This window comes from Leptodactylus fuscus, chromosome 3 (genome assembly GCF_031893055.1).
Source record: "Leptodactylus fuscus isolate aLepFus1 chromosome 3, aLepFus1.hap2, whole genome shotgun sequence".
Taxonomy (NCBI): Eukaryota; Metazoa; Chordata; class Amphibia; order Anura; family Leptodactylidae; genus Leptodactylus; species Leptodactylus fuscus.
Genome location: NC_134267.1, coordinates 210853352 through 211089111, shown reverse-complemented (window position 1 = coordinate 211089111; position 235760 = coordinate 210853352). Strand labels below are relative to the sequence as shown.

Sequence of the window (235760 nt, the reverse complement as noted above, 5' to 3'; positions counted from 1 at the left end):
CGCATACCGGCCGCGAAGAGTCAGCAGCTGCTGTGGAGCCGGCGAGTGCTCCACAACACTGACGCTCAGGGCTAGCGTTAGGGGGGGGGGGGGGCAAACTGGGAAATTGCCCAGGGCCCCCTGTCAGTGGAATACTTTCCCTATTAAAATAGGAAAAGTATATGTCGCAAGGGCACTGTGTAGCTGCAGCATCGGCTAATAGCAGCCAGCGCAGAAGCTGCAGCTATGATAGAGGAAGCTCCATTGAGCGCGCTCAGTAGGCTTCACCTCCCCCCCCCCCCTTCTCCGGCTGTCCTCTGCCCACCAATGAGAGGGTGAGGAGAGCCCAGGAGGCGGGGCTTATCCCTATACAGAAGATGGAGCCTGCCGAGCTCCAGCCATTACAGCCTGCACAGAAGAGAAGGAGGAAAGGAGAGCTCATCAAAGTGAAAATAAAAGAAGAAACCACCAGGTACATGAGGTAACTCTGCCTATTAATGTCAGGCATTTGGGGTTATTAATTTAGTTTTAGTAACTCTATGTGCCTCACATTAATGGCAAGTAACCCCACCATGCCCTCACATTAACCCTTGTATGCTTCACATAAGGTTTACTGATGTGTGAGATATATGGGGGTACTAATAATGAATATACTTATTACCTCCATGTCTCTCACATATCAGTAACACTTATGTGAAGTACACAGGGGGTTAAGTGTGAGGGACATGATGGGGTTAACTGCTATTACTATGAGGCACATGGAGTTACTCAGGGCTCGTTCACATCTGCGCCCATACTCCGATCTGCAGGTTTCCATTTCCAGCACAAAACAGGGGCAGGAGATGGAAACCTGCCGGCATGTTTCAATCCCATTAATTTGAATGGGCTTGAAAAGTCTCCGGCTGTCTGCGCCAGTGAGCGTTTTATGCGCTCCGCAGCGAAACCGGGTTTTTTAAACCGAACAAAGAGTTGAACATGCAGTACTCTGTGTCCGGTTAAAAAAAAAAAAACGGTTTCGCCACGGAGCGCATAAAACACCGGCGCTCACGGCCGGACTCGGCATGACAGGTTTCCGTCTTCTGCATGCAGAGTCAGGACTAAATACTGTACTGGGGGACACTAAACAGTGGGGGTAGATAGAGGGGGACAATAAATTAATGGCAGCTTGAGCGGGACATTAAACTAGGGGTAACTAGAGGGAGAAATTAAACAGTGGGGGTAGTTGGGGGAGGCAATAAATTAATGGCAGAAGAAGTGGGACATTAAACTGAGGGCAACTTGCGGAAGAATCAGCGCTGATAAAAAGACTCCCATTGACTTCAATGGGTTCCGTTTTCCACGCAGAAAACATTGAAATTAATGGGAGTCTTTTTATCAGTGCTGATTCTTCCACGAGTTATGATGGCAGAATCAGCACCACATGTGAATGCCCCCTAATTTTCCTGCACACTACACATCTTCACTTTTTCCCTTCAGCCACCTCTCAATATGCAGTCTCATGTAAAAATCATTACCCCTCTCCCCTCCCCCACCTACAACATGGGACTGCATGCAGACAGCACTATCCTATCTCCCTGCTTCAGCTCCATCCAGCAGGCAGTTCCATGAATAAAGCAGCCCTACAATTTATGCAGTCCCATGCATTTTAATTAAAAAAAAAAAAAAAACGCAGCAGAGAGCTGGGGGATCGGGGAAAAGTGATCTTTTAAAGAGAAAACACTCAGGGGCAGAGAGGGACAAGCTCTAAGCTGTCCGGGACGGTGGGACAGGACTGCAAAAGCGTGACTGTCCCGCCAAAATCGGGACGGCTGGGAGGTATGCTATAGAAGTGTATGGAGACAAGAGAGAGAGAAATGAGCATCAAAAACAGCATCTATTACAATCTAAGCACTTTATTCACATCAGTACAGGTCAGTACTTCTTTATATATGCCCTGTATGTTTCTGAGTGAGCCAGTTATAGAGCAGGTTCTCCTCCACTTTTAGGCAGAAACCCCTGTGAGCCCAGAAGAAGTAACGTTCCGTCCCCAAAAGGTGCGGAAGATAGGTAAGTATGGTGGGTGTGGTTTTGAGTTAGGTGACGTTCCCTTTCCGTTGGGCAAACAAAGGGCTAGTTCACATGGGGGTTCCATGTGTGCACATTCCATCGCGGTATATAGCATCAGAAGCTGCATATTCCTCATGTGGTGCTCCCTGTATAGAAACAGGTTTAAAAGAAAAACGTGTCTTTCTGCAACTTCCACTCCCATCCAAACAGTTGGACCCCCAACATTTAGACATACATGTAAATCAGTGCTTCCAAATCTTTTTAAATTGGGCATCGCTAGTTGATCTATTGTGACACCAGAGCTTAACTATATGCCAATGTGTTGTAAACATAATGTCCTCACCAGTGGCAAACACATACTACAGTCCAGCACACATAATACCCATAGTATCACTAAATACCACATACTGCAAAATACCTCCCCAGCAGCACCAAATACCAGCGGCCAGCAGAACATAGCCCCGGAACAGTCAGATTCCACAGAGTAGCACAAAATACTTTTCTGAACATGCCAGGCACCACAATGCAGCACAACATCATACATAATGTGACAAACCAATACTGTTATGCTGGACAAAGCACCAAACACCACAGTACCGCACCTCTTACCTCTTCAGTGCACATACCTTGTACCTCCGGCACTTGTGCAGTGTACATCCTCAGCTTCACTGAAGAATTGCGCAGGTGCCAAGAGCACCAGAGATGAGTCCAATGATACCCATCAGACTCCTCTCTAGGTAAGTATTAAGGTTTTTGTTGTTTTTTTTTTGGGGGGGGGGGGTTGTTTATTTTTTAAATACGGCCACAGATGGATTGAAAACGGTGCGATTTGGTATTCTAAACCCTTTGGTCTATAAGGACCTGCAGGAGACATCCCAAATCAACCTGACAGGTTCCGGTGTTTCTGGTTAATGGAAGCCAGTGCAGGTTCCCACTGTCTATTGTGATGTTGTTGAACAGCTAAGAACCCCCCACCCACTCCTATGGATTCCAGCGTGGCCAGCACAAGCTACTTCTCTGGTATGTACAACCTGGCAGCCATACTGCTTGTATTACTCAATGGTAAGAACGGCTTTTTGAAGTCAGATATATTTTCCACTTCTGCTCCTAGATCACAACGTAACACCCTCCAACAAACCTTTGCCTTTTTGTGGTTAAATTTACTTATTGATGTCAACTGCAAACAGAGAAAGAACAGAATCTTTGCAGATGCTACAGCAATCCCCTAAATCAAAACCAGACCCGCCCGGCTCCTGGAGTGGCTCATACATTACACTGGGAGCTGGTTGCAATCAACATTAATCCATCCACTATAACAAGCAGATCTGTAAAGATGGGCCCCCGATGTGATGCAAAAAAACATGTGATGCATGTACAGCATTGTTACAAAAGTTGAGTCGGCGCCAGCTACTGACTTTCAGGAAATAACAAGTTGTGATCTCTGGAGAGCATCCTTTAAATCCTTAATGTGTCATCTTTGGCCATAAGGAAAAATAATATTTCCCCCATAATAGCAACTTATACATAATGCCTTGGCCTAGTAGACATTTTTATAACAACTGTATACTATATGGCTATATCTGCCCTTGATATTGGCCCACAAAATGCTCCCCATCATAATCTGGGGCACTAAACCCCCAGTTTATAAGGACCTGGTCTAATTGACGTACCATATATAAAATAAACAGGATGGATCTTATCCATTCAGATGTTCAAACATAATGGCGGGAGTCATAAGGCAACCAAAAAGGGATGAGTGGCATCAGTCCCTAAACTGTTCCACCTCCAATTCAGCGTCAAATTCCTACGTGTGACTGACCCATTATTGCCCCCACTTGGGGCTTGAAAACATAACTGCGCTTGCTACAACGAGAACTCCATTGAGATGAATGGAACTGATTTTAAGTTGAAAACATTTCGACAACAAATCTGCTTCTTATGAACATACCCTTAGTATTTTGTAGCTGATGGCTCAATTGTATTGTGGAAAGAAAAAAGATTACTGTAGTGTCAATCTGTATTAATGAACATCACCTAAAATATTTAGGTCAAGTATCTACTGTAGATTAGATCTCATCTTCCCTACGATTGTGTGTAATATAACAGAGGGATGATATAATACGTCACTAGGAATTACAGATTAATGCTGTGTATACTATGTGTGGACTATAGTTACAAGAAAACATTTACTATCATTCTGCTTCATCTCTTAATATGACATTCTGGGATTAGTGTGCAATAGAAACATAGATCTTGCTGTATTTTAGTGGGCCACAGAACCAGGTTTGAGTTATAGATTGCTACAAGGGGTTTTATCTTAAAGGCCATGGCTATGACAACTCAGCTCCTATTCACTTGAAACAGCTGATCATGGGGATCCCATGGATCCGATATTGATGACCTATCCGGACAATAGGATGTAATTTTCTAGTCTTGGAAATCCCTTTAGTTCCTTATCGCCTTACCAAGACCAAGATACCATAAGAACCACTATTAGGAATTTCTTAGTCCATGGGAGGAAGGCATGTGTGGAATGCAAAGTCGTAGAAGCCCTTGTGAGAGTGTGAAGGGTGTGGTCTGCAAGAACAGGTATGTTCCAGCCAGGCAGCTAAAGGGTGTTTGGTAAAGACCCACACCAGGGAGGTCAGCTGATTAATTAAGGCCTGATATTAGGTTGTGTGTCAGGGCTAGGAAGTGTGGCACCACACTGACAAAGCTGAGAGGTCCTGTGTGGGCTGAACCTACAAATCAGGTACTGTGCCACCGTTTGATGTATCCAGAGCGAGAGTCTGGCAGCCAGGCTCCTGTATAGTTAGGGTACAGTTTCTTTTGTCATAGTTAGTTCTCAGCTGAGAAGGCTTTGTTTTGTTTGTTTGTACCTTTGTAAAGGCAGTTTGTGCACCACAAGTGAATAAATTCTGAACTTGAGTGCAATCCCGTCTCTGCGTTCCTGTTTCCTGCACTGCTACTGAGCATCTACTGGAGCGATTTCCCCACAACCTGTTGAGAAACAGAGGAGACAGTAGACCAGCATCAATACCATGTGAACACGGCCCGAGCAGGGGTTACTATAGTGTGTCGAGCCAATGCCTGGTGCAGTAGAAGGTACTGGTCCTAGTTCCATGGCAAGCCTGCATAATGTGAAAGCCTGGAGAAGGCAAAGCAATGGAGTTTAGCGTGCACACAGTTCATTCTAAAGCATGGAGCTCTCACCAGTTCTGAAGGACGAGCCAAGCCATACAGCTCAGAGAGGTATTGCTAGGAGACCGGATAGGCCTTAAATTGTAAATTCCTAGACAATCCCTTTAAATGATATACTGCTTACATATCTTGTACGTACTATATATCTTGACATATATATATATATATATATATATATATATATATATACAGTCCTATGAAAAAGTTTGGGCACCCCTATTAATCTTAATCATTTTTTGTTCTAAATATTTTGGTGTTTGCAACAGCCATTTCAGTTTGATATATCTAATAACTGATGGACACAGTAATATTTCAGGATTGAAATGAGGTTTATTGTACTAACAGAAAATGTGCAATATGCATTAAACCAAAATTTGACCGGTGCAAAAGTATGGGCACCCTTATCATTTTATTGATTTGAATTCCCCTAACTACTTTTTACTGACTTACTGAAGCACAAAATTGGTTTTGTAACCTCAGTGAGCTTTGAACTTCATAGCCAGATGTATCCAATCATAAGAAAAGGTATTTAAGGTGGCCAATTGCAAGTTGATCTCCTATTTGAATCTCCTCTGAAGAGTGGCATCATGGGCTACTCAAAACAACTCTCAAATGATCTGAAAACAAAGATTGTTCAACATAGTTGTTCAGGGGAAGGATACAAAAAGTTGTCTCAGAGATTTAACCTGTCAGTTTCCACTGTGAGGAACATAGTAAGGAAATGGAAGACCACAGGGACAGTTCTTGTTAAGCCCAGAAGTGGCAGGCCAAGAAAAATATCAGAAAGGCAGAGAAGAAGAATGGTGAGAACAGTCAAGGACAATCCACAGACCACCTCCAAAGAGCTGCAGCATCATCTTGCTGCAGATGGTGTCACTGTGCATCGGTCAACTATACAGCGCACTTTGCACAAATAGAAGCTGTATGGGAGAGTGATGAGAAAGAAGCCGTTTCTGCACGTACGCCACAAATAGAGTTGCCTGAGGTATGAAAAAGCATATTTGGACAAGGCAGCTTCATTTTGGAAACAAAAATTGAGTTGTTTGGTTATAAAAAAAGGCGTTATGCATGGCGTCCAAAAAGAAACAGCATTCCAAGAAAAACACATGCTACCCACTGTAAAATTTGGTGGAGGTTCCATCATGCTTTGGGGCTGTGTGGCCAATGCCGGCATCGGGAATCTTGTTAAAGTTGAGAGTCGCATGGATTCCACTCAGTATCAGCAGATTCTTGAGAATAATGTTCAAGAATCAGTGACGAAGTTGAAGTTACGCCGGGGATGGATATTTCAGCAAGACGATGATCCCAAACACCGCTCCAAATCCTCAGGCATTCATGCAGAGGAACAATTACAATGTTCTGGAATGGCCATCCCAGTCCCCAGACCTGAATATCATTGAACATCTGTGGGATGATTTGAAGTGGGCTGTCCATGCTCGGCGACCATCTAACTTAACTGAACTTGAATTGTTTGTCCAAAATACCTTTATCCAGGATCCAGGAACTGATTAAAAGCTACAGGAAGCGACTAGAGGCTGTTATCTTTGCAAAAGGAGGATCTACTAAATATTAATGTCACTTTTCTGTTGAGGTGCCCATACTTTTGCACCGGTCAAATTTTGGTTTAATGCATATTGCACATTTTCTGTTAGTACAATAAACCTCATTTCAATCCTGAAATATTACTGTGTCCATCAGTTATTAGATATATCAAACTGAAATGGCTGCTGCAAACACCAAAATATTTAGAACTAAAAATGATTAAGATTAATAGGGGTGCCCAAACTTTTTCATAGGACTGTATATATATATATATATACAGTATATACCGTACTGTATCCACTAAAGGAGTGAACATCTGTGCCCCTATAAGAGGAAAAAATAGACAAAATACTGTTCTGTCCTATGGGAAGGCTGAGCACATGATGTGTAGACTCCAACCATCAATGGCAATGGAAATGGCGCTAGCCTAAATTGGGACACCTCCCTATGGCAAGCTCAGGGCTTTCTATAGCCATGTATGGAATTAGATTCCCTTTTTATTTCTGATCTGAAATTATATGCAAAATAATGCAGAGGCAATAAAAATATATTGTACATTTTTCAGTACGTTTTATGTCCTAATTTTTGTTTTTCATTATACATCAATAATTCTTATCTATGGTCCCCGCAGTCATATAATAGGAAAATATCTGTTGCCCAGGATACAGCTATTACTATAAATATAGCCCTGCAAACCCATGGCTACGTCCCTGAATTAGATTTTTCAATTCTACGCGCTGAATGTCATAGGTCTCGGTGATGTAATGTTCTGAGACTATGATGGTTAAAAATAGCTTAGGAGAAAAATAAGGCTGGGCCGTCTGCCGAACCGAGGGGGTTATGAATTAACTGGCTGCGAAATCTCAGAGGAAGTTAACTAGAGTACAAGGGAAGTGCCCCCTTCTTGTAACCCTGTGCCAGTTGTGCATGTACGAGTTATGTGTGGACAGACGTTACTAAGGCTACTGTATACAATACTGGTAAAATAAAGCAGACAACGTCAAACTGCAGAATACCATAATGGATAGGTCACTTGGTGGCCATTAACTGCAACGAGGACCCAACAGGTCTGATTTCATAAAGAATTGTATCGCCTTTTCTTAGAGCTCTGCATTGTACCATTCCTTGTAAGTCTTCCTGGAAATACATGAATTCATTAACAACTTGGCATTGCTATTGCTTTTGTTAATAGGTATGACTCTAAAGCCTTATTCACAGCTGTCACACGGCCATTTTAAAAACAGTGTCCATTTTCTTTGATGGACAGAAAAAAAGAGTCCATAGTATGGCCACAGGCTACGCTGGAGTGATATATGGAAATAGAAACAGCTCTACTTCTGTTTAGCCCAGCGCCACTGCTATACAGTGGACCGAGCCTTCTTCCAGCACTGTACACTGTATAGCGCTGGCACCAGGATACTGTAGCTCCGACCTTCACTATAGCTTCCCGAGGCAGCTGATCAGGATGGGGTCTGGGTGTCGCGCTCCCACCCATCATGTGGTTAGGTTATTATGTAAAACACTTGGCGGGGCCTGGAAAACTTCTTTAGCCCGGGCCCACGTGGTACAAACACCACAGCAGGCATTTTACAGTCCCTGCAAAGTGGATGGGATTCTAGCAAATCCTAACCAAAAATTATGAAAAAATACGCAGAATGGACATGATGTGATTTCCAAAACTGTTTCGGTTTTGGAAATCGCAGCATATCAATCATATCAATGGAAATGGTGGCAGAAATGTTATTTCTTGTGAAGTTATTTACTGAAAAAGACATGCCAGGATTGTGGTGGTCTTTGTTATGTCTCCTGTGGCCTTTGTCAGTATGTCAGAGGTGCAGTATTACGGATGTATTTACTGGTGTCAGCCAGGGGTGTAACTACCGTGGTAGCAGTGGAAGTGGCTGCCACAGGGCCCAGGACATTAGGGGGCCCGGTGACAGCTGCTACCCATGCATTTTTTTTTTATTTTTTTTTTTTTAATAGGCCGTTACCGCTGGAGTTACTCCAGCCGGTAACGGGCCCTATTTACTTACCGATCCTGACTGGGCCGGGATCGGTAAGTTACATTGCGAGCCCCCCAAAGACTATCATTATACTCAGGGGTCTTTGCAGGCCCCCAAGTATAATGATCGGAGGCCTGGGAGAGGTAAGAAACATAAAAAACACTGTTACTTACCTCTCCACGATCCGGGCAGGCCTCAGCTCAGGCCTAGTTGTCTGACGTCTCTGACGTCCCATGACTCCGGCCTGCGTCTCGAGTCATATGACGTCCGACGTCATTGAAGAAGGCCAACAGCGGATGCCGACAGCATAAGAAACAGTATTTTTTTATGTTTTTATTACCCCGGGTCTCCGATTATTATACTCTGGGGTCTGAAAAGACATAATACTGCGGGACATAATACTGTGTGCAGTGACATAATACTGTGTGCAGGGGCCACTGAGGGACATAATACTGTGTGCAGGGGCCACTAAGGGACATAATACTGTCTGCAGGGTCCACTAAAGGACATAATAGAGCGCGCAAGAATGCAGAGGAGGGGGTCGGTCGAGTTCTTCGGCGTCGGGAGGGGGGGGGAGGACCCCCATATCAAAAGTTTGCCACGGGGCCCTGCCATTCCTAGTTACGCCACTGGTGTCAGCATTATTGGGATCTATCAGCAGAAGACAATCTGTGATACATTAGAGAAAAATGAGCAAAGGGACACGTGTGTCTATATTCACATTCCCAAATGTCCCCAAAACCGGTTTTACCGCATAACTGTACTATGTGCTCTCCTTCCTGTACAGTCGGTGTGAATAACAGTATGATAATTGATGCATTATTTCCCAACTTTCAGGTTATGGAAACACAGCTGAGAGATATTTTGGATCATCATGGCCCTTATTTATCAAACTGTCCAATAGTAAGTTCCTCTCTCTTGTTCATAGCAACAGCATCAGCTGAGGGCAAGTTCACACCTGTGCCCGTGCCCACTTTAGGCAATCCTGCCGATTTCTGTCTTCTGCCCAGAGAAACTGGACAGGAGATGGAAACCCGGCAGTCAGTTTTCAAACCCATTCACTTGAGTGGGTTTACAAAGTGACCGCCTGTGAGCGTTTTGTGCCTCTCCGGCGAAACTGTTTTTTTTAACCGGACACAAAGTTGGACATGCAAGACTTTGTGTCCAGTAAAAAAAAAAAAACGGGTTTCGCCACGGAGAGGCACAAAGCACTCAAGTGAATGGGTTTGAAAACTGACTGCCAGGTTTACATCCCCTGTTGTTTTTCTGGGCAATAGACGAAAACCCAGCAGGATTGACTAAAGCGGGCACGGGCGCAGATGTGAACCCGCCCTTATACTGCTTTGAGGGAAAAATAGAGAATAAGAAAATAACGCTAAATGGTTGCTATGGGCGACAAAGCAGTTTTACTGACAAATTACGCTTTCAAGGGATTCTTTCTACCTATGAATTTTTGTTATTTCGGGTGCTGCAAAAGAAATATAGTAGGGGACCATTATAATTGTGTGTGGAGGGCACTGGGGAGCATTATATTATGTGGAGGGCATTGGGGAGCATTATACTATGTGTGTGGCTGAAGCAGTACAGAGTATTATACTGTGTGTGGAGCATTATACTGAGTGAGGGGCCCTGGGAAGCATTATAGTGTGTGTGTGTGTGTGTGTGTGTGTGTGTGTGTGTGAACACTAAGGAGCTTTATACTGTGTGGGGGGCACTGGGGAGCATTATATTATGTTTGTGGCTGAAACAGTAGAGAGTATTATACTGTGTCTGGAACATAATACCGTGTGGGGGGCACTGGGGTGCATTATACTGTGTGGGGGCACTGGGAAGCATTATACTGTGTTTGTGGCTGAGGCAGTAGAGAACATTATACTATGACGGAGGCCACAGAATATTACAGTAAACTGTAATATATATTTGTGAACTGCGGCCCCACAAATTTTTTCAGGATTGGGCCCTGAAATTCCTGATGGCAGCTCTGACCATTGCATTTTCATACAAAATGCAGCCTGCTCTAGGTGTGGCATTTTTTTCATCTATTTCTCTATAATAAAATCCAGTAAAAAGACAACAAAATGCCCGTATTATAATAAATCATTTTTAACCCCCCTCCCCCCAAAAAAATAAAACACCAGAAAGTGCAGAGGAATCCTTAGCCTGTTCACACTTTTGTTGAAAACCTATCACCATCTTTATAGCATCTTTGACATTGAAGAGGTTATGCCATTTTGGACACTTATTCCCTATTCACAAGTGAGGGGATACAAGTCTGATCACTGATCGCTCCGTTCACATCTATCAGGCTACAATTGGTGCCAGAGATTACAATCCCGGTAGCCCCATAAAAGTGAATGGAGCACTATTCACAAGGAGACTTTAGGGGAGACTTTAGTCCCTACCATCCTGATCACTGGGGAACCCATTGTTCAGGAGAGGCTTTCACCTCACAAGCAAGGAGTGCTACATAATTGGTTGTTAAAATGACCCGGAAGTGTAGCTTGAAGCTCCTGGGCCCCAATGCAAAATAAATAATTGGGGCCCCCAGGGGCGTAACTACCATAGAGGCAGCGGAGGCGGCTGCCTCAGGTCCCGGGCCATTAGGGGGCCCGGTGACAGACGCTAACGCTGCGTTTTTTTGTTTTTTTTAAATTGGCCGTTACGGGCCCTATTTACTTGCCGATCCTGGACATAATACTGTGTGCAGGGGCCACTATGGGGACATAATACTGTGTGCAGGGGCCACTATGGGGACATAATACTGTGTGCAGGGGCCACTACTAGGTATAATACTGTGTGCAGGGGCCACTATGGGGTATAATACTGTGTGCAGGGGCCACTAATGGACATAATACTGTGTATAGGGGCCACTAATGGACATAATACTGTGTACAGGGGCCACTAATGGACATAATACTGTGTGCAGGGCTTACTAAGGGACATAATAAAGTGCGGAGGAGGGGGTCGGTCGAGGTCTTCGGCATCGGTGTCGGTTGGGGGGCCCATGTCAAAAGTTTGCCACGCGGCCCCGCCATTCCTAGTTACGCCACTGGGGGCCCCTATTTACCTTTAGCCAATTAGACTAGTGGTATATTTCATGTGTTATGGGTCTCCTCCTGGTCTGTGGCCCGGTACCCACTGCTACTGCTGTACCCCCTGTAACTGTGCCATTAAAGAGGACCTTTCATCAGATCGGGCACATGCAGTTTTATATACTGCTGGAAAGCTGACAGTGACATCGGCTTTCATGATCTGTGCCCGGTGTAAAGTGCTATCGGTCCCGTGACCGTAGCGCTTTAGTGTCAGAAGGGCGTTTCTGACAGTTAGCCAGGGACGCCCTTCTGCCCAGCAGCGCCTATCACGCTGTACTGTGGAGCAGGGAGGAACGCCCCCTCCCTCTGCTCACACAGCTCGTCCATTGACGAGTGTTATCAGGAGGGGAGGGGGCGTTCCTCCCCGCTCACACTGTACAGCGCAATAGGCGCTGCTGGGCAGAAGGGCGTCCCTGGCTAACTGTCAGAAACGCCCTTCTGACTGTAAAGCGCTACGGTACCGGGACCGATAGCGCTTTACACCGGGCACAGATCGGGAAAACCGACAGTGCCAACTTTCCAGCAGTATATAAAACTGCATGTGCCCGATCTGATGAAAGGTCCTCTTTAAGTATCCCCCACCAGCCTATTATCATCCATAATCTGCAAAATAGAGCAAGATGTCCCAAACCTGCAATAGCGTCCATGCACCACAGATAAATCCCCAGATGGATTGGAATTTACTGGACACATTGATTTTATTTATTCTTTTTTTTTTTTCTTGAAGCAAAGACATCCCTCTTAACATCTTTGTTCTTGGCAACATTTAGTGAAATAGCTTTTATACTTGGGATCGTTCCCACAAAAAGATATTCATTTTCTAAAGTGGATAACTTGGACTGTACTGCGCGTCATCTCACTCCAGCAATGATGTATTAGGCATATGCACTACAAAGCAAACACGTGTCTCCGTGTATACTGTAGTCAGAAGACTATGGTACAGTATATATACAGATATATAATCCATATAATAATCTACAGGTAAGAGCACATCCATGCTTCCCAAAAGGCATGCCATGGTAAATTTTGTCCCAAAAGGGGGCAGGGTTTATTAAGACTCCACCCAAAAGTGGGCATTCCAATCTAGGCCATCCTAGGGGTGGGCTTAAAGGGGTTGTCCATGAATTTCAGAACTCAGTGGTCATGCGCGGTGCAGTAGTTCACAGACTAAGGCACAACATGCGAAGGTTACTGGAGTGCCAAGGACAGGTGGGTATATTTTTTTTTATGTTTCACCTACCTGGGCCTCCTCCCTTAAAGGGGTTGCCCCATCACAAGGATCCTATGTATACTGGGGGGAGGAGCAGAATAACAACATCGCTCCTGCCGCTGCTGGCTTCATGCAGGGCAGGAGCATAGCGATGTTGCAGGCACCTGTGCCGGCGTCTACACTCCCCGGCATCCGCCTCTCTATTACAGCGGATGCCGGGTCTGTATTCGTATTGTGAAGGCTAGAGGATAGATAGACGATCTATGAACGTGCACGCAGGGCCAGCGGCACCTCGCCGCTGGCTTTGCATATGTAACCCCGCCCACCAATGACGCAACAAAGCAGGAAGACAGAAGATTTTACAGCAACGAAGACTGGTGAGTATGCGACGTGGGAATACCCCTTTAATCCTGAAATTCCTAGAGCAGAGATATAAAATAATAGTTGGCAAGTTACATTTTTTTTTGCCCTTAAAGGGTTTTTCTTTTGGCCTATCCGCAGGATAAAAGCTCCATCCAGTGTATTGCGGCTCAGACACTTTCACTTATTGGGAGTTCAGCGACAGTGAAGGCATTGGGCTGCTATACAGTGGACAGAGCTTTCTGCTTACAGCCCAGTATTGTGTACTGGATGAGCGCCAAAAGCAACTCCATACAGAGAATCGGTCCAGGGGCCAGATGTCGCCCCCCTATTGATCATATATGTATGGTCTGTCCAAAAAAAAAAAGCCTGGACAACCTCTTTAATACGAGTGCAGAATCAGACTACACTATTTTGTAGCATACCTCCCAACTTTTGAAGAACCGAAAGAGGGACAAAATGTGCGTCGCGCGTAGCGCGCCGCGGCAAATTTAGCCCCACCCACTTTTGTGTTGACTCCGCCCACTCATTAATTTTTCATGTGCCCGCACACAGTATAATCCTCCTACAGTCACCCGTAAATTATATGTCCCCCCTCTATCTCTCCCCCAGTTTCATATACAACCTTCATCTGCCCCCAGTTTCATGTCCCTCTTCCATCTCTGCCCCCAGATTCATGTCCCTCCATCTCTGCCCCCAGATTCATGTCCCCTCCATCTCTGCCCCCAGATTCATGTCCCCTCCATCTCTGCCCCCAGATTCATGTCCCACATCTCTGCCCCCAGATTCATGTCCCTCCATCTCTGCCCCCAGATTCATGTCCCTCCATCTCTGCCCCCAGATTCATGTCCCTCCATCTCTGCCCCCAGATTCATGTCCTCTCCATCTCTGCCCCCAGATTCATGTCCTCTCCATCTCTGCCCCCAGTTTCATGTCCCTCTTCCATCTCTGCCCCCAGATTCATGTCCCTCCATCTCTGCCCCCAGATTCATGTCCCCTCCATCTCTGCCCCCAGATTCATGTCCCACATCTCTGCCCCCAGATTCATGTCCCTCCATCTCTGCCCCCAGATTCATGTCCCTCCATCTCTGCCCCCAGATTCATGTCCCTCCATCTCTGCCCCCAGATTCATGTCCTCTCCATCTCTGCCCCCAGATTCATGTCCTCTCCATCTCTGCCCCCAGTTTCATGTCCCTCTTCCATCTCTGCCCCCAGATTCATGTCCCTCCATCTCTGCCCCCAGATTCATGTCCCCTCCATCTCTGCCCCCAGATTAATGTCCCACATCTCTGCCCCCAGATTCATGTCCCTCCATCTCTGCCCCCAGATTCATGTCCCTCCATCTCTGCCCCCAGATTCATGTCCCTCCATCTCTGCCCCCAGATTCATGTCCTCTCCATCTCTGCCCCCAGATTCATGTCCTCTCCATCTCTGCCCCCAGTTTCATGTCCCTCTTCCATCTCTGCCCCCAGATTCATGTCCCTCCATCTCTGCCCCCAGATTCATGTCCCCTCCATCTCTGCCCCCAGATTCATGTCCCACATCTCTGCCCCCAGATTCATGTCCCTACATCTCTGCCCCCAGAATCATGTCTTCTCCATCTCTGCCCCCAGATTCATGTCCCTCCATCTCTGCCCCCAGATTCATGTCCTCTCCATCTCTGCCCCCAGATTCATGTCCTCTCCATCTCTGCCCCCAGTTTAATGTCCCTCTTCCATCTCTGCCCCCAGATTCATGTCCCTCCATCTCTGCCCCCAGATTCATGTCCCCTCCATCTCTGCCCCCAGATTCATGTCCCACATCTCTGCCCCCAGATTCATGTCCCTCCATCTCTGCCCCCAGATTCATGTCCCTCCATCTCTGCCCCCAGATTCATGTCCCTCCATCTCTGCCCCCAGATTCATGTCCTCTCCATCTCTGCCCCCAGATTCATGTCCTCTCCATCTCTGCCCCCAGTTTCATGTCCCTCTTCCATCTCTGCCCCAAGATTCATGTCCCTCCATCTCTGCCCCCAGATTCATGTCCCCTCCATCTCTGCCCCCAGATTCATGTCCCTCATCTCTGCCCCCAGATTCATGTCCCTCCATCTCTGCCCCCAGATTCATGTCCCTTCATCTCTGCCCCCAGATTCATGTCCCTCCATCTCTGCCCCCAGTTTCATGTCCCTCTTCCATCTCTGCCCCCAGATTCATGTCCCTCCATCTCTGCCCAAGATTCATGTCCTCTCCATCTCTGCCCCCAGATTCATGTCCCACATCTCTGCCCCCAGATTCATGTCCCTCCATCTCTGCCCCCAGATTCATGTCCCTCTGTCTCTGCCCCCCAGATTCATGTCCCCTCCATCTCTGCCCCCAGATTCATGTCCTCTCCATCTCTGCCCCCAGATTCATGTCCCCTCCATCTCTGCCCCCAGATTCATGTCCCACATCTCTGCCCCCAGATTCATGTCCCTCCATCTCTGCCCCCAGATTCATGTCCCTCCATCTCTGCCCCCAGATTCATGTCCTCTCCATCTCTGCCCCCAGATTCATGTCCTCTCCATCTCTGCCCCCAGTTTCATGTCCCTCTTCCATCTCTGCCCCCAGATTCATGTCCCTCCATCTCTGCCCCCAGATTCATGTCCCCTCCATCTCTGCCCCCAGATTCATGTCCCACATCTCTGCCCCCAGATTCATGTCCCTCCATCTCTGCCCCCAGATTCATGTCCCTCCATCTCTGCCCCCAGATTCATGTCCCTCCATCTCTGCCCCCAGATTCATGTCCTCTCCATCTCTGCCCCCAGATTCATGTCCTCTCCATCTCTGCCCCCAGTTTCATGTCCCTCTTCCATCTCTGCCCCCAGATTCATGTCCCTCCATCTCTGCCCCCAGATTCATGTCCCCTCCATCTCTGCCCCCAGATTCATGTCCCCTCCATCTCTGCCCCCAGATTCATGTCCCACATCTCTGCCCCCAGATTCATGTCCCTCCATCTCTGCCCCCAGATTCATGTCCCTCTGTCTCTGCCCCCCAGATTCATGTCCCCTCCATCTCTGCCCCCAGATTCATGTCCTCTCCATCTCTGCCCCCAGATTCATGTCCCCTCCATCTCTGCCCCCAGATTCATGTCCCACATCTCTGCCCCCAGATTCATGTCCCTCCATCTCTGCCCCCAGATTCATGTCCCTCCATCTCTGCCCCCAGATTCATGTCCTCTCCATCTCTTCCCCCAGATTCATGTCCTCTCCATCTCTGCCCCCAGATTCATGTCCCACATCTCTGCCCCCAGATTCATGTCCCTCCATCTCTGCCCCCAGATTCATGTCCCTCTGTCTCTGCCCCCCAGATTCATGTCCCCTCCATCTCTGCCCCCAGATTCATGTCCTCTCCATCTCTGCCCCCAGATTCATGTCCCCTCCATCTCTGCCCCCAGATTCATGTCCCACATCTCTGCCCCCAGATTCATGTCCCTCCATCTCTGCCCCCAGATTCATGTCCCTCCATCTCTGCCCCCAGATTCATGTCCTCTCCATCTCTGCCCCCAGATTCGTGTCCTCTCCATCTCTGCCCCCAGTTTCATGTCCCTCTTCCATCTCTGCCCCCAGATTCATGTCCCTCCATCTCTGCCCCCAGATTCATGTCCCCTCCATCTCTGCCCCCAGATTCATGTCCCACATCTCTGCCCCCAGATTCATGTCCCTCCATCTCTGCCCCCAGATTCATGTCCCTCCATCTCTGCCCCCAGATTCATGTCCCTCCATCTCTGCCCCCAGATTCATGTCCTCTCCATCTCTGCCCCCAGATTCATGTCCTCTCCATCTCTGCCCCCAGTTTCATGTCCCTCTTCCATCTCTGCCCCCAGATTCATGTCCCTCCATCTCTGCCCCCAGATTCATGTCCCCTCCATCTCTGCCCCCAGATTCATGTCCCCTCCATCTCTGCCCCCAGATTCATGTCCCACATCTCTGCCCCCAGATTCATGTCCCTCCATCTCTGCCCCCAGATTCATGTCCCTCTGTCTCTGCCCCCCAGATTCATGTCCCCTCCATCTCTGCCCCCAGATTCATGTCCTCTCCATCTCTGCCCCCAGATTCATGTCCCCTCCATCTCTGCCCCCAGATTCATGTCCCACATCTCTGCCCCCAGATTCATGTCCCTCCATCTCTGCCCCCAGATTCATGTCCCTCCATCTCTGCCCCCAGATTCATGTCCCTCCATCTCTGCCCCCAGATTCATGTCCTCTCCATCTCTGCCCCCAGATTCATGTCCTCTCCATCTCTGCCCCCAGTTTCATGTCCCTCTTCCATCTCTGCCCCCAGATTCATGTCCCTCCATCTCTGCCCCCAGATTCATGTCCCCTCCATCTCTGCCCCCAGATTCATGTCCCACATCTCTGCCCCCAGATTCATGTCCCTCCATCTCTGCCCCCAGATTCATGTCCCTCCATCTCTGCCCCCAGATTCATGTCCCTCCATCTCTGCCCCCAGATTCATGTCCTCTCCATCTCTGCCCCCAGATTCATGTCCTCTCCATCTCTGCCCCCAGTTTCATGTCCCTCTTCCATCTCTGCCCCCAGATTCATGTCCCTCCATCTCTGCCCCCAGATTCATGTCCCCTCCATCTCTGCCCCCAGATTCATGTCCCCTCCATCTCTGCCCCCAGATTCATGTCCCACATCTCTGCCCCCAGATTCATGTCCCTCCATCTCTGCCCCCAGATTCATGTCCCTCCATCTCTGCCCCCAGATTCATGTCCCTCCATCTCTGCCCCCAGATTCATGTCCTCTCCATCTCTGCCCCCAGATTCATGTGCTCTCCATCTATGCCCCCAGTTTCATGTCCCTCTTCCATCTCTGCCCCCAGATTCATGTCCCTCCATCTCTGCCCCCAGATTCATGTCCCCTCCATCTCTGCCCCCAGATTCATGTCCCACATCTCTGCCCCCAGATTCATGTCCCTCCATCTCTGCCCCCAGATTCATGTCCCTCCATCTCTGCCCCCAGATTCATGTCCCTCCATCTCTGCCCCCAGATTCATGTCCTCTCCATCTCTGCCCCCAGATTCATGTCCTCTCCATCTCTGCCCCCAGTTTCATGTCCCTCTTCCATCTCTGCCCCCAGATTCATGTCCCTCCATCTCTGCCCCCAGATTCATGTCCCCTCCATCTCTGCCCCAGATTCATGTCCCACATCTCTGCCCCCAGATTCATGTCCCTCCATCTCTGCCCCCAGATTCATGTCCCTCCATCTCTGCCCCCAGATTCATGTCCCTCCATCTCTGCCCCCAGATTCATGTCCTCTCCATCTCTGCCCCCAGATTCATGTCCTCTCCATCTCTGCCCCCAGTTTCATGTCCCTCTTCCATCTCTGCCCCAGATTCATGTCCCTCCATCTCTGCCCCCAGATTCATGTCCCCTCCATCTCTGCCCCCAGATTCATGTCCCACATCTCTGCCCCCAGATTCATGTCCCTCCATCTCTGCCCCCAGATTCATGTCCTCTCCATCTCTGCCCCCAGATTCATGTCCTCTCCATCTCTGCCCCCAGTTTCATGTCCCTCTTCCATCTCTGCCCCAAGATTCATGTCCCTCCATCTCTGCCCCCAGATTCATGTCCCCTCCATCTCTGCCCCCAGATTCATGTCCCTCATCTCTGCCCCCAGATTCATGTCCCTCCATCTCTGCCCCCAGATTCATGTCCCTCCATCTCTGCCCCCAGATTCATGTCCCTCCATCTCTGCCCCCAGTTTCATGTCCCTCTTCCATCTCTGCCCCCAGATTCATGTCCCTCCATCTCTGCCCAAGATTCATGTCCTCTCCATCTCTGCCCCCAGATTCATGTCCCACATCTCTGCCCCCAGATTCATGTCCCTCCATCTCTGCCCAAGATTCATGTCCTCTCCATCTCTGCCCCCAGATTCATGTCCCTCCATCTCTGCCCCCAGATTCATGTCCCTCCATCTCTGCCCCCAGATTCATGTCCCTCTGTCTCTGCCCCCAGATTCATGTCCTCTCCATCTCTGCCCCCAGATTCATGTCCTCTCCATCTCTGCCCCCAGATTCATGTCCTCTCCATCTCTGCCCCAGTTTCATGTCCCTCTTCCATCTCTGCCCCCAGATTCATGTCCCTCCATCTCTGCCCCCATATTCATGTCCCCTCCATCTCTGCCCCCAGATTCATGTCCCACATCTCTGCCCCCAGATTCATGTCCCTCCATCTCTGCCCCCAGATTCATGTCCCTCCATCTCTGCCCCCAGATTCATGTCCCTCCATCTCTGCCCCCAGATTCATGTCCTCTCCATCTCTGCCCCCAGATTCATGTCCTCTCCATCTCTGCCCCCAGATTCATGTCCCACATCTCTGCCCCCAGATTCATGTCCCTTCATCTCTGCCCCCAGATTCATGTCCCTCCATCTCTGCCCCCAAATTCATGTCCTCTCCATCTCTGCCCCCAGATTCATGTCCTACATCTCTGCCCCCAGATTCCTGTCCCTACATCTCTGCCCCCAGAATCATGTCTTCTCCATCTCTGCCCCCAGTGTCATGCCGTCCTCTCCTTCATCTGCCCCCAGATTCACGTTCCACCTCCACATTAAACTTACCTTCTCCTCCGCTCCCTCGCCGCTCGCTGCCCGCCTCTCTCCCTGACTCATGCGCTGAAGCTGCTCGCGTGCTCACTTCGCCGCTGCGTCTCTCTCTCGCTGACACATGCGGCTGAAGCGAGGAGCTGACCTGTGTTAGCTCCTCGCTTCACTGCTGCCGCCGGCTCCTGGCTTGTACATCGCGTCTACAAGCCAGGAGCCGGCGGCAGCAGTGAAGCGAGGAGCTGACACAGGTCAGCTCCTCGCTTCAGCCGCATGTGTCAGCGAGAGAGAGACGCAGCGGCGAAGCGAGCACGCGAGCAGCTTCAGCCGCGTGTGTCAGGGAGAGAGGCGGGCAGCGGCGAAGCGAGGAGCTGACCTGTGTCAGCTCCTTCCTTCAGCCGCATGTGTGTTCAACTCAGATCTGCTTCCTCTGGACGCAGATCTGAGTTGAAATCGGGACATACCTCCCTCCAACCGGGACCGCGGGACATGTCACCCAAATCGGGACTGTTGAACCGCGGAAATCGGGACGGTTGGGAGGTATGTTGTAGTCTGTAACCATGGAAACACATAGGTCTACATAGAAGCTGTATACCCAAAATGGTAACATCTTTAACCAAGTCTATTTCAGCCCTGCTTTATTATTCATCTTAGATGATCATGATAGTTAAGGAGAAGTACAATGGTCAGACAAAAGTGACATCACTTCCTTATATATTCAAAGATATGAAAATGAGTGTGTAACGGAGCAAAAATAGATCAAGTATGGACAAGCCCTGAAACCGAAATAGTAGGAGAACCATTATAAAATGGGTAATTACCCAGCCAATAAAAACAGTCATAACTCTTCCATTCCACATTAGCAATGCTGGAACACAATGATAAAAGCCATAAAATCCGGCCAGTTTGGTTATAGAAGCTGCCAAGTGTACTAGAAGATGTCAACATATAAAAAACATAATGGGAAATGTTTACAAGGACACTTAATTAGTAAATGGAATTAGAAGAATTACAGCCAGGGGAAGTCTGGCGTGGATAATCCCTTTTTATTCTGCCAGTATTGCCTCATATCCTAAATATACCTATAAAGTGAGTGATCTAAGGCGGCGGTCACACAATATGTAATGTTATAAGGAAATCTATAAGAAAATATGATATATATGATATATGTGGGGAAGGTAGCTCGGTAGCAGCAATGGTGCAGACCCAACCAGTCAGAGACAGGGACACAATGTCTGGTGCAAACAGATTTCATTGGAAAAATGGCAAAAAATACATAAACGTTCACTTCAGGTACAGAATAGGCAAAAATAAAATATAGCCATAACTTCAGGCAAAACCGCAAACAAAACCCTGCTCGTCTGAGCTCTAACTAAACAGTAAAAAACTAACTATACGTATGGCTTACTACCAACCACACATACAAAACAAAGTAGCACAGTACGATCTCACCAGTGTTTCAGGACAGACCCAGGTGCCTCCTCTCACTCCCAGGATCTGTCCTGGCCCAGTAACAAACCCAGGACCCACATCTGGGGCTGAGGCCTACTCAACCACAGGTATGTCAGAATCCTGGGGATGATACATCGGAGTCGTTCTTTTCCCCCTACTGAATCTCCTGGATGCCGTGATTACTATAGTATCTTCTGATTCTGGTGGAGGGTTCTGGCCCCTGGTTGTATAAACTGCTGCAGAAAATGGTGCAGGCACAGCTCCTGTGCCTGTAGCATTACAGCACCATTATATTACAGTGTACATAATAGTGCAGTGTGGGTAGGGGTTAAACTAACTTGTATTTTAAAGAACCCCCAAAATTAACCTTGCATTATGTATAGTAACTCTGTTACAGAAAGATTACAACTTGGCAAAGGCAGAGATTGCTAAAAACTCACGGCAGAAAATATATGTAGAGATTAAATCTGAATTATTATACGTGTCAACTACAAATCCCAGCTGAAAGTAACAAAGGCTACTCCCCTCCCCCATAACACTGCTTTTAGGGAAAAACAGTTGGGTGAATTTATCAATGTAGTTACTCTTGTAGTTTTCTGGTGGTACAAAGTCATAATTTTTGGTGCAGAACAAATTATATGAGAAAAGGTGTGACTTTTTAGCTTTTTACACCCCTACATGCCACTTTTCAGGGAAGTGCAGAGCTTAGCAGGAAGAGGTGTGAACTCCCAGAGCTCAGGGCACATTATCGTCATCTCCATGCTCCAGAAACTAGAATAAATTATATTGAATGTACTATATCAAATCCATACCAATGTACCAATCCAGGTGTCATCCGTGCCAATGATACTGACCCGTAGACTGAACGCGATGATGGCCATGTAGCCTGAAACTGCACCATATGTATCAAATGGTCTAATGAAGAATCTGGCCTATCTTTACACTGCGCAGTCTAACTTTAAATCTCATATTTGGTTTAAATTGGATTAATTTTTGCCAAAAATTGCAAGAAAATCTCGTCCTTTTTGTTCCTTTGTTGTGCAAGGTGCAAACATTGTCTGACACTGTTAATAACTGGGTAAAAAATATATGCAAATCTATTCTCCAGGATGTAACTAGGAGAACAGTGCACTCTGTACGCCACCCTCTAGAGGGCAGCATCCTTAAAATCATGCATGACTCAGTTAAAAAGTCTACTGTCATGATGCGGATTTAATTCTCAAATTAGTATTTCTATTCCAAAAGGAACAAATTCCCAGCTATGGACAGCGCTGTTTCGGCCTATTGGGCCTCCTCAGCATAGTGCAGGGATACTGATTTGGCAGATTCAGAGACTATAGACCAGGGTCAGGGGATTTTACTTTCTGTTTCAATGGTTTTTATTGTTTTGTTGTATACAGGATGTTACATATTCATAGAAGTCACATATATATTCAAGACAATAGGGATGTCGGTTTATCATAGTTACATAGTAGATGAGGTTGGATGAAGACACCAGTCCATCAAGTCTAACCTATACCCTTATAGGAGGACTTGTACAATACTGATGGTGCTATAAAGTGTGCCCTCAGTAATATACTACGATAATACATACAATACAGTGTTTTCAGATTTAAGGGGAGGGGGATTACTAGGTTTTATTGAGTAGAGGTAGGCTTAAAATCTATAGAAACCTTGTAATGCCAAGGTGGTGGCAATTCTTTGAAGCCTGACTACTGGTGGTGCTTTTCCGCGGCTGCTTGGAGTCTTGGCTTCTTCTCCAGTGAGGTCTTCACCCCCTGCAAACAAGACATCTGTTGTCTTCCAGCAAAAAACATGGATATTGGCCTTAAGTACGGCGCAGTGATTCATCCCCAGATGGGCAAAACAGCACTCAATATCAACTCCCGTCTGAAGTTTAACATCTTAGGGTAGTGGTCCAATCCATGTCTGCCTGAATTCTTCATCACCTTGAATGACCCCAGATCTAAATATAAAGACAATATAGATAGTACTGTGCAAATGTTTTAGGCAGGTGTGGAAAATATGCTGTAAAATAAGGCATTCAGAAATGGAAGTGATATTAACAGAATGAAGTAAATGAAGCAAAGATAAATTTAAATCCCGTCAATATTTGGTGTGACCTTTGCCCTTTGCCTTTCATCAATCTTTCTCGGTACTTGCAGATAGTTTTTGAAGGAACTCGGCAGGGAGGTTGTTGCCGCCATCTTGGAGAACTAAGCCCAGATCTTCTGTGGATGTAGGCTTCTTCCAATCCTTCTGACTCTTCATGTCATCCCAGACAGACTGGATGATGTTGAGATCAGGGCTCTGCGGGGGCTATATCATTAATTCTAGGACTCTTCCTCCAAAGCGCAAAGGTCACACCAAATATTGCTGGGATTTAGAATACTCTCTTGTTCACTCATTTTGCTTTCTGCATTTTGCAACCCTTCTATTTTTGAAAACATTCTTACTTTGCAACATTTTTTCCACACCTGTCTAAAACCTTTGTGCAATACTGTGCTTGAAATGAGGCTCATTATGTGTCCTAATAGGGTTATAGCTAACACATTTCCCTCCCTGCCTATAAACAGCAGGTGAGTAATGATATAATAAGCAAACTCGTTGACTTGGTAGTTAAAGCCCTATTAGAATTCATTTACACATTCAGGTTTTTGAACTGAAAACCAATAGTGGAAGGACAAAAACAGAGTAAGGGCTGGAAAGACCACGATTTGCCCGCGGCGGAAATGCTTTTGGAAATCGCAGCATGGCAATTATATCTACGGAAACGCCAGTGGTAACAGAAAGTCACACACTATTAGAGAACCTTACTCGTGGCCAAAAACCTAAAATTTAACTTCTATTTAAACCTTTTAAAATCCAACCTAAAACTCATAGTTTTATATGTTAGTTCATAGTTCATCAGGAGGTTTTGAGTGCAGCGTTATGCCAGTAGATGGTGAAAACCGCAGTTCGTGGGACCATAAAGGTTGGTCCTGCTTATAAAGGATTGACGAGAACAGAAAGTCCATGGAGGAAAAGTCTGTGAACTTTATGTTTAAAGCACTGCAAAAGGAACCGCAATGTCTTCCAGCCGTAGATTTTTCCTGCAGTTTTTTAGCACTACGAATTGTCCCGTGTGGCCCTTGCCTCAGAGTATCATTGTTACTCTCCTGTTATGATCCACATCTGCATGCAAAAACCTGAGTGTTTAATTGCACCATCATACAGGCCAGGGAAGTGCTGCTTATCATCTGAGTATATAATGGAAGACAGTCCTAACACTAAACTGTGCCACTGTCTATCTCTTTTGAGCCCCCATTTCCATGTCTGATGCTGCACATCAGGAACTGTCTATCTTTATCTTAGGGAGCAGCCACAGACTATAACAGGTGCTCTGGCAGGCGCAACTGCTACATTGATGCCTCAAACAGCTCATTTGCATATGAATTAAAAGTTGCTTTTCTTGGCAGTAAGACTGCACTTTGATACAAATGGATGCGTTTAATAATTAACACAAATGTCTATAAGTTCTCTGCATTTTAGAGTAAGTTTTGTTATTAAAAAAAAAAACTTTCCTTGCAGAAATATGGCAGTTATCTGCATGTAATAGCACCCCCTGGTGTTCAAAATGCAAGAGCATGTCATTCTAGTGAGGTTCTACTAATCCTGCATGTAGAATACAGTACAGCTTCTGCTGTATCTTCAGTGAAAGAATCCAGGATATGATTCAGGTTAGACATCGGTTATTTTTCTATGTTTAGGTGCTAAGCTATCTGCTTTCCCTCACTGCTTGAAGACTGTATCGGTCTGTCTACCGTTTACTGTTATAACTGCTGCTGTCCTAGTGTGAAGTAGATGGATAGCCTATGTCCAAACAAAATGTCCAGCCATGCCCTTTTATGAACAGATCCAAAGTACCTGGGCATAAAGGGTTACAGTCTGTTAAAGGCATCATGTCCTGTGGAATAATGTGGGGGAGGACAAAAAAGAGGGTTAGTCTTAGGGAGCATAACTGCAGAAGAGTTTATATTAGGAAATGTGATCGGCCTTCCTGAAGAGATGTGTCTTGGATAAGCTTGAAGCTGTAGAAGTTGTGAGTTAATCTGATTGTCCGGGGTAAAGAATTATAGAAAAGTGGTGCAACTTGGGAGAAGTCTTGGATATGGGAGCTGGAAGTTCTGATAATACAGAATGTTAGTCTAAGGACATTGGCTGAATGGAGAGCATGGGTTGGGCGGTAGACAGAGATGAGGGAGGAAATGTAGGGAGGTGCGGCATTATGGAGAGCCTTGTGGATGAGGGGGATAAGTTTATATTGTATTCTGTATTAACTACAGTGACTGGCACAGACCGGAGGCATCGCTGTAGCATCTAGCCTGATAGATGAGCCTGGCCGCTGCATTCAGAATAGATCATAGAGGGGAGAGTTTAAGGGGAAGAACAAATAATAGGGAGTTATAGTAGTCAAGGTGAGAGTGAATAAGGGCGATAATAAGGGTCTTTAATGTTTCCATGGTAAGGAAAGGGTGTATTCCTGAAATGAGGTGCAGATGACATGAGCGTGCGAGTGATTGGATATGAGGGGTATAGGAAAGGTCTGAGTCAAACACAACCCTGAGGCTATAGGCATACTGCCTAGGAGTTATGATAAGACTGCAGACTGAAATGGAGATATCAGGGTTAGGTCTGGTAGAGGATGGAAACAGCAATAGTTCAGTCTTTGAGAGATTCAGTTTCAGGTAGAGACAGTCACTTTGTTCTGTAGTAGTGCAGGGGTGATGTCAGAAGAGGAGGTATATGGTTGGTTATCAGCATAAAGACTGTACTGAAAGACAAATCTGCTGATGGTTTGTCCAATACGGGCGGTGTAGAGAGAGAGGAGCAGGGGGCCTAGGACCGAACCCTGGGGAACCCCAACAGCAAGAGGAAGAGACAGAGCCCACAAATGATACACTGAAAGTGCGGTCTGAGAGAAAAGAGATTGGAAGGGGTCAAGAAGAGAGTTAGCAGAAGAATAGGGGATCAAGCAAGACAGAACTTATGAATTTTGCTATGGAAATAATTGGCCAGGATAAAACCTAAATGATATCCTGGGTTCTTTCAGTGAAGATGCAGCAGAAGCTGTACTGTATTCTACTGGTCATGCATGATTAAGAGAGCCACACTAGAATGTAATGTACAAACCTATGTATTTTAAACACCAGGGGGTGCTATTATAAGCAGATTATTGCCATATCTCTATGAGGAAACATTTCTTTTTAATCAGTTGCACAGTGCTATGCTACAGTGCCCCTTTCAATCCTTTTGCATTGCAACCACAGGTCCTACATAGTGGGAGAGACTATGAGAGTCCTAAACAGAAGTGGCCCTGCTACATAGGAGTTTACAAAGCATGTTTTTCACAAGTGATATGGCAAGTTCTGCAAGCCTTTAGCTATATCTCTGGTTGATAAGTTTTGGGTTTCCAGGCCTGTCTAGTTTGCAGGGGGCCTAGCTTGGCTATTGAATGGATGTTCTGTTGCTATTGTATGGTTCAATGCCCAGTCAAAAAGAAAAGATTCTTCTTCAAATACTAAGAAACAATGACCGTCCTCTTCATGAGTCACATTACATGTCCATGAGTCATGTTATATGTGTCTAGTTCTTTTGGAAACTTGGCAACTGAGTTCAAATAAAACACAAATGGAATTGACATGATCAATTTAGCACTTCTAGACCAGTCTCTAATGTGTAAATGTTAAAGGGGTCTTCCAAAACAGTAAACAGGAGTAGTGTTGCAGTACCACTCACAGCCACTACTCAATGTATGGTGCTGTTCCAATATCTGTTCCGGAACTCAGCAGCTTGTTTAAGCAGCTCATTGTTGGCGATGGTGCGAGTTGGCCTCCCATAATCTGATATTGATAACCCATCCTATAGATAGGTCATTGATAGTAATGTCCCTTTAAATATATAATGGGACAGATACATGAGCAATTAAATATTTACATACCCAAAAATGATGGTAAATTTATCATAAAATATACAAAAATAGTCATCTTTTTGAAGTCATACAGAAAATTAAGTAATTTTCTGTATTTTGAGAGGGATCAAAAATAGAAGATTGTGTGAATGCCGAATCAGCGATCGGTGACATGGGTATGACGATTTTCAGGGTTTTTTTTATGCCATTCTGATCTTTTTGTAAAAAGTTGATCTGCCTGGATTAACCCCTTAGTGCTGAAATCATTGATGTCGTACAGAATATCTCTAAGGGCATGTTCACACAGGGTTTTTTGCAGGCTAAAAAAAAAATTTGCTTCAAGAGTTAGGAAACATTTTTTGACACATTTTTTTTACAAGCTATATCAATACCAATGTGTGGGAGGGATACAACCCTATAGTGACCCTAAAACTAACGTGATCATTTATTTTTTTTTATAATTAGATAAAAAGATTGGCTAGACAACAGTATGAAATATAACTTACAAAAGTACAACAGTACAACAGCGCTCTCTAGTGCTCAGTATGAAAAATGTTAAAATAAGATTGCACACAACTGGTTACTGTATCTGAGATACAGTATGTCTGTATACCTCATCAGGCAGCAACAGATCACCATCAGCGGCAGTCATCACAGATCACATGTATTAGGGACATACTTGAGAACCTCTCACTTGCAGGCAACATTGTACAACTGTAACAGTGGCATAACTATCGAGGTAGCAGAGGTAGCGGCTGCCACAGGGCCCGGGACATTAGGGGCCCGGTGACAGCCGCTACCGCTGCGTTTTTTATTTTTTTTATTTTTAACAGACCGTTACCGGCTGGAGTTACTCCAGCCGATAACGGGCCCAATTTACTTACCGAACCTGGCAGGGGCTGAGATCGGTAAGTGACGGCGCGGGCCCCACAAACACTATCATTATACTCGGGGGTCTTTTCAGACCCCCGAGTATAATGATCAAAGGCCTGGGAGCGGTAAGGGAACTTAAAAAAAACACTTATTTACCTCTCCGCGCTTCATACAGCATACCTCCCAACTTATGAAGAGTAGAAATAGGGACAAAACGTGTAGCGCGCCACATTTAGCTTCGCCCACTTTTATGTTGACTCCGCCCATTCTCATTCATTTTTCATGTGCTCCCACACAGTATAATCCTCCTACAGTCACCCGTAAATTATATGTCCCCCTCCATCCTTACCCCAGTTTCATATAACCCCTTCATCTGCCCCAGTTTCATGTCCCCCTTCCATCTCTGTCCCCAGTTTCATGTCCCCACATCTCTGCCCCCAGTTTCATGCCGTCCCCCCTTCATATGCCCACTTATACTTACCCTTCCAACGCTCCCCCGCCGCTCTCTCCGTGGTCACTCACCTAGTTGTAGGTGCGATGTGACTTCATCACGTCACACCTACACATACAGAAGCCGGAGCGCAGCGTTAAGGAAAGAGCTGAGCTGTGACAGCTCCTGCCTTACTCGCTTATGTATTCAACTCATAGGCGTCCGGAAGAGGACTGCAGCAGAGCCGGGGATAGGTAAGTGACAGTGTTTTTTATGTTTGTATCCCCCCTCGGTCTCCGATTATTATACTCTGGGGTCTGAACAGAGACCCCAGAGTATAAAAATTGTTAATGAGTGTTCATTATGGGGCAATAATAGTGTGTGCAGGGGCCACTATGGGGCATAATAGTGTGTGCAGGGGCCACAATAGGGCATAATACTGTGTGCAGGGGCCACTATGGGGCATAATACTGTGTGCAGGGGCCACTATGGGACATAAAACTGTGTGCAGGGGCCACTATGGGGCATAATACTGTGTGCAGAGGCCACTATGGGGCATAATAGTGTGTGCAGGGGCCACTATGGGACATAAAACTGTGTGCAGGGGCCACTATGGGGCATAATAGAGTGCACAGGAATGCAAGGGAGGGTGTCGGTCAGTTGAGGTCTTCGGTGTCGGGAGGGGGGAGGGGGGGGGAGCATGTCAAAAGTTCGCCACAGGGCCCAGCCATTCCTAGTTACACCACTGGACTGTACGGTACAGAATGACCAGCTGAGACTCTCATACTGTAATGTAATATTTCCATCTGGACGTCTATAGCAATATCTACGGGATATTCCAAAAATGCTTGATAGATGCAGGTCCCACCTCTGCATCTATCTCGAGAACGTTGTCCATAGGGAGAGTTTTCTAGACACATTCTGTGACCTGTGCGATGACGTTATATAGATGAGTTATGCCCATGTCATACATTGGTTGTGGACCTGCTGTGTCACTAAACCAGCTTGGCTTTGGACTACTTCTAAAGGGCACAGTCTAAGTGATCCCCTGGTATTCATTCTTTATCTCCTGTATGGGGATCTGGGCTTTGCTGTAATGGAACACTAGGATGCTATATATTGGAGTAATCCCAGTGTTAGTGAGACCGACCCAGACAGGTTAAGAGACACTGTGTGTGTGTAGTACCAAAGGGAAAGGCAAGAGACAAGTCACAGGTCAGAAAGGATGGTGCAGGTCATGTATCCAGGTGCAAGAAGCAGAGGCTCCAGATAGAAAGGGCACAATGAATGTCATCTTAGCATGGTCTGAAACAAAGTGATGCACCTGCAGGCTCAACGTACATGGAACATTGACTGTTCCATGGCAGAACTTGAGCAAGGTAGCAATGGCAAGGATAAGTTGGCTGCCAGATTCGGCTGACAAGTAGTCCCAGTGAGCAACAATAATATTCAAAGACTAAAACAGCTGGTCTTGCAGACAGACTTAGGTGACCAATGGCGTCCATAGCCTGTTAAAACTGTAACATAATATATAGACATACTGTTTCACCAAACTATCTTGACTCCTGACAGTGATGTATAAGTGATCCCTTGGAACTCAACCTTTTTAACCCCACATGAGGATTCGCTTCAGGGGACCTACCAGGTTGATACCTCTTGTTACTAACAGCTTACCTAGACAGGTGAAATGAAGGGTAAGTGACACTGCAGGGATAGTGAGAGGCAAGGCAGGAGAGCAGGACCAAATCAGGGCTGACAACACAGGTAGAGAGTCACATACACATACACAGGTCAGAAGAGATAACACAGACTCCCAGTAAGGTGTCCAGGCCCAGGTCAGGGCAGAAAGCACAGGTTCAGAGTTTGGTATCTAGACAGAGGTCTAGGCAAGCAGGACAGCATCAGAGTTTGGGATCTAAGTGCAGGTCAGGGTATTCAGCACGAGTCCAGTAAACAAGCCAAGGCCAAAACACTGACAATGAGGAAACAGAGTAGCAGATAATACACTATATAGAAACCAGTAAGCTAGGAATCTATGCACAGGCACATTCCCTGAGGAAGGTGTCTTAAACAGCCCACAGATACAGAGGATGAGCAGGGGGCGGTCAGGAAGGTTATAGCTTCTTAAAAGGCCAATGCACCCTACAGCTGAGGACGGGAACATGGCACCCATGGCCAGAAGAACAGTGCGACAGGCAGAGAGAGGATGCTGGCAAATGAGGCAAGATGGAGTTACAGACCATTGCCTATTGGGAGGTGGCTCTTATGTTAGCTAAGTATAGATATTATAGAGCGTATGATTTATTCCTTTAACTCTCTGATTTATACAATATTTACTGAGAAGTCAAAGGTAGGTCCTACCCGCTATGCTTACAAATATAGCTGTCAGTCACTGATAGGACCGCCTCCTTGACTTCTCAACATAGAAGGAGCAAGTAATGCATAAAACATATTTCCCAACCAGCCCAGATTCAGTGGGACAGTCCCTGATTTCAAGTGCTGTCCCTGGTACTGTGCGCCAGCTTCAACTCTATCTGCATCATCCCATATAAATTACAGAATAAGCTGAATCTTTTTTCCCCTAAAGCTATATATCATTACTTCCATATAGTACATTCTGTGACCAGTGGTGTAACTAAGAATGGTGGAGGCCCCAAGGTGAACATTTGACATGGGCCCCCCTGACCCCGACACAGGGGGTATTATTCATTTCCAGGGTATTTCTATATTATATATTTTACAATTGGGGGTAGGTTTATATGATATATTTTATAATGGTGGGTAGGCCACTGGCTTGCATAGATTTCTATTGTCTAGACTTGTGTCCCAGATCTTTTAAGACCCTTTTGGGGTCCATGAGAATTTAGCTATGCCCCATTGATAATGGAGACGTTCAAGTGCAGCTGTGCCTGGTAAACAGTGACGAGACGTAGTGCCCACTGGAGTGCCATGTTCCTTCAAACAGTCGGTCCTCGGCTGCCAAGAATATAATGTAAAGCACCATGGAATTGATGGTGCTATATAAATAAACAAGAATAATAATAATAATATAAAAGACATCCTTCAGATGGGCTATCAATGTTAAAGTATGGGCTAATCCCTATAAATCCAAGTGTCTGATATGTACTATGACCACAATAAAATAGAACTAATCATACAAAAAGTGTCATACAGTGGCCTCAAACGTATGGCGGAAAGGAGGAAAGACAAAAATAAAAAAAAATACTCTTTGTACAAAAATAAAAAATTTAAAGGCCCCATGCACACAAAAAAAAAGAGTGCGATTGTAATTTTATTTATTTTTATTTTTTTAAACAAAATTTTTGTTTAAAACTTTTTTAAAAAATTTTTTACTATTTTTTTATCTTATACCTTCCTAACGTTATTATATTAATGGGGACAGTTATAAAAAATTATGTATGAAAATATTTTCATGATGACCAGCCTCGGTCCCTTATTAGTAATTATAAGAAAAAATGAGTAAAAAGCACTTTATCTAAAGGGATCCTATCATTGGATACCCTTTTTCCTGACTAACACATAGGAAGAGCCTTAAGAAAGGCTATTCTTCTCCTACCTTTAGATGTCTTCTCCGCACCGCCGTTCGGTAGAAATCCAGGTTTTATTCGGTATGCAAATGAGTTCTCTCGCAGCACTGGGGGCGTCCCCAATGCTGCGAGAGAACTCTCCAGCGCTGCTTCCATCTTCTTCTGGAATGGACTCTCCCTGTGTCTTGTTCTGTCCTGGGTTTCAAACTTCTAGGCCTCAGGCCTCGGGCAGAGCCGACTGCACATTCCTGCGACCACAAGAAAATGGCCACTTACACAACTTAAGTACAGGCAGAAGTGGAGGCGCAGGAGAGCTGATTCCCAGAGGAAACTGAATAACCAGCAGCGGGCTACAATCAGAATGAGGCCTAAATAGCCTCCAGCCTGCTGCTGACCCCATGACCCCAGAAGTACCATTCTGGTCCCAGGAGGAGTCCGATATCCCATGCACACTATTGCGGAGGTTCTGGCCCTCCTCCTCCAGGGACCAGAAGCAATGGACCCAGGTCAGGAAACAGAGCGGGCCGGCAGCCTCCGTGCAACTTTTTTACTATTTTGTTGAAGGAGATGTGTAAGGGCTCTTTATTTGTGGGGCAAGTTGTAGTTTTTATTGATACCAATTTTGATGTGCATATTTTTGATTAGTGTTTATGGTTATTTTTGGCAGAGGTGAGGTGACCGAAACGCATTCATTTGCACATTGTGGCATATATACAGTCCTATGAAAAAGTTTGGGCACCCCTATTAATCTTAATCATTTTTTGTTCTAAATATTTTGGTGTTTGCAACAGCCATTTCAGTTTGATATATCTAATAACAGAAAATGTGCAATATGCATTAAACCAAAATTTGACCGGTGCAAAAGTATGGGCACCCTTATCATTTTATTGATTTGAATTCCCCTAACTACTTTTTACTGACTTACTGAAGCACTAAATAGGTTTTGTAACCTCAGTGAGCTTTGAACTTCATAGCCAGATGTATCCAATCATAAGAAAAGGTATTTAAGGTGGCCAATTGCAAGTTGATCTCCTATTTGAATCTCCTCTGAAGAGTGGCATCATGGGCTACTCAAAACAACTCTCAAATGATCTGAAAACAAAGATTGTTCAACATAGTTGTTCAGGGGAAGGATACAAAAAGTTGTCTCAGAGATTTAACCTGTCAGTTTCCACTGTGAGGAACATAGTAAGGAAATGGAAGACCACAGGGACAGTTCTTGTTAAGCCCAGAAGTGGCAGGCCAAGAAAAATATCAGAAAGGCAGAGAAGAAGAATGGTGAGAACAGTCAAGGACAATCCACAGACCACCTCCAAAGAGCTGCAGCATCATCTTGCTGCAGATGGTGTCACTGTGCATCGGTCAACTATACAGCGCACTTTGCACAAATAGAAGCTGTATGGGAGAGTGATGAGAAAGAAGCCGTTTCTGCACGTACGCCACAAATAGAGTTGCCTGAGGTATGAAAAAGCACATTTGGACAAGGCAGCTTCATTTTGGAAACAAAAATTGAGTTGTTTGGTTATAAAAAAAGGCGTTATGCATGGCGTCCAAAAAGAAACAGCATTCCAAGAAAAACACATGCTACCCACTGTAAAATTTGGTGGAGGTTCCATCATGCTTTGGGGCTGTGTGGCCAATGCCGGCATCGGGAATCTTGTTAAAGTTGAGAGTCGCATGGATTCCACTCAGTATCAGCAGATTCTTGAGAATAATGTTCAAGAATCAGTGACGAAGTTGAAGTTACGCCGGGGATGGATATTTCAGCAAGACAATGATCCAAAACACCGCTCCAAATCGCCTCAGGCATTCATGCAGAGGAACAATTACAATGTTCTGGAATGGCCATCCCAGTCCCCAGACCTGAATATCATTGAACATCTGTGGGATGATTTGAAGCGGGCTGTCCATGCTCGGCGACCATCTAACTTAACTGAACTTGAATTGTTTGTCCAAAATACCTTTATCCAGGATCCAGGAACTGATTAAAAGCTACAGGAAGCGACTAGAGGCTGTTATCTTTGCAAAAGGAGGATCTACTAAATATTAATGTCACTTTTCTGTTGAGGTGCCCATACTTTTGCACTGGTCAAATTTTGGTTTAATGCATATTGCACATTTTCTGTTAGTACAATAAACCTCATTTCAATCCTGAAATATTACTGTGTCCATCAGTTATTAGTTATATCAAACTGAAATGGCTGTTATAAACACCAAAATATTTAGAACTAAAAATGATTAAGATTAATAGGGGTGCCCAAACTTTTTCATAGGACTGTATATATATATTTTTTTTTTATTGTGTTCACCATACAGGATAAATAGTGCTATTTTTGGATAGTGCGGACATATATAGTGCGGACATATGCACAATGAGTTTCTTTATTTGCTTACATTACACATTTTTTTAAGGTTTGTTTTTTTTCTTTTTTTTAAATATGGGCCAAATAGCAGGATGTATAAATTCAAAACACTTTCTAATACAGTATACTTTAATATACATACTTTCTAATACTGTTTAAAATCAGCCCCATTTATATGATTTATTTTCAGGCCATTTTATTTTCAATTTCACTATCCCTCCCTGTAAGCAGGTTAACCAGCAAACAAAACCTCACAGATTTGTTGCCTGGTTACATATGCGGAGGAGACTGCATGGACTGAAGAAGTGAGACACAAGACTTACAAGACTATAGAAGAGAGTGGACTTTACAATACACTGCCTGGCTGACTGATCTATATATATATAAATATGCCACCATACTGCAAATGCCAAATTAGGAAAATAAAATCAAAATGGCCATGTTTTTTTTTGTTGTTGTTTCAAAAGAAGAGGGAGAGTAAAACACAAATGTGAAAAAAAAAAGTAATATTTAGTCAAATCAAATAATGTTCATAGACAATATTTCTGTATATGCAACGATTAGTATTTGGCAGCTGTTATAGCCTCAAGTCTGTTGATATAAATTTGCATAGGAATTGCGAATGTTATTCCCAAGATCACGCAGCGCTAATATTTGTTTGGAATCTCCCCAGCAGGGGGCACTATATAATCTCATATTAACTACTTACAATAGTTTTGCGAGTGTGTTCCTGTACTGCACTTATTATTAGTAGTAATATTTCATGGCCTCCCTACTGTAAGTTATAAGAGTATTCATAGTCACTACGAGGCTGCATTTATCCTGTAGGTCATGTATGATGTTACAAGGATTGGTTATTTACTGTATATGAACAGGGTCATATACAGTGGGGCAAAAAAGTATTTAGTCAGTCACCAATAGTGCAAGTTCCACCACTTAAAAAGATGAGAGGCGTCTGTAATTTACATCATAGGTAGACCTCAACTATGAGAGACAAAATGAGAAAACAAATCCAGAAAATCACATTGTCTGATTTTGTAAGAATTTATTTGCTAATTATGGTGGAAAATAAGTATTTGGTCACCTACAAACAATCAAGATTTCTGGCTCTCACAGACCTGTAACTTCTTTAAGAGTCTCCTCTTTCCTCCACTCATTACCTGTAGTAATGGCACCTGTTTAAACTTGTTATCAGTATAAAAAGACACCTGTGCACACCCTCAAACAGTCAGACTCCAAACTCCACTATGGTGAAGACCAAAGAGCTGTCAAAGGACACCAGAAACAAAATTGTAGCCCTGCACCAGGCTGGGAAGACTGAATCTGCAATAGGCAACCAGCTTGGATTGAAGAAATCAACTGTGGGAGCAATAATTAGAAAATGGAAGACATACAAGACCACTGATAATCTCCCTCGATCTGGGGCTCCACGCAAAATCTCACCCCGTGGGGTCAAAATGATCACAAGAACGGTGAGCAAAAATCCCAGAACCACGCGGGAGGACCTAGTGAATGAACTGCAGAGAGCTGGGACCAATGTAACAAAGCCTACCATCAGTAACACACTACGCCGCCAGGGACTCAGATCCTGCAGTGCTAGACGTGTCCCACTGCTTAAGCCAGTACATGTCCGGGCCCATCTGAAGTTTGCTAGAGAGCATTTGGATGATCCAGAAGAGTATTGGGAGAATGTCCTATGGTCTGATGAAACCAAACTGGAACTGTTTGGTAGAAACACAACTTTTCGTGTTTGGAGGAAAAAGAATACTGAGTTGCATCCATCAAACGCCATACCTACTGTAAAGCATGGGGGTGCAAACATCATGCTTTGGGGCTGTTTCTCTGCAAAAGGGGCCAGGACGACTGATCTGGGTACATGAAAGAATGAATGGGGCCATGTATCGTGAGATTTTGAGTGCAAACCTCCTTCCATCAACAAGGGCATTGAAGATGAAACGGGGCTGGGTCTTTCAGCAAGACAATGATCCAAAGCACACCGCCAGGGCAACGAAGGAGTGGCTTTGTAAGAAGCATTTCAAGGTCCTGGAGTGGCCTAGCCAGTCTCCAGATCTCAACCCTATAGAAAACCTTTGGAGGGAGTTGAAAGTCCGTGTTGCCAAGCGACAGCCCCAAAACATCACTGCTCTAGAGGAGATCTGCATGGAGGAATGGGCCAACATACCAACAACAGTGTGTGCCAACCTTGTGAAGACTTACAGAAAACGTTTGACCTCTGTCATTGCCAACAAAGGATATAGAACAAAGTATTGAGATGAAATTTTGTTACTGACCAAATACTTATTTTCCACCATAATTTGCAAATAAATTCTTACAAAATCAGACAATGTGATTTTCTGGATTTGTTTTCTCATTTTGTCTCTCATAGTTGAGATCTACCTATGATGTAAATTACAGACGCCTCTCATCTTTTTAAGTGGTGGAACTTGCACTATTGGTGACTGACTAAATACTTTTTTGCTCCACTGTATTTCTATGGATCAGTAGGGGTCAGACTTGTCCAAGGTTCTTATTACAAGGTTCTCATTACTTCCCATTAAAGGGGTTATACCCTAAAACATACTTATCCTCCATCCATAGGATAGAAGAAGTATTGCTGATTGGTGGGGGTCTGACTGCTAAGACCCACACCAATACTAAGACTGGGGATGTTTTACCCCTGTTGTAAATACAAGTAGAACATCTAATAGTACCAGGGGAGTTCCTTCCAAGGTAGCGGACATAGCAGCTGTGGGCAGGGCCGCCGATAGGCCAGTACTACTGGTACTGGCGTCAGGGGCCCGGCCAAATTGAAAAATGGGGGGGGGGCCTGGTTTTGGCCCGCCACCGTGTGCCGGCCCCCTGGCGCCCGTAGCAGTCATTGTGTATGTCCTATTTCAACTCAGATCTGCATCCAGAGGACACAGATCTGAGTTGAAGACATACGCGGCGAAGCGAGGAGCTGACACAGGTCAGCTCCTCGCTTCAGCCATCGCGTCTACAAGCCAGTAGCCGGCGGCGAAGCGAGGAGCTGACACAGGTCAGCTCCTTGCTTCGCCGCTGCGCGCCTCTCTCGCTGTCACATATGCGGCTGAAGCGAGGAGCTGACCTGTGTCAGCTCCTCGCTTCGCCGCCTCCGCTACTGGCTTGTAGACGCGATGTGATGACGTCACATCGCGTCTATAACTGTGCGCCAGTGAGAGAGAGGCGCGCAGAGAGCTGCGAGGGAACGAAGGAGAAGGTAAGTCAGTCAGTGTAATGTGGAACGTGAAACTGGGGGCAGAGAGAGGACTGCATGACACTGGGGGCAGAGATGGAGAGGACGGCATGACAATGGGGGCAGAGATGGAGGGGACATGACACTGGGGGCAGAGATGGAGAGGACGGCATGACAATGGGGGCAGAGATGGAGGGGACATGAATATGGGGGCAGAGATGGAGAGGACGACATGACAATGGGGCAGAGATGGAGGGACATGAATATGGGGCAGAGATGGAGGGACATGAATATGGGGGCAGAGATGGAGAGGACGGCATGACAATGGGGGCAGAGATGGAGGGACATGAATATGGGGGCAGAGATGGAGGGGACATGAATATGGGGGCAGAGATGGAGGGGACATGAATATGGGGCAGAGATGGAGGGGACATGAATATGGGGGCAGAGATGGAGGGGACATGAATATGGGGGCAGAGATGGAGGGCATGAATCTGGGGGTAGAGATGGAGGGGACATGAAACTGGGGGCAGAGATGGAGGGGGGAACATGAAACTGGGGGCAGAAATGGATGGGCGGACATGAATCTGGGGGCAGAGATTGGGTGGGAGACATGAAACTGGGTGCAGATGAAGGGTGTATATGAAGCTGGGGGAGAGATAGAGGGGGGACATATAATGTACGGGTGACTGTAGGAGGATTATACTGTGTGCGGGCACATGAAAAATTAATGAGAATGGGTGGAGTCAACATAACGGTGGGTGTGGCTAAATTTGCCGCGGCACGCAAAGCGCGCCGCACTTTTTGTCCCTCTTTTGGTTCTTCAAAAGTTGGGAGGTATGGGTACAGGGGGCAGTGGAAAGATGTTAGAAGGTGGACGGGGGGGGGAAGGGGGATTGTTGGGGCATCGGGTGTGTGGCACTGCGGAGAGGGAACTGGGGCCTGATTAAGCCTTGTAAAGCTGCTAAATAAAGGTAAATGTAATACAGAATTGGTATGTCGCAAAATAAAGTAGTTTTAAAATGGCGGCAGCGGGGGGGGGGGGGGCAGACACTTAGGCTGTATGGGGACCCAAAATTCCTGATGGCGGCCCTGGCTGTGGGGGCCAACAACTAAGGGCCCCTTTTCCACTAAGACCTAGGGTGCCATTAGTGATACCTATGGATGATGGAAAGGGAAATGGAAAACTGAATGCACCTCCAATACTTACTGGGGCATCATAAAGCCTGCATGTGACATCATTATAATTACTTTCTTCATATGTAGTGATGTCACAGTGCATGCAGTGACCTATTTGTATGTGCAATATCCCTGTGCAATAATGTCATGCTGTATATAATCCTGGTACTGCAACATCACTGCATGACTTATTCCAGTACTGTGACATCACTGTGTGCATTATCTTGGTACTATGACATCACTGTGTGCATTATAGTGGTACTGTGACATCACTGTGTGCATTTTCCTGGTACTGTGACATCACTGTGTGTATTATCTGTTCTGTAAAATCACTGAGTCGCCCCGGCTCGGCCTCTGTGGATTCACGGTGCGAGCAGGCCCGACACCAGGGGCAGCAGCGCCTTGAAAAGGGGAAGGTTTTTTTAAGTAAAAATGGATTAAAGAAAAATAATAAAAAGAAAAATAAAAGTTTGTTGTGACGCCAGTTGGAGTTTCGGCTTGGGATGAAGCCGGGCACTGTAGACAGGGCCTCTTGGAATAGGTGGTGATGCAGTGCCAGATGTTATACCCTCTCCAACCAGGGCAGGTCCCAGGGCCAGATGATATAGGTGAGGAAGGGGTGATTTCCAGGAGGAGTAACAGGAGGGATGATCAGTGAAAGAACACAGTCCAGACAGGGGTTAACCAAACACTTACAGTTTACTTCTGTAGTCAGCAGGAGATAACAGATGTTACAGGAGGATTCAACTTGCTCCAGTATAGTGAGATGCCAGTCTTCCCTTTTACCATTAGTATGATTCAGCCTTCCACTACTGCTCAAACTCTCTAATAGATTTCCTCTGGTCCTGGGTTCCAGGAGCTCAGAGGTTAAATACAACTGGGTAGATCCCCCTTCTGGACAGCAGGTAACGCGAGTTCTTTGGGATGCTGGATGCACTCACCCCAACTCTGTATGTTACTGAGCCTCCAGGAATACTGCATTCACTAGGCCTCGGTCCAGTGAGTCTCTCAATGTTCTTAGTGTTTCTCACACTAGTTAGGAATTGATGGTCCTATGACTGCAGCTCCATCCCTGCAAGGTCTTGTCTCACCTCTGAAGAACCCCGGCCTACTCACTACTGCTTCTCTCACCATGTGGCTGGAGCACACACTGCACCTCCACACACCTCTCCTGCACTCCCTGACCTGGAACTCAAAGAGAGACCCTCTTCCAGTCTGTAGCTTCACCCCTCTTCCTAAAGAGGCAATGGCTGTGGAACTGTGTATGATAACAGGTTGACTGGATCTCACTATACCTTCACAGTACACAGTGTAGATCATATAAGATGACATTTGTCACCACCCTGTGCTAAGTCTGTGGGTAAAAGTGACCAAAATAATCTTGCACTTTTCAAGTTCTAAACTTGCTGTTTAAGGTGGGCCTGGGGTCCCATTACATGTTTTGCTATGGGGTCCAATGGTTACTTATTACACCTCTGACAAATACTCTGCCTAAATCTGTTCTTTACACATAAATGTAGGCAATTTTGTTTTTTGTGGCTACTCTATGTCATCCAGATCCCAGGGCACATGCCAGACAGCTAATCCCCCCAAATGTCATGTATCTAGGAGCACAATATACCTTATACCAGACATGGTGGATTTCTAAATGCCCGATGCTTTGTTCCCTTGGGCGATAAGCATTGCCAGAGGCATCAACCTGAGCTTAGCATTTCTGAAGCAAACTTTCAATTTTAAATTTTTTCAATTCTGTCTTCCAAGAGACATAACTGTTTTAGTTTTTCACTGCCATAGTAGACTGAGGGCTTGTTTTTTGTTTGTTTTTTTACAGGATAAGTTATTATTTTTATGTATAATCGGTGTTTATTGAAATTTTTATAATAAGAGAACACGAACAAGAACAAATAAAGAAATCCAGAAACGGGACACGCAGGCCCCAACCGGTAAAACTCAATAGGATACATTCAATGCTGAAGCGACAAATAAAGAAGAAATAAACCGACCGGTCTGAGAGCCAGACAATATGAACGGCAAAACATACAGGGAACAGAGAAAGGGGACAAAGCCCCGGAAAGACAAACAAACAGGCAAGACCACAAACACGAACAAGAGAGAGGGGGGAGACAGGACAAGAGAACAAGGGGGAGAGCCAAAGGGGAAAGAAAAAGATAAAAAGAGAGAGCAAGGAGGATCAGAGACACAACTGAGTCTCCACTCAAGAAAAAGAAGTCAGAGGACTCCTGGAATACCACCCAAGGCCGCCAGAGCTGCTCAAACCAAGAGGAGTCAGGAGAGTCCACTACAACCAGGGCCTCCATTCTCCGAATAAGGAGGAATTCCTGGAGAAACTCAAGAAGGGTAGGTGGAGTAGGGCTGCGTCAATGCCTTGGAATGACAGCCTTGGCGGCCGTGAGAAAATGCCCCAGCAAATTATTTTTGATGACGGACATCCATCATCCACTGTGGGATGTATTGCTCTTGCACGTGAGAAAGGACCCGTAGAGGCCCGAAACGCTTTGTGCTATTGTTTTATAATAAATCTATTCAACATCTGGAAATCCGGTCTCCGTATCATCATTAAGACCCACCAGAGAGCGCAGAACTCCATTCCAGCCCGAACCTCTGGTTCTCAACATATATACATCTCTTCTCCGGGTATCCGGCGTACTGTTGGTTCTGCTGCCACTCCCACCTGGATTGCCAACCAGTAAGCTCATATTAAAGGGATTCTACCACTAAAACACTTTTTTTTCTAGTTACCACGTCGGAATAGCCTTTAAAAAGGCTATTCGTCTCTTACCTGTGGAAGTGCTCTCCGCCGCGCCGTTCGTTCAAAATACCGGTTTGTACCGGTATGCTAATTAGTTCTCTCGCAGCGATGGGGGCGTCCCCATCGCAGGAGCAGCGATGGGGGCGTCCCCATTGCAGCTCGAAAACCGACCGCAACGCCGCCTCTCTGGTCTTCGGTGTCCTCCCCTTCCTTCTTCAGCGTCTGTCGGACGCCTGTGCAGTATGCTCTCTGTTCGGCGAAGCTTGCCGAACGTACTGCGCATGCGCGAAAGTGCGGTCCCAGCCATAGTGCGGGCGCCGCACTTTCGCGCATGCGCAGTACGTTCGGCAATCTTCGCCGAACAGAGAGCATACTGCGCAGGCGTCCGACAGACGCTGAAGAGGCAAGGGGAGGACACCGAAGACCAGAGAGGCGGCGCTGCGGTCGGTTTTCGAGCTGCAATGGGGACGCCCCCATCGCTGCTCCTGCGATGGGGACGCCCCCATCGCTGCGAGAGAACTAATTAGCATACCGGTACAAACCGGTATTTTGAACGAATGGCGCGGCAGAGATCACTTCCACAGGTAAGAGACGAATAGCCTTTTTAAAGGCTATTCCGACGTGGTAACTAGAAAAAAAAGTGTTTTAGTGGTAGAATCCCTTTAAGGTTGTGACATCTCACAACCCGACCAGGTGGCCAACTGGTTTGTTTATTATTCATCAATATTTCTCTAAAAAGTGTCATGTTTTTACTACACTTAGAGCGCTCGGTGTCTCTCTCTTTTTTTTTCTTTTTTTTCCACTACTGGAGGTCATGAGGTATCCAAATCACAAGTCAAAGAGAGGTGGTCTAGGGAGCAAGCAGAGTCATACACGGAGGCCAGGAAAACAGGAATACAAAAGGCAGGCAAGGAGAGCAGGACAGGCAAGAGTTAAAGTGCAGGGTGAGCTGATCCCCAGGGTACTGTATAACCAGCGGTGCACCGGAGCCAGAATGAGGCCTAATCAGGTCTAAAATAAATGATTTCCAAGCCAATGGTAGTGCTGTGTTGGGTCATTTAATAGGGACAGAAACCTACCTCTGTGGCCACAAACCAGAGAAGCCATGCAGAGATAATCTTCTGGTTATGGATATGCATATCAGTTGGCAAGTGCAATGGGGGTGGGGCCTATTTGCCCATAGTCAGCTGTGACTCAGGCAGGACAATCATTTATGGCTAAAGAGGCGACATCGGGTGGCAAAACCAAGGGGGAACCTGAGCACTTGGGACTGGTTGTCTGTGGGCAAGTCTCACAAACTGGTCCTGCTCCTGGTGCACTTGCAGCTGATTTGCATATCCAGAAAAAGAGAATTATCTCTGCATTGCTTCATCGGTTTGTGACCACAAAGGAAAGTTTCTGCACCTATTAAAGGCCCCTGTTTTGTACTGTTATTGGTGCAGAAGACATTTTGATAGACTCCCTCTAATATGCTCAATGCTAGTCTGTTGTCTTCTGGGAGTTGTAGTCCAAGGAATTAGTCGCAGGCTTTTAATTTTTTTAATTGCTCACAAACATGACAGCCTGTAATAAAGATGAGTGTGCGGGATGAGGTGGCAGAAGAGATTAATACGTCCTGCCTTGCTCTCCTTGATCAGAGATTAGAGGGCTACATTTAGCTTTTCCTTGTTTTCTATGCTGAGTTGATGTAATGCGTTAGTTCACCTTTATGTGAACCTGCGCCAATACATAAAGGGTTTGCTCAAATAGCAATCCCTTAGTATATTATCAGTGATAAATATCCAATAGCATGCTCTTATATAATTCGCAGAACAATGGTGAAAACTTTCTGACCATACAAATGCACAGCTGGGGAGCATACATCTCAAGAGTATACAAATATATTAGGAAACCTGCGACACTGGTCAATGACCAAAGACCACCATGTCACCCTGCGGCTCCTCCATTAATGTAAATGACTGGAGTTGCATTGTGACCCCGAGGGTGTGTGAATATGACGTTGCATTAATAGCACCCCCAGGGTCGGAAAGCAACTTCATTCACTTACTGTATTAGTCCAGGAGTTGCAGGCAACATGATGTTCTTTGGTTGCAGCCAAAATCACCTTGAAAGCCTAGCCTTAACAATTATACGTCATACCTGGTTACCACCAGAGGACTGAGTTGTCAGTCATAACAAGGTTCTCTTTGTGTGGAAGAGGGTGTGTAGGTCAGAGGACTAAAGACAGAGACCTACTTTTAATTTAATGGGTGTAAACTCTTTTGAGCAGGGTCTTCACTCCAATTACTTGATATGTTCATTATTTTGTTACATTGTAATTTTTAATATTGTCTGTTCATTTGTCCTCTGATACACTATGTGATCAAAAGTATCCAGACACCCCCAATAACATATGTTTTTCATATTAGGTGCATTGTGCTGCCACCTACTGCCAGGTACTCCATATCAGCGACCTCAGTAGACAGTAGACATTGTGAGAGAGCAGAATGGGAACTCACGGATTTCGAATGTGGTCAGGTGATTGGGTGCTACACATCACACAGGTCAATGCCAAACAACACCTCGCTTGGTGTAAGGAGCGTAAACGTTGGACGATTGAACAGTGGGAAAACGTTGTGTGGAGTGACGAATCACGGTACACAATGTGGCGATCAGATGGCAGGGTGTGGGTATAGAGAATGCCCAGTGAACATCATCTGCCAGCGTGTGTAGTGCCAAAAGTAAAATTCGGAAGCGGTGGTGTTATGGTGTGGTCGTGTTTTTCATGGAGAGGGCTTGCACCCCTTGTTGTTTTGCGTGGCACTATCACAGCACAGGCCTACATTGGTGTTTTAAACACCTTCTTGCTTCCCACTGTTGAAGAGCAATTCGGGGATGGCGATTGCATCTTTCAACCCGATCGAGCACCTGTTCATACTGCACAGCCTGTGGCAGAGTGGTTACACGACAATAACATCTCTGTAATGGACTGGCCTGCACAGAGTCCTGACTTGAATCCTATAGAACACCTTTGGGATATTTTGGAACGCTGACTTGGTGCCAGGCCTCACCGACCTACATCGATACCTCTCCTCAGCGCAGCACTCCGTAAAGAATGGGCTGTCATTCCCCAAGAAACCTTCCAGCACCTGATTTAACGTATGCCTGCAAGAGTGGAAGCTGTCATCAAGGCTAAGGGTGGGCCAACACCATATTGTATCCAGCATTACCGATGGAGGGCGCCACCAACTTGTAAGTCATTTTCAGCCAGGTGTCCGGATACTTGTGATCACATAGTGTATGTAAAGCACTGCAGGATATGTTGGCACTATATAAATAAAATTATTATTATTGCTGTTTCTGTGTGATAGCAACTCTCTGTGAGAGCTTCAGCCCTATAAGACCGTGATGGCGAACCTATGGCACGGGTGACAGAGTTGGCACTCAGAGCCCTCTCTGTGGGCACCCATCTGTGTAGGGGCCAATGTGGAGCACATTGTACTGTGTAGGGGCCAATGTGGAGCACATTGTACTGTGTAGGGGCCACTGTGGATTGCAGATTGCCAATTATACCTGCGGAAAACAGGGTTTCTGTCATGCTTTTTTCCGCATTTTTTTTTTTTTTTTACTACATCTCACTACGTGGGGCCTGGACCATATATGTATATATCCAGTTAAAATTGAAAGTTAAATATTTTTGCAAAAATAAATAATTAAAAGTTTTGCAGAGTTTTCAAGATTCCATTTTAGTTTTGCCATCTTTTGTCTCCATAGGTTGGCAATGGATAGGACCATAAATGCGGGAACTTCATCTGCTCTGGAACTTGTCAGTCAATGATTTCCTTATATTCCTTATTAGATCGGGTCTGATAACCAGTCCACAATAAGGAAATCATGACTTGATAAGAGTCAGGCCATAGGAAGTTTCTAAATTCATGGTCATATCCATTGGCAACTGATTGAGACAAAAGATGGCACCAATAGGGTAACTGCTTTTTTAAGCGGATTAGGTTTCCGTTCGTGGGTCCTCCAAGCAGATCCCACGAGTGGAAACCTGAATGCAGGTGTGAAACTAGCATAACTTTCAATTGTCTACAAATTTATGTATGGTTCTGTTCATGCGAAAACCACTAAGGACGCCATAGTAGGGTCAGTGTGGACTGTATGAGATGAGCAGGTGACCAGCAGATAGCGACAGACTGGCTGCCTTTCGCCTTAGACGAGTCCTGTCAATCCAGCCCTGCAACTGGTTGTAAATGGGGAGAAAAGCGGATCAAGAATAACTCAAACCTCTCTGAGAAGCTCACCAAGCAAGTCAGACTTGTGCTGTTATAGGCAGAAAAACTGGTGAACCAGAGGTCAAGCTGGATGTCTGTAAGGGAGTCATCTGATATAAGTCCACTGCCGAGGAACAATGGCACAAGTCCACCGGGTCCCTGCAAGACAAGAACAAATTAGAGAAGAAACCCTCTCCTTGCAATTGGTCTTTCAACACTGACCAGTTCTCCGGGAATCAGCAAACTTAGGGATGACGGGGGTGTAGAACAAAAAAAAATTTATACCTATCCCTGATGCTCCATTGTCCAGCCCAGGTCCTGATTTCCTCTGGTGCTGGGACTCACTGGATGGGAAGTGGAAAGGTTCATATGATCGCCAAGGCCAATGATTGTCCTCAGCAGATGCTGGTGAGGGACCAATGACATCACTCGGATAGATCACCGATCCCACAGCACGATCACTCAGATGACAGATTGACCTCTCCACTTATATACTGGAGGGATAGGTGAGTGTGACTTTTTTTGTTTTACACCTACACTGATCACCCCTTTATTTTTCTTTGCTTACTTGTATAGCGCCATCATATTCCACAGTGCTATACAGATGTTGTCAGTTACTGTCCCGTATAGGGCTCACAATCTAAATTCCCTAATTCACAATCTAAAATCAGTATGTATTTGGAGTACTCCTTTAACCTAGAAAACAACTGTGTGATGTATTACAATTTGCTATTGTGCTGGTGTCACCGCAATTTTAAAGAGAACATTGCCCTTTCACAACAAGGACTTGGACTGTGGCGCCACTTGGTGGTCTGGGCCTGTATGTCTGCTGTGCAGCGTCGGAAGATGTACATGTTTACATGTTTGCAACCAAGGGTTGTTGGGATCATTTTTGGAAAGGATAATGACATAGTGGTCTCAAGAGCCCATAGAGGTGCAGGGAAGACATATAGAAATTGGTTACAGCACCCTACAAGAAATAAGCAAGGTGGAACAGCCTGTGTGTGGTAGGAAGTAGCTCTGTTTGCTGGCATAATAAATCTGTCCCTTTATTGCTGCAGCTATCAAGCGCTTGTTTCTTGTAGGGAAATTGAAGATTAGCACTAAGCCTCCAGTCACTCAGTAGTAACTATCACTACCACATAAGGTATGTACAGAGCTGAAGTTTTACCTGCAACATTGTTTGCCCATTGGCCACTGTGGTTGGATGTGGCCAGTGCTGCACTATGTCTTCTCACTCTTACTACTAGGGTCTATGGGCCCTTGAAGCATATAGAGAGAAGGGCTAGGACTGGAGGGCGGGAGATACAAGTTTACCTTTGAAATAATTGGAGACTCCGTTAGTGGGTTATACGGATTGGCCCTTGGGTTTAAGGGGCGGAGTAGTATATAAATGAGGTCACATGGTTGTGGAAGCACCTTCTCACAGTGTCATGCTGTAGAGAGGATCTCCCTCCCACCCTGCCCTCATGGTTTTGCTGCTGTTTGGTTTAACTGTTTTCTTTTTCAGGTTTGTTAGTTGTCACAGCTGCGGGAGGTTTCCATGCCCCAGAGATGAGATGGCCCGCATGCCCGCTGTCGGAAGGCGGTCTGGCATTTCAGGCGAAAGCCAGGAGCAAGGTTCCAGGGCATGGAGTTGTTTTGTGTTTATATTTGGTTTATTATTCTAACGTTGGCTTATGTTTATTATGTGTAAATAAATAAGCTGTGGCCAACCCCCCGGTTTTTTCCCACTAAGCAGTGTCTTGTCCTTATTACAATAGGAGTCTATTCGGGTAGGGGTAAATAATTGGTCCCTCCAGTCATAGCACTTAGGAGGGCCATATCCATAACATTTAGTGATAACTATATACAATGGGAGACAGTATGGGATAATACTAATGATAATAATACCTACTTTTATTATAGCACACCATATTTACCCCTCTGTGTGCATTATCCTTTCTCCTCTGCATTACTTTTTGCATTATTTCTGTGTATTGAAATTATGTGTGCATTATACTGTATGTGGCATCATTATATGGTATTCTCATGTACAGGGATGCCACATTATACATCGTGACTAACTCTTTATTGCAATATTACTATTTGTTTACCCTCTACTGTGCCATCACTGTGTGTATTATCCCTGTACTGTGACATCACTGTGTGTATTATCCCTGTACTGTGACATCACTGTGTGTATTATCCCTGTACTGTGACATCACTGTGTGTATTATCCCTGTACTGTGCCATCACTGTGTGTATTATCCTGTACTGTGCCATCACTGTGTGTATTATCCCTGTACTGTGACATCACTGTGTGTATTATCCCTGTACTGTGACATCACTGTGTGTATTATCCCTGTACTGTGCCATCACTGTGTGTATTATCCCTGTACTGTGACATCACTGTGTGTATTATCCCTGTACTGTGACATCATTATGTATATTATCCTGTACTGTGACATCACTGTGTGTATTATCCCTGTACTGTGACATCACTGTGTGTATTATCCCTGTACTGTCATCACTGTGTGTATTATCCCTGTACTGTGACATCACTGTGTATATTATCCCTGTACTGTGACATCACTGTGTATATTATCCCTGTACTTTGACATCACTGTGTGTATTATCCCTGTACTGTGACATCACTGTGTATATTATCCCTGTACTGTGACATCACTGTGTATATTATCCTTGTACTGTGACATCACTGTGTATATTATCCTTGTACTGTGACATCACTGTGTGTATTATCCCTGTACTGTGACATCACTGTGTGTATTATCCTTGTACTGTGACATCACTGTGTGTATTATCCTTGTACTGTGACATCACTGTGTGTATTATCCCTGTACTGTGACATCACTGTGTGTATTATCCTTGTACTGTGACATCACTGTGTGTGTTATCCCTGTACTGTGACATCACTGTGTGTATTATCCCTATATTGTGACATCACTGTGTGCATTATCCCTGTACTGTCACATCACTGTGTGTATTATCCCTGTACTGTGACATCACTGTGTGTATTATCCCTGTACTGTGACATCACTGTGTGTATTATCCCTGTACTGTGACATCACTGTGTGTATTATCCCTGTACTGTGACATCACTGTGTGTATTATCTCTGTACTGTGACATCACTGTGTGTATTATCCCTGTACTGTGACATCACCGTGTGTATTATCCTGTACTGTGACATCACTGTGTATTATCCTGTACTGTGACATCACTGTGTGTATTATCTCTGTACTGTGACATCACTGTGTGTATTATCCCTGTACTGTGACGTCACTGTGTGTATTATCTCTGTACTGTGACATCACTGTGTGTATTATCTCTGTACTGTGACATCACTGTGTGTATTATCCCTGTATCTATTATCCCTCCATTGTGACATCACTGTGTTTATATCCCTATACTGTAACATCACAGTGACGTTTTATTATCCTGAACCTGTTACACCACTAGACAGACTCCATCATACAATAGCTGTTACTTCTTTCAATCCATATTACTTGTTGCCTGCCAGGGTACACACTTCAAGTGGTAGCAATTGTTGTACATCCCTATAGCTGTGTACACTGCATTCTGCACTCACAGTAATCGCTTGCTGTTTGGTGTGATGTCTGCTGCACGACTGGAGGCAGAGGATTGCTTTACAGCTAGAATCTGGAGAAGAAAGCCCAATAATCAGTAATATTTATGTGTAAGCAAGAGGAATAAATCTAATACTTAATGTGACATCAGATGACACCGTGTATACTATGTGTCTGATTTGCAAACCTTTTCTACCGTTTATTCAGTAAAATAATCTAAAACCGGATAAAATGCCTCCCGTGACATGCAGCATGATGTCCGCAGCAGAGACACTGAGCTGTAGTGACACCAGAACGGGAAGAAGCTGTGATTTACAGAATGACAATAAGAAAGAATGTGCTGTCTGGGCTTCCATACATGAGGGTTTGCAATTTCCCAGCCCAGCGCTCATTTTGCTCCCTCCCTCCTCCCTGTAATTCTGCATTCAGTGCACTGAGCGGTGTGAGGAGGTGCAGGAGGCTGTGGCTTTGTCATTTCTGTGCCTGGAGAGACTGCTGGATGTTTGCATTGGAGTCCTCGCTGCTTTGCTCTTTATTCATAATGTGAGCTCAAGTGCCAGCACTTTATATATTTATATTTTATTTTTTTAGGCTCTGGACCCCCATTTTTAATACCGCGGGCAGGGGGCACCTCATTGCCTCCAGTTGGGGGGACCGTGTTAGTTTGTGCACATCTGTGGATCCATTGTGGTTGGCATTCGCAGCGGTCAAGATCCTTGCTTTCTCCCTGGAGTGTGTGGATTACAAGGTGAACATCTTCAGCATCATCTTGCTCATCTTTCATTGGAGGGATTGCCATGGCTACAAGTACCACGGGCTCCACAGTGCTGCTCCCCCTCAGCCATGCAGTACAGCTGCCTATAGACCAGGTAAGCAGATGACTGACAGCCGGTGACAGGGGACGGAGGCGTCTCAGAGGTCAGCTGCACATCAACGCACAGATTTGTCACTCTTTCCTGGGTCTGCGTCTGTCAGTGACACCGGTGACCTCTCATTTCCTAAACAGCTGGGCCCTCTCCAGCTGGGGGCACACACTGACTTATGATGTGCGATCCAGGTCACATGATGCCACTTTCTTGTCATTCGTAACTTTCTTTGTCACAAAGACTTCATGCAGCACTAAAGTCGCTTCAGTAGCATTTGGCATTTAATAGGTCACTGTCTATGTAGCATGACTTTGGCAGCCATGACAGTCTTTGCGGCACAGAAAAAGTTACGTTATTAATATTTGCACCATTTACATTGGGTTTTGGCACCCTCTTACACATCGTCACACAACTTTGCAACGCTGTGTCAGTGCTACAAAAGTTGTCGTCGTCTTTTCATGGTTGCGGAGACCATTGAAGTACAGCTGGAGTAGTTAAAAAACGCCATTCATAACGCTACCGCCAAGGCAACACATTCTTAGATGGAATCTATGAATTCCAGAATGTTTAGTTGCAGATCATAAGTCTCATGGCTTTATTATCTGCATCAATTTTGAATTGAACTTTTTGTGCTGTAGCTGTAGTGTTGTCGTAATGTGAACATACAGCAACAGGAATGGTCAGACCAATTGTCTTACTACTTGGAAGTAAATTTCGTTTAAGAACCAGACTGGTTCTTCTTGTTATTTAATCTGTGTACAGTCTTCATTTCTGTAAGCTTCTTGGCTAGGGGTGCCTGGCAACTTAGTTTGGCATCATGAAGTTTGCAGTGTCGCATTGTGACATCCCATCTAATAACTAGCAAATTTGTTGCGTTCCAGTACACAAAATAATGTATGTTATATATGCACATGATTGTTTGCAAAAATCCAAAATTCCCTTATTTTTAGTTGCAGGTCACAAGTCTGATGCGACTGTGCCGTCATATACCTTAATGTACATTATGTGTGACCGCAACCTGTCCACCTGCAAATTGAAAATCTACGATAGCTGCACAACACCAAGTCATAGATAAATTACACAATTTATTTGGTCATGCAGCGTCACCAAACTTGTCCCAGGCTTAGGCTTTGTGAGTCACTTTAACATCTTTTGTTGTCATGACGTATAGGTTAATAGAGCTAAAGTGGACAGAAACACAAGGAAAGCTACAGTTTAAGGGGGTGTTCACACTTGCGCCCGTGTCTTCCTGACAGGTCTCCGTCCTATACCTATTGGACAGGGGACGGCTTCCCGGCGGTCAGTTTTAAAACCCATTCATTTGAATGGGTTTTACAAGCAAAGCCGGTGTCCGTATGCAGCGTCTCTATGGGGAAAACGTTTGTTTTTTTTTTTGGCCAGACACAAAGTTAGACATGCAGGACTTTGTGTCCGGCCAAAAAGAAAAAAAAAAACACAAAAAAAACGGTTTCCCCGCGGAGAGGCCGCCTACGGACACTGGAGGTATCCTTCTAAAACCCGTTCAAATGAATGGGTTTTAAAACTGACCGCCGGTAGCCGTCCCCTGTCCAGTTTCTCTAGGGAATAGGACAGAGACTCAGCAAGCGGACATGGGCACAAGTGTGAATGCCCATTACAATTATAATTTTTACAAGTATAAAGTCTATACATTGGTGTGACTAATGCTCCGTATACATTGCTATTTTGCCTGTTGTTGGATGTATACTGTACTATCAAGACTAATAAGTCCAGCACATGCCAAATATCACTGTCACCCATAGGGTGCAAAAAAACATATATTGCACGATATCACATTCTCTATCAGTATGTCTTTGGAGTGTGGAAAGAAACTGGAGTACCCAGAAGAAACCCTTGCAAACACGGGGAGAACATACAAACTCCTTGCAGATGTTGTCCTTGGACTTTTTTCCTTTGTTGATATAGTGCACCCCCCATAAGGTTTGGATAGACTTCTTTGAATGTGTTGCTTGGTGGAGGTTGTAGACACCCTTTATAATAATAATCACTATATACTTTCCTCTCCGGTCCACCAGTCTGCTCGTACATGACCGATAACGATATATCAGTCATGGGCAGGCATACGATGATGAATTCCGGGGACCCAAACAGTCACTTTCCCTGGATCCTGGACACAGAAGTAAGTATATAGTGATTGTTACTTTAACCCTCGCAGGGTGTAAAAAAAAAACAAGTTGGATCACCCCTTTAATTTTCTGGTCCTTCTCAAAATAATCAAAGGTTGAAGTAGTAAAGAACCTACCTTAGGTGTAGACCATCAGGCTGACATTGTCAGCAAACGACCCTGTACCTATATTATTCTGCTTGAATAATGCAAAAAAACGTGTACATGTATGGGTCTATGAGATCACTGAAAGCACACGGGGTGGCTTAGTGGCTAGCACTGATGCCTTGCAGCGCCGGGTCCTGGGTTAGTTGATGGAGCAACATCTGCATGGAGTTTGTATGTTCTCCCTGTGTTTCCGTGGTTTTCTTCTGGGTATTCCAGTTTCCTCTCACAAGCAAAAAAAAATATAGTGATAGGTAAATCGTCTCCCTGTACAAACAACTGACCCTTGTGGATGTTGGGGATGAGCGCCTGTATCCGCGAACTCCCCCACTCCACAACACTCCCTTCACATAGAGTCACCGTGAGAAAAGCGTATTACAAATGTTCACCCTTGTCATTGCCGTCTGTGTCCTTCACAAGATAGGGCATGTCCTGGTTTTTGCCCCCAGGCTCACCTTCCCGTCGTGTGTATGGGACCATAAGTAACTAATGGGTCAGTGTGCTAGACGTTAAAAACATGGCTAGTACACTGACAAAGTTAAAGCTCCACAAAACATAACGGGCGGCTATTAATGGGTTAATGCTTAAGGATCTGTTTACATTTGCGACATAGCGTGAGAGTCTTTTGGTGCCCTGATGGATCAATTATATAACAGATACAAACATACAAACATTATCTGACAGCCCCCATTGATTTATAATGGATCCATTGGGGCACATCCATGTTTCTGTTGCAACCAGTTTCAGTGCTATGAAAATATCTTTGGCGTTACCTTCTCGCTCTCGGATCTTTAGACAGTTCATTGATGTTCCTCACAGTGCGCCCAATAACTTCAAATGATTTGGTCTGGATTCTGGATCATAACATTCTCATCTGAACATTGTTATTTATTGCCCCAAATATGTAAAAATATCCTTATGGTATGCTAAAGGAACGCTCTAGTCCATAAACTGTGCAATTCCCATCCTAAAGAAAAGCTGAACTATACTAAGCACTGTGACCCTTATATGATCATGGTGGGGGTCCCAGTGGTCCGGCTGTCTTAGACATTGATGACCTAATAGATATGACATCAGGCCATTAGTCTGGGTTTGTGAGTCGCTGTCAAAAATAGCCATTTGATACATGTACTGTAAAGTCGCTATATTGATCCAGAGGGACCAAGTCTGGGGAACAATGAACGCTCACGCACCGAACACCCTCACATGGGAAATAGTGCCATAGGCTGTGCTATTAAACTGTTGTACCAGAAGGCACCCTGAGGGTCCTGGATATTTTCTACCAAGTAGTCAATGCCTCTGAGATATCAAGCTTCTTACATTAATGGTTGGTTGTCTTCTACTGCTTGGTGTATAGGAAGCAGCAGTACAGTGATAGCAACTCATAAAATGGAGATTTACTTGAAGTTTTAACCTTGTTATTAAGTCATTTAGCCATATCCGTAGAAAAACTACACAGGGTGTTCCCATAGGCTGCCCTGTCTAAAGCTAAGGCACAACATAGCAGGCCGAAGCAAAAAAGAGCTGTGGGAAAAGGCGGCAAAGTATCATCGTTTCTCCCGTAGCACTTTTCACAGGTTTCCTCTGCGGACTTTCTGCTTCAAGTATACCTATAGGGAAACCGCCGGTGTTTCTGCAGGTATAATTGACATGCTGCAATTTCCAAAACCGCAACGGTTTTGGAAATCTCAGTGTTCCACTGTGCATATTTTTCCGCAAGGTGTGGATGGGATTCACCTTGCAGTGACTGTAAAATGCCACGCTTGTTATGCCACATGGGGTCCCAGCCTAAAAGACATCTGTACTACAGAGATGCAGTTTTCTATCGACCGTATTTGTATCTTTGGACACTACCATATAAGTTCACACAGAGTTTTTTGGTTAGGAATTTGGTCAGGAATCCGCCTCAAAATCAGCCTCCAAAAAAAGCCTCTCAATAGAACTCTATAGGGAAGCTTTTTTTGGAGGCTGATTTTGAGGCGGATTCCTGCCCAAATTCCTGACTAAAAAACTGCAAACTCAGCCTTAGGGCCCGTTGACACAGGCACAGAGGGGGCAGATTATGGCGCGTAATCCATGTCATAATCTGCCCCCTCACAATGGTGGTATATGCAGCAACCTCCAGGGTCGGCCCATTAATTTGAACTGACTCCGGGAGGGGGAGAGCCACGACCGCGACAGTCGTGTCAGGCAGGTTTTGACCCGAGAGTGACGTGGCTCCCCTGACGCGGCTCTGGGTGCCAAAACCCGCTATACCGCCCCCCGTGTGAAATAAGCCTTAGGCTGCATTCACACTGAGCTTTTTGGTCAGGAATTTGGTCAGGAAAAATCCACTCAGGAAAATTCCTGAGGTGTTTTTTGAGGCATTTCCTGAAGCATTTTTTAAGCGTTTTCCGCCTGAAAAAAATCAATGTAAGGCAATGGGATGCAGAAAATCCACCAAAAACGCCTCAAAAAATGCCTCAGAAAAAACGCCAGGTGGTTTTTCCTCCTCCCATTGACTTGCATTGAATTTTTCAGGCGGAAAACGCCTGAAGAATGGAGATGTTGCTTCTTTTTTTCCGCTAGTGGAAAATCTGCTAGCGGAAAAAAAAGGAAGGTTACATAGGACTGTATGGTGAGGCGTTTTTTGGTGGAGGATTTTGAGGCGGATTCCTGACTAGAGATGAGCGAACAGTGTTCTATCGAACACATGTTCGATCGGATATCAGGGTGTTCGCCATGTTCGAATCGAATCGAACACCACGTGGTAAAGTGCGCCAAAATTCGATTCCCCTCCCACCTTCCCTGGCGCCTTTTTTGCACCAATAACAGCGCAGGGGAGGTGGGACAGGAACTACGACACTGGGGGCATTGAAAAAAATTGGAAAAAGTCATTGGCTGCCGAAAACAGGTGACCTCCATTTTAGACGAATAGTGGATTTCAAATCCGGGTCATATGAGAATGTGAACTTTGTGACTATGAGACAGGGATAGCTGTACAGGCAGGGATAGCTAGGGATAACCTTTATTTAGGGGGGAATGTTATTAAAAATAACTTTTTGGGGCTCTATCGGGTGTGTAATTGTGATTTTTGTGAGATAAACTTTTTCCCATAGGGATGCATTGGCCAGCGCTGATTGGCCGAATTCCGTACTCTGGCCAATCAGTGCTGGCCAATGCATTCTATTAGCTTGATGAAGCAGAGTGTGCACAAGGGTTCAAGCGCACCCTCGGCTCTGATGTAGCAGAGCCGAGGCTGCACAAGGGTTCAAGCGCACCCTCGGCTCTGATGTAGGAGAGCCGAGGGTGCACTTGAACCCTTGTGCACCCTCAGCTCTGCTACATCAGAGCCGAGGGTGCGCTTGAACCCTTGTGCACACTCTGCTTCATCAAGCTAATAGAATGCATTGGCCAGCGCTGATTGGCCAATGTATTCTATTAGCCTGATGAAGTAGAGCTGAATGTGTGTGCTAAGCACACACATTCAGCTCTACTTCATCGGGCTAATAGAATGCATTGGCCAGCGCTGATTGGCCAGAGTACGGAACTCGACCAATCAGCGCTGGCTCTGCTGGAGGAGGCGGAGTCTAAGATCGCTCCACACCAGTCTCCATTCAGGTCCGACCTTAGACTCCGCCTCCTCCGGCAGAGCCAGCGCTGATTGGCCGAAGGCTGGCCAATGCATTCCTATGTGAATGCAGAGACTTAGCAGTGCTGAGTCAGTTTTGCTCAACTACACATCTGATGCACACTCGGCACTGCTACATCAGATGTAGCAATCTGATGTAGCAGAGCCGAGGGTGCACTAGAACCCCTGTGCAAACTCAGTTCACGCTAATAGAATGCATTGGCCAGCGCTGATTGGCCAATGCATTCTATTAGCCCGATGAAGTAGAGCTGAATGTGTGTGCTAAGCACACACATTCAGCACTGCTTCATCACGCCAATACAATGCATTAGCCAGTGCTGATTGGCCAGAGTACGGAATTCGGCCAATCAGCGCTGGCTCTGCTGGAGGAGGCGGAGTCTAAGGTCGGACCTGAATGGAGACTGGTGTGGAGCGATCTTAGACTCCGCCTCCTCCAGCAGAGCCAGCGCTGATTGGTCGAGTTCCGTACTCTGGCCAATCAGCGCTGGCCAATGCATTCTATTAGCCCGATGAAGTAGAGCTGAATGTGTGTGTGCTTAGCACACACATTCAGCTCTACTTCATCAGGCTAATAGAATACATTGGCCAATCAGCGCTGGCCAATGCATTCTATTAGCTTGATGAAGCAGAGTGTGCACAAGGGTTCAAGCGCACCCTCGGCTCTGATGTAGCAGAGCTGAGGGTGCACAAGGGTTCAAGTGCACCCTCGGCTCTCCTACATCAGAGCCGAGGGTGCGCTTGAACCCTTGTGCAGCCTCGGCTCTGCTACATCAGAGCCGAGGGTGCGCTTGAACCCTTGTGCACACTCTGCTTCATCAAGCTAATAGAATGCATTGGCCAGCACTGATTGGCCAGAGTACGGAATTCGGCCAATCAGCGCTGGCCAATGCATTCTATTAGCCCGATGAAGTAGAGCTGAATGTGTGTGCTAAGCACACACATTCAGCACTGCTTCATCACGCCAATACAATGCATTAGCCAGTGCTGATTGGCCAGAGTACGGAATTCGGCCAATCAGCGCTGGCTCTGCTGGAGGAGGCGGAGTCTAAGATCGCTCCACACCAGTCTCCATTCAGGTCCGACCTTAGACTCCGCCTCCTCCAGCAGAGCCAGCGCTGATTGGCCGAATTCCGTACTCTGGCCAATCAGCACTGGCTAATGCATTGTATTGGCTTGATGAAGCAGTGCTGAATGTGTGTGCTTAGCACACACATTCAGCTCTACTTCATCGGGCTAATAGAATGCATTGGCCAATCAGCGCTGGCCAATGCATTCTATTAGCGTGAACTGAGTTTGCACAGGGGTTCTAGTGCACCCTCGGCTCTGCTACATCAGATTGCTACATCTGATGTAGCAGTGCCGAGTGTGCATCAGATGTGTAGTTGAGCAAAACTGACTCAGCACTGCTAAGTCTGCATTCGCATAGGAATGCATTGGCCAGCCTTCGGCCAATCAGCGCTGGCTCTGCCGGAGGAGGCGGAGTCTAAGGTCGGACCTGAATGGAGACTGGTGTGGAGCTATCTTAGACTCCGCCTCCTCCAGCAGAGCCAGCGCTGATTGGTCGAGTTCCGTACTCTGGCCAATCAGCACTGGCCAATGCATTTCTATGGGGAAAAGTTAGCTTGCGAAAATCGCAAACTGACAGGGATTTCCATGAAATAAAGTGACTTTTATGCCCCCAGACATGCTTCCCCTGCTGTCCCAGTGTCATTCCAGGGTGTTGGTATCATTTCCTGGGGTGTCATAGTGGACTTGGTGACCCTCCAGACACGAATTTGGGTTTCCCCCTTAACGAGTTTATGTTCCCCATAGACTATAATGGGGTTCGAAACCCATTCGAACACTCGAACAGTGAGCGGCTGTTCGAATCGAATTTCGAACCTCGAACATTTTAGTGTTCGCTCATCTCTATTCCTGACCAAATTCCCGACCAAAAAACTGTGCAAACTCAGCCTTAGGGCCCGTTGACACGGGCACAGAGGGGGCGGATCATGGTGCGTAATCCACGTCATAATCCGCCCCCTCACAATGGTGGTCTATGGAGACTGCCAGGCTGCTTTTTTGAGGTGGATTTCACGGCTCGGTGAACGCAGCTTTAGGGTAAGTTCACACGGGGTTTTTTGGACCGGAACCTGAGGCGTCCTCCGGTCCAAAAGAAGGGTAGCTGCGACTGAATGCCAGTGCTCTGCACCGGCATCCAGTCATGCACTCTGCTACGGATTAGCAAAAAAGCAAAAAAGTCAATGGTACCGCACACTCTAAAATTATATGTGGTGCTAGCGAAAAAAGGTCCTTCGACCCAAATATACTAGTGAAAATAGATTTTGCTGCACACACTGTTTTGTGATCAAAGGAATATAGAGATTTATTTTACAATATAGTTAACGCCTTTTGACACAATGCAAAATATTGGCATAGAAAGACAGGCTAGATCAATTGGATATGACGTTTCGGTCCTTAGACCTTCATCAGACGCGATCTAGTGTGGTAGCAGGATCAGTATAAGTGTCAAGGCCTCTGCTACGGATTAGGCCCAATGAATGGACCTAGTCCAGAGGAGAGTGTGTCTTCAGGCTGAATCGTGAAGCGAAACAGCCTGAAGAATGAGCGCCTCGCTTCTTTTTCTGGGAGCCGGAACAAGGCAGCTCCCGGAAAAAACACCTGAACAGCTCCCATTGATTTCAATGGGAGCCGTCTTTTTGGTCAGGATTTTGAGGTGAATACGGCCTCAAAATCCTGATCAAAATACTCCTAATAAAGGCCCCAACTGTCACAAGGAGAACCTGAATTATCAAGGAGCTTCGGCTTCTTAATAAATCATATACTGTATATTACCATGTGCCAGAATAGAAATCTGTGAAAATCAGGAATAATAAATAGGTTGGGGAGAGGTGTTCCTGCCCCGGCCCATATTCGCAGAATTCCCACAACGGGGGACATGTTGTATCTTTCTGGTAAGACAGGACAGAAGATGCGGCACTTATCATGTGTTTACACCAGACGTGTGGATAATCTATATATATCTATCCACGTTCTTATGTAGCAGGCCCTTCATCACTGATCAAAGGGTTAATATCTGTATTTCTCGCTGCACATCGCAGGTATGTTGGATGGATTGATTGTAAGACTGACATAGCTTGGAGTGGCGGCATAGCTGACTGTCTGTGTCATACACTGGTTATTGACTTGGGGTTACTTAGTTGCTATTGTGGTCTAGGGTGCAGAACAGCTTGGTGTCTGGCAGGACGAGTCAATAAAAGATTGTGCAGTCAGCTGATCCAGTGCGTCTTAAGGAGGAAACACTGAAGAAATGGGAATTTTACTGACTAAATCGCAGAATAAAGAGCGCAGTAAATGGACCATAGTAACTGCAGAGTGTGGACTCCTAGTCACTGCACATCTGGGCACTGCAGTGTAAGTCCGAGCAACTGGGCCGTGACGTCACATCTATGGCATGTGATTGATAGTACTAGTGCTCTCTTATAGGGCAGGGGGTAATTTGGGCATCTTAAGGCTCCAGGGCCTGGTGTGACTGCAACCTTTGTAAAATGCCACAGCAGAAGAACGGGATGTAAATGTCACATGCATACAGTCTCTTGCCTAAATGTTACTGGCAGATAGTAGCCATATAAAAATAGATATATGGAGAAGTGGAAGTGTGGAGAAATGAGTAGTTAGGCCTTGTGCACACAATAGTGCTGTGTTCAGAACAAGGAAGGATTATGAGTGTATTCACACATCCAGACAGACAGTGCGTAACATCCTATTTTTGACCATTTTGACAGCCTGATGGCCACAATACAAGTTAATGGGTCCCTTTTTAATGTCCATCTAAAAAGAATCCAGACAAGTTCAGCTGGATTTTGCCATGAGTGGATCCGCTGAGGAATGTCTATGGCAGGCATCCCGCACTGGATCTGACACTTGTGACTTTAGCATTAAAGGAACTTTTAGGAATTCAGGAAAAAAAACGGGATTGACTCGATTCCATTACTGTTTACTTGAATGGGGCCAGCAGCAAATATTCAAGGAGAGATTCTATGGGGGAGGCTGTGCACAAAAGGGGACATGATTACTGTCTAGGGGCAATAACAGAGGATGGGTATAATGGGAAGCTTGTGTACAAATCTTCATGTGATCTAGGGTCCAGATAGAAAAGGAAAGGAAAATGTCAACTCTGTTAAAATACAGATTGGACGTTTGTCAAGAGAAGTTGCACAGGAAAGCCCAAGCAGAGCTATTGCATCAGAGCCATGAAGGGTACCTGAGCTTCATCAAAAGTTGAAATATCTGCAGGTTCTTGCTGGGCAGTTTGTTCTCCTGTTGTATAAGTCTTCATACCTGGTTGTTTTTAGCCCCATTATGCCTCAGCACATTTCACATTTCTCTCTGAGACAGGGGATGTATACAATAAGGAGTAGTCAACCCCTCCCCATCCATCATTACAACTACTGCTTCCTTTACATGTAATTCTGCCAGGAGTAACTGTAAAATAGCTGAAAAAAGCACAAGTGACCATAATATAGGAGATCCACGGACATTGCTTCCAATGCAATCGCCAAATAAGATAAGATAATATAATCCTTTAATAGTCCCACATTGGGGAAATTTCAGCAAATAACTGCAGAAACTGGCATATAACAGAAAGCTACCTAAAATATAAGACTGACCTGCATGGTAAAGTGTAAGGCAACTGTGACATCTACACCAGAGTCTGCCACGAGGCCAGACGGACTTAGATGGATCAGGACCCAGGTTACTAAATCAGGAGTTAGTGTGAAAAAAAGGTGCAACTGCAGATTAAATCAGACTATAAAACTACAGTAGAGGAGAAAACACAAATCAGGTCAATCAAGGAGAGCACAGACTTACCCAAATCAGAATCAGAGCTATAAAGGTATCCAAGCTGAGGTTGAGTCCAAGCTTTCACAACCAAAGCGAAATCAGTAAGAAGGATAACCAAGAAAACAAGGTAAAGTCACTCATTAAACAGGTCCAAGGCCAGAGTATAACTGTTTTTTATTACAATGCTACCTAAAGAATTATGTTTCAAGATCAGTGTTACTCCTGGGGGCCAAATACCTCTTCATTAGGGTTGAGCCGATCTTGAAATTTCAGGATCGTTTTTAAAATCCGATTTCCGATCATTTTCCATTCGAACCCGATCCCAATTCCGATCTTAATGCCAATTAATGTCTTAAAGTCAATGGGATTTTTTTTTCCAAGATCGTTTTCAAAAGCTATAAAAAGTTACCAAAAAATACAGAAAAGATCGGGATCAGAATTCCGATCGCGATCGTGAAATTTACTCGATCGCTGATAGGAATCCGAACATTTCCGATCCCGATCGCTCAACCCTACTCTTCATGTCATCGTAATACACTAGATTACCCTAGATAACCCTCATCAGTATTAGGCGTACAACAGAAGAGTTGCAATGCCAGGAATGATAAGAATTTGTAGAAACAGTTCTCACATTTTGTATTGGTCTGAAAGACATTGTACCGAGATGCCTGGAGCGCACAACAATGTCCTTTCATTTGCTTTTATACAATATGGTGCATACAATGCTCGTGAACATGATGTAGGTGGGTTTAAAGTGCATTTGAGTACAATTTGGGCATTTCTAATATTCTTTTTCTATATGTTGTTGCTAAGAAGCCATAGGGAATAAAACAGTCAGTAACCCTGAATGAGGCAGTAACAAGTGTCCACGGGGACAAGGCCGTATGTGACAGTATCAGCATAAGAATTGGAAAATGATGGCAGGTGGGAGACCACTGAATGTGGATATAAAAGATCATGGATAAAATAGTGTAATCCCATCTTTCCTTACAAAAATTCTCATTCAGTTTCCATCAGTAATGTTGCAGATGTTAAAAGAGAATGTACCTTGGGTAAAGCTATAAAGGTCTTTTTTTTTCAAAGATGTAGATTGTGAGCCCCATATAGGGATTACAATGTACTTTTTTCCCCCTATCAGTATGTCTTTGTAGAATGGGAGGGAATCCATGCAAACATGGGGAGAACATACAAACTCCTTGCAGATGTTGTTCCTGGAAAGATTCGAACCCAGGACTCCAGCGCTGCAAGGATGCAGTGCCAACCACTGAGCCACCGTGTTGCCCCAAGCCATAAAGGGTTTTGTCACTACAGGTACATAGGTCCAACTACTGGTACCCCTAGTGATCAGGAGAATGGGGGGCCTGAGAGTCCACCATGCACCGTCCATATGAATGAACCAGTACACTTGTAAGACCGGTACTCCATTCACTTCTATTGGGCTTCTTGAGATTGAGTTCTTGGCAGCACCATAGAAGTGAATGGAGCACTGGTCATGTATACGTTTCATTCACATGGAGGGGGACTCTTGGACTCCCATTCTCCTGATAAACTGGGGATCCCAGCGGTTAAATCAACAGCAATCTGAAGCATTCCCTATCCAATGGACAGGGAACAAATATATGTAACTAGCATCTGACCACGACTTCGTCTGCGGGTTGGAGTTGGCGCTGAGTTGCTGATATTCCGGCATTTGCCATTGGTTATGATCCGCTGTGTGCCGCCACGTCTATTCCTGCGCGCCCCTGTCCCATTAGCTCCTCGCCTGTCCCCGTGGGCTTTTTACCTACTGTCTTCTCCTGGCTCCCTGCAGCCACCCTCGTCCCCCGCGCTCATGCCCCTTCACGCTCCGGCGCCTCCGGGCCCCCTCTCTCTCCCATGGCCCCGACCACACCCCCGCGGCACCCCCTGCCTGGGGTTAGGGGCTAGCCTGCAGGCGGCAATAGGGAGTTTGTGGCTTGCTATGCTAAGAAGTGTGTGGGATCGCAGACCTGCTGCTATGAGTTCTGGTTTTCAGCGGTTCCTGCCAAGAACGTATGTCCGTGATTGTTCCGAAATGTAGCCTATCTTTAAATTCTGCCTATGAACTATGTCTGTGGAAAATTTCACGCAAATCGGTTGAGCGGTTTTTGCGTGATTGAGGAACAAACATCCAAACACACAAACTTTCGCCTTTATACTATTAGTAGGATAGGATGACAAAACACCTCTAAGAACGCCTTTAAATAGGCCTATACTCAGGTAAGATGATATACAGTACTTGATCGGAGCACAAAGATGTGAGGAACGATCGCTACTGTGCGACCTAACCTGCACTACAGTGAGCAGCATGGTGGCGTACTGGCTAGCACTGTTGCCTTGTAATCTGACCAAGTGCAACGTTTGTATGGGACGTAAAAGCTAATTCTGTCCTTTAGTTACTAATTATCAGTATTATATTGTCCTATTTATTCCATCCTCATTATCTCGTAATTAACCCTTGTTAACATGCGGCCCTACAAATTATAGCATGTACCTTTAACCAAGAAGTTACCTGTAATGCAGTACCTTGTTCATTCCTATAGTGCAGCCCCATGCAATCTGCTATTATATCCACAGAAGGAATTTTTAGAGGGCAGCTTGGACATAAGACCTATAATTTTGAAGTATGAGAGTTATTATTATCATGATTTAGTTTGTCAGTTCTCTGGGTCCTTGTATTATATATATATATATATATATATATATATATATATATATTATGTATTTTATTATATATAATTTTATACTATACCTTTATTAGCTAGACCACTCCTGCTACAGCTGGGATATAGGTAGCCAAAACAGAGAAGCTACAAGGAACTTGAATTCCCTTAAAGGGGATCTTCACCACTTTCAACAAATTAAACTCTTTGCATCCTTCAGTTGTCACTGTTACACTGATTCCAGCGCAGTTGGAATTTTTTCTCTAGCCCTTATCATTCTCTGGAAATCAGCTCTAATCCTTTCAACACTCAATAAGGCCGGCCCCAGACTATCTGCTCCAGCTGTGGACCGCCCACCTGACCGTAGAGAGCCTAGTTAGCATGTTGGGTGTTACAAATAACAGCATCCATTACTCATGAATGGTGGGGGCTAGAGAAAAAATTCCAACTGAGCTGGAATCAGTAAAGCAGAGGCTATTGAAGGATGCAATGAGTTGGAGTTAGTAGAGGTGGTGAAATATCCCCTTTAAGTTACTTCTTGAGCAATCCAGGTTCATTTATTTTTTATTTTGCTATATATACAGTATACCACTGTCATGGACTATCCTTGACCATCTGTTATCCTGTTGCCTTCAGTATAAAACATGTTCTTCCATCCAACATCCAATGGAGTTATTATCACAGGTTAAAAACTGTCACCCATTCCAAGATGGCACAGATGAAAAACAGGTGTAACTATAACCTAACCTAGATTTGGATTCTAAAAAACTGAGTAGAATTTGGCAGAAGATGCAGAACTTAGAAGTGAAAAGTTAGTTCTGTATGAATAATTCAATGTCTGTGATCATACCTGTCATCCTGGATAGGTATTAGGACAAAATAGGACACTTCTGCGGTGACCGGTTACTGACCCAGAAAAGATCCATCTCTGCTTTTTTTCATAGAACATTCACATGCTTGTGTGATCAGAAAATCCAGCCCGTCCTGCAGAAATGTGTCTGATGTCTGGTGCCATGTACAAGGGAAGACAGATCTGTCACTTTTCATAAATAAAGGGAAAAAGTGAGGAGAAAGAGCTGTACAATGCAGTATAATACCACACTATATACAATACAATGCCATGCAGTACAATAAAATACAACAATATATATAACACAATGCAATACAATACCATAAAACTGGCCACCAGTCTGAATTTCCCATAGTTAAAGGGGTTGTCCAAAAAAATGGACAAAAAATTATACTCACCTTTCCTCGGTGCTCTGGTGCCTCCAAGCATGATCCGGTCCTCCTGGTCTTCCAGCAGATGTCCTCGCTGAGGTCAATCAGCAGCTTCGGCAGAAGGGATTGGGGAGGTTACAGCCAGCGAGCAGTTTCACTTTGAGAAGATGCCGGAGCAGCAGGACCGTATCATGTTTGGAGGAAACCGGAGGATTGGGGACAGGTGAGTATGATTTTTTAAATGATTTTTTTCACCTAATTTGCTATTCACTCTCTGTTACTAGGGAAGATCCGTCATTAGAAACCAACAAGCTCCAGCAGGGAACAGAGTTAGGGAAGGAGGAAAGGCAGGTCTCTTGTCACAGCCTTTCCATGTCAACACAAGCAACTTTCTCTGCCTGTACACTTTACAGATAGGAGTCTGCAGCTCCTCACAGTTGACAATGTGTATGGAGAGTCCGTCTACCTCTGACTAGCTGCTTGTGTTATTGCTGATGCAGTGTTAGTCATAGATAGTAAGCAGCTTTCCTTATTGTGCTCAAGGATTTTTTTAGCTGCATCATAAGTTGTATTTGCAGACCAGTGACCTTGAATTTCCTGTATCATGTTCACTTGGGCTTTTTTCAGCTATTTGTTTACTATTTTATAGTTATTTTTGGTAGAATTACATGTAAAGAAACCAGTAGTAGTAATAATGATAGAGGAGGGGGGCAGACTGCTCCTTATTGTACATCGCCCCTTCCTCAGATTGACATATAAAATGTGCTGCAGTCCTAATGAGGCTATTAGGAGCAAGATATTAGGATACCATGTATGAAGACTTAAACAGCCGGAGGACAGACCCCTAAAGATATCTAAGCTTTTGCTGTCGGCTCAGGTACCCTCAGGTGCCTAGCGTGAAAAGGGCAGCAATGAGTTAATGATCACATCCCTATTCCCTAGTGTTGGTGCAGAGTAATGTAATTTATTCACCTGGATAGCAGTCAGCAGTTGTCAGCAGATTTCTACTGCCAGCCCTTGCACTTTTTGTGTCAGGTATTCGGAGGGGGTGGCAGGTGCAGGCATATACCGCACATGGGAGGGGAACACAGTCCTCACATAGTATCTACATCAGTTACATTGTAGTAAGGAATTGCTTGCATACTTCTTAAGTTTAATGGATATGTGCACTTTTTCTATCTATTGATCGGTCATAGGTAAACAACATAGCATGTCATGTCACTGTGACCCCTTACTGATTCCTAAACTATGAGAGGTCATAAGATTTCTATTAAAGTCTATGGAAGGTCTAATAACATAGACACGGTGCTTGGTGGACTTTACATTACTCCAATACTATGACTCTCCCGATGGGGTCTTCTGACATATAGGTACATAATAGAAGACAGAAATCTACGTACCCCTGTATTTGGGATCCGTGTGATGGGACAGTATAAAGGGGTTGTCCAACTAACGCTTAGTTCACATTTGTGTCAGGTGTCCATTCTTCTGACATTCCGAGGACAAAATGGACTGACAAATGACCACAAACATAGTGAACTCCAATGGAGCCTGAGGGACCCCATTGCCTATAATGGGGTCTGTCAGATGTCTGTTCATTATTCACTGAAATCGCCAGACAAAAAAATTCAGACTTGCGGACTTTCTTGTCCGGCGATTTTCGCCAGATTTGCGCCAAGGCTTAGTCTTAGACACTTTTGGGACTGTCTTGACCAGGGGAATGGCTTAGATACATTTAGTTCAACCTTAGGCTGCATTCACACGGAGTAAACGCTGGCGTTTTTTGTGTGTTTTTTGCACATAGCGCCGCGTTTACGCCGCGTAGCGTCGCGTTAACGCCGCGTATACGCCGCGTTAACGCCGGGCAACGCCACCGCTAAATAGCGCGGCGTTAACGCGGCGTATACGCGGCGTTAACGCGACGCTACGCGGCGTAAACGCGGCGCTATGTGCAAAAAACACACAAAAAACGCCAGCGTTTACTCCGTGTGAATGCAGCCTTAGACTGACTGACCTAAGCATACACTGTCTATTGTACTATTGTATGGTATTACTACCGTGCTGCACTATCGCCTGTATGTGAGAGCTGGTGCCAAGGTAGCTGCATGGCCTTCCTCCATGGTGAGCACTCCCTTGGTCCAGTGTCTGTTATATCATAGTCCGTAGTATTATAGACGCTGATCATAAGCCATAAATAATAAATATGATACAGACATCACATATAACCAGCAGCGTATTCACAGAGCACACGTGTGTGGGTGTATGATAACAGATGCATGTGAATTATTAAAGCGTGCAACCAGAGGAACAGAGTAAATTGTTTACATTGATCATTACGGGCGGATTTCTTCTGAGACAATATTGAATAATTGTATCAAGGTGCGATCACCAGATACATAGTCACATCAATGGGGTAGGCCGGAAAAATGCCCAGCGCCTAAATATCTCAATACTTATATCACAGATACTCACCAATTACTTCTTGGTATCTGGAAATGTTGTTTACATCCTGAAAGCCCTATAGACCTAATATACCTCCCAGGTGAGGGTTTGTTACAATTGTATCCCATGTAAGTAATCCTCTGTGAGATATCAGGGCAGCAGCACATGGTCCTCTCCTCAGGGTCTGCTACAATGTATATAAGGTAGTCTGGAGTTATGACACTATCTCCTATAGCATTGCCTAGATTGGATACATTGTAGCAAAACCTCAGCTGTGAGACATACTAGGTACAGGCCTTCATTCTCTGGTGAATTCAGTGGAATTGCTGCAGACTCTTACCATTGACTTCAGCAATTTACAATGTGACACATATAGAATTGAGAGCATGGTATGGATTTAAGTATTCAGCTGCACATTAGTTTTACTAAAGATTTGCTGCAGACCACGAAAAACGCAACGTTTTACAGTACCTGCAAAGTGGAAAGGATTCTGGCTAATGCCATCCATATACACGGCAGAAAAATACCCGCAGCAGATCTGCAGCAATTTCCAAAGCTGTAGCGTTTTTGTAAATCGCAGCATGCCAATTTTACCTACGCAAACATATCTATCTATCTATCTATCTATCTATCTATCTATCTATCTATCTATCTATCTATCTATCTATCTATCTATCTATCTATCTATCTGATCATATCTATCTATCTATCTATCTATCTATCTATCATCTATCTATGTATCATCTTTCATCTATCTATCTATCTATCTATCTATCTATCTATCTATCTATCTATCTCTCTCTCTCTCTCTCTCTCTCTCTCTCTATCTATCTATCTATCTATCTATCTATCTCTCTATCTATCTATCTATCTATCTAGCTCCTATCTATCTATCTATCTATCTATCTATCTATCTATCTATCTATCTATCTATCTATCTATTATCTCTGTCTATCCATCCATCCATCCATCTATAATTTGACTACTGTGTAACAATATTATTTACCAGATGTATGGCTATAACGTTTGGGCTTTTTATGGTAATATCTAAGGGTGGGTTCACGCTAATGTATAATGTCCATTGCTCTTATCCATCACAGGATGAGAAGAATGGATATTAAATGACATCTGGCGAAGGTGGCAAGAAAGCGTCCGTCAAGTTGTTTACATTAGAGCCAATGTGAATGGACATTGATGGAGAGGACTCCGTTTGTATATGTTACTCTGCTACTGTTAATGTTGTTCTCATGCTATGACAGATAAGAGCAATGGACATTATTAAGGGTAGTGTAAATATAATCTAAGCTATATATGGACTCTTATGTGAGCCTGGTATTGCAGTATTATTTATCTAAGAAAGTGAATAGGACTGTATTGTTGTTCTTCACGTCTGTTGCATCTCTGTGCTGGGGAAGGTTCAGTAGGAGTCCTGGCAGTCAATCCCCTATTGATCTGGAGGTGATGGCATATCCCGCTTCTACAGCCTGCCATCACTTGAGCCATAACACATCCATATTATACAGACCATATTACAGCTGCAGTTCCATCCAGATCACTGGTCTATTTTGCTGACCTTGTAGAATCCTAGATCTCGTGGGATTTGCAGCTGTGGTGTAGTCCATACAATGCAGACGTATTATGGCTGTGTGAGTATATTCACATATCTCAGGTTTGTGACTAAACTTTCTGCTACCAAGAATCACTGGCAACTTTGCAAGATGCATACAAGCATACTGCATTCAGACCTGCTGTGTGTGAATACGCCCTTTCTAGAGTTGGAAGCGGCTGTAAATTTTAGGTTCCTGATTTTGTAGTTGCTTACAATCTACAGTATTGTTCTCTTTTATCAGTCTCTTAGGCTGCGGTCACACTGGCTCTGTCGGCCTTGTGATCACTACTATCTCACATCTCTTTAGTGCTGAGAAGGTTCAGGAACATTTCATAGATATGTGTTAGTGAAGTCAGCAGCTACTTATATGGGTATCGCTTTTGGCTTAAGGTGCGTTTAAGGTTCGATATAGAGAAACTATTGATGAATTGAGGTAGTGCCAGGTCTCCACCCGCAGCGGTAACAGGTCTAACAGGTTAGACGTGTCTTACAGCCAAGGCTGCAGCTTGATTCTTCATGTTCATGTATATACTGTCTCCTAATAATTTTGACTGTAAATCATATAAAGTTATTACTAACAATACAAGTCAATGTGGGGGCTTCATATCACTTTACATGTCAGAGGATACAAGGTCAGACATTAAAAGGTAGAAAGCTAATATACAGGTACAGTTCATTCAATAGGAGAGAGGGCCCTGCTCGTAAGAGATTACAATGCGGACGTGGGAATTTAATCAGATTGTTAGTGGTAGCGCATTCCAGAGAAAGGGTGCAGCACGAGAAAAGTCACGTAGAGAGGAATGTGAGGTTTGGATTATGGATTCTATATCGTGGGCAGAATGTGGAGCATGAGAAGAGATTAAGGAGCGGTTTAGAGTAGTAAAGTACTATGGATAGCTTCAGGCAGACTCCCTCTCAGACTTCCAGTGAATAAATGGGAGGCAGAAAAATACCACTGCCCGGTGTAGAATTTGACACAGAATTTGCTAATTTCTTGGTGAATTTCACAGCCAGTTAGGTGAAAAGCAAATATTCTGCTCCTGAGTTCCTGAAGCAGAATTTTTTAGCTTCTGCAAATTTTGCAGTGTGAACACACCCTTATGGGAATGGGCACCCAGTGCAGTGACTAGTGCAGAGTAGAGATACCAGTGTAGTGTTCCAGAGACAGCACCCTACATGACTGGTATAGCAGATTTACATCACTCACTAAAGTAAGCTACAATATCAAACACAGCCTTTGGACAGGTGTGGCAACATTTTGTAGAAGAAGTCATCCAGGTTTTTCTAGTCATGTTTTTTGTTCTATGCAGACTTTTCTTTAGGTACCCTCTTGAAGTTTTAGCAGAGAAGACCAAAGAAGAACGTTCTAAGAAACAAAATTTGTATCTTGCAGTTTTCCTATCTGAGTTTACTTAAGATTAATTTCTCTACAAGTGAAAATATATGTTATACAATTCCTCACACCTGTAAAACCTCTCCAAAGACCCCAAATTTGAGAAGACCACCCCCTTATCCAGACCAGTTCCACCATACATTATGCCTGCTGGATATCTTACTTGAGATGACCACTTTTAAATGAAATGACGCAGAAAACAACGGATACCCAATGGACCTCATTATAGTCAATCTTGTCTTTAATCTGGATCTATTGATCTGTCTTAATGTTTAGTCCATACTTCTGTTCCTATGGCGGAACGTAAAACTCAGTGTTATTAGAGGAAAATGCTTCTTTCTCCATTTCTCAGGCTCTTTTTCTGCTCACTGGCTAATCTGACTTTCACTCTGAAATCTCTGCTACTTACAATAAAGTGGACAGGTTATAAGTGCCATATTACAGTGCAAAAAGTCATATACTGGTTAGAAAAAGTGCTACATTGTACATGCATTGTACTGTTGATTTATTCAAAGTTTGCTGATAGGTATACTTTGTGCTGTATTTACATAAACCTGGAAAATTGCAGAATATTTCTTATTTTTTCCAAAGGTTTTCAATAATGATAAAATTAAAAATGATCATCCAATCCAGAATATCTGATTCGTTGGAGTAGAACTGTATTGTAGTAATGTATTACTATAGAATATTATATATATTATGACATTTTAGTAATACATTTGTTAGGCTGAATTTACATATTAATAGACTGTGTTACATCTGCATCAAAGACTCGACCACAGACATCTTGGAACTCCAGACTCCGATGGTGGCTTTAACGGCAGCCTCACTCCAATTCACTTAAATAGGATCAGGGCTGCTTACGGCGGTATACCTAATATATGGGTTCCAGCGGATGAAACAGATAATCGGGATGGAGTCTAAGTATGCGACCCTGACGGATTTGATCAGTATCAATTTTCTTCAGATCACGGACAACCCCTTTAAAACCTTCCATCTGGCATTGGAAACATATAGTAGTAAAGCATAGGCCTAAAGACCTCTATAGGTGCCATATTATGGATCCATACCTGTAGTTCTCAATCTATGATACATGTACCTCAGGGGGTACACCATGCAATCTCCCAATACCTGCTCTGAAAGTGGCAGATTTAGTGTGTGCTCAGCTTCTAAGGCTCCTGGGGGCTGGCTGGGGGCTAGTGCTGTCCAAATCACCCACTAACTTCAAATGCTGAGGCAAAGTGGCCATTAAGTAGAGGCAAGTGTCAGAAGATGTTGGCGCAGAATTGAAAAGGCAGATCTGAGTATAGTCTGTGCTGAATAGACCGCTAGCTTCTGACCTATGACCTGATGGGAGAAAAGCTGCTCTGAAGTTCAGAACATTTGTGTGTAGCACGGGCACCCCCATAAGCAAAAGGATTTGGTTGGCCTATTATGCCCATTATACCAGTTTATCTTCCCGATTTGAGATTAGGAGCAGTCAGGGGTACTTATTTGCAAATTTTTTCAAGAAAGGACACTTGGCTTGAAAAGTTGGAGAAATACTGCTGTGTACAGTCCACATCATGGATGGAGCTATAACATTGTAAAAAAAAAAAAGGTTTTCATTGCACTCGTGAAAAATCTTCAGCCCTTCCATGTTAATGTAGGCACTTGTTACAAGGCTGTGTGTGGCCTAAGGGCTTATGGGAATTGTCCGCTATTCAGATCCCTGGATAGAGCCCCCTTGGGATTGAACAGCAGCTTTGGAGATTTCATCATCACCAAAACAAGATTGTTATGTGCGATCGTCCTCCTCAGTAGGGAAAAGAAAAAAGCTACGGAGTATAAGAATACACGAAACCTACAAGTGACGAGAAGAATATTTCACCTTAGAGGCTATAAAAAATATATTCGATTGCTATCGTCATGCTGGCTAATCTAGCTAGAACTGACACTGTTACTGCCTGGAAACCATCATCATGCAGGCTAGCTGCTACTGATAGATATGCATTTACTGCTATGTAGCCAAGGTTTATATACCATGGGGCAGAGATTCCTGAACCTCTTCCTGAATGGGACAGAAGCGCAGAGCTTCTGGGTGAGACCTTTGTTTGCATCGTGGACATGAGGGACGTTCATGAAGTCAATCACAGAGCTGTGGGTGGCCTTAAAGGGAACCTGTTAGGGCAATTTGGGGCACTAAACCACCTATAGGTCCAGGGATTTAGTGTTCCATATAGCCCTATGGTAAAATTGTCTGCTCTGATGTTAAAAAAAAAAAAAAACAGTTAACCTAGAGGTAAGTCTGATCAGTTTCTTCGTACTCATCTCTGGTGCTCCTGGCACCTGCGCAGTTCTTTAATGATGGAGAAGTACAGCTCGACTGCTCAGCGCATGCGCCCAAGTCTTGGTACATACTGAAGAACTGTGCAGGCGTTGGAGTACAGACGCTAGGTACGTATAAAGTTTGTCTTTTCAATATGGGTGCACCTACAGTTTTACCACAAGGCTATTTGGGGCACCACTGGTCCATAATTACCTGTGATGGTTTAGTGCCCCAAATCGCCATGACAGGTTGCCATAAAGCAGCGGTTTAGCTAAGTGAGTCAGAACACTTTTTTTTGCAGAAACAGCACCACTTTTTGGCTATAGCTTGCATTGTGAGGTCCTAGCTTAAAGTAACCTTTGGATTGTCAATTTGCTAGGTTAACATGGCTGTAGATCATGTCTATACTATGTTAAAGGTACAGATCGAGCCTCATGGAGGTATTTTTGGAGTACTCAGAGTCTCTAATGGTTAATTCAGGAAGGTTGGTGCAAAATTGATGGATTCACCAGTAGACCTTTCTATGATTACTATCAGAAGGAGTAGGCCATGGTGTTGGGTGTCAGCAGTCTGCAAGCAGGCCTTGTAATAAACGTGCATGCTAAAAGTCCTCAGGTTATATGAGTATACTGTGTCTGAACCAGATCTAGACACAGACCTGGGATGATCTGGGACATATAAATACTGTAAGACACATTGTAGTCTGATTGCCTTATATGTGGACCTACAGCATATGTAAAGTATTGCCGTATACTATATTCCAGTGACCTTGATGTGATATAGGACTGGACCAAATAATAAGTCATGTATTCTTGTAAGAATTATAGCAAGCTTTTGGTAGTATTCAGATCCCACAACTTTCGATCCCTCCAATACTTCCTACTATGCTCTGCTCTTATCCTTGGAATGCACCATAGAATTAATATAATAATGTACAGCACCACGGAACATAATAATGTACAGCACCATGGAATTAATATAATAATGTACAGCACCACGGAACATAATAATGTACAGCACCATGGAATTAATATAATAATGTACAGCACCATGAAATTAATATAATAATGTACAGCACCATGGGATTAATATAATAATGTACAGCACCAGGGAACATAATAATGTACAGCACCATGGAATTAATATAATAATGTACAGTACCATGGAATTAATATAATAATGTACAGCACCATGGAATGAATATAACAATGTACAGCACCATGGAATGAATATAATAATGTACAGCACCATGGAATGAATATAATAATGTACAGCACCATGGAATTAATATAATAATATACAGCACTACTATAATAACATACAGGCTACTTGGCAGCAGCTTATCTCAGCTAATTGGAGGTTGCTTATAAAGCCAGGTCTGTTATCTCTCTATTTAAACACATAGATAACACCAGGCAGTGTTCTGACAAACATGGTGGTGGTGGTGGGGGAAATAAAATCTAATTTGTCTCAAAATTTTACAAGAGCTATGAAGGTAGCCAGAATTCAACAGACTTCTCCTCAAGCGGAGCTCAGGTGGATCATCATCGCCAACAACACACACATTATATGGCACCCCAGCAAGCTGCTGAGATGCCGGAACAATCACAGGCACAGCACGAGGAACAAGTTCAGCGGCAGGCCAGATTGAGAGATGCTGGAACAAACATAGGCACGGTGCAATGAACAAGTTCTGAGGCAGGCCAGATTGAAAGCTGCTGAAACGCCAAAGCAGGTGGATCATCAACACCAACTACACACTCATTATAAGGTGTCCCAGCGAGCTGCTGAGATGCCGGAACAATCATGGGCATGGCTCGAAGAATGAATTCAGCGGTAGGTCAGCTTGACAGCTGCCGAAATGCCGGAGCAGGTGGATCATCAATGCCAACAACATGCTCATTATATGGCGTCCCAGCGAGCTGCTGAGATGCCGTAACAATCACAGGCATAGCGCAAGGAACAAGTTCAGCAGTAGGACAGCTTGAGAGCTGCCAAAACGCCGGAGCATTCGAACCATCGACAGCAGGAATTTGCTGAATATAGGCAGATCATCGATGCCAACAACACATAGATGAAGTCGTGGGCCGAGGCTAGTTTAGTATGACTTTCATTTTATTCACTTACATGGCTGCTCTTATGCAGAACTATTACTAAACTATTACTGATGTGGGAGACAAGTTCAACCTGAAATGCCTTGTAAAAAGATTTAAAGAGAGTCTAAGAATAATCCCTATTGTACTAAAAAGGCCAATGTTTTTCTAGGCCGCCAGTGGCATGGTTTACCTTGGCATCATAATAATGTGTTGTACATGGAAACATAACTACAGAAGACAATTGCAGTCATGTACCCTTATATGCCGAGATAGGTATGTTGCAATAGGGAACTGCAGCACAAGGACAGCGCAGAATATTATCAGCAAATATCTTACAATCGATATTTTGGAACATTAGAGGATGGAAAAATCCTTGAAAGAGAACTTTTCATGTCCTCTAACATCAGTGGTATTACATATCTCTAGAAAGCTGACAGTAAGTCAGTTTGCACCCTTGTTAGTTTCAACACCGATGTCCCTTCCCTGTCAGAATGGTGGGCCTTCCTGCTCAGTGTCATCGCTAGGCTGTGAGGAGTGACACCCCCCCCCCCCCAAGTATACGGCTATGAAAAAAGTACTATAAAGGGGGCATTGTCAGCTTTCTAGTGGTATATAATACCGCCAATGTCATGATAGGTCCTCTTTAGGAAATAGTTACTATAAGGTGTTATTAACTAGTGTATGTTAAAGGCATTGAGCCAAGGGTCCTTTACTGAAATATATTACGGTACATCAATTACACCCCCTGCCGGATTGAGAACCTGGGCTGTATACAATGAATAGTTGTGATGAATGGACGTGATTGAAGCCGATGTTTTGTGTGTGTTCTTATAGCGCATGGCGCTGTATACTTTAGAGATGTGGTCTAATCCCCCTGTATAATCCTCCTGTGACAGGTATATGGCTTTTACTGCGGCTCTGATGTCCAATAAAATGTGTATAAAAAATGACTGAGAACAACGGTGCCCTGTTTAGCGGATGTCAGGTGATAAGCAAGAGCTAAAGAAATTTTTAAATGCTATTTACAAGAGATGAGTGAGTAGTATTTGATCGAGTAGGTATTCGATCGAAACTACGGTATTTGAAATACTCGTATTCGATCGAATACTTCTCGCTATTCGCAGTAAAGATTTGATTCAGAACCAGCGTTGATTGGCCGAATGCTATACAGTGTATAGTATTCGGCCAATCAACGCTGGTTCTGCAGCAGGCTCGTCTTTGTTAGTTGGGAAAGCTGGCAGCTTGCGGTTATGCGGGAGCTGACTTTTTCTCATAGGAATGCATTGACCAGTGTTGATTGGCTGAATGCTATACAGTGTACAGCATTCGTCCAATCAACGCTGGTTCTGCTGGAGGCTCGTCTATGACGAGGCGGAGTATAAGCTCGGACCACAATGAAGACTGCTGTGGTCCGATCTTAGACTCCACCTCGTCACAGACGAGCCTCCGGCAGAAACAGCGTTGATTGGCTGAATGCTGTAAACTGTATAACATTCGGCCAATCAACGCTGGTCAATGCATTCCTATGAGAAAAAGTTAGCTCCCGCATAGCGCAAGCTGCCAGCTCTCCCGACTAGCAAAGACGAGCCTGCTGCAGAACCAGTGTTGATTGGCCAAATGCTATACATGCTATACTTTTTGTATAAATGGTGCAGATCCCATTGAGACTGTAATGTAGTTGAAAAACACTTTACATAAAAATACAGCCCCATATTACAAGTTGGCCTCTGCCACATCTGTGTACAAGTACTGTTAATCCAACATGTAATGTTAATCTAGGCAATGGTTACAATTGTATATCAGGCGCCCCTTTTGGGTCTAGTTGCTTCTGTTTTATTGTTAGACATCTTTCTTCGTAAAAGGGTGAACTGCGACTACAATAGAGCGATGGCCGTCCTGTGGGTCGCATTCGATATTTCACTATGTTATTCCTCAAAGCTCATTACTAATCCGGGAAGCTCCATAAACCCTAGAGAGAAGGCGAGCAGGTCAGGCTTCACGTTTTACTTTCAATGAGGAGATTATTCCGCTATGACAGAATATATTTGTGCCGTAGATCTAATGCCTTATCGGCCGCCTGATTTATATGTGTGGGAAATACAGAGGAATAAAAATGCAGAGGGACAATGTATTCGCCTTATCCGCCGCATTCTGAACATATGTAAATTTATTATAGCATCAGGCAAAAGCGTGACATGAAGGGAACCACAATGTAATATCTGCAGCGGACCTTCCAACAAGGATGTATCATTTATAGTACTGGTCTGCTCATTTTGGGAAGAGACATCTTAGGGCCTCCTAAGGGTTTTGGGACCACATCCTCTGCACCCCTCAATTTCCACCCCTGGCACTAGGCTATAGAGCTATCCCTACATTCTAGCTAACATATTGGGGGGAATTTACTAACACCCAAAAAAATCAGGTAGCAATTCTGCATCTTAGGTGCACATCCTTAATTTGGGACTCTAGATGAGATTGAGAACGCCTCAAATTTACTAGGAATTAGATGCTAAATTTGAGGTGGAATCTGCATCAAAATCCGCCTCAAGTTCCTCAGTAGCTGATTTTTTTCTGCTAGTGGAAAAAATAAGCATCTTGCTTGTTCTTCAGGCCGCTTCCATCTAAGAAGTCAAATTGAAATGAATGGGAGGCAGGAAATACATTGGTTCGAAATGGATGTGGAATTTGTCAAAATCCACTTGCAGATTTTGGAATTGGACTCTTCATTTTCTACCACCGTCATTTTCGCCGCAGTCTAGCCATGATGGGTTGCTGATGCAGCGCTGTTACAACAGCCCGCTCCTGATTAGGCCCAGAAGAATGGGGAATCCGTGGCAAGATCAAGCAGGATGCTTCTTTTATCCGCGTCCTGCTACGATCTCTGCCTCCCTTTGAAAACAATAGTAGGTGGATTTTGGGAGGAATCTGCTCTGGATTAGGGGGTGAAACCCATCCCCAAATCTGAGGCACATTCCTCCATCTGAACACACCCTTAAGAGGAGTTCACATGGAGTAACGTGCCGCGTGATGTGGCACGTATACGGCGTGTGAGACTTTGTAAAAGCTCCCATTCATTTCAATGGGAGTTAGTCTCGTATACGCCGCGTTATTTTGCGGCTGTGATTTTGCGGAGTATACGATCCAGGCTCCCATTGAAATCAATGGGAGCGTACACGGCGCGCAAAGTCTCACACGCCGTATATGTGCCACATCACGCGGTACGTTACTCCGTGTGAACTCCCCCTTATACCACTAATCTACTCCAGTTCATGACTAGCAAAGATTTAATTTCTGGCACCCGAGGTCCATCAGAATTATTAAGTGGCTGAGGCAAATAGTGCGCCAAAATGTACAAATCCTCCGTCTTAGAAATTCCCCCATTGGCCCAAACTTACTAATAGTTAAAAAATGTAGATTTAGGCAATCTGATGCTGGATGATAAATCTGGATAAGGGCTCGTTCACATCTGCGCCCAGGTCTCCGTTTTGCAGGTTTCCGTTTCCTGCACAAAACTGAGCAGGAGACGGAAACCTGCAGGATTCTTTCATACCCATTCTGAATGGGTTTGAAAGATGTCCGGCTGTGAGCGGCGGTGAGCGTTTTATGCTCTCCGTCGCAAAATCGTTTTTTTTAAATCGGACACAGAGTCGGGTTACATGCAGTACTCTGTGTCCGATTTTAAAAAAAAACCCGGTTTCGCGGTGGAGAGCATAAAACGCTCACCGCCGCTCACGGCCGGACCCGCTCTGAAAGCTGAGAATGGAGATCAGACGCTAGTGTGATCCTAGCGTTATCTTTAGACCGTCTAGGATCAAATTATACCACATTATAGTTGTCTTTCTTTGAGACAGAATTTTGTGACACAATTTTGCGGCATCTTGGCGCATTTAAGCCACGTCCCATTTCTCTGCAAAGCCACACTTACATGTCTATAAGTCAGAAATTGTTTTATTTAAACTCGAGGTATCCAGGATAACCACATTTACACAGTGTAATCGAAATCACAATAGTAAATCTGCGGCTCAGAGATATGGACTCTGCTGACGCACATCCTGATCCGCCTGTTTCATGAACAGAATGGCTGGAATACACTGAAGATACTAAGGCGCTGTTAGTGGATTGTGAAGGCAGGGATGTAAGTCAATATAATGGCCATAAATAGGTAATTCAGGGTCTGTGAAAATTTATGGCCAACAAATTGGATTTTTTATGATTCCTTTCTTTCAAATTGACTTTTTGGAATATGTCGGAGATTTGCGATTAGGATAGCGCATGATGTTACCTTTTATTCTGCTATATGTTACTGCTGACAGTATTATATAAAGTACAGGGTATCATTTTATCTTGTAGGCCCAAGTTATCCCAGCCTGATACGACTGCTGCGGATCCGCATTATTTATTATAACACTGGCGCGAAAAATCTCCTCAGACATGTTCTGTTACATGTGAATGAGGTTACAGAAACCCTATTGACATACACGGGATGCAGAGTGTTGTCAGTTTTCATAGTCTTCTTGCCAAAATCCTCATTGAAAGGAACAGTGACGGTTGTGTGAACAATATGGCAGCCCGACAACATCTGCGCTCTTCGCCGGTCCTCCCCATTTTACATGCGAACAATTTGCATTCAGATTTCTCAGCAATTACTTAACACCGTAATTAAATTGTCAGCACGTGAGATCCTCTGTGCTGCTGTGGATAGTCTAAGTCATTGCCGATTTGTCTTTGTGACAGCTTCTTCTAAACTCCAAAGAACTCGAGCTGCAAATAAACACATGAAACACTTAGCAAATGGGATTAAAAGATTAAAGGCATTTCACCTGAATTCTCAAGATTTCACAGCGCAACGTGGAGCGTGGAGCATCAGCTTGTACGGCAGACAGCTCCGCTTAGCCAAATGTCACCCGTGCCTTTTGTCAGGTCTACCTTTGCGGTGTTAAAATAAGGAAACTTTGTTAGAACAGGGTTTTGTGCGCTGCTCACGCTGCGACGAGATGCTTGTCATATTGACTTTCTGTTTTAATGCGGCGCTGGTTGCCCTGGTTACTCTACCTCGGCTCCCAGCGATCTCGTGTGACATTTCCATACCGTAATATCGATAATTTAAGCCTTTGAAAGCACCTACACATAAAAAGCTATTTATTGTATCGTCACCTACACACATCATATAATAAATACTTATCCAATAGGGCAGATATTGGAAGTGATCTTCACCTTAATCGAACCTTCACTTACAGTATATCTCATGGCATTGCATTATATATATTCATTTTATAAGCTGAATTGCTCACGTCAAGCAGGATTTGGCTAAACCATGTCCCAATGGCTGCCCTCCCTGGCATTATTTATGGGGCCAATATCATGGATTTCCTTGTGCCAGCTCTCTTACTTTTAGGCCCCGTTCACACGGGGAGTGGAAGAGTGAATTTTGGCACCGAGAGTGCCTTTTCAGAGACCTTTGTTTGCAATGATGTTGGGATTTTACCAGGTACAGTCTCTCTGTCAAGGACAGCTGTTTCAATGTTATTGCATCTCGTCAGCTTGGCACAGAGAGGACTGATCTGACAGAGGTGAGAGGCTTACTATACATGAGTGGTACAAGTTCCTTTCAAAAAGAGGATTTGGTCATTTCACTTACCTAGATTTGTCCGGATGTTGAAGGCACATGGATCTTCTGCGGCTCCATATTATAGTGCAGTGGGGCACTTCTTGTGCTGCCTTATGGATGCCACTTAGATTGTTGTGCATCAGTGTTGAAAGCATCTTCCAAATACGTGAACAGATCCTTAATAGCCTACTGGGAGGACACAACTCTATAATATATCATCATGGTGGAGGAATGTGAAACTTTGGCCCATCTATGTAAATGCACTTATATATGGATGTAACTATACAGGGTACAGAGGTAGCAGTTGCACATAGGCTGTGGTGCCTGGGAGGGTCCTGCTAAAGATTTTGCATTGGGTTTTGAACATATAAGTCACTCCGTATACCTATTCCTTAATAAAATCTCAGTTAAAATCCCTTGTCAAAATTGTCACGGATCCATTAAAGAAGAGCTACGAGGTGAAATCACCTACATATAACTCGATTTTATGATGATGCCAGATGACCAAATTTGGAAGTAAATTCGTACAAGTCACACAGGCTACATACCAGGAATACATCACTTCTAGAGTTCATCTGAGGATTTGGAAAAATAAATGCAGGGATTAGGATACGTGAGACTATCCGAAATACTAAAGTCTGTGACCACACCTGATAGAGAGGGAGATATTGCATCAGAGATGGCAATTTTCCATTGTCTCAGGCAAAGCAAAGAATAAATACAGTGCATATATATATATACAGTCCTATGAAAAAGTTTGGGCACCCCTATTAATCTTAATCATTTTTAGTTCTAAATATTTTGGTGTTTGCAGCGGCCATTTCAGTTTGATATCTCTAATAACTGATGGACACAGTAATATTTCAGGATTGAAATGAGGTTTATTGTACTAACAGAAAATGTGCAATATGCATTAAACCAAAATTTGACCGGTGCAAAAGTATGGGCACCCTTATCATTTTATTGATTTGAATACTCCTAACTACTTTTTACTGACTTACTGAAGCACAAAATTGGTTTTGTAACCTCACTGAGCTTTGAACTTCATAGCCAGATCTATCCAATCATGAGAAAAGGTATTTAAGGTGGCCAATTGCAAGTTGTTCCCCTATTTGAATCTCCTATTTGTATGTATGTTGTGGGGGAAACTGCGGCATTTTTTCCAAGCCTGTGAGCCCTCTAGATTAACCTTCCCTAGACTTGCATTGAAGCTGTGGAATAGATCCTCCCCGGCTAAAGGTGGCTTGTCTGCGTTTTATAACTTTCTCTCTGTTCCCTCTGGGCAGGTTAAGCCGTGTCATCTGCGCCGTTGGGAAACGGATCTTGACAGGACCATTCCTCTGACGGATTGGTACGAAGCGAGTGGTTTTGTCAAACAGGTCTCTAGGGGGGCTGCTCACTGGGAAACGGCCTTGAAAATTATGTTGCGATGGTACCGGACCCCAAGACAATTGGCCCATATAGACCCCTCGTGTTCGAACCTCTGCTGGAGGAGATGCGGGCAAGTAGGTTCTTTCCTGCATTTGTGGTGGAAGTGCCCTCCGATTTTGGCCTTTTGCACGGCTGTATTTCAGTTCATGTCCACTTTAGTTTATCTTGACATACGTCCCACCCCTAGTTTTGCCTTATGTTTTTTGGATTCTGGTAGCTTCCCTTTGGAGTCGCAGATTGTTCTAGGGCAAATTGTGCTAGCGGCTCGGGCTATGATCGCTCGTCAGTGGAAGTCCGCTCTTTGTTTGACTGTAGCTGAGTTGATCCATCATGTTGATTTAGCGTGTACTCTGGAATGTATTTTGGCCAACAAGAATCATACTTACTCCAAATTTCGCACCCAGTGGTCCCTTTGGATTTTGTATATGGAAGCTAGTAAGGCCTCTTCTTCCCTGCGATCTCAGGCGATCTCAGGCTGATCCCATAGGAACCCCTTAAACTTGTTGGATTTGTTCCCTACCCCGGGATTCCAGGTGGCTTCATTTTCTATATTTGTTGTTATTCATGTATTTTTTTTTTTTTTTTTGGTGTTGTACCTAGGTATACTGTTCTTGAATGTGTTTGGTTTTCTTGTTTCTTTTTGTTATTGTCCTGTTTTATTGTCCTTTTCTTCTGTCTCCCTCCCCCTTGGTGTCTCCCTCTTCTTCCCTTTCCCGAGCTTCTGTCTTCCTTTCTTATCCATGTTTTACCGCGGTCCCTGTTATCTAAGCTCCGTGTGTATAACCGATTTTCTGGTCTTACTCTATTTGAATATTTGTGTGGTGTCTTCACACCCAGTTTGCGTTTTGTTGCATTGACCTTGTATGCAATACCTTAATGTTCGGAACTTTGCGGATTGTTCTTTTGTTTGTTATTGTTTTATATATTGAACATTTGTCTTTCTCCAATAAAAATCAAATTTAAAATAAATATATGTTGTGGGGGAGGTATCTCAGTAGCAGCAGTAGTGCAGAACCAAACAGTCAAAGATAGGGACACAAAATCTGGTGCAAAGAGGTTTATTTAGCAGCGGTAGCAGGGGGTATCAGCGGTAGCGGGTGCCACAGGGCCAGGGACATTAGGGCATTAGGGGGGATGGCGATAGCCCCTACTGCTGTGTTTTTTCTTTTAAATAGGCCATTACCTGGAGTTACTCCAGCCAGTAATGGGCCCTATTGACATACCGATCCTGGTTCCTGCCCATGGCCGCCTGCACTTCTCCTTTTGCGGAGGCCACTGTTATCAGGAGTGGGGGAATTCGTAAGTAAGGCTGCGGGCCCCACAAACACTATTATTACACTTGGGGGTCTTTTCAGGCCTAGGGGAGGGAAGAGAACATAAAAAAAACTGTGTAACAGTGTTAAAACGTTTTGCTTTCATCAGGACTGGCCATCTAGCTTATGTATGTGGGGTCTCCCAACTCCTGTGATGGGAGATAAAGTGTTTGGCCAACAGCTATCTAAGGTGTATGGAAAGCAAAGATGAGTTCACATGGTGGATTTTGCCTTGGGACCACCATGTGGAAATTTCCTACTTCCATTCACTTCAATGGGAGATTCAGGCGGTATCCTAAAATACAGCCAAAGTTTACCTTCTTCCCTGAATATAACTGGTCTCTTCACTTACTTTCCACTTATCTTTCTGAAAGCCCTGGCGATGTTTTGCATCTTCATGTTCCTTCATGCCATACCACTACTACTATTTATGGTAGTCTCTACACCGGTAACCACTTTTGAACCCCCAAAACCCCTAGTTAGCTCAACATAGAGGGCTAACCAGACCCTAGTAGCCATGTGTTAGGAATCTATGTCCGTATTCTTGTTTCTCCAGTTGCAGCCATTCCTTTAAAGGGATTCTACCACTAAATAGCTATTTTTTCTGCTTTAGACGTCGGAATAGCCTTTAGCCTTGGTCTCCGCAGCGCCGTTCCTTAGAAATCCTGGTTTTTACCGGTATGCAAATGAGTTCTCTTGCAGCAATAGGGGCGGGCCCCAGCGCTCAAACGGCATTGGGGGCATCCCCACTGCTGCCCGAGAAGTCTCTCCAGCGACGCCTCCATCTTCAGCTGCATCCTCGCCTTCTCTGTCGTCTTCCTTCTGCATCAGCTCCAACGCCTGCGCAGTCAGCTCTGCCAGCGAGACACTAGTAGAGCCGACTGCGCATGCTGGGGTATTTCAACTTGGCTTTCACACTATCATTTGCCTGAGATTGTTTCTGCAGCTGGGCTCCTATTTCTCCCTAAACCTCACCCTGATGTTGCTGCTCTCCTGGTACATACATTTGGCTTGTTCTGGATTTCCCCTCCGTTTCTTATTTGGCTACTTCCGTAACCTCCTTGATTTGACTACGACTTGAACTCTGACATATCTTTGGTTACATTCGGCTAATCTTCATGCTCCTGGTTTCACATCAGCTCATTTACAATCCACTTGGCCCACCATAGGGTTACTGGATTACAAATTGTACAGCACTGCGGAATATGTTGGCGCTATATAAATAAAATTTATTATTATTGTTATATTACTCTTTTTCTCTGCACTTATTTTCTTGTACCAAATTTTGACTTTTCAACTTGGGTCTGGACACAACTTGTCTGACAGCCGCTAGTCTGTACTGAAGGTAACCAACATCTGGTTTTGTTTGCAGCCAGATGCGACAGCCCACAATGAATAGAATGCGAGAGACTGTGCGGTACTGTAAGGGTTATTGTTGACAAGACAGAAGAGCCAACTAAGCACCGTTGTAGTATGAATAATCCATGGTCTTATCTTCAGCCGCACGTTTGCTCTACATTCATTCAAGCTTGAAAATCTTCCAAGTCTGACATTGGCAATTTGTAGATGGAGTCATGGAGAGGATATGAAACATAGTATGTTGTGTGGCTTAATTTGGTTATCTTAATAGAAAAGTTTACTAGCGCCTTCCCCTCACTATAGCGATACTCTGTGCAATGTAAAATTAATAATGCAGTCTTAGATCTTTACACAGTGGGCCACCTGCTTGTTGATGCTTTCCAATTGGATCCAAATTTATATTTATGAACCTGCACAAAATATTAAAAGATTTCCTTAAGGTGGTTTTCTGGGTTTTTAAAATTCAGAACGTATTAAGATCGTTCATCACTTGAAGATCTACAAGGCAGGACACTCCAGTCAGTGAATCAGTCGCGATGCCCCCTGAGTTTCCTCCTCAAAGATCGTAAAGCCCCTTTAGGCCGGGGTCTCATGTGGTGTAAACCCTGTGATTTACTGTCCCTGCATCATGGATGGGATTCCAGGCAATCCCATCCACACATTATGGAAAATATGTACTGTGGACACGCTGTTACGGTTTTGGAAATCACTGCATGTCTGTTATACAAACGGAAAAATTATGGTAAATCTATTGAGCTGCGGTTGCCCTGCCCTCTCCTGCCGAGCCCCTTTCAATTTTTGTACAAGTGGTGAGTTTGGCATGAAATAGTGGCAAGTTTTTTGCACTTTTTCCTAAAAAAAAATGACTTTTTGTGAATCGGGCCTTAATAATTCACCCCAATTGAATGTTGTGGAAGTGCTCTATGACCTGTGTAACGGTATAGGTAGTACCTGTCATTATAAGACTACCGTATGTTCACATCTGTGTCAGAGTCGCCATTGCTGGATGAAAAAGTCCTGCATGCACAACTCTTTCCTCTGGCTCTTTCAGTTAAAAATCAATGGACACTTGACGGATCCTATTATTGTCAATGGGTATTGGTGGGTTCTATATATGTCCACTATTTTAGCAGTCCGTTTTTCCCTAGCTCTGGTCCTCCGTCGGACACCCTGCCATACATGTGAATGTACGCTCAGTGGCGCAACTACCGCCATAGCAGCAGATGCAGCTGCCACAGGGCCCGGGACATTAGGGGCCCGGTGACAGCCGCTATTGCTGCTATCATTATACTCGGGGGTCTTTTCGGACCCCCGAGTATAATGATTGGTGAACCGGGAGAGGTAAGAAACATAAAAAACACTGTTACTTACCTCTCCACGATCCGGGCAGGCTTCGGCCTAGTCATCTGACGTCTCATGACCCCGGCCTGCGTCCTGGGTCATGTGACGTCTGACGTAATTGAAGATCGACTACTTTGGAGGCCGACAGCGTAGGAGACGGGAGATAGGTGAGTAACAGAGTGTTTTTATGTTTTTCTCCCCCTGGGTCTCCGATTATTATACTCTGGGGTCTGAAAAGACCCCAGAGTATAATAATTGTTTATGGGTGACCACAGTGGGACATAATACTGTGTGCAGGGGCCACTATGGGGGATAATACTGTGTGCAGGGGCCACTATGGGGCATAATAGAGCGGGGTTGGTCGAGGTCTTCGGCGCCGGTGTCGGTCGTGGGGGGGGGGCATGACAAAAGTTCACCACGGGGCCCTGCCATTCCTAGTTACGCCACTGTGTACGCTAATACTGTCTGGGATACTACTGAGATGACTGCAGCGGTGATCTCTACAGAACAGGAAGTGTCAGTCATTTATGAGGTTCAGTGGTCAGAGTGAAAACTACAAGATTTCAATATTGTTTTTAATATAGATACTCAAAAATTTGCCAAAAATCCTTGAAAATATGATTATTACCCGATGTAAACAGATGTTATTTCCTATAAGTGCAGAAAACATGTTTGTTATGTGCTTAGAAATGTCTAGTTCTTCTAGTAAACTTCTTAAGTCAATAGTTTAAGGATTCAGTTCCCATGTACAATGTATTTGCTGACTCGTGAGTATAGCTGCAGGCCATTACTCATCCCCACTTGTCTGTCACGTAGCATTTGGGTTTGCATATTTCTAGCAATAATTGTCTGAAAATAAAAGTTTTGAGATTATGGGTTGTGAGTCACTATACAGTCACATTCCTTCCTGAAATGTCACAACGTTCTGTATATCCTACCATGTCATTGTTTTTTTTAGATATCTACATAAATACTATTTGTACTTCTATGGAAGGGACATTAAGATGCCTTCCTGCACTGTATTAGCGGACCGCAGCAAAAAAGCACTGCGTGAAAAATTTTGGCAGAGTTTTTTTCTGCAGCGCTTTTTGCAGAAGGTGAAACTTCTGCAGCCTTTCTTCTTTCATTATACCTATAAGGAAACCACGGGCATTTCCATAGGTAAAATTGACATGCTACGATTTCCAAAAACTGCAACGTTTTTGGAAATTGCAACATGTCCGCTACACGTATTATTCTGCAATTTGTGGATAGGATTGGTGTTTCTGCCACATGGGGTCCTGTAGTGGTGAATACTACTATGATATATCTGACAACATTTGTCAATTTAGGCTAAGGCTCCACGTAATGGGCTGCAGCAAAAAAAACGCTGTGGTAAAAACAGCGGCAGCAACGCATTAGTATTTTTTCCCTAGCACTTTTCACAGTGCGTCGGTAATCCATTTGGGGAGTCCGCATGGAACCCCTCCGAACGGACTACCAAACGCATTTGCAAGCGGTGTCCAGTGAAAGCACACGGACCCCATAGACTATAATGGGTCCGCGTGCTTGCTGCACACTGCCTGCACAAATCATTTGGACAGGAAAGTAGATTGTAAACTACTTTCCTGTCCGCATGTTCCATGCGGAGATCTCGCGGGGTCCGTGTGCTTTCACTCCACACCGCTTGCAAATGTGTTCGGTACCAAACGCAGATGTGAATCAAGGGTGAGTCCACAGAGCTTCCCTTTGCTTCCATTATACCTATAGGAAAACCGCTGCTGGCGTTTCCGTAGGTATAATTGACATGCACAGATTTCCAAAACCGCAACGATTTTGTAAATCACAGAGTGGCGAGTGTTTTTTCCACAGTATAAGGATGGGATTCTACGCAGGGACCATAAAACACTGCGCTTTTTTTCTGCTGTGTACGTCACATGTGGCCCCGGCCTTAGGCCATATTTATTCCATATATTTTATAGATTTTGAATCAATTTTCTTCTTTTTTTTTGTCCACTCATTCTTTCAATCAATTTTTCTAACAATAAAAGCTTCATTTATTTACATCCAATTTTAATTCATTCTTTAAACCCTCTGCCTATTCTATCCTCAAGAATGAGAAAAATGGGGCAAATATATGCAAGCAAAGCTAAAATTGTGTCCTTTAGATATACATTTGGCAGGTTTGCATCTGAATTTCTATTTTTTGCTTACTAAATATATCTCAGGTGACAGACTCTTTCAGATCCATAGAAATGTATACATTAACCTTCATGTTTGCTTTATAATGGAAATCAATGACACGGCTTCAAAGATTCGGGGCTGTGTTTGCACAGTATACAATCGTGTCTGTCTATAGAAAACCAGAGAACAAAAATATGTGTACTTTTCCCTGGAAAATAATTGGACAAACAAAAAAAACGGAATACCACTTGTATACGATTTTGGCTGATATTTTTGATGGGTCTAATAAAATTGCTGCCCTTATTTATTCTATAAAAAGATTTGAAATAGATGTGAACATAGTCCAAAAATACTCGTAAAACTACAACCTTTTACGCAAATGGATCATCAAAAAATGACATTATTACATCGGGTTTTTATAATAAACACATTTTTAATCTTCTATCAGACTTATATGAGATCTATTTATTAGAAAAACGTGTATTGTCAGTAAGCTAGCCGTGTTCTCCACAGCTGGCTCATTGATCCGTTCCATTCACACGGAGGAAAATGGCGCTTTATTTGGCGCTGAATTTTCAGCACTGAAAACAAAGCCTCCCATTGATTTCAATGGGTTCTGCTAGCTTTTTGGACCCTTAGGGTAAGGCCCCGTTCCCACGGAGTAACGCGCCGCTCATTTAGACACGTAAACCCGTGTCAGAGCGAGGCGCTTCAAAACAGATCCCATTGATTTCAATGGGCGCTGGCTTACGCGCGCTACACATTGAGATAAATGGGAGGCTTTATAACCCATTGATTTCAATGGGTAGCACGTGTAAGCCGGCACCCATTGAAGTCAATGGGATCTGTTTTGAGGCGCCTCGCTCTGACACGTGTTTACGTGTCTAAATGAGCGGCGCGTTACTCCGTGGGAACGAAGCCTAAGTTCACACAGAGTTTTTTAGTCAGGGTTTTGATGCCATATCCGCCTCAAAACCCTGACCACAAAGACGGCTCCCATTGAAGTCACAGTCTCTTCCGTTTCTTCTGGCTCCCGGAAAAAAGGAGCAAGATGCTCATTCTTCAGGCTGAGTCACGTCACGATTCAGTCTGAAGACACTCCCTCCTCCCGACTAGGCCCATTCATTAGGCCTAATCCGGAGCAGAGTGCACAGCGGGATGCCGGTGCAGTGCACTGGCTTTCAGTCACAGCTACCCGGTTTTTGGATCGGAACCTGAGCCTCTGCCTCAGATTCCGATCCAAAAAACCCAGTGTGAAGTTACCCTTATATTGTAATGGCCCCATATATACACATGTGTATTATCACAGGTTTGCTTATACAGCAACACTCAAGACAGTGGCCCAGGTTCACCAAAGAAAGTGAATGGGTTTGTAGAGGCATGGGCGGCACACCGACATCATCTACGTGCCAACCACGCCATTCAACCAAAGACCCAGAACATGTACATAGTCGTGTACATGTAGCATTAGACATTCGGCTTTAGGTTTCCATAGCTTATTTGTCAGCTTCACTGTGTAGACTGGGACAGGAGTAGCAGAGTCAGTTTATCCCAATACATGTCTAATATACTGTATATAGCCAGTTTTAGTCTGCTTGCTGGACTTTTCTCTCCACATTCAAGCAGATTCAGGTATCCCTGAACGGAGGGCAGACACAGGTGTGAATCCAGCCCTAAAAGCATACCTACAGTCCTATGAAAAAGTTTGGGCACCCCTATTAATCTTAATCATTTTTAGTTCTAAATATTTTGGTGTTTGCAGCAGCCATTTCAGTTTGATATATCTAATAACTGATGGACACAGTAATATTTCAGGATTGAAATGAGGTTTATTGTACTAACAGAAAATGTGCAATATGCATTAAACCAAAATTTGACCGGTGCAAAAGTATGGGCACCTCAACAGAAAAGTGACATTAATATTTAGTAGATCCTCCTTTTGCAAAGATAACAGCCTCTAGTCGCTTCCTGTAGCTTTTAATCAGTTCCTGGATCCTGGATAAAGGTATTTTGGACAAACAATTCAAGTTCAGTTAAGTTAGATGGTCGCCGAGCATGGACAGCCCGCTTCAAATCATCCCACAGATGTTCAATGATATTCAGGTCTGGGGACTGGGATGGCCATTCCAGAACATTGTAATTGTTCCTCTGCATGAATGCCTGAGGATTTGGAGCGGTGTTTTGGATCATTGTCTTGCTGAAATATCCATCCCCGGCGTAACTTCAACTTCGTCACTGATTCTTGAACATTATTCTCAAGAATCTGCAGATACTGAGTGGAATCCATGCGACCCTCAACTTTAACAAGATTCCCGGTGCCGGCATTGGCCACACAGCCCCAAAGCATGATGGAACCTCCACCAAATTTTACAGTGGGTAGCATGTGTTTTTCTTGGAATGCTGTTTCTTTTTGGACGCCATGCATAACGCCTTTTTTTATAACCAAACAACTCAATCTTTGTTTCCAAAATGAAGTTGGCTTCTCCAAATGTGCTTTTGCATACCTCAGGCAACTCTATTTGTGGCGTACGTGCAGAAACGGCTTCTTTCTCATCACTCTCACATACAGCTTCTCCTTGTGCAAAGTGCGCTGTATTGCTGACTGATGCACAGTGACACCATCTGCAGCAAGATGATGCTGCAGCTCTTTGGAGGTGGTCTGTGGATTGTCCTTGACTGTTCTCACCATTCTTCTTCTCTGCCTTTCTGATATTTTTCTTGGCCTGCCACTTCTGGGCTTAACAAGAACTGTCCCTGTGGTCTTCCATTTCCTTACTATGTTCCTCACAGTGGAAACTGACAGGTTAAATCTCTGAGACAACGTTTTGTATCCTTCCCCTGAACAACTATGTTGAACAATCTTTGTTTTCAGATCATTTGAGAGCGGGCTGTCCATGTTCGGCGACCATCTAACTTAACTGAACTTGAATTGTTTTGTAGAAAGAAATGGTCCAAAATACCTTCATCCAGGATCCAGGAACTGATTAAAAGCTACAGGAAGCAACTAGAGGCTGTTATCTTTGCAAAAGGAGGATCTACTAAATATTAATGTCACTTTTCTGTTGAGGTGCCCATACTTTTGCACCGGTCAAATTTTGGTTTAATGCATATTGCACATTTTCTGTTAGTACAATAAACCTCATTTCAGTCCTGAAATATTACTGTGTCCATCAGTTATTAGATATATCAAACTGAAATGGCTGTTGCAAACACCAAAATATTTAGAACTAAAAAGATTAAGATTAATAGGAGTGCCCAAACTTTTTCATAGGACTGTATGTATGTCAAAATGACCGTCATGAATGGAGAACTATTTTGTTTCATTGGAATATATGTGAATAACTAGAAAAAAAATAAATCATTCTTATGATAAATTTTTTGGACTCATCATGATCTTCTTTTCTATCCACAGGTGAACTTTGTAGCGTGCCAACTATTTGCCTTGCTTGCTGCTATCTGGTTTCGTACCTACCTTCATTCAAGCAAAACTAGCTCTTTAATCAGACATGTAGTTGCAACCCTTCTGGGCCTGTACCTTGCACTTTTTTGCTTTGGATGGTAAGTGGACACTATTTCTATTATTATGTGTATTTTGATATATGGCTATGCAAACCAAGCTGGGCTCAGAGTAATATTGGTGTTATTAAAAGGGTTATTGTGATCTCAGCAAATCATTGCCAAGGTTGGAATACTTAGCAGTCCTAACCACCAAGTGCCGCTACTCTATTCTGCTTCCGAAACTCCAGTAGAAGTGAATGTGAACTAGGGAAACAGCATAAGGGTATGTTCACTTGACGAAATTTGCATACCGCGTCAGAACACTTCCACGTGACTAGCGACGGGATGGGAATAACCCATTAATGGTAATTTGGGTTCACTCATGGTAAATTATGGAACATTACTATGGTAAACCATAATCTACTGATGGTTTGTTGACTGCCGAGACCCCAACTGAGCCCTAAAACAAAGGGGCTGCAGTACTATAATAACAGCACCCCTATTTCCTCCTGACAATGTATTACATTTAGGTTCTGTTCTTATTTGTGGTGGAGTCTTCGTTCTGAGCCTCTGGTCCAGAGTCCCACAGAAATCTTGGACAGGAAAGTCCTGCAAGTCCAACTTTTTCATCCGGCAATGTCTGGAAAAAAAAAAATGAACATTTGACAGACCCCATTGTAGTCAACTGGGTTTGTTGGGATCCATTGCTGTCCATCACTAGACAGAGAGTTTTTCACAAGAACAGACAAAACTACGTAGATGTGACTGTAACATTTGCCTCGCATGACAGTGAAAATCGGTCATATCATTGATGTTTTTTTAATGGCCATCACGTGGCTGCATTAAATACTCTGTATGTGAATGTGGGCTAGTCACATGACCAAATTATTTTACGGTCCATAAATAGGTCATGTCCGCTTTGTTCGTTTTCACAGATCTCTCGAAACTCTAGAATGTGGGAGGAATCTGCGAAAATTGGGTACAAAACACCCATGAAAAATGCAAATTTTAGTTGTTGACAATGCAAAAGGGGCCACAGTCCACACCTAGTTACCTGCCTTTAGATTTTATAGTGGTAAAAATACTGCATTTGGCCACATATCCAGCAAAGCGGATGATATTGTAAGGCTAAGGACCCAAGGGACACTACGCAGGACTAAAGCGCTGCGGGAAAAACTGCAGTGGGTACACATCGCGGTTCTTCCCGCAGCTCTTTGAACACAAAGTTCATGGAGTTTTGCTCCGCGGACTTTCTGTTACCATTATATCTTCGGGGAAGCCACCGGCGTTTCCGTAGATATAATCGACATGCTGCGATATCCAAAACTCTGCTGGTTTTGGAAATTGCAGCGTGTCTGCGCTGCAGTTTTTACCGCAAAGTGGTCATGGGATTCACATGAATCCCATCCACTTTGCCATTACTGTAAAACACCACGATTTCTCCTGCGGCGTTTCCGCCCCATGGGGCCTCGGCCTAAGAGGTCTACCTCAAATATTACTGAAAAAAAGTCTGCGGTAGAAAATGCACTTAAAGATAAAGACTCTCAGCATCTTTGCAGAATTGCTGCATTTTTGCTTAGATGTTTCCCCATAGACCTATAGACCAATAAAACCTCAGCAAGAAATGTTGGCATAGATTTGTCCTCGGCTTCCCTCTGGAAATGCTGTCAATTCTGCAGTGAAAATGGCGATAGAATGAAGTTCAGGTTCCAAGTTTACATCCGATCTCAAGTCATGGACTGAAAGTGAGTGGTACCTTAGAGTAGAAAATCTGCATTATTTTACAGAAGCAGCAAAGCAGAGGAAATTTTAAGAAATCCATGTTTTCCTTTCAGTCCTGTGGGAACATACCCTTAAAATGGGGAACCTGCAACTACGGGGAAGTGGTTAGTGAGTGTTTGCTACAATCAATTGGGTAGATTTATCACAAGTTTTTGTCAGTTTTAAGTCTTAGGGCTAGTTCACACAGTGCTCCGCGTGAACACATTCTGTCGCGGCTTTCCGCTCCGGATTAGACCCAAATGAATGGGCCTAGTCTGTGAGGTGGTGTCGCGAGGTGGACGCCGCGACTGAATCAGCTGCAGAATCCGCCTGAAGAAAGGGCAGCTCGCTTCTCTTTTCCGTGAGCGGGAACAAACTGCTCACGGAAAAAAGAGCGTTAGCGGTCTACATAGACCTCTATTGTTAGGGGGCGGATTTTGAGGTGGATTCGGCATCAAAATCCACCCCCTCTTGCCCCGGGCTACGGTCCATTCACAAAAAATGGTGAGGAATTTGTTGTGGAATTTCAGCGCTGAAAAAAAAGCCTCCCATTGACTTCAATGGGCTCCTTTTTCTGCTAGCCTTCTATATATTATATGCACATATGAAATTGCTATTACGGAATTGGTTACTATCTATACATATAAATTTCAGATTCTTTGTATACATGATTGATCAAGCTTGTAAAAATCTGTCTACCGTGACAAGGGCTAGTTCACACGGGTCAAGTTGGCAGCGGATTTTGATGCGGAATCAAAATCTACTGCCAAAAATGGCTCCCATTGACTTCAATGGGAGCCGCACGCTTCTTTTTTCCACTAGCTAGTAGCGGAAAAAAGAAGCGAGCTGCCCTATCTTGCCACGGATTCTGCAACTGAATCAGCCGCAGCGTCCACAGCGCAAGGCTCCAGCCCATTCATTTGGGACTAATCTATTGCAGAATGCCATGATGGGATGCCAAGTGCACTGCACCGGCACCCCGTCGTGGCAGCCACGACGGAATGTGTACATGTGGAGCCCCGTGTGAACTAGCCCTAAGACATACCTCTCCTGGACTCAGAACAGGTCTACAGTGTGAATACAGGGCAAGTAGGATCCAGAGCCATGTTCGGTTTCAATTAAAATAGCCTTGAACAAATGGGAATCTGTATTAGAATCTGAGACTGTGCTGTATTCCAATTTATTGTCCTGGATCCTACGTGCCCTGTCTTCACACCTTAGACCTGTTCTGGGTCCAGGAGAGATACACTTACCGGCCACTTTATTAGGTACACCTGTCCAACTGCTCGTTAACACTTAATTTCTAATCAGCCAATCACATGGCGGCAACTCAGTGCATTTAGGCATGTAGACATGGTCAAGACAATCTCCTGCAGTTCAAACCGAGCATCAGTATGGGGAAGAAAGGTGATTTGAGTGCCTTTGAACGTGGCATGGTTGTTGGTGCCAGAAGGGCTGGTCTGAGTATTTCAGAAACTGCTGATCTACTGGGATTTTCACGCACAACCATCTCTAGGGTTTACAGAGAATGGTCTGAAAAAGAAAAAACATCCAGTGAGCGGCAGTTCTGTGGGCGGAAATGCGTTGTTGATGCCAGAGGTCAGAGGAGAATGGCCAGACTGGTTCGAGCTGATAGAAAGGCAACAGTGACTCAAATAGCCACCCGTTACAACCAAGGTAGCCAGAAGAGCATCTCTGAACGCACAGTACGTCGAACTTTGAGGCAGATGGGCTACAGCAGCAGAAGACCACACCGGGTGCCACTCCTTTCAGCTAAGAACAGGAAACTGAGGCTACAATTTGCACAAGCTCATCGAAATTGGACAGTTGAAGATTGGAAAAACGTTGCCTGGTCTGATGAGTCTCGATTTCTGCTGCGACATTCGGATGGTAGGGTCAGAATTTGGCGTCAACAACATGAAAGCATGGATCCATCCTGCCTTGTATCAACGGTTCAGGCTGGTGGTGGTGGTGTCATGGTGTGGGGAATATTTTCTTGGCACTCTTTGGGCCCCTTGGTACCAATTGAGCATCGTTGCAACGCCAAAGCCTACCTGAGTATTGTTGCTGACCATGTCCATCCCTTTATGACCACAATGTACCCAACATCTGATGGCTACTTTCAGCAGGATAATGCGCCATGTCATAAAGCTGGAATCATCTCAGACTGGTTTCTTGAACATGACAATGAGTTCACTGTACTCCAATGGCCTCCACAGTCACCAGATCTCAATCCAATAGAGCATCTTTGGGATGTGGTGGAACGGGAGATTCGCATCATGGATGTGCAGCCGACAAATCTGCGGCAACTGTGTGATGCCATCATGTCAATATGGACCAAAATCTCTGAGGAATGCTTCCAGCACCTTGTTGAATCTATGCCACGAAGAATTGAGGCAGTTCTGAAGGCAAAAGGGGGTCCAACCCGTTACTAGCATGGTGTACCTAATAAAGTGGCCGGTGAGTGTATGTCTTAGTGTAGGGTCTGATCTGAATGGGCTTATAAACGTGATCTATCTATCTATCTATCTATCTATCTATCTATCTATCTATCTATCTATCTATCTATCTATCTATCTATCTATCTATCCATACACACCGATGGTGCCTGTAGTGATTCGCCTGTTGGGTCTTTTGTTCTTCCTTCCACCATCTATCACCAGAATATAAAGGCAGCAAAGACTACAGTAAATTGCTTTAAGCAATTTTGTGAAGGGGAAATGGATTCTGTTATAATAAAAGCCTGGCCAGTCATAACAGTGGAGTTTTTCTATAGAAGACGCTGGAACAATCGGTGCCTTCTATGTAATTGAGCTGTGTCCTTATGACAGCGTTATGTGTTTATGTGGTTAAATTATTTAAAGTGGCGGCGCCATGTATACTAGACCTCATATCTCTGGATCCCTATAATATAACCATGAGGCGTCTATTGTTCTGTCTTCATTATCTGGATATGTTTTCCTGTGACAGAATCGCTATCTAGTGCTTGTAAACAGCAAATTGATAAATGCACTAGAAGATGGCAGTAGATGGCAAGCGGTTTACCAAGATAAGGCATTTACTTTTTGCAACTTTCTTTCCCCTGGGGACGGGCTACTCTATGTGCTGCAGCGGGGAAACAAAAAGTTTCTGCCACTGGTAGAAGTTTTAGGGCTTTCCAGCTTCTTTATAGGGTTCACTAGTGAAAAGTTGAGTACCTTTATAATGGGATTATATTACTGTACCAATCTATAAGGCCTTATTACATGGGGCTATGCTCGGCACAATGAGTGGTCCTAGTGCTTATTCTTGATAACTGGTCCATGCAGGGGTGAACCTGCCCCTTTCGCCGCCCGAGGCGAAAGACAGAAGGCCGCCCCCCCCCCGGAGGAGGGGGCAAGGCTAAGCGAAAGGGGGCGGGACTTAGCGGCGTTCACAGGCAGAGATTAGGCACGGAGAGGACCTGCTCTCTGCCTGAGCGTGAGGGGAGGCCGCTGGAGCAGCGCTGCTCCAGTGGCCTCCCCAATCCACCGCTCGGTACTAAGACAGTCCAGGACAGCTTGTCCTGGACTGGCTTAGGTAAGCAAAGATGCCGCCCTCCCCGAGGCCCTAGCATAGCGCCGCCTGAAGCGGTCGCTTCAGGTCGCCTCATGGGAGGTGCGGCACTGGGTCCATGCAAAGGTGCTAGTGAAGAGCCAAAAAAATTAACAAATGCTCTTTTGTTGAGTAACCACATATGTGACACAAGAATGAATCATCTGTCAGCAGCACATCCCTTGTAAATGTATTGCTGATAGATTGCAATATATACTGAAATATTGCAGTAAGGGCTGATAAAGTTGGACACCAATAATATCACCAGTCGATCGGCTCATCTTGGCCTGGTGTTAGACTAAGTATACCCTTACTGGGGCCACACGGTGGCTCAGTGGTTAGTACTGCAGCACTGGGTCCTGGTGTTCAAATCCCACCAAGGGCAAGAAAACCATCTGCAAGGAGTTTGTATGTTCTCCCTGTGTTTGCATGGATTTCCATCCCATATTCCAAAAAGACATACTGATAGGGAAAAATGTACATTGTGAGCTCTGTGTTGGGCTCACAATCTACATTTATTAAAAAAAAAAAAAAAAGTATACCCTTACTGTCCAGATTATTCTCCGAACTGTATTCAGAATTGGGCACAATGGTGTACCTCAATGGAGGCACCTACTATGGGGCCCTGTGGATGGAAGGGGCACGCAGGTCCCTGAAAACACTTTAGTCTCTTTTGATCTTTGGCAGTCCACCTATCATAAATCCTTCCTGTTTGCTCTGTTTATTGAGATTTATGATACCATCTATTCCGCATTTGTCAGGAGATCATTAACACTTTAATGAAAAAGCAGCAGGGTGTCAGTATATAATGGAATAAGGACACCGGTAGAGAAGAAAGTAATGGAAAGGGTTACAGTATTCTGCCTGTCAGGCTGGAGTAGTGGACTCTATAGGCAGAGGGAAGACCCCCATGGTTGTAATTGTTACTTAGAGGTTTTCTTTGAATGCATTTACTTAAAAACATCAAAAGAAAATGCAGCCACTGTCCTCCATTGCCCTGCTCTTCTATGGAGAGTGAAGGCAAATCTGACTTTGGTTATAGGGCCCCATTATTTCTATATATGGCTCTGTTGGTGCTTTATATATAATATGTATGGCCTCGCTTGTTCTGATTGTTACATATGTATTTATGTCTCTATTTGTGCTGGTTGTTACATATATACAGTATGTACGGCCCTGTTTGTGCTGGTTGCTACACGTATGGCCTTGCTTGTTCTGATTGTTACATATCTACGTATGTCTCTATTTGTGCTGCTTGTTGCATATATATGTATGGTCCTGTTTGTGCTGGTACATATATTTATACAGCCCTGTTTGTTACATATATATGTACATCCCTGTTTGTGCTGGTACATATACAGGTATATATATACGGCCCAGTTTGTACTGGTTGTTACATATATATGCACGATTCCGTTTGTTCTGGTACATATAAATATGTACGGCCCTGTTTCTTCTGGTACATATACAGTATATTGTGGCCATACATATATATGTACCTTAACAAACAGGGCTGTACGTATATATGTACCAGAACATATACATATGGCCCTGTTTGTTATGGTACATATATATGTATGGTCCTGTTTTTTATTGGAAGCAGTTAACAAGCTACACCATTGACACTTTAGTTGGACTACTTTTTTTTTTTAATGTACATTGTGTGTCCCATATAGGGATCACAATGTACATTTTTTATTCTCTTTTCCTATCAGTATGTCTGTGTAGAATGGGAGTAAATCCACAAAAACATGGGCAGAACATACATACTCTTTGCAGATGTTGTTCCTGGCAGGATTCAAACCCAGGACTCCAGCGCTGCAAGGCTGCAGTGCTAACCGCTGAGCCACCTTGCTGCCCCTTAGTTGGATTACTTTGACGGAAACGTATCCATGAAAAGTCCCAGCTATAATGCCAATATACCTAGTGCAGAGACTGCAGCCATACTTGTATCTGGGGCCTGTAAGGGGAGACAAACAGTCCCTTGCTGTCGTATAAATACCCCAGCACTATAAGTGACATATGATAGTTTGGGGCCCAGGAATCTTATGTTTTGCCCTTGCCAGTCAATGTTTCCCCACAAATGGTGCTTTCCACAATATGAATTGTGCCAGCCAAAGTACCCGAAGTGAACAGCGCCTGCTGGAGTATCTCATCTACTCGTGCCAGCCAGAGAGAAAACCTTGTACTCGTGCCAGCCATAGGTCTGGTAGTTTTCTTTTTATTTGAAGACTCTTAGGCAATCCAAGAAAATTGGCACATGAATGCTACCATAAAGAGCATCAGTTAGATTTTACTATGCGGGATTTCCACATAGTCCCTAGTGTGAAAGCTACAATTCCAGGATGCAAGTCTGTGCCATATGTTACTGAATGTCATGGCTCTTACAATCATTGTTCAGGTTTTCTTGCAGCCATGTTCTATAACCTTGAGTTGCACAATGCTGTATAATGTATGTGAGCTCTCTATAAGTACATTCTATTCAATTAGTGATGTTTTATTCGTTGCAATGTACTCTTAGAAATGGCGTCTTCCTAGGCCATCCCACTCACCTTCATGGACTAACCTTCAGGATAATATACAGATCCACTTCCAGTCTGACAGGCCTGTCCACAGTTGTAGGGAAGAGTAGTAGAAGGTTATTTTTTATTCTGACAATTTCCAGACCTCATTTAAGTTGTGTTGGGTGTCAGACAACCTCTTTAAATCTCCAACTAGACCCCATCTATAAGGCCTGGTTCACATATGCATTCAGTATTCCGGAATACCGAACACATTAAAAAGCGGTGAGCAATTAAAGCACACGGACCCAATAGGCTATAATGGGGTCCGTATGTTTTCTGCACAGTGTCCGCACGAGTCATGCGGAGAGAAAAGTACTTCAAGAACTACTTTCTTCTCCGCATGACTTGTGTGGTCACTGTGCAGAAAACACATGGACCCCATTATAGTCTATGGGGTCCATGTGCTTTCATTGCTCACTGCTTTTTAATGCATTTTGTATTCCATTCGGGGGGTCCCCAAGCGGACTCCCTGAACGGAATACAGAACACAGATGTGAACCAGGCCAAAGGGTTTAGATAGAATATTCCACAATAACATGTTATCACTTGCTGTGCATAGGTGATATCTGTTTACCCCCCATCAAGCATGAAAATGTGCATACTGTGTCCTTTTTTATGGACCAATTGTCATACATGCACACATTGCAAGTTTATAGGATCAATAAAGATAACGGGACGGTACATGGCTATCTTCATCAGTCTCGAAGAGACTGAATGGTATGGCAGCACGTTCACAACCATTCATATGGGGGAAACATGACACATATTCTTATGTTTGATGGGGATTCTAATGCTGGGTAGGTAAGTTGCTATCATGGGACAACCCTTATAGGGCCTCATGGACTCTATGGAACTTTAATAGGGCACCTGGTCAATCATTCTTCCAGAAGTCATTTCTCTCCAAGAAAACATAAAGGGCAGATGGACATTCTGCAGGAAGGACAAGGAATGGACTACAGAGGATCGGAGTAAAGGTATGTCCCTGATAAAGTCCCCTTCTGACTGTTTGGGACATCTGGAAGAATGGTTGTCCGGAGATGAGTCCTGGGCCATGCCAATAGTAAAGCATCCTGAGACCATTCATGTGTGGGGTTGCTTTTCATCCAATGCAATGGGCTCACTCACAATTTCACCTAAGAACACTGCCATGAATAAAGAATGGGATCTAAAGATGCTTCAAGAGCAACTTCTCTCATTGATCCAGGAGTAATTTGGTGATGAGCAATGATTTAATAGAGCGTCATGTCACAAGGCAAGACTAAGTGACTCAGTGAAGAAAACAATGAAATGTTGAGTCTAAGTCAGGAAACTTCCCAAATCTCAATCCCATTGAGAACCTGTTGACAATCCTCAAAAAGTGGGTGGACAGACAAAAACAGAGAAATTTTGATAAACTCCATGTTAGGGAATTGCTAGGACAGCAATTCCCCAGTAGCTGTTGAAAACCCAGGGGCAGGACACAAGAGACAGGGAGCCCTAAGCTGAAGCCCCCAATTGTCCCTTCCTATTGCCAGGCCCTATCCTACGTAATAGGCGGCAACCACGAAGACAGTCCCTTCCTGTATATGTGATACACAAAACGCAGACAAGACAGACAACAAGAAAGGGAGGTCAGCTAGCCAAGGGTCAGTAAACAGTCGAGCTATGCAGTGCCAAATCGGAGTCCAAAGAATAGTCAGTAGGGAAAGCCAAAGGTCAAGGATTAGAAAGCAAGCAAGAATAGTGACAGCAAGGAGCAAGTACGCACAAGGCAATAGCAAACACAGTGTGAATGTGAGCCAGGCTTAAATAGGGAGGAAGAACCCGCCCTGAAGTTAATAGGTAGACAGGCTGTCAATCACACAAATTAACCACTTCATGAACAGAGGCAAACAAAGGGCAGAAGACGGGTGTGGTGGAAATTCAATCACAAAACACAGTGCAACCAAAAACTTTAAGCAAAGAACCCAACTGCACACGCCTCCTGCACCGCCGCATGCGAGCAGAGGGTGGCGCAGTGACCTGAACAGGCAGAGATGTTACTCTCCAAGCCTAGATTATACAATGGGTTGTCACCAGTCAGGATTTGGCCCAGAGGCCGATATCCAGCATGTCAGGGTGAATCGCAAAAGTCTTGAAAAATAAGGGCCAGTACTAGAAATATTGAGTCTTTGCATAAACTTGATGTATTTTTCTATAAAAATGTATGAAACGCTTATAATTGTATGTCAGTAACCATAGAAACATCTGTCTGATAGATCTGAGAACACTGAAGCAACAAATTAAAATGTGCATCAGTCTCAAAACTTTTAGCTATGATTGTAGTAGTAAGGAGCTGCCCAGATGGGATGTGCTGACATAACCTGGCACGTACATGACTTGCAATGGCAGAACTACCACTATAGGATCCATAGTGGCTGCTCTGGGGCCCGTGACCTTAGGGGGCCTGGTGAGACCCCTGTAGCATTTTTGTTTTTAATAGGCCCGTTTATTTTGAATTACTACAGTAGGTAATGGGCCCTATTTACTTACCGATCCTGGCTGCCGACGACTGCCTCCGTTTCCCCTTTGGCCCTCCAGGGGGCCCAGTGTGTCTCACATCATGTCGCTGAACAGTGTCATAACTTTCCCTGGAGGCTGAAGGGCAAAGCAGAGGCGGCTGTAGGCAGTAGCGGGGATGGTAAGTAAGGCTACGGCTTTTACATTATTCATTGGGTGAACTTTATGAAATTGTCTCACCTGGTGGTTTCGTTCGGATTGAACATGTCTGAAACAAATCTACTGTTACTACAGCCTGCGATCTTTTCAGACCCCAAGTATAATGATTGGAGGCCCAGGGGAAGATATTTAACATAAAAAACAGTGTTATTCACCTCTCCTTGTCTCTGGTGCCAGTCTTTGGGCCTCCTCAATGATGTCACAGACTACTGAGGCCTGTAATGGGGAGCATTTTGCCATGTAGGGGCCAGTAAAGGGGGCATATCACTGTGTGGGCGCAAGAAAAGGGGGCGCTATGCCATATGGGGGTGGGCCCAACTCAAAAATTACGCTTTTCTAGTTAAACCCCTTTTGAATTGTAATGTTCATGACGCTTAGTCTGGGAAGATCTTATATATGGAGACATATTTATATGTCGTAGCATTGACACTAACCTAATATCTTTCATCTCTTTAGGTATGCCTTACATTTTATTGTGCAAAGCGGTATCTCCTATTTCATCATGATCGTGATAGGCGTGGAACATATGCACAAGTAAGATATTCAGATCTTTACTTACTTTTTGCCTTTGAGTACCGATCACCTATGTAATATGATGGTTGTCCGGGGAAGTGCACACTCCTTCCGCTAGTACTTGGGTCGCTCGCTTGCTGTTACTACACGAGTACCCTATGTTTGTAGTACACGTTCACTATCCTCTATGGGTATATATTTTTTGTGTTCCCTTATATAAGCTACACTTCTAGTTTGACTTAATATGGTTGGAACTGTCCTTTAGTGTCCGTGGGTGTCCTACTTGCAGTATTTTTCTGTCCACTTGAAAAAATCAGACATCTTTGTAAACGGACACTTAAGGACACCCACGGACACTAAAGGACACTACATGGTGTCCCATTTAAAATAATACAAATTGCAAACAGATACAGCTAGTGTCCGATGCTAAAATCTTCCGCGGACACTAGATGTTGGACACCGACGCTAGTGTGAACCCAGCTATCTATTCAAGTCTTCCAACAGTAACAGGACCTGTACACATATGGTCATGTGACCTTGTATACTTTTTGCAGGTCCAGCATAGATTTGTGCTACGGACCAATGCTCAAAGCAGTTTTATCATGCTTTTTGTCACAATGTGTGATGAAATGTGTGCCAATAATGAAATCTACATGACTTTTTAAAGCTTCTATGGGCTAATACTAAGAGTGTTTGTCAAGGCCCCCTTTTAATTGCACCTGCCCTCACCTAGATCCCTGGATATGGTGCAAATTTTAAGCCCTGTACACTATATTCTATACAGTACACATTGCTTTCATTTACACTGCCGGTCCGAGAACAGCATATGAAGCAACGTAACTCCGGTGCGTTGGAATTTGCAAGATGGTGTATCCCAGTTGTTTGTATATGCTTATTCAAGCAAACCAGTAAGCCTCATAGGTAAAATAAACATGTAACCCTGACTTATGCATGAGCTCGATATCCTTGAGGTAAAGTGATCTGCTTACACTGTGTGCATTGTCAACAGTTCCAGTGCGAGGCTTCATCCAGCAGGATTATTCACTGCTCCTTGTCAGCTGCAACTACCCATGACTGGCAAATCTGCCAACTTGCATGCCCCATTTCCTTCACTTCATTAAGCAGTATGACAAGGCCCATTAGAGATCTGTACACTTCTTTATTTCACCTCATTACTTAACAGTCTACCTGCAGCCCAGTGAACTTTTAACCTGTTTGCTAAGCAGAAAAGTAAAGTCATTATTCCCCGTCCATGTACGATAAGATTTGTGCCAAACATTATCAGCGGACATATCATTTGGTGATGATCTGTGGGTTTAGTTTTGATTTTTTTTTATTATGAAAGAGATTGAATTTTCCATGAAAATAAAAAAAAAAACAAATTTCACACTAAACCTCCCTCCCTAAATAACCACCCTGCTTGATCTTGCTGTGGATTCCTCGGGTGACAACATCCGCAGCACAAGGCTTTCCATTGATAAGGTCCATTCGCCTGAACCTAAGTATGTAAAAGCCATGGCGGAAAGTCGTAAGGGCGGAAAGGAGAGTAGAATTGGAAGCAGAAGTCCATGTCAAATTCTTCTTCCATTTCCAGCCCCTTTTTGTTAGCAAATACAAATATGGACTATCAACCCAATATCACTGACCACTAGGTATGTATTGGAATGGGGTTAATAATATGATCCCTATCCAGTACTCCATACACCGAGCCAAAGATTCCAGAAAGAATAAAATCATGCAATAAATATCGCTATGGTACAGACACACAAACACTTGACAGAAAGTGTTTAATTTCCCTGCAGCGCCACCACAGGGGAAATAAAGTATCACCTAGTTCTTGTTAAAATCAATAGGTTCAGGCAGTTCAAGAGCCATTGAGCTAAGGACATATTTTGGACAGAGTATAAGTTCCCGTATTGGTTCAGAATTCTCTAAAAGGGAATATGACATTTGGGCTTCAATACCAAGTAACCTCCTTAAGGTTGCAGAGTTAAAAAAAAGGACTTAAATAAATGTTTGTTACTCCCTTTCCGATTTACAAATGATCTTGTGTGTAGTGTAATGTTAGACATTAACTTGCTGACACCTTTATGGTGAAGTTATGTGCTCCCCTTCAAAGCACTGACCTCCTCTCTGCTGGTCTGTTGCACACAGTGTTTCCTCTATGGACAGAAGGTCTATTGGAGTCACATCAAGATTCTAATAGACCTGAATTGTTCATACAGCAAACACTGTGTGCATCACAGGTGCAGAGAGGAGGCCATTGCTCCAGAGGAGAGCATATAAGTTCCTTCCTGATAAAGCTATCAGTAAGTTATTCAATAACAATGAACTACACATAAGCTCATTTTCAACCTGGGTGTGGCATTGGTTTTTTACTGCTTACAGTTAGAGATGAGCGAACACTAAAATGTTCGAGGTTCGAAATTCGATTCGAACAGCCGCTCAATGTTCGTGTGTTCGAACGGGTTTCGAACCCCATTATAGTCTATGGGGAACAGATACTCGTTAAGGGGGAAACCCAAATCCGTGTCTGGAGGGTCACCAAGTCCACTATGACACCCCAGGAAATGATGCCAACACCTCTGGAATGACACTGGGACAGCAGGGGAAGCATGTCTGGGGGCATCTAACACACCAAAGACCCTCTATTACCCCAACATCACAGCCTAACAACTACACACTTTACACACTCAATACCACCTCTCTGACAGTAGGAAAACACCTTGAAACATGTGTATTTGGCACTTGCAGTGAGGAGAGCTTGTCACCAGCAGTGAATTTGGCCCTTGTAGTAAGTTGAGGTTGGCACCAACATTTGTTTTGAAAATCAGGGTGGATTGAGCCTCTAACCAGCAGAGTTTGGGCAAATTCATGGTGGAGGGAGCCTCTAAAAACCCCAGTTTGGACCAATTCGTGGTGGAGGGAGCCTCTAAAAACCCCAGTTTGGACCAATTCATGATGGAGGGAGCCTCTAAACAGCCCAGTTTGGGCAAATTCATGGTGGAGGGAGCCTCTAAAAACTCCCAGTTTGGACCAATTCATGGTGGAGGGAGCCTCTAAAAACCCCAGTTTGGACCAATTCATGGTGGAGGGAGCCTCTAAACAGCCCAGTTTGGGCAAATTCATGGTGGAGGGAGCCTCTAAACAGCCCAGTTTGGGCAAATTCATTATGGAGGGAGCCTCTAAAAACCCCAGTTTGGACCAATTCATGGTGGAGGGAGCCTCTAAAAACCCCAGTTTGGACCAATTCATGGTGGAGGGAGCCTCTAAAAACCCCAGTTTGGACCAATTCATGATGGAGGGAGCCTCTAAACAGCCCAGTTTGGGCAAATTCATGGTGGAGGGAGCCTCTAAAAACCCCCAGTTTGGACCAATTCATGGTGGAGGGAGCCTCTAAAAACCCCAGTTTGGACCAATTCATGGTGGAGGGAGCCTCTAAACAGCCCAGTTTGGGCAAATTCATGGTGGAGGGAGCCTCTAAAAACCCCAGTTTGGACCAATTCATGGTGGAGGGAGCCTCTAAAAACCCCAGTTTGGACCAATTCATGGTGGAGGGAGCCTCTAAACAGCCCAGTTTGGACCAATTCATGGTGGAGGGAGCCTCTAAAAACCCCAGTTTGGACCAATTCATGGTGGAGGGAGCCTCTAAACAGCCCAGTTTGGGCAAATTCATGGTGGAGGGAGCCTCTAAAAACCCCAGTTTGGACCAATTCATGGTGGAGGGAGCCTCTAAAAACCCCAGTTTGGACCAATTCATGGTGGAGGGAGCCTCTAAACAGCCCAGTTTGGACCAATTCATGGTGGAGGGAGCCTCTAAAAACCCCAGTTTGGACCAATTCATGGTGGAGGGAGCCTCTAAACAGCCCAGTTTGGGCAAATTCATGGTGGAGGGAGCCTCTAAACAGCCCAGTTTGGGCAAATTCATGGTGGAGGGAGCCTCTAAACAGCCCAGTTTGGGCAAATTCATGGTGGAGGGAGCCTCTAAAAACCCCAGTTTGGACCAATTCATGGTGGAGGGTGCCTCTAAAAACCCCAGTTTGGACCAATTCATGGTGGAGGGAGCCTCTAAAAACCCCAGTTTGGACCAATTCATGGTGGAGGGAGCCTCTAAACAGCCCAGTTTGGGCAAATTCATGGTGGAGGGAGCCTCTAAACAGCCCAGTTTGGGCAAATTCATGGTGGAGGGAGCCTCTAACCAGCCCAGTTTGGACCAATTCATGGTGGAGGGAGCCTCTAAAAACCCCAGTTTGGACCAATTCATGGTGGAGGGAGCCTCTAAACAGCCCAGTTTGGGCAAATTCATGGTGGAGGGAGCCTCTAAACAGCCCAGTTTGGGCAAATTCATTATGGAGGGAGCCTCTAAAAACCCCAGTTTGGACCAATTCATGGTGGAGGGAGCCTCTAAAAACCCCAGTTTGGACCAATTCATGGTGGAGGGAGCCTCTAAAAACCCCAGTTTGGACCAATTCATGATGGAGGGAGCCTCTAAACAGCCCAGTTTGGGCAAATTCATGGTGGAGGGAGCCTCTAAAAACCCCCAGTTTGGACCAATTCATGGTGGAGGGAGCCTCTAAAAACCCCAGTTTGGACCAATTCATGGTGGAGGGAGCCTCTAAACAGCCCAGTTTGGGCAAATTCATGGTGGAGGGAGCCTCTAAAAACCCCAGTTTGGACCAATTCATGGTGGAGGGAGCCTCTAAAAACCCCAGTTTGGACCAATTCATGGTGGAGGGAGCCTCTAAACAGCCCAGTTTGGACCAATTCATGGTGGAGGGAGCCTCTAAAAACCCCAGTTTGGACCAATTCATGGTGGAGGGAGCCTCTAAACAGCCCAGTTTGGGCAAATTCATGGTGGAGGGAGCCTCTAAAAACCCCAGTTTGGACCAATTCATGGTGGAGGGAGCCTCTAAAAACCCCAGTTTGGGCCAATTCATGGTGGAGGGAGCCTCTAAACAGCCCAGTTTGGACCAATTCATGGTGGAGGGAGCCTCTAAAAACCCCAGTTTGGACCAATTCATGGTGGAGGGAGCCTCTAAACAGTCCAGTTTGGGCAAATTCATGGTGGAGGGAGCCTCTAAACAGCCCAGTTTGGGCAAATTCATGGTGGAGGGAGCCTCTAAAAACCCCAGTTTGGACCAATTCATGATGGAGGGAGCCTCTAAACAGCCCAGTTTGGGCAAATTCATGGTGGAGGGAGCCTCTAAAAACTCCCAGTTTGGACCAATTCATGGTGGAGGGAGCCTCTAAAAACCCCAGTTTGGACCAATTCATGGTGGAGGGAGCCTCTAAACAGCCCAGTTTGGGCAAATTCATGGTGGAGGGAGCCTCTAAACAGCCCAGTTTGGGCAAATTCATTATGGAGGGAGCCTCTAAAAACCCCAGTTTGGACCAATTCATGGTGGAGGGAGCCTCTAAAAACCCCAGTTTGGACCAATTCATGGTGGAGGGAGCCTCTAAAAACCCCAGTTTGGACCAATTCATGGTGGAGGGAGCCTCTAAACAGCCCAGTTTGGGCAAATTCATGGTGGAGGGAGCCTCTAAAAACCCCAGTTTGGACCAATTCATGATGGAGGGAGCCTCTAAACAGCCCAGTTTGGGCAAATTCATGGTGGAGGGAGCCTCTAAAAACCCCCAGTTTGGACCAATTCATGGTGGAGGGAGCCTCTAAAAACCCCAGTTTGGACCAATTCATGGTGGAGGGAGCCTCTAAACAGCCCAGTTTGGGCAAATTCATGGTGGAGGGAGCCTCTAAAAACCCCAGTTTGGACCAATTCATGGTGGAGGGAGCCTCTAAAAACCCCAGTTTGGACCAATTCATGGTGGAGGGAGCCTCTAAACAGCCCAGTTTGGACCAATTCATGGTGGAGGGAGCCTCTAAAAACCCCAGTTTGGACCAATTCATGGTGGAGGGAGCCTCTAAACAGCCCAGTTTGGGCAAATTCATGGTGGAGGGAGCCTCTAAAAACCCCAGTTTGGACCAATTCATGGTGGAGGGAGCCTCTAAAAACCCCAGTTTGGACCAATTCATGGTGGAGGGAGCCTCTAAACAGCCCAGTTTGGACCAATTCATGGTGGAGGGAGCCTCTAAAAACCCCAGTTTGGACCAATTCATGGTGGAGGGAGCCTCTAAACAGCCCAGTTTGGGCAAATTCATGGTGGAGGGAGCCTCTAAACAGCCCAGTTTGGGCAAATTCATGGTGGAGGGAGCCTCTAAACAGCCCAGTTTGGGCAAATTCATGGTGGAGGGAGCCTCTAAAAACCCCAGTTTGGACCAATTCATGGTGGAGGGTGCCTCTAAAAACCCCAGTTTGGACCAATTCATGGTGGAGGGAGCCTCTAAACAGCCCAGTTTGGACCAATTCATGGTGGAGGGAGCCTCTAAAAACCCCAGTTTGGACCAATTCATGGTGGAGGGAGCCTCTAAACAGCCCAGTTTGGACCAATTCATGGTGGAGGGAGCCTCTAACCAGCAGAGTTGGTGGAAATCAGGGTGGAGGGAGCCTCTAACCAGCAGAGTTGTGGGAAAGCAGGGTGGAGGGAGCCTCTAACCAGCAGAGTTGGTGGAAATCAGGGTGGAGGGAGCCTCTAACCAGCAGAGTTGTGAGAAAGCAGGGTGGAGGGAGCCTCTAACCAGCAGAGTTGTGGGAAAGCAGGGTGGAGGGAGCCTCTAACCAGCAGAGTTGTGGGAAAGCAGGGTGGAGGGAGCCTCTAACCAGCAGAGTTGGTGGAAATCAGGGTGGAGGGAGCCTCTAACCAGCAGAGTTGGGGGAAATCATGTTGGAGGGAGCCTAGTATTAGCAGAATTGTGCAAAGCTTATGGTGGATGAGTATGAGGATGCGGAGGAATTGGAGAGGTTGAGTACAGACATGGAGTTTCATGTTGGGGTGCTTTACACAGGTGGGCACAAAAATGAAGGCTCTATCCAGTGGTGGTTCATTTTTATCAAAGTGAGCCGGTCGGCACTCTCAGCTGACAGACGGGTGCGCTTGTCAGTGATGATGCCACCGGCTGCACTGAACACCCTCTCAGATAGGACGCTGGCGGCAGGACAGGACAGCACCTCCAAGGCATATAGGGCAAGTTCAAGCCACAGGTCCAACTTCGACACCCAATACGTGTAGGGCGCAGAGGGGTCGGAGAGGACAGGGCTGTGGTCGGAAAGGTATTCCCGCAACATGCGCCTATACTTCTCACGCCTGATGACACTAGGACCCTCCGTGGCGGCACTTTGGCGAGGGGGTGCCATCAAGGTGTCCCAGACCTTAGACAGTGTGCCCCTCGTTTGTGTGGACCGGTGAGAACTTGGTCGCCTACTGGAGGAACTGCCCTCCCTGCCGCCAACGTCATATGCTGGAAACATCTCCATCATATTCTGCACCAATTGCCTGTGGCAAGCATTGATGCGATTGGCCCTCCCCTCTACCGGAATAAAAGAGGAGATGTTGTTTTTATACCGGGGGTCAAGGATAGCAAAGATCCAGTACTGGTTGTCCTCCATGATTTTGACAATACGCTTGTCGGTTGTAAAGCACCCCAACATGAACTCAGCCATGTCTGCCACAGTGTTAGTTGGCATGACTCCTCTGGCCCCACCGGAAAGTTCAATCTCCATTTCCTCCTCATCCTCCATGTCTACCCATCCGCGCTGCAACAATGGGACGATTCAAAGTTGCCCGGAAGCCTCCTGTATCACCATCACATCATCGGACAACTCTTCTTCCTCCTCCTCCTCCTCCTCCATTAAACGCAGTGAAGCGGACAGATGTGTGGACCTACTCTCCAGCTGTGACGGATCGGATGCTATCCCTGACTCCTCTGTGTGATCTGAGTTATCCCTGATGTCAATCAGGGATTCTCTCAGAACACACAAGAGCGGGATTGTAAGGCTCACCATCGCATCCTCAGAGCTCACCCTCCTTGTGGACTCCTCAAAGACCCGTAGGATGTCACAAAGGTCTCTCATCCATGGCCACTCATGGATGTGAAACTGAGGCAGCTGACTTTGTGGCACCCTAGGGTTTTGTAGCTGGTATTCCATCAAAGGTCTCTGCTGCTCAACCACTCTATTCAACATCTGAAACGTTGTGTTCCAGCGTGTGGGGACGTCGCACAAAAGCCGGTGTTGTGGCACATGCAGGCGTTGCTGGAGAGATTTTAAGCTAGCAGCGGCTACTGTCGACTTGCGAAAGTGGGCGCACATGCGCCGCACTTTCACCAGTAGCTCTGGAACATTGGGGTAGCTCTTTAGGAAACGTTGCACCACTAGGTTGAAGACGTGGGCCAGGCATGGAACATGTTGGAGTCTGGCAAGCTCCAGAGCTGCTACCAGGTTCCGGCCGTTATCACAAACGACCATGCCTGGGCCCAGGTGCAGCGGCTCAAACCATATTGCCGTCTCATCGAGGAGGGCATCCCTCACCTCGGAGGCAGTGTGCTGTCTGTCCCCCAAGCTGATCAGCTTCAGCACAGCCTGCTGACGTCTACCAACGCCAGTGCTGCAACGTTTCCAACTCGTAGCTGGGGTCAATCTAACAGCGGAGGAGGAGGCGGTGGCGGAGGAGGAGGCGGTGGCGGAGGAGGAGGCGGTAGAGGAGGAGGAGGAGGGGGGTGTTCTTCTCGTGTCCCTGCCAGGAATGTTAGGCGGGGAGACGAGGTACACCGGGCCAGTTTGGGAAGCAGTCCCAGCCTCAACTACATTCACCCAGTGTGCCGTCAGTGAAATGTAGCGTCCCTGTCCGCATGCACTTGTCCACGCGTCGGTGGTCAAGTGGACCATTGTGCAAAGCGCGGAACTAAGGGCCCGCCTGATGTTGAGTGACACGTGCTGGTGCAAGGCGGGGACGGCACACCGGGAGAAGTAGTGACGGCTAGGGACGGCATAGCGAGGTGCCGCAGTTGCCATCAGGTCCAGGAAGGCGGGAGTTTCAACAAGCCGGAACGCCAACATCTCCTGGGCCAGCAGTTTAGCGATGTTGGCGTTCAAGGCTTGCGCGTGTGGGTGGTTAGCAGTGTATTTCTGCCGCCGCTCCAATGTCTGAGAGATGGTGGGTTGTTGTAAAGAAGCGCCTGATGGTGCCTTTGATGGTGCAGGAGAAGGAGATAAGACAGGAACAGGGGAGGATGAGGGAGAAGTCAACAAAGTGGCGGAGGCAGATGAAGTGGTGTCCTGGCTTGTCCTCTGGAGTGCATCGCCAGCACAGTCAGCAGTGGCAGTGGCAGAGGCAGAGGCAGTGGCAGAGGCAGTGGCAGTGGCGTGAACGGCAGGCGGCCTTTGTCCTGCCGTTGCTGCCTGCCACTGATTCCAGTGCTTGGATTCCAAATGACGGCGCATTGAAGTGGTGGACAGGTTGCTCTTCTCAGAGCCCCTAATCAATTTCGAGAGGCAAATTGTGCAGACAACACTATATCTGTCCTCGGCGCATTCCTTGAAAAAACTCCACACCTTCGAGAAACGTGCCCTCGAGGTGGGAGTTTTTCGGGGCTGGGTACGAACTAGAACATCTTGGGAGATTCCGGGTGTGGCCTGGCTTCGCCTAAGCTGCTGACCTCTGCCTCTGCCTCTAGCTACCCTTTTTGGTGCTGCACCTGCCTCAACATCCACACTACTTTCCCCGCTTGACATCCCCCCTGTCCAGGTCGGGTCAGTGTCCTCATCATCCACCACTTCCTCTTCCAACTCCTGTCTCATCTCCTCCTCCCGCACAATGCGCCGGTCAACTGGATGCCCTGACGGCAACTGCGTCACATCATCGTCGATGAGGGTGGGTTGCTGGTCATCCACCACCAAATCGAACGGAGATGGAGGAGACTCTAGTGTTTGAGCATCTGGACACAGATGCTCCTCTGTTAGGTTCGTGGAATCGTGACGTGGAGAGGCAGGTTGAGGGACAATGAAAGGAGCGGAGAACAGCTCTGGGGAGCAGGGACAGTTGGGGTTATTGTTCTGTGAAGCTTGGGAATTTTGGGAGGAAGGAGGACAAGACTGTTGGGTAATAGGAGGAGAGGAGGCAGAGTCTGACTGGCTGCTGGACAATGTGCTGTAAGCGTTCTCTGACAGCCATTGCAAGACCTGTTCCTGGTTCTCGGGCCTACTAAGGTTTGTACCCTGCAGTTTAGTTAATGTGGCAAGCAACCCTGGCACTGTGGAGTGGCGCAATGCTTGCTGCCCCACAGGAGTAGGCACGGGACGCCCTGTGGCTTCACTGCTACCTTGCTCCCCAGAACCATTCCCCCGACCTCGCCCACGGCCTCGTCCACGTCCCTTTCCGGGAGCCTTGCGCATTTTGAATTCCCAGTTAGAAATTGGCACTATATACCAGTAGCAAGAAATGAGGGTATTTGTAACCCCAATATATTCTTTGAATTCCCAGTCAGACAATGGCACTATATACCAGTAGCAAAAATTGTGGGTGCACGTAACCCCAATATATTCTTTGAATTACCAGTCAGAAACTGGCACTATATGGCAGTATCAAGAAATGAGGGTATTTGTAACCCCAATATATTCTTTGAATTCCCAGTCAGACAATGGCACTATATACCAGTAGCAAGAAATGAGGGTATTTATAACCCCAATATATTCTTTGAATTACCAGTCAGACAATGGCACTATATGGCAGTAGCAAGAAATGAGGGTATTTATAACCCCAATATATTCTTTGAATTACCAGTCAGAAACTGGCACTATATGGCAGTAGCAAGAAATGAGGGTATTTATAACCCCAATATATTCTTTGAATTCCCAGTCAGACAATGGCACTATATACCAGTAGCAAGAAATGAGGGTATTTGTAACCCCAATATATTCTTTGAATTCCCAGTCAGACAATGGCACTATATACCAGTAGCAAAAATTGTGGGTGCACGTAACCCCAATATATTCTTTGAATTACCAGTCAGAAACTGGCACTATATGGCAGTAGCAAGAAATGAGGGTATTTGTAACCCCAATATATTCTTTGAATTCCCAGTCAGACAATGGCACTATATACCAGTAGCAAGAAATGAGGGTATTTATAACCCCAATATATTCTTTGAATTACCAGTCAGAAACTGGCACTATATGGCAGTAGCAAGAAATGAGGGTATTTGTTACCCCCATATATTCTTTGAATTCCCAGTCAGACAATGGCACTATATACCAGTAGCAAAAATTGTGGGTGCACGTAACCCCAATATATTCTTTGAATTCCCAGTGAGACAATGGCACTATATACCAGTAGCAAAAATTGTGGGTGCACGTAACCCCAATATATTCTTTGAATTCCCAGTCAGACACTGGCACTATATACCAGTAGCAAAAATAGTGGGTGTATATAGCCCCAATTCTATTGCTAGGGGACTTGCAGGGTATTTCTGAGGTGAAGGTGGGGGGGCACACCATTGGAACGGGGATTTGGGGTGTATATATGGGGTATACGGGAATACACTGTCAGTGTGTTCCATTCAGGATCCTGGGAAAGCTGGGTTGCGGCGATTGAGCCCGTCAGTGCCACGTTACACTGACAAGCTTCTCCCTGGAATTGAAGTTATATGTAAGCCCAATATATTCTTTGAATTCCCAGTGAGACAATGGCACTATATGGCAGTAGCAAAAATAGTGGGTGTATATAGCCCCAATTCTATTGCTAGGGGACTTGCAGGGTATTTCTGGGGTGAAGGTGGGGGGGCACACCGTTGGAACGGGTATCGGGGGTATATATCGGGTATACGGGAATACACTGTCAGTGTATTCCATTCAGGATCCGCGGAAAGCTGGGTTGCGGCGATTGAGCCCGTCAGTGCCACGTTACACTGACAAGCTTCTCCCTGGAATTTAGCTCTTATAAGAGCTGTTGGTTGTCTTCTCCTTCCTATCCTAGCCTGTCCCTGCCTACCCAGAATCTAAGCCCTAGCTAACTGGACGGAAACCTCCGTCCCCGGTGAATTGCAAGCTCAGAATGACGCGAAGCTGGGCGTCGCTGTTCTTTTAAATTAGAGGTCACATGTTTTCGGCAGCCAATGGGTTTTGCCTACTTTTTTCAACGTCACCGGTGTCGTAGTTCCTGTCCCACCTACCCTGCGCTGTTATTGGAGCAAAAAAGGCGCCAGGGAAGGTGGGAGGGGAATCGAGTAATGGCGCACTTTACCACGCGGTGTTCGATTCGATTCGAACATGCCGAACAGCCTAATATCCGATCGAACATGAGTTCGATAGAACACTGTTCGCTCATCTCTACTTACAGTATTTAAATCTCCAATACAGCAACTTGCCAAACAGTTTAGAGATGTACCAAAAACATGAACGTTAGGCACCCTTCATATCTGTGTTGCAGACTCCCTTAAGAGTCTCTGTCACTAATACCTCTTAAAATACCATTTTGTCTGGTAAAAAGACGGACACCATGATAGAAATCACACTCACCCCATTATTGTCATTGGGTTCTGCCAGTTATTGGGGCCCATTATGGTGTTTTCTGCCCATTTTGGTGCCAAGTTTTGCCTCTCATAGCCTGAAGGGCCTCCATAAGAGTAATCCACCAAGTAGCAAAGGGGACTGGTAAACCCAAGCTCAGCTTCACATAGCACATAGCCACATGGTCTGCCTCTGATATGTACCATCTTATGCCAGTGCCATGTTAAAAGTCAGTGAATCTTTCATCAGTTTGATATTGGCCTATGTGGATTACTGTATGCTTAATTTTAGACATGATTGCAATGGTCATACTCAGGTGTTAGACACATACGGTACTTTTGTTCCCATAATATATGTAAATAGAGTGAACCGTATATATATTTCTATAGACACATACTAATACATGTGAGCGTGTATGTGAATAGTCATTTCTTTATTCTGCTATATATGACATTTATTTCCTTTTCCTCTGTTCCTGATAATGTATTCTTGTCACAATTGATCTTCTTGGTTCATGTGTGCGCGGTATTACTTATGGTGAACTGTACCATGAAAATTGGAAATTGGCAATTGCAGCAATTCATCTATATTTTATTGCATGATAATTATCATTACCTAAAAGATGGATTACAGTGCAGGGAAACCGTGGAGTGAGCGAGAGGGGGTGTAATAGGACCGCGGTGTACGAGAGGGACATCGCTTATATACTGCTAGTGAATTATAGGCTTTATACAGAATCAAGGTAACATTACAATGGTCTGCATGTATGTAAAATACCTGCAATCACGATTGTACTGAAATGCATTGAATTACAGCAGAAGCGAAGGTGGATTGACTTTGGTTTATACTATATTCTGGTTTATTCGATAATGTAGAAAATCTGATAATCCCACACTTGTTTTGATCATATACCGCAATATGAGGAAGCCTTTACACGGAGTAAACGCGCGTGTATTTTTGCAAAATACACGTGTAAAAATACACGTGTAAAAATAAGACTCCCTTTGACTTCAATGATATTTTTTACACGTGTATTTGGGAGTCTTATTTTTACACGTGTATTTTGCAAAAATACACGCGTGTTTACTCCGTGCAAAGGCTCCCTAAGATGTAGAGAGAACTTCATCATGCAATCCCAACATATTACATGTCTAAGTCTTTTACCCCTCCTGACACCAAAACGAAAATATACAACATATTCTAAGTTCACATCTGCGCTTGGGTTTCCATTCTTCGGGTCTGCTTGGGACCCAAAAAATGGAAACCCAATCCACTTAAAACGCAGTTACCTATGGAAACCCACGAACCCCATAGACTATAATTGGGTCCCCTGGGTTTCCTCCTGAAAAAATGTGGAGGGGAAAGTCTCGCTTACAGGACTTTTCACTACACATTTTTTAAGCGTATTCAGGGACAGAATCCATGAAGTGAGGCTGGGAACCCGGCCAAAGTGCATATTAATAATCATAATAAAAAAAATAATGATTTTGATATTCTGTATTCCTAACAGTGATTGTAAGAGTTTACAATCTATGAGGGTATAGGTATAAGAGGTAAAAAGGCTTGTTTTGTACTGCGGTCGGCCGGCGTAGTAGTGCACATACAGATGCATGAGCTAGTTACCAGACACTATTTGTCTATGCAAAACGTGCATTTTAATATATGGAAGAAAGGGATCAGGTTTGGAGCAACAGATGGAGAGATAAAGGAGAAGCATTAGATTAGGGAAAGTTATAAACCTGCCCCAAAAGATGTCCTAGGGCACGCTTAAAAAATGAATATTGGGAATGAACCTGATTGTTTAGGATAGAGCTTTCCAAAGAACTGGTACAGCACAAGAAAAGTCTTGATGATAAGAAGGTATAACTATTTTGCACTGCTTTGTTTGATATAAAAATTACTGCTAAATGCAACATAAACATAAAAATACATATTTTACAAGAGACCAAATTTTCCATTCGGTACTGTAGTCCTATGGCTACATCTTGTGGGAACAATGTCATGCTACATCTTGCCTGCAGAAGCCATTGTTTATCCAGAAATATCTTCTTATGGTGGTTATAACTGATGGCTAGTGGTCAGATGAGAGAAGCCAAACTCCAGCCATCAGCTATTTGCCATGTTTTAGGGATCTCAGTAGTTGTTCTGCCATGTCTCCTACTTGCATCCATTGTTCCCTTCAGGTCAGCACTGCTCACAGCCCTCGGTTTAAGGTAGCCATGCCTACCAGTTAAGCTGTGGCTGGGTCTGCTCAGTTAGTCAGAGCTATAACATGCAAAGCCAATACTCTCCTGTTTATCTGTGACCTCCTGGACTTGAATCTGGTATCCCTCTTCTGTTATTTTGGATATTCCAACTTTCCTGGTTTTGACCCCACCTTGTATATTTCTCTCTTTGGCTGCTGTAGTTTTTCTGGTTTAGACCTTAGTCTGCAAGTCTGCCTGTTATCTTCTGTAGTTGGGTCCCAAGCCAATGTCCATTGTGCCCTTGCGGTGGTCTCCGGTGAATACCACGGGGTAATATTAGACTATATGACACGGATTGGTGTGTGTAACTGACAATCCCATAAGTCCATGCCAGCTTCCATTCAATAACGGGTTGTCTTCATGAGATGTATCCCCTGAAATAAGATGTATTTGGAGCATGTCTGACACTGATATTTCAGCCATCTTTATACACTATATTCCTAGGGAATCCTTTTAATTGCTTTGACATCCCTTTCTTCTGGTTGTCATACCCCATCAATGTAAAATACAATAGATGTGAGCTTTACCATCAGATCTACTAATAGATAGACAGAAGACAGAAGTTTACAAATGTGCTTCATGTTCAGTGTCCTCCGAAAACCAGGAAATCATCAAATGCGTTGAAATCGTCTGGCGTCAGCGGCGTGTTCTATCCTATTTCTCATGCTTCAAAGGACATCAGCAAAAAAGTTTCTTGTGCAAGATCTCAACCGTATGTGAAGACATCATTTAGACAGGAATTCAGGACCCTCTTAGCGTTCTGCCATCTTTGTGCCACGACGTCTACATTATCCTGTGACCGTTATCATTTGGAGGCGTATAGCGGTGTGCTATTTGTTCCTGTTAGTTCAACATGCATTGTTGTGTTCCACTTAATCATCCATACAGAAGACCACATTATTCACCAAAAATCATCCAGACATCAAGAATCCATAGGACATCTAAATTCCCTATGCAGATAGCAATTTGTTGTAAAGTACCGGTTCTGTGACCAAACATGTTTGGATTACCTTTGAGATTACGAGAGTGGTGATCGCAGTCCGCTCTAAGTATCGTCGTATTGAAGTCCAAGTTAGAACAAATGGTGTATGAGCCGACTCAGAGACTCACACACAGCCACAAGGTGCAATGATGTGACCAATATGGACTCTGGTCTTTAAGGGAAGATGGTGGGGTTATTATACATTGTATTACAAAGAGTAGGTGTGATTAGTATAATTGGGTATAGCGTTGGCATATAAGTTTTAGGCAGCTGCCTAGGGTGCGTTAAATAAATGGATGAGTCTAATTTATGAGAACCCCTTATTAGACTTCATGTACATGACCAAGTGTACAGGCCGAGAGGGGGGTTGGCAGTTTTATAGTGGAATGTACTCAGATGACACTCGGATGATATCAAAGTGTGATCCAAGTTTCGGCCACCACCCATAGACTTCAGTGGATGGTTCCTTTCCAATGTTGCGGAGCAGGATAGGATCTACTCTATAATCATTGGAATGGAATGAAGTAGGGAACCCCCCCCCCCCATTGGAAGACCCTCAGCCTGATCACTCGATTGGGTGCATAATGTGTTTTCAGAGGTTTCCTTTTATCAGCCAGTACAGAGAGAGAAAGATAGATATGATAGATAGATAGATAGATAGATAGATAGATAGATAGATAGATAGATAGATAGATAGATAGATAGATAACCCAGCTCATATATACATTGCATAGACAACCCATTGATCTCAGTGACATCTGACAAGGGGGACAGTTGGGGCGCCATCCTATACATTAGATGGTTGTCCAATTTCCTCTGAAATTTTGTCGGGTTTATCTTAAATTCATCTAATGTGTATGGCTACCTTTACTGTTCAGTGTTGTCTTTCAGATGCATGAGGGTCATCCAAGCCAGACAAAACTTTAAGAAGCTTCATGTCTTGTACTTTGCTATTAATGTGTCAACGTTATACATACTACATACTGGGAAGTCATTGCGTGCACCTAAACACCTATTGTCATCCATGCATTGAAGAAGGCCATGCCGCTGGCCATGCGGTATGATAGACCGCCACTGAGCTTAGATTTTTAGGAAGCGTAATGTAGAGCTTACATAATAAACTCCCCTACCCCCTGGGGCTCAGTATACTCTTCTATCAAAATCCACAATAAACTAAAGTGTTGTTTCTGGTGGATTACACGTTTATCAAAGCTGTCTTTAATGGAAATAGAATTAAATTCACTTCCCTGACGCTCCAGACACCACCGGGGACTTGGTTACAGCAGGATTTTATTTAAATGCATTTTCAGACTGTGAAGATAAACATAAAACAAATCAGCTAGACCCCGGTGTGACGCATACTAAACAGTCCGCCGCCTCACTATGCAAAACCGCGAGCTGCTCCGGAAACTCTCAATGTAAGACTTCATGTTTGTACGGTAGAGATGTTATGTCTGCAGATCAGATTCTTATACTAAACAGTTGACGGAACTAGCGGAAATAATGACATCCAGCAGAGTTGAGATTTGGTGCACAGCTGCTGTAGTGCTGAGGTTGTCAGACAAAGCGGAGATGAGTTTGTCGTCTGGCACAAGGCCTGGCCTGTGTTACATGTGGTGCGTGCAGGTAAACCGCTTGCAAATCCAGGGAGTCATCAGGATGTACAAATTCTGCATTGAAAGTCGTCAACAATTATCAACAGTCATCAATTATAAACACATTTTTAGAGAATATTTTTGCTTTTCCATCTCACTATATTTGAAAAAGTACCTCTCGCCTGCAATTTCCACTCTGTCCACTAACGCCTTATATTTGCTAAATCTGTATGGGGTTTTCATTGCAGCAGTGACCTCATTTACATCACACACAAGACAAATCTCACAGTAAGGCCTGGTTCACACGGGGATTTTTTGGACCGGATTTTGACATAGAATTCGCATCAGAATCCGGCTCAAAAAAACGCTTCCCATTGAAATCAATGGGAGTCGGTCATTTCCTTTTTCCGTGAGCGACATGCCCTTTCTTCAGGCGCGGATGTCCGTCTCACGACACTCACTCCCGACTAGGCCTAATCCGGAGCGGAATGCCGCAACTGGATGCCGGTACACTGTACGCACTGCACCAGTATCCAGTCACGGCTAGCCATTTTTTAGATAGGATTCTGAGGCGGCCTAAGAGCGGTGATACTATGGACCTCACTGCCACGTGATATGGGCATGTCTGATAACTTGCACAAGTTCAAGATGCCTTTCTTGAAAGTAAGAGTTTCATTGGGAGCTAGAAATTATAGGCGTACCAGATTGATCCAGGGACTTGTTCCTATATATTTGGAGTTGGGAAGGACTTTTTTCCTTTGATGGGGCAACTGGCGTCATATCCTGGGTTTTGTTTTTTTGTTTTTTTGCCTGCCCCTAGATCAACGTGTTAGGTTTAAGTGGAGATAATATTGCTACAGTATAATAGGGAATTTAGTATAATATGGTGTTCTGTGTCTCATAAAGGAGATCCCAACAAAATAAGTTATTCTCTTTCCATAGAGAATAACTTCCACTTTTGTCCTCCCCCCCCCCCCCCCCCCGCTCTGAATGGAGCAGTGGTCAGTTGGTCAGGCCATTGAAACGAATGGAGTGGTGTGTGTATTGTCTAACCACTAGTCCATTCAGAATTGAGGACAATTCCATTCTGAGTCTGAGCGGTTGTACCGTCACTTACCTGCAAGTAGGGGTTTCCTATGAATAGTGGATAACGTGTTTGGTGGCTTTGGTGTTTTTCCACCATACACTTTAGATAACTTGTTCCGTCAATAGCTATCTCAACTGACTCCCCCATGTACATGTATGCCTGGCTCGGCTTAGTGGTGCATGTGTACTGAACTGGGAGAGGCAAGAACACCATTTCTCTATGGCTGCAGTTTATCTCCCTAAGACAAAAGAATTGGGCAGCTGAAATCCAACCACCCGATCCTCATCTCCTCTGATATCTGCTGGTTTTGAGACAGGGTTGGGATTTCCCTTTGCACATTAGATGGTTGGCAGTGGTGTAACAAGTCTTGTGGGCCCCGCTGCAATCTTATGTGCGGGGCCCCCTACCTCATCTCTACAGTGAATTCTTGATAGTGATGGTTACGGTAGCTAAGGAGTTTAATCCACCCTAGTGTGGTTAGGGGGATCTATGGGTCTCCTTGGTTTATGGGCCAGATGGAAGCTGCAACCTCAATACTGATACCAGTGCTTATGAGTGCCCTAAGGCTCCTGAACCAGGGTGCACCCTCTGCACCCCCTCAAGTTATGCCCCTGATGGTTGGCTAAACCGGTGAAAAATATTGCATAGAAGTGACCTGCAAGGAAATATCATTAGTATGTGGTTTGGCAACCTCTTTACTGTAGACTTTCCAAAAGTTTGGTTAAGGACCTTATATAAGAGAGTCAGATGTGATATTTTATCTCTTCTAATCCCCCGCTCACATGCCGTTTCCTGAATTTAACAGTAAAATGAAGAAGACTTTTTATTTCTGTCTAATCAGCAGCAGAAGAAACAGAGATAAATCATAATCAGCCGTCCTGGATGTTGCGAGCGGGAGACAAAATCTTATTTCAGAATCACTAACCGAATGCAGATTAGAGCTGAATAAGCAAAGGCAGTGCTATGACGTGTGGCGCACCAGCACATGCTCTGCCGTCTACTCCCACAGCACATGACAGATTATGCGTAATTTTAGCTTTATGAATTGCTTGCAATGTAGTCACATACTGGGAACGATTGCAGAATGGGCATTTTTATCTCATTTACATAGACATCAAGCCTGAAAATGAAGGGATGACAAATGAAAATGTGCCAAGTATGTTAGCAAGGAGCATAATATAGGGGATGCTGAGGTTATACAATGCATGAGGGGTTCAATTTCCGCTCTCCATCATAAGAGGACACCAGCGCTGTCACTGATATGTTATGGTTGTGCTATCCCGTTACAGATTTTGCATTGGTGCCCCATAGTGTCATATTACGCCTCTGATCCTTGCTCCCACATTGCACATAATATGTTATTTGTGACTGTCCCGTGACTCTGGCAGTATTATATACCACTAGAAAGCTGACGTACTGAATTCAGCATACTGTTAGGTTTGCTAGTATGTATCAGGGTGCTGGAGATATTGGTTAAGGTATGGAAAGCCCCTTGACAGTACAAGGCTATGGAAAATACAGTCAGGGGGGCGTTCCTGGCTAGCCTGTAAGTCCGGCCCTTCTGACAGTGGAGGGATTTGCTGATATCTCTGTCACCCGGATAATTACCGGCAAAGCTGATAGGACATTGTATACAACACACTGTCAGCTTTCTTACAGTATTTTTTACGTATTTTTCGGACTATAAGACGCACTTTTTCCCCAAAAAATTTGGGTGGAAAATAAGGGTGTGTCTTATAGTCCGAATGTGGGCGGAGGAGTGGAATAGCAGCATCGCTCCTGCCGCCGCTGGCTTCCTGCAGGGCAGGAGCATAGTGATGTCGCAGGCCCCGGCACCTGTGCCGGCGTCTAACCCTCCCCGACATCCGCCTTTCTATTACAGCGGATGCTGAGTCTGTATTGGCGGCCGCTCTGCTGCAGAGCTGCTGCCATATCAAACTGGCTTCCGCTATACGTGGAGGCCCGCAGTTAATACCCGCAATCAGAATGCATTCTAATTGCGGGCATAAAAACGGAACCCCCCTTTCCCCCAAAATGTTGTTTATAATACAGTTGTGTGTTTTTGGTGGTAATTGTCTGGGGATTTGAGCCGGTGTCTTGTAGGTTCTTTTGTCGGTTCTCTTTGTCACTGAGCTGTTGGGATAGTGGTTGAGTATCTGCCTTTGTGTATACTTGAGCTTGCTTGGTGTCTCAGTGGATGTGAGCTTCAGGGGTGTGTAATTGTCATCAATCTATCAGGTCTTTCCAGGGTCTGTATAAGGCTGACTGCTGGCTTCTGTACTTGCTGGTTTTCGTGGTCACCAGCTAGGATTCTTGGCCCAGTCTTGAAGGAGAGTTTAGTTGGAGTTGTGCGTTTTCTGGAGCTGAATTGGAAGTAGTGTGAGTTTTGTCTTGTGTGAGAGTCTGCTTTTCCCTCATACATTCCTACTCAACCCCTGCTCTGCATTTCTTGCTGCCTGTCACTGTTTTGGTTAGTGAGTTTCTCTTTTGGGTTTCAGGCTTGTTTTGCCCCTGTCCTGTGATACCCTTTCCTCACTACTCCACTCTTCCTCTGATTTCTTGTTGTGTTAGTGGTTGTGCTGCACCTGTTAGTTCTCCAGCACGTCCCATCCTATTTATTACTGTTTGCAGCTGCACTAATCCTTTTGCTAGGGGTGACCGCCTAGTTTCCCAGTCCCTAGCCTCTTTCAGCTCTCACCCTACCTCTCTGTTAGGTCTTCGTGTTTAGAGAGCCAGTAGTTGTCGGGCCAAGCTTAACTTGGGAACAGCTGACCAACATCCTCAGCCAGGGCCTAGTCAGCCGTCGTAGCGCCAGGGACAGCTTTCCTACCCTGTTTGCCTAGAAGTGCTAGCACCATTCAGTACCACGGTTGTCGGGCATTGACACAACCGTGACACTATCCTATCAATGGGTGAAAATAAAAACAAAGAACAGCACCAAGCTGCATATGGTGAGGTACCGTATGGTGGGTAGAAATAGAGGATAAGAGAGATCCTCACCTTTAGTGGTTGTGAATACAACCATGTAAAACGCCTGTGAACCATTTATTGTGAGGAGGAGGGTTCAATCCCAGATGTTGAGACTGCAGGATCCGTCCAACCTTGGTGTGAGTCAATATTGGAAAGGACCAGAGATTAAAAGGATCACCGCGCTCAGCCGAAGTAAAAAATGGGTAATCTTTATTTCAGTTGCAGAAACACTACGCGTTTCGGGCACACGCCCTTTTTCAAGTGTATAAACTGTCTCCCGTCAGCTGATCCTTTTAATCTCTGGTCCTTTCCAATACTATCCTATCAATAGGCCTTTATAAAAATAAAAAAAAGTCAGAGAAACCCCCTTTAAACTTCAGTCTTTATGTTCCTGTTGCTGCAGGACATGTTCTATTTCTTTTCTCCTGTATTATCTCATGCTTGTCACTTTAGATAGACCGTTAAGCACACGCACTGGGCATAATAAATGCCGATCACACTTTGCTGGAGAGCCCTTTGTGTTGTATAAATAGAGGCACACTATTAGGCTATGACATGGGTATCCAAAGTTCTTGCACTGTCATTTTATTGGCAGAGGACCCGCTGGCACAGACCGCTGCCTCTGGAGTGCTACCTGACAGCATGCCAAGCCAGGAGGCAGAGTGCCATGACTGTATTGTGTCTCTTTATTGCCTCCATTAAGTCATCAATTAGGCATAAAATGTTAACATAGGTGTTAACTGCATTGGTTAAAAAAAGGTCTGAATATTCATGTGAATAATGTGAACACGGCATACAAGATGACTTGGTTTTTTAATTTATTTTTTTATTAACTCCACTGAATATAAGCCGATTAAGATAGAGTAGCATATAAGCCGGAGACGGGCCCAGGCAGCTGAGGGCCTTGTCTGTACCTCTGTGTAGTCCTCCTACAACCAACAGGTCCATCAGCTACAATGTATTCCAAGTGGGGGAAAAAACCCAGTCCTCAAGCTCAGGGAAGGGGCAGACAGACAACCAAAACACCCCCTCCCCTTTCCCAGCACCCAGCAACTACTGCACCCAAAAACTCTGACCATTTTCATTTTTGAAATTTTCCAGTAGCTGCTGCATTTCCCCCCTTAGGCTTATACTCGAGTCAATAAGTTTTCCCAGTTTTTTGTGATAAAATTAGGGGCCTCGGCTTATATTCGGATCGGCTTATACTCAAGTATATACAGTAGTAAAGAATAGGGGATTGCAGGAATCTATCCCATCAGTGTTATTCTTACAGTTGCATTGGATGATGGGAGTTAGTTGCATAGGATGATGGGTGTTAGTTGCATTGGATGATGGGTGTTAGTTGCATTGGATGATGGGAGTTAGTTGCATTGGATGATGGGAGTTAGTTGCATTGGATGGTGGGTGTTAGTTGCATTGGATGATGGGAGTTAGTTGCATTGGATGATGGGAGTTAGTTGCATTGGATGATGGGCGTTAGTTGCATTGGATGATAGGTGTTAGTTGCATAGGATGATGGGAGTTAGTTGCATAGGATGATGGGAGTTAGTTGCATTGGATGATGGGTGTTAGTTGCATTGGATGACGGGAGTTAGTTGCATTGGATGATGGGAGTTAATTGCATTGGATGATGGGAGTTAGTTGCATTGGATGATAGGTGTTAGTTGCATAGGATGATGGGAGTTAGTTGCATTGGATGACGGGAGTTAGTTGCATAGGATGATGGGAGTTAGTTGCTTTGGATATTGGGAGTTAGTTGCGTTGGATGATGGGAGTTAGTTGCATTGGATGATTGGTGTTAGTTGCATTGGATGATGGGAGTTAGTTGCATTGGATGATAGGTGTTAGTTGCGTTGGATGATGGGAGTTAGTTGCATTGGATGACGGGAGTTAGTTGCATTGGATGATGGGAGTTAGTTGCTTTGGATATTGGGAGTTAGTTGCGTTGGATGATGGGAGTTAGTTGCATAGGATGATGGGAGTTAGTTGCATAGAATGATGGGAGTTGGTTGCATTGGATGATGGGAGTTAGTTGCATTGGATGACGGGAGTTAGTTGCATTGGATGGTGGGAGTTAGTTGCTTTGGATATTGGGAGTTAGTTGCGTTGGATGATGGGAGTTAGTTGCGTTGGATATTGGGAGTTAGTTGCGTTGGATGATGGGAGTTAGTTGCGTTGGATATTGGGAGTTAGTTGCGTTGGATGATGGGAGTTAGTTGCGTTGGATGATGGGAGTTAGTTGCATTGGATGATGGGAGTTAGTTGCATAGGATGATGGGAGTTAGTTGCATAGGATGATGGTAGTTAGTTTCCGTGGTCTTGTAGTGTATGCATATAACATACCGATCACAGCTATAGCAATAATTTCCATTCAATGTAGCACTCCATCAAGTCATCTGTAAAGAGCAAATACTTAGAGCTCCATAAACCTAGAAACAATATTTGCTGAGCCATCGACACCTTTGCCAAACATACAGCGCTCTAGCCAGAGTCCATTTCCCCTTAGTTATTAGATGTGACTATGTATCAAGCTGTAATATCAGGATATCAGTAATAACCCCAGCTTATCGCAGTCCTGTAAGGTACTGTCTGCCCTCTTGGTAACATTTGTCCCATTAGTATCACTTTCTGTTCGGTGTCCAGCTCGAAATATTGTTAACATCTACAGAGTACAATATACCAACCTGTCTCTTGTCCGCCATATATGAGTCTAAATATTACTATTCATGTATAAGCACAAAATGGGTATTTTTCACTTTTCCCCCTTCCTCTGGCTTCTCGTCTATTGGTATGCTTACAGTCACCATCCTATTAAACATTGCCATCAATATTTGGTTAGAAGGATATGTGTCCAGCTAGCCCTGCTAGCAGATACTATGACACTAACCTAGATTTTAGTCAATTGATCCAGATCTCGCATGATCAAGTCCCTTAAAGGGGTATTCCCATCTCACTTGTTCACCAACCTGCAGGCTGTGTGCTCTCTTCACTTCCTGGTTTTCTCGGCACATTGGTGGGCGGGGTTTCACTTGCTTTGCTATGTTTGCAGCCAGTAATGAGGGATTGGTTGTAAATGAATTACCACAGTATGAAGCTGATGTAGAGGCTGATGTAGCAGAGCTGGATTTGAGTCAGCTTGCATTACATACAGAGGTACCGGACTCCTTATCTCAGCCCTTATCAGCCAAATTCAATTAAACTGACTGATAAGTGGAAGAGCAGGAGATAAAACGGCTCAGAAATCCCGGAGCTCTGGCCTCCCCCCTCCCCTATCTGAGGAGCTCCACTGCTTGTCTGTGGCAGAGATATACACAGCTCAGAGCTGCTCCCAGCACTCAGCCCCTCCCTCCCCCCTGAGAGCAGGCAGCTACGTCACTTGGGGACTGACGGCCAAACAAAGAAGTTTTGATAAAGCAATGTATTTAGAAAAAGTCTTAAATCCACAAAAACTAGCAGTATAGATAGGATCCTTGTGATGGGACAACCCCTTTAAAGGAATTTTCTGGGATTGTAGTATTGATGATATATCCTTAGAACGGGTCATTAGTATCTGATCTGTATTGGTCCACCAGCCAGAAGCTCCACAGGTAAAGAGTTGCATCTTCATCACTGAATACAAAGCACAGCGCCACACATTGTATAGTGACTGTCCTTGGTATTGCAGCTCAATCCCATTGAATGTTTACTGTACCAGTCTGTCCATGGCTCTAAGCCATTTATGAAAGAGCTGAAGTCGGGTTGTGGAAAAGCAGAGTTTGGGTTGGAGTCAGTGGTTTAGCCTACAAACTGGTTTCTCGTGTGTGACTTATGTCTATGTCCATCTATAGATAGAACTCAGGAAGTCGTAGTAAACTGTTTAATGTGTAGGAAGCAATAGTCTAAGCCCAATGATATACATGGCAGACTCCTAACAAAGGTCAGACAGCATCTTTACAGTGCTGAGTTTGGCCACACAGTCCTCTCCATCCCTTACATGGTCCAATTCGCTAACAGTTCAGTTCCTCTGGAGTTCTTCTCTTGTTCTTCCCCTGCACACTCGGCCCCACATCTCCGCACACTCGGTCATGTACATGGGGCCTAAGTCTATAAGGTGATCATTCCAAGGTCATGAGGCTGGAGAAAGTCCTGCGTAATGTATCTGTATTACCTTGCCTATCTATTCATTTAGAGCGCTTCTCAGAAGTGACCGTCTTTCCTGTATTTCTCATTTGTGGTTAATGTTCTTTATGGCTGCTACCGTGAGACTGATTGTTAAGCAGAATTAGGGTTATTGAGGTTACCAACAAAACCCAGATAGGTATAAGATAGATGATGATATCTCTATGCCTTTGTTTAGCGGCTATATTTACCATCGCAGCCAATACTATTTATCGATGTGGTTCATCTAACATGAAATAAAGGAACAGCCTTGTAAATCTACTTATCCTTTAGTGAATGTAGCTCCTATGTAGACCTTATGGTAACAGACAACAAACAAACCCTGTGTAGTCCGATACTCCCCTCGTAGTGTTACGTATCTATCAGCCCCTTCTTATCAACATAGATTTAGTAGGTTATTAAGAAATAGACAGGGGTGTAACTCGAGGGTGCAGTTGCATCGGGGCCCACGAGCCTTAGGAGGGCCCATAAGCCCTGGCATCAGTATTGAGATTGCAACATTACAACCAAGGAGACCCACAGATTACCCTAACCACACTAAGGTGGATTAAACTCCTTAGCACCCATAACCATCATATCAAGAATTCGCTGTAGGGATGAGGTAGGGGCCCGGACAAAAGATTGCATTGGGGGCCACTGGAAATAGGGAACAATTTCAGACCGGCCCCTTACTCATAACCCTCTCTATGAACTAAACTTGATACCTAACACTCTTAAAACCTGCAGAGCACACATTGTTATTGATGACGTTAACAGGGCCATATAACAATGTTACTTATTATATGGCACTAATAAAATCCTATAGAAAGTACATTTATCCTTGAATATTTTCCAGTTCTATGCGTTGTCATAAATGGATGAGATGACGCAGTCCCATTCAATGGTGTAGCATTGTACCATATGTACTATGTAAAGGTTAGATGAATCCTATCCATTGTCCTCGACCATCACAGTAGAGCATTGTCCTCCCATTGAATGCAGGATTTAGCTTTATATGAATCCTACATTTTCTTGTATCTGCTCTCCATAGATGACACAGCATGGGACACATTTTAGTGTCTCCCCTACATGGCAGCTGTGGTTGAGCTATGGCTTTCATCATCTCCAGTGGTTATTACATTTAATGTAGCAGTCTAATCCTCAAGGCAGTAGTTATTATGTGTTATGGTATCTAGACGTTATTATAGCCACATTACATTTTATTATATCTTTATAGCAGGGATATAGAAGTACAGGTAAGTATAAAATCCTCGGTCACTGCCAACTTAGAAATCTGTCTCTGTAGAAATGGCAGGATGTCCCTAACCTGTCCGATGACACTTTGTCCCATTTACTGTCCCTTAGAAGTTTCCTGCAGTGCTTCTTACTTACAGATTATTTCTCCTGGATCTCATATCATAAAGATATAAGTAGATATTGATGCATCCCTTTAAATACCTATACCGCCTCAAAATCAGCCATGGCTAATAAATTGGTGCACTGGTGTAACTATAGGGACTGCAGTGGTTGCATCCGTGACCGGGCCCAGAAGCCAAGGGGGCCCACACATCACCCTCTCTATTACTAGGACTCATCTGTGATTGAGTTTCTTTCTGATTCCTTTGACAGTTGACAGCCTGTCCATCACATATGTATGCCCCCTACTGGAATGAGAAGATTTATGATACACAGCCTTCCAATGTTAGAAAGGAGAAAATTAACCCTTTGATGGCAAAAGATAGCAGTTGGTCAGCAGCATATACTCAAAGAGGGATTCTGTGTTTAACTCTATGGCACAAAATGGGGCACAATTACTATGTGGGAGGCACCCACAGGGAATGGGAATGATGAGAAGCTTGTATGCACAAACATGTTGCACAGGCAGTGAGACTGGGCCCAGAAGCCAATGGGGCCCAGAGTTCACAGTCAATACACCAGGGTTGGATAAACTTCTTCTCAAGTCTTCTTTCTAACTCCTTTGATGGCCAGTCTGTCCATCATAAATTGGACCCCTGCCCTCTGGTGCAATTGAGTGAAAAGATTCATGATACACAGTCTTCCACTGTCAGAAAAGAGAAAATAAATCCTATAGTAAAAGAGGGATTCTCAGCAGAAGGCGGTGTCACAAAATGGGACATGCAGGCCACCGGCCGGGCATGGAAATGGTAATGCCCGTGACAAAAGAGGGCCACTGACAGGACATTGAAGTAATGGCAAGCTTGTGTTGTGAACAAGTCTTCATGGCAGTCTGGACCCAGATAGAGAAGGAAAGGGAGATGTAGATGCTGCTATAATGTACGGTTGGGATACAGCTGATCGGCTGATGTTTGTGAGGAAGAAGTTACACAGGGGAACCCAAGGTGAGCTTTTACACCAGGGCCCATGAGCTTTTAGTGACTCCCATTTTATGTTCAGTGGTGCCTGGCTACTCTTGGCCAAATGTAGCAATTTTTTGACATTATAACTATCTGAATCTTTTTGTATTTCACCACAAGTTTTAGAATACAGTGGTGCCAAATGATCACATGTCTGTGCATTTTATTTATTGTCCTCGTTCTCTCTGACCTGTCCTGTGTCCTCTGTGTTCTGTTGTCAGTCCAAAATTCATTCATCTCAAGTTGTCCTTGTACACTTCAGCTGCTGTCTGTGCCCTTATGCCAAGTTTGGCAGGTTATCTCTTCTGTAAATACCCTTTTGGCTATGTCTACATTATAGATGCAGAAAGTGAGACCAAAGTGTACCCAGACAATGTGGTCAAAAATAGAGAGTCCAGATGATGCAGTTGCACCTAAATTCTGGAGCCTGAAGGAGCAAAATTCCCATGTTAGGATTTTGTGTGTATAGCACTAACACATTTGGCAGTGATGTACAAAGATTGGCTCCTGTCCACTTTGGGGATCTAGCTGTATGTTTTGTGGGGTAGGAGGAAACCAACACAGGAACCAGCTGTAAAGGGTGCAGCGGCTGCAGTCCCTACCAGGCCCTGGACTGTGAGGGCCTAAGTGTCCCTTTGCCACAGAAAATATACCACAATTCTAAATGCACAGGGAAAGTAGGGACCATTGTAGAATTTATGGCTCAGGTGCTTCAAGTTACACCAACATATTACTTCATGCAGATGTTACCCTTGGTAATATTGAAGCCCAGGGTTGCAAGGCCTAGTGCAACCCACTGCACCACTATGGAAAATGGAGGGGGGTTCAATTTTCATCAACCCTACCAACCTCTTGTTTGAAGAGGACCTGGCACTTTTATCAGGTACATCTAGTAGTATCTGTGTCAGGTATATAAGTGGCTGCTTAACAGGTCAAGAGCTGTTTATCCTGTAGGGAAAAGAAGGGCTAAATGGGGGGAATTCAGCTCTTCTGATCTATATCCATGTTCGGAAAGTGGGTGTATGGAAGCGGTCAAGGACACACATGCCATAGAGGTGGCTAAGGGGTTCATTAAGTAAGGGGGACAGAATATAGTATTTCATCTCCATTACCCCTCATTCACATCTGCTTTGGTATTCCGTCCAGGGGAGTACACATGGGGATCTCCCCATTGGAATACCAAACGCAACTGCAAGCGCTGTACAGTAAAAGAACATGGATCCCCATAGACTATAATGGAGTCTGTGTGCTTGCTGCGCACTGCCCACGTGAATGATGTGGGCAGGAAAGTAGATTGTGAAGTACTTTCCTGTCTGCATGTTCTGTGCGGAGATCTGGCGGCAAGCACACGGACCCCATTATAGTCTATGGAGATCTGTGTGCTTTTACTGCACAGCGCTTGCATTTGGTATTTCGTTGGGAGGGAAGGGGGTCCCCATGCGGACTCCCCCAGACGGAATACCAACGCAGATTTGAACCAACCCTTAGTAGTGTGAACCAGGAACCTTTGGAAATAGGGGAAAGAGCAAAGCAGCGCAAGGGCCATAAGTCCAATAGATAGCTCAAAGGATTGAAAAGCACCAGACGGTCTTGATACAGGTATCTTATGGTGACAAGAATCAGCACTAGTCAAGGGACCAACGGGAAAGGGAGTGGGGTAGCTATAGGGGACACTAAAGTAACAGTCACTACTAGGCGCCGGACCCTGAGGGAGCCCCAAAGGTTTCTGTGCCACATAAAATACAGCACTATTCTATATTCTAGATTGGTAGTCGCACGATTATAGATTTTGCACTGGGGCACAGAAGATTTAAGTTAGGCCTCTGTGGACCAATATCCATAGACCTCTTTCTGTATGTGCATGCCTTCTTCTAGATGCCTAATTTCCACGAACAACTTCATTTTGTTAATCTGAATAGAAACCCGATGACTCTGTCTACCTGTCACCCGTATTCTCTTTGTTACAGCATTCACTTCATTAAACAGCTTTTTGTCAGTTTTATTTGTTCCTTTGTACTTGGCAGAGTTGGATCTTTCATGTTTACTGTCTGCAAAGCATTTTACAATTATCTGTTTTTATTCGGGGAAATTGATTTTTCTTTTTATTTGCCTAAAGAATTGGGATACAGCGCCGCTCTAGTTTCTGCCTCCCACCTGTCATTGTATTAGTTGTTCGCTATGTGATGAATGGGACATGAGTATACAATTATCTGTGGCTGCCATCCACTTTAAAGGGAGTCTGTCACCAGAACCCAGCATATCAACCCACCCTGCGGATAGATAGGTTAGGGGCACCTGAATCAGTTGGCGTTGTCCCCATGAAAATTGGGGCCTCTGATGCCCTCCATTGTTCCAAAGAGCTCATTTACATATTGACAAAAATATCAATATCTTGGCATCAGAGTCACCAATTTTCATGGGGACAACACCAACAGAGGACCCTAACCTATTTATCTGCAGGGCCAGGTTGGTATTCTGGAACTTGGTGACAGACCCCCTTTAAGGGGTGCGATGAATCCTGACCGCTACACCACCTCATACTCCAATGTTATGAGCACCACCATGACTACTGTAAACTGTTCCCAGAACGGGAGAGGTAAGAGTATTCCTCTATTCCCAGGATCCATGCAACACCTCAATCTGTGAATCGGGTTCATAAAAATGGTTCCAATAGTTTGGTTTATGAAATATTAGAGTTTGTGCTATTTTTTTCATGGATCATGGGCGCCACATGGTCAATTCAGTCTCCTGGATAGGCTCTTAGTTGCTAAGTAGTCAGGGATCTATCCATCCATGTTCTCACCCTACCAACTCTGACAAACATTGGTCCTTCTTCACGGTTTATGAGGCCCCGCACACTATTAGTAGTGCTTGTGTCTGATACTACAATTTACTAGTTAATTCCATTGAAGTGACTCAGTCTGAGCTGTAATATCAGAATTGGGAGCTCCTATACATATAGAGCAGTGAGACCCCTTAGTGCTCTTTTCTCCACCTTTGGTTAGAGACAGTTTGTCAGTTTCCAAAGCACAGCCTCCCCTATAGGCAAGCCTATCTATACTGTATAGCTTAATATAAAGCTGTTATTATATTCCGGGGTCTCTTCAGAATCCATAGTATAGTAAGCCGGGGCCGAGGGGAGATAAGTAAACATGAAAAAAAGTGCTACTCACCTCTCCTAATCTCTGGTATGACTCCTTGTTCTCGTTCAGTCTTCACCACTGAGCCATGGGCTTAGGCCTCAACAATCCCTGATGTCAGTCAGAAGTCCTAATGAGAACGGGGAGTCACGCTGGAGCCCAGGAGAGGTGAGTAACGCAGGTTTTTGTTTACTTTCCTCCTCTGGGCCTCTGCTTATTATACTCTCGGTCCTGAAGAGATGCCAGTATAATGTTCTTTTGTTCCATTGCAACAAAACTGCAGGTAGAGCCTCACAAATATTATAACTGAACCGATTTTCTTGGATAATGTTTGGTTTCCGTTATTATTCAATTAATTGCCCATCTCTATCTTAAACATTTGTAGCATATTCTCAGGTCATTACAGAGATTTACGTCAGATGTGGATCCCACCTCTGTGACCCAGGTCTGTATCCAAAATGTGAATTCGTCAACCCTCACAGCCACTGTGGCAGCACATGCTTGGCTCTGTCCATTCACTTCTATAGGAGTTCTGGAAATAGGCAAGTAGGAGAATGGATATGGATGTATCCTGCGGATAGGCATTAAATGTCCGAGATGAGAATACCCCTTTAAGTATCAAAATGTTAAGGTCTCGTTCACACGTGAGCCCAGGGGAGGTTTTTGACAGCGGATTTTGCGTCAAAAACCTCCCCTTACAATGGTGGTCTATTCAGACCTCCAGGCTTCTTTTTTCTGCTAGCGGCAGCCCCCAGCAGCACCCTCCTATGTCGGCTCATTCATTTGAGCCGACAGTGGAGGGGAAAGCCGCGACCGCGATGGTCGCGGCAGGCGGGTTTTGACCAGAGAGAGATGTGGCTTGCCGCGTCTCTCTCGGTGTCAAAACCCGAGGTAAAAGCTCATTTTATTTATACTAAGGTCATTCCTGTATTTATTTGTGTTGTCTTTTTTATTGTGATTTCTACATATGTAATATAATATGGTGTTTAGCTGGTTTTATGTGCTATATCTGATCCAGTATAAATGTCTAAGCTCCTGTCCATCTGTTCACATTACTACTCCATTTTTTACATTTTCACCTATTGGTGTCATTTCGTTCCTCTAACTCATCCCTTTCAGTATATGTGAGACAGTGATCTGATAATCTCCTTTTTCTCACTGTATTATAACCATTCTGCCCACACTGTAATACAGATAATCCCTCTATGCCCTGACTTCCTGGTGAGAATGTGATAGACATAAGAGCCAATCATAGGAGCAGAGCTGCAGAGAGGAGGATCAGAGCAACAGCCTGAACCAATGATGAGGCAGGAGGCGTGTCTCAGACTACTAGACACTCTTTGTAGACACTGTAGCTAATCTGTAGTCCCAGATCTTTGCTATGTATTAATATAGCTGAGATACACTAGATAGAAACTTAAAAGCGGAAAAGAAATAGTAGGCAATGACCCCCTGTAAGTGGTGAATTACATGGAATAGTCAAGCCCCTGACTGGACAGTCCCTTGTTACACATCATAGTGCAAGCTATAGGTCATCACATTTATGTCAATTGGTTATTTTATTTTGACAATTATACAAGGGATGTTTAAAGGAATTTTTTTTTTCTTTTCATAAATTTCTCTGCCTCTATTTTTTACCCAGAATCTCTAGCAGAGCAGAAATGACTTGTAACTGCCTATGTAGGCACGCACTGTCCCTAATGTGTACGATTATCCCCTGACCCTGGTCTATAGTCTCTCACTCTGCCAAATTAGTATCCCTGCGCTATGCTGAGGAGGTCCAAAAGACCGAAACAGCGCTGTCCATAGCTGGGAATCCTGTTCCTTTTGGGATAGAAATGCTAATTTGGCAATAAACTCCACATCATGTCAGTAGACTTATTAACTGAGTCATGTATGATGTTAAAGGGGCTGCCCTCTAGAGGGCGGCATACAGAATGCACTGTTCTCCTAATTACATCCAGGAGAATAGATTTGCATATTTATTTTTTGTGCCAGGGGAAATCCTGAGCAGATTTGCTTGATACATGTAAGAATATAAATTATCATATATATCCTGCATACATTGTATCTCATGCTGGGTGACTGTATTGACTGTAGAAAAGATAAGGCTTCCCGCGACTACTTCTGTACACAACCACTCATGGTGGTCACTCAATAAGGGTGCATTCACACAGAGGAAAATGGCACTGAATTTGGTGAGGAATCTGTATCAGATTCAGCGCCGAAAAAAAAGTCTCCCATCGACTTCAATGGGTTCCTTTTACAGAAAAAGTAGCTCATTGAAGCCAATGGGAGGCTTTTTTTTCCAGCGCTGAATCTGACGCAGATTCTACATCAAATTCAGCGCCGTTTTCCTCCTTGTGAATGCACCCAAACAGATTTTTTTTTCTAGCTGATTTTTTCAACTAGAGATAAAAAGAAGCATTGCGACCTATTTGCAGGCAGATTCTACCTTACAAAGCCCATTGATATGCATTGGAGGCAGAAAAAAGACTGCTAGGATTTCTTTTGCAAAATCTGTTATTTTTCTACCTCCTATTTATTGCAATGGGATTTACAAGACAAAATCCACCTGCAGATAGGTCATAAATAATCCATTTTTTTTCCTCCAGCTGAAAAAGCACTGCAGTAAAATCCACAGCAGAAACTTATTGTGGTTTTTCACGCAGCACTTTTTCTTAAAAGTCTGCAGAGTTTTCCTGCAGCGGAGCCGGAGATAAGTAAGTAACATTGGTTTTTTATGTTTGTATCCCTCCGGGTCTCCAATTATTATACTCTGAAGTCTGAAAAGACCCCCCCCCGAGTATAATCATTGTTCAAGGGTGTTCATTATGGGGCATAATAGTGTGCGCAGGGGCCACTATGGGGCATAATACTGTGTGCAGGGGCCAATATGCGGCATAATACTGTGTACTGGGGCCACTATAGGCATAATACTGTGTACAGGGGCCACTATGGGACATACTACTGTGTGCAGGGGCCACTATGGGACATACTACTGCGTGCAGGGGCCACTATGGGACATACTACTGTGTGCAGGGGCCACTATGGGACATACTACTGTGTGCAGGGGCCACTATGGGACATACTACTGCGTGCAGGGGCCATTATGGGACATACTACTGTGTGCAGGGGCCACTATGGGGCATACTACTGTGTGCAGGGGCCACTATGGGACATACTACTGTGTGCAGGGGCCACTATGGGACATACTACTATGTACTGGGGCCACTATGGGGCATAATACTATGTTCAGGGGCTACTATGGGGCATAATACTGTATGCAGGGACCACTATGGGGCATAATAGAGCTCGCAGGAATGCGACAGGGGGTCAGTCAGTCGAGGTCTTCAGTGTCGGTCAAGGGGGGGGGGCATGTCAAAAGTTCGCCACTGGGCCCTGCCATTCCTAGTAACACCACTGGTTGGGAGGTATTTTTTCAGATGGATTTCACCTCCAAATCCACCTGCTAAAAAACTCAGTGTGAACATACCCTAAACCAGACAAGTGGCTTGTAGATAACCTTAAATCAATGACATTGTACAGAATAGATGAAACATTCTGCATATCCCTGGTGACTTACAATACTACTTTTTGTCATCTTCTGTAACAGTCACCATAGACCGGTTATGACTGTACAGTCTAGTGTGCACAAAGCCGTGAAATACTCTCAATACTCTTCCCATTACAGCAATCCTTTCCATGTACTACTTGTGACTTTTTAAGCCGCTCAAGAAATCATCACTGTTCTTAACAGGTCTCTCTGGGAATACATAAATATAGCTCAATATCAAGGTCTGTATATCCAGACAGTGCCTTCCTAGCCGCCATGGCTCTCTTGACCTCTACGGCCCCAGTGTTCAGGGACTCCGCAGTATTTTAATGGAGAGCGTGTAAGGAAATTATTTCCAGAGAACCCATTTAAGGTCCCTGGAAACTTTCTCCATATTTCCAGCCGCTTATTTATGGAAAGCCGATTGTACGGCCGCTAGTCAATGCCACTTCTCATCTCCACTTTGCCTTTTATTGTGAGTTACTTTGATCTTTAAGTCATTTATTTCTTGTTTTGATCCTGTCAAACAAAATATCGACATTGAGTCCGCCGAGCCTCCTCATGGTAACAATGCCATTTGTCATATGTCAAATTCTATTCCCGTTTTCCTTTGAAATGGAGTTTTTTTTTACCTTCATATATTTGTTCGATTCGGGTTAAAAGCTTCATGTCTGGCCTTTATTAATTGAGAAGAATATGAAGATCTCTGTACTTTGCTATTAGCGTGTCTAGCTACTCGTGGATATAGAAGTCTATTAATTTCCACTTCTATTATTATTATTCATTATTATTTTTCAAGCAGCAAATTATTCCTAGGATTGAAAACTGAGAAAACAAAGCCAAAGAATGGCAACAATTGTCTGTGCGGCTCTTACATGTAATGCTTCAGAAAGTAGCATGAAGAATGAAATGAATGAAAGTTTTCAATATATACTAGAATATATTAGGGGACTGCTAACATGTAATGTAGTCTCAGAAAATTATTAATATTTTTCTAATTTATTGTATGTTTTTTTTTTTTATAAAATTTGGTGTTGTGTATATATATATATATATATATATATATATATATATATATGTAGATAGATAGATAGATAGATAGATAGATAGATAGATAGATAGATTAATCTGGGGTCTATGAAGGCCATGTTGTCATCCTGAACTTTTTGACAAGTTCCTCAAATCTTACCTCTGCGATCTGGCGTTTGTCTGACCATAGCTGTCAGCCATTTATGAAGTTGGAAATGGAGGAAGACTTGGATCAGGCAGTGGTAATACAGGAGTCAGAGTGATGGATTGGCTCTGTGGTACGAGTGTCAAAACAGCATCCAGATGAATACCAGGATCTAAGGTTTCCTGGCAAAACATTGCCTAGAACATGGCACTTATATCACCGACTTGCCCTCCTCCCACAGCACATCCTGGTGTTGTCTCTTCCATAGGTACGAATAGGTCATTAATATCAGAATAGCGAGGGTCCAACACCTACGTACACAACAAAAGGAGCCAGAAGCAAATAGGTCTGTTCTCCACCGATCTATTGTTCACAGCTGCTCATACACAGAGAATGGAGCAGGAAGCAGACAGCTCTGTTCTATGTGTAGGGGCCAGACCAGGTACTGCAATCAGCTCCTCTATACTTGACTGGTAACTAATGCCTGGTTCACATCTGTGTTTGGTAATCCGTTCGGAGAGTCCACATGGGAACCCCCCCGAATGGACTACCGAACACACTGGCAAGCGGTGTGCAGTGAAAGTATAATGGGGTCCATGTGCTTTCCACGCACTGCCCGCACCAATCATGCGGACAGGAAAGTAGATCACGATTTTGTGGTTGTGCTGTCTGCTCCATGCTCCATTCTCTATGTGTCAGCTGGGGGTGCTGAGTGTTGTAACCCATTCATTGTGATATTGATGGCCTATCATTAGGATAGGTCATAAATATTTTTAGACTGGAAAATCATTTTAGGCCGGGGCCCCACGTGGCATAAACACTGCGGGAAAAATTGCAGCAATTTACAATAAGGGAAAAGTGGATGGGATTCTAGTGAATCCCATGCATGCTGCTTTGCGGTAAAAACCGTGCTGTTGATACAACACGATTTCCAAAATTGGAAATTGCAGGATGTCAATTATTTCTATGATGGCGATTTCCCCATAGGTATAATTGAAACTAAAAGTCCGTAGAGGCAACCTCTGTGAACGTTCTGTCTAAATTTTTATTAAAGATTAATTGAAGAAAACATACAAGAGAGTGTATAAAAAAAAAATAAACAGCAAAACAGTAAGTTGTATGGTAAAACCTGCAAAACAGGTTGGTACACGCATAGGCGTTTCGTTGAACGCATCGCTGACATGGCGGCAATAACATAGCAACTTAATAATAACAAAGTAACAACACAAGAAAAGGTAAAGGGGGAAAACAAGAAAAGGGTGGACCAACCTGCTGGAGCATATACAGTAGAGCGAATGGCTGGAATAATGTGGAGATGATGGACAGACGTTCAGCGAGGGACGGGATGCAAGAGGATTTCCAATGGCGAGAAATTAATAACAGAGCAGCAGGAAGAAAATGACATGTAAGGGACCGAAAGTGAGGGGAGATGTGAATCCCAAGTAAGAAAAGAGCCAAAGGGGCAGACAGTAAAATTTGCAGCATATGTAGCTACTGAGTACATAAGGCTAAGTTCACACAGGAGTTTTTATGGTTAGGATTTTGACGTGGAATCCGCGTCAAAATGCTTCTCAAGAGTACCGCCTTCCATTCACTTCAATGGGAGCCGGTCATTTCCTTTTTCCACAAGCGTTTTTTTCCCCGCATGCGGAAAAAAAGAAGAGACACGCCCTTTCTTCAGGCGGATTCTGTGGCTGATTCAGAGGATTACAAACGACTCTATGGTGAGGCGGTTTTTGGAGGCGGATTTTGACACGGATCCGCGTCAAATTCCAGCCCAAAAAACACCTTGTAAACTTATCCTTACACTTCTCAGATAGGTAAAAAAAAATTCTGTAAGGGAGTGTTCACACTACCGTCAGTGTCCGACAGGTAGTGTCCGCTGCTAGTGTCCGTTCAAAATCTCGCACAGACATTAGCGGAGGACACTAGCTGTGTCCGTGACATTTTTCATTCATTTAAATGGCGATCGGGTGCGTTCTTTTGCACTCCGTGCCTGTCCTTAAGTGTCCGTTCCTAAAGATGTCCAACTTTTCAAGCAGACCGCAAAACCCGACATGTAGGTTTTTTCTGTCCGTTGGAGAAGTCGGACATCTTTACGAACGGACACTTAAGGACAGGCACGGAGTGCAAAAGAACGCACCCGATCGCCATTTAAATGAATGAAAAATGTCACGGACACAGCTAGTGTCCTCCGCTAATGTCTGTGCGAGATTTTGAACAGACACTAGGAGCGGACACTACCTGTCGGACAATGACGGTAGTGTGAACGCCCCCTAACTTAACCATATGTGGGTTCTTTGCCACAGTAATGTTACCATGTGTGATCAGCGCTTTACTTTTTGGCTAGAAATCCTCCCACTATCTCTCCCCCATTATAACATCTTATAGATGCCCTGATTTAGTGAAGTGGCTTTTAAGAGTGATCTTAAAGCTCGGTGTCTTTGATCTGATATAGCTCTCAAATCTTCTCCATTTATCTCTAGTGCTTCCCAATTTGACCCATGATTGATGCCCGGTACCATTGAAGTCAGATACTTTCCTCATATTTCCCTCAGACGCACGGTACTGATATATTGCTTGGCGGACAAGTAATGACTCTATATTGGTTTAATTTGGTATACAATCCAATAGGACCCATATACGCATGTTTTCTTCCAAGGTAATCCACTGATAAGAACCAATTAACTCGGCCATTCTCCTCCACTAATGGACTGAATGTATTGGCGTCACGGATTTCAGGCCTCCATTACTGTATCCCTCAGGCTATTAGGCACATTCAGTCTCATCTCTTAGATGTCTGTATTTTTTCCACCTTTCAGTAGCACATGCAATATACAAGTATATAATGACGGCTCTTATTTTGTTTGATAACCGCGTGTGATATTATTTCGGATTTGTCTGGGACGGGTTGTACGGTACTTTTGTACATATTGAATTTGTAGGTTAGGTGATAGCACTGCCTGTGACCCCATTCCCCATATCATTTCCATTCAATGTAGTTATGAAACACATTACATCCATTATATTGTGCTTTAATGCAGATTTTTGGATTAAAGTTGGCACAGAAAATTTACAAAAAATATGCCACATATGAACATGACCTTAGAGGGCATGCACATGGACCCCAAAAACTACCTCTGCTGCTTGTCCTTCTGAATAGGGGTGTTATTTCATGCAGAAAACAGAATTATATTCCGACATTGAGGCATTGCCTATGACACTATCTGACCATATGGTGAAACTATATGGCCATATGGTGGAGCTCAGCCTGTGATACCGTACTTGTAGTGCCCTGATCGCCCCTGTATCCTGCTCAGGATGTGAAAAATTAAAGACCCCTGTAAAGGAAAGCCAAGTTCTAGGGACAACCTTGGCCAAACCTTGCTAATGGTAATTGTTTTCAGTTTTTTAATAATATGTTTTAATATTGGTGAAGGTCCTACTTGCACCACCAATACCGATCAGATGTTAGAAGGGCCTTGAGCTGGGTTCTGGTTGTTTCAGAACAGTGCCCTCCATTCTTTAGTGGCTGTGTGTGGTACTACATGTATCCTTGTTCCATTTACTTGAATGGACAGAGCTGCAGTAATTCGCACAGCACCGTGTCTGGCAAACACACAGCTCATCCATTCAAGGCTGCTCAGACGTTGGACTTTCACCAATCAATAAGCCCCTTTGGCTATCTTTACATATATTACACACAACGTGCACCAAGTAGTTAAAATACCCCCTCCCCAAAACATGTTCCTGTAATATTTTTTACATGCAAAAATCCTCATACCCTGAGCTCACTTCTTCTTTTATTAAGGTCAGAATTATACTACATACAGTATATTGAACGAGACAGATCTGGCTCGCCAACTGCAAAGGGCCTAGGATATAGCAGATGTAGAACAGAATAAAGGGGAGTATCACTGGGAAGTTATGCAGTTCAGGAAAAAAAAACCCAGTAATCTTAATTTTAAGTGACATGAAGGTCACCAAGTAGTGCAGGAATATAGCAGAGAATGCTAGTGCATGACTCCAAAGGGAAAACCTAATGGAGAACATTTATTAAGACTGGTGTATTGTATGCCAGTCTTAATAAACAGCCCAACTGACATAGAGAAAGGGAAGGGCTTCAGCTTCTTCATAGGTCTGTGGGACGCCTCGACGCCAGAATGGAAATCTACGCTAGGTAGGAACTGCTCAATTCAAGGCTTCCCTGCATCACAGAATGTGACGGGCAAGGCACGGATTGGAGCTTGACGCACACCTTTGGAGCAAGAAAGGGCCTTGTGCTAAACATGCGCTTCAATATACACCAGTTTTATGGCATAGAGGGAATGATGGTGGTATTCTCCTTAAGAAGCAATATCTTTTTCATATAGTAAGCTCCATACTAGCTGCAGTTTAAGGGGGCATTAACACAGAGTAAAGTGGTGCTGATTCTGCCACGATAACTCACGGCGCTGATAAAAAGACTCCCATTGACTTCAATAGGTTCCGTTTAACGCACGTAACACATTGAAATCGATGGGTTAAAAAGCCTCCAATCCACTTTTCTGTGATTGTTAGGCCCCGTTCCCACGGAGTAACGCGCCGCTCATTCTGCTGGCTTACGCACGCTACTCATTGAAATCAATGCGAGGCTTTTTAACCCATTGATTTCAATGTGTAGCGTGCGTAAGCCAGCATCCATTGAAGTCAATGGGATCTGTTTTGAAGTGCCACGCTCTGACACGTGTTTACGTGTCAGAATGAGCGGTGCGTTACTCCATGGGAACGAGGCTTAAAACGCGTTTGTTTTCCGGGGCATTTCCACCGTGAGCAAACTGCAGCATTTAGACCATGTGGGCCTTAAAGTGTACCCGTCGCCATATCTGCAAAGCCCAATGACATAGGGTCATCGCCGTCACCCTGAGCATTTTGGTGTTTTCTTTATCCTACCCCTTATTACATAGCAGCAGCTCCCTCTTGCAACAAACCTAAATTCTCACCCACTGGATGTTCTAAAAAAATGTTCCCCCATTCACTGACAAGGAGCAGAAATCATAAACAAGTTGAGAGTTGAGTCTTCAGCCATGTGTGTGATACACTAATGCTCCGAACTACGCAAATCCAGTCGTGTCAGCAAATCTTAGATTTGGCTCCGTGTGCTCTCCATATGTAGTACCTTATCTATACTGTTGCTTATTATATTTGGCTTCCAGATCTACCTGATACCCTATAATCTCCTAGTCTTAGTGCTTACTGGGCTCTTACTTAATATCATGTTGACAAGACTTCTGGGCTTAATCCGCCGTTGCGGTATTATACTATGAATTCACCATTATGGGATTTGTTCACCTTCACTACTGAAATCGCTTCTGAAAACTTAAGAAACCTCTTACATTCCACTTGTTGTTTGCTGAGCTGACAATAGCCCGGAGCTGGGAACTATCAGAGCTTAGAGTTGTTTCTTCTGTCACTGGGCAGAAAAAGTAAGAGCTGCCAGAAAGCCGGGGTGTTCGCGAACTTTCTCCAGCGAGATGCTGAGCCGTATTATACTAATTGCTGTCACCGAGGATAGGTGCTCTGGAAGCCAACCAAATGGAACAGCTGCCTACCCTGCAGGTGCAACCAATGGTCTAGACACCTCAACCCCCTACAGTCGTAGAAACTTATTTTTGGCCCAGTCTCATGCTTTGCAGAGGAGAAGAGCAGCATGACTTTCCAGCAAGGGTGGGACAAGCTCTGTTGGTGCCAAAGTAGGAGTTTCAAGTTGCACCCAAAACCCTCTGTCATGAAATTTCAGCATGACAGCTGTTGGATGGAAAATTGTTTAGCAAAGAGATATGAGCTCCGATTCACCCTGTCACATTTAGCCTCAGACTGGTGTTGTATATTGGACCTCCAGATTTTATTTTACTGGTGGACCCTAGGTCACTGGGCATATTTGATTCTGCTCAACGTGCATGTAATGTCAATGCATATAACATTTCCTCTCCTATATTGTAGATCCATATAAATCCATAAATTGTACTCCTTCCTCCATTAATACCTACTCTACCGTGTTCCTGACCTGTTCTTTGAGCAATACCCCATTACAAAGTAATAGTCTGTGGTGCCCAAAGTCTATGTTGCCCCCCCAATCCCTGTATGAAGATTGCAAAGTCCAGTACATAGATGGGTAGGGTTGAGCGATCGTGTTCGGAAAAGATCAGATTCCAATCGGCGATTGAGAAAATTTTGCGATCGGAATTCTGAACACAATCTTTTTAGGTGGGATCGAGATCGGTGATTATTTCAAACAATGCTTTGCTAATAGCCAAGCATTGTTAGAAAAGCTAATAATGTTAGCCTTCACACTGAGTGTATGCTCAGTGTGAAGTCTCCGCTGTGGTTCCATAGGAATGAATGGAAGCAGCCGGCACACAGTCATAACCCCCTGCGCACCGGCTGCATCCATTCATTCTAATGGGAGACTAGCTAACATCTCTATTAGCTACTTACCTGCAGAGATGGTTGGTCCGGTGCCCGGTGTTCTCGTTCTTCTTTGACTCGCTGCCCCCGCCTCCCAGGTTAGTGTTAAAGAGCTAGGAAGAAGGTGGGGCTTGTGGCTTAGGAGAGTGTGGGCGGGTACAGGACGGGGAGACGTGATGTCTTCCCTCCCAGTACCCGCCCACACTCTCCTAACCTGGGAGGCAGGGGGTAGCGAGGCGAAGAAGAACGAGAACACCGGGCACCGGTCCAGCCATCTCTGCAGGTAAGTGGACACCAGGGGGGGACTAAGTAGCTAGAGGATTAAAAAAAATTCCTCTGGCTACTTAGTGATTAAAAAAAAAATCACTACACAGCGTGAATTCTAACAAAGCGTTCAATTGTTAGATTCCATGCTGTATAGTGAATAGGATTGTTTTTAATATCCGATCTCCGATTAGTAAAAAAATCCCATTGACTTGCATTGGGATCGAGATTGGGTTCGAACGAAAAATGATCGGAAAACGGATTTCAAAATCGATCCTAAATAGTCAAGATCGGCTCAACCCTATAGATGGGCATCTCAACCGGCCTATGTGTCCATATAATAAACTGTAACAGGAAAAATATCTTTGTACCATGTTAGCCAGTGGATATGAAATATAAAAAATTAAGAGTTTGTTAATCTGCCCAGTTTATTATAAAAAATTAAGTCTTCAGTAGTTGATACCTTTTTTTAATGACTAACTAAAATGATGACAGATTACAAGCTTTTGAGGCTCTAGGTATGAGAAAGAGGCCTAGAGCCTCGAAAGCTTTGCAGATTAACAAACTTTCCAGTCTATTATAATTTAGATGGATTGGCTTTTCTGAGATGACATCCTGGTACAGAGGCCGGCCGGCCAGTATCCTCTCTCTCCGGGTCCCACCTTCTCCACACTCCTTCAGGTCCTCCATTGCCAGTCATCTTGCTGTTGCTTGAGGCCTTCTTCAGTATCTGTACGTATTCTCTGCTCACAGAGATAACAAAACACTGATCTAAGGGCTCGTTCACACGGTGTAACGACCCGCGAGCTTTGGCACGTGTACGCCACGTGACCCTTTGCGTGCCGTACACGCTCCCATTCATTTCAATGGGAGTGGGGATCATATGCGCCGCGCTAGTTTGCGGCCGTGAATAAATGCACGACCGCAAACTAGCGCGGCGCATACGATCCCCGCTCCCATTGAACTCAATGGGAGCGTGTACGGCACGCAAAGGGTCACGCAGCGTACACGTGCCAAATCTCGCGGGACGTTACACCGTGTGAATGCACCCTAAGACAGTAGTCAGTCAGTGGGCTACTAACAGGCCCCCTAAGGGATGAAACCGCCTCAAGTAAGGCCTACAAACCTACCTACTACTGTAATAATATATATCTCGGGATCAGTTCTGGAATTTGCAAATGGGTACTAATTGTGTGTAGGGGTACAGTGAGTTCCCTTAATTTTACTGGTGGACCCTAGGCACGCCAGTCTCACCCAGAGTAAATACTGCAATGTGCTTTTTTTCCACGCACAAAATCTGGACAGAATATCTGCTGTGCATCTGCTCCACGTGGATGTTGCCTTAGGGGGAGTTCACACGGTGTAAAGTGGCGCGCAATCTGGCACATATACGCGTGTCAGCAGTTTGCGCGCTCAAAAAGATCCCATTGATTTCAATGGGAGTTACGATTGTATATGGCGCGTAATTTTGTGCCCGTAATTTTTTTAATCAATGGGATCTTTTTGAGCGCGCAAACTGCTGACACGCGTATACGTGCCAGATTGGGTGCCACTTTACACCGTGTGAACTCCCCCTTAGGTAAAAATTTTTTAATAGGTTGACAAGACCAGTAGGTTTACTGTACTGTAGATGTCGTGGCCTAAGAGAGTGGAGTCCCAGAATTCCCAATTCCTGTCCATTTTTGACAGTAGAGTGTCATCCATTTCACATCCATTTGCATGGGTCTTTACAGACAAAGGACAGTACCTACCATGTGCCGTATATAATACTGGTGCCTTTGTATGTGGCAGGGGGCCTTTGTGCCTCTAGGCACCAGGGTTTGGGCGCAACTACTACCTCTGCACCACCTGCTGTGAAATATGAGATTATGGGAAATAATATTCCGATTTTCATTCATTTTCATACCATCTATAAATTATATCATTCACAGATGATCCTTTGCTTAGCCTAATAGTTGTAATGATGTTAATATAACGGGTATACATGTGTCGGTGTAGGTCCATGTGCTATACCTTGGCAAGTGTCCAGCTGGGCAATTCTTTGTGCACCCCCCCCAGCGGGCTCCCCTCACTCCCACAGAAAAGATTATGAATGCCAAAGTAAAAATAAAACTAGTGTCGTACTAGCCAACAATTCTACCATGTGTTGAATCCGTCTTGCTGGCTTTTATTGCGTAAATTCCTCAGCTCTCATACGGCCGGTTACCATGGCATCCCGAATTCAGACGTTGACAAGTTTACAGTGAAATTATCTTGACTTTTTTTTTTTCGTCTTCAATAAAATTGCAGGTTTTTTTTGTTAAAAAAGGAATCTAGAATGAAAATGATTGTTTGTCAGTTGTGAGTTATAATTTAGTGCTATGACAAAGTATTCTTAAAACATCAATATACCAAGACTGCTAAATCCGTGTCCCCCAGCGCCAAACAATGACCCTCTAGCACATTGGCATGCCAAAGGCAATAAAGCTAAGCCGTATTTTCCCTCTTTGGGATTATGGGGGCGTCTTAGAGCCAATGACACTCATGAAATTTTAAGATTTAATATACACAAAAGGTACAGTGCTTAGAAAAAGATATAATAAAAAGAGATGTACACATAAGCAAACAGTTTACAAAATAAAAGTAGTTGGCATAAAGAAGCAGACCTCTTACTAAGCCTGGCTGTGGAGATTGCAGAGGAATTGGACAGAGGACAAACTTGGTTAAATCTCCATGTTTTAGAGAAGTGAATGGGATGTGTTTTGAAGCGCTTGTGTATACGTGTCTGAATGAGTGGAGCGTAAACGCCATGTGAAGGGGCCCTTAGCGTTCTCTGACCATATTCCTGTACGTAGTCTGTTATACCACATGAATTATGACATTTTTATGACAGTATAAGAGAGCCTGCACACGGAGTTTACACTCACTCATTCTGAATGTAAAACTTGTTCAGAGTAAGCGGCGTAAAAAACAGATCCCATTGACTTGAATGGGTGCCGGCATACGCACGCTCCCCATTGAAATCAATGTTAGGCATTTTTACCTATTGCATTCAATGTGATACGTGCGTATTTTTGCGTTGATTCTGGCCCGGAATCCGCATCAGAATCAGCGTGGAAAAAAAGCCTCCCATTGACTTCAATTGGTTCCATTTTCCACGCGGAACCCATTAAAATCACTGGGAGGCTTATTTTCCCCATTGATTTCAATGGGTTCCGTGCAGAAAACGGAACCCATTGAAGTCAATGGGAGGCGTTTTTTTCCACACTGATTCTGATGCGGATTCTGGGCCAGAATCGACGCCAAAATACTCTGCGTGAATGGACCCTCAGATTGTTGGAAGTAGTGATGGTGTCTAGTATGACCACACACAATGGCCCTTGGTTCTTTGCATTAGCTTGCAAATGAGTACGATTATTTACATGTGAATGAATATTCTGGACATAATTAGTTCCGGCTTCTTGGGATGTATAACAAGATTTAAACTAACATACACAGTAGACATAGTCAAACTACCTGTAATAACAATGGACAAAATCTATAACTACAACAGACTATACACATATATACATTTTCAAATGTGTGTGTCAGTATATTCTGCATTGCATTCTGTTCCTCAGGTGGCTATAGCTTATTTGAAGAGGCCTGAGACTTTCTGTTTTCTGTAGGCGTTTGCTTTGCAGCAGTCGCCACCTTACATCACAGTGATGATCACAACTGTCACGTATAGCAGTCACAATGGAGGATTTTACAACTTATCTACTCCCCCTATGAGCAGTGACCTCTGCCTGGGTCACAGAGCATGCCTAGAAAACCCTCCCATGCAAGTGACTAGGGCCTGCTCCAGACCATTGTGTCTATAGTCCATGGTCTACTCCCAGAAAATAGGAAGTCATGTGCTATTTTAGGCTTAGTGGCAAGAGTTAAGATTGCAAGATTTTTAGGATTTTTTTTTTTACATATATAAATTTTTTTAAAAAACATCACTGAAAATTCTTAAAAAAATATAACAAATTTATTGAAACAATAGGTCATTTCCTGGCAACGTTTTACCTTTAGGGTGATACTAGTTGGCCTTCACCGCCTTTGGTATTAGTAGCGGTCTGGATACAATACTGCACGGTGTCTTATGGGCTTTCTTATACAATTTAGTAGAGAATCAAAGTGTGGTTTGTGTGAATCTCTGAAGAATGTGGACACAAGCGTCTTGTGAGAAGTTCATCAGGCCAGGATACAATGTGCAGCTGCAGTTAGCTGCGGATCTACAACATCACTAGCGGCCGGCCATATAATGCAGACATTCATACAATGGCGGCGCAGCATTCTTCATGGCCGCATTCACAAAAGCCTCTTTGTCTTTTTAGTGTCTTGGGAAGATGAATCAAAGTTTTGGCTTTTTCTTTAATTAACCGTTTCTCCTCTGCAGACATTCAGAGATAGGGATATATTGAGAAAAAAAAATTATATATATATATATATATATATATATTGGTTGGTTGCCTTATTGTGCCAGATGTAAAGACGTTTCATGTCGAGTTGAAAGTTCACCCTGAGCTTTTGTCCTCGGCTCAGAGTCTTCTTTGGCTTTGAAAGCTTCCCCGTTGCGTTGCTGAATAGGCTTGCTGACAGGAAGCACGGTGAGCTGAAAAATGGCCATGTTTTTCTTAATATTTCCTGAAATATATAAAGCCGCTTTCATCTTGAGCGTATTGGTGTATTTTTGATATAATGACTAGAGATGAGCGAACAGTGTTCTATCGAACACATGTTCGATCGGATATCAGGGTGTTCGCCATGTTCGAATCGAATCGAACACCACGTGGTAAAGTGCGCCAAAATTCGATTCCCCTCCCACCTTCCCTGGCGCCTTTTTTGCACCAATAACAGCGCAGGGGAGGTGGGACAGGAACTACGACACTGGGGGCATTGAAAAAAATTGGAAAAAGTCATTGGCTGCCGAAATCAGGTGACCTCCATTTTAGACGAATAGTGGATTTCAAATCCGGGTCATATGAGAATGTGAACTTTGTGACTATGAGACAGGGATAGCTGTACAGGCAGGGATAGCTAGGGATAACCTTTATTTAGGGGGGAATGTTATTAAAAATAACTTTTTGGGGCTCTATCGGGTGTGTAATTGTGATTTTTGTGAGATAAACTTTTTCCCATAGGGATGCATTGGCCAGCGCTGATTGGCCGAATTCCGTACTCTGGCCAATCAGTGCTGGCCAATGCATTCTATTAGCTTGATGAAGCAGAGTGTGCACAAGGGTTCAAGCGCACCCTCGGCTCTGATGTAGCAGAGCCGAGGCAGCACAAGGGTTCAAGCGCACCCTCGGCTCTGATGTAGGAGAGCCGAGGGTGCACTTGAACCCTTGTGCACCCTCAGCTCTGCTACATCAGAGCCGAGGGTGCGCTTGAACCCTTGTGCACACTCTGCTTCATCAAGCTAATAGAATGCATTGGCCAGCGCTGATTGGCCAATGTATTCTATTAGCCTGATGAAGTAGAGCTGAATGTGTGTGCTAAGCACACACATTCAGCTCTACTTCATCGGGCTAATAGAATGCATTGGCCAGCGCTGTTTGGCCAGAGTACGGAACTCGACCAATCAGCGCTGGCTCTGCTGGAGGAGGCGGAGTCTAAGATCGCTCCACACCAGTCTCCATTCAGGTCCGACCTTAGACTCCGCCTCCTCCGGCAGAGCCAGCGCTGATTGGCCGAAGGCTGGCCAATGCATTCCTATGCGAATGCAGAGACTTAGCAGTGCTGAGTCAGTTTTGCTCAACTACACATCTGATGCACACTCGGCACTGCTACATCAGATGTAGCAATCTGATGTAGCAGAGCCGAGGGTGCACTAGAACCCCTGTGCAAACTCAGTTCACGCTAATAGAATGCATTGGCCAGCGCTGATTGGCCAATGCATTCTATTAGCCCGATGAAGTAGAGCTGAATGTGTGTGCTAAGCACACACATTCAGCACTGCTTCATCAAGCCAATACAATGCATTAGCCAGTGCTGATTGGCCAGAGTACGGAATTCGGCCAATCAGCGCTGGCTCTGCTGGAGGAGGCGGAGTCTAAGGTCGGACCTGAATGGAGACTGGTGTGGAGCGATCTTAGACTCCGCCTCCTCCAGCAGAGCCAGCGCTGATTGGTCGAGTTCCGTACTCTGGCCAATCAGCGCTGGCCAATGCATTCTATTAGCCCGATGAAGTAGAGCTGAATGTGTGTGCTTAGCACACACATTCAGCTCTACTTCATCAGGCTAATAGAATACATTGGCCAATCAGCGCTGGCCAATGCATTCTATTAGCTTGATGAAGCAGAGTGTGCACAAGGGTTCAAGCGCACCCTCGGCTCTGATGTAGCAGAGCTGAGGGTGCACAAGGGTTCAAGTGCACCCTCGGCTCTCCTACATCAGAGCCGAGGGTGCGCTTGAACCCTTGTGCACACTCTGCTTCATCAAGCTAATAGAATGCATTGGCCAGCACTGATTGGCCAGAGTACGGAATTCGGCCAATCAGCGCTGGCCAATGCATTCTATTAGCCCGATGAAGTAGAGCTGAATGTGTGTGCTAAGCACACACATTCAGCACTGCTTCATCACGCCAATACAATGCATTAGCCAGTGCTGATTGGCCAGAGTACGGAATTCGGCCAATCAGCGCTGGCTCTGCTGGAGGAGGCGGAGTCTAAGATCGCTCCACACCAGTCTCCATTCAGGTCCGACCTTAGACTCCGCCTCCTCCAGCAGAGCCAGCGCTGATTGGTCGAGTTCCGTACTCTGGCCAATCAGCGCTGGCCAATGCATTCTATTAGCCCGATGAAGTAGAGCTGAATGTGTGTGCTTAGCACACACATTCAGCTCTACTTCATCGGGCTAATAGAATGCATTGGCCAGCGCTGATTGGCCGAATTCCGTACTCTGGCCAATCAGCACTGGCTAATGCATTGTATTGGCTTGATGAAGCAGTGCTGAATGTGTGTGCTTAGCACACACATTCAGCTCTACTTCATCGGGCTAATAGAATGCATTGGCCAATCAGCGCTGGCCAATGCATTCTATTAGCGTGAACTGAGTTTGCACAGGGGTTCTAGTGCACCCTCGGCTCTGCTACATCAGATTGCTACATCTGATGTAGCAGTGCCGAGTGTGCATCAGATGTGTAGTTGAGCAAAACTGACTCAGCACTGCTAAGTCTGCATTCGCATAGGAATGCATTGGCCAGCCTTCGGCCAATCAGCGCTGGCTCTGCCGGAGGAGGCGGAGTCTAAGGTCGGACCTGAATGGAGACTGGTGTGGAGCTATCTTAGACTCCGCCTCCTCCAGCAGAGCCAGCGCTGATTGGTCGAGTTCCGTACTCTGGCCAATCAGCACTGGCCAATGCATTTCTATGGGGAAAAGTTAGCTTGCGAAAATCGCAAACTGACAGGGATTTCCATGAAATAAAGTGACTTTTATGCCCCCAGACATGCTTCCCCTGCTGTCCCAGTGTCATTCCAGGGTGTTGGTATCATTTCCTGGGGTGTCATAGTGGACTTGGTGACCCTCCAGACACGAATTTGGGTTTCCCCCTTAACGAGTTTATGTTCCCCATAGACTATAATGGGGTTCGAAACCCATTCGAACACTCGAACAGTGAGCGGCTGTTCGAATCGAATTTCGAACCTCGAACATTTTAGTGTTCGCTCATCTCTAATAATGACCCAAGTTTTCAAGATATCTCTGGGGGGTTCCAGCTTTGGCTCTCCATCTTGGATACTACAGATATTTCATTGATATGTGATATTTTCGGAATCCTCCTTACAGACCTTCTCTACGTGTGGGAAAAATGACAATTTATGCGGCACTTTGTATTTCTAACGCTATATGGGCAATTTAAAGGGAACGTGTCATCAATTACTAGAGATGAGCGAACAGTGTTCTATCGAACACATGTTCGATCGGATATCAGGGTGTTCGCCATGTTCGAATCGAATCGAACACCACGTGGTAAAGTGCGCCAAAATTCGATTCCCCTCCCACCTTCCCTGGCGCCTTTTTTGCACCAATAACAGCGCAGGGGAGGTGGGACAGGAACTACGACACTGGGGGCATTGAAAAAAATTGGAAAAAGTCATTGGCTGCCGAAATCAGGTGACCTCCATTTTAGACGAATAGTGGATTTCAAATCCGGGTCATATGAGAATGTGAACTTTGTGACTATGAGACAGGGATAGCTGTACAGGCAGGGATAGCTAGGGATAACCTTTATTTAGGGGGGAATGTTATTAAAAATAACTTTTTGGGGCTCTATCGGGTGTGTAATTGTGATTTTTGTGAGATAAACTTTTTCCCATAGGGATGCATTGGCCAGCGCTGATTGGCCGAATTCCGTACTCTGGCCAATCAGCGCTGGCCAATGCATTCTATTAGCTTGATGAAGCAGAGTGTGCACAAGGGTTCAAGCGCACCCTCGGCTCTGATGTAGCAGAGCCGAGGCTGCACAAGGGTTCAAGCGCACCCTCGGCTCTGATGTAGGAGAGCCGAGGGTGCACTTGAACCCTTGTGCACCCTCAGCTCTGCTACATCAGAGCCGAGGGTGCGCTTGAACCCTTGTGCACACTCTGCTTCATCAAGCTAATAGAATGCATTGGCCAGCGCTGATTGGCCAATGTATTCTATTAGCCTGATGAAGTAGAGCTGAATGTGTGTGCTAAGCACACACATTCAGCTCTACTTCATCGGGCTAATAGAATGCATTGGCCAGCGCTGATTGGCCAGAGTACGGAACTCGACCAATCAGCGCTGGCTCTGCTGGAGGAGGCGGAGTCTAAGATCGCTCCACACCAGTCTCCATTCAGGTCCGACCTTAGACTCCGCCTCCTCCGGCAGAGCCAGCGCTGATTGGCCGAAGGCTGGCCAATGCATTCCTATGCGAATGCAGAGACTTAGCAGTGCTGAGTCAGTTTTGCTCAACTACACATCTGATGCACACTCGGCACTGCTACATCAGATGTAGCAATCTGATGTAGCAGAGCCGAGGGTGCACTAGAACCCCTGTGCAAACTCAGTTCACGCTAATAGAATGCATTGGCCAGCGCTGATTGGCCAATGCATTCTATTAGCCCGATGAAGTAGAGCTGAATGTGTGTGCTAAGCACACACATTCAGCACTGCTTCATCACGCCAATACAATGCATTAGCCAGTGCTGATTGGCCAGAGTACGGAATTCGGCCAATCAGCGCTGGCTCTGCTGGAGGAGGCGGAGTCTAAGGTCGGACCTGAATGGAGACTGGTGTGGAGCGATCTTAGACTCCGCCTCCTCCAGCAGAGCCAGCGCTGATTGGTCGAGTTCCGTACTCTGGCCAATCAGCGCTGGCCAATGCATTCTATTAGCCCGATGAAGTAGAGCTGAATGTGTGTGCTTAGCACACACATTCAGCACTGCTTCATCACGCCAATACAATGCATTAGCCAGTGCTGATTGGCCAGAGTACGGAATTCGGCCAATCAGCGCTGGCTCTGCCGGAGGAGGCGGAGTCTAAGGTCGGACCTGAATGGAGACTGGTGTGGAGCGATCTTAGACTCCGCCTCCTCCAGCAGAGCCAGCGCTGATTGGCCGAATTCCGTACTCTGGCCAATCAGCACTGGCTAATGCATTGTATTGGCGTGATGAAGCAGTGCTGAATGTGTGTGCTTAGCACACACATTCAGCTCTACTTCATCGGGCTAATAGAATGCATTGGCCAATCAGCGCTGGCCAATGCATTCTATTAGCGTGAACTGAGTTTGCACAGGGGTTCTAGTGCACCCTCGGCTCTGCTACATCAGATTGCTACATCTGATGTAGCAGTGCCGAGTGTGCATCAGATGTGTAGTTGAGCAAAACTGACTCAGCACTGCTAAGTCTGCATTCGCATAGGAATGCATTGGCCAGCCTTCGGCCAATCAGCGCTGGCTCTGCCGGAGGAGGCGGAGTCTAAGGTCGGACCTGAATGGAGACTGGTGTGGAGCGATCTTAGACTCCGCCTCCTCCAGCAGAGCCAGCGCTGATTGGTCGAGTTCCGTACTCTGGCCAATCAGCACTGGCCAATGCATTTCTATGGGGAAAAGTTAGCTTGCGAAAATCGCAAACTGACAGGGATTTCCATGAAATAAAGTGACTTTTATGCCCCCAGACATGCTTCCCCTGCTGTCTCAGTGTCATTCCAGGGTGTTGGTATCATTTCCTGGGGTGTCATAGTGGACTTGGTGACCCTCCAGACACGAATTTGGGTTTCCCCCTTAACGAGTTTATGTTCCCCATAGACTATAATGGGGTTCGAAACCCATTCGAACACTCGAACAGTGAGCGGCTGTTCGAATCGAATTTCGAACCTCGAACATTTTAGTGTTCGCTCATCTCTATCAATTACTTATTGCTTTTATGTTACACATAGCTTTTAAGAATTTTTTTTTACATTTTTCATGTATTATTTATACTTAAATCTTAGTTATTGTGGCCACTGTGTCACAATATTCTGATACTTCCTGCTCTGTATAGATCACTTCCAGCAGCCATCACATTATCAAAAATAAATGGGCAAAAATAAAAGGCAAACGCAAAAATAAAAATAAATCCGTGTGTCAAAAATTATTTGAATAACCTGAGCGAAAAAAAAGGTACTGTATGTACAAGGAAAACAGAACATGTGTCCAGTCCTGAACCATGAAAATAGTTTGGTGCTGAAGTGGTTAAGGAGGACCTGTCACCAGATCTGAAAAGCCCAGTGACAATTGTTACCTGATAGGCGCTGTCACCCTGAGTATTTTGATGTCTTGTTTATACAAATCCATTCAGCCATTCCAAAGATATAAGCCCTTTTAGGGTCCATTCACACAGAGTTTTTTGATGAGGATTTTGGCGCTGAATGCATGTCAGAATCCACGTGGAAAAATCGCCTCCCCATAGAGTTCTATGGGTTCCGCTAGCATAAACCATCACAATCAATGGGAGGCGGAAAATCCACATGGAATTGGCAAAAAGCGGGTGGAAAAAAGGCTAGCATTTTTTTCAAGGTCCATAAACTGTGCTGGAGGAAAAAAAACATTTCCTAATTCCTGAAGCAGATTTTTTGCTCGCCAAAATACTCAGTGTGAATGGATCCTAAGGTTAAGTTCACACAGAGTTTTTTGGTCAGGGTTTTGAGGCGAATACGGCCTGATCAAAAAGACGGCTCCCATTGAACTCAATGGGAGCCGCTTGGGTCTTCTTTCGAGGAGCCGTTTCTTACGGCTCCCGGAAAAAAGAAGCAAGGTGCTCATTCTTCAGTCCGTTTCACCTCGCGATTCGGCCTGAAGACACTCCCTCCTCTGGACTAGGTCCATTCATTGGGCCTAATCCGGAGCGGAGTGCGTGGCTGGATGCCGCTGCAGTGCACCGGCTTTCTGTCGCGGCTACCCAGTTTTTGGATCGGAACCTGAGGCGGCCTCCATCTCAGGTTCCAATCCAAAAGACCCCGTGTGAACTTACCCTAAGGCTGCCTTCACACGGAGTAATGCCGGGCTTGTAAAAATCCTCATTCACAGCCGTACATGCGAGCACTGCAGAAGGCTCCCGAACACTTTCCATTCACTTCAATAGGAGCGCTCGTAACGCCGGCTTTACGAACGCTTCCATTGAAGTGAATGGGCTGTGTTCGGGAGCCTTCCGCAGCGCTCGCGTGTACAGCTGTGAATGAGGATTTTTACAAGCCCGGCGTTACTCCGTGTGAAGGCAGCCTAAGTGTTGATGCAAAACAAGGTATATTAGCCATGTGGCAGTAACACTGTATGACATAAAACACAATGAGACCACAACCCAAGAGGAACCAGTGTTACCACCCACTTGGCTAGTATACCTTAATTTATATCAATGCTAAAATGGCTTATATCTTTGGAATGGCTGAACAGATTTGGATAAACAGAGCTCAGGGTCACAGTGCCTATCAGATTATATACAGTATATTATTGGGCTTTTCGGATCTGATGATGGGTCTACTTTAAGAATCTTCTGGACAACCCCTTTAAACCTTCATGCACATGCCAAAGCAAGATGCATGGGGCTGTATATAGGACACACAGAGTTCCTAATCGTTCCATATTACAGAACTGTATAATGGGGTTACAAGGGATCGTGCATCATGTTTTGCTCTTAACAACTGTGAGTAAAAATGTTCCCGGTGCCTATAGAAGTACAGTATGGGTCTATACATTACATACATTATACATTGTGGCTTCACACCACATAGATTTTAAGACGGTCACATGCATGAGGCCTGGTTTCCTAAAATAGAAGTGTAAGTTGTACCTGACAGATGGGATCCTTACTGGAAAAATGCCTACTCTTCATAAATGGCTGCACCCTGACAACCGCACCACTGCTGCCTGCACCTTGCTCAGTCATTTTTAGTAACTTCTGCAGTATAGTCGCATTGAAGTCGGGGCAGGTGTCATGGCAGTGATGGGGTTATGTAAATTTCTGTCTAAGCTAAGACTTCATGTTAATGAGAGGATGTTATTAGAATATGCCAGGATATGTTCATAGCAGATCCAGAAGGATGATGTCACCTATCATGGAGCACCGTGGAGATCTGACATCGCCTTGTCCTTGCATTGTATATAGCGAGGGCTCCCGTATGAATATTCTGATTCCTTCTGGATGATCATATCCTGCTGCAGATGTGTTTCATGGGAAGGACAGCTATTACCAACATATATAATCCCACTCAAGGTTAAATGCCGCCTACGCACTAGATTTTTTTTAATATGCTTAGAATTTGGCATGTTACAATACAGAACAAGAGGTGGCCTCTTTAGCGAAAGAATTGGCGTAGCAGATGATTTCGAGGATAATTTCCTTCTCTATTGTATTATACTTTGTTGTTTTATTGGGTATCAAGTGGGTGGAATAAAACGATACGTATAAAATCAGATGATAGGAATCATCAGCAGCAGAAGAAGAGTGTGCTGATCTTCAAGTAGGCAGTGCCCCATTTTACAATGTGGTTATGATAGTGTTAATAGGGATGCACGTGAAAGGGTCAAACTCATGATGAAAGTGGAAAGGGTAGTGGGAACCATGACGGCAGCAGGAGAGGAGTGTAATGATTTTGATGCAGTGAATAGTGACCTGTCCACTTGTCATTATCATATAAAGGCAGGTCTATAACAGGGATAATGATATTAAGGCAAGATTCCCGCAGATTCCACTTAAAATCAAGAGAAAAGTCCTACAAGTCTATGGGGTCCATGGGTTTCCGCTGGTAAACTGCTTTTTAAGAAAACAGGGTCTCCATCTGAACGATGGAGACTCGAAAGCTAGTGTGCACTTTGCGAAAGATGGAAAGAAAGTACAACCTTTAGTGTCTTAGATCATGAAAATAGTTACAACGACAGGTGAGTAGTGTGTTTATCTTGAAAGCAATGACCTGTTTTATGCAATTACATTAAAAAGGACCTACCGTCACCAACTCCAACTCTTTACATCCTCTAATAGACACTGATTTCAGCACAGTTGGAATTTTTTCTCTAGCCCTCACCAGTCCTGAGTAATTGGTACTGTTAATTTCAGCACCCAATATCCAAAGTAGGCTCTCTGCTGTCAGGTGGGTGGTCCTGGGCGGATAGTCATGGACTGCCCATCTAACATTTTAGAGCCTATTTAGCATACTGGAATTCTGAAATTAACAGAATTGATTATTCAGGAATGGTTAGGGGCTAGAGAAAAAAATTCAACAGCTCTGGAATCAGCAGATTGGTTGGAGTTGGAGGTGGTGAAAGTTTCCTTGTAAAGTAAGCAATAATGTAAAGTTAGTGAATAAGAAAACGATGTAGTCACTCAGCTCACTGAGTTGGTTACAGCAGCAGGGGAAGGGTGTGTTGATTCTGATTGTGTTTCTGTACGGATAAGATAATGATCAACTACGATCAGTCATCTATGGGACCATTTCCATCAATGATCTAGTCAGTAAAAGGAGACTAACTGCAGCAGAAGAGGAGTGTGCTGATCTTAGAGGAGGTAGTGACCTCTCAGCCTACGTAACTTTGATAGTTGGTATCATGAAGGTTGTGTGCAAGACAAAGGTGTAGCTAATCATATCATAGGATTCATTCCGACAGCAGAAGAGGAGTGTGCTGATCTTAGAGGAGGTAGTGACCTGTCTGCTTATGTGATTTTGTTAGTGAGGACACTGATGTATGTAACAAGGTTGGTATCATGAAGGTTGTGTGCAAGGCAAAGGTGTAGCTAATCATATCATGGAATTCATTCCGGCAGCAGAAGAGGAGTATGCTGATCTTAGAGGAGGTAGTGACTTGTCTGCTTATGTGATTTTGTTAGTGAGGATATGGTTACATGTAATAGGGTAGGTGTCATGAAGGTTGTGAGCGAGAAATGGGTGTAGCTAATAATATCATGGAAATCATGCCAGCAGCAGGTGCACAGTGTGTTGAGTTTAAAGGAAATAGTGACCTGTCCACTCATGTATTATATGCATATATGAATGTTTCTGACTGTAGTATTGTCCTATCGGAATTGTCATGCATAAAACCAAAGACTATTTGATATTAGTGTCACTTCCACATTGTATTTACTATCTCACTTTATATTTTGACTGAAAATTACAAGAGGTGCCTAGTGAGTGAGTCTTCCCTGCGCCTCTCCCTGTAGTGCCCCAGTGTGTCTTTACTGTGAGCCTGCACATCTCCAGACATAAGGGAATTGTTTAACTTTGTTATGTTTGGAATCGCTTCAGTTCGCAGTGGGAGCGATTGTAGACTAGAGGGAGTCTCGTACTCTTCATGGTCCTGTAAACTTCCTTTTAAGCTTTGACTAATGTATAACATTATAATAGTGTTTTAACTCGCTGCAAAAAGAGAGAAGGAATTCCAGACTGAATTGTATCTGTGATATACAAAAGTGACTGGGGTCATATTTCGGAGACGGGAGTAGCAGTGTGATATGCATGTGCGTTGTACTGCCCTATCCCCATACCCATCCCTTTCTGTATAGGGATCCCCAACCTGTCCCCTTTAAGAAATGTTCTGTGTATTTACCCCATGTGTAAATTTGGCTGATGTTGTACTTCCCCTGATATATTCAGCTGTCACCACCATGTTACAGAGCACATTACATCAACATTTTAAATTATTATGCAAATGAGGCGGATGGTGCACTGGGGGCGGGGCTTCAACTGCCTGGAGCACTGTGTTGGCTGCTCAGCCCTCAATCATCCCCTGCCATGGGAGTGGATCCTCCTACTGCTATGACATCACCCATCCTACTTAAGCATCAGGGAACTGAAGGCCCGCCCCAAGTGCACCAAGCCCTTTAACGTTGTTTTTCTCTAAATCTACAAAAGTGACATACATAACAAAAACATGTTTTTTATCGCTTTAATGGCATTGAAGCTTCTTTCATTCTGAGACAAATCGCCAGCATGGACAGAGGGTGCAATGATAACATTCTGGCTACCTGCTGCCACCACTAGAGGGAGCTTACTGCTTACTTATACATAATAATATGTATGCAGGAAGCTCATTAGCTCCTCTAGTGCAGGCAGGCAGCACTAAATAGCATAACACCCTGTTTATGTAGGGGATTTCAAGCTCTGTATTGAAGAAATGTTGGACATAAAGACACATAAACTCTTTATAAGCTTATTTTTTTACATTAATATTCTTCACTATGCAATTATATAATATTTAATCACCTTTTTGCTGCAGATCGTACATGTGAATTAAAGCTTGGGTGTATTTATCGCCACCATTAGACTTGATAATTGAAGGCGGAAACGTTAACCAAGGAATGTGAACATTTAATAGCTTCCACCTAATAATATATGTAATCTCTTCAACTATCAGGTGTAATCCGCTCAATAACTAATTCTATATAAGTGATACGATCTCTAAACAAGAGCTGTCAAAAACTTACTCTTGTATATTACTCAGTCCCTTCTCCCTAATCAGAGCACATGCAAACTCATCCAAGCCAAGTATACATGTGCGTGGGGGATTAGGAGGAATAGTTGTAAAGTGTAGCGGTCGGCCCATTAAGGAATGTATCATTACAAAATCACCTTTTTGAAAATCAGGTTGTTATCTTAAGCATATTTCTTGAGAATTTTTGATTTTTTTTTTAAAGAAAATTTCCATGTCAATATCTATATTTTAACAAAATCCTAAAATCCTGCAATTTTCACTCTGACTGCTAAACCTAATAATAGCCTATTACTTTGCAGAAGTCACGTTATTATCAGTACAGGCAGGATTACAATGACGGTATTCAGTATACCTATCTATTAAAGGATCCACCATTTACAATAGGTTATGTCACAACCTCCCTGACGTCTGCTCAGGTCACGGAACATATCTAGAAACTCCTCCTATAGACTTCAATGATCGTCTCTGGACTATTGTGACCATTGTGTCTCCGCTCCATGTGGCTGCTGTAAAGCAGATCTCTAAATGGCATTCACAGCAGCTCGGTCAAAATGGCCGCTCCATAAAAGTGTACAGAAATAGAAATAATAGAGCTATCTACTATGAGAAAGTAAAAAAAAAAATGGAAAAAAGTCGTATACATCAGTATCTGGTTTTAATTAGTAAAAAAATAATCTATGTGATGCATTCCCTTTAAGCCTCTCCACCGTCATTGTGCACATTAAAGGCGCCGTCTGACAATGTTCTCTGCTAGGTCACATTATACAGAACAGGTTTTTAACTGGCAAGGATTTTCTAACAATGCCCCTGTGTCTGGATATTGCTGTTACTTACTTTATATACCGTCCCCTGATGTTCTTTTGATTCTCTCTCAAACCATCAGGTATACAGTCATTTCTTCAGATTTTCTATGACTGGCAGACATCGTGCCATGTTCCATTAGTCGCTGTATTACGCCTTGTATAGCGGAGGACAAAGGCACCCTATAGTGAAATAAAGTGAACAACACAAACCCATCCATCTCTACCCCCCACCCAAACCCAAGCCCCTATTCCCTATAAGCAGAATAAAGTGCCATGGACCATAGAATGTTGTTCTTGTTGTACACGGGAAGTCCATTTGTCTGATCCGTTGGAAGACCAGAGGAATAGCAGAGCATAGCAGACAGACATGAGCGGAGTCGGAGGAGCCTGCCGGGTGTCTGTTTTTGGGCTTGCACCAGTTCCTGCCAGAGATTTGTGACTGATCCGCCTCTGGCGCAAATGTCAACGTGGTCTGAATGAGCCAAATAAAACTTGACATTTTTCCATGGCTTTCAATGGTTTTATTGTGTCCAAATCAGTAATAGCTGGCTCTTTCTCTTGCTATCATGTAACCCCCTGCGATAGGATTGTCTAGCGGACTGGCCCATATGTCTTGGCGATTTTTCTTTCGATACAAACATTGCAACCAAACGTACATTAATTGGGGATATCGGACAATACTATGTTTCTCATAAATTCTATTTGTTAAAGGGGTCCTTTGGCAGGTTCCCTTTAATTTATTTGAAATGGGTATTTTATTATACAGTATGCTAATGCTGAGTATTTTATTCATAAGCAGAATATGTGACTGAGCTTTAATTGCATGTTTTATTAATTTTTAGATACTGCTTTGTGTTTGCTTTGGGATACCTCACCTTGTGCCAAATAGCGAGAGTCTATATTTTTGACTATGGACAGTATTCTGCAGATTTTTCTGGGTAAGTACAAACCTCATTATATTCTTCTTTTTTTTTCTATTTCTTGATACGTTTTTCAAGTTGACCTTGAAAATCAAGGTTTGATAAAAATGAAAATCCAATTATTATAATGTAATGTATTATTGCTTCTATTTGTACAGTGAAGTTGATATCAAGTTGGATGACGCATTGAGGTGTTGTGCGCTGTTCAACCTTACTTTGACTTTCTGTTATTATTGAAGATGCTATGCTACCCTGATAGTTCACAAATCGCTCAGCGATCAACTGATTGACAAAGGTTTAGCTATCCGCTGATCTGGCCTTGTTTGACCCTACAACTTCCCCATAGAAGTCAACCACATGGACAAGTCAGGTCCATGTGAGCCAGGTCCACTTTCTAATGTAGAATACTCCATTCTGGCTTTTAAAGGGTTGGTTCCTAGTGGGGACCCTCTTCTGTTATAGATATATGCTATAATAGGACATACATATAGATCTTGGGTCTGTGAGATAACCCCTTTCACAGTGTTAGTACGGGCTAAAATGAAATATTAAAAGCTTATTCATCTTTCAAAATACATTTGATCTTATATTTTACATTAGTAGGAATTGCTCTTTGACTCTCCCATAAAGTACCTTCCCCAATGAGTTAGTGCTACATTTTAATAGTAAGTAGTATATTAGTAGTCTTCTTGAAGCTACAGACAGAGCAATTCATAACTCATGGGCCATGATTTGCTTCATAAAGCTAGAGACAGAGCAATCCATAACTCATGGGCCATGATCTGCTTCATAAAGCTAGAGACAGAGCAATCCATAACTCATGGGCCATGATCTGCTTCATAAAGCTAGAGACAGAGCAATCCATAACTCATGGGCCATGATCTGCTTCCATAACTCATGGGCCATGATCTGCTTCATAAAGCTAGAGACAGAGCAATCCATAACTCATGGGCCATGATCTGCTTCATAAAGCTAGAGACAGAGCAATCCATAACTCATGGGCCATGATCTGCTTCATAAAGCTAGAGACAGAGCAATCTATAACTAATGGGCCATGATCTGCTTCACAATGCTAGGGTTAGGATACTGGTATACATGGATGTAATATGGTGGCCAGATGGAATAAGCCAGGAGCAGTTAAGTACTGAAGAGTAGTAGTCCGGGTGCAGATTAAAGAGTAGATCACAAGGGTTATACAGCAAGGAGCAGAAATAGTCTGGGAAGGACAATTCTGAGAAGCAGAAGACTGGAACAAGTCACAATACTCGAGCAAAGGCTGACCTGCCACATGGGTATGAATAGGCCCAAACAGAAAACAAGTTGGTTTCACATTGGTACAGATTGGTCATTTTGTTAAAAGCAATTCCGAGGATGAACACTGCAGCCTCCAGTGGTGATGGGTGGAAATGCAACAGAGCGAAAGAAATAGCGGCCACTGGTGGTAGATTATCAAAATACACGGGATTCTGACAGAGACAGAGCAATCCATAACTCACGGGCCATGATCTTCTTCACAAAGCTAGAGACAGTGCAATCCATAACTCACGGGCCATGATCTGCTTCATAAAGCTGCAGACAGAGCAATCCATAACTCTTGCGCCATGATCTGCTTCATAAAGCTAGAGATGGAGCAATCCATAACTTACGGGACATGATCTGCTTCATAAAGCTAGAGACAGAGCAATCCATAATTCATGGCCCATGATTTGATTCATAAAGCTAGAAACAGAGCAATCCATACCTCAAGGTCCATGATCTGTATCATAAAGCTAGAGACAGAGCAATCCATAACTCACGGGTCATAATCTTCTTCATAAAAGGTACCAATGGGGCTTCCTTAGAACTTTTGGAATGCTGTTAGTTATTCTGAAAAAATTGTTAGCGCAGCGTATGATGAATTTTATACATTATGAGTAATGCTTAACTTACACATTTTTAGAATAGAGCGCACACCTGCTATTTTTAGTGACTAGAAGAAATAGAAGAAATATTTCAAGGGAATACTGACAAAGAAACAACTAAAACTGAAGTAGAATTCTGTATATTGTTAAAAGGATTTGTGGTGTTATAATATTATCAAATTTGGAAAAGTCCCAAGCAAAAACGTAACCAGCTCAGCCCGTCCCCATCTGGTCAATATTAACTTTTCTGTCCCCAATACAAGATTGTCAGGACATACAGTACATACAATAATACCACAATGTGAAAAAGTAAGAATATGAGCTTAATAGAATATTTCCCATATAACCGTGACTCCAGAAAGAGGATCTGCAGTATGACAAGTGACTTTGGGGAGAAGATCTTCTGGATGATCTGTGACCCTGTAGAGAGGATCTGCTGTATGATCTGTGATCCTGTAGAGAGGATCTGCTGTATGATCTGTGATACTGTGGAGAGGATCTTGTGTTTGATCACTGATACTGTGGAGAGGATCTTCTGTATGATCTGTGACCTGACCTCTGGAGAGGATCTTGTTTATGATGTTTGACCCTGTGGAGGGGATCTTCTGTATGATCTGTGATCCTGTGACTATGGGAGGACATCTTTTCCATTGCCTATCACTCTATGATATTCTGTATATTTTGCACTTCTGGTCAGATTATGTTCTGTATGACCTGTGACTCCCCAAAAAAGATGACCAATCACTCTGGGGAGAGAATCTTCTATGTGACCTAAGTCTCAGTAAAGAAGATCTCATGTTTATCTCATATTCTGAAAAAAGTGTCTTCTATATGACTTTTTAATAGGGAGTCTCCTATGTGACTAGTAAATTGAGGAAGAGAATCTTCTGTATGACCTTGAATCTGGTACAAAGATCGTATGTATAATCTTTGAGTGAGAAATTGTCTTCTGTATGACTTGTGTGACTCTGGGAAGAAAATATTGGTTTAGGGAATTAGGTCTTTTGTAGGACCTCTAAATTTAGGGAGAGGATCTTCCCTATTTATCGTACTTCCAGGGAGAGGATCTTCTATATGGCTGGTGGCTCTGAAGGATCTTCTTTGTATGACTTTACTTATTGACATATATCACTTTTTACAACTTTATATAGCCTTACAGTAACTGACTAGGTTCCATTTTGGTTGGACTTCACATCTCCATCAGAGTCCACCCAGCACAGTACAGTACCTGAAATCGCAGATCAAAAAGTCCTGCAAGACACATCCCATTATATTCAATGGGGTCCCTCAGGATCCATTGTTGTCTATCCTTAAAGGACTCATTATTGAATCCACTTTTCTGATCCTTCTATGGACCAGAACAACAGACTAAATAATGCAGGTGTGAACGCACGCTTATTATGACTTATATGATTTTATGATTATTTTTATTAATGTAATCTGTTTAATTTATTTCCTTTATTCTAAGGCCAATGATGATCATTACACAGAAAATCACAAGTTTGGCTTTTGAGGTCCGAGATGGTAAGATGACACATTTATGTTGTACTGGTGTACTTCAATGAACATTTGGTTTTAAGCATATTTTATGGAGCATATGTTTTCCCAAAACCGAACAGAATGACTATAAATGTTTACTTTTAATTACCTTTTTTTTAGGGATTTATAGCCATTAAGGTCTTAGAGATTTTCTGATTTTAAATCTACGTAACACTATTGTAGGATATTGCAGTTTATCAGGTTATCATGGACATGGAAACCTGTCACATGGAAAATGCAGTGCAACCTGTTAGGCCGGGGCCCCCACGTGCCAGAAACGCAGCGATTTCCCGCGGCGTTATATAGGGACATTCAAGGAAGTTCTCCTTAAAGCCACACTCAAACATCTCTTCCAAAAGGAAAAGAAACCTATCCACAGACAGGAGTTTTAGGGTTATAGCTCTTCATCGGTGGAAAACAGGGTACCAATTTGGCTGTGTGGGAGGTCATCGATGTGGGTCAGAAGGGGATAGTATGTCTCCTTAGGGAGGCTTCTTCTTAACACGCCACCTTATGGCGTATAGAGCCTGACATAACCCCGAAACAGCTGTCTGCAGATGGTTTCTTTTCCTTTTGGAAGAAATGTTCTGGTTGGTTTTGCTTTATTCCCAGACAGTGTCTTTAGGCATTGATCTATAGGGAGCTACCTTCCAAGAGGTGGCGCTAGAGTGAGTTTTAGTTTTTTCCATCAAAGAGAACTTATTTACATATTCCTTTTCCAGAATTCCTACTATGGCAAGGTCTTTTAGACTCTATGCACCACAAGGTGGTCTGCAATGCAGTCACCCTAAAGAGGCATAGTACCCCTTTTGACCCAATGACCTCTCACACAGCCAAAACAGCATCCTGTTTTGGACTGATGAGGAGCAATAATTCCCAAACAGCCGTCTGTGGATGGGCTTCTTTCCTTTTGGCTTTAATCCCAGAACATGTCACTAGTCTTCTTAGAAAATCAGGCATTGGTCTTATAGGGAGCTACTTTCCAAAAGGTGGTGCTAGAGTGACTTTTCTTCTTTTCCATCAAGGAGGACTTATTTGCATGCATGATCCATTAGACTCTACACACCATAAGGTGGCCTGTAAAGGCAATATTTCACTAAGGACACATAGTACACCTTTTGACCCACATACAACCTTTGGGCAGCATGTTATAGAGCAGATTGATATATAATTTTGTTGTAAAGGATTCAGTAAAACATGTCATTTAGCCAAGGTAAGCTCTTGGCCCAGAGTTCGCCTTTAATAAACTGATGACAGATGTGTTCAGAAAGAATGTGCGTACAGTCTATAGGCGCATGCCCACTATCTATAAACCCCCCACTATATATCAGCTCCCTTCTACGCTCACATTTGCGCTGTACGGTGAACGATTTTGATTACATGTCCTTGAACTTTATACAAACATGTTTATCAAAGGTGATTTCTAGCGAGACATCACAATCCCCAAGAGGTGACGTGACAACAACTCAGCATTCATTTATCTGCTCAACAAAGCCGCCCCCAAACTACCTACAACTCACAGGGGTATCTTGGTAACGCGAGGGAGGTTGAGCATGAACTGCAGCACAGCCATGAAATTGAATGCACACAGATGCACGACAACAATGAGCCTAGCGCCTGGTATTAATCACAGCATTGGTGGCTTTATGGACAATGCTCATCGTGTGGACTGGCTGAAATCTTGTGTGTGTGATTCTGAATCAATAAATATGTACGTACATAGACACCAGCACCATGGTCTACAATAGAATACACATAGTGCAGTTACACTACTTAAAGGGGTTGTCTGAGTTATTAAAATTGATTGCCGATCTTTAAAAGGCTTGTCGAGGATTTAGGATTTTATGGCCTATTCTAAGGATAGGCCATAAATATCTGATTAGTGGGCGCTGCATGGATCAGCTGTATGGGGTCACTTCTGGCATTCATACTATACACAACATGGGGCCAGAAGCCTATAGCTCCGGTCCCTGTATAATGGCCGGGCACCACTATGGCGGTTCAGCTTCCATTGACTTTGTCAGGGATACAAAGAGTCGAGCCCCCCATCTAAACTTAATGCCCTATTTTATTAACTCAGATAAAGATATCTCCACTTTAGACCAACATTTCCCATTAAAGTCTACATAAAATGTGGAATAACTGTAAGTACTTTACATAGTGTAAGTCATGGACTGAAGATGTATGGGGGGTACGACACCTGGGACCCTCATGGATCAGATAGTTGAAGCAGCAGTGGCCCTCCTTCAGCGTAGCTTCCTCTTCACAGACCATGTGATGTCACATTCATCAGTCACATGGCCTGATCACAGCTCAGTCCCATTCAAGTGAAGGGGCTGAGGTGTGGTACCAAGCAGAACCAATGTACTAATGTCCAGTGCTGTGCTTGGCAATATAAATGCTGCGGCCTCTTCTAATCGCTGATCAGCCAGGGGCCCAGGTTTTGGACCCCTGCCAATCTTTAATTGACTACCTATCCTATGACCTATTGATGGCCTAGTGCTCACTAAAATAGATAAATAGGAAGTAGAGATGAGCGAACACTTTTCGGATCAGCCGATCCGAACAGCACGCTCCCATAGAAATGAATGGAAGCTCCTGGCACGGCGACCGGCCGCCAGCAAAGTGTACGTGCCAGGTGCTTCCATTCATTTCTATGGGAGCGTGCGGTTCGGATCGGCTGATCCGAACAGTGTTCGCTCATCTCTAATAGGAAGTGAAAGAAAATATTTGTATTTAAAGAGAAGATTCCTTTTCTATTTGCTAGTAAGTTGTATTGTTAATATCGGATTTGTTAGTCGGTATTCTGTTATTTGTACTAGTCTATTTCCCTGCACTTTGGTACATCGGACTGGGTATATAGTCACACAGTCTTACATAGACTCATGTTATGATGGAAATAAACAGCTTTCTGTATCTTTCACTGAACGCTCCCAGAATTTCTAAGTTGTGCTGTTTACTCCGCTCTTGCAAATGTAATTATACATGGAAATGTGCCGTTATTTCCCCGTCATTTCCACGGCTTTCTGCGGTTCCTTCCTAATTATACTCCGGCATGATTAATGAGCCAGATCCTAACACCAGATAGGCAACCTGTGGATCAGCAGCTGCAGAGCCTGGCAGAGGATGATGGGAGGTGTAGTCCTACAGCAGCTGGAGATCCAGAGGATGCCAAACAGTGCTCTGTAAGACTCATTGGATGGTTGGTTATGTGTGTGTATGGGGCTCTAGTCAGCAGACCGCTTATGTGTTTCATTCCGTCTCTTTAAGGAATCTTTTGTAAAGAAGAAACACTGACCCCAAGCCAGAGAAGACTGGCCGTTAGGTAAGATGGCTTTACTTCTTATACTATGACAATATTTATAACAAATGGAGTCCTCTGTCATAAGTAGAGGGGGGACCCTTTATATTGGGAACAAGCACCTTCATGGTAACAATTGTAATCATTAGGCAAACAGAGGTCATTGTGTAAAGTGGAAAGATGTCTGTCTAACCCCTCATTCACATCTGCATTTGGTAATCCGTTTGGGTAGACCGCATGGGGATCCCCCAAACGGAACACCAAACGCACTTGCGAGCGGTGTGCAGTGAAAGCACACGGACCCTATAGACCATAATGGGGTCCGTGAGCTCTCCGCGCGGTGTTCACACGGAACATGCGGACAGAAAAGTACTTTATGATCTACTTTGCTGTCCGCATGATTCGTGCAGGCAGTGTGCGGAACACACACGGACCCCGTTATAGTCTATGGGGTCCGTGTGCTTTCACTGCACACCACTTGCCAGTGTGCTCGGTAGTCCTTTCAGGGGTTCCCATGCGGACTCCCCGAATGGATCACAAAACATAGATTTGAACGAGGGGTAAGTCTTTACAAACCCAACACTATTGAAAACCTCCCCACCCCTTCTTCCCTAAAGACCTCTATGTGTGTCAGTCTTAACTGTGCTTGCATTCTGTTTATGAACGAGGAAATGAGGATGAGCTGTACTATTATTAACAGTAAGCAATGTCGGTCTCATGGGTTAACTTGTAAAGGGTTATCCAAGATATAACATTCATAATATTCAGTACTTAGCATATGCTATCAATATGTAATCTTCGGAGCCCCAGCGATTAGCAGAGAGGCAATAGCTCCTTTATTGCAGTACCCAGCACAGTGACATCCATGCATGTGTGGCTATGCCTGGTACTGCATCTCAGTCCATTTATATACATGGGGTTAAGTATAATAGAAGTGGGTTTACTTCTCTAGCTACCCCTCATCCCGGCCATGGCAGCCACCTTTATAATAATGCTACATACGATATAAAAATAGGGCACGTTTCCTTTATATCCCCATTCAACGGAATCATTTATTTCCGCATATTAATCCGCCCAGCAGTTGCCAGTAACTTTGCTCAATTTCACGTTCCTGTCCCATTGTTTGAGCGGCTTCATGTTACAGATCTGTACTGAGCAGTGAGCGGGAGCCAGCTGAGATTACTGAATAGGAGCCAGGGAGCCAAGAGTAAGCCATAGTCATTGTGTACTGCTCCGCCACATTGTACATTCAGAACAGGGGCTGCTACACGGCCTGCAGTCAGGAGCCACTCATTTACCTGCTAACAATGCTTTCCTGAAAAGGCTCCAGCAGGACACTGCAGGTGGCTTGTAAAGCGGCTACCTGCAATATGTTTCGCTGCATGCATAATCCAAAATCTGGACACGTGAACCGCTCCACTAAATCTGTACAAATTCTGCAAAAACAATACAGTGTTCAGGAGGGACGCTCATAAATGCTGAACAAATAGCAAGCAGAATTTTATAGCAGAGTTGTAGCAGAGTTGAATTAGTACATTGTAATACTATACAACACAGAGAACCTGCAAAAACATAGCAGGAAGGTGTGTAACCAAGGGTCAGACTTGTCATTTAGGTGGCCCCAAGAAAAATCATGCCTGGAGGGTTCACCCTAAAAAAAAATTTATAGGCCAATCCCTCTATTTATCAGAAACGCTACCCGTTTGCAGGTCAAAAAAAATCATCTTTTATCAGCCCACACACAGTAAAAATGCCCCTTTTACCAGACCCCCCCCTCCCCCCCAGTATATTACCCCCTTTTCTGGCTTCCATACAGTGTACTACTCCCTTTAAAGGCCCCCACAGTATATTAGCCCCTTTTCTGGTCCTCATACAGTATACTTCTCCCTTTATAGCCCTCAACAGTATATTGCTCCCTTATAGGCACATTGTCCCATATACTGGCCTCCATACGGTAAATTGCCCTCTTTATTAACCCCATAGTATAGTAATTTTAAAGAGGACCTTTCACCACCAACTCTTCATTCTTCAATATACTCCACTCCACTTATTCTGCTGCAGTTGGAATTACTTCTCTAGCCCTCACTGTTCCTGAGTAATCATTGCTGTTGGCTTCAGTACCCAATATGCTAAGTAGACTCAGTACTGTTAAATGGGCGGTCCTAACAGTGGGTGTTGTTCATCTTTTGATCGTCCGCCTCAGACAGCGCAGGGGGGGTAACATTACAATAAATACAATGCAGTAATACTCACAGGAGATGTCTCCCCACATTTCCCATCTCTTCCCTTTGGACTGCTGTGACCACTTCTTTCAGCTGTGATTTGACTCTGTAAAGTTTGAAACACAGACATCTTTGACTCCTCAATTCTCCACACACCCAACCCCTATATATATATATATATATATATATATATATATATATATATATATATATATATATATGTATATAACCCACAGCGGCCCCTGCTGCCTATATTATGCCCCACAGTGGCACAATAGTCTGTGGGGCATAATAGAGGTTACAGGGGCCACAGTGGAGCCTTCAAGCTTTATTATTATACTCAGTGGTCTTTTCAGACACCAGAGTATAATAAATTGGAGCCCCAGGGGAGATGAGAAAACATAATAAACACTGTTACTCACCTCTCCAGGATCCGATGTTAAAGAGGACCTTTCATGGGTTTGGGCAAAGGCAGTTCTATATACCGCTGGAAAGCCGACAGTGCGCTGAATTCAGCGCGCTGTCAGCTTTCCTGATCTGTGCCGCAGGTGAAGAGTTTTCAGTGCCAGTATTGTAGCTCTTCAATGTCAGAAGGGCGTTCCTGACAGTCTGTCAGGAATGTCCTTCTTCCCAGCAGCGCCTATCGGCTGTACAGTGTGAGCGGGGAGGAACGCCCCCTCCCTCTGCTCACAGTGCTCGCCCATAGATGAGTATTATCAGGAGGGCAGGGGGCATTCCTCCCCGCTCACACAGTACAGTGCTATAGGCACTGCTGGGAAGAAGGACATTCCTGACAAACTGTCAGGAACGCCCTTCTGACTGTGAAGAGCTACGGTACCGGCACCGATAGCTCTTTACCCGGGGCACAGATCGGGAAAGCAGACAGTGCGCTGAATTCAGCACACTGTTGGCTTTTCAGCAGTATATAGACTGCATGTGCCCCAAACCCAAGCCTATATGGTACTGCTAGCATAGGCTTTGGGTCTATATGGTAATATACCAGACCACATGACGTCTGGGCATTACCATATAGGCCTGAAGCCAGCTAGGATTAACATCGGATTCCGGAAAGGTAAGTAACATTGTTTATTATGTTCCCTCACCTCCCCTGGGGCTCCGACTATTAGGCCGGGTTCACACGGAGTTACATGCCGCGAGATTTGGCACGTAGACGCTGCGTGACCCTTTGCGTGCCGTACACGCTCCCATTCATTTCAATGGGAGCGGGGAGCGTATGCGCCGCGCTAGTTTGCGGCCGTGAATAAATGCACGGCCGCAAACTAGCGCGGCGCATACGCTCCCCGCTCCCATTGAAATGAATGGGAGCGTGTACGGCACGCAAAGGGTCACGCGGCGTCTACGTGCCAAATCTCGCGGCACGTAACTCCGTGTGAACCCGGCCTTATACTCGGGGGTCTGAAAAGACGTCTACGCTGATACGTAGACGTCTGAACCAGCGCAAGGAGAGCGGCAGCTCACCTGCGCTGGTTCAAAGAAAAAAAATGTAAAAAAAGAAAAAAAATCGTCTGGGCTGCTTCCCCACTCCCGTGCTCCGCCTGAAGCGGGTGCTTCACCTCGGCTCATTAGAGGTGCGGCGCTGACTTTAGTACTATGACAGGACTAAGTGGGGTTTGAAACCTAATGGGATATGTATATGTAATGGGATATTGAACCTAGTGGGATATCTACCCTAGCGGGGTATCCCATATATGTAATGGGATACGAGACACCAATTTTGCAATGCTTTTTGGTTTATTCTGGGTTTAAAGTTCTATTTTGTTTGGGGGAGAGGGAATATCTTTTCTTATATATTGTTTCTTCTATACTCTTTATGGTTATTGTGCTTTTCCTTCTCACATCACAACCTTCTCAGTAGATACAGAAGCTTCGGCTCTCCTCTGCATGGACTCCCCCCACGATGTAGTATTCTCCCCGGCCTTATACACATTATTATTATGTGTCTCTGCTGGGATAGAACCTGTTACCAAATCCTCTGATGCTGTTTTTCCACATTACTGGGCATTAATTGTCTGCAATGCTGAATAACATGACGTAAAGCAGGAGCCTGGGAGAACCCTGCACCTCCAGTATTAGATACCGCTACTGTATACAGGGAAATACCAGATAACAACAACCTACTGCACCAGTCCTGGTACTGGGATTTACCTCTGCTATCATGGGAGTATACTAAGCCATACTGCCCACCGAAAGGGATTTCTAATGATGCTCATGGCAGATACTGTAAAAAATAAATAATTCAGGATGACATCTTTGCTTGTATTATAATTCTAAACTTTTTGAAAGACTTTTTGGACAAGCCCAGAAGTGGCAATAATAAAGGGATTCCACGGTTCCTGGTTGCTCAAACTAAGGCAAAAAGTCATGATTTTTTGGGAAAAAATTGACTGTCTGCCCATAAATGTGACTTTTGTATAGTAGGTTGACTGATGCAGATGCTGAGGCTGTGGAGTCAGTAGGTCAAACCATTGACTCCAACTCTACTATTTTTCCCACAACCCGACTCTGACTTTGACTCCTTTCTAAATGGCTGACATTCATGGTCAGACAGAAGTAGTAAAGCTCCTCTAATTCCTTCCATATTGCCTCCCTTGATGTGGACTGGTCCCCATTGGATCCTGACAAGATGTCTGCAACAGTCTCAGTTCCCTACCCCCAATGGCCCTTGAATGAGTCCAATCTGTAGGGAACACATCGATGTGACGTCATCAGCGATGGTCCCTCCAGGGGCAGGGAAGGGCAGAGGGGTTGTGTTGTAGACTTTCTGAAATGTGGCAACAATCTTGAATGGATTCTGACAATGGACTAGAATGGAGTATTAAAGGCAGCATGATGGAAGGGGAACACCAAGTGTCATAAATAGCCAAATTTTAGGATTGGACTGGAGGGTCTCTTTATGACTGACAATCTCAGTCTGATGTGCGCTGGAGTAAGACTTGGTGAGTCTTTTAACAGTCTTGGCGTGGTCAATAATCTAAGTTGGGCTGGTCCACCACAGTACCAGAGGATCCTCCGGTGGACCCGGGCTCAAACACAATAAAGATCAAGTATAAGACATCCAAATTTGAAGGGTAGAATGGTCTACTCCGTAAAGTCTGTTGCGTGGGCTCCCAGAATAATTTTATCTGATGGGTCCAGGGAACCGCAGTCTGACATTGGAAATAATCTTGGTTCATCAGGTTGGGTCTGTTTTTGGGGTGGGGTATATTTTGGGGTGGGCTACACACGCATCAGTCGGAACATTAAAACCATTGATAGGTAGGGTGGATAACATTGGTTATCTCATTATAATGGCAACTGTCAGCAAGGAAACAATCAGTCTTGAACTTGATATGTTGGAAACAGGAAAAATGGACATGTATAAGGATATGAGTGATATTGACAAGGGCCAAACTGTTATGGCGACACAGTGGGGTCTGAGTGTCTTCTGAATGCCAGGCCTGTGTAGTGGCTCAAGGGAGGACAAGCAACAGGTTTATGTACCCAATGATTATTTATGCACATGCGGAGCAAAGGCTAGCCCCTAAATCTGGCCTGATCCCACAAACAAGCTTTTTTGAGGAACATAACAAAAAGTTCAAAGTAATGATTTGTCCTCCAGATTTCCCAGGATGCAAAAACAAACCTGATTTATGGAGACCCCACCTTACAACATACAGTTAGGAATTGTCACTAACGTTTGGATGCCAGATACCACAGGACACCTTCAGAAGTCTAGTGGAGTCCATACCTTGATGGGTCATTGCTGTTTTGGCAATGCCGAAACAGAATTAGGCAGTTGCCCCATGAACAAAAATGTATGCCCTATTCAAGCAAGATTGCTTGGGGTCCCACCAATCAGACATGCCGATCAGAGTCCGGAGTGGAATCACACTGCAGATGGTCAACAACAGCTCCATTCATGGGGAAGGGGGGGGGGGGGACCTCATTTTTGTGATTGGTGGTGGTCCCAGCAGTGATCATATACCTCTCCTGGGAATAGGAGGTAAAACTTGTTTATTGGACCTCCCCACTATGGTCATGGTTAATCATATATGTCTATTTTCTTAAAAGTAGGCAATCTGAGGTTTGATATCTTCGGTCATTGGTTTGACTATACGGTGCCTTTATATCTTGCCTATACGTGTACTGATATAACATTTGACAATCTGTCAGTGATTGTCCTCATCTGTACAGACAAGAAGGGCTCATGAGATAAGTGGCCCCATGTCATCGCCCCCTTTGGTGGCTCTTGGTATCACTGGTGATTGATGCCGTTGTGCTCCATTTTTATACCTTTTTGTTAAGTACAGTCACTGCAGGGGACATAACATTGTGAGCTGTACTTCCATATCCCCATGCAGTTCTTTTCAATGTTTTAGTACAGGTTGTCATGATTTATAACAACTTCTTATTCCAACCGAGATTGTTGTCAAATGAATAATTCTGCAGCTTTTCATTGGCATTTAGTGCATGAACGTCTTATAAAATATGGTGGTAATGTACAACAATAGTGTCACATGGCTGTTTTTTTTTTTTTATAAAAACAGCGCTACACCAGTTTACAGGTTGTGTGTGGTACTGCAATTCAGTCTTGTTCATGTGTTTAGGGGGATCAGTGAAATAGGTCGTGACTCAAGGAGAATTTGGCCAACGACTATTTTATATCTATGGCCAGTGTAGTGTCACGGCTTTCATTATTACCGAGCCATGGCAGTAATGACAGACTCCATTGACTTAAAATGGATCCATTTGGCTTTTGCCAGGGTTTGAGGCCATTCACACGACTGAGATTCATTCATGAAACCTGGTCCATGGGTGTGCCTGTACAGGCCGCTAAATACGGTTTGCACACAGACCAGTTGAAGTGAATGGTCTCTGAACACTTAGACTATAGTTATAAAATAATTATTGGGCATGTTGGATTTCAGTATGTCCAATCATAAGTTCATCTGTGAGGTAAAGGAATGGGCACGGACCTATGTACTTCAGTAAACCCACGTGATTAGCCAATCCTGTCTTGCATGGACTCGAGAAAGGGGGTTTAATGGCCATATCAGTATTTGGTAAGTGGTTTTGGGGACTGTGTTGTGTCAAGACAATGATAGACACGTAGACAAGTAATGACAATGATAGACATGTAGACAAGTAATGACAATGATAGACACGTAGACAAGTAATGACAATGATAGACACGTAGACAAGTAATGACAATGATAGACACGTAGACAAGTAATGACAATGATAGACACGTAGACAAGTAATGACAATGATAGACACGTAGACAAGTAATGACAATGATAGACACGTAGACAAGTAATGACAATGATAGACATGTAGACAAGTAATGACAATGATAGACACGTAGACAAGTAATGACAATGATAGACATGTAGATAATTAATGACATTTGTTCTGTTATATTTGTTAATATTAACATGTACTGTATGGACAATAACTCTCTATGTTATCAAGGTTCAGCAAATAATGGGACTAGTGAAAGTGGGGCCACACTATATCCCATTACTGTCCTCATGTGTTACTAGGTGATATGGCGGTGTCAGACGTCACTTCGGAGACTATTGATAACCAACCTGATAAATTCCTTTACATCACGGCTGGCTCAATAAACCTGTTCCCATGTTATCAAGTACTTTGCACTTCTATAATGTAAAAGTTCATGCCCCAGACAATGCTAGATAAAATATTTTTCTGGGCTTATCAGTTGAAGATCTACCTTTAGGATTGGTTAGCAATTGAAGATCAGCTGGGGGTCTGACACCCAGGACCCCCCGAAGTCTGAGCCCCAGACATCACTACAACGTCCCAATTCTGCCGCAAGCTGCTATGCCATAAGTATATAATTTATAGCACATCATATAGTGACAAGTGACAGCAATGTATGTCCATCAATATGGAGTCCCACAACTTAAAGTGACAATATAAGTGGTCAGACATACCTAACTGGGGGTCACACCTTATTGGGGTACACAGCATGTCACAATGAAGCACAAACATATGTCCTACATTTTCATGGCATAACATAGCAACATGAACCAGGAGAGAGTCCAAGGAAACTGGCTCTAACAACCCACATTAATGTGAAAGATACAGTGCAAGTTCAGTATAGCAGTGGAGTACAGACAAACATCCGACGTGTTTGGGGTTGCAGGTTTTTTTTGTTGTTGAAGATTTTGCTGTTTGTTTTTTTTTAGCCAAAGCCAAGAATGGTTACAAAAGAAATGGGAAATGTATAGGAAGTTCTTATACTTCTACCTTCTGCTCAATCCACTTTTGGGTTTGGCTCAAAAAATCGCAAGCAAAATTTGCAACAAAAAGAGTTTACACACCGTGGAGCTACAGCCTGAAGCCTGGGATCTCTGGGATCATTAGTATAGGATGTTATTATTAGATTGGTTCAGATCTGACTCTAGGCACCTCCGCCAGTCGGTTGTGAGGGTTGCTTACCTTACGTTCCGTCTGCATATACCCTGTTTCCCCGAAAATAAGACAGTGTCTTATATTAATTTTTGCTCCCAAAGATGTGCCATGTCTTATTTTCAGGGGGTGTCTTATTTTTTTCAAAGAAGAATTCACATATATTGCTAAATATAAAAATTAACATTTATTAAATACTGTACAGTATAAAAATATTTTTATAGATTTGTAGAGCAGGCGATTTTGGACACAGGGATACTTAACATGTACGGTATGTGTTTCACAGTATTTACATACTTTTATATGTGTTCTAGGGAAAACGCCCGACTCCCGGGTGGCCGGCATAGTTAAAGACCGGAGGCATTAGCGCTGGATGTCTGCTGACACCAGCAGACACCAAGCGGCTATGGCGGCCGCCCGGCATAGTTAAACACCCGGCAGGATCCGAGTGTTTAACTATGCCGGCCACCCAACCATTGTCCAAGAGTCTGACCCCCACCAATCCTGATCTTAGAAAACTCTTCCTTTAGGATGGGTCATGCTACGTTCACATCTGCGTTGGAGTATCAGTTTGGAGACTTGAGTGTCGCAATGTGTGTCCAAAATCACTGGCTGAAAAATTCCTGCAAGTCCAACTTTTTTCTATCCAGCATTTTCATTTTTAAAGGATGTTAATGGGGTCTGTTTGGACTCTGTATGTAACCGTTGTTGTAACTGTCTGCCTATCGATTGTTCTAGTGCTCTGATGGACCAGAACAACGGAAAGGCCAATACCAATATAGGAAGCTCATAGGGTAAGTTCACACTGGGTTTTTTGGACACCCCAGGTTCCGGTCTAAAATATGGGTAGCTGCAGTGCACCGGCATCCAGTCACACACTCAGCTCCGGATTAGACCCAAATGAACGGGCCTAGTCGGGACGGAGTGTCTTCAGGCAAATGTTGCGAGGCGAATCTGCCTGAAAGAATGAGCCGGTCGCTTCTTTTTCCGGAAGCCAGAACAAACGGCTCCCGGAAAAAAGAACTGACAGGCTCCCATTGATTTCAATGGGAGCCGTCGTTTTAGTCAGGATTTTGAGACAGATACGACCTCAAAATCCTGACCAAAAAACCCTGTGTGAACTTACCCTTATATTTCTTCCTTCTGCTCAATCCACTCCTGGCTTTGACTAAAAAAAATGCACCAAAATATGCAACAAAAAAGCCTTAAAGTGTGTCCTATTTTATAGACCTAGACAGTGCGTAGTTACAAAATGCATAAGATGTACATCTGATACTACATATATATTAGGGAACTATTATTTACACCACTCCCCATATTCTGTCAAGGAGCTGCAGCCACAGGCCTGGACTCGTAAGACTAAGCCGAGACTGAAGAGCATGGCTGCTTTCAATGTTTAAGCCATAAGATGCGTCCTTTCATCCTCCAGGAATCAGGTTTTGGTGACGTGTACCTCTTATGTCCCCAGCCATTAATACACCCCGCTCTTTATTTGTATGCTGCGAGCTGTACTTAATGTAAATGAAGAAAGGCCTCGGCGGCGGATAGTAGCGCTTAACAAGTTGTTTTATTAAGACAGGTGTCGAGAGGCTCCAGGTCTTTACTGAATGTGTTGTGAGCACATAATGGACCATTAAATCAGGATAATGACCTCCCTGTGCCTGCAGAAAGCAATGGATGTAATGGGGAAGAAAATGCTGAGGTGCACATTACTGAGGTTGGGTCAGAGCGCTCTATAATGGTCTGACATTCTGCAGCAGTGTGTGTATTAAGCAGAATATTGCACAAGGAGCTCTGATCGACCATCACCTTTCCTTCCCTCCTTGGGAAAGGTCAGGCGCTTCTCGTAATTGTAAACATCTGTCTCTGCTCCCCCAGTGACTCCATGGCTGCGCATGTTGATAGAATGATGTGTTCTCGCTCTCATCATCTGGAATTGGAGCCATCTTCTATTTGCTTTTGTTTTAGGATCTGATTATCATAGCCTGGCATGCTGTGAAATTCTGCAAAAATGCCAGATCAGCAAAGTACGATGGGAGGGGATAAGGGGAGTCAAACCAGGAATGGCACTGACTGTGTCACTATGGTAATTTAACGTAGGTCTGTTTTGAAGCCATCTCTTCACTTTTGAACGTTCTTTCGGTAGGGTTTGTATACACTTGCTTCAGAGATCCAAGAAGTATAATGTACTTGGATCCTCCTCCAATCCCTTAAAGACATGAATACTCCGCTCAGTTAAGAGTGTATGTGTTCTGAATGGGGGCAGGGAAATAAGTCGCTGACGGACTCCTCTGGAGACAGCTTATTGCTGAACAAAAGGGTTCAGCACTTGCCAAACCTGATCTGCCCAACATGTACCATCAGCGGATAGTTGGGGGGGGCTGCCATTACATGGTACAACCTTGATATAATATATATATGGATACACTGACCGAGCATAGTAGAGCAGAGGCAGCATTGAGTTCAATTGTAAGCAGGGGTATAACTATAGAGGGTGCAGTGGTAGCCGTCACTATTGGGCCCTGGACCCTGAGCCCCCTCCCATGAAAAAATGCCTCTTTTCCAAATGGTACAAGGTAGGCAATGTTCCATTACAGACTTTGCTTTGGGGCCCAATTCCAATTGCAAATCCACAAGATCCATATGCCACTGAATTTTTGTAAAAAGCCTATGAGGAAGCACATGGTCACCTAAACAGCTGCTGTTAGTGTTGTCACCTATAAGCAAATATATAAAAACCAGTATCTGCGAATATATTGGCGAAGACATTACTCCGAGGCACGTCACACAGTCCTCTTCCACCAGGTTGCTGTCCAGTGCTGAATTTGTGCCCCCTTATGTAGTTATTAATACTACCGCTATTGCTGTGAACTAGGATTAATGCTGGGAAGACCAAGGAGATGGTGGTGGACTTTAGCAAACGGAGAAGTGCTCCGACCCTGGTGGAATCCAAGGAACATGTATTGAGATAGTCAGGACCTATAAGTATCTGGATGTGCTCCTCAATAATAAACTAGACTGGGCTGATCACCTGGAGGCGCCGCAATGAAAGGGTCACAGCAGGCTGTACCTGCTCAGAAGGCTGAGGGCCTTCGGAGTCCAGGGGATACTTTTTAGGGCCTTCTTCAACTCTGGTTGCTTCAGCCATCTTTTTCGGTGTGACTTGCTGGGGGAGCAGTATATCAACCAGGGACATAAATAGACTTGAAAGGCTGATCAGAAGGGCCAGCTCTGTCCTGGGGAGCCCCCTGGACCCAGTACAGGTGGTGGGTGACAGAAGGATACTGTTGGTGGTGACCTCCATGCAGGAGAACAAATCCCACCCCATGTATGGGACCTTGATGGGACTTGGCAGCACATTCTTTCCAACCGCGATCAGGCTGTATAATCTACATCAGACCAAGCGAAGATCACTCCGCTCAGAGAACTAATGATTATGACTATGAAGTCTTCCTTCTTTCTTCTTCTGTTCCTTAGCTGCTATGGACTCCTAGTATATCTTCTCTTCTCAGCATATGTGTGTCTACGTCTGTAATATATTACTGTGTATTATCATGTACCTGTATTATCATGCTGCTGTAACATGCTGAAATTTCCCCACTGTGGGACTATTAAAGGATTATCTTATCTTATCTTTATTATACATCTGACCAGTGAAAATTGCAGAGGAAAACATGTGGTGGGAGAGGCGTCCATATTGCTATCACTAGATGACTGTAGGCCTGCTGTGACTACTGGGGAATGGGTGGATTACTGTTGTGTGTGGGCGGGGGAGCTGCTGTTACCAGTGTGTGTAGGGCTCCCTGCTCTGAATGCTGGGGATGTTTTCCTCCTCTGATTAGTCCATATGGACATGTGTTTTTTTGACTATTGTGTTGGGGGACTGATGTGACTAGTAGGGGTTGCTATGAGTAGGAGGTAAATAGAGGGGTAGGCTGATATGACAAATGTGAAGATGGGCTGGACTGTTGACTTGAGAAATGGGTAGCTAACATGCTGGGAAAAGTTTCGATTACTAGAGGGGAGGGGTGTTATACTGTTCCAACCAAGGTTGTGGAGTCAGAGTCGTGGAGTTGGAATTCAGGCCAGTTGTGGGTGATGTCGGAAAAAATAAATTGAGCTTCAAAATAAAATGATTCATTTTTAATGATATTATTCAATTCTTGTTATTGTATAATTAAGTAGACCCATAATTTGTTAAGTATTTACTTTCATTGGAACTCACTCACTGGTTTCTTTAGGATTTCCTAAGTAGGAGTCGGAGTCAGACTTTGGAAAAATAGAAGTGTCGGAGTTGGTACTTTGTTCTACTGACTCCACAGCCCTGGGTGCAGCTACCATTGAAGCTCTGTTATCAGGGATGTAATTTGAGAGGGTGCAGAGGGAGCCGTCACATCAGGGCCCAGGAGCCTTAGGGGGGCCCATAAGCACTGGCATCAGTATTGTGATGGCAACTTCTATCTGTCCCATAAACCAAGGAGACCCACAAGTTACCCTAACCTCACTAAGGTGGATTAAACTCCTTAGCACCCGTAACCATCACTATAGGGATGAGGTAGGGGCCTTGGACAAAAGACTGCACCGGGGCCCACACGACTTTAGTTACTCCACGGTCTGTTATGATCACTGAGAGAACGTTTAGTTGCAAAACACTTTTTGGCTCTAAACAACAAGTCATTGCTGGCTCCTAGACATGTCCGGTCACAGGGATCCGGGACCCTGCTAAGACACTGTATATGTAACTCCATGCAGTTTTTTGCATTTGCTAGACGCTGTTATTGCCATGATGGTGTTTGCTTTCGCTGCTGCAGATTAGACAAATGAAAGTTGGTGCTGTTGAGATGAAAGTTGTGTTTCTTCTGACTGATCCTCTGGTTCTCACCACAGGTCTTATAACAATATCCATGCACCTGCCATGTTTGCCTTCCCTTCAAAGCTTTACATCTCACCAGCTGCTTATCTTTGAATTACAGACGCATGCCAAGTCTGCTGGAGTATTTAAGTTACTGCTGTAATTTCATGGGCATCCTTGCAGGACCACTATGCTCGTATAAAGACTATATTGCTTTCATTGAAGGCAGATCATATCAAGTGAAAGAAGCTGAAGTCAACGGAAAAGAAGACCTAAAATATGATCACAAGGAACCATCTCCTAATGTAAGAACTTGTTTTTCTGTCTATTCTGTGAGTTGGCACTTGTATATGCTCAGTGCATGAATTAGATGACTTTCACAATGTCTGCTGTGTATTAAAGGCCTGCACATGGATAGGTTAGGATCACCTGAATCAAATGGCGTTTTCTCCTTGTGAATCGGTTCTTCCATTGCCATTTTCGTTAATATGCAAATTAGATTTTTGGAAGGAATGAGGATGCCAATGAGCCCTTTGGAACAATGGCCAAGTCCCATATTTACCAAAAAGGCAGGATCTCATCAACATAGGCACTGATTTACTCCTTTGATCTAGGCGATCCTAACCTATCTGCAGGATCGGGATTACATGTTGGGTTCTGCTGACAGACTCCTATTAATATTGGCTAAAATATTGATGGCCTATTGTGGGGTAAACCATCACTCCAATGGCACCACCAATGCGTATAAGAATAGGCAGTGGTGCTCGCTTTAGAGCTGCAGTACCAGACGCAGAAGTGTCTATGTGGGCCTGGTATTGCAGATCAGCCTTTTACAATGAATGGGATTGAGAGTGCTTGTACTGCAGTACTCAAAAAACCCACACTCATATTTTATTTATTTTGCTTACTTATATAGCGCCATCATATTCCGCCGCGCTTTACAGCCATTCTCAGTCACTGTCCCATATAGGGCTCCCAATCTACGTTCCCTATTAGTATGTCTTTAGTGTGTGGGAGGAAACCGGAGTACCCAGAGGAAACCCACACAAACACGGGGAGAACATATAAACCCCTTGCAGATGTTGTCCTTGGTGTGATTTGATACTTTAGTGAAGGGACCTCAGACCTTAAAGAGGAACCACTGTCCCTTCATATTTCTAATCAATTGGGGTCCTGGAGCTGCCACCTATCTTACAAAAAATGTATAACCTGGAAAACCCATCTGAGGCCAAGGGGCCCCACGTAGTAGAATTTTACAGTTCTGGCAAAGTGGATGGGATTCTAGCTAATCCCATCCTCACATTGCATAAAAGAATCTGTAGTGGAAATGTATGTCAGTTATAGCTACAGGAACACCGGTGGTTTCCATATAGGTATAATCGAAGCAGAAAGTCTGCAGAGGAGAACTCCGTGGACTCTCTGTGAAAAGCGCTGCGGGAAAACCATGCCACAGCGCCTGTTATGTGGTCACATAGATGTGTTTTTTCGAATAACTTTTCATTGATTTTTGTTGTGTTCTATTATAAGTAGAGATGAGCGAGTACTATTTGAAACTCCCGTTTAGAATAGCACGCACCCATAGGAATTCATGGAAGTGGCCGGCACGCAGACTTTGCCAGCGGCCGGCCGCTTAACACTTGCGTGCCGGCTGCACCCATTCATTCCTATGGGTGCGTGCTATTCGAAACGGGAGTTTCAAATAGTACTCGCTCATCTCTAATTATAAGATATCACACTGCAGCAGATTAACCTATTACAGAAGTTCGGGTTAACCCTGCCGCAGCTGTGTATCTTAACTAATATAAATAATATCTATTAGCTAATATATAGTTACTTGCACAGGAAAACCGGATGACTTGCTGATCAGTGTGTGTGTGTGGGGGGGGTTTCAACCACTGGAGCCAACCCTAATGCTGAGAATGGGGTTGTTTCGAAGTGCAGCAATAGGCTCTCCCTAGAGTTCCCATTGAAATGAATGGATTGGGGGCTATGCATTTCCTACATCCGCCTCCATTCAAACTTGGGTGAAAAATACCACCATTCCCATGATTGGGGTTAAGCTCCCTACCAATCGACAAGTCATAACTTGTGACTGAAATACTCATTTAGCATTATTGCTACAAAACCAGTCTAGCAATTTAGAGGCCGGCATAGTATATGTGATGCTATGTGGTAGCGACACCACCTCTGGCATGTAAAGGGTTGATGTGTCTGACAGAGGTGATTTAGCTAACGACACAGACTAATTAATGAGGTTTTATTAAGAAAAAAGACTTAAATGAGTCAGACAGATTAGACAGCTCTGGCCATGAGTATCACTGTATATTGCTTGCAGCATTTAGAAATATCTTGTTCTAGAGGGACCCGGGAATAGGTAATTACAGTTCTGGCTGAGGTTTATTAGATTCTTACTAAAAAAGCAAGAAGAGGCAGGTCCATTGCTTCTTATTCATGGGAAAACTACTCTCAAGGGGGGCTATTTATCATCTGACCCTTTTTTTGGCCATATTTCTTGCAGGTGCGCCCTGGTTTTACTGCAGTGCCTATTTATAATGTCGATGCACCTCCTTGTTTTGCATGTATTTGTTTACATCTGCGTTTGGTAATCCGTTTGGGGAGTGCGCATGGTAACCCCCGAACAGAATACCAAACGCATTTGCAAGCGGTGAACAGTGAAAGCACACGGAACCCTATAAACTATAATGGGGTCCGTGTGCTTGCCGCGTGCTCCCCGCACGGATCATGCGGAAAGGAAAGTAGATTGTGAACTACTTTCTTGTCCGCATGATCCCTGCGGCGATCTGGGGGCAAGCACATGGACCCCATTATAGTCTATGGGGTCCGTGTGCTTTATCTGTACAGCGCTTGCAGTTGCATTCGGTATTCCGTTTGGCGGGGGGGCGGGTGTCCTTATGCGGACTCCCCCAGATGAAATACGAACGCTGATGTGAATGAGGCCTTAGCCTTAAAGGGTTTACGTATTGAAGACCTTTCCTGAGTGTGCAGACCTCAGTGTCAAACCAGTAAGTGTTGATGTTTGGCTGTGTTCACACTAGCGCCATAGCTTACGTTCATGCGATATAATGATGTCTGTCATGTTGTCAGTCTTGGATCTCCGCTGCAGATTCGGGGTTGAAAAACACATACAATTAGGCAAGCTTGCTAGATATCAGGCACAGATACGTTTATCTGAAAGTGTATAAATCCTTGGGAAGAAATTCAGTATTACTGCACCCTCCGCTGTTACCCCTGCTGAAGACTGAAAGGTCCTCATCTTCACCTACCGGAGATTCAACAAACACTTTGACTCCTGAAGTAGCTCCATCCTTAGGCGATCTAGGAAAGCACAGCTTGTCTGACTGATGTCTCCTCTGCACAGATCTGTAGGATAACTGCTATTCTTGTGGGTAGACAGGAGATCAATCATTCATGAATAATGTGGAAGACATAAGCTGTCAGCACAGAGAAGCAAAGAACATGTTAGCGTGCGGATAGAAGAAGACGAAAGCTTCTCACGCTGTTTTCTGGGATATATGAAACATTCTACCAAGATGCCGACTAGTATTATCAAACTAATGGAGACCTAAGCCTGGCACATGGAGACGGACAGAGTCAGTTTCAGGGGTTGTAAACATGGAATATGCTCATAGCCCCCAGAAACTGGAGATCTAGTATTGTTCAGGAGTCTACGGTGAGGATGCAGTATTATATGGGAAAGGTATGACCGTATCAGACTCTATTCAGATCACATTTTTTTACATTTGCTTGTACATCCGTTTAATGGATGCAAAAAGCAGATGCTAACAGATGGCCATCCGTTTACATAGACATCACCAACATAGGATGAGAGCAACGGACACTGAGGCTAAGGTCCCACGTAGCGAGCTACAACCAAAAAATGCTACAGAAAAGACCACAGCGGAAACGCAGCATGTTTCTTTTTTTTGGGTGCATTCACACGGGGTAACGTGCCACGTGACCTGGCACGTATAAGCCATTCGAGATTTTGCGGGCTGTATACGCTCCCATTGATTTCAATGGGAGCGTGGATCGTAAACGCTGCATTATTTTGCGGCCGTGATTTTGCGGCCGCAAAATAACGCGGCGTTTACGATCCACGCTCCCATTGAAATCAATGGGAGCGTATACGGCCCGCAAAATCTCACACGGTGTATACGTGCCAGGTCACGCGGTACGTTACTCTGTGTGAATGCACCCTTCCTCTGCAAACTCTCTTACCCTATAATACCTATATTGAAAACACTAGCGTTACCATAAGTATAATTGACATGCTGCAATTTACAAAAGCACATCCATTTATGTGAAAACGCAGCGTTTCCTTGGTGGATGTTTTATTCTGCACTGTGTAGATGGGATTATCCAGAATCCCATTCACTTTGCAGGTAGTGTAAGGCTGAAGCACCACATTGCGGAAACACAGCTTTTTTTGTTGCAGATTTTGTTGCGTTTTTTTGAGCCAAAGCCAGGAGTGGATTGAGCAGAAGGGATAAGTATAACAATTTCCTTACATCTCCCATTCCTTTTATAGCCACTCCTGACTTTAGCTGAAAAACAGCAACAAAATCTGCAACAAAAAAAGCTGCGTTTCCGCAACGTGGGGCTTCAGCCTAAATGCGTAATTTTTGCAACGTTGGGCCCTGGCCTAATTGTAGAACATAGATGGAGCACCCACTGTCTACATGCAGGACTTTTTCTACCGTTACGAAAGTCAACAAACACGATAGAAGAAATGGGAACGGGCACAGATGGAGGAGACTCCATCTATGCCCGCCAAAATCCGCTCCCATCCTACGAGAGCAGTGGACACTCACAATAGTAGTGTGAATGCCCTATGATGTGCAGTATTATACTGGCGCTATATGATGGCAGGGCTAAGGTTATGAAAACCATTGTTTATAAACAGGGCTTCGCTATTCTTGTTGGCCTGGTCCCCATTTTATGAGACAGAGTTTAACAGACGTCCCTGCACAGATTCTCACTTGTACTGTTTATATCCCTCAGATCAGACTCTGTAATCCTAGAATATATTGTTTATCATGGGTGTCCTCGCTCACAAGGGTATTTTCCACTGCTCACGTACTATATCACATCAGCGCAGCAGACTTGCCCGCACATGCATGCACAATTATAACAAGTACATCCTCATTTTTTCCCAACACACCCTGGAAAATCCACCATTAGATCATTATCTCAGTCCTGACTGCTTTGTTTCTGGCTCATAACCAAGACGCTTAGACCTGGTCTGAAAGTAGTGAGGGGAGATTTTAGGGCATTCTTCTTAGACCCCACTATTGTAGAAACAACAGTAGGGTCATGTCATATAAGAGATATTTTTAGATAGTTTGGCCACTACCAGTGTCAATGGGCAATAAAAAATAGACAGCAATTGAAAACAAGCAATATTGGTTTTACCGCAAAAGTTTAACACGCTGTTAAACTTAGGACAACTAGGGGCCTGTAAATGTTATCATTTGCAGATCTTAGTGACTCCGACTACTCACTTTTTTGTTTAAGTAGATTGTGAGACCCATATAGGGATCAAAATGTATATTTATTTTCCTATCATTATGTCTTTGTAGAAAAGGAGGAAATACTTGCAAAAACGGGGAGAACATACAAACTCCTTGCAGATGTTGTTCCTGGTGAGATTCGAACCCAGTGCTGCAAGGCTGCAATGCTAACCACTGAGCCACCATGTTGCCCACCTTGTAATTTCAATGTTGAGCAATGAACATACACTGCTGCGTCCTGAACAGTGCTTGGTACTGCAGCTTTGTCCCATCTGGAGCATTACAAAAACGTGTCCTCTTCAGAGCCAGTCATTCACGTCCACAAGACCATCTCTCCTCCTGCATTTGTCAGGATTGTCACAAACGTTTAGAAACTTTGGATTGTCTCTGCCCAAAAGGTGGTAAGGCTTATTCAAACTCTACCCAAAAGTGGGCATTCGCTTTCCGTTTGGGGCGACCCTGGGGCAAGGCTTCAATGCTCAGATCATTGTTAGTAGATCACTATAAATTGTAGGATCCAGATTCTACAGGTAGAAAGTAGAGAGAAGGGACAGGAAGAAGAGAACAGGAACATTTCCTTGAAGCCTGGGTGACTCTGTGACTAGATGCTTGTGCCATAGCAAGTGTCAGAGTGATAAGATGATTCTGGGGGTTCACCCTCCAACATCCCCTAGAAAATTGATCAAAGCACCCTTCAAACTGGGTACTGCTGGATCTACTAGAGGATCCTCTAGGACTCTGGTGGACCATAGCTGCCATAATTGGCTACTGCAACTACTGTGTGGACTGGGCTACAAGCTGGGGAATAGGTCAGAGCCATAACAGGCTGTAAGGAAATCTATCACATAACCGATTAGGCTATGTTCACATTCATGCCAGAGTCTCCATTGCAATGTCCGCCTGAAATCGTCCGACGACAAGGTCCTGCACATACAACTGTTTTGGCCACTGCTTGCAGTTTATAAACAATGGATCCCATTATACTCAATGGGGTCTGCCTGTCCGTTGTCCTGGTCCTCTGAGGGACCAGAATAACAGACTACTGACTCTAGTCTCAGCTGTATTCAATGCGTCCTTGTTCAGTATGCCAAAGCGATGGATGCTCTGGAACAGAGTTTTATGGCCGCCATAAATTTCTAAACCAGATATCACTTCTGTGTACTTACCTTGTGTGGATTTGTGATAACCTTTAGTACAGTACATTGAGTTTATCAGTAACCCAGAGGTGTACTGTACTCTCCAGTATGCCAAATGTCACATCACAGTAACTACTATTGTCATAAAGATATGACTGTAATTATGAAGATTTCCTTCGATTGTCATATGACCGCCATTTTATTCCCTATCTACGTAAATCCGCTGTGTAACCCGCCTGCACAACCTCCACTAACTTCAATGGCTTTAGGGCTTATTCACATGACCATTGTTCATCCCTATGTGCGGTCTGTGTCTGATGGGACTACATTATAGTGAATGCCAGCTTACACACTTCAGTTTTTCCATGTGGACCCAAAAACTTTGTCAAAAAATTGCAATGTTCCCTATTCCGGTGTGTCCAGAATAATACATGTCAATGTAAAGTCTGCAAGGCGACAAAACATGGAGCTGCACATTTTTTCTTCATCTACGTTTTGTGGAGGTGTCATGGATGGTAAAAACACAGCGGTGTGTATAAGTCCTAAGGGTTCATCCACATGACAGGATTCATTGGCCGCGTGCTAACCATCGTATTGGTGGCCCCATACATGTTACTGGCTCTATTCACACAACCAGTCCTCGTGAGCGATCCAATAACAAGTAGACTGAGCTTTTTCATGGGCCAAGTTCCTCAAAAGAGTCACGTCTATGAGGGACTTGTGAAATCGGAATACCCTCGAGTGTGCGCTTGGCCGTGACAAAAGTACATGTGAAAATTTTTACCACTGAGCCATTGTTCTGATCCTAGAGAAGCCATGATGGCTCTGACTTATCTGTGTACAAAAGGATCCAAAAGAGTCCTCTTGGATCCCATTGACCTAATAGTTATCTAGGATTTCCATTATTTCCACTCCAACGAAAGTGCCACAAATCTACAACAAAACGCATCATGGAAATAGGAAACGTGGGCATAGTCTTGTCCATAGTGCTTTGTTCATTGCACCGGTGGGCAGCATGGCGTCCTGGCAACCTGAAGGTTTTAGGTCCTGAGGCGAAATCTGCAACATGGCTCCCTCCTGTCATGTACTAGTTATGTGGCAGAAGGGTCATTATTAGAGATGAGCGAACACTAAAATGTTCGAGGTTCGAAATTCGATTCGAACAGCCGCTCAATGTTCGTGTGTTCGAACGGGTTTCGAACCCCATTATAGTCTATGGGGAACAGATACTCGTTAAGGGGGAAACCCAAATCCGTGTCTGGAGGGTCACCAAGTCCACTAAGACAACCCAGGAAATGATGCCAACACCTCTGGAATGACACTGGGACAGCAGGGGAAGCATGTCTGGGGGCATCTAACACACCAAAGACCCTCTATTACCCCAACATCACAGCCTAACAACTACACACTTTACACACTCAATACCACCTCTCTGACAGTAGGAAAACACCTTGAAACATGTGTATTTGGCACTTGCAGTGAGGAGAGCTTGTCACCAGCAGTGAATTTGGCCCTTGTAGTAAGTTGAGGTTGGCACCAACATTTGTTTTGAAAATCAGGGTGGATTGAGCCTCTAACCAGCAGAGTTTGGGCAAATTCATGGTGGAGGGAGCCTCTAAAAACCCCAGTTTGGACCAATTCATGGTGGAGGGAGCCTCTAACCAGCCCAGTTTGGGCAAATTCATGGTGGAGGGAGCCTCTAACCAGCCCAGTTTGGACCAATTCATGGTGGAGGGAGCCTCTAACCAGCCCAGTTTGGACCAATTAATGGTGGAGGGAGCCTCTAAACAGCCAAGTTTTGGGAAATTCATGGTGGAGGGAGCCTCTAAAAAACCCAGTTTGGACCAATTCATGGTGGAGGGAGCCTCTAAACAGCAGAGTTGTGGGAAATCAGGGTGGAGGGAGCCTCTAACCAGCAGAGTTGTGGGAAATCAGGGTGGAGGGAGCCTCTAACCAGCAGAGTTGTGGGAAATCAGGGTGGAGGGAGCCTCTAACCAGCAGAGTTGTGGGAAATCAGGGTGGAGGGAGCCTCTAACCAGCAGAGTTGGGGGAAATCAGGGTGGAGGGAGCCTCTAACCAGCAGAGTTGGGGGAAATCAGGGTGGAGGGAGCCTCTAACCAGCAGAGTTTGGACCAATTCATGGTGGAGGGAGCCTCTAAAAAACCCAGTTTGGACCAATTCATGGTGGAGGGAGCCTCTAAACAGCCCAGTTTGGGCAAATTCATGGTGGAGGGAGCCTCTAACCAGCCCAGTTTGGACCAATTCATGGTGGAGGGAGCCTCTAAACAGCCAAGTTTTGGGAAATTCATGGTGGAGGGAGCCTCTAAAAAACCCAGTTTGGACCAATTCATGGTGGAGGGAGCCTCTAAACAGCCCAGTTTGGACCAATTCATGGTGGAGGGAGCCTCTAACCAGCAGAGTTGTGGGAAAACAGGGTGGAGGGAGCCTCTAACCAGCAGAGTTGGTGGAAATCAGGGTGGAGGGAGCCTCTAACCAGCAGAGTTGTGGGAAAGCAGGGTGGAGGGAGCCTCTAAAAAACCCAGTTTGGACCAATTCATGGTGGAGGGAGCCTCTAAACAGCCCAGTTTGGACCAATTCATGGTGGAGGGAGCCTCTAACCAGCAGAGTTGGGGGAAATCAGGGTGGAGGGAGCCTCTAACCAGCAGAGTTGTGGGAAAGCAGGGTGGAGGGAGCCTCTAACCATCAGAGTTGTGGGAAAGCAGGGTGGAGGGAGCCTCTAACCAGCAGAGTTGTGGGAAAGCAGGGTGGAGGGAGCCTCTAACCAGCAGAGTTGGTGGAAATCAGGGTGGAGGGAGCCTCTAACCAGCAGAGTTGGGGGAAATCAGGGTGGAGGGAGCCTCTAACCAGCAGAGTTGGGGGAAATCAGGGTGGAGGGAGCCTAGTATTAGCAGAATTGTGCAACGCTTATGGTGGATGAGTATGAGGATGCGGAGGAATTGGAGAGGTTGAGTACAGACATGGAGTTTCATGTTGGGGTGCTTTACACAGGTGGGCACAAAAATGAAGGCTCTATCCAGTGGTGGTTCATTTTTATCAAAGTGAGCCGGTCGGCACTCTCAGCTGACAGACGGGTGCGCTTGTCAGTGATGATGCCACCGGCTGCACTGAACACCCTCTCAGATAGGACGCTGGCGGCAGGACAGGACAGCACCTCCAAGGCATATAGGGCAAGTTCAAGCCACAGGTCCAACTTCGACACCCAATACGTGTAGGGCGCAGAGGGGTCGGAGAGGACAGGGCTGTGGTCGGAAAGGTATTCCCGCAACATGCGCCTATACTTCTCACGCCTGGTGACACTAGGACCCTCCGTGGCGGCACTTTGGCGAGGGGGTGCCATCAAGGTGTCCCAGACCTTAGACAGTGTGCCCCTCGTTTGTGTGGACCGGTGAGAACTTGGTCGCCTACTGGAGGAACTGCCCTCCCTGCTGCCAACGTCACATGCTGGAAACATCTCCATCATATTCTGCACCAATTGCCTGTGGCAAGCATTGATGCGATTGGCCCTCCCCTCTACCGGAATAAAAGACGAGATGTTGTTTTTATACCGGGGGTCAAGGATAGCAAAGATCCAGTACTGGTTGTCCTCCATGATTTTGACAATACGCTTGTCGGTTGTAAAGCACCCCAACATGAACTCAGCCATGTCTGCCACAGTGTTAGTTGGCATGACTCCTCTGGCCCCACCGGAAAGTTCAATCTCCATTTCCTCCTCATCCTCCATGTCTACCCATCCGCGCTGCAACAATGGGACGATTCGAAGTTGCCCGGAAGCCTCCTGTATCACCATCACATCATCGGACAACTCTTCTTCCTCCTCCTCCTCCTCCTCCTCCTCCATCATTAAACGCGATGAAGCGGACAGATGTGTGGACCTACTCTCCAGCTGTGACGGATCGGATGCTATCCCTAACTCCTCTGTGTGATCTGAGTTATCCCTGATGTCAATCAGGGATTCTCTCAGAACACACAAGAGCGGGATTGTAAGGCTCACCATCGCATCCTCAGAGCTCACCCTCCTTGTGGACTCCTCAAAGACCCGTAGGATGTCACAAAGGTCTCTCATCCATGGCCACTCATGGATGTGAAACTGAGGCAGCTGACTTTGTGGCACCCTAGGGTTTTGTAGCTGGTATTCCATCAAAGGTCTCTGCTGCTCAACCACTCTATTCAACATCTGAAACGTTGAGTTCCAGCGTGTGGGGACGTCGCACAAAAGCCGGTGTTGTGGCACATGCAGGCGTTGCTGGAGAGATTTTAAGCTAGCAGCGGCTACTGTCGACTTGCGAAAGTGGGCGCACATGCGCCGCACTTTCACCAGTAGCTCTGGAACATTGGGGTAGCTCTTTAGGAAACGTTGCACCACTAGGTTGAAGACGTGGGCCAGGCATGGAACATGTTGGAGTCCGGCAAGCTCCAGAGCTGCTACCAGGTTCCGGCCGTTATCACAAACGACCATGCCTGGGCCCAGGTGCAGCGGCTCAAACCATATTGCCGTCTCATCGAGGAGGGCATCCCTCACCTTGGAGGCAGTGTGCTGTCTGTCCCCCAAGCTGATCAGCTTCAGCACAGCCTGCTGACGTCTACCAACGCCAGTGCTGCAACGTTTCCAACTCGTAGCTGGGGTCAATCTAACAGCGGAGGAGGAGGCGGTGGCGGAGGAGGAGGCGGTGGCGGAGGAGGAGGCGGTAGAGGAGGAGGAGGAGGGGGGTGTTCTTCTCGTGTCCCTGCCAGGAATGTTAGGCGGGGAGACGAGGTACACCGGGCCAGTTTGGGAAGCAGTCCCAGCCTCAACTACATTCACCCAGTGTGCCGTCAGTGAAATGTAGCGTCCCTGTCCGCATGCACTTGTCCACGCGTCGGTGGTCAAGTGGACCTTTGTGCAAAGCGCGGAACTAAGGGCCCGCCTGATGTTGAGTGACACGTGCTGGTGCAAGGCGGGGACGGCACACCGGGAGAAGTAGTGACGGCTAGGGACGGCATAGCGAGGTGCCGCAGTTGCCATCAGGTCCAGGAAGGCGGGAGTTTCAACAAGCCGGAACGCCAACATCTCCTGGGCCAGCAGTTTAGCGATGTTGGCGTTCAAGGCTTGCGCGTGTGGGTGGTTAGCAGTGTATTTCTGCCGCCGCTCCAATGTCTGAGAGATGGTGGGTTGTTGTAAAGAAGCGCCTGATGGTGCCTTTGATGGTGCAGGAGAAGGAGATAAGACAGGAACAGGGGAGGATGAGGAAGAAGTCAACAAAGTGGCGGAGGCAGATGAAGTGGTGTCCTGGCTCGTCCTCTGGAGTGCATCGCCAGCACAGTCAGCAGTGGCAGTGGCAGAGGCAGTGGCAGTGGCGTGAACGGCAGGCGGCCTTTGTCCTGCCGTTGCTGCCTGCCACTGATTCCAGTGCTTGGATTCCAAATGACGGCGCATTGAAGTGGTGGAAAGGTTGCTCTTCTCAGAGCCCCTAATCAATTTCGAGAGGCAAATTGTGCAGACAACACTATATCTGTCCTCGGCGCATTCCTTGAAAAAACTCCACACCTTCGAGAAACGTGCCCTCGAGGTGGGAGTTTTTCGGGGCTGGGTACGAACTGGAACATCTTGGGAGATTCCGGGTGTGGCCTGGCTTCGCCTAAGCTGCTGACCTCTGCCTCTGCCTCTAGCTACCCTTTTTGGTGCTGCACCTGCCTCAACATCCACACTACTTTCCCCGCTTGACATCCCCCCTGTCCAGGTCGGGTCAGTGTCCTCATCATCCACCACTTCCTCTTCCAACTCCTGTCTCATCTCCTCCTCCCGCACAATGCGCCGGTCAACTGGATGCCCTGACGGCAACTGCGTCACATCATCGTCGATGAGGGTGGGTTGCTGGTCATCCACCACCAAATCGAACGGAGATGGAGGAGACTCTAGTGTTTGAGCATCTGGACACAGATGCTCCTCTGTTAGGTTCGTGGAATCGTGACGTGGAGGGACAGGTTGAGGGACAATGAAAGGAGCGGAGAACAGCTCTGGGGAGCAGGGACAGTTGGGGTTATTGTTCTGTGAAGCTTGGGAATTTTGGGAGGAAGGAGGACAAGACTGTTGGGTAATAGGAGGAGAGGAGGCAGAGTCTGACTGGCTGCTGGACAATGTGCTGTAAGCGTTCTCTGACAGCCATTGCAAGACCTGTTCCTGGTTCTCGGGCCTACTAAGGTTTGTACCCTGCAGTTTAGTTAATGTGGCAAGCAACCCTGGCACTGTGGAGTGGCGCAATGCTTGCTGCCCCACAGGAGTAGGCACGGGACGCCCTGTGGCTTCACTGCTACCTTGCTCCCCAGAACCATTCCCCCGACCTCGCCCACGGCCTCGTCCACGTCCCTTTCCGGGAGCCTTGCGCATTTTGAATTCCCAGTTAGAAATTGGCACTATATACCAGTAGCAAAAATTGTGGGTGTACGTAACCCCAATATATTCTTTGAATTCCCAGTCAGACAATGGCACTATATACCAGTAGCAAGAAATGAGGGTATTTATAACCCCAATATATTCTTTGAATTACCAGTCAGAAACTGGCACTATATACCAGTAGCAAGAAATGAGGGTATTTGTAACCCCAATATATTCTTTGAATTCCCAGTCAGAAACTGGCACTATATGGCAGTAGCAAGAAATGAGGGTATTTGTAACCCCAATATATTCTTTGAATTCCCAGTCAGACAATGGCACTATATACCAGTAGCAAGAAATGAGGGTATTTATAACCCCAATATATTCTTTGAATTCCCAGTCAGACAATGGCACTATATACCAGTAGCAAGAAATGAGGGTATTTGCAACCCCAATATATTCTTTGAATTCCCAGTGAGACAATGGCACTATATACCAGTAGCAAAAATAGTGGGTGTATATAGCCCCAATTCTATTGCTAGGGGACTTGCAGGGTATTTCTGGGGTGAAGGTGGGGGGGCACACCGTTGGAACGGGGATTTGGGGTGTATATATGGGGTATACGGGAATACACTGTCAGTGTATTACATTCAGGATCCGGGGAAAGCTGGGTTGCGGCGATTGAGCCCGTCAGTGCCACGTTACACTGACAAGCTTCTCCCTGGAATTTAGCTCTTATAAGAGCTGTTGGTTGTCTTCTCCTTCCTATCCTAGCCTGTCCCTGCCTACCCAGAATCTAAGCCCTAGCTAACTGGACGGGAACCTCCGTCCCCGGTGAATTGCAAGCTCAGAATGACGCGAACCTGGGCGTCGCTGTTCTTTTAAATTAGAGGTCACATGTTTTCGGCAGCCAATGGGTTTTGCCTACTTTTTTCAACGTCACCGGTGTCGTAGTTCCTGTCCCACCTACCCTGCGCTGTTATTGGAGCAAAAAAGGCGCCAGGGAAGGTGGGAGGGGAATCGAGTATTGGCGCACTTTACGCGGTGTTCGATTCGATTCGAACATGCCGAACAGCCTAATATCCGATCGAACATGAGTTCGATAGAACACTGGCAGACAATGGCAGTCCCTCTGTCCATTGTTCTGGAGGACCAGAACAATGGACAGAGGGACCACTAAAACAGCGGACACCAATGGTATCCAACAGACCCCATTGATTAGAATGGGGTACGTCAGGTTTCCGTTGTTTTAAACTAAAAAAAAGTCAGACTTGCAGCGCTATTTCGTCTGGCAATTTTTGGCAGTGACTGTGATGGAGTCTCACGGCCTGAGGGGTTTTCCTATTGAATTCAGTAGAAAGGAGGTCAGACTTTTGATCCTCTCTTCTTTGAGCACGGCCTCTGCATACAGTTTAGATTCAAGCGAAGGAGATTTATGTGAGAGCCCTCGAGGTAGAATCCGCACCTGTCCTGGGCATAGGCCATAAATGTGTACATTGAGGGTTTCCCTATTATCACAGAAGTCAATAAAACAATGAAAAGTCATTGGATAAACATGGGAAGATATCTCGCAGATATCGGCAGTTTAACCAATTGCAGAGGTTCTGGTTAATTCTGCTATATCTATGTATTGTGTGTATATATATATATATATATATATATATATATATATATATATATATATGTATAGGCTCAATTCACATTATTGCCTTCATTATATTGTTGGTAAGGGTCTTAACACATGAACCCCCGCCGATCAATACTCCTAATGATTTCACGTGTGGAAATTTTTGGTTGTTGTCAAATGTCAGATACTGTTTTTGCAATACAGGGCATGACCAGATATGGGGGGAGATGATCTACAATCATATCTCTTGCTCATGGCTGGCTTCACAGGTAAGGATTGGTTCACATCTGCGTTAGTATTCTGTCCAGGGGTGTCTGCATGGAGACCCTGCCGAATGGAATACCAAATGCAATTGCAAGCACTGTGCATTGAAAGCACACAGACCCCATAGACTATAATGGGGTCCGTGTGCTTGCCGCCAGATCTCCGCACAGAACATGTGGACAGGAAAGTAGTTCACAATCTACTTTCCTGTCCGCATTATTCGTGCAGGCAGCACACGGTCAGCACATGGACCCCATTATAGTCTATGGGGTCCGTGTGCTTTCACTGCACAGCACTTGCAATTGCGTTTGGTATTCCACTCAGGGGTCCCCATGCGGATTCCCCTGGACAGAATACTAACACAGATATGAACAAGGGGTAAGCGATATTAATCTGTGTACAGCGCTGTGGAATATGTCAGCACTATGTAAGCAACAGAAGGTGAATAGTTTTCAACCAAACTCATAGCGACAAAATATTATTTGAAGAAATTGCCATTTATTATAACTGCAGTATACTCTGCCGCTTTTGCTGGTAAGTTTTCTGATGACATGACGCTTCTCTCTCCTTACAGACAGTTGTAGTGCATAAACTTGTGGTGTGTGCAGTATCCTTAGGATTCTATATGACTGCTACGCGGATATTACCTGTAGAATACAATATAGATGAACACTTTCAGGAAACCTCATCAGTGCCCACAAGAGTTATATATCTCTACTTGTCTCTATTGGCTGCAAGACCAAAGTATTACTTTGCTTGGACCTTAGGTAAGTGCTCTGCAAATGTGAACAAGCGCTGACATCTAGTGGCTAACATGTGCATTCAACTGCTCGGGCGAAAAAATGGAGCAGGAGTTAGATTTTTAGGTACTAAAAGCAACCGAACAGACTCCAGATTTTCCTTTGATCTATTTTTAAAGTATAGCTGTGGTTTTATAAAGCTAATGACATGTTATAGTGATATAGACGAAGATCGATTCAGGTCTGGGTACCGCGACTGCACCAATTTCTAAAAGAGTCGCTTTCCTTAAAATTCTGATCGCTCTTTTGGGAAAATGGAGGAAGTGTTGAAGAGACTCATAGAAGGTCCTTGGTCTATACAAGTAGAGACAACTAGATACAAAGGGGTACAATGCTCGCTTGAGCACTCCTATCGATCAACAATGAAAGATACACTTTAAGATAAATGGCTGCTGATGTTTGATTACTATGGGCAATGCCTACTGTAATATATACAATTAGATTGGCATTTCCTACGCTAGTCTTAATCCATACCCCCACTGGTGCGAGGTCACACCAGTATCATAAAGAGGAATACCATGGAGGTCCCATGCACCAGAATTGATATATACGCTAGTCAGGGACTGGCATACAATTCAGGTATAACAGTTTCCTGGTGTGAGTTATAGTAAGTCTGATGGGTCAAGGTATTCCCTGTCCCTGGACCCCACAAGTGGGCCAAAAGTGGTGCATCAATGCCAAAAATTAGACCATGCATCAACGATGTGCCACATCTACGCCCGTCTTGTGCGGATAACATAGTAAGTGACACCATATTCAGATGTAATACCCTTTTTCAAATTCATGGTTTCTCACGCCACAATCAATCTAACCAAAATTAAGTTTGCATTATTCTATGGAAAACCCACGGTCACATATACCATATGGGCAACCTGAGCAGTACAGGGGCCCACTAACTGGACTGAGCTAATGGCCTATAGTCACTAGTAGATTGGACAGTATATGGAGTGCACTATGATAACCTATTGGAGAGCAAGGGGCTCATATACAGCTCTTCCGAGTGGGTCCTCTGTTATCTTTGTCAATCTGTGGGAGAACCAGAATTAAAGTTACCCTTTACTCATAAGACGAAATCTGACTATACATTAGGCATTGGTGCCTTCCATTCTTCTGCTCTTGGTGCCCCCATTCTTCTGATAGGCTCCCCAATCTGGTCCTAAAATGGTCACTGACTTCTTCAGGGCAACTGTCTGTAAGTCACAAACATGCCGCTTCCACTGTTTCGGTTCCAGGGGACTTAAAGAAAAGTTTCCTGAATAAGTCAGTGACCATTATAGTTCTGATGGTAAGGGGGATCCGAACTGGGCAATGAGGGCACTAGGAGCAGAACGACATCACGTATGATAACTATGTATGCCTATTATAGTTAAAAACCAGGAAAAAAGATATAGGATGGCACTGCTGAATGCACAAATGAAAGTCCCAATAAATTGAAGGTAAGTATGAGGATTGTAACCTTATGTATAAAGAGCTGTGGGGGTGCTCAACAACCAAAAAAAGGCAGTTAGATAAGTAGAGCAAATGTAGAAAAATGAGGAAGGGCATTCAAAAAATTGCATTTTGAGGCTTGAGAAAGCGCACATAGTTGCGCGAAACGGCTGTTGCCTACATGCCTATATATGCTCTATTCCCTCCCTGCACTACTTGTTTTTAAAGAAATATGTTACCTTAATAAAAGAAGTATTTTATGAAGACGAGCGTGGACGTGGGTGAGTGCCCTTCCTCATTTTTCTACATTTGCTCTATTATAGTTAAACTCTATCTTCTAGGCGGAGGACTGCTTTAAAGGTTTTAGTATTCTCCAGCATCACACACCTTGGCCATAGAGTATAATACGTGTAGGCTTTCACGTATATTTGGTGTATATATTGGAAGTTTGCTAACCATTGTATATCAAAGACATACACAACTGTTGCAAAGGTCTGCCATTGACTCTTAATATAAAAACTAACTCTTCTTTGTCTGCTCTCTTCTCTTAGCGGATGCCATCAATAATGCTGCAGGTTTCGGTTTTCAAGGTTATGACAAAAACGGGGAGGAGAACTGGGATCTGGTGTCAAATCTGAACATCAAACATATAGAGGTAGGTGTCCCTCAATGATCAGCATGTAGGCGATAGTGACCAGACAAGTCGTCCTGTGGATGTCAGGTTACAACAGCTGTAGCCTGTAAACCTAGCCACACATAGGTCTGTATAAGAGCTGCGTACACACAATAGTAGGATATTGTATTCCAGACAGTTGGCAAGGAGGCATGCTATTTTAGTTTAGTACAAAGCATTGAAGCCTTTCCGAGCTGCCTCTACTCGCTGTAAGTACATCGTACCTAATAAATACACTATAATGCATTTCCATAATGAATTTGCAATGCACTGAACGGTCTTCTATGTCTGTCTGGATGTATCAAATCCAAATCCAAAAATGTGACTTGAAATCAATAAATTGACTGTTGACTCTTAATGTAAATGCTGTCAGCAGAGAAAAAAAATGTCCGATGATTTAAAGGCCTGGCCGAAGCACAGAGAGACCCGATGGACGTCATCCAAGTGCCAAGCCTGTGACTTTCAATATGACCTGATATAGCTTTCCTTTAATGCTGCAGAGGATATTGTCTGATCCTGCTCATTCATGTGTGAAATGCAAGAAAATAACAATATACATCTCAAGCAAACTTTATTATCTGCTTTAGACAATTTTAACCCATTTTACAATTCGCTGAGGCCCCATGTTGTGGAAATGCAGCTTTTTTTTGTTGCAGATTTTGCTGCGTTTTTTTGCACTAAAGCCAAGAATGACTACAAAAGGAATGGAACATATATAAGAAGTTCTTATATTTTTACCTTCTGCTCAGTCCACGCCTGGTTTTGTCTTGAAAAACCGCAGCAAAATCTTCAACAAAAGAAAGCTGCGTTTCCACAACGTGGGGCCTCAGTCTTTAAGGGATTACGTCACCAGATTTGGGGCCCTTAACAAGAAGCATGGCCTTATGCCGCTGGGTTTAGGTGCCCAAATCTGTTGACCACAGTCTGATCCGTTGCAGCATTCAGCAGAAACTAAAAGTTTTAAGCCAGGTTCACATGGGGGGTTTTTGGACCGGATTTTGACGGCCGCCTCAGAATCCGGTCCAAAAAAACAGATAGCCGTGACTGGATGCCGGTGCAGTGCATACAGTGCAGCGACATCCAGTCATGACATTCCGCTCTGCATTAGGCCCAAATGAATGGGCCTAGTCGGGAGGGAGGTGTCGCGTTGCGGACTCTGTGGTGGATTCTGAAAATTGTATATCTTTTTATTGTACATTTGTTTGTCAATATTGGTCTGAAGATGGCCAACCCCTTTAAGGTAGCCTGAAGTCATAGGGACAGGCACATTGGTAGAGTCCATCTTTAGCCCAGGTTCACACAGGGGTTTTTGGGCTGAATTTTGACGTGGAATCCGTTTCAGCATCTGGCTCAAAAAAACGCCTGCCATTGAAATTAATGGGAGCTGGCATTTCCTTTTTCCGTGAGTGGTTTGTTCCTGCTCGCGGAAAAAAGAAGCGACCTGTCCTTTCTTCAGGCAGATTCCTCAGCTGATTCAGCTGCTGATGTCCGCCTCGCGACACCTCCCTCCCAACTAGGCCTATTCATTTGGGCCTAATCTGGAGCGGAACGACGCGACTGGATAACGGTGCACTGCAGTTGCAGCTAGTCGTTTTTTGGACCGGAATCTGAGGCGGTCTCCATCTCAAATTCCAGTCCAAAAAACCCATGTGAATCCGGCCTTAAAAACTAATAGCACATACTTGTAAAGCGGGAGCATTCCTCGTCCGGGCCCAGGAAATCTGTCTACCCTTCCAGGAGTGCAGAAGGTTCCCCCTTTTTGGAAGCCTCCTGGGCGATCATAAGAATTGACAAGTAGCATTACATAGTGTGTTGGGTATGCAGAGTAATATTCATTACTTTACATCTGATCACATTATAATGGTCCATATGGAGGACAGACTCCCCAAGCCCTTGCATTACCCACCCATGATACAAAAGATCTATGATATTTCTAACTAGCCTCTGCCCGCAACTTTGTCTGCGTGTTTTTGTTGTCAATGATCCATTTATATTTAGCCAATTGCTGCTGTCCATGATCCGCCTGCTCCGGTGTTTCAGCTCTGCTACATCCCTGCATATGGACAGCATACTCAGCCATATTACATATCTGCATAATCTCTGCTATATCTGGCTATTTGGATGAAAGGGGTTTTCTTATGTCAGTGTCTGAGCAGGTTCAGTGTTATAAACGGCTGAACGGATTTGGCTGTAATTTGGTACAGTTCTCACCCCCCATCAGAGCCTGAACCCCACACCCCCCTCTTACTCACACAAAGTGTACATCCCATATACCCCTCTTGCCACACACAGCCTGCATGTTCTCTTCTCCCCTCACCTTCCATTAGACGCCATTCTCAGCAGCTTCCACACTGTCCTGTTCAATCCGATATAGCTCTGCCCACACAATAGCGTGATCCTATTGTAGCCGACTCAAGGACCTGTGATGATGTCATCAAGGGTCCTTTAGTCTAGTTTGAAGCTAAATTCGTTCATAGCGGTTGTGAAGCCTTGTTATGTACCGGGATAAAAAGTAGCCTATGTTTTAATCGAGGTTACAATATATCTATGTGCCAAATTTCATTCAAATCCGTTCAGCCGTTTTGGCGTGATTGAGGAACAAACATCCAAACACACAGGGGCCACACGGTGGCTCAGTGGTTAGCACTGTAGCCTTGCAGCGCTGGAGTCCTGGTGTTCAAATCCCACCAAGAGCAGAAATACCATCTGCAAGGAGTTTGTATGTTCTCCCCGTGTTTGCGTGGATTTCCATCCCATATTCCAAAAAGACATACTGATAGGGAAAAATGTACATTGTGAGCTCTATGTGGGGCTCACAATCTACATTTAAAAAAAAAACAAAAAAAACATCCAAACACACAAACTTATAGTATAGCAAGCATAGTATAGTATAGTATGTTTGTGACATGTGGTATGTAGTTAGTAGACTAACATAACATCTAATATAATAAAGTGCGTGCACATGGCGCAAGCAGGGCAAATCTGGCCAAGGTTATAAATGTCAGTTCTCTGTATGCGATAAAGGACTGGAAAATAAAGAGCAGAGAACGTGTAACATGTCTGTATCTGGGATTGTACCGTATAATAATGATGAATGAGAGAATGATGGATCTGCCTATATGGCGGCACACCCAGATACTTAACCTCCCACACCGCAATTCATCTTACTAAAATAAAGATAATGGAAGAATGTCGCCTGAGCTTATATTATTATTTTTTACATTACAGTTCTCTACAAGCTTTAAGATGTTCATTGATAACTGGAATATACAGACGGCACTGTGGCTAAAGAGGTATGGCTGTCCTAACAATGTCTTCCTGCCCTTGTACATGCGCTCGACTTAGTGTGGAGGCCGAGGGTAATTTATAAAGCAGAATGCACTTGGATGACATGTGTGCATGGGGCCCTAGGGTGTTTCATATGCTGTTTTTTTCATAAAAATAGTGCTGCTGATTTACATTTTAATAAATATATTAAGTAGCGGCAATGCATAGTATTGTAGCTTAGTCCCATTTAGTAAATACACAGCATCCTTGTAGATGGAATGAGATAAGTACTGATCATCTGGGGTATTGTGGCCCGCAATGATTTGGTATTGAAAGCCTATCCTAAGAATAGGTAGTCAATATTCTCCCCCCCCAGTGTGCATGTAGATATATCGAGGCAGACACTGCTTACCAAGGGTATTGGGACCCCACCAATTAGATATCGAGAGCCTATCCTAAGGATAGGTCATCAATATCCTCATCCCAAAATAAACCCTTCTGCAGCTCTAGACAACCCATTTAAAGAGATTTATCTGATTAGATATTTTCTTTCCTTAGTTCAGTGATGGCGAACCTTTTAGAGACCGAGTGCCCAAACTGCAACTCAAAACCCACTAATTTATCACAAAGTGCCAGCAATTTAACCATAATACATACCGGTACATAATTTATATCGTACAGATCTGTTTTATAGTGATCGTACAATGTTATTATGACCTGTAATAATATCATGTCTGCTATTAAACAGATATTCTGTGAAATAAATAGTGAAGGGCCCCCACTTAGTCCAGGCTGCGTCACAGTGACCCCCACACAGTCCAATCTGCTCCACAGTGGCCCGCACACAGTATAATCTGCTCCACAGTGACCCCCACACAGTATAATCTGCTCCACAGTGGCCCCCACACAGTATAATCTGCTCCACAGTGGCCCCCACACAGTATAATCTGTTGCACAGTGACCCCCACACAGAATAATCTGCTCCACAGTGACCCCCACACAGTATAATCTGCTCCACAGTGACCCCCACACAGTATAATCTGCTCCACAGTGACCCCCCACACAGTATAATCTGCTCCACAGTGACCCCCACACAGTATAATCTGCTCCACAGTGACCCCCACACAGTATAATCTGCTCCACAGTGGCCCCCACACAGTATAATCTGTTGCACAGTGACCCCCACACAGAATAATCTGCTCCACAGTGACCCCCACACAGTATAATCTGCTCCACAGTGACCCCCACACAGTATAATCTGCTCCACAGTGACCCCCCACACAGTATAATCTGCTCCACAGTGACCCCCACACAGTATAATCTGTTGCACAGTGGCCCCCACACAGTATAATCTGCTCCACAGTGACCCCCACACAGTATAATCTGTTGCACAGTGACCCCACACAGTATAATCTGCTCCACAGTGGCCCCCACACAGTATAATCTGCTCCACAGTGGCCCCCACACAGTATAATCTGCTCCACAGTGGCCCCCACACAGTATAATCTGCTCCACAGTGGCCCCCACACAGTATAATCTGTTGCACAGTGACCCCCACACAGAATAATCTGCTCCACAGTGACCCCCACACAGTATAATCTGCTCCACAGTGACCCCCACACAGTATAATCTGCTCCACAGTGACCCCCCACACAGTATAATCTGCTCCACAGTGACCCCCACACAGTATAATCTGTTGCACAGTGGCCCCCACACAGTATAATCTGCTCCACAGTGACCCCCACACAGTATAATCTGTTGCACAGTGACCCCACACAGTATAATCTGCTCCACAGTGGCCCGCACACAGTATAATCTGCTATACAGTGACCCCCACACAGTATAATCTGTTGCACAGTGGCCCCCACACAGTATAATCTGCTCCACAGTGACCCCCACACAGTATAATCTGCTCCACAGTGACCCCCACACAGTATAATTTGCTCCACAGCGACCCCCACACAGTATAATCTGCTCCACAGTGACCCCCACACAGTATAATCTGCTCCACAGCGACCCCCACACAGTATAATCTGCTCCACAGTGACCCCCACACAGTATAATCTGTTTCACAGATGAATGCCCATAGAGGGGGCTCTGAGTGCCACCTCTGGCACCCGTGCCATAGGTTCGCCATCACGGCCTTAGTTGGTAATGTTTGTTTTTTTGTTTGTTTTTTTGTGTAACTAAGAAAAATATATACTCAGTTGCTACATAGGTGAAGAACTGTAGTATATACAGTGCCTACAAGTAGTATTCAACCCCCTGCAGATTTAGCAGGTTTACACATTCAGAATTAACTTGGCATTGTGACATTTGGACTGTAGATCAGCCTGGAAGTGTGAAATGCTCTGCAGCAAAAAAGAATGTTATTCTTTGTTTAATTTTTTTTTTTAAATTGTGAAAAGTTTATTCAGAGGGTCATTTATTATTCAACCCCTCAAACCACCAGAATTCTCTTTGATTCCCCTAAAGTATTAAGAAGTAGTTCAGGCACAAAGAACAATGAGCTTCACATGTTTGGATTAATTATCTCTTTTTCCAGCCTTTTCTGACTATTTAAGACCCTCCCCAAACTTGTGAACAGCACTCATACATGGTCAACATGGGAAAGACAAAGGAGCATTCCAAGGCCATCAGAGACAAGATGGTGGAGGGTCACAAGGCTGGCAAGGGGTACAAAACCCTTTCCAAGGAGTTGGGCCTACCTGTCTCCACTGTTGGGAGCATCATCCGGAAGTGGAAGGCTTATGGAACTACTGTTAGCCTTCCACGGCCTGGACAGCCTTTGAAAGTTTCCTCCCGTGCCGAGGCCAGGCTTGTCCGAAGAGTCAAGGCTAACCCAAGGACAACAAGGAAGGAGCCTCGGGAAGATCTCATGGCAGTGGGGACATTGGTTTCAGTCAATACCATACGTAACGTACTCCACCGCAATGGTCTCTGTTCCAGACGAGCCCGTAAGGTACCTTTACTTTCAAAGCGTCATGTCAAGGCTCGTCTACAGTTTGCTCATGATCACTTGGAGGACTCTGAGACAGACTGGTTCAAGGTTCTCTGGTCTGATGAGACCAAGATCGAGATCTTTGGTGCCAACCACACACGTGACGTTTGGAGACTGGATGGCACTGCATACGACCCCAAGAATACCATCCCTACAGTCAAGCATGGTGGTGGCAGCATCATGCTGTGGGGCTGCTTCTCAGCCAAGGGGCCTGGCCATCTGGTCCGCATCCATGGGAAGATGGATAGCACGGCCTACCTGGAGATTTTGGCCAAGAACCTCCGCTCCTCCATCAAGGATCTTAAGATGGGTCGTCATTTCATCTTCCAACAAGACAACGACCCAAAGCACACAGCCAAGAAAACCAAGGCCTGGTTCAAGAGGGAAAAAATCAAGGTGTTGCAGTGGCCTAGTCAGTCTCCTGACCTTAACCCAATTGAAAACTTGTGGAAGGAGCTCAAGATTAAAGTCCACATGAGACACCCAAAGAACCTAGATAACTTGGAGAAGATCTGCATGGAGGAGGGGGCCAAGATAACTCCAGAGACCTGTGCCGGCCTGATCAGGTCTTATAAAAGACGATTATTAGCTGTAATTGCAAACAAGGGTTATTCCACAAAATATTAAACCTAGGGGTTGAATAATAATTGACCCACACTTTTATGTTTAAAATTTATTAACATTTAACTGAGCAACATAACTTTTTGGTTTGTAAGATTTATGCATCTGTTAATAAATCCTGCTCTTGTTTGAAGTTTGAAGGCTCTAACTTATTTGCATCTTATCAAACCTGCTAAATCTGCAGGGGGTTGAATACTACTTGTAGGCACTGTATCTTGATAGTTAATATTACAGTGCTGTTCACATTGTGACTGCTCAGTCTTTTCTATCTTCCTCAGAGTATGTTATGAACGCACCACTTCTAGTCCGACAGCTCAGACCTTCCTATTGTCAGCGGTTTGGCATGGTGTATATCCAGGGTATTACCTGACCTTCTTTACTGGAAGTTTAATGACACTGGCAGCACGAAATGTAAGTACCAGAAGAAGATTAGACAGGCTTGTGAGAAAATGGAACGGACTGCAAAATGCACAGGAATAGCACCTGTCCTGAGTTTGGCGTCTGAACTAACGGATCCCCACACAGATCCATGATAAAACATGTTTGTGTATTTGGAACCATATAGAAAAAAATGGGTCAGGATTCTAGTCATTAAATAAAGGATTGCACATTCATAAAAACCGCAGTCATGTACATGTAGCCCAAGACCAGGGATAGGCAACTTTCGGCACTCCAGCTGTTGTAAAACTACAACTCTCCGCATGCATACTTGCTCTACTTTTACGGCCGTAAAAATACAGGCGTATTTTACTATAGAACTCAATGGAAACGTCTTTTTACGGCCGTAAAAATAAGCATAAAGTAAGCACAAAAAACGCCTCACGTTACTCCGTGTGAATGGACCCCTAAGGCTCTGTTCCCACAGAGTAACGCGCCGTGCATTCAGACACGTATACACGTGTCAGAGTGTGAGCGCCCAAAACAGATCACATTCACTTCAATGGGTGCCGGCTTATGGGCGCTACACATTGAAATCAATGGGAGGCTTTTTAACCCTTTGATTTCAATGTGTAGCCGGCACACATTGAAGTAAATGGGATCCGATTTAAGCGCTCACACTCAGACATGTGTATACGTATCTGAATGCACGGCGCGTTACTCCGTGGGAACAGAGCCTACAGATGCACAGAATTGGAGAGCCTCGTGGCTGGAAATACACTTTTAAGCTAAAGCTCCACATTGCAGAAACAAAGCATTTTTAGGTGCAGATTTTGTTGTGGTTTTCTGTGCCAAAACCAAGATTGGATTTAGCCGAAGGTAGAAGTATAAGAGCTTCCTATACATTTCCCATTCCTTTTGTAGACATTCTTAGCTTTGACTTAAAAAAACGCAACAAAATCTGCAACAAAAAAAGCTGCATTTCCGCAACGTGAGGCCTCAGCCTTAGAAACTTTTCTCTAAGCTTACACTTCATGTTATTTGACTTAATTTTGCCTAAATTTTGCCCCAAATTTTGTACATTTTGTTACATCTTTAGGCAGACCTTCTGTACCACTAAGCCAGAAGGAGGTGTTGATCGAGGTACATAAAATATATCAAACATATAATAAATTTGGAGCGTAGCATTTATGCCAGTTTTTGTTGCACAATTGTATCACTTTTGTAAATTTCTCCCTCTGTGCTATGATATTATGTCGGTAGTATTTATATACAGTATTATTTGGTTGCATTATTCCTTGGCTCTTGACTTTTAGCCTAAGTCCCCACATGGCGTCCTGCAGCAAAAAAAGCGCTGAGGGAAAAACCACGACAGAAATGCGTTGTAGTTCTTCCCATAGCACTTTAGACAGAAAGTTTGCAGAGTTTTCCTCCACGGACTTTCTGATACAATTATACCTATGGGGAAACCGCCAGCGTTACCATAGGTATAATTGACATGCTGCGATTTCCAAAACTGTGCCGGTCTTGGAAATCTCAGCATGTCCGCACCACGATTTTTACCGTAAAGTGGGCATGGGATTCGCTAGCATCCCATCCACTTTGCCGTGATTGTAAAATGCTGCGATTTTTCCCACGGTGCAAATCTTGGCGTTTACATCTCGTGGGGACTCGGCCTTAGGCTGAGGCTCCACTTTGCGAAAACGCACCCTTTGTTGTTTCAGAGTTTTTGCAGTTTTTTGAGCCAAAGCCAGGAGTGGATTGAGCACAACGGAGAAGTAGAAGAACTTCTTATGTGTTTCACATTCTTTTTGCAGCCATTCTTGGCTTTGGGTCAAAAAATCGCAGCAAAATCTGGCAGAAAAAAAAGCTGCATTTCCGCAACGTGGGGCCTCAGTTTTATATGCTAACTAGAGATGAGCGAACAGTGTTCTATCGAACTCATGTTCGATCGGATATTAGGCTGTTCGGCATGTTCGAATCGAATCGAACACCGCGTGGTAAAGTGCGCCATTACTCGATTCCCCTCCCACCTTCCCTGGCGCCTTTTTTGCTCCAATAACAGCGCAGGGTAGGTGGGACAGGAACTACGACACCGGTGACGTTGAAAAAAGTAGGCAAAACCCATTGGCTGCCGAAAACATGTGACCTCTAATTTAAAAGAACAGCGACGCCCAGCTTCGCGTCATTCTGAGCTTGCAATTCACCGAGGACGGAGGTTTCCGTCCAGCTAGCTAGGGCTTAGATTCTGGGTAGGCAGGGACAGGCTAGGATAGGAAGGAGAAGACAACCAACAGCTCTTGTAAGAGCTAAATTCCAGGGAGAAGCTTGTCAGTGTAACGTGGCACTGACGGGCTCAATCGCCGCAACCCAGCTTTCCCAGGATCCTGAATGGAATACACTGTCAGTGTATTCCCGTATACCCGATATATACCCCGATACCCGTTCCAACGGTGTGCCCCCCCACCTTCACCCCAGAAATACCCTGCAAGTCCCCTAGCAATAGAATTGGGGCTATATACACCCACAATTTTTACTACTGGTATACAGTGCCATTGTCTGACTGGGAATTCAAAGAGTATATTGGGAATACAAATACCCTCATTTCTTGCTACTGCCATATAGTGCCAGTTTCTGACTGGTAATTCAAAGAATATATTGGGGTTACGTGCACCCACAATTTTTACTACTGGTATACAGTGCCATTGTCTGACTGGGAATTCAAAGAATATATTGGGAATACAAATACCCTCATTTCTTGCTACTGCCATATAGTGCCAGTGTCTGACTGGGAATTCAAAGAATATATTGGGGTTACGTGCACCCACAATTTTTACTACTGGTATACAGTGCCATTGTCTGACTGGGAATTCAAAGAGTATATTGGGAATACAAATACCCTCATTTCTTGCTACTGCCATATAGTGCCAGTTTCTGACTGGGAATTCAAAGAATATATTGGGGTTACGTGCACCCACAATTTTTACTACTGGTATACAGTGCCATTGTCTGACTGGGAATTCAAAGAATATATTGGGGTTATAAATACCCTCATTTCTTGCTACTGCCATATAGTGCCAGTTTCTGACTGGTAATTCAAAGAATATATTGGGGTTACGTGCACCCACAATTTTTACTACTGGTATACAGTGCCATTGTCTGACTGGGAATTCAAAGAGTATATTGGGAATACAAATACCCTCATTTCTTGCTACTGCCATATAGTGCCAGTTTCTGACTGGGAATTCAAAGAATATATTGGGGTTACGTGCACCCACAATTTTTACTACTGGTATACAGTGCCATTGTCTGACTGGGAATTCAAAGAATATATTGGGGTTATAAATACCCTCATTTCTTGCTACTGCCATATAGTGCCAGTTTCTGACTGGTAATTCAAAGAATATATTGGGGTTACGTGCACCCACAATTTTTACTACTGGTATACAGTGCCATTGTCTGACTGGGAATTCAAAGAGTATATTGGGAATACAAATACCCTCATTTCTTGCTACTGCCATATAGTGCCAGTTTCTGACTGGTAATTCAAAGAATATATTGGGGTTACGTGCACCCACAATTTTTACTACTGGTATACAGTGCCATTGTCTGACTGGGAATTCAAAGAATATATTGGGAATACAAATACCCTCATTTCTTGCTACTGCCATATAGTGCCAGTGTCTGACTGGGAATTCAAAGAATATATTGGGGTTACGTGCACCCACAATTTTTACTACTGGTATACAGTGCCATTGTCTGACTGGGAATTCAAAGAGTATATTGGGAATACAAATACCCTCATTTCTTGCTACTGCCATATAGTGCCAGTTTCTGACTGGGAATTCAAAGAATATATTGGGGTTACGTGCACCCACAATTTTTACTACTGGTATACAGTGCCATTGTCTGACTGGGAATTCAAAGAGTATATTGGGAATACAAATACCCTCATTTCTTGCTACTGCCATATAGTGCCAGTTTCTGACTGGGAATTCAAAGAATATATTGGGGTTACGTGCACCCACAATTTTTACTACTGGTATACAGTGCCATTGTCTGACTGGGAATTCAAAGAGTATATTGGGAATACAAATACCCTCATTTCTTGCTACTGCCATATAGTGCCAGTTTCTGACTGGGAATTCAAAGAATATATTGGGGTTACGTGCACCCACAATTTTTACTACTGGTATACAGTGCCATTGTCTGACTGGGAATTCAAAGAATATATTGGGGTTATAAATACCCTCATTTCTTGCTACTGCCATATAGTGCCAGTTTCTGACTGGTAATTCAAAGAATATATTGGGGTTACGTGCACCCACAATTTTTACTACTGGTATACAGTGCCATTGTCTGACTGGGAATTCAAAGAGTATATTGGGAATACAAATACCCTCATTTCTTGCTACTGCCATATAGTGCCAGTTTCTGACTGGGAATTCAAAGAATATATTGGGGTTACGTGCACCCACAATTTTTACTACTGGTATACAGTGCCATTGTCTGACTGGGAATTCAAAGAGTATATTGGGAATACAAATACCCTCATTTCTTGCTACTGCCATATAGTGCCAGTTTCTGACTGGGAATTCAAAGAATATATTGGGGTTACGTGCACCCACAATTTTTACTACTGGTATACAGTGCCATTGTCTGACTGGGAATTCAAAGAGTATATTGGGGTTATAAATACCCTCATTTCTTGCTACTGCCATATAGTGCCAGTTTCTGACTGGGAATTCAAAGAATATATTGGGGTTACGTGCACCCACAATTTTTACTACTGGTATACAGTGCCATTGTCTGACTGGGAATTCAAAGAGTATATTGGGAATACAAATACCCTCATTTCTTGCTACTGCCATATAGTGCCAGTTTCTGACTGGGAATTCAAAGAATATATTGGGGTTACGTGCACCCACAATTTTTACTACTGGTATACAGTGCCATTGTCTGACTGGGAATTCAAAGAGTATATTGGGAATACAAATACCCTCATTTCTTGCTACTGCCATATAGTGCCAGTTTCTGACTGGGAATTCAAAGAATATATTGGGGTTACGTGCACCCACAATTTTTACTACTGGTATACAGTGCCATTGTCTGACTGGGAATTCAAAGAATATATTGGGGTTACGTGCACCCACAATTTTTACTACTGGTATACAGTGCCAATTTCTAACTAGGAATTCAAAATGCGCAAGGCTCCCGGAAAGGGACGTGGACGAGGCCGTGGGCGAGGTCGGGGGAATGGTTCTGGGGAGCAAGGTAGCAGTGAAGCCACAGGGCGTCCCGTGCCTACTCCTGTGGGGCAGCAAGCATTGCGCCACTCCACAGTGCCAGGGTTGCTTGCCACATTAACTAAACTGCAGGGTACAAACCTTAGTAGGCCCGAGAACCAGGAACAGGTCTTGCAATGGCTGTCAGAGAACGCTTACAGCACATTGTCCAGCAGCCAGTCAGACTCTGCCTCCTCTCCTCCTATTACCCAACAGTCTTGTCTTCCTTCCTCCCAAAATTCCGAAGCTTTACAGAACAATAACCCAAACTGTCCCTGCTCCCCAGAGCTGTTCTCCGCTCCTTTCATTGTCCCTCAACCTGCCTCTCCACGTCACGATTCCACGAACCTAACAGAGGAGCATCTGTGTCCAGATGCTCAAACACTAGAGTCTCCTCCATCTCCGTTCGATTTGGTGGTGGATGACCAGCAACCCACCCTCATCGACGATGATGTGACGCAGTTGCCGTCAGGGCATCCAGTTGACCGGCGCATTGTGCGGGAGGAGGAGATGAGACAGGAGTTGGAAGAGGAAGTGGTGGATGATGAGGACACTGACCCGACCTGGACAGGGGGGATGTCAAGCGGGGAAAGTAGTGTGGATGTTGAGGCAGGTGCAGCACCAAAAAGGGTAGCTAGAGGCAGAGGCAGAGGTCAGCAGCTTAGGCGAAGCCAGGCCACACCCGGAATCTCCCAAGATGTTCCAGTTCGTACCCAGCCCCGAAAAACTCCCACCTCGAGGGCACGTTTCTCGAAGGTGTGGAGTTTTTTCAAGGAATGCGCCGAGGACAGATATAGTGTTGTCTGCACAATTTGCCTCTCGAAATTGATTAGGGGCTCTGAGAAGAGCAACCTGTCCACCACTTCAATGCGCCGTCATTTGGAATCCAAGCACTGGAATCAGTGGCAGGCAGCAACGGCAGGACAAAGGCCGCCTGCCGTTCACGCCACTGCCACTGCCTCTGCCTCTGCCACTGCCACTGCTGACTGTGCTGGCGATGCACTCCAGAGGACGAGCCAGGACACCACTTCATCTGCCTCCGCCACTTTGTTGACTTCTACCTCATCCTCCCCTGGTCCTGTCTTATCTCCTTCTCCTGCACCATCAAAGGCACCATCAGGCGTTTCTTTACAACAACCCACCATCTCTCAGACATTGGAGCGGCGGCAGAAATACACTGCTAACCACCCACACGCGCAAGCCTTGAACGCCAACATCGCTAAACTGCTGGCCCAGGAGATGTTGGCGTTCCGGCTTGTTGAAACTCCCGCCTTCCTGGACCTGATGGCAACTGCGGCACCTCGCTATGCCGTCCCTAGCCGTCACTACTTCTCCCGGTGTGCCGTCCCCGCCTTGCACCAGCACGTGTCACTCAACATCAGGCGGGCCCTTAGTTCCGCGCTTTGCACAAAGGTCCACTTGACCACCGACGCGTGGACAAGTGCATGCGGACAGGGACGCTACATTTCACTGACGGCACACTGGGTGAATGTAGTTGAGGCTGGGACTGCTTCCCAAACTGGCCCGGTGTACCTCGTCTCCCCGCCTAACATTCCTGGCAGGGACACGAGAAGAACACCCCCCTCCTCCTCCTCCTCTACCGCCTCCTCCTCCGCCACCGCCTCCTCCTCCGCCACCGCCTCCTCCTCCGCTGTTAGATTGACCCCAGCTACGAGTTGGAAACGTTGCAGCACTGGCGTTGGTAGACGTCAGCAGGCTGTGCTGAAGCTGATCAGCTTGGGGGACAGACAGCACACTGCCTCCGAGGTGAGGGATGCCCTCCTCGATGAGACGGCAATATGGTTTGAGCCGCTGCACCTGGGCCCAGGCATGGTCGTTTGTGATAACGGCCGGAACCTGGTAGCAGCTCTGGAGCTTGCCGGACTCCAACATGTTCCATGCCTGGCCCACGTCTTCAACCTAGTGGTGCAACGTTTCCTAAAGAGCTACCCCAATGTTCCAGAGCTACTGGTGAAAGTGCGGCGCATGTGCGCCCACTTTCGCAAGTCGACAGTAGCCGCTGCTAGCTTAAAATCTCTCCAGCAACGCCTGCATGTGCCACAACACCGGCTTTTGTGCGACGTCCCCACACGCTGGAACTCAACGTTTCAGATGTTGAATAGAGTGGTTGAGCAGCAGAGACCTTTGATGGAATACCAGCTACAAAACCCTAGGGTGCCACAAAGTCAGCTGCCTCAGTTTCACATCCATGAGTGGCCATGGATGAGAGACCTTTGTGACATCCTACGGGTCTTTGAGGAGTCCACAAGGAGGGTGAGCTCTGAGGATGCGATGGTGAGCCTTACAATCCCGCTCTTGTGTGTTCTGAGAGAATCCCTGATTGACATCAGGGATAACTCAGATCACACAGAGGAGTTAGGGATAGCATCCGATCCGTCACAGCTGGAGAGTAGGTCCACACATCTGTCCGCTTCACTGCGTTTAATGGAGGAGGAGGAGGAGGAGGAGGAGGAAGAAGAGTTGTCCGATGATGTGATGGTGATACAGGAGGCTTCCGGGCAACTTCGAATCGTCCCATTGTTGCAGCGCGGATGGGTAGACATGGAGGATGAGGAGGAAATGGAGATTGAACTTTCCGGTGGGGCCAGAGGAGTCATGCCAACTAACACTGTGGCAGACATGGCTGAGTTCATGTTGGGGTGCTTTACAACCGACAAGCGTATTGTCAAAATCATGGAGGACAACCAGTACTGGATCTTTGCTATCCTTGACCCCCGGTATAAAAACAACATCTCGTCTTTTATTCCGGTAGAGGGGAGGGCCAATCGCATCAATGCTTGCCACAGGCAATTGGTGCAGAATATGATGGAGATGTTTCCAGCATGTGACGTTGGCGGCAGGGAGGGCAGTTCCTCCAGTAGGCAACCAAGTTCTCACCGGTCCACACAAACGAGGGGCACACTGTCTAAGGTCTGGGACACCTTGATGGCACCCCCTCGCCAAAGTGCCGCCACGGAGGGTCCTAGTGTCACCAGGCGTGAGAAGTATAGGCGCATGTTGCGGGAATACCTTTCCGACCACAGCCCTGTCCTCTCCGACCCCTCTGCGCCCTACACGTATTGGGTGTCGAAGTTGGACCTGTGGCTTGAACTTGCCCTATATGCCTTGGAGGTGCTGTCCTGTCCTGCTGCCAGCGTCCTATCTGAGAGGGTGTTCAGTGCAGCCGGTGGCATCATCACTGACAAGCGCACCCGTCTGTCAGCTGAGAGTGCCGACCGGCTCACTTTGATAAAAATGAACCACCACTGGATAGAGCCTTCATTTTTGTGCCCACCTGTGTAAAGCACCCCAACATGAAACTCCATGTCTGTACTCAACCTCTCCAATTCCTCCGCATCCTCATACTCATCCACCATAAGCGTTGCACAATTCTGCTAATACTAGGCTCCCTCCAACATGATTTCCCCCAACTCTGCTGGTTAGAGGCTCCCTCCACCCTGATTTCCACCAACTCTGCTGGTTAGAGGCTCCCTCCACCCTGCTTTCCCACAACTCTGCTGGTTAGAGGCTCCTTCCACCATGAATTTGCCCAAACTGGGCTGTTTAGAGGCTCCCTCCACCATGAATTGGTCCAAACTGGGTTTTTTAGAGGCTCCCTCCACCATGAATTGGTCCAAACTGGGCTGGTTAGAGGCTCCCTCCACCATGAATTGGTCCAAACTGGGCTGGTTAGAGGCTCCCTCCACCATGAATTGGTCCAAACTGGGCTGGTTAGAGGCTCCCTCCACAATTAATTGGTCCAAACTGGGCTAATTAGAGGCTCCCTCCACCATGAATTGGTCCAAACTGGGTTTTTTAGAGGCTCCCTCCACCATGAATTTGCCCAAACTGGGCTGTTTAGAGGCTCCCTCCACCATGAATTGGTCCAAACTGGGCTGGTTAGAGGCTCCCTCCACCATGAATTTCCCAAAACTTGGCTGTTTAGAGGCTCCCTCCACCATTAATTGGTCCAAACTGGGCTGGTTAGAGGCTCCCTCCACCATGAATTTGCCCAAACTGGGGTGGTTAGAGGCTCCCTCCACCATTAATTGGTCCAAACTGGGCTGGTTAGAGGCTCCCTCCACAATTAATTGGTCCAAACTGGGCTAATTAGAGGCTCCCTCCACCATGAATTGGTCCAAACTGGGTTTTTTAGAGGCTCCCTCCACCATGAATTTGCCCAAACTGGGCTGTTTAGAGGCTCCCTCCACCATGAATTGGTCCAAACTGGGCTGGTTAGAGGCTCCCTCCACCATGAATTGGTCCAAACTGGGCTGGTTAGAGGCTCCCTCCACCATGAATTTCCCAAAACTTGGCTGTTTAGAGGCTCCCTCCACCATTAATTGGTCCAAACTGGGCTGGTTAGAGGCTCCCTCCACCATGAATTTGCCCAAACTGGGCTGTTTAGAGGCTCCCTCCACCATGAATTTGCCCAAACTGGGCTGGTTAGAGGCTCCCTCCACCATGAATTGGTCCAAACTGGGCTGGTTAGAGGCTCCCTCCACCATGAATTTGCCCAAACTGGGCTGTTTAGAGGCTCCCTCCACCATGAATTTGCCCAAACTGGGCTGGTTAGAGGCTCCCTCCACCATGAATTGGTCCAAACGGGTTTTTAGAGGCTCCCTTCACCATGAATTGGTCCAAACTTGGCTGTTTAGAGGCTCCCTCCACCATGAATTTGCCCAAACTGGGCTGTTTAGAGGCTCCCTCCACCATGAATTGGTCCAAACTGGGTTTTTTAGAGGCTCCCTCCACCATGAATTTCCCAAAACTTGGCTGTTTAGAGGCTCCCTCCACCATTAATTGGTCCAAACTGGGCTGGTTAGAGGCTCCCTCCACCATGAATTTGCCCAAACTGGGCTGTTTAGAGGCTCCCTCCACCATGAATTTGCCCAAACTGGGCTGGTTAGAGGCTCCCTCCACCATGAATTGGTCCAAACTGGGCTGGTTAGAGGCTCCCTCCACAATTAATTGGTCCAAACTGGGCTAATTAGAGGCTCCCTCCACCATGAATTGGTCCAAACTGGGTTTTTTAGAGGCTCCCTCCACCATGAATTTGCCCAAACTGGGCTGTTTAGAGGCTCCCTCCACCATGAATTGGTCCAAACTGGGCTGGTTAGAGGCTCCCTCCACCATGAATTTCCCAAAACTTGGCTGTTTAGAGGCTCCCTCCACCATTAATTGGTCCAAACTGGGCTGGTTAGAGGCTCCCTCCACCATGAATTTGCCCAAACTGGGGTGGATAGAGGCTCCCTCCACCATTAATTGGTCCAAACTGGGCTGGTTAGAGGCTCCCTCCACAATTAATTGGTCCAAACTGGGCTAATTAGAGGCTCCCTCCACCATGAATTGGTCCAAACTGGGTTTTTTAGAGGCTCCCTCCACCATGAATTTGCCCAAACTGGGCTGTTTAGAGGCTCCCTCCACCATGAATTGGTCCAAACTGGGCTGGTTAGAGGCTCCCTCCACCATGAATTGGTCCAAACTGGGCTGGTTAGAGGCTCCCTCCACCATGAATTTCCCAAAACTTGGCTGTTTAGAGGCTCCCTCCACCATTAATTGGTCCAAACTGGGCTGGTTAGAGGCTCCCTCCACCATGAATTTGCCCAAACTGGGCTGTTTAGAGGCTCCCTCCACCATGAATTTGCCCAAACTGGGCTGGTTAGAGGCTCCCTCCACCATGAATTGGTCCAAACTGGGCTGGTTAGAGGCTCCCTCCACCATGAATTTGCCCAAACTGGGCTGTTTAGAGGCTCCCTCCACCATGAATTTGCCCAAACTGGGCTGGTTAGAGGCTCCCTCCACCATGAATTGGTCCAAACGGGTTTTTAGAGGCTCCCTTCACCATGAATTGGTCCAAACTTGGCTGTTTAGAGGCTCCCTCCACCATGAATTTGCCCAAACTGGGCTGTTTAGAGGCTCCCTCCACCATGAATTGGTCCAAACTGGGCTGGTTAGAGGCTCCCTCCACCATGAATTTCCCAAAACTTGGCTGTTTAGAGGCTCCCTCCACCATTAATTGGTCCAAACTGGGCTGGTTAGAGGCTCCCTCCACCATGAATTTGCCCAAACTGGGCTGTTTAGAGGCTCCCTCCACCATGAATTTGCCCAAACTGGGCTGGTTAGAGGCTCCCTCCACCATGAATTGGTCCAAACTGGGCTGGTTAGAGGCTCCCTCCACCATGAATTTGCCCAAACTGGGCTGTTTAGAGGCTCCCTCCACCATGAATTTGCCCAAACTGGGCTGGTTAGAGGCTCCCTCCACCATGAATTGGTCCAAACTGGGCTGGTTAGAGGCTCCCTCCACCATGAATTTGCCCAAACTGGGCTGTTTAGAGGCTCCCTCCACCATGAATTTGCCCAAACTGGGCTGGTTAGAGGCTCCCTCCACCATTAATTGGTCCAAACTGGGCTGGTTAGAGGCTCCCTCCACCATGAATTTGCCCAAACTGGGCTGTTTAGAGGCTCCCTCCACCATGAATTTGCCCAAACTGGGCTGGTTAGAGGCTCCCTCCACCATGAATTGGTCCAAACTGGGCTGGTTAGAGGCTCCCTCCACCATGAATTTGCCCAAACTGGGCTGTTTAGAGGCTCCCTCCACCATGAATTTGCCCAAACTGGGCTGGTTAGAGGCTCCCTCCACCATGAATTGGTCCAAACGGGTTTTTAGAGGCTCCCTTCACCATGAATTGGTCCAAACTTGGCTGGTTAGAGGCTCCCTCCACCATGAATTTGCCCAAACTGGGCTGTTTAGAGGCTCCCTCCACCATGAATTGGTCCAAACTGGGCTGGTTAGAGGCTCCCTCCACCATGAATTTCCCAAAACTTGGCTGTTTAGAGGCTCCCTCCACCATTAATTGGTCCAAACTGGGCTGGTTAGAGGCTCCCTCCACCATGAATTTGCCCAAACTGGGGTGGTTAGAGGCTCCCTCCACCATTAATTGGTCCAAACTGGGCTGGTTAGAGGCTCCCTCCACAATTAATTGGTCCAAACTGGGCTAATTAGAGGCTCCCTCCACCATGAATTGGTCCAAACTGGGTTTTTTAGAGGCTCCCTCCACCATGAATTTGCCCAAACTGGGCTGTTTAGAGGCTCCCTCCACCATGAATTGGTCCAAACTGGGCTGGTTAGAGGCTCCCTCCACCATGAATTGGTCCAAACTGGGCTGGTTAGAGGCTCCCTCCACCATGAATTTCCCAAAACTTGGCTGTTTAGAGGCTCCCTCCACCATTAATTGGTCCAAACTGGGCTGGTTAGAGGCTCCCTCCACCATGAATTTGCCCAAACTGGGCTGTTTAGAGGCTCCCTCCACCATGAATTTGCCCAAACTGGGCTGGTTAGAGGCTCCCTCCACCATGAATTGGTCCAAACTGGGCTGGTTAGAGGCTCCCTCCACCATGAATTTGCCCAAACTGGGCTGTTTAGAGGCTCCCTCCACCATGAATTTGCCCAAACTGGGCTGGTTAGAGGCTCCCTCCACCATGAATTGGTCCAAACGGGTTTTTAGAGGCTCCCTTCACCATGAATTGGTCCAAACTTGGCTGTTTAGAGGCTCCCTCCACCATGAATTTGCCCAAACTGGGCTGTTTAGAGGCTCCCTCCACCATGAATTTGCCCAAACTGGGCTGGTTAGAGGCTCCCTCCACCATGAATTGGTCCAAACTGGGCTGGTTAGAGGCTCCCTCCACCATGAATTTGCCCAAACTGGGCTGTTTAGAGGCTCCCTCCACCATGAATTTGCCCAAACTGGGCTGGTTAGAGGCTCCCTCCACCATGAATTGGTCCAAACGGGTTTTTAGAGGCTCCCTTCACCATGAATTGGTCCAAACTTGGCTGTTTAGAGGCTCCCTCCACCATGAATTGGTCCAAACTGGGGTGGTTAGAGGCTCCCTCCACCATGAATTTGCCCAAACTGGGCTGTTTAGAGGCTCCCTCCACCATGAATTGGTCCAAACTGGGTTTTTTAGAGGCTCCCTCCACCATGAATTGGTCCAAACTGGGCTGGTTAGAGGCTCCCTCCACCATGAATTGGTCCAAACTGGGGTGGTTAGAGGCTCCCTCCACCATTAATTGGTCCAAACTGGGCTGGTTAGAGGCTCCCTCCACCATTAATTGGTCCAAACTGGGCTGGTTAGAGGCTCCCTCCACCATGAATTTGCCCAAACTGGGCTGGTTAGAGGCTCCCTCCACCATGAATTGGTCCAAACTGGGGTTTTTAGAGGCTCCCTCCACCATGAATTGGTCCAAACTGGGGTTTTTAGAGTCTCCCTCCACCATGAATTGGTCCAAACTGGGGTTTTTAGAGGCTCCCTCCACCATGAATTTGCCCAAACTCTGCTGGTTAGAGGCTCAATCCACCCTGATTTTCAAAACAAATGTTGGTGCCAACCTCAACTTACTACAAGGGCCAAATTCACTGCTGGTGACAAGCTCTCCTCACTGCAAGTGCCAAATACACATGTTTCAAGGTGTTTTCCTACTGTCAGAGAGGTGGTATTGAGTGTGTAAAGTGTGTAGTTGTTAGGCTGTGATGTTGGGGTAATAGAGGGTCTTTGGTGTGTTAGATGCCCCCAGACATGCTTCCCCTGCTGTCCCAGTGTCATTCCAGAGGTGTTGGCATCATTTCCTGGGTTGTCATAGTGGACTTGGTGACCCTCCAGACACGGATTTGGGTTTCCCCCTTAACGAGTATCTGTTCCCCATAGACTATAATGGGGTTCGAAACCCGTTCGAACACACGAACATTGAGCGGCTGTTCGAATCGAATTTCGAACCTCGAACATTTTAGTGTTCGCTCATCTCTAATGCTAACCAAAGCAACTTCAGCCTCTTCAAAGGCATACAAATGCATAAAAAGTGAATTAGAGCCATGATTATTATAGAATTATGATAAGCTGGTGCCTCGCCTTGTACAAACTCTGCATGGTACTTTATCAGTGTTACCTGAGGTCATGCAAAAGATATCAGCTTGTAGTCTGTATTAATAAAACCTAAAAATACATCATCCAGCCACTAGTTCCCTTCTACGAGATACATGAGGTCATTGTGTGACTTACAGCTCCTTGACAAACATGTGATGTCATCATGTATTATGATACAACTATGACTTTACAGCATGACGAGGATCCAGCGCTGGGTGTAAAAGATTAAAAAAAATAATTTGTTTTTTCTTTCAGATAAGAAACAATGTTCGACATCATTTTCTTCAATCCCCAGAACTGAAATTACTATATGACGTGATGACGTGGATAGCGACGCAAGTGGCGATCAGTTACACAGTGGCACCGTTTGTGCTCTTATCAGTGAAGCCATCACTACAGTTTTACAGGTAATTCATTGGATTAGTTTATAATGATCAAGATCTGAACCGTATAAAGGAAAACCACATATAGGCAGGGTATATACACAAAATGGCACCCACATAATCAATACCACAATGTATCTGTATGAAAGAGTCAATAAAATAGAGATAGTCACCAGTATACAAATAGACCATACACGCATGTTAGTCTGGTACCCATCAAAAAGGTCACACCTTTAAAGGGTTGTCCAGGACTATGATTTTGATTGTTGTGGTCTCATTACTTACCAAGTACAGCGCCTTACATTGTATAGTGGCTGTGTTTGGTATTGCAGCTCAGCCCCATTTTTGATGCCTGATGTGGTATTTAAAGGGATTCTACCATTAAAACCTCTTTTTTTGTGGATAAGACGTTGGAATAGCCTTTAGAAAGGCTATTCGTCTCTTACCTTTAGATGTGATCTCCACCGTGCCGTTCCTTAGAAATACCGTTTTTTTTACCAGTATGCAAATTAGTTCTCTCACAGCGATGGGGGTGGACCCCAGCGCTGAAAATGCAATGGGGTCGTCCCCACTGCTGCTCGAGAACACGATCCTGCAACGCCTCTATCTTCGACTGGATCTTCCCCTTCTCTGTCATCTTCCTCCTGCATCACCTCCAACACCTACGCAGTTGGAAGACGACAAAGAAGGGGAGGATCCAGCTGAAGATAGAGGCGTCGCAGGATTGTGTTCTCGAGCAGCAGTGGGAACGCCCCCATCGCATTTTCAGTGCTGGGGCCCGCCCCCATCGCTGCCAGAGAACTTATTTACATACCGGTAAAAAATGGTATTTCTAAAGAACGGCGCGGCGGAGACCATGTCTAAAGGTAAGAGGCGAATAGCCTTTCTAAAGGCTATTCCGACGTCTATCCACAAAAAAAGAGGTTTTAATGGTAGAATCCCTTTAAGCTCTGTAATGTCAGGTGGGCGGTGTCAGGCAGGGGGACGTGATTCAGAGCACCAATCAGAGGCAGCTAGTGTCAGCACTCAGTCCACCCCCTCGTCTGCTCCTGCCTGACACCGCCCTCCTGACCGTACAGAGCCTAAATAGCACATCAGGCACCAAAACTAACTGCACCAATTGCCAAATTATGTAAACAGCTGAACTTAGTGGAGGTAGTGAAGTGTCATCTTTAATCTGGATAACATTTACCAGCCCAGCATCCTGACATGTGTTTTGCGTTTTCCATCTTCCAGGGATGGGGGCCAGGTAAGTCTTTCTGGTAAGACTTATTAGAAGTAATTTAATAAAAGTTCTGTCTAGTTATTAAACTCAGTTTTAGAAATTATATTAGAAACATTCTTAGCGGACAGACAGTAGAGTTGAAGAGAGACAGCCATTCAGGTCCCAGGTCAGATAACCAGGGGTGTACCTAAAAGCTCAAAGATTCTGAAGCCTGGGCCCCCGTGTGCAATATTTCCCCTATTAGCTGCCTCCTATCGGAACATTTTAGTAGTATTTACATTCCCCTTTCCTTCTCTATCTGGGCCCAAAGTACACTGAGGATTATATACTACTGACCAAGTGTTGAATGGCTGTGTATCATAAATCTTCTTCCCCTGCCTCACTTTGATGCACCAGAGGCCAGGGTTAATACATTTACAATGCACAGGAAATCAGAACGGAAATAAAAAAAAGTTTAGTCATCCACAAGGTAGTATTAGACAAATGGATATTTCTGATTTATCGCCAATTAGTGCTCGTTTGTCCCCGGTCTTATTACACAGACTGGTGCATAGGACATCAGGGGGAGTGATGGATAAAGCATTGTTCCCCCAGTTTATACGTTCATTGTCAATTGGTAGCAGACTGCTTATTACACAAGATGTTGTGTTGCCAACGGACAATGACTGAGCAAACACTCGTTCATTGGGTAATAGTCGGCAATATAAGACATGCCGTTTTTTGGGGCCAAGTAATTGTACGAGTGTTCGTTTCTGGAAATTGGCAGCTCAGTTGCCCTAGGGGGGCCTTTAGGATGATGAAGGTGACCCGTGGGCACCCTGGCTTATGGGTCTGGTTGCAGCTGTGAACTCTGGGACCCCTATAGTTATGCCATTTTCAAGTGAATGGGACCAGATGGGAGTGTGGGAGCGCCACTGTGTAAGAAAAGATTTGATCATACAGTGATAGCAAATCCTAGCAATTAACCATATCATTATATTATAATATTGGAATGCCCCTATAACATTTGTGGTAATATCCAGTGACCAAACAGGTCACACACCCCTAAGGTTGACCCCCATTCAGCAGCATCCTGATGTTATAGGCTGTGAACCATAATATAGTGTTATGTAGGGCCAGTACCATTGCTTATGCAGAATATCCTATACTATATGTCTTATACGTTGTGTTCTCTCATGTAACCATGACCCTCTTATTTCTCGAAGCTCCTGGTACTACTGCCTACACTTTCTCTGCATATTGGTGCTGTTAATCTTGCCAGCTCGGGCAAGGAAAAAGGAAAGAACTGAAAAGGAATCCATTGCTCCTCCACCGGAGAAAGCGAAGAAAGAAGAAAACAGAACAGAACAAAACAGCCATGCCACCACAAACAATAACAGCAGTCAGCGGGAAGAGACAGCCTGGAGGCGACCCAGCGCACCGCAATGACCCACGGACAGAATTTTATATGTTTTTACAATTCCATTTTTAGAACCTCCAATGGGTTTGTGAATTGTGCACAGGACAAGACGGTATTACAAAACATTCTGTGTAAGGATAGCACTGCAAGGGAAGCTCGTTGACTCCACAATGCCATGCCATGTGGGCCTAGCCTTACAATATTTCCATTATTTTATAATGGGCACTCAGGACTTGTAACATACGCTCTTAGGACCATGTTTATGTGTATGTTCCTTTGATGAACGTATGACGTCTCCAGGCATTGCAGGGGTTAACAATTTGGGCACAAATAGTAGAGATCCAGAAAACGTTTCCGAACCCTTTGCCTTAATCCCTCTGTCTCTCTATCTCTCTACTGAATGAAATTACTGATGGGTTGCTTGGGGCTTGGATACGAGTAATCGTCCTATTCATGGTGCTGCCAAGAACGGTAGTAATAAAGCAGTATTCTAAAAAATATCACATTAATAACATGTATAACTCTCCTCTGAGACAAAGCAACTAGTCAGGCAACTCGTCTTGTCCATCCAACCAAACCACAGCCAAAGGAATGAGGCTACGTCTTAGTAGGAACATGTGGTGTGCTGCTGAAGATCACATTTCTAAGGTTGTCACTGCAGGAGCCCAACACTCTGTGCTATTGGTAGAGTATGACCCAAGTAGAAATGGAAATTCTAGGTTATCTACAGTAGTTCTTCTGTGTCTTCTATGTTTCCAGACCATTTTGTTATTTTTTGACATGTGGTTGGTTTGTGTCTGAACATGGACACCATTTAAAGCATACGTGCGCTTCAGGACACCATTTTATAATACATAGACTGATATCATCTACATAAATTAGATGTAATTCTGTAAAAACATTGAATTACTTACCTTGTATTGATCCTAGATTAGCTGATATCTGGGTAATGGATGGTCCACCTACCAGGCTCTGCCATTACTTATAGGTACACACTGAGTACAACACCTCGACTTGACAATGTGACTTGACTTGGAAGACAAGGCTTGGACTATGGGCCTGTACTCATCACATTAGAGCCTTCTAAGGGCTAGTTCACATGGGCACTAAGGGAGCGGATTATGGCGTGTAATCCACGTCATAATCCGCCCCCTCACAATGGTGTTCTATGGCGACCACCAGGCTACTTTTTTCCGTGAGCGATATGTTGCCACTCACGGAAAAAAAGAAGCGGGCTGCCCTTTCTTCAGACGGATTCCTCAGCTTGTTGAGCTGTAGCGTCCACAACCTCCGGAGTCGGCACATTCATTTGAGCCTGCTCTGGAGGGGGAAGCCGCGACTGTTGGAAGCCACAACAGTCGTGGCAGGCGGGTCTTGACCCGAGAGTGACGCGGCTCCCCGCGTCACTCTTGGTGCCAAAATCCGCCTTACCGCCCCCTGTGTGAACTTAGCCTAACAGATGTACAATGGAAGTATGTAAGGATTCATTCTACAAAATTTTTTATTAGGTCGTTCCAGGGTCTCAACCCAGTACTTTGTCTATGAGAGGCAGGCACCCTAATAGCAGATTCACAGGCTCAGAAACTGAGCAGATTTCTCTTATCAAAAGCTTCAATAGTATTTTGCTTTTTACATGCATACTGTATTATATAGAGATATCCCTTTATTTACCAGGACATTATACATGTAAATATACAGAAAATCTTCTCACTGAGAACAGTTACGGCTGTGACTCTATTATTAGGGTGTCTGCCTGTTATACACAAGGTTCTGGGTTTGAGACATGGGATAGACCTAGTGATATAAATGACGTCTGCCATTGGGCTACATGCACACGACTCTAGTGGTTTTAACTGTGCGCAAATACTGATCCCCAAAAAAAATTTCTGTATGTCATCCGTAATTACAGACCCACAAAAAGACTTGTTTGATCCCCTACAATTGTAAATACACAATAGGACACGCTTCATAATTTCCGGTTGTTTTCTACAGGCCAGAATCACCACCATAATACCTGCGGCTTTGTGTATAGGGCCATAGAAATGGTTGTCTTCGATAAACCGCTGGGGCGTGTTATTTTATCGCAGAAGCCTCCCAGGATGATGCCTCTACCTATGCCCCTCAATACACCCATACACTTGTATAAAAACGGTAGTCACCTAAGCTTTTCTATTTAGTTTTAAGAACATAGTGGTCCAATGGAGCCTAAGACTCCAGATACCAAAATGTGATGTGAAAAGGTCCTAGATGGGCAATGGTGGTCTTTCATCCTTGTGTGTTGCATGTAGGCTTGGCTGGGCACAAGAAGCAAGAAAATTTTTGGTGTTAAATTTTGAGCTCATTGCCAAGCGGTATACTGATATCTTTACAGCTCTCACAGATTCTTAGGTTGGATTGCCTAAAGAGGAGACCAGGTGTGAACCCACCTTGAATCAGTTTTGTTGTACCAGAAAAGTACCAGACAATAAGGCTAAAACAGATAAATAAAGCTATTGTCATTGAAAATTATTAACGTTTTTATGCAAATGATATCTATATGTATACTGCAATATCGTCCTTAAAGGTGAAACCATGTTATAAGTTCCATATAGCATATGATGAATGGCCTGAGATGACAAAGAACGATCTGTAATGGTTTCGCTACGAAGTAGCAAACTGCAGACTCCATTACATGGTTAGATGGGGCAGAGGACAGCAACATGTATCTGGTTGGATTGGTTGGCCAAGGATTGGGTGTAGAGTTTCTTTCCAGGTCTCCACCATCATTATGTGATGTCATTGCAAGTGTCTAACTTCTCAAGGTGGTCCAATAACAGTGCAAGAAGCCTCTTCCCAGTATAGATCAATTCCACCTTACTTACTAATGTGGAGGTCTTACATATGTCACCCGTAGTGATTTCTGGAACAAAGTGTCACCAGTTCTGTAAGGGTTTTGTGCCTCCTTGCCTTCGATTGGCTCTGCAGTGCTGTTTGTCACAGGCAGCATGGTCAATATCAATGGCCAACCATGTGGCCTCCAAAAAACTAGGAGACGTTGGACTGTTCTCACTACTTTTAGTACATTTGCAATAGTCAGTGTCTTTCATGGACAAATCCTTCTATGGGAAAGAAAATCTCCTAGTTTGGATTGAAAACCCACCAGAGCAGGGGATATTTGGCTAAATCAGAATTCAAGTCAGGACTATGGGAAACAAAAGGGTTTGGGTGTAATTCTTACAATCATGCATAAGACAGATAATCACTGTGTTAGCTTCTCCTCTTATCTCATGGGCCCCTGTGTGGCTCCTTCGTCCACTTTTTCGGTATATTCTGGGTTCTGACTATACTAATGTCTAGACTGTCATCCAAACCATCATTTGGCGTAGAGTTGCTGAGGAAGAGAAGTGGCGCAATACATCTCTAATGCCGCTTAAAGGGGACAAAAAAGATCCCACTTCAGATGAAGATCTGTCATTGAATTGAGGGTCACTAGTATGTTGACTGATCCCATCAAATTCGCATCAAAATATCTAGCTATTAACATGTTCCCCATGATACAATGGTCCAGGAATCTATGTATTTTGCTGCTGTATGTAACGTTTTTGCACTAGAATATTTTTGTTGGCTTTCTTTTTGGCAGTGAATGAATTAGACTGGAATTCTGCAAGCTGCGTCTCTTAGGCCCCTTGCACACGACCGTCATTGTTTTCAGTATATTGTTATTTCTATGACCCATACACATGTCTGTATTTTTGACTGATCAGTGTCCAGGTCGTACAAACCATGCACAAATTATGGAGTAGGTCCTGTTCCTGTCCTCATTTGTGGCACAGACTCACCCATACAGGTGTAGGGGATCATACAAGTCTTTTTATGGATCTGTGATTGCGGCTGAAATACTAATGCAATGCGGACATGTTTCTTACGGAACGCTGATCTGTTTTTGAGGATAGTAAAAACCACTATGGTTGTTTGCATGTAGTCTGGAAAGTGACAACTCTCAGTGACCTTGTTAGTTCTCGTAGCATTCGGCATGGATATGTTTCTGGTAGTCTCGCAATGGCTAAGGAACAAAAGGTTGGGGATCAATTATCTACTTTGTTTACGTACATATTGTCCACCCGTAGAATAATGAATGTCTCCTGGAGCAGAACCTGATGTAAAGGTGAAAAGTGAAAAGATTTTTCCTCTAAGTTATATTGGGCTAAAACCTCAAGTCTGTATTTTGACCAACAACAGTCATGGCCAATCCATAGCAGACACACTAGGCTGTCTCTGGTACTCCCAAATGCTTCATTTAAGAATGCAACGCACATCCTTAGTCAGCTCACTATATCCTTACCTCCAACTTGTATCCATTCACGAAATTCTCTAGGATCTCCATTATGGGTTCGGGTGCATGGGGTCAATAAACATCAATCTAAAATAAATCTCATGTCCCTAAAAAACAACTAAGTATTCCAATAACATCTCTTAGCCTTTGGTCATGACTGTGATAACTAGTAGGCCTCTCCGTATCTCATTTTTATGGTTTCTGATGTCAAGCTGTCATCTCTGATGCTTGTTGGTCTTGAGTTTTCAATAATGGGACCACAAGATCCATCCACACTGACCTTAAAGGGATTTTCCCACAATTGGTGGTCTTCAGTTGTACAGTAGATCCACAAGATCACATGATGCCATCCATGCTCACTGATCTTAAATGAATTATTCCACAATTGGTGGTCTTCAGTTGTACAGTAGATCCACAAGATCACATGATGCCATCCATGCTCACTGATCTTAAATGAATTATTCCACAATTGGTGGTCTTCAGTTGTACAGTAGATCCACAAGATCACATGATGTCATCCATGCTCACTGATCTTAAATGAATTATTCCACAATTGGTGGTCTTCAGTTGTCCAGTAGATCCACAAGATGACATGCTGCCATCCATGCTCACTGGTCTTTAATGGATTATCCCACAATTGGTGGTCTTCAATTGTCCAGTAGATCCAGTAGCTCACTTAATGCCATCCATGCTCACTGATCTTTAATGGATTATCCCATAGTTGGTGGCCTTCAGTTGTGTAGTAGATCCATAAAATCACATGATGCCATCCATTCTCACTGATCTTAAAGGGATTTTCCTACAATTGGTGGTCTTCAGTAGTCCAGTAGATCCACAAGATCACATGCTGCCATCCATGCTCACTGGTCTTTAATGGATTATCCCACAATTGGTGGTCTTCAATTGTCCAGTAGATCCACTAGCTCACTTAATGCCATCCATGCTCACTGATCTTTAATGGATTATCCCACAGTTGATGGCCCTTAGTTGTCCAGTAGATCCATAAGATCACATGATGCCGTCCATACTCACTGATCTTAAAGGGATTTTCCTACAATTGGTGGTCGTCAATTGTCCAGTAGATCAACAAGGTCACATGATGCTGTCCATACTCACTGATTTTAAAGGAATTTTCCCCATTAATGACATTTATCCCCTAAATACTCTGCACTTGACTGTCTCTGTCAGTCATAGACTGGAATGGAATGGCCCCAAACATGTTCATCCATTGCTCCATTTAATGTTCTCCACACCACAACTGATCGGTGGATCACAATCCTTTGTGGATTGGTAATAGATGTCATCTGTGGGTAAACATTCAATAGCACAAGCCTGGTTGTCTAAGGAACGACGTACGTAAAAGAGTTGTATGACAATACTGCACTGCTGTCACTGGACGTACGTTGCGAATCCAGTACCTTGACGCCTATTTCTTTTTATACATTGTTATGATTTATGTTCTTCTTAGTTTTCCTTTATGATTTAGGATTAGATTTTCTTTATGGTACATACTTAAGTATAGGCAGTATGTGGGGGGGTATAGCATATTGCCACATTGTTTTCTGTCACTTCAAAGTTTGTCAGAAATGTCTGTTTCTTAGTGGTCCTGAATTTCCTAATTTACGGGAATTTAGTCTCAGTCAATGGAATATCTGTGCCCATGTTTTGCACTAAAAGGAAAACTCCAATCATAAATACAACAGCAGCGACTATTACATAGTGTTTGAATGTGCACTTTAACGTGTTCTCTTCTCAGACCAGGGATGTCACATTCACTGGTCACATGGCCATACTACAGCTCAGGCCCATTCAACTGAATGGGCCTGAGCTATAGTACAATATACAGCAACTATGCAACGTATGGCTCTTGTCCAAGGAAGAAAATCAGCAACGGGTCGGGCTCTCATGGACAATTTCTGTGCACAAAAAAGTGGGGTGAGCAGCATATTTCATGTCCATGTCACAAAAAGGGATGTGACATGCAATAAAAGGGGGCCGTGGAAGACGTTTTCACCGAAACATTTTCGCATCATGCTTCACATACCAGGCCTCCAAGATTTCTTTGGTATATATGGTGTATATCCCATGTGGACATAGCCATAACCAGGTAAAAATGTGTTTCAGGAAAACAAAATGATCCACTAGGTGACTGAACGAACAGGAACTAAAAGGGATTTATGAATTTCCATTGTATAATTTGAAGTCATCCTTGGTGCCAAATAGGTCATCAAAGTAAGATTATACCGTATATTGACTGGAGTTTTTCTCTATGGAGGTGATTTCTTTTTTTAACCCCTGCAATAATAAGTTCTGCATACTCCCCTCTCCCTTTGGTTGGGGATCCAGTGGAGAGTCTTGGTTTGGGTCCCTCGATGTGCCTCACCTTGAGCTGATACGTGGGCGATACGGCCAATCAGAGAGCGATCAGGCTTACCCTCTGTTTGATTGAAGCATCACAACCGGCCACTGATTGGCTGTATCGGTCACATGTGGCAAAACACCAGGGACTTGAACGGATTCTCCACTGGATCCCCAGCCAAATGGAGAGGTGAATATTCAGAGTGAGATATTTTAAAGGTATCCCATCATTAATTTTTTTTTTTTCTGACTAACGTGTAGGAATAGCCTTAAGAAAAGCTATTCTTCTCCTACCTTTATATGTCTTCTCCGCGCCGCCGTTCGGTAGAAATCCCAGTTTTCTTCGGTATGCATATGAGTTCTCCAGCGACGCCTCTCTCTTCTTCTGGAACGCCCTCTCCCTGTATCTTCTTCCGTCCTGGGTTTCAATCTTCTAGGCCTCGTGCGCATGCCCAGGCCACAAGAAAATGGCCGCTTACACAGTAAGCTGGTGTAAATGGCCATTTTCTTGTGGCCCCGACATGCGCCTCCATCTTCTTCAGGAATGGCCTCTCCCCGTGTCTTCTTCCGTTGCTGGAGTTTAAACTTCTACGCATGCGCAGTCGTCTCTGCCATCAGGGCTCGGGCACAGCCGACTGCACATAAGCGCAGCCATTTTTTGGTGATTATGTTAATTTCTCATATTTAACGTTTCTATACAGGGAACATCAGAACATCTTATGTCAGTGTCAACCGACCTAAGACAGTCATTACAGTGGTGTGGTGTACATAGATGAGGGGCTCCAGAAACTGTCAAAATGGGCCACCACAATGGTGCTGGGTTATGCCACGCAGGACACAGGGACCTGGTATTTTCTTGACACCCCCATACCCTTTTTATGAACCAATATGCACAGATCCTTGTCACCTAGTTGCATTGGGAAGGAGCTCGGCCAGGGTTCAGTCACCTTTCTTCAAGGGCCACTTGTCTGTCTGAATGATATGTACGCCATTGACTACTGACTCAAACTTCAGAACTGCACGTAGGTGATCCCACTGTGGCTACCAATACACAAAGTGGCTTCTAGAAGGATACACAATCACTATGTTTCAGGATGGAACCAGCAGAAATGTCTATGCTTCTAATGTAAAGCTATTTTTATTGTGTCTCCGGTTTATTTGACGGCACCACCACGGATTTGTACGACAAAACTAAGAACGTTTATTCTTTTATTTTTTTAACTGTATGTGCACTAGATGACTACATATGGATAGACTACGTGTCCGCATTAAGTCTTGTGCCCTGTTTTTTATGTATTTTCCATTCTTTAAGCCTTCTGTTGTGATGACGATTTTCTAATCTTCATATAGAATTACCAATTCAATAAACTGTTTGTCTACCGTAGAATCACAGTGGGTTCCTAGTGTTCCTCGCCTCATCTATTCTTGTCATGTCCAAATGATTTGACCCTTCCTTTTCTTCATTCATGTTTCATCCAACTCCTGATATGGCTTAGATGTACTGGCAGCATCCTAGGAGGCACGTTCATCAAATATTCAATTCAAATGATTATTTTTATAAACCATGAATAAAGATTTATACAGTGCTCAAAGGGAAAGATCACCAGAATTTTTCTGAGTTTTTTCATCTTGTTCTAATTGTTTGGGTACATAAATATAATATATGGCAGTAGAATTTATATATAAATCATATACTCCTATATACAGGACTGTTTTAATGCATTGGGGGACCCAGTGCAAACTTTTTGAAAGTGTACCCCCAATGCCCCACCCATAATTTTATTTCCCCTGCCCCCCTCAACCACCAATGTTACAACTATCTGCATTCCCCAGACCTGCCATAATATCACAATGATAGGATATCACACAAATCAGTATAAACGTGGGGGCAACACGGTGGCTCAGTGGTTAGCCCTGCAGCGCTGAAGTCCTGGGTTCGAATCCCGCCAGGAACAACATCTGCAAGGAGTTTGTACGTTCTCCACATGTTTGCGTGGATTTCCTCCCATTCTACAAAGACATACTGATAGGGGGGAAAAAAGTACATTAAAAAAAAAAAAAAAAAAAATCAAAAAAATCAGTATAAACGTTGGGTTATTGAAGGAGGGTTATCTGCTTTTTGCAAAGTAGTATAATAGCAGAAAAATTGTTAAAATAACAAAATGACTACACTCACCTCTCATCTCCTTGCGATCCAGAACAGAAGGTCTGGTATCACCATTTTGGACTTTGTTTCCTAGTGGCACAGTTGGATTTTTTTCTCTAGCCCCCACCATTCCCGAGCAATCAATGCTGTTAGCTTTGCCTCTTGATATACTAGTCAGGCTCTACACTGTCAGGAGGGCGGTGTCAGGAAGCAGCAGATGAGGAGTGTGATTCTGAGCTCTGACATTGGCTGCCTCTGATTGGAGCTCTGAGTCACACCCCCTGCCTGACACTGCCCACCTGACATTACAGAGATTAAAGAGTACATCAGGCACCCAAACTACCTGCACTTGTTACTCAGGAACAGTGGAGACTAGAGAGCAAATTCTAAATGCAGTGAAATCAGTGGAGCGGTGACTATTAACAGATGCTTGAACTAGTGTAACACAGCAATGAACAGGTCATACATAAAATGGAGGTACAACTATATCCTAGAGAGTCCACTGTGGATAGAAACTGCTCTACAATCACTAGAACGGAACTGGGTATTGTAAGTGTCCTCAGACAGAACACTGGGTCATATTCATGGGGCTTCAGGGTAGTAGTATAGTATACAGTAGTATACAACACATTAAAGGGAAAATACTACAGTTATGTATAATAACCATATAAACAGTGGCACAGATATAAAAAAAGATACAATCCAAACAATATAAACGTTTTGGATTATCTACTGGGCTGCTGCATATGTCCTAGCAGTACAGTGCGTACGGAAAGTATTCAGACCTCTAAATTTTTCACACTTTGTTTCATTGTAGCCATTTGCTAAAATCAAAAATGTTCATTTTATTTCTCATTAATGAACACTCAGCACCCCATCCTCACAGAAATGTAGATATTTTTGCAAATTTATTAAAAAAGAAAAACTGAAATATCACATGGTCATAAGTTTTCAGACCCTTTGCTCAGTATTGAGTATTTGCACCCTTTTGAGCTTCTTGGAAATGATGCAACAAGTTTTTCACATTTGGATTTGGGGATCCTCTGCCATTCTTCCTGGCAGATCTCTCCAGTTCCGTCAAGCTGGATGCCATTTTTAGGTCTCTCCAAAGATGCTCAATTGGGTTGCGGTCAGGGTTCTGGTTGAGCCAGTCCAGAATGGTCACAGAGTTGTTCCGAAGCGGCTCCTTTGTTATTTTAGCTGTGTGCTTAGGGTCATTGTCTTGTTTGGCCCAGTCTGAGGTCCAGAGCACTCTGAAAGAGGTTTTCTTCCAGGATATCTCTGTACTTGGCCGCATTCATCTTTCTTTCAATTGCAACCAGTCATCCTGTCCCTGCAGCTGAAAAACACCCCCATAGCATGACGCTACCACCACGTTTAACCGTTGCGATTGTATTGGGCAGGTGATGAGCAATGCCTGGTTTTCTCTAGACATACCGCTTAGAATTAAATCCAAAAAATTCAATCTTCGTCTCATCAGACCAGAGAATCTTATTTCTCACAGTCTGGGAGTCCTTCATGTG

At 44.8% G+C, this 235760-nt stretch overlaps 1 protein-coding gene across 1 annotated transcript; it reads left to right on the top strand.

The window, feature by feature from the left end:
- Positions 1-50056: 50056 nt before the first annotated feature.
- On the top strand, positions 50057-226352 carry MBOAT2 (membrane bound glycerophospholipid O-acyltransferase 2). Its single transcript, XM_075269113.1, has 13 exons — positions 50057-50484; positions 91643-91788; positions 102780-102857; positions 162781-162876; positions 166228-166283; positions 169569-169623; positions 183230-183413; positions 198614-198806; positions 200819-200922; positions 204169-204233; positions 208108-208240; positions 222670-222821; positions 225228-226352. The coding sequence occupies exons 1-13, from the start codon at positions 50413-50415 to the stop codon at positions 225448-225450; spliced, it is 1557 nt and encodes a 518-aa protein (XP_075125214.1). The 5' UTR covers positions 50057-50412; the 3' UTR covers positions 225451-226352.
- The last annotated feature ends 9408 nt before the right edge of the window (positions 226353-235760 follow it).

What these genes read in the sequence shown, in the direction of transcription:
- MBOAT2 (XM_075269113.1), top strand. Translation starts at nt 50,413, where the DNA reads ATGGCTACAAGTACCACGGGCTCCACAGTGCTGCTCCCCCTCAGCCAT. An exon ending in TACAGCTGCCTATAGACCAG is followed by an intron (nt 50,485 to 91,642) that starts GTAAGCAGATGA and finishes TTCTATCCACAG; the next exon opens with GTGAACTTTGTAGCGTGCCA. An exon ending in TATTCTGCAGATTTTTCTGG is followed by an intron (nt 162,877 to 166,227) that starts GTAAGTACAAAC and finishes CTTTATTCTAAG; the next exon opens with GCCAATGATGATCATTACAC.